Genomic DNA, 216695 nt, shown 5'->3' on the forward strand with positions numbered 1-216695 from the left:
TGGCACTTTGCCCCAGTTCATGTAATAGATTATTCTGGAAGTCTTGTGACAACTATCAAACTGAACAGCAAGTAGAAGTAGAACATGCTTTACTGATAATCTCATGGAGTACTTAATATTTGGGGGGATATACAATATACTCGCCACTTTCTTAGACTTTCCCTTTATTTGCTTACACTTCTGTCTGTTCTCTTGCCTGGAAAATCCCATGGACGGAAGAGCCTGGTAGGCTGCAGTCCATGGGGTCGCGAAGAGTCGGACACGACTGAGCGACTTCACTTTCACTTTTCACTTTCATGCATTGGACAAGGAAATGGCAACCCACTCCAGTGTTCTTGCCTGGAGAATCCCAGGGATGGGGGAGCCTGGTGGGCTGCCGTCTATGGGGTCGCACAGAGTCGGACACGACTGAAGCGACTTAGCAGCAGCAGCCATCTGTTCTTGCATGTTTCTACTTTTCCATTAGAGCCATTAAACATAGTTTCTCTAAATTCGTGGTCTGATAATTCCAATATCTTTGTCATATGTGATTCTTGTTTTGATATTTGCCCTCTCTTCAAACTGTGCTTTTTATTGTCTATTAATGTAATATTTTGTTGAAAGCTGTGCATTATATAGTGGGTGAAAGAAACTCCAGTAAGTAGACCTTCGGTGATGTAATGGTAAAGGGTGGGGGTAAGGGAGTATTCTACAGTCCTATGATTATATCTCAGTCTTTCAGTGGACCTGTGTTCCTAAGCTGTGAATTTCCCAAGTGCTTTTCAGTCCTGGAGCTAGAATTGGATATTTCCCCTTCCCCAGATTGGTTACGCTGTTATAAAATTCTAATTGGTTAGGTTCTAGGCTCTAACTGGAGAAGCAATGGCGACCCACTCCAGTACTCTTACCTGGAAAATCCCGTGGACGGAGGAGCCTGGTAGGCTGCAGCCCATGGGGTTGCAACAAGTCAGACACGACTGAGCGACTTCACTTTCCCTTCACTTTCATGCATTGGAAAAGGAAATGGCAACCCACTCCAGTGTTCTTGCCTGGAGAATCCCAGGGACGGGGGAGCCTGGAGGACTGCCGTCTATGGGGTTGCACAGAGTCGGACACGACTGAGGCAACAGCAGCAGCAGGCTCTAATTGGTTAATCTCTCCTGAGGGCTGGCCTTGTTAAGAGCAGAATATCCTGATATCCTCCCAAGTGATTATTTTTGCCTTCTCCTGGCTGAAAGCACAGGAGGTTTTTCTCTGTTATTCTCTTAGAGAACCTGATAGAGTGCTCCAAGGTAAAACTTAGAAGTGTGAGAATTCCCTTGAAGTTTTTAAGTCTGAGCTGTCTACACTAAGCCTCCAGCAATTCATCAATTATATTGCAAGTTTTCCTACACTGGTACTTAGCACAGAGGTTTCTACTCATGGATTTCTACCCTGGGAAGTTTTGAGTCATATCTGCCTGTCTGTCTCTGCAGCTGTCAGGACAGTGATCTCACTACTCAACATATATAACAAGAGTTGTTGATTTTCCAGCTTATTTGGCCTTTTACTGTTCCTTCCATGCTGGATCAGAAACTAGAAGTCCTCCATATTACACCTGAGTTGCGCCCAGGCCATAAGTGCTCAGAAGCACTTTTTGGCATTTCACTCAACACTGACCCCAGTATACCAAGGAAAAAGCTGGGGTTTCGGGAACCCATGTATTAAATCATGGGACTGAATCAAAGCAGAAATCTAGTTTTGAAAAAGTTGCACATACAGGTGAATGCCTCAGTACAAACCTTTACAAAGCCATAAATAACTATGGCTAAATGGGGTAAAAGTGTAGTCCAGGGGGTAAAGAAATATCAGAAATTTATATAATCAAAGTTAATATACTTTTTATCCCAACTCTTCATTAGATACTAAAGGTCTGGGTAATTGTTGATGTTTTGATATGTTAGTATGTTTATTTTTATACAACAAATACTTTAGAAGTGCTATATTAAGGATTATAAGGCAAAGATGGATGAAAAGTAACAAAAATATTGACAAGGATTGGGAAGGAACTGAAATACAGGTTAATAGATGATTCTGTAGCCTTTCTTGTAGCTTCAGGGACACCTGAGTATTTAACCATTGGCTTACTCTTCCTTGTAACATTAGCTCATAAAATTAATAGGAGTATACCTATACTTGTGTGTGTGTGTGTGTGTGTGTGTGTGCACGCGCGCACGTGCGCGAGTGCGCTCAGTTGCTCAGTCACGTCCGACCCTTTGTGGCCTCATGGAATGCTGCCCTGACAGGATCCTCTGTCTATGGAATTTTCCAGGCAAGAATTCTGGAGTGGGTTGCCATTTCTTACTTAGGGGATCTTCCTGACCCCTAACTCTTGCATACTTCAGTTCAGTCACTCAGTTGTGTCTGACTCTTTGTGACCCCATGGATTGCACACCAGGCTTCCCTGTCCATCACGATCTCCTGAAGCTTGCTCAAACTCACATCCATCGAGTCAGTGATGCCATCCAACCATCTCATCCTCTGTCGTCCCCTTCTCTTCCCACCTTCAATCTGTCCCAGCATCAGGGTCTTTTCCAATGAGTCGGTTCTTTGCATCAGGTGGCCAAAGTATTGGAGTTTCAGCTTCAGCATCAGTCCTTTCAATAAATATTCAGGAATGATTTCCTTTAGGGTGGACTGGTTGGATCTCCTTGCAGTCCAAGGGACTCTCAAGAGTCTTCTCCATCATCACAGTTCAAAAGCATCAATTCTTCAGCGCTCAGCTTTCTTTATAGTCCAACTCTCACATCCATACATGACTATTGAAAAAAACATAGCTTTGACTAGACGGACTTTTGTTGGCCAAGTAATGTCTCTGCTTTTTAACATGCTGTCTAGCTTGTTCATAGCTTTTCTTCCAAGGAGCAAGCGTCTTTTAATTTCATGGCTGCAGTCACCATCTGCAGTGATTTTGGAGCCCAGAAAATAAAGTCTCTCACTGTTTCCCTTCTTTCGCTATCTTGTGCTATGAAGTGATGGGACTGGATGCCACGATCTTAGTTTTCTGAATGTTGAGTTTTAAGCTACCTTTTCCACTCTCCTCTTTCACTTTCATCAAGAGACTCTTCAGTTCCTCTTAAATTTCTGCCATAAGAGTGGTGTCATCTGCATATCTGAGGTTATTGATATTTCTCCTGGCAATCTTGATTCCAGCTTGTGCTTTCATCCAGCCTGGCATTGTGCATGATGTTCTCTGCATATAAGTTAAATAAGCAGGGTGACAATATACAGCCTTGACGTACTCCTTTCCCAATTTGGAACCGGTCTATTGTTCCATGTTCAGTTCTAACTGTTGCTTCTTGACCTGCATACAGATTTCTCAGGAGACAGGTAAAGTGGTCTGGTATTCCCATCTCTTTAGGAATTTTCCACAGTTTGTTGTGATCCACACAGTCAAAGGCTTTGGCCTAGCTGATAAAGCAGAAGTAGATGTTTTTCTGAAACTCTTTTGCTTTTTCTATGATCCAATAGATGTTGGCAATTTGATCTCTGGTTCCTTTAACTTTTCTAAATCCAGTTTGAACATCTGGAAGTTCACAGTTTAGTATCTGCATACTTAATCCAAGATAAATGAGAATCTAATTGAGGATAATATACCAAACTAAGCACCTGCTCCTCATTATTTACATTGCTTTTCAAGTAATGAATAATAAGTATTGATAAGATTTAACTACAGTTAGAGACTGGGCAAGAGTCATGTTCACTTGAGGATGGCATGTGACTAACATTATACAAAAACTGAAGCAATCCTAGAGCTGGTGGCTTTCCTCAAAAAGAGACTGTCCATCTCCAATCAATCTCATATCTCTAACCACACATACCTCAAGTATGAAAGGGCATGAGACACTATGCCTAGGAGTCATGAGACCTCGACTGTGTTGTTGCTGTGTTTTGTTCGACAGTCTTTCTTAAAGCTGAGAAAACTCTGCTGCATGATGTGTTTTATGAATGTGATTGTCAATCCAAATGCAAGACGGCTATTGCTAAAAGAAAATTCGAGCCAGAAGATGCCGGAATGTGTATACTGAAAATCATTATATTTCTGAAGATTGGCTGGAGAAAAATCAACAACTTCAGATATGCAGATGATACCCCTCTAATGGCAGAAAGTGAAGAGGAACTAAAGAGCCTCTTGATGAGGGTGAAAGAGGAGAATGAAAAAGCTGGCTTGAAACTCAACACTAACAAAATGAGGATCACTGCTTTCAGTCCCATCTCTTCATGGCAAATAGAAGGGGGAAAAGTGGAAGCGGTGACAGATTTTATTTTCTTGGGCTCCAAAATCACTGCAGACAGAGACTGCAGTGATGAAATTAAAAGACACTTGCTCCTTGGAAGGAAAGCTATGACAAACCTAGACAGCATACTAAAAAGCAGAGACATCACTTTGCTGACAAAGGTCAAAACTATGGTTTTTCCAATAGCCATCCATGGATATGAGAGCTGGACCATAAAGAAGGCTGAGCACTAAAGAACTGATGCATTTGAATCGTGGTGCTGGAGAAGACTCTTGAGAGTACTTGGACAGCAAGAGTATCAAACCAGTCAATCCTAAAGGAAATCAAACCTGAATACTCATTGGAAGGACTGATGCTGAAGCTAAATCTCTAATACTTTGGCCACCTTATGTGAAAAGCCAACTCATTGGAAAAGAATGTGATGCTGGGAACGATTGAAGGCAGGAGGAAAAGGGGTGGCAAAGGATGAGATGGTTGATAGCCTCACTAACTGAAAGGACTTGAATTTGAGCAGACTCCTGGAGATAGTGGAGGACAGAGGAGCCTGGTGTGCTGCAGTCCGTGGGGACTCGGAGTCAGACACAACTTGGCAACTCAACAGTAATAACAAGCATAACATGAACTCTAACGAGGAATTTTTAAAAATATAAAAACAGATGAGATTATTATATCTCATGATATTATAATAAACTTTGACCAATAGAAAAACAACAACAACAACAACAAACAAATGGAGTACAGTCCAGAGTAGAACTTATATTGAAATTTAAAAACCTACTATAATTAATGGTGATGAAAAATGAGTTAAAATAAGAAATCCAACTGACCAAAACTGTTTAAAGATGCTCATTCTTACCAGAAATTTTAAGATTGTTAAGTTAAAAAAAATGGTATTGCTTTTTTCTCTCACAAGTTTGGCAAAGGTTTTTCTTAAAAGCTCGATTTAAGAAAATAAGGGGCTGGACTTCTCAGGAGGTTAATTAGTGTATCAAGGTCAAGAACAATGTGACTGATCTAAATATCAATAGGTTGAAAATGCAGTTTTCTGACTTAGCAGTTTTCCTTATGGGTATAAAACTTAGAAAACTCTCATGCAAACATACACTGGGATACAGTCGGATAATGTATTATACTGAACAATATATGTTTGCCAACTTCTGACTCCTTGTACTTATATATTTAAAATAAATGAAGAAAATGTACATGTAGACATAGATAAATATGAAAAAAAAACAGTGTGGAAAAATGGTTGCAAAGTAAGTACAAAACATTTGCTTTGAATTATTTTATTTCTGGTATCATATGTTTCTTATGGCTATAAATTTTAATTGATTTAATACAACTAAAAAATCATCCTATTTCTTTTTTCTACTTTTGTATAACCATTTAATATTAATATATACTCTATCTGTGTGTGTGTGTTTATGTTTAGTTGCTAAGTCATGTCCAACTCTTTGGGACCCCATACACTGTAGCCTGCCAGCCTCCTCTGTTCATTTGATCCTCCAGGCAAGAATCCTAGAGTGGGTTGTGATTTCCTTCTCCAGGGAATCTTCCCAACCTGGGGATCAAAACTGCAGGTTCTGTCAAGTCTCCTGCATTGCAAGAGGATTCTTTTACCACTGAGCCACCGAGGAAGCCCAGACTATGTATAGCAACTAGCAAAACAATAAAAAAGAGAGAGAGAGAGAAGGTGTGTATATAATATCAGAGCCATTATGCCATAAAACAGGATTCATATATACCAGGTATCTTAGTACTACTTTTGGAACAAACAATAAATTCATCTGGTTTTAGCAAAATCTCAGAATGACTCTGATGACTACTTTCAGATACAATAGGAAATTAAATGTCTTATGAATATAATATTTGTAAAGGATAAAGCTTCACCTATAAAACACTTAGGAAATTAACAGTATGTTATTCTCATGCTGTAGTGTAGCAATAGGCTTTAAAATAAAAGCTCCGAAAAAAATCACCTTAGCCTTTTATACAAGCTACATGTTTAATGAATAAACAAAATTTAGATAGAAATACAGCATTAATGTAATGGCCACGGTGGATCCTTTTTCAAAGCTTTTAAAAATAAACATATGGGTTGTGTATTCAAGAGGAGGGTGTGCTTAAAAAAAATTAAGATCCAGAGATATTCTGATGATAAAATAGTCACTCCACAGAGGTACTTTGTTTTATGTTGAGAGAAGAACTTACTTTTTTTTTTTTCATAAAAATGAGTTAACAAAATTAATCTACAACTAGACTAGAATTGGGCTTCCCAGGTGGCGCTAGTGATCAAGAACCCACCTGCTAACGCAGGAGACAAGAGACACCGGTTATATCCCTGGGTGGGGGAGATCCCTGGAGAAGAGCATGGCAACCCACTCCAATATTCTTGCTTGGAGAATCCCATGGAGAGAGGAGCCTGGTGGGCTATAGTCCATGGGGTCACAAAGAGTCAGACACTACTGGCACAACTTAGCAAGCACGAAGGTTAAAGTTAGTACTAAATTTATAGTATAGGTGTATATCAGGTTAGGATACTTGAATTCAGCAGTTTTCTTCTGGTACATTATAGCTTCATATCAGAAGCTTCCATTTCCAAAGTCATAGTTGCTTAATTTGGAAGTGTATATTCTTAGCAGTTGTTTGATTTAATGTTTCTGTACCTGGAAAGGTTCATTTTACATTTAATTTCAAGTAATCAGAAAAGAAGCATTAGAATAACTCTAAATAATTCGTACACACTCCATTCCAGACTTCTATGAAAAAATAATACAGAAGGGCAAGCCAAACATTTAAAACAAGATATCAAAAAGAAACTCTTTGCAGCTTATAGGCTTGAGCTACTGAGAAGCAATAATAAGTAGAAGGAGTTATTAATGTTATGCTCAAAGAGGTTGGTGGTGGAGTTCACACATCCTGTCTGTGACGCTAATCTGTTTGTAAGCAAATTCTTTACAACTTCAATATAACAAAGGAGAAGATGTCATGCTAATCCTGCAATCATGCCTCTGATTTTGATGTTCTATTAGACAAAGCCAAAACAAAGCAAAGAAAATCCCTTCAGATTAATGGAAGACTTCAACTATTTTTGATATAGAATATTTCACTGTTTATATTAAGAAAAGGGAACTTGTCTGGCTGACTAATTCAGCCACCAAATTTCTGCAAGCATATTTTTTTTGCAAATAAAGGAAAATACATAGTTCTGCACTGACTTTATTTTAACTAGATGAGCTTTGGAGAAGTCCTCTGGACTGAAATGGAGACGGGAACTTCCTGTCTGTAGTAAGCTAGCTACCACCAGCCTTCACAGGGAATTTTCGATGATTACAGCTATAGTGTGCAAAGTCTTAAGAGTTGCTAAGTTGTGTCTAACTCTTGGCTACCGCATGTACTGCAGCACGCCAGGCTCTTCTGTCCTCCACTATCCCCTGGAGTTTGCTCAAATTCATGTCCATTGAGTTGGTTGAGTTGGTTGAATTATGTAGAAAGTAATAAAAAATGGTTGTATTTAACTATCATTAACAATTTATGATATCATTTTCATTATGTTTGAAGATATATTTTCTAAGAGTCAGGATATTTGTTCACATGTTTTTACTTTCCTTGTAATTTGAGTTCTATTCTTACTGAGAACCTTTAGTTTTCCTGACACATTAGATCAGTTTGACCCCTCATTATTTCACTGACCAGTGTTTCCACGTTTGTCTATATTTTAATTGATTTTTAATTCCTTATTAAAAAGAACGGTTTTTACAATCCTATTCTTTTTCTTTTGTGACTAATTTTGTCACATCTGCTTTCTTCAATGCAAAAACCATTTTCCCCTTGCTAAATTACATTACTTAACATTTTTCTGCTTGCTGCAATCCAATTAGCATCTTTCATCTTTTATTGTATTCACTTCCCTTATATATGTCCCTTTACTTTTTAAGTTTTTATTGGAAAAAGTAACCTTGAAGAAAGAGTAGCATGATAAATTCCCATATATCCATCCCTCAGTTTCAACAATTGTTAGTACATTGCTAATCTTACTTACTATTCATGTCTTTCTACTTTTTAATTTTCTCATAGGAACTCATTATTATATTTTGTAAACTAGTGATGGATACAAACTTTATTATTGGTCTCACACGATTTATTTTTACAAATATGCATACTCTCTAATAAGCCATCTCAGAATCTCATGTGTGTATTAAAATATATACCACACATACTGTAAAATCGAAGGTGGAATGGCTTTATTAATAAGGCAAAGTAGAGTTTAGGGCAAAAATATAGTCAGGTATAGAAAGTGACATTTCATAATGATATATTGGTAAGAAGAGTTAAAGATTCTGAAAAATATGTACTTACTAATAGGAATTCAAAGGACTCACAGAATTTAAAAAGTGATGAATCCACAATTATCCTGTTGTTTCCTGTACACAACTCTCAGTAACAGAAAGTATAAGAATTCTGAAGGTGAGTAAGGCTATGGAAGATTCTAATAATATAGTTTACTAGCTTTTTCTGTTTGTTTGTTTTTTTTTTTAGCCTTTCCTAATTCATACATAAAATCCCACACCCAACAACAGAACACATAATCATTTGAAATACACATAGAAAGTCCAGAAATAAACAACTTTATGGTCCATAAAACAATTGAAAATGACTTTAAGAGGACTTAGATCATACAAAGATGTATACTGGTTCAAATGGAATTAAACTGGAAACTGAAAAGTGTATTTCTAAATAATCCATGGGGTCAAAATATCACTAAGGAAATAATAAAATATATTTAACTAAAAGAAAAGGGAAACATATATCAATATATCATAAACTATGAGTGAAAATCACAATATTACAAGTTCCATAAGGCTCATCAAAATTCCATATAAAAATACAATGCTGATAAGTCTCAAAGAGAAGAACAAAACAAGTTTAATAAAATTTAAATGATCTATGTTAACTAAAGGGGCTTCCCCGGTGGGTGGCTCAGCAGTTAAAATCTGCCTGCACTTCAGGAGCTGCAGGAGACATAGCAGTTTGATCCCTGGGTCGGGAAGATCCCATGAAGGACATGGCAACCCACGCCAGGATTCTTGCCTGGAGAATCCCAGTGGACAGAGGAACCTGGCAGGCTAGAGTCTATAGGGCTGCACAGAGTCAGACACAACTGAAGCTACTTAGCACGTGCTGCTGCTGCTGCTAAGTCGCTTCAATCGTGTCCGATTCTCTGCGACCCCATAGACGGAAGCCCACCAGGCTCCCCCGTCCCTGGGATTCTCCAGGCAAGAACACTGGAGTGGGTTGCCATTTCCTTCTCCAGTGCATGAAAGGGAAAAGTGAAAGTGAAATCGCTCAATCGTGTCCAACTCTTAGCGACCCCATGGACTGCAGCCCACCAGGCTCCTCTGTCCATGGGATTTTCCAGGCAAGAGGACTGGAGTGGGGTGCCATTGCCTTCTCTGTTGCATGCACATGTTAACTAAAAGTGAACAGTACTAATGAAAATACCATAAGCAGCAAAAACATTTAAAAATCCATTTTGGAGCATTGTCTTATTATTGGTTTTTAGATTTTGATCCCATTAGAAATTCTTATCCATATCATACAGAGAAGATCTTATATTTTCTTCTAATAATTTCAGTGTCTAAAAATATAGACTCTACATTTCTGCGTACACTCTACCTCATATATGTGCATTTGAGATCTTTCTGTTTGTTAACTTGTTCTTTTATTCTTTTCCTCTCTTAAGGTCTTTTTATGGTATTTCCTATGAATCTTTCTACTGTGTTTTTTATGAATTCTTCAGCGCTGTCTTCAAAATCATAAATCTTTGTGACCAGTATAGAGATCCTTCCATGTATTAACTTGTAATTCCCAAACCCATAAATATATATCCATGTGTATGTATTCATTTTGATGATTTCTAATGATTTGTCTGTGATTATTTCATTTTCCCCTGTGTATAATTTTTTAAATTGTTTTTATGATGATTCCTTCTCTCTTCAAATTAATTTTTAAAACCTGAAAGATTTAAGACATTCAGACTTTTGTGCTACTCTATATTTTATTCATCAGGAGTTCATTCCCAATTGTATAATTTATTTTACTTTTCAGAGTCACACCAGAATTAAGTGGGTTCATTTAAGTTAAATGTAGAAAAAATAAGAGTGATAAAACTAATGAAACCTAACTAAACATTTTGACCAGCATTCACCTAACTAATAAAAAAACAAAAGCAAAACAAACACTCAAATAACCCAAATACATCACTTGTTGGGCTTGTACAGCTTTTTCAAGAGGAAACACATAAAAACACAATAGGGTCTATATAAAAAAAGTCCTAGAAAACAATTCTTCAAGGCTAAGGTGTAAGTGAGCCAGTGGTAGAACCATATCCATTCAACCTTCATTGGAATTTGCAACATCTCTCCTCTGTGACCATGATAGCTGGAATGACTTTCTTCCCCCAAAGTAGAAAAAGGGGTTTTGTACTGCCTTGATTGTGAAATATTCCCCTGACTTGGCAGGAACAGCTAGTAAGAGGATAAGAATTTTGGAGCTGTGTCCAATAGTCTGGAGAAACAGCTCGACAGTGTCCATGATGAGACCAGATGTAACAGTTTGATGATATAGAGGGAGTTTCTGAAAAATGAGCAATCACAGTCCTTGAACAGCATTCAAGTAAAGCCATGTAAGCTTGTATTTTAATGCTTTATTTGCCCAAAGTACACATTTTAAATAGCTGGTGGCTTATCAGATTTTACATTGTTTTAGGTAGAAGAATTTAAAGGAGTCAGTACAATCGTGAAGATTATATTTGCCTGGCTTTAAAATTAATATATTTTACCTCTATGTCTATAGAAGCTAACTTTTGAATCTGGGGCCATGATAAAATATCAGTTCCTACTGGGTTACAGAATAAGTTGATCTTATTTCATGGTACTCTAAAATTTTGTTTCTACTACAAGTGTAGAATACAGAAACAATGTATTCCCTGTCTGCCAACCAAATAAAAACTGTATTTTGATTGGCATATTAAGTCATCAAAATACATGATTTAAGTGGATGCAGACAACCCATGTGATTCTCATATGTTTACCTCATGTTTACCTCCCATATGTTTACCACAGGTATCGTGTAACATGATACCACACACAGGCTAAAAAGATGATGTGAACACCACTGTTGAAACACTCAATAAAACAAATGAAAAAAATTAGACCTATTTTCTATGTGACTACCTATCTCATTCTGATATGCATCTCTTTCTTATGCTGTTGTGATCCATTTACTATATTTTTCTAAAGGTTCAAGGCTGTATATTGTCACCCTGCTTATTTAACTTATATGCAGAGTACATCATGAGAAATGCTGGGCTGGAAGAAGCACAAGCTGGAATCAAGATTGCCAGGAGAAATATCAATAACCTCAGATATGTAGATGATACCACCCTTATGGCAGAAAGTAAAGAAGAACTAAAGAGCCTCTTGATGAAAATGAAAGAGGAGACTGAAAAAGTTGGCTTAAAGCTCAACATTCAGAAAACTAAGATCATGGCATCCGGTCCCATCACTTCATGGCAAATAGATGGGGAAACAGTGGAAACAGTGGCTGACTTTATTTTTCTGGGTTCCAAAATCAGTGCAGATGGTGATTGCAGCCATGAAATTAAAAGATGCTTACTTCTTAGAAGGAAAGATATGACCAACCTAGACAGCATATTAAAAACCAGAGACATTATTTTGTTAACAAAGGTTTGTCTAGTCAAGGCTATGGTTTTTCCAGTAGTAATGTATGGATGTGAGAGTTGGACTACAAAGAAAGCTGAGCGCTGAAGAATTGATGCTTTTGAACTGTGGTGTTGGAGAAGACTCTTGAGAGTCCCTTGGACTGCAAGGAGATCCAAACAGTCCATCCTAAATGAGATCAGTCCTGGGTGTTCATTGGAAGGACTGATGTTGAAGCTGAAACTCCAATACTTTGGCCACCTGATGCAAACAGCTGACTCATTTGAGAAGACCCTGATGCTGGGAAAGATTGAGGGTGGGAGGAGAAGGGGATGACAGAGGATGAGACTGTTGGATGGCATCACCGACTCAAGGGACATGAGTTTGAGTAAACTCTGGGAGTTGGTGATGGACAGGGAGGCCTGGTGTGCTGCAGTTCATGGGGTTGCAAAGAGTCGGACACAACTGAGCGACTGAACTGAACTGAACTGAACTGAAAGAAAATTGTTTTTTGATTACCACTTTGAAGGAGGAAAATACATTATTGCTTAATGATATGCCAATCAAGATCCTTTACTCTAATTCAAGGAGTTGCCTACTGTGTTGACTCACCAGGTGGTGAAAATGTAAAGATGTCATTTATAGTTTAGAATTCTAAATTCCTTTGTCATGTAGAATTCACGTATATCAAAAACGTAAGCCCGGGGCTTCACTGATGGCTCAGTGGCAAAGAATCCAGCTGACAACATAGGAGACACAAGTTTGATCCCTGATTCGGGAAGATCCCACATGCTATGGGGCAACTAAACCTGTGTGCCACGACTCGTGAGCCTGTGTTCTGGAGCCCATGCTTCACAACAAAAAAAGCCATCCCAATGAGAAGCCTGCACACCACAGCTAGAGAGTTGCTCCCGCTCTCCGCAACTAGAGAAAAGTCCATGCAGCAACAAAGGCTAAGCACAGCCAAAAATAAATTCATTTAAAAAAAAAAACCAAAAACATACACTAGTGTGTCACTGCTGGAAACAATTTTCCACACTTCATGACTATCTGGGCCACAGCTGTGAGTTTATAGGACTGTTTTCTTCCTTTTTCCTATGAGTATCATCTTCATGGCTAATCCACAATGGTTAAGATTACCAAATGCTGACTAAAAATTTCCTTCCATGTACTTGTACCTTTAATCAAGCTTATAAAGAAAGTGAGAGTGAAGTCACTCAGTTGTGTCCGACTCTGTGACCCTGTGGACTGTAGCCCTACCAGGCTCCTCCGTCCATGGGATATTCCAGGCAAGAGTATTGGAGTGGGGTGCCCCGCCCCTAATCTGAATCCACACAAACCAAGTCATTTTTCTAAGTACAGAGCCTACAATATCTCCTTTAACAACTATCAGATGGAAAAAAAAAAGGCTTTGAGAGATCAAACAACTCGCCCAAGGACATAAATCTAGTAGTAACTGGTTAATTGTAATTAATAATCAGATCTGTTTTATTCTAGCAGAGGTCTATACTTATAGAGATAGCCTAGAAGTGCAGTTTTCTGAATTCTCCTACTAACAATCTGAGCAACCCTCAAGACTGTTTTATGTAGTGGTTTAGAGCAGTTTCCCATCACAGCCACACGCAGGGCATTAACTGTAATGAAATCCTGATTCCAACAAGCCAGATGTGAAATCTACTTAGAGGAAAAGGGTAGAAATTTGAGCACTGGGTGGACATAATATTAAGGAAATATTACTTTTATCAGGTGAGTTATTTTATTGTGGAAATGAAAAAGAATGCCATTTGCAGGAAATGCATATTGAAATATGTAGGAATGAAATGTCATGTTGTCCATAATTTCAAATGCTTAGAAAGTATTAAAATGCATAGAAATACGGACGTATAAATACAACAAATATTGTAACATGTTAACAGGTGGTGAGTAAGTAGTCATTTATTACACAATATTTTCAGCCTCATGTATGAAATTTTTTACCAAAAAACTGAGCAAAAGGAAAAAAAGAAAGAAAGGATTCTCTCCTGAAAGTCACACTCTCTGAGTTTGAGTCCTTCTCTACAATTTACTATCTTGAGAAATGTTATCTTACATTTCTAGGCTTCATTCTCTCATATGTAAAATAGTAATAATACTAATAACTATTTTACGAAGAGTCCAGCACTTAGTGGCTACAAATATATCTTGTTATTATTCAGCATTCCCAAATTATTCTCAGTATGGGTTTGTCAATAGAGCCCATATATGTCTGTTCATATTATCTGGAATACTTTTGAAAGTTAATCTAGACAGACCTTTAACTGCCAAATTTAAAACAGTAAGAATATATTTAACTATGTATCAATGGCTACAAGGAGTTCTGTTTTTTGGTTTTGCTTTTTTAAATTTTGTAAGAATCATGAACGTTGGTAGTTCTATCATCTGCTGGCTATACTTTGCCAACAAAGTTCTGTATAGTCAAAGCTATGGTTTTTCCAGTAGTCATGTATGGATGTAAGAGTTGGACCTTAAAGAAGGCTGAGCACCAAAGAATCAATGCTTTTGAACTGTGGTGTTGGAGAAGACTCTTGAGAGTCTCTTGGACTGCAAGGAGATCCAACCAGTCCATCCTAAAGGAAATCAACCCTGAATATTCATTGGAAGGACTGACGCTGAACTGAAACTCCAATACTTTGGCCACCTGATACGAAGAGCTGGCTCATTGGAAAAGACCCTGATGCTGGGAAAGATCGAAGGTGGGAGGAGAAGGGGACAACAGAGGAGGAGATGGTTGGATGGCATCACCAACTCCATGGAGGACTTTGGGCAAACTCTAGGAGATGGTGAAGGACAGGGAAGCCTGGAGTCCTGCAGTCCATGGGGTCACAAAGTGTCAGATACGAGTGAGCAACTGAACAACAACAAACCCTAATAAGAAAGAAAATTCTGAACCAGATAGGCAATTTATGCAGAGTTTTGAAGATAAGGGAGATGGTGATTAAACTGAGTATGAAATCTCTTTCAGTGATAGTATAAACATTGGCTAATGGTCTCTGACTAAGGATTTAGAATTATAACTGATAGAGTTTAACCATAATATCAAACAACCTCAGAAGCCAAAAAATTAGTTTAGTTCATACTACAGAACCCACTCCGGTATTCTTGCCTGAAGAATCCCAGGGATGGGGGAGCCTGGTGGGCTGCCGTCTATGGGGTCGCACAGAGTCGGACACGACTGAAGCAACTTAGCAGCAGCAGCAGCATACTACAGAAATAAGTGCATGGTTTCTGTTTGAAATATACCACAGTTAAAGCAAACTAAATCCACATAATCTCACAGTAAATGTAATGTATGATTTGTTCATCAATAACCTTAAAGGTCTTTTTTTTTTTTTGGCATTCATGTATTTAGTGACATAAATATAAGGGGCTTACCAGGTGGTGATAGTGGTAAAGAATCCGCTTGCCAAGCAGACCTAAGAGATGCAGGTTCAGTCCTTTGGTCAGGAAGATCCCCTGGAGGAGAACGTTGCAACCCACTCCAATATTCCTGCCTAGAGAATCCCATGGACAGAGGAGCCTGGTGGGCTACAGTTCATAGCATTGCAGAGTCAGAAACAGCTGAAGCGACTTAGTTCCCAACTAAAAGTCATCACTAAACATGTCACCTTCAAAATAGTATCATTTTATTATCATCTATGTTCTCAATTTCTTTTAAAATAACAATTTATATAATTTGTGCATGGCCTAATTCAGAGTTCTTCCATCTTTGTTTCAAAATTTAATCATAGCACTGTTTGAAAATAAGAACCCTGAATATCAATAATTGTTGCCAAAATTAAGACTCTTGTAGCAGGTACTTTTTTGTTACTTTCTTAGCATTCATTTTCTCTTTCACCTCTTTTTCCTTCTCAACAATCTTCAATTCCTCTTTGGAGACTCTTTAGATAGTTTCTGGTGAGGTTGACTCCACCCAGTTCATTATCTAATTTAAGCCAATCAGCAAACCTCATATCCCTGTAACTGGATGAAAGTTGAGCATATGACCTGAAGCAGTGCAAGTGGAAAGAATACCAATGATTTGCTGTGAATGCTGGAAAAGCTATTATTGACTTTTTAGTTAATTGCACAATCAATTAACACACAGAGTTGCTGAAAGTCATCTCAGATCCCCAGAAGTAGTCAGCCAAAGCATATAGCTAAATTATGGAAGTATGAGCACAGAGATGAAAATAAAGGTCTTAGATACCAAGATGTGCATGTGTGCTCAGTCACGTCTGACTCTTTACTACTCCATGGACTGTATCCCACCAGGCTCCTCTGTCCATGGAATTTTCCAGGGAAGAATACTGGAGTGGGTTGCCTACTCCAGGGGAGCTTCCCTACCCAGGGACTGAACACACATCTCCTGTGTCTCCTGCATTGGCAGGTGGCTGCTTTACCACTGAACCACTTGGGAAGCCCCAGATACCAAAATAGTACCACTTAATTAGCCTCATCTGAAACCAGCTCTATTTGTGGATATATTATTTTAAAAAGGCAAAATTTTAAAGTTCTTCATTTTTTCTGCTAGTATAATCTGATTTCTGTTATATAAAACTTGAAGCATTCTTATTAACACATGATATTAGGTATCTTCTATACCATGGGAGCTTGCATAAGCCACACAAGATTTAGCCTCATATGCAATTTCATGCAACATGGCAATCAGAATGTTATTGAACCTGACCCTTATTTGAAAACTCTTCAAAACTTCAAGCATCCAGGAGTAAACAAATCACTATAAGGAAAATAGTTTATTTTAAGTCTATACTGCAAAAACTTACAAACATGCAAATTTATGATTAGAAAATAAATATTATTCCAATGGTATACCACAATTTGCATCACTGCTTGTACCCATTCCCCTTTTGGTTTTGTTTATGTATTTCTCAAACCAGTTATTAACACAAGAGATGAGCTTTCGCATAAACCTCCCAATTAGAATTAAGTGAATCAGTGTTTTGTTTTAGCAAGTGTCTAATCACTATTTTGGTTGACTTTATAATTCAGTAGTTGAATCAGAAATCATCAACGCATTTGATACAAAATTCTCTTAATAGCTGTGTACCTATCTAACTATCTATCTTAGTACACATGTAACATCTTTTAAGGGATTGGCTGCCTATGTTTTCAGTCCCTCAGTTCTGTTTCTGCTCAGGTCTTCTGTAACCATCTCCTTTAAATTTGCTCACAAGCTAATGCAGATGGCAGTTTTCTGAGACTTGGCTGAGAATTCATTAGGATAGTAGTACAGGCTGTGTGATATTGATAAAACAATCAAGAGGGCTGAACTGGATGTTACTTCATTTACTTGAGTAGGGGGATTCGGTGATTACTTTTAATATGAGGTAAAAGGCTTTTTTGTTTCCTGGACAGCTTCATTGAAGTCTCTTTTTCTTTCTCTGTTCCTCTCTCAGCCCCATCCCTTCCAACCCCTTTCCATCCCCTTAACATTTAAATCAGTCTGTAATCTGTCCTGAAACTCTATGTGCTATACGATAAATGTGATAACAACCTTGGGTTCTGTCCAGCTCTTCTTGGCTTCAGATCACAGGAAGCTTCTTAGAGAGGGAAGAAAATGGACTTCCAAAGATTAGAATTACCACTTAGCAGATACACAGGAGCCAAAACCCGCAGACCGTTGAGAAGAGATTAAAAAAATAAATACTGACTTGTGGTGCCTTCTACTTTCCAGCTAAACCAAAAGAGGCATTCCCCATCTCTGAGACAGTTGCTGGGCTGCAATCTTGTTTATAGAGTGTGCTTTGAAGTTTTTCCTGGTCTAGGGTCTTTTCCTTTCTAATCTGAGTTCAGCTTCTTTACTAAAGCATTGTAAGTCTTACCTTTGAATTCTAATTAAACAAGCCACACAGGGATACTGTGCAATCAAACCAACCGACAAAGAAACATTACAAAAGCGGAAATTATTTCATTCACAGTCTAAGTTTACAGAGGGACTCCTAGACTATTAGGGCTTCCCTGGTGACTCAAATGGTAAAGTATCTGTCTGCAATGCAGGAAACCTGGGTTCGATCTCTGGGTTGGAAAGATCCCCTAGAGATGGGAATGGCCACCCACTCCAGTATTCTTGCCTTAGAATTCCATGAGCAGAGAAGCTGGTAGGTAGGCTACAGTCCATGGGGTCGCAAAGTTGGACCGGACTGAGTGACTTTCACTTCCTAGAATATAGATATTCTGAGAGAGACAGGATCTTTGTGATGAGCTGTCAGCTGCTGTCCTAAGTTATAGATGTAGGAGGAGAAACAGTGACTTTTCTTAAAAGTCTCTGACAATGAAAATTTTAAGGCTATTAAATCACTTATTTGTGGTATTATTTTTTCTCCATTTGCTTATCAGAGTTTCTCCAAAGACAGTATGTGTGTATATATATACAGATAATACATACATACATATGTATTAATATATACTATTCTTGATATCTTGAGCTACAAGTATGATGGCTTATCCTAAAAATAAAACATTCCATTAGTATTAATTGGAATTGAGTTAATGGTATTTTTACAAGGGTATAAAGTGATTAACTTGTTACTTTTTATTTTAGGATTTCTATTCATTTATAAATACCTATTACAGGCCAATTCTGTGCCAGATTTTACCCTGAGTGCTACACATAAACTAAATATACCTTCATAGTATGGATTAATATAATTCTATACATTATATTTTTTAAAGCATTAAGATATTACACTTTTGAAAAGTGTTTTTTAAATGATTTTATTTGAGATGGGGAATCAGTCCTGAGTATTCATTGAAGGGACTGATGCTGAAGCTGAAACTCCAATATTTTAGCCACCTGATGCAAAGAACTGACTCATTGGTAAAGAACCTTATGCTGAGAAAGATTGAAGGTGGGAGGAGAAGGGGACAATAGAGGATGAGATGGTTGGATGGCATCACCGACTCAATGGACATGAGTTTGAGCAGGCTCCAGTAGTTGGTGATGGACAGGGAAGCCTGGCGTGCTGCAGTTTGTGGGGTCACAGAGAGTCGGGCATGACTGAGAGACTGAACTGAACTGATTCAAGATGGGCAAGTATTCCTAAGCTGCTGAATTAGGAAACTAAGACTAAAAAAATATAGAGTGACTTGCTGAATGATAAGATTTCTTGGGATTTCTCACATTCATACCAGTGTCACCTTTGGGTGGGAGAATCATCAGAAATGAGGGCTAAAGTAAGGTAAATATTTGTCATGTGTAAATTTGTGTAAAATTACTGAAAAATAATGGGATCCAAAATTATCCCCTTTGTGAGTTTTCCTTGTCTTTTCTCTCCACAATGAATATGTATCTTTGTGTATTGGCTTTATTTCTGGAATCCTTTTGTTGTAGAGCATGAAGCTAAAGGGCCTAATTGCACAAGAAAGAGTGGGAGTAGAGATCAGAATGAGAGGAGAAACAGTGAAAAGTTTTGAGCATGCGATGGTGTTAAGCAAGAGTCTCCAAATAAGATTCTTACAGAAGCTTTCCATGTGACATGCAGCAGAAACTACTCAAGCTATCCCTCTAAAGAAGCCCCAAATACAGGTCTGTATTTTCAAAACCCCTGGAGCTGGATACATTTCTTCTGAATGTGGCACCACTTCAAGATTGAGCCTCAGGCTTTCCTGGTGGTTCAGTGGGTAAGTATCCACCTTGTAGTGCGGGAGACACCAGTTTGATCCCTAATCCCAGAAGATGCCTCATGCCGAGGAGCAGCTAAGCCCTTGTGCTACAACTACTGAGTCAGCACTCTAGAGCCTGAGAGCTGCAACTACTGAGCCCATGTGTCTCAAGAACTGAAGCCCATGTACCTAGAGCCCATGCTCCACATGAGAAACCACTGCAATGAGAAGCCTGCCCACCCCAACTAGAGAGTAACTCCTGCTTGCCACAACTAGAAAATACCTATACACAGCAATGAAGACTCAGCACAGCCAAAAATAAAAAATAAAAGATTGAACCTCATGGAGCTATGTGTTATCATCGGGTATTAAGTATATGGGAAGATTGTGAAACGTTCTACTAGATTACAATGCATTAAGTGCAAAATGTCAACTCTGATTTCTAGTAGGTCAGCTGTTGCCCCTGGGAGTTGTCAAGCCTTCCTCCATCTTACACATGATCAATAAAAACAAGCCAGTTTCTGATAAGCCAGCTTTGTTTGTGTTTTACTTGTAAACTGCTTGCCCTACATCAACACTTGCTCCTGACCATCTAGGTTTCTGAGGCTGTTTTTCTGGTTTATGGGCATGGGTATTAATCCTCATAGTATATGCTCAACACCATTTCCTCAGATCCAGGGAATCGTTGTCTTAAGCTATAATTTCTCCCACCTACTCTGCCAGCTTCAGGGATTCCCTAATTAGCCTAGGACTTGAAGGGCAGGGGGTAGGGGGATGTGTTTATAACTCAGGGGCTACTTTTGTACCTTTGCTGTTGTTGTTCAGTCACTCAGTCATGTCTGACTCTTTGCGACCCCACGGACTGCAGCATGCCAGGTATCTCTGTCCTTCACCATCTCCCGGAATTTGCTCAAATTCATGTCCATTGAGTCAGTGATGCCATCCAACCATCTCATCCTCTGTCATCCCCTTCTCCTCCTGCCTTCAATCTTTCCCAGCATCAGGGTCTTTTCCAATGTGTCAGGTTATCACATCAGGTGGCCAGAGTACTGAAGCTTCAGCTTCAGCATCAGTGCTTCCAATAAATATTCAGGGTTGATTTCCTTTTGTACATTACAAGATAATTCCTGAAGAACAGATCCTACTCAATTACAGAAAATTTCAAAATTACCATCTTTTACTGTTATACCATGTACTATGAAGCTCACATGTTAAATCAGAGCTTGTGAAGAGAATATAGTCATTATTGTCACTAAAAAAACAAGAAAAATGTTAAGGCATTGAGTTTGGGAACAATATTTCAACACAGTGAGCCTTTTAAGTAAATAACTCACAGATACATAGGAAATTATATACAGATAAATACATAAATAGGCATAAATAGCATACATAAATGTAATATTTTTCTTTTGCTTTGTGTCATTTTTAAAATATTTGACTCCCTTTCTTTTGCTGAATTCTCTACATTAGAGAATGAACAGTAATTTTGAATAGTAATTTCTGACATGCTCATGATTTACAGAAAAGTACTCCCTAACTTCTAGAATTACATTCTCAACCCAGAGCATTCATATACCTCACTACTTGTTTCACATTTTTCCTATATGTCTCAGGATCACTTCAGCTTTAAGTTTTCCAAATCTGATCTCTAGATTTTCTTTTTCTTTTTAGACTTCTCCATCTGAATCAATGGCACCTTCATGGATCCACTAGCACAATCAGAAAACTGTGCTCTCTCCTTGTCATCACCATCATAAACATTTTCAATCTTACTTCCAAAATGTACTTCACAATTGTTCACTTTTCCCAGTCTCCATCTACTTCAAATTTCTGCCACCTACATCCTGGACTGTGCAAATGTTTCCTTTGCCATCTTTCCTCTTCTATGTACTCTTGCCTCTCTCCATCCCATTTTCACATAATAGCAAAGATGATCTCAAAATTTAATGGTATTTGCTGCTGAGAATTCTTTAATAGTCCCCTGTAACATATAGGATATGATCCAGATGTTAAACAGGGTCAGGAAAGTCTTACATAATCTGTCCTTAATCTTCCCATCCTTATTTTACAATATGCTTCCAGTAGCCTGCCAGAATCTACCAAGCTGATCTTCTTTCAGTTTTTCAAGATAGCCAACACCTTCCATCTATTTGCCTTAGTGTATACATTTCCTTCTGCATGGCACACTCTTTTAAAATCTTTACCATGCTGACTTCCACCGTGGCTCAGCAGTAAAGAATTTGTCTGCAGTGTAGGAGATGCAGGTTCGATCCCCAGATGGGGAAGATGCCCTGCAGGAAGAAATGGCAGCCTATTCCAGTATTTTTGTCTGGAAAATCCTATGGATAGAGGAATCTGGCAGGGTCACAAAGAGTTAGACACAACTGAGGGACTGAGCATGATCAGGCTGACTTAAAATACCAATTCCTGCCATATATCCCAAGATTTTTTGCTATTTTTGACCAGAAATTCTTGTCTGAAGATATTTTCTGGCCATCAAAGGCCATGCAAGAGACAGGTCACAAGTCCTAGGCTTTTTGTCCTGAGAAATGAATTCTCTCCCTCTTCATTCTAGGAACAACCTTCAAGCAAGGGCTGATGGGAGTTTGTCCACTCACTCCAGGATTCCCACCCTCAGTTGGGATAAGGAGTGGTGGTAGTGGTGGTTTAGTCACTAAGTCATGTCCAACTCTTGTGACCCCATGGACCATAGCCTGCCAGGCTCCTCTGTCCACAGCATTTCTCAGGCAAGAATACTGGAGTGGGTTGTCATTTTCTTCTCCAAGGAATAAAAGATGTTGCACACCATCTCTTGGCATTCCTAGAAGGATTAAGTCCTAGTTTCTCAAGGGGTAACCTGTTTAAAAACAAATCTTTAAAAGATTATTTTGTTTTATATCTCCAATCTCCTACAGGTACACCTCTCATAAACTTCATGTACCTTCACCCCTGCCTTGGGTCAGCTTTTGGAGACTCTAACTTAAGGTACAGAACATTTCATCACAAAAACAGAATCATTTACTTGACTAAGCCATGCATATATAAATCATAACTAGGAAATATTTTACTCATTTTGCTTGTTTTGAGACAAACAAAAAAAAAAGAATTGACAATCCTGGAATTATTCAGTAGTAATATCCCTGAAATCTGGTGTTATTTATATCTCTGTGTGCACTAAATACATGTTTATGGCATTTAAATGTTTGACTTTTAACCAATTATTTATGAGTTAAATAAATATGTTTGAGTTAAATGGAGCTATTTCATCTAATTTTTGATGAGTATCCATGTGTAAACATGTTTGCATGAGTTACCTGTGTGATTATGTTAACCTATGTAGCTAGTTACATGGAGAGTTTTTTTAGAAGAATATTGTTTTGATTATTTCATGTTGAGAAAACAGAGTTTGAAGATCATCCTAAATGTACTTTTATTAAGAATATACCTTACAGAATAAAAAATCATATGTAATATTGAACTACCGAGAACCAGGTGGCCAAATAAAGACTTCGATGGCTTGTATTACTAAATTTTGTCTCCCTATGTAATGGGAAGCAGTTGATTTAACTAAGTTCAGAGGCAGCAGCTGCAGAGGAACTACAGCTAGAAGGGGCCAAAATGCTGTCTATGTGAGTGTTTGCGGCTGTTACTCACACCCTCCCTTAGCAGCCAGGCTGGCCTCCAAAAATACTTCCAGGTCAGCCTTCACTGCAACAAGGAAACTCCATGTTTTTAACACTCATCTTCAGAAGTTTGTTGACAATGAAGAAGGTGAGTGCAGTCATTTGTAAATTAGCTAGCGATACAAAGAAAACTAATAGGTCATCTTTTAATTTGGAATTAGCAAGATGTAATCTTTGGGGCCATTAGGAGAGCTCCCATTCCACAAAGATGGTATTTTATTGCTTATTTTGTTTCTAATTAAATATCTACCATTAGAGGTGCACTATTTTACCATTTGATTCTCTCTCCTCTCAAAGGGCTCACTTCCCTCCTCCTTTCATCCAAGACTGAATGTTGGGAAGCTTATGTGCAGATGGGGAAGGAACCCTGGTACATGTGCTCTGCTTTCTTGGTGATCACAACTGCCCTGAGACACATACAATTCCTGAATTTCATGAGTGAGGCCTACCGATATGTGACTCATCTACTTGGCTTTTTGGACTGTCAAACCAGCTCTAATGATGAAATTTGTAGTGCACAAAATTTTTGTCTCTTGATGGTTTTCTAACATTGGATACAAACTTCACTTGTTTCACTGATTTTCTTAGCACTGCCATGTCTCTACAATAGACAAATGGGAATTCCTGGACCTGGCACACTAATTGTAGGCTATGGATGTTAGGCCATCTGCCCTGGTTCTTCCACTCCCACATTGTATTGGACAAGACAGTGAAGTATAACATCAATTAAACATTCTTAGAGTCTTTCTCAACTTCTCCAGAATTTCTCTCTTCCTATGATGGCTCAGGCTTCCCAGGTGGTTCACTGGTTAAACAAACAAACAAACAAATCCACCTGCCAATGCAGGAGCCACAGGAGATGTGGGTTCGATCCCTGGGTCAAGAAGATCTCCTGGAGGAGGAAATGGCAACCCACTCCAGTATTCTGGCCAGGATAATCCCACAAACAGAGGAGCCTGGTAGCCTATAGTCCAGGCGGTTGCAAAGAGTCAGACATGACTGAGCACACACCCATTTACCATCTGCTCATCTAGTTTTTCCTAATATCTCCTTTGTACTATTCTTCACAGAGGAGAGCTTCCCATATGAAATTTTCTTTGTTTACACTATGTTTTGTGTTATTGTTAAACACTATACTTATATTACTCAAGGGTTAGTGTTTAAAATGCAAATATGATTCAAAGGTCACTTGGGAAAATCAAACACTTGAGCATAGTCTCTTTATGTAGCTTTATTACAACAAAAACAAAATATCATCTGTAACATTTTGGCAATAAATGGCAAAAATATTCACACTTCCATAGCCCTACTAGATTTTAAAGGTTGGTAACTTTGGGGTGAAGTAGTGTTTCTGAAAATCTTTTAGTTGTTCCAACTCTTCTTTTCCTTGTCAGTTGATAATAACTGATCAAATCCTACTTTCAAAAATTACAAATTAAAGGCTGGGCCTTCCCTTTGGTCATTGAGCACTTTGGTAGAAGAGCAGCGATTGTCCTCTCCATTAATTACTTAAAGCCACCCACCTACCAAAGAGAATCTACTAGAGAAATTTTATAAGAAAAAATAGCAACCACGATTTTGTCCTAGTCTTTAGTAAGTAGTGGTTGGTTATAAGAGGAACTATTTGGTCAATGGTGTGGTTTGGAAAGGTGAAATTGAAAAACTGAGAGAGTTGCTTTATTATTAATAACACATCCAAATGTTAAGAAAATTTAGAACCAATTGTGATGACTAGCCACTAAAAACTTTTAGAAGAGCAAGACATTAAATTTGTGGGGTACCAAAATGAAAACCTAAAATGACTTCACAGTTATGCAATAAATATGTTTTCTATGAACTTATGGACTATGACCACATGAAAAAAGTATAGCATTCCTCTAGAAAATAATTTATTTCCCTTGTCAAACTAGTTTTTTATCCTTTCTATCCCTGGTTAACCTTGCTTCTTAAACAGACAAGAAATATAGAGACCAAAGATGCTTTTTAATATTCATTATTATTATGAAAAAATACATTTTGATATGAATTTCTATCTCATATTCATTTAGGCCACATGGATTTCTAATTTCACCTCAAAGCAAAGTAACTCAAAATGAATGGTTCTTTTCATTAAACAATACAAGAGTATCATGTTTCTCATAATGTCAAAAACAAATAAAAAGCCAGCAGTTGTGCACTGATGAATAACAGATCACAGAGTCCTTTTAATCATGTCATCTCAAAAAAGAAAAAAAGCCTTTACTTTCTTGTTACATCAAAACTATAAAATTACTTTATAAAATCCAAATGCCTATATTCCAGAATAAAAGCTACTACACTATGTTACCTGTGCCATAATTTAAGCCAAATGTTTCTCAAATTATACATATAGATTCTAATTTACCTTTCTGAATCAAATCTTGCATGAACAATGTGCCCCAAACATAAAATTTTGTTTTGGCACAGACTGAAATTTGAAGAAATTTAATTGAATTTCATTGATATTATGCCCTGAGCCTGAAAAGGCAACTAATGTTCCTATTACATTATCTTCTGATAAGAAGGCATATCTATAAAAGATATACTTGTGTTATCTTAAATGAAAATAAGATAACGGCAATGGTATATAGGACTTTCCCTGTTGCTCAGTGGTAAGAAATCTGCCTGCCAGTGCAAGGAGATGAAGGAGATGTGGGTTCGATCCCTGGGCTGGGAGGATCCCCTGGAAGATGAAATGGAAACCCACTCCAGTATTCTTGCCTGGAGAATCCCATTGACAGAGGAACCTGGCAGGCTGCAGTCCACAGGGTTGCAAAGAGTCAGATATGACTGAGCACATACATACAACTGATATACTAGGGGTACAGAGGTCTTCCCTCTAAAGTCATTATTCCCGGAAGGGTTCAGGACAGTCAAACAGAATCATCCTACATTTAGCATTTTTAAGACAATTTATAACACAGGCAACATTAGATTTTTTCATGGAGGCATTTAGGTAAATCGATTTTCACGGGCTAGTGTAGACAGTTTAGGGAAAAAACAGAAATTAACATCAGTTTTGTCCAATTGTTCTAGCTGCGCCTTTAAAACCATCTGGAGAAGAAGTAGCTGAGTACAACACCAAAGCAACCCTGTTCAAACACTGTGAAATAATACATCCTGTCATGTCCTCCTTTTTTCTTTTCACATAAAACTGGGGCAGACCAGGGGGTCCTAAATGGGAAGACAAATGAGAGGAAAAAGTATAAATGGTTCAATGTTTAGGAGAACTTCTTAAGTAACTTCACTTGCCTATTGAAGTGCTTAATCAGTAAATGCATAAAATTGCTCATGATCATGGTGGCCGTGGTGTGCAGGCACAAAAACACAGCAGCAAGATCTGGGTGGTCTTAGAGGGGAAGGGACTTGATGGCAAATTTTGCAAGGAAAATCTTGACTCAAACTGCCTCAGGAGCTGAACAACCACATTATAAAACCAATTTGAGCCCATAATAAAGTCAGAAGGCAAGTCTATCCTAAAACACTTAACTTCTGAACTATGTTGGAAAAAAACTGTTACTGAAACAAAACCCAAACCTTTCAGGCTAGAAATAAAGTCCAAGCAACCAGATGCAAATTGCCTATGGCTAGAGACAAGGGTAGATTAGGTAAACACCCTTGAACAAATACCACACTATTTAATGTATGGTACTGAGAGCCTAGATAATTTTGATCATTCATTCATTCAACAAATATTCATTTAGTGAGTGCCTACTATGTACCCTGGTACTATTCTAAGGCCATGGGAATATATCAGTGATGAAAAATAACAAAGACCTTTGTCCTCATGCACATTACATTTTAGTAGCAGGGGATAGAAAATAAATAGCAAAAAGTAAGTTATATAGTTTGCTAGATAATGGCAAGTGCAATGGAAGAAACGAAGCAAGTTAAAGCTGATATGAAGTGTTGTGGAAAGGGAGTAGGATCAAGAAAGTTTCCATTGACCTAATAGAAGTAAGCAGCCCATGCAGACCTCTGTGGGGAAGGTGGTCCAGACAGAGAGAAGGGCAGGGTGAAATCTTGATCCAGGAATGTGTCTGGCTGGTTTGAAGAAGAACAAGGAAACCAATGTGGCTGGAATGATGTAAAAAGTAGGTGAGAGAGTAGGGTTCAAATGATGGAGAGCCTCGTAGATGACTTTGTCTTTGGGAATTCCTTGACTGTCCAGTGGTTAGGACTCTGTGCTTTCACTACCAGGGACCCAGGTTCAATCCCTGGTGGGGCAACTAAGAGACTGTAAGCTGCATGGTACAGCTAAAAACAAGAAAAAGACCAACTTTTATTCTGAATGAGTTGGGTGACCATTGGAAGATTATAAATATGTGAGATGATAATTTTTAGCAGGCCACTCCAGCTGCTATGTGATGAATAGATTATAAGGAGTGAGAGTGAAAACAGGAACTCTCAGTAGCAACCCAGCAATAATGGGTGAGAAAAGATGGCAGCAGGAAGTAGGAAAAGAGGTGATGAGAAGTGATCCCATTCTAGAGCAAGATTTCTTCACCTTGGTACTACTGATATTTTGGGCCAGATAGTTTTGTTTTGTGAGGATTGGCCTATGCACTGTAGGATGGTTAGCAGCCTCTCTGATATCTAATGAGATGCCAGTGACAAACTCTCAACTGATTTGTGGCAACTAAATATGTCTCCCAACATTTCCAGGAGTAGAAAGTTGATCCTAGTTTAGAACAATTATTCTAGATGTATTTCATAAGCAAAGTCAAAAAGACTGGAAAGATTTGACTCAAGTATGGTGCGTTAGCTGAAGGACAGTTAACTTTTGTTATCGTAAGATAAAAAATAGTTGCACAAATAAAACAAATAATCCAGGGTGTGTTGGAGAGCACTGTTCAAATGGGCCAACCTGGGACCAGATTGGAAGGGGGCTCTGCCTTCCTAAATATTTCTAATCTACTAGGTAGCTCAGAAGAACTAAAGTCAATTTTCAACTTGTAGAAAGGGAGGGAAAATATGGAGCTCAAACAAAAACAATTTTAAGAACATGAAGTAGAAACTGCATGCTTCATATTAATTCATATCTCATTGGAGGAATGGCTAGCCATATGGCTATTTATAGCTACAAAAAAATCTGGGCTGTAGTCTCTAGCTGGGAATATATGCAGCTAAATAAAACATGGGTAGAGAAGAATCCATAAGTAAATGGAAGATTTAAAATGGAGATAGTTAGGTGTCTCTGCAAATAGTGTCTCCAAAATTTCTTGGTCAGATTAACTAGAAGGATCGTGTTGCATTAACCTTATTAGGGAAAACTACTGGTGGAACTCGTTTGTCAAAATCTGGGGGGTGGGAGGGTGAGGGGAGGAGTTCTTTCTGAGCATATTAAGTTTAAGATGTTTATTTGACAGTCCAGTAGAGATTTTCACTAGATCAGAAGAGAGTTTTGGAATAGAGATACAAATTTGGGAATCCAAGCTTGTAAAATGGATAAGCTCACAGAGGGAGTATATATACAAGAATAAAGAATTCTAGGCATTAAGTCTTACAGTATTCTGATGCTTGCAATTTAGGAAGAAAAAGAAAAATCAACAAATGAGACCAAGAAGTAGCAGTAAGTGGAAAGAAAATAAATTGGATATCCCAGAAGCTAATGAAAAAGTGCCTTAAGGAAAACAAAATGATCAGTTATGTAAAACATTGATAAGTCAGTAAGACGAAGATGGAATATTAATCATGGTGATCTTGGAAAGAGCAATTTGGGTGGGAGAGAGGATATGAAAGGGTTCAAGATAAAATGAGAGAGGGAATTAGAAATGACAATTATGGAAACTTTCAAGGAATTTTACTGTGAAGCAGAGCAGAGAGATAGAGCAGAGAGTTTTTAATAAGGGAATATGTTCATAGCATGTTTGAATGCTAACCTAAAATATCCAGAAGAGAAGGGGAAATTAACATTAATTTTTGATATTTTTTTCTAGTACCTCAAAGCTTAACTAGCTTTAGCTCTACTATTAAATTCTGTTAATTATTTTCTATTTAAAAAGCTATGTATCATGGAAAGTCTGTATTTTGATTCAGAAATGAAATATAATATAAGACATAAAGTTTTTATATGTTGAAGCTTATATAAGAATATTTCTTACACAAGAAATATTATTTGGAATATTAAGGTTGACTTTCAGTCATTATGGGTTAGCATGACCATCTACTAGACATTTCCTCCAAATCTGATAATCTTTATCTAGCCATATGCTGCTCACAACAGACAAAGCTAAATCATAAAGACAAGAGAAAGGGTGAATGTCAAATTATTGAAAAAGAGATAGCATGCAAATATTAACAAAATAAAGACTGATATGACTATTAATGTAAAAGCATGCTGGCATATAGAGAGTTAATATATAATAAAAGCAATTCAAATCATTTGGAAGATAAAACACTCTTAAAATTGTATATACTTAATAATGCAACCTCAAAAAATAAAAGTTGACCAAAATACAGGGAAACACTGATAAACAGATCATCATAGTAAGAATTTTAATATAATACCAGTAATTACTAAAACTTGGGCATACACACTAGCCAAATAAGCTTGATGTGAAGACTGTAAATACAACACCAAACCTAATAAATGAGGAAAAAATATTTTTTTCAAGCACAATTGGAACATTGGCAAACATGTACCACGTACCAAAGTAAGTTTCAACAATTATTAAACTCTGCCCACAACAAAATTAAGTGGGTTATCAATATAAAGGCAACATTCAAAATAGTCCATTTGGGGAAAATTTTAAGATACACTTCTAAATAACACATGAGTCAAAGTGCCTTTTGTTATTAATTGGCATCTATGATATGCAAATTTTTTAATGTCATCCTAGGAAAGATTAATATAAGAAAGAATCTTTGGCATGATTCAGTAAGAAATAAAAAGAGCAGGCAAATAATATATGGAATAAAAAATACTTTACTGAAGATACATGCATATTTTTTAAATTAATGGAATAACAAATATAGGTAATAAACATTAAAATGAGTACAAATAGATTTTAAATCTAAAATTTATCTTAGAATGATATAATCTATTAAAACGAGTTCAAAAAGACAGCAAAAAAGAGTATATCATAACCACTAAGGAAAACAACTCCAAATGTACACTATTTCCCCTTCTTCCTAAAAGAAAACATGGACCCAAATAATTTTAGAGGTGAGTACCCATATTCAATCAAGGAATAAATAATTCTAAAATATAAGCTCATCTACAGAATGTAAAATTAAGGAACATAGAATTAATGGGCTAATATATCTTGTTTTTGCATCTTCCATAGAATCTAAGTAGAAATAGTATTAAATTTGAAATCAAACAGCTCTTAGAGATATAAGTTCCTTTGATATCCAAACTGGACAAGGTAATAAGGGAGTATAAAATCATAAGTGAATCTTTTTAAAGAACACAAATAGAAAAAATTCTATATAAAACATCACACAATATATTTAAAATATAAAACATATTTTAAAAATCATAATGGCCAAATGAATATTTTCCCAGGAAGGCAGGGATTATTTAACATTAGAAAATTGATTAATGCTACTTGCCTTTAAGTGACATAGTAAGAAGATGCTTTAATAAGCTTAATGGACTCCAAAATCATACAAATGACAGATTACACATAGAAAGATAATACTCAAAACTGCTAATTAGAAAAGAGAAAAGTGCTAACTAACTGCTCTGTTGGCATGATAAGTTACACTAATACAATTTTATGACTTTGCAATATCTTTACATTATTGGGATAAACTCTTGGTATATTAGTTACTGAAAGTATATTGTAATTTGTGTAGAATTTTTATCACTATGGTTATTTATGAAATGAAATATGATTTTATTTCATGTAATTCTGTTTAGTTTTCCAATATTCTCTAGTATCACAGAAATATTAGATATCCTGTGTTCAGAAAAACTTTTATAAGTGTTATCCTATAAATTTATAAATTTAACATCTGCTAAAACTCAGCTGTAATCTGTTTGCCTGGTTCTGTGTTGGAAAGGCTCCCGATTACCAATCCAAGATTTTCAAGAACTATTGGTCTATTTGTGTTTTATTCTTGTGCCAATCTGGCATTTCATATTTCCCCCTTTAAAATTGCTCACCCAGGATTTTAATCATTCTTGTATGGTTTCTTATACTATTTTCTTTTTTTTTTTGTAAATAGAAAGGCAATGGAAATTTGCTGTATACTATTATATATACTATATTATACTGTATACTATATTATAAATAATTTGTAGTTTCTGCTCTTTATAGCTATCCCTTCTCACTTTGAATTTGAAATTTTTTCTTTCTCAACTTCAGAGAAAGTTTGTCTATTTGTATTAATCTTTTCAAAAAGTAACAATAATTTCCTTTGTAAAAGACACAAAGTTAATATTTCTCAAATCTTTTACTGTAAGTCCTTCAGTATTTTTATTAAAAAATTGATTGAAATGATTAATAAGATAGGTAAATCCCCAGGATATGCTTAACTAAAAAAACCAAACAATATTAATACCATAAAAATGAAATTAAATATAAAATGAAAACCATGAAAATGGTCATCAGAAAACTATTATTTAATCAGGAAAATGATCAGTCATACAACTTGAGGCATGTAACATCAAAGTTTTAAAATATCTAAAGCTAAAACTGAGGTTCTACTGGAAGAAATTAGAAATCATATTGAGAAAATGTTATATAAATCATATCAAGAAATTATAAATCAAACAGATCCAAATTAAGTAAATATAAAGCAGATTAAATAATATACTTGAGATTTATCTGATATAAAGATAGTTCTGCATACAATAGGAAATACACTCTCATTTAAAACATGTATTGGATATAGATAAAAATTGACCAAATAATAAGTAATATAGGTATCAGTAAAAAGCTGACACCTATAGGGGGCATTTATGTGACAAAATGGAATAACATCAGAAATCCACAAAACAATAAGCTTACTCACATTGACAGGAATCAGTGGCTCATTGGCTAACCTAGGCTGGCCCTCTTTGGGGTAACTGAGATGACTTGGTTTTGCTATTTTGCTCTCCAGGCAGCTAAACCAAGCATGTTCTCACAGTAATGGCAAAGTGTGTGAGTCAGAGGAAAACAGGCAATACCTCTTGAGTTAGGCTTGGCACTGACACAGTCATTTCCAGCTCACACTATTGGCCGCAGTCAGCCAAAGGAAAGCCCAGACTTGAGGGTTAGGGAATTAGATTGCATCTCTTTATTTAGAGGAGGTAGGCGTGCACAGGGCAGAATGGTTTCAGGGAAGTGTGAAGAATTGAGACCAGTAATGCAATCTACCTTATGAGAGTCTAGAAAGAGGGCCTACAGAGTGCTTAGCGACCAGTAAGAGTGCCCACAATGCTTGTCAAAATAAGAGAGAGGAGAAAGATCATCTACTTGTATTCCAAGGCGAATATGACGCAATATAATAGAGTGAAAGGTTATGGGAAAACATTTTCTCTGGTGGGCAAATAATACTCATGTATTTTTTATAATGTAAAAGAAGAAAAACAAATGCAGGGCTTGTTCCAAGTTACAGTAATACCTTGATAAAGCATTAATACATTAGTATTAATATGATTTCTAGTTGCTCTGCTAATATTTTTCTTTTCCTTTCTGCTTTCCACTTCTCTCTCAAAGAACAGTGAAGGAACTTTAAATATCCTGTGGTATTTTAGTCTTTATAGGAGGAAAAGTATTTAAACCACTTCAGAGTCTTCCAAGAGCCGTAAGTTTTTCATCTTTGACAATTTAAGACTTATTAATAACAATATTTCCCCTTTTGGGGGAAAGTATAATGGCTTTTAGCTTAGTTTCCTAATCACTTAATTAAAATCTCACAGGGAAAGCTTTGTACATAAAATGATGAAAAGAGGGGAAGTACTGAATGTCCTCATGAAGCACTGCAAATCAGTGAAGAATTTTAATAATGAGTGATGAATATGATACTATCATATAATAATAGCTTCATTATGTTTCATGATACTGCCACCTAATGTATTCTGAGCAGTTTTCATTTAACTATACTTCAATTCAAAAAGGATTTGAGGTTTTGAATGGTCTTGACTCATTAAAGTATCTTTTAATATTGAGTCCATTGTTTTATGATTAACTCCTGATATGCAACACTAGAATGAAGAAAAAAAGAGACTTATTTCCACTTATCCACATGCCCTGTATAGCAGAAGTACAGGACTGCACCGTTAAAGTGAGGCTGTGAGAAAAAAAAGTTTTCTAAGAGTAATCTGAGAGAGTATATTTTAATTAATACTGGAACACTTTGTACAAGAGGATTTAAATGTTATTCTTAATTAGAAACAGTCCCTAGTAATATCAAAATAAATGACTTATACTCTAGTTACATGCAAAGAATGCTTTATTTTTAGCAAATTTTTAAGTATCCTGCATAAAAGATTAATAGATGCAACGAGATGCATTAGACAGATGTGGCTATAATACCTGCTCCAAATGCCATCTGGATTTGTAATTACAGTTTTGGAGAGACTGAAGACCTGAAGGGCTGCACTGAATGTAGTATATATTATTTCCTGATGGTCAATGCTGCTTATCACTGTTTTTTAATAAAAAGAATGCATCAATATGTTTAACATATAATACATTATATTATCTGTGATTTATAAATTAAAGCTAAAATAAATAATTAAATATTAGGATATATGTCCTTATACATAAAAAAGGAGATAGGTAGATATATATAATATTTTACTATAATATTTGATTTCTATCACAATGCCATTAACCAGAGATAGAGAACATATCCTAGGAAAGGATAAAGAGAAACAGCTCATAGATTAGAGAATTTTTAACATTGTTTGATCTGTAGCCCTGCTATTTCTCTTATCAGCACAGATACTAAACCAGTTAATCTGCTATTTAGATAAGGTCATAACTGAGAGATGAGAATGCTTTGAACAGACAGGTGAGAAAGGATAATCAATTTAAAGCTAAATGCAAAACAAATCCCTTCAAAACCAGCATGCTAGTTTTTCATATTGTTAGTTAAAAGATTTCAGGTTGTAGATCTGCATAAATTAAAGGCCAAAAGATGACAATGATTTGTAAGTACCAAGATGTAACTAAGGAAGTCACTTTTTAAGGGGAGTGACAGCGAAAGAAATTTTAAGCACCAGAATATTCTCCTTGCTACTCTCCTTTCCTGCTGTCAGAGGTCATATTCTTTGGTGCATTATTTGAGAAAGAAGAGCCTGTCTCACAGGCACTCACCAGTTATTCCCACTATTGCTCTACACCGACCCCCACTGCTCCCATTTCTCTGGTCCATGATCACTGCATAGTTCACTGATAGAGTTCATGGTCAACTCCCAGGAGGGCTGTCCTCGACACCAGGCTGCTTCTGCTATGCCTATGTCCATTAAAGAGGATGGGAACATGGCACCATTTCTCTCTTAACCTCTGAATTTCATTCTCCATGTATTGAAACCTCCACTCTAATAAAATATTGGGAATATCTAGAAAGTATTATAACAAAGATGCTTGTAGGGGGGATGAGATACCTTTACAATTATATGCTAAATATGATACTATAGGGAGCCCTAGGAAAAAAAACCCATCTTTCATGCAAAGATGGGCTCAATAAAGGACAGAAATGGTATGGACCTAACAGAAACAGAAGATATTAAGAAGAGGTGGCAAGAATACACAGAACTGTACAAAAAAGATCTTCACAACCCAGATAATCACGATGGTGTGATCACTCATCTAGAGTCAGACATCCTGGAATGTGAAGTCAAGTGGGCCTTAGGAAGCATCACTACCAACAAAGCTAGAGGAGGTGATGGAATTCCAGCTGAGCAATTTCACATCCTAAAAGATGATGCTGTGAAAGTGCTGCACTCAATATGCCAGCAAATTTGGAAAACTCAGCAGTGGCCACAGGACTGGAAAAGGTCAGTTTTCATTCCAATCCAAAAGAAAGTCAATGCCAAAGAATGCTCAAATACCACACAATTGCGCTCATCTCACATGCTAGCAAAGTAACGCTAAAAATTCTCCAAGCCAGGCTTCAACAATACATGGACCATGAAATTCCAGATGTTCAAGCTGGTTTTAGAAAAGGCAGAGGAATCAGAGATCAAATTGCCAACATCCGCTGGATCATCAAAAAAGCAACAGAATTCCAGAAAAACATCTATTTCTGCTTTATTGACTATGCCAAAGCCTTTGACTGTGTGGATCACAACAAACTGTGGAAAATTCTGAAAGAGATGGGAACACCAGACCACCTGACCTGCCTCTTGAGAAATCTGTATGCAGGTCGGGAAGCAGCAACAGTTAGAACTGGACATGGAACAACAGACTGGTTCCAAATAGGAAAAGGAATACGTCAAGGCTGTATATTGTCATCGTGCTGACTTAACTTATATGCAGAGAACATCATGAGAAACGCTGGGCTGGAAGAAGCACAAGCTGGAATCAAGATTGCCAAGAGAAATATCAATAACCTCAGATATGCAGATGACACCACCCTTATGGCAGAAAGAGAAGAACTACAGCGCCTCTTGATGAAAGTGAATGAGGAGAGTGAAAAAGTTGGCTTAAAACTCAACATTCGGAAAAGAAAGATCATGGCATCCAGTCCCATCACTTCATGGCAAACATGGAGAAACAGTGGAAACAGTGGCAGATTTTATTTTGGGGGGCTCCAAAATCAGTGCAGATGGTAACTGCAGCCATGAAATTAAAAGACGTTTACTCCTTGGAAGAAAAGTTATGACCAACCCAGGCAGCATGTTAAAAAAGCAGAGACATTACTTTGCCAACAAAGGTCCATCTAGTTAAGGCTATGGTTTTTCCAGTGGTCTTGTATGGATGTGAGAGTTGGACTGTAAAGAAAGCTGAGCGCTGAAGAATTGATGCTTTTGAACTGTGGTGTTGGAGAAGATTCTTGAGAGTCCCTTGGACTGGAAGGAGTTCCAACCAGTCCATCCTAAAGGAGATCAGTCCTGTGCGTTCATTGGAAGGACTGATGTTGAAGCTGAAACTCCAATACTTTGGCTACCTGATGGGAAGAACTGACTCATTTGAAAAGACCATGATGCTGGGAAAGATGAAAGCGGGAGGAGAAGGGGACGACAGAGGATGAGATGTTTGGATGGCATCACCGGCTCAATGGACGTGAGTCTGAGTAAACTCTGGGAGTGGGTGACGAACAGGGAGGCCTGGTGTGCTGCAGTCCATGGGGTTGCAAAGAGTCAGACACGACTGAGTGACTGAACTGAACTTAAGAGTTAGCTTTGCACAAAGGAGCTCCTTATAGCAAGCTTCCATCTTCTAGCTTTTACCTTTCTGTATGACAGTCTACCCTCCACTCTGTGAAAAGTAAATTCTGTTTTTAATCTTCTCCGTGAAAATCTCTACCCCTCTTCAAGAGATATTAGTCTTTTACATTCAGAGGAAATTTTGACCTGGGAATCTAGTCCTTTCGGTAAGGCCTACACTTTATTCATTTCCCCAAATTGAATTCCTGAGTACAGAACAGTAATACTTCAGGGTGTATCAGAAAAGACTACAGTTTGGATGGCGCACCCCATACTCAGGGGCCCAAAGCCTGGTCTGCTGAAGAGTGTTCACTTCTATGAGGTAAAGATATGCTTTTTTTTTGTCTTCCTGAAAGAGGTTTGTAGTGTTGCTATTTTTTTCTTACTTCACACACACACACACATGTGCACACGCATACACACACTTCTCATATGAATGTAACAGGTTTTTCCATAAAGGAAATATACTATTTTTGCAACAAAGATAATAAACCATATTGATAAATCCAGTAAAGTCAACATCCTTTTGTTCAAATGTCATTTTCCAAGCAAGGTACCAAGCAGTGTTTTTCGAAGTAGTGGTTTGGGAACCCCTTGAGTTGGTGATGGACAGGGAGGCCTGGTGTGCTGCAGTCCATGGGGTTGCAAAGAGTCAGACATGACTGAGCAACTGAATTGACTAACTGAGCTTCCCCAGTGGCTCAGTGGTAAAGAATCCGTCTGCAATTCAGGAGCCACAGCTGAAGCGATTTATGTCTGTGTCTGCGTTAGTCACTCAGTCATGTCCAACTCCTTGCAATCAAGAAAAAAAAAAAAAAGGGAGAAAACTTACATCAATAAAATCAGAAATGAAAAAAGGCAAAGTTGCAACTGACATCACAGAAATACAAAGGACCGTTAACAAACTACTGCAGGGCCTCCCTGGTGGCTCAGCAGTAAAGAACCTGCCTATCAGTGCAGGAAACACAGAGTTGAGCCCTGATCCAGGAAGATCCCACAGGCCATGGAGCAACTAAGCCTGTGAGCCACAACTATTGAGCTCTAGAGCCCAGGAGCCACAACTACTGAAGCCTGCATGCCCTAGAGTCTGTGCTCCACAATGAGAGAGGTCACTGCATCAAAAAACCCATGCACTGCAACTAGGGAGGAGCCTCCACTTGCCACAACTAGAGAAAAGCCCACACAGCAACAAAGACCCAACACAGCCCAAAATAAATTTTAACAAAAGAGACTCCAGCAAGAAACTATATGCTGAGAAAATGTACAGCCTAGGAGAAATGGACAAATTCTTAGAAAGGTACAATTTCCCAAGACTGAACCAGGAAAAAATAGAAAATATGAACAAATCAATGACAAGCACTTAAAACTGAATCTGTGGGTTAAAAACTCCCAATAAACAGAAGTCCAGGACCAAGTGGCTTCAGAGGTGAACTCTATCAAACATTTAAAGAAGAGTTAATATCTACCCTTCTGAAACTACTTCAAAAAATTACAGAGGAAGGAACACTTCTGAACTCATTCTATGAAGCCACCATTACCCTAATACCAAAACCACACAAATCTTTCTAAGGAGAAGGTAAGCAGTGTAGCTTCCCTTTAGCCTCCAATTTGGATTTTTATTCTCACCTACCTTCAAAATTGAACATATTTTCACATAGTTTTATTTTTTTAACTAACTATTTTAGTACACTATATAAGAAGTTAAGGAACTTCTGCAGACATTATGTGGTTTCTATAATAGATAAAAATTTACACATTACAAATGATAGTTGGTCTAAGGACCAATTTGTGAGAGAAGGAAATGAAAACATAAACCAAAAAAATCTAACTTTTGAAGATATTCAATTTCTATCCACAATGAGCTAAAATAGGCAACTACTGAGAAACTATCAGGGCTGTCATTTGCTATGAAGTTTGAGGGCAAACAACCAGTCAGTGTTGACTGTCCAATCAATTATAGTTTAATAGTGAAAAAAAATTAGCTTTTTAGTTTTAAAATTCTTTGGAATTTCCTATATTCTATCCACCTTAAAAACAGCCGGAAGGAAAAAAATGCTATAGCACTGTATCAATAAGCTAAAATTCATCTGTAAAGCTGATTTCTGGTATTTCTATTCCATGTGGCTTCTAGGCGTACTAAGAGGTTTCCTGTTTTGTTGTTCAGTTGCTCAGTCGTGTCCCACTCTTTGTGACCCCATGGACTGCAGCAGGCTTCCCTGTCCTTCATCTCTCCCAGAGTTTGCTCAAACCCATGTCCACTGAGTCGGTGATGCCATCCAACCATCTTGTCCTCTGTCTTCCCCTTCTCCTCCTGCCTTCAATCTTTCCCAGCATCCTGTCTTTTCCAATGAGTGGCTGTTTGCATCAGGTGGCCAAAGTCTGCTATTGACTAAGAAAGCACTTCTCTCCTTGACCACGAGACCTACTCATTGTTTTATCCAAGCTCCCCAGAGGCTGAGCACAGCTCAGGAACTTATAAAACCTAGCTTCTTTTTCAGACACTTTGCCTCTGGTACCAGATGTACTGAAAAACTGCTAAAAATGGGTCACAGCTAAAAGTATTGGGTCAAACTCCTAAAAAGACAGGAATTATGAAAAAATAGTTGACCCTATCATTACTACTTTAAATACATTTTTTAAAATCAACTTTGTTTTATGATCATTCAAGCATTATAAAACCTAGTTGGAAGATACTTCAAAGCCTTTTTCACTGGCTTTTCATTTTGTTAGTGTTAATATGGAATAGAAATAGCAGGCATGATTTAGAATTCAAAACTAACCCCAGAATCTACACAGTTCCCAAATGCCTTTATCTTGGGAAAAGAACAAACATCGCCTACATTGTACCTTTTACCTCAATATGGCAGTTGAAAAGCTTCCACATGTCCCTGTACTGGGAAAATGTCTTTACTGTTGTCACAGATGTGTTTCAGGGTGCTAACCAAGCCCAAACTCAGTTCTGTAGAACTGAGCTTTCATACATTCTCTATTGGACCCATGGATCAAGTTAGTGCCTTCCAGATCACACCTGACTTAGAGAGTTCTCTGAGTGAGGCTGGCCCAAGCAGATGTTATTTTTCAAGAATTTTCACTAAGGAGAACATGTGGACTGACAGGTGAAATGAACAAGCTGGAGGATAAGTGGCCCCCTCCTCACACACACAACCCCCCCCCCCGCACACAACTTAGAGTGCATGTGTAAGCCTCAGTTCAAGTATGTGTTTTTCAAGAAAATATTTGCTTTCCCCAAAATCCACCCATCTCTCCTTCTAGCTACTATACCAGTAACTAGGTTCAAAAACAGCATAGTCCAAATGGAAAGGTCCTGACTTGACCAAAACATAAAAGGATTATTCACATAAAGATCTCTTCAGTTCAGTTCAGTTCCTCAGCCGTGTCCAACTCTGCGACCCCATGGACTGCAGCACGCAGGGCCTCTGTGTCCATCACCAACTCCCAAAGTTTACTCAAACTTGTGTCCACTGAGTCAGTGATGCCATCCAACCATCTCATCCTCTGTCGTCCCCTTCTCCTCCCGCCTTCAATCTTTCCCAGCATCGGGGTCTTTCCAAATGAGTCAGCTCTTAGCATCAGGTGGCCAAAATATTGGAGTTTCAGCTTCAGCATCAGTCCTTCCAGTGAATATTCAGGACTGATTTCCCTTAGGATGGACTGGTTGGAACTCCTTCCAGTCCAAGGGACTCTCAAGAGTTTTCTCCAACACTACAGTTCAAAAGCATCAATTCTTCAGCGCTCAGCTTTCTTTGTAGTCCAACTCTCACATCCATACATGGCTACTGGAAAAAACAGCTTTGACTAGACAGACTTTTGTTGGCAAAGTAATGTATCTGCTTTTTAATAAGCTGTCTATGTTGGTCAGAGCTTTTCTTCCAAGGAGCAAGAATCTTTTAATTTCATGGCTGCAGTCACCATCTGCACTGATTTTGGAGCCCAAGAAAATAAAGTCTGTCACTGTTTCCCCATTGTTTCCCCATCTATTTGCCATTAAGTGATGGGACCAGATGCCATGATCTTAGTTTTCTGAATGTTGAGTTTTAAACCAACTTTTTCGTTCTCCTCTTTCACTTTCATCAAGAGGCTCTTCAAGTTCTTCTATACTTTCTGCCATAAGGGTGGTGTCATCTTCATATCTGAGGTTATTGATGTTTCTCCCAGCAATCTTGATTCCAGTTTGTGCTTCCTCCAGCCCAGCGTTTCTCATGATGTACTCTGCATATAAGTTAAGTAAGCAGGGTGACAATATGCAGCCTTGACTCACTCCTTTCCCTGTTTGGAATCAGTCTGTTGTTCCATGTCCAGTCCTAACTGTTGTTTCTTGACCTGTATACAGATTTCTCAGGAGGCAGGTCAGGTGGTCTGATAGTCATATCTCTTTCAGAATTTTCCACAGTTTATTGTGATCCACACAGTCAAAGGGTTGGCATAGTCAATAAAGCGGAAGTAGATGTTTTCCTGGAATTCTCTTGCTTTTTCAATGATCCAACGGATGTTGGTCATTTGATCTCTGGTTCCTCTGCCTTTTCTAAAACCAGCTTGAACATCTGGAAGTTCACCGTTCATGTACTGTTGAAGCCTGGCTTGGAGAATTTTGAGCATTACTTTGCTAGCATGTGAGATGAATGCAATAGCGTGGTAGTTTGAAGATTCTTTGGCATTGCCTTTCTTTTGGGTTGGAATGAAAACTGACCTTTTCCAGTCCTGTGGCTACTGCTGAGTTTTCCAAATTTGCTGGCATATTGAGTGCAGCACTTTCACAGCATCATCTTTTAGGATTTGAAATAGCTCCACTGGAATTCTATCACCTCCACTAGCTTTGTTCATAGTGATGCTTCCTAAGGCCCACTTGACTTCACATTCCAGGATGTCTGGCTCTAGGTGAGTGATCACACCATCATGATTATCTGGGTCATGAAGATCTTTTTTGTATAGTTCTTCTGTATATTCTTGCCACCTCTTCTTAATATCTTCTGTTTCTGTTAGGTCCATACCATTTCTGTCCTTTATTGTGCCCATATTTTCATGAAAATTTCCCTTGGTATCTCTAATTTTCTTGAAGAGATCTCTAGTCTTTCATTCTATTGTTTTCCTCTATTTCTTTGCATTGATCACCGAGGAACGTTTTCTTATCTCTCCTTGCTATTCTTTGGAACTCTTCATTCAGGTGGGTATATCTTTCCTTAGGACCTCGCAAATCAGTTCCAGTAGTAACTGAGAGAATGGACAAGGTAATGAGACCTGAGGGGACTAAACCAGAGTAGATATATAGCTGAATAATGGAGGGTTTTCTGATTGAATATATTCTCCCCAACTTACAAACAATTTACTTGCAAAAACTCCTACAGAGGTGAGTCCTGATGAAGTGAAGGTGCTAGATCTGCCTTGGCACTGTTGGCAAAGGGAACAAAAGCCTCACAAATGCAATGTGCTAGAATGGACCTGTTATATAAGACAAAAGAACATATCACAGGTTTATGTTCACCAGGAGGCCAAGTAGAACATCCTTTTCACTAATACATAAAAAATGTGCAACATTGAGCAGCTCCATGATGGCTGTCCTTTGATGGATGGGATTGATGGTAGGGATGGTGTTACAGAACTGAGATCTCTATTGACAACTGACATGATAGGATCCTGGAATTGGAGAGGTGATATAGCAGTGCTTAATCACAGGATACAAGTTTGATGGAATTACTAAAGCTTTCAACAAGTCTAGATTGCTAACCAAGGGACTTTAATGGAAAAGGCAGAGGAATCAGAGATCAAATTGCCAACATCCATTGGATCACCAAAAAAGCAAAAGAATTCCAGAAAAATATCTACTTCTACTTTATTGACTATGCCAAAGCCTTTGACTGTGTGGATCACAACAAACTGTGGAAAATTCTGAAAGAGATGGGAATACCAAACCACCTTACCTGCTTCCTGAGAAATATGTATGCAGGTCAAGAAGCAACAGTTAGAACTGGACGTGAAACAACGGACTGGTTCCAAATTGGAAAAGGAGTACGTCAAGGCTGTATATTGTCACCCTGCTTATTTAACTTATATGCAGAGTACATCATTAGAAATGCTGGGCTGGATGAAGCACAAGCTGGAATCAAGATTGCTGGGAGAAATGTCAATAACCTCAGATATGCATATGACATCACCATTATGGCAGAAGAGAGGAGGAACTTAAGAGCCTGTTGATGAAGGTGAAAGAGGAGAGTGGAAAAGCTGGATTAAAACTCAACATTCAGAAAACTAAGATCATGGCATCTGATCCCATCACTTCATGGCAAATAGGTGGGGAAAAGGTAAAAGCAGTGACAGACTTTATTTTCTTGGGCTCCAAAATCAGTGCAGATGGTGACTGCAGCCATGAAATTAAAAGATGCCTACTCCTTGGAAGAAAAGCTCTGACCAGCCTAGACAGCATATTAAAAAGCAGAGACACTACTTTGCAGACAAAGTTTCATCTAGTCAAAGCCATGTTTTTTCCAGTAATCATGTATGGATTTGAGAGTTGGACTACAAAGAAAGCTGAGCGCTGAAGAATTGATGCTTTTGAACTGTGGTGTTGAAGAAGACTCTTGAAAGTCCTTTGGACTGGAAGGAGAGCAAACCAGTCAATCCCAAAGGAAATCAGTCCTGAATATTCATTGGAAGGACTGAGGCTGAAGCTGAAGCTACAACACTTTGGCCAGCTGACATGAAGTACTGACTCACTAGAAAAGACCCTGATGCTGGGAAAGATTGAAGGCAGGAAAAGGGGATGACAGAGGATGAGATGGTTGGATGGCATCAGCGACTTGATGGACATGAGTTTGAGCAAGCTCTGAGAGTTGTGATGGACAGGGAAGCCTGACGTGCTGCAATCCATGGGGTTGCAAAGAGTCGTACATGACTGAGCAACTGAGCTGACTGACTGAAACACAGAGAAAATGAAAATGGGAAGCCAAGCAAGTCCTTCCTTTTTATACACTGATGTCATTCTCCCAATAGAGAGGATTCCAATTCCTTTTTGCTCAGTTTCCATTCTTGAGCAAGTTCTCAGAGTCAGTGCCACTGATTGAAGGAGAGGATTAAAGGTTAAGGACAGACTCTGTAATACTAAGGAAAGTGTGTGCAGTTATTAAAGGGTATCTGTGGGAAAATGTCTAGATCTTTCCAATGCTTTTGTATGCAGGATCTGAGCTATCATTGATACTAAAAGACCCCAGATGCTGTTGTTTTTTTTTTAAAGTTCTGGCTCATATCCATTTCATATTGAGGCCACTGGATCCAAAAGTCCACCTGGCAGTCATTGTCTGAATGCATAATCAGAACGGATGCATTGGGTTGGCCAAAAAGTTGGCACAGGTTTTTCCATTAGATATCATGGAAAACCTGAACCAACTTTTTGGCCAATCCAACACTTAGGAGCTGGCAAAACCTCCATAATGGCTCCTTGTCCCATAGAGTAAAATATTGTGTTAGAATATTCCAAGTGGATATTTTTTCCCAAAAAAGTCATCACTGTTTGAGGTTTAATCACAACAGAGACAGTTGCACACTCCATGACTTCAAGGTCTTAGTTATACTGTGATAGTCCTCTCAATGGAGAAGGAAATGGCAACCCACTCCAGTACTCTTGCCTGGAAAATCCTATGGACAGAGGAGCCTGGTAGGCTGCAGTCCATGGGTTCGCTAAGGGTCGGACAGAGGAGCCTGGTAGGCTGCAGTCCATGGGTTCGCTAAGGGTCGGACACGACTGAGCGACTTCACTTTCACTTTTCCCTTTCATGCATTGGAGAAGGAAATGGCAACCCACTCCAGTGTTCGTGCCTGGAGAATCCCAGGGACGGGGGAGCCTGGTGGGCTGCTGTCTGTGGGGTCGCACAGAGTCGGACATGACTGAAGTGACTTAGCAGCCCTCTCAAGGTCAAGAGCACTTCATACTGTCAATTGCTAAGAAAGAGGCAAAGAGTTTGGCAATCTGATTCAGATTTGAAGGCTGTATATACTTTTAGAGACCACTACCCTTATCTATTTTTGCTACAAATTTTGAGAGGGGCACAGACCAATGGAAGACTACACAGTACAAGTCATCTTAGGGCTTATATCCTAGTGGTTCCCATGATGTTGAACACATGTGGGATAGATTTTAAAAAATGCAGTACAGAGGCTCTGGCATGCTCCATCGGACCTTTATACAGATCTCTAGGAGTTACAGGAGCTTCCTTGGTAGTTCAGCTGGTAAAGAATCTGACTGCAATGCAGGAGACCTCAGTTCAATTCCTGGGTCGAGAAGATCCACTGGAGAAGGGATAGACTACCCACTTCAGTATTCTTGGGCTTCCCTGGTGGCTCAGCTGGTAAAGAATCTGCCTGCAATACGGGAGACCTGGGTTCAATCCCTGGGTTGGGAAGATCCCCTGGAGTAGGGAATGGCTACCCACTCCAGTATTCTTGCCTGGAGAATTCCATGGACAGTGGTTCCTGGTCCACTACAGTCCATGGAGTTGCAAAGAGTCAGACACAATTATACAGAGGAGGAGAAAACACATAGCTGAATGAAAGATGGGTCAACTCTTTATGTTGGTGCTGCTCAAACATACACGGTAGCTACATTACAGCTCCATTCACGGGTGGCACTCAAAGAGAGTATGTGTGTGCACATGGATGGTGTCATGTTTCCAATGGGCAGACCTGATGCATGGGTGGTTGATATGATCAGAGCCTCTTATCATAGATGTAATCTGAAATTGGCTCATCTGACTGTTTTCTCCTAACTTTTCCCCCTGCCTCTCAGTCTTCTTTCATTTGAAGTATTATGGGCAATTTTAAAATTAACAGACCCTATACATTAAAAAATTTTAGAGGCTCTGGATAATGTTTCTTTCAGAGAGGGATTATCCTGTGAGGACAGATCACTTTAATCCAATCAGAGACCAGGCTGACTTGGACTAGATATTACTATTGCAAATTTCTGTCTACAAGTAGACAGAAGTTTGGAGCTTCTTCAGAGCTCCAAACTAAGAGCACAGAGTATGGAATAGAACCTCTCTCTCTTGGCTGATCCTAAACTTCAATTTTCTTTCCTCAGTACTATGTGAGAATATTGAACACCCCCACTCTGCTTTTCAGAGGTTTTCTGTTTAATACCTAAGCCTCTTGTCCTGTAGAGTTGAAGAATTTGGCCAGTTCCCTAAGGGAACAGTCCAGATTGAAGTGTATAATTTTCTACTCTTTTCGTGATATTTTGGCCCTCCAGCCTTGGGGGATTTGTTTGGCAGATCCAAACTTTGTGTATCATCTTTCCAACACCAAGAATTGCCTGAAGCTTTTCTGTCTCCTCTGTCTCTCAGCCAGGGTTTTCTTTTCAGCCTCCTGCCTTGAATACCTGGAAGTAAAGTAGCTCTCTGCGGTTAGCAACTTTGGGGGAGATAGAACCCTCAACTTCTAGTTATCAGGCAGTTCTGACTGTTTAAAATGCAAACAGAATACACACACACACACACACACAGGTGTGTGTGTGTGTGTGTGTATCTCCAGTAAACTACTTCAGCTCAAGAAGTGCAAGTCCTCATTGTTTTGCATGAATGGAAAGATGAAAATCCTCTAAGACAGTCTTTAATTGTATGTTGTGCAATTGCACTGTGCTGTTTCCTATCTGAATTAAAGCGTTTATCTTAGGTATGTGTATGTATTATATACCAAATACATTCTCCAACTGAGCAGGAAAAACAATGATATAAAATGTACATGAAAAAATAATGTCAATGCAAATAGATGAAGCTGCAAATTTACCTGTAGATTATAAATGGATCTCTATAGGTGTGATCTAACATATGTAAACTTAATAAGGAGAGACTGAGACAACTTGACCTCACAGGCAAGTATGGAAAGACATGGTTCAAAAGACACTCAGTGAGAGAAGGAACTTGAAGAGTTTTTGCTGCTTTTGTTTACCAGTTAAAGGAAGCTACTTGGTATAAGTATACAAGAAGACCAAGAAGTCTTCTAGAAAATTACAGCTCCTGTTTCTGTAGTGTGTTAAGAACCAGTTCAAATCTTCTGGGAAGTATTTAGATAACAAAATGGTGAAGATATATGATGAAGCTATTAGTCTAAAAAGAGATGAATTAGATTCCATTTTTTCCCTACAATTTATAGACTATATTTATTAATAAGAGAAAAAGTTTAAAAGATCAAAATGAAAAGACTGACTTCTGTAGTTTAGGGACTATACTGTAATTCATTAAGTGTTTGATAGCACTGCTGTAATAAATAGCACATAAAAAAACAATGCACATATCCTAGTTAGGAATGCTTTATTGCTAAAAAATGCTAATCATCTGACAACTCAGGTTTGTTACAACCCTTCAATTCATAAAAAGAAAAAAATTCGATACCTGCAAAGCATAATAAAGCAAAGTGCAACAGAACAAAATATGCATGTACTCTAAAATTTTATGTTCATACTAGAGTGTCTGTGGGCTTTCCAGGTGGTACTAGTGGTGAAGAACCCATCTGCTAATGTAGGAGACATAAGAGATGTGGGTTGTGATACCTTTGGGATCACAAAGAGTCGGACACAACTGAAGCAACTTAGCCTGCATGCACACACTAGAGGGTCTATGAGTATCTAGTTCTCCACAATCTTAATAATACCAGGTCTCATAAACATTTTAAATCAGATAATAGGTTCGTCTTAGAGCTGCTTAATTCTGTTTTACATTTCACTGATACATGGCTGATTTCCAGATCTTAAATATCATCATGGCTTTTATTATTCATACCGCAAGTATTTTCTAAATCTGACAGATGGTATCTTTTGCTGATCAGTAGTTTTTCCAATTTTTGGTTTTTCTTTGTGTCAAACTTTACTATGTTTTTCAAAACCTATGAAAGTTCAGTTATTTATTGTTTACATGGTTTTTTTTTTTAAAGAAGTATATTAACATCCCAACAAGGATTGTTGACTTCTCTAGTTCTAGTTGGTTTATGACTTTCGAAGCTCTTTTAGGTGTAAAAGTATCCATGGCACATATCTTTTTCATAGTTTTGCCTTGTCTCAGTGGATCCTTTTTGCAGTAAAATTTACACTTTTGCTATTTTATATTTGCCATTTCTTGTTTTATATGTGTATTACTACTAATGCTGATTTTTGTTTTGAATGTTTCTCTTAGGAGCAGCATATAGATGGCCTTTTAAAGATGAAACCCCAAAGTCTCTTTCATTAATGAAGATATTTCATTAAATTATTTTCTGATAACTGATGTGTCTGATATATTTTTATTTCTGTTTTATTTTTTAAATTTCTTCTTTGTTTCTTACTTTTTCTGATATTTGAAGATTGGGTTCAGATTACAATGTTTTGTTTTTTTTCTTTTTGCTGTATTCAATATCTATATAAATTTTACCTTTCAGTTTTAGCAAAATATTTTTTAAGTTAATTACTAAAACCCAGTTAAAAACTAAATTATTCTTAACATACAGTAATCTTTAAATACCTTTTGATAACTCCTGGAATTCCCCTATATTATGGTCTTATGGAACATTCGGAAAAGGCAAATATGTTAGGTCACTGAGAAGTCAAACTAGTGATTCAACCTTAGTGCATTAATTATAAAGCATTACAATGAGTTTCAAGAGAGCCAGAGACAGAAGTTTAGGACCAGATATAAGAAAAACTGTTCCCATTCTCCCTTTCCTCTTACTCATGTGCTACTGTCTGCACTTGGCATGCTCACCTGCTTTCCCCCCCTATTTCCCATAAAAAGCAGCTGTCATACAAGTTCCCCAAATCCATCTGTATTAGCTAAGAAATGGGTAAAAACATTTGAAGTGCTTCACAATGTCATCGATATTTTAAAGGAATCCTAGATAAAATAAATCAAGCACTCACATGTGGAATTTCAGATATTATCCAATTACTTAGAATCTTAGCAGGACAGACTTTTCTTTTGTCCCAGAAATCACAATGCCAACTATTCTACTAACATTTTTTAAAAAGAGAGAAAAGACAAAATTGTATCTAGAAAATCAGTATGATGAATATATAATGCAAAGACAATCCTACATCTTAGATAAATGTAAGAACTAAGATCATTGCCTCTGGAGTCAGACTGGCTAGGTTTCAATAGTAGCTCTGTCTTTAAAGACAGTAGTGACTGTCTTTAAAGCCTGAGTTCATAACACCTCTGTGCCTCATTTTTCTCATATGTTAAATAAATAGCACATAGCACCTACTTTGCTGAATTATAATGATAACTAAATGAAGCTAATTTATGCATATGTATATACCACACACCTGGAGGAGGAAATGGCAACCCCTTCCAGTATCTTGCCTGGAGAATCCCATGAACAGAGGAGCCTGGCAGGCTACAGTCCATAGGGTTGTAAAGAGTTGGACGTGACTGAGCGACTGAGCATATACACACTCCACACACAAATACACTCACATACCTATCTATTTAGCATTTAATTTAGCACAGTGCTATGCCTTCAAGGCATATCATAAGTGTTTAATAAATGTTAGTTATTTTTACCAAAGAGAACTTGGTATATAGTTTATATTTCATAATAGCTTCATACAAAAATGAAAGCAAATCCTAAGGAAATATTTCTCAAAAGGGAACAAATTTCTAAAAGTTTATAGATTAGTTTGAAATGAGCACTGAATACCAATGTAAAAAAGTAACATTTTTAAGTGACTTACACTAATTTCCAGTAAACAGTGAAGATAGGACATTTAACAAGGAAAATGTCACCTTTTCATTTAGGCAATTTTCTTTTACTTCTAATTTGAAAACAAATTCTTACAAGACCTCTGAAACATTCATAAGATTATGCCAAGATGATGATTTTGTTGCATCTTATTGCCACTTCTTTACCTGATATATAATCATACTCATGCATATGCTACTGAGGCACTCTTGACTCAAATCAGATTGGCAGAATTCTACTTCTGATTCCATTCCTCACTGTCTATGAAGCTTTTTCTATCTTTGGAGCAAAGTCTTGGGTTGGTCTAAAAGATTATTCGAGTTTTTCTGTAAGATGTATGGGAAAACCCAAATGAACCTTATTGCCAAGCCAATTTTTAATGTGTTTATGCCTCAGTTTCCTCAATGGGATGGGATAGATTTTATAAAGCCCCTAACTGGCTACCCTACAGGAGATTGTGTCAACTAAACCCACAGATATGTTTGAAAGCCATCTGAGATCTTTAAAGCCTGGTAAATACCACCAGGGGCTGGTATATCCAGATTAAACTTGTTCCTGCTTCATCCCTTAAGGGATACAGAGCAAACAAGTGGCTCAGATTTCCACATCTATCACTAGAAGACACCATTTTCTGAATTTATAGAGAAAACCTTGAAATTTTCCCTCCTGGTCCCAGAAGTTTGTAAGACAAGAACGTCTTCCAAGAGTAAATAACATCTCAAAGATCATCTCTGGAGATGAGGAAGATCTTGTGTATGATGGTCATCTCATAAGCTTTCTTTCCATCCCACACTAACCAGTATTAGCTAGAATGGTATATATGATCTGTATGTACCAGATACAAATGGAGTTACAGAAGGAAACAGGAGCTATACAGAGATTTTTGGGGATCTGAAAAGGGGGTTGGGAAAGGAAAGGTAAGAAAATCTCTTCTCTTCTCTCCATCCACCTCTTTGCCTTTTTGCCTCTGTCTGTCTACATCTTGTCTCTACTTCTGTTTTCTTATATTTCCCTATGCATTACTCTCCTCCACTTTTCTTCACATCTCTTGGATTATCTCCTGTTCCCTCATCCAATTTTTGATATACACCAAAGAAGATGGGCTGTCTGAAGAGATTTACCATAAAAGCAAACAAATTATATAATAGCCAGTGCCTCTGTGATAGGAGATTACTCCAATTTCTTCTCTAAAATGTACCTGAATTTTTAGTTTTCTGAGTTTAGAGCCATTGCACTGTTGTAACCTTCATCATTTTCTTTCTTTCTATATTGTAAAACAATCCTCATTGGCTTAACTTGGTCTTTCTGGCTACATGAATTGATCTTCAAAATGCCCCTTTCATAATTCTGCTTTGCTCAAGAGCAATAATGAGTCACTATTGTCTTTTGGATTAAATTTTAAAGATCTCATCTAGCACTCTTGGTTGGCCTGAAACCACCCAATCTCCTTTCTATATTGACCCAGCACAGCTCGTCATCTGTGAAGCCAGCCCTCTCCTTATCTCACACCTGATTTCTCCAGCTTCTCTATTCGGTTGGTATGTTTTCATCCCCATGAATGGCCACACTCTTTTATTGTACCTATAAAGTAAGTCAACTATTTCAGTCTCCAAAGAACCTTTCAGTGATAGCATTTTTAGTTATAAGATTAAAATTCTTTTAAGAAATGAAAGATATTCTCACATTTATTTCCCCAGTACTTGACAATTCTTTTTTTGGTATAAAATATCTTAGATCTTGATTGAGTTGAATTATAAATTCTATCTAACTAAATTTTCTACAAAGAAGTGAGTCTTCCTTGACATCCAGAAAATTTTTCATCCAGAAAATTACCCTGTATTTCAAATTACTCTTTGCTATTGTAATTTCAAAAATTATAAGACTACTCTATTACTCCATTTTTACACTTTTACATCTGTTTTCGTTATATTATCTCCTAAACTTGAACATGAGCTTATAGGAGTGAGAGTACATGCACTGCTATTTCTCTTTATTCTGGCTTAGATGAGTTGTATCAAATTGCCAGATTCTGAAAATCCCTCTTGACTGTACTGGTGGCCCAGTGGCTAAATACATGAACGGATGAATGCAAGATTAAATAATTGATAAATATTAATTGGGGGCACCTTGCTTGTATATCTACATTTTACCTTTCAGTCTGTCATAAAAAATTAAATAATTCACTTGGATCCTTTCTTGTAAAAGTAAAGTACAAGAAGGAGTTGACATCATTTGAATTTTTTAAAAAAATGTCTTTGTTTCTTTTCTTTACTATTGCATAAGAAATAATCTTTCACAGAGTGGAAGAAATAAGTGAAATCTGAACACTTATTTTTATCTTTTTTTCCTTTGACTTTATGGAAAATTACAATATAAAAAGTCCTACAGAAAAAAATCACAGCCACAAAATCTGTGTTGTTTAAACTTTTCCATAATGTTATCCTAGGTCTCACATGTTAATCATAGTACAGTAATACTGATCCCAATCTAATAAACTGTAATATCTTAAATAAACACCACCAATACAACACAGAATTTGAATGTACAGTAATCTTGCTTTTACAAATTACTTAATATCATCCAGATTTAAATTGCTAGAATAAATATCTTCCACATTTGAAAAATCTTATCTATATCCTTAAAAACAACTCAAGTTTTCCAGTTTTAACCTAGTATTTTAAATTTTTAATATTTCAAGTTTAATATTATACATGCAAGTGGACATCTCCAGACTAAAAGGAAAAGTTGTAAGTTTAGTCTAAAACAGAATTTACATTGCATTTATAAGATTTTATTATTAAAAAACTAAACAGCACCCATGAAGAGAAAACTTCCTCTGTCTGCATCCATGCCTCTAATCCACTGCCCTCCTGCTGTTCTCATTTTTCCAGGGAGAAAACTTTCATAGATTAATATAAATACATTTGAGTATACAAAAATATTTAGTTTATGCTTTAGGTTTTTTGTTAAAAAGTAGTGCTTACACATGGCAAAATTCAAAGACTACCAAAGCATATACAAATATAGACCTCTTTCCATAAACATACTCCAAGTCCCTCTCCAAGAAAAACTGTAAGCTTATACATGTGAGACTGTACATGGATATATGTGTTATATGTATGTATGAAAGATATATGCATAGTGATAGGAAGAGAGAGTATACTGGATTAATTTAGGCAATGAGGAGCAGAATATATTAATTTTTGGACCTTGCATTTTCCCCTTAATGATCTGGCCAAATCAGCACATGGAAAATGACATTATTTTTAACTGCTGGATAGCAGAGTGGTATCTTAATTTATCCAATGCCACTGACAAACACTTAGTTTCTTTAAAGACTTTTGTCATCACTAAAAGGTCTTTTATCATCAAGTATATCTTTGTATACATGAGTGAGTACATCTGTAGTAGGATTTTTGAGTTAAAAGGTATATTTTTCATTTAGGTATATATTGCTCTGCAAAGAAGTCAGAAAAGTTTTGATAACGTCTTTCTGCTCATATCTTCTGGATGCTGCATTATTATATTCTGAAATGTTTTTCTGTGAAGTAGTTTTGTATAGTTATTTAGAGTACAAAATCTGGTGACTGATTGCTTGGGAGCAAAATGAATTCAGCTACTCATCAGCTATATATCTTGGGTGAAAACTTCTCTGTGCCTCAGTTATGTCTTTTGTAAAACCAACGTTTACTCAATGAATAAACATTCATAGGGGACATATTGTGAGCTAGGTATTGTCCTAAGTACTGAGGATTCAACAGTGAACAAAACAGACAAGTATACCTATGTCCATGAAGGTTAAACTCTAGAGGGCAATGACAATTAATTGCCCCTTAGGGTGTGTGGAATCAATTCATGTTAAGAACTTAGTGTCTGGCACATAGCAAATGCTCAGTAAGCATTTACTATTGTTATATATTTTTATTACTGACTACTCCTACTGCCTGGTGGCTCAGTGGTAAAGAATCCGCCTGCAATGCAAGAGATGCAAGAGATGTGGGTTTGATCCCTGGGTTGGGAAGATTCCCCTGAAGAAGGAAATGGCAACCCACTCCAATATTCTTGCCTGGGAAATCCAGTGGACAGAGGAGTCTGGTGGGCTACAGTCCATGGGGTCGCAAAGAGATGGACATGACTCAGCAACTAAACAACAACAACAACTTACTATATTGCTATCATCGATATTACTTGAACAAAAGAAAAAATAATTTCTCAATGTTTTAATTTCTACTTTAATAATTTTACCAATACTAAATATATGTTTATAAATTTTTAAAATTTGAATTTCTTTTGGTGCAAGTGACTGCTTTATACCTTAGCTCATCTCTCTACTGCCTAATGGTTTTCTCTGAATACTTCGTAAAAGCACTCCATACATTTTTGTTTATTTTTGTTTTGCCTCTAAGTCATGTCCAATTCTTTGTTACCCCATGGACTGTAGCCTGCCAGGCTTGGTCCTTCTCCAGGGGATCTTCCAGACCCAGGGATTAAACTTGCATCTCCTGCATTGGCAGGCAGATTCCTTACCACTGAGCCACCAGGGAAGCCTCATATATTTAAAAAGCTATCCTTTATATGACATCATTTACTGTATAGAAAATTAAATATTTTAAATCTTAAATATACCAATATTTTGATTGCTGCATTTCTGGATTTGATTGTTTCTCTTAGAATGGATTCATTAATTTAAGATCAGTGTTTTTAAAAAGTCCTTATTTTATTCTGAAATGTTAATACTCTTGCATTTTTAAAAATTTCATAATAGATGTAAATTTCAGTTTGATAATTTAGGAGTGTCAAAACTATAATTTTGCTTTTTCTTGACTCAGTATTTAATTTCAATCCCTATCCTGCTTGGTTGCTAAGAAACCTCATGTCAGTCTTTTTGCTTCTCTTTAGTCTCCTTGAGAATGTGAAAGGTTCCAGGGACTCTCACAATGCCAAAGTTTGGGAAAACAGTCCATATCATTGATTCATTGATTCATTTGGCCAAACAGGGTTTGCCTCCCATAAACACAGCAATTCAGAAGTCACAGTTCAAAAACTACCCTGCTTAAGACATAGGAATCTTTTGTTTGAAAACTATCCATGACCTCATGTACCTAGATGCACTCCCCAGGCATTTCCTCCCTGGGGTGCTGCTGCCTGGCTCAGGGCATGTTGAGAAGCCTGCATCCCCATCTGTCCTAAACCTCTTTTCATGGCTCTCCTCTCAATCCTAGAGAATTTCTCTCTGGTTTGAGATGACCTCCATTAACCCCTGATTCTGTCCCAGACATTTTATCAACTTCACTTCAAAGCTTAAATTTTTCACCATTAAAGCTAGAATTTCTGCTTGACCCAGCTTCATCCCTTATGCAATGAGCAGGAAAACTGACAAAATACTTAAATAGGGTGATAGGAAACACACGTAGAAAAAAAAGAAAACAGATATGAATATTTAGTTGTAAAGCAATATAAGTTTCTTACTGTTTGCATTGCTGTATTTAGAAAAATGTGTCCTGTACTCTTTTCTTGTCTTTTTTGGTTTTAAAATTTGTAGAGATGTAACATGTGTATGTTATTCCTACTGACTTATGTTCACGTTTACTGACTCTTCTGTCATCTCCATTCTGCCATTGAGCTCATCCAATGAATGTTTTATTTTAGGTATCATATTTTTCAATAATGAAATTTCCATTTGGTCTTTTATTATAGCTTCTGTTTTCTCTGCTGAGACTTTCAATACTTAATTTCTAGAATGGTGACCCATATTTCATAGAGCTCAGGTAAAATAGTTGTTTTAAAGTCTTTATATGACAATTTCAACATCTATGGTATCTCTGGTTTGGAGTCTGTTGATTTTCTTTTCCCTTGTGAACAGTTGCTATTTTTCTGGTAGGTTTAGTAATTTTGATTGTATACTGGGCATTCTGAAAATTATTGAGACTATTGGTCTAATTTAAGTTTTGTGAAGAATGTTCATTTGCTGTTTCTGCTGTTATTATAACAAGTAATTGGCCTGGTTAGGTTCAGACTATAATTTCCTCTTTGTCCTCTTGGACTGTCAAAGCCTTCGTGGTGCTACTCAGATCTCTCCTGTGCATGCAACACAGTGGTCATTCTAGGACATGCACAGTGATCTATCCAAGTAGCTTAATTCTCAAAGCCTTCGGCATGCTGGTTAGGTCAGACTCATACATCTGTAACTCAGAAGTACACACACAACTTTACGGAATCACTTTTTTAAGATCCTTACTTTCAGCTTTTTCCTTGACACTTTGCAAATCCCAGGGACTCCTTTCCTCATCTTACTCTTTTATATATGAAAGATGAAAAAAATATATATCAAAGATATTACAGACACGATTCCTGATTTTTTGGAAATTACAGTGAAAAATCATCATACAGTAACCAATGGTATGGTTTTCCTCTTTACCTGCCCCATTTAAGTTCAGTCCTGTGGGGTGAGTTTTTGAAGGTAATGTAGAGATTGTGAAGTTGGCTTTTCAGGATGAGTAACCAGCGTATATAAATCAGTAGTGAATGAGAAGGTTCTGTTTGGGTAACAGGAGGCCCCAATTCAGGACATAGGGAGAAGAACTAGAAGATGGATTTTCTGAAAGACATAATATGCCAAGTTATGGAGTGCATTGTATCAACCAGATGCAAGAGTATTTTTGCTGTTGAATCAACATGTTTTAAAGTAAATCAGGTATAGGGAAGAAAGAGAAAGGGAAGCTGAGATTGACAACAAAGATTCTACTTTAAGGAATAAAGGTTAGTCTAGAAAACATTTTTTAAAGTTCTTTTAGCAGTTATCTCTGTCTGGGATTAGAATAAAAAAGAAGAGAAGGAGAGTTAGTAATTTTAATTTTTTTCTCCATCAGAAGATGAAAGCAAGGACCACAATAATATTTAAAGCTTATATAATAGAAACATTTGTCTCCAAATGTAGATGAATAAACAGTAATATTTCCATGGTCAACATGACCCAGACTGGACTATGTTCTAATTTATTCAATATTTTCTTTCTAAAGAAAACATAGCAGTTGATAATAGTTGACTTCACTAGCTGGATCTTGGGAGGAAATTAGTTAATAAGAGATAAAAACTGACTTCTTTCCAAAGAATAATAAAATACTTTAAGGGAAGCAATAAATGAGAAGACAATTCATGTGTAATGATAAGAACTTGGTGAGAGAGCACTTTAAAAAAGTCTAAGCCCTGATGACAACCTGGGGCTGCATAGTCCTAGTTAACCCTACAGCCAAGATGTTTTCCAGGAATAGGAAGAAGTCTGAAGAGGTTATGGAAAAAATGATGGCTGATCCTTTTTGCTCTTCAGGTACGTGCCTGCTCAGTTACTAAGTCCTGTCCAACTCTTTGTGACCCCATGGACTGTAGCCTGCCAGCCTCTTCTGTCTATGGGATTTTCCAGGCAAGGATACCGGCTGCTGCTGCTGCTAAGTCACTTCAGTCATGTCCGACTCTGTGTGACCCCATGGACAGCAGCCACCAGGCTCCTCTGTCCACAGGATTCTCCAGGCAAAAATACTGGAGTGGGTTGCCATTTCCTTCTCTAGGGGATCTTCCCGACACAGGGATTGAACCCCTGCATTGGCAGGGCTGCTTCTTTACCACTGAGCCAGCCAGGAAGACCTTGATGTTTAGGTACCAGAATCCTATTGTCATTTGTGGGCATGGACCCCCAAATAACTATATTCTGAAACTTCTCAATAAATAGACCTTGACTTTTAATCTCTCTTTGCTCCTTTTCTCGTTCTTTATTTAATTCTCCTGAATCATGAAGATGAGAATTAAAATTTCTGCAAATAGGATTTTTGCAGATCACTAAAGCAATAGTTAGAACTGGACATGGAACAACAGACTGGTTCCAAATAGGGAAAGGAGCACGTCAAGGCTGTATATTGTCACCCTGCTTATTTAACTTACATGCAGAGTACATCATGAGAAATGCTGGGCTGGAAGAAACACAAGCTGGAATCAAGATTGCTGGGAGAAATATCAATAACCTCAGATATGCAGATGACACCACCCTTATGGCAGAAAGTGAAGAAGAACTAAAGAGCCTCTTGATGAAAGTGAAAGAGGAGAGTGAAAAAGTTGGCTTAAAACTCAACATTCAGGAAACTAAGATCATGGCATCTGGTCCCATCACTTCACGAGAAATAGATGGGGAAACAGTGGAAACAGTGACAATTTTGGGGGGCTCCAAAATCACTGAAGATGATGACTGCAGTCATGAAATTAAAAGACACTTGCTCCTTGGAAGAAAAACTATGACTAAACTAGACAGCATATTAAAAATCAGAGATATTACTTTGTCAACAAAGATCTGTCTAGTCAAAGCTATGTTTTTTCCAGTAGTCATGTATGAATGTGAGAGTTGGACTACAAAGAAAGCTGAGTGCCAAAGAACTGATGCTTTTGAACTGTGGTGTTGGAGAAGACTCTTGAGAGTCCCTTGGACTGCAAGGAGATCCAATCAGTCCATCCTAAAGGAAATCAGTCCTGAATATTCATCGGAAGGACTTATGTTGAAGCTGAAACTCCAATACTTTGGCCACCTGCTGCACAGATCTGACTCATTTGAAAAGACCCTGATGCTGGAAAAGACTGAAGGCAGAAGGAAAAGGGGATGACAGAGGATGAGATGGTTGGATGGCATCACCAACTCAATAGACATGAGTTTGAGTAAACTCCGGGAGTTGGTGATGGACAGGGAAGCCTGGCGTACTGCAGTCCATGGTATCACAAAGAGCTGGACACAACTGAGTGACTGAACTGAACTGAACTGAAGGCTAGCCCATGAAAAAGCAATCTGTGAAGTGAGTGACAGTATTAACCAAGATAATTAAGCAATCTTTTTGAGTAGACGATAATGAGTTCAGCTTTGAATGTGCTGTGGTTGAGAGGTTTGATGTATGTTGAAATGAAAATTTCTAATAGGAGATGGAGAATATGGGTCAAGATTATGAAACCACTCAGAGGCAGAGTTACATTTGGGAATCCCTGTCATAAGAGAAGTCCCAGACATTGGGCCAATCACCCAGAGAATGTATACAAATCTGAATTGGAATAGAACCAAGGAGACAACTTTGAAAACCACCAAAATTTGAGCAGGAAGGTTAAGAAGAAAATCCAGAAAGGAAAACTAAATACGAAAAGATAAAAGACTAAAATTTGGAGTCCTTTCCTCTTGCTGCCATCAGAGAGACACATGTTTGGTTTGTTATTTGTGAATTTCTTATGCAGTATGTAGGGATGGGGAAATGTAAAAGTGAAAGTGTTTGTTACTCAGTCTTGTCTAACACTCTAGGACCCCAGGCTTCTCTCTCCATGGAATTCTCCAGGCAAGAATACTGGAGTGGGTTGCCATGCCCTTCTCCAGAGGATCTTCCTGATCCAGGGATTGAGTCCAGGTCTCCTGCATTGCAGGCAGATTCATTACCATCTGAGCCACCAGGGAAGCCCAAAATGGGATGGGAGTTCATATTATTTATGGATTAAGCCCAAGAAATTTGACTAGGGATGCACGTCAATCACATTAGCATTGAAAAATAAAATATTTAATAAATTTAATAAAAAAAGAGTAAGACTTTTACACTGAAAACTATGAAACACTTTAGGAAGAAATAAAAGATCTAAATAAATGGAGATAGATTTCATATTCATGGATCAAAAAACTTCATTAACATCAAACAAAATACTGATTAGAACAAAGCTAGAATACTCACTATAAACACTATTATTAAAAACTATTTTAATGATCCTTGCCAATAAAATAAAATGGTATGTATGTATACACATACACACACCTGAAATAAAGGCCACTGGCTTTACTTAAAAATGGTATGATCACAAAAAATTAAATAGGCTACGTTAAAAAAATAAAGGCAACAAATAGAGTCAATGATGCTAGAAACAGGATCTAAAACTAATACATAAAGAAATATTCTTCCAATCTACCAGAAATAAGAAAACAAAATTTTTTTTTCTAATATTCTTTTTTAAAAAAGAAAATAGAAATAAGAAAATTTCCTAACACTTCAATTAGTGTTAGGAAATTTGGGTACTCACTCAGAAATCACAAACGTTAGAAAAGGTCTTAATGGAGAAAGTTGTAAAACTATACTAACGACAGAAAAGAAGACCCAAAGCACTAACCTAAAGGTATCAATTTTCCCTAAATAAATCCACAAAGCAGTGGCAGTTCTGACAAAAATATCAAAAATATTTTATACAATGAACTTAAACTTCTTCCTATGGAATAGACTAAAGGCTGCAAAAATAGACCCAAGCATACACCCTGTATTTAGTTTAAAAAGATGTTATTTTATACCAATTGGTGATGGAATAGATGATGCTGACTTTCCATAGGGATAAACATAGATGTCTAGATCACAAATAAAATTCAGATGTAATTAAGACCTGCATAGGAAAAACAACACAAATTTTAGAAAAAAACTATTCATAATATCTCTGACTAGGGTTATGGTAAGATTTATCAAACAACATACACAAAAAAAACTATAAAAAGAGGTCAGTAAATTTCACTATACCAATATCCACCACTTATATATACTTAAAGATATTATAATCAATGTTAAAAGACAGGTAACAATCTAGAATTACATAAAAAATCAAACCCAACTAATCAATTAGGAAAAGGTAAACAACCAACATCAAAATGGTCAAAGGATTCGGAACACTAGTCTTCATTTACACTTTCTGAAGGAAAAATAAGCAATTGAAATAATGTTTAACATGGCTATTATTCAAGGAATTTCAAATTATATCAACAATCAATCACCATTAACACCACTGGCAAAAGCTAAAGCCTGACAACATCAAATATTGCTTAAAACACTCAGTTACCTGATATAAAAATAGTTAACCTAGCCTCTTTGAAATATAATTTGGCACTATGTGAGAAAATGTAAAATGGACATGACCTGGAATGGTGCAATTAAACCATTTAAGTGAAGGAAAAAGAAATGAAATTTATTGGCTAAGAGAAACTGAAAATCCAGGGAATATATCCAGAATTTAGGGATGCAATCATTAAATTCAAATGCACCCTTGAATCTGCCATCCCAGTAGAGTTTTTCACAGTATTGTCTCATTCATGGTCTTTCCAAGTAGCAGGACATTGACCCTTAAAGTAAGCGAAGGCAGTTCTTCCCCAAAGCTTCAACATGAGTGCTCAAGTGTGATCCGAGACAAAAGACTTGGTAGGGTAAACAACTTGTTCCAGTTGGCTCAGGAATTTCCTGGTTTTAGCACGAAAAGTCCTGCATTTTGGGAATCCATTCAAACCAGAATTGTATGCCCAGGACAGTCTCAGTTGTAAAACTGAAAGTTCAGCTTCAAATTGGGACTATTGGTCACCTTGTAAGAGGGAAAACTGTGATTATAGCCCTGCCTATATGAGGATGGAGAATTTATTAAAGAAAAATAGTCTGGGCAAAAGAAATTTAAATACCTAGAAGGAATTTGGGTTATCTGTTTTGTGGTTTTCACTCAGCCCAATCTGGCTGCATGCAAGAAATATTGCAGCTAAAATAATAATAATAATAATACACAAAAATCTTTGAACAAGAGTGAGGATTTTCAGCAGATTTATCCTTCTTTTCTCTACTGGACTACAATCCATAACTGACATTACACATTTCCTGTATAATTTCTTGTCTCTTGTGGTTTACTTGTGATATAAGTTGCCTAAAGATATCATAGAATGAGTCAGTTTTCCTGTCTTCCATTGTTAACTGCAGGTTTTACTCATATAGTTGTGCATATTAATGTCTAGTCCTATTTTCCATTCTGGACTGTTTTTCATTAACCTTAAAAAGGTCAGTGAAGGCTAAATTTTACAGTTTACATTAACAGAGCTGGTTGTCATTGCCGAAATCTAACGAACCCTGCTTTGAAGAACATCAGTTTGCTTGCCTGGGTCTTTGACCTACAGCCTCTTCCTTCTGCCTGGAGGCAAGCCCAGCAAAAGATGGTGTTGCGGGAGTGATTAGCTTCTGGTTTTCACAGCATCAGCCTGACAACAAAGCATGGCTCAAAGTCTGGAAGAGCTGATTGCTCCAGACTTTAAAGAAAATTCAGAAGTTGGAGGTGCAAATGAGGAAATCAAAGAACTATTTTTAGAGTTGAAAAAATAGATGGATTTGCAAGCCAGCTGGATTTGGTAAACAGTGAAAGCAGCATGATTTTATTTACCTTTATTGTAAGCCATGAGAATGCCTTGGCTTTTTAAGAGCCTGGCAAACTTTCTTACATAAAAGCAAATTGTGTTCCACTAAAATTCATTTCTAAGAACCAAAGGTAAGTATTTATTTCAAGACTGAGAAGTTATTCCTTCTTTGATTGTAACTAACCTTGAAGCCTCATTGAACATCAGCTACAGTGAATAATCAATCATAACTTTCATTTTCATTTCATTGATTGAAAAACAGAGTTTCTTTCAAAAAACTTAGTGCAATAAATATTGTCTACTCAGGAGTTAGCCTTGAATGATGATAGAAAACTGTCTTGCAGTTTCAGCTGATTATGAACTTTATGTGAGACACTACAGTGATGTGACTATTAGAAACATGCTATGAAGGTTGATTGTATTAGGAGAAATAGACACTTTTGTGCTAAAGGCTCGATCCTTTTTACTCCACCTAGAAATGATCTGCTATGTAGTAGGCAGAACAATGCATTCCCTATCTAGGATGTCTTCATGCTAATTCTTTGAATCTGTGCACATGTTACCTTACATGGCAAAAAGGATTTTACAGATGTGATTAAAATCAAGGAATTTGAGATTGGGACGCTATTGTGAATTATCTATGTGGGCTCAAGTTAATTACATGAGTTCTTAACACCTGAGACCCTTTCTTGGCTAAGGTCTGAGAGGAAGAGATGAAGATGGAATTAGGGTCAGAGAAATGTAATACTGCTGACTTTGAAGAGGAGGAAGAGACCACAAACCAAAGAATGTAGGTACCTCTACAAACTGGAAAAGACAAGAAACTGGATCCTTTCCTAGAGCCTCCAAAAGGAATACAGTTCTGCCTACACTCTGATTTTAGTCCCGTGAGACTCCTGATCTAAAAAAGTTAAAGATAATAAACCTGTGTTATTTTAAGTCACAAATTTTGTGGTAGTTTTTTACAGCAGCAATAGGAAACAAATATTGCTCTTATTAAATCTTAATAAATCAATATTGTGAGACCTATAAATTTGTCAGTTTTGATGAACCATTTTCCTTTCTTCTCTTCACATATCTAAGATTAGAATAGTTACCACAGTATGAAAAATGAACTTTGTGGCTAATTCAGATTTCTAGCATCCTTGCATTTAAAGTTGAGTTCACTCATTTTATCTATAGGGCTTATAAATTTCAAAACTGCACTGTTAAAAGTAATATAATCCTTAAATTCACATTTATGTATATTATTCACATAATTATATACATATATTCATATATCATATTCAATAACATATGTTTAACATTTCAAAAAATATGTTACTCTCACATAAGGCAAATGACCTAGGCAAATATTATCTGAAGATCTCGGCAGTGTAACTAAAAGACAATTATCTTCTTTCTAAAAGACAGTCATCTACAGATCATAGAAATGTATCTTTACCCCAAAGAAATGTGATACAGGAAGATATTTACCTAATTCCAATGGTATTTTGTAATCTAAAAGCATTGATTTATTTTAACCACTCCACTAAACAATACATTCACCTATTAAGGAGATGAAACTCATCTCATTATCTTCTACACAAAGTCTTTCTCATCCAGGTTGCTCAGTACTAAAATGTCTCCTTCTCCCTGAACACTGAAAAGATGAGACCCTTTCTCTTTTTAGAAGTTTACTGCTCAACTGCAGTCAAAAGTGAGAGATGGAAGATCTAACTGAATGTTGAATATTTGGATAAAATAACACTTTATTATTTAGCTGATTTTACCATCTTTAGCAAAACATTATATTTCACATGTATATATTTATGTTCATACTGAGGATACATTTTTGTTCTTTTACCTTATTTCATATTTTTATTATCAGCAAAGAAGCTTCATTGAGCAATAGTTTTATAATAAGTGATAATTTTATAATAGGCAGGGGAGTTCTAAAACTGTTCCTCTAATATTGTAGCCCACCAGGCTCCTCTGTCCATGGATTTCTCAGAAAAGAATACTGGAGCGGGTTGCCATTTCCTTCTCCAGGGGATCTTACCAACCAAGGGATAGAATCCTAGTCTCTTGAGTCTCCTGCATTGACAGGCAGGTTCTTTACCACTCAGTTCAGTTCAGTTGCTCAGTAGTGTCCGACTCTTTGTGAACCCATGTATTGCAGCACGCCAGGCCTCCCTGTCCAACACCAACTCCTGGAGTTTACCGAAACTCATGTCCATAGAGTCGGTGATGCCATCCAGCCATCTCATCCTCTGTTGTCCCCTTCTCCTCCTGCCCCCAATCCTACCCAGCATCAGGGTCTTTTCCAACGACTCACCTCTTCGCGTGAGGTGGCCAAAGTATTGGAGTTTCAGCTTCAACATCACTCCTTCCAATGAACACCCAGGACTGATCTCCTTTAGGATGGACTGATTGGATCTCCTTGCAGTCCAAGGGACTCTCAAGAGTCTTCTCCAACACCACAGTTCAAAAGCATCAATTCTTCAGTTCTCAGCTTTCTTCACAGTCCAACTCTCACATCCATACATGACTACTGGAAAAACCATAGCCTTGACTAGATGGACCTTTGTTGACAAAGTAATGTCTCTGCTTTTTAATATGCTATCTAGGTTAGTCATAACTTTCCTTCCAAGGAGTAACCATCTTTTAATTTCATGGCTGCAATTACCGTCTGCAGTGATTTTGGAGCCCCAAAAAATAAAGTCAGCCACTGTTTCCACTGTTTCTCCATCTATCTGCCATGAAGTGATGGGACCAGATGCCATGATCTTAGTTTTCTGAATGTTGAGCTTTAAGCCAACTTTTTCACTCTCCTCTTTCACTTTCATCAAGAGGCTCTTTAGTCCTTCTTCACTTTCTGCCATAAGGGTGGTGTCATCTGCATATCTGAGGTTATTGATATTTCTCCTGGCAATCTTGATTCCAGCTTGTGCTTCTTCCAGCCCAGCATTTCTCATGATGTACTCTGCATATAAGTTAAATAAGCAGGGTGACAATATACAGTCTTGACGTACTCCTTTTCCTATTTGGAACCAGTCTGTTGTTCCATGTCCAGTTCTAACAGTTGCTTCCTGACCTGCATACAGGTTTCTCACTACCATCACCCAATATAAGAAGACTAAAGGGACCCCATCAAGAAATTTGGTCCCTATTAATTCTGTGATTAAAAATAACTAGCCTTGTGGACGTTGCTCAGAGGAAATAAGGAAAGCTAGTTAGACCATTTTAAGATCAGCAGGTTTCCACTATGAGTGAAACATTAAAGTGATGCTCAGGATGACAAAATAAAGCTCCTAATTTTGTGGTTTAGAACTACAGCACATTTATTAAGAAAAAATTTTAAGAATCGAAAAATATTCTTTTGATGAAAGTGGAGCACAATTAGAGATCATAAATATGAAAAAATGAATCTCTTTCTAAAGGACTCTTCCAGTATTCTTTACATACTAGAAGAAACCACAGAAAATTCTGTACAGAAAAGAAGAGCTAGAATGCTTATGCTTTTCAAAAAAATAAAGAAAATTTTTTTAAATACTACGTATTTGTATCATTGCTTCCAAACTGAAAATTTTGCTGTGTGGTTGCTATTATTATCTTTATTTTTTGTTGAGGATTTCTTAGTGTAGAATATTTATATATTTTATAAGTATATATTATGTGTAAACGTAGACTGTTTAGTAGATGCTTTTTCTGACTCACGTGAATGTGTTAGGCTGATGTACCTATTCTCCAGCTGCTATTAAGTGTTGGCTGCTAAGAGTTCACAGCTTCATTCTTCCCCTGTGAGTTGAGAGGTCACAACCTCAGCCTCAGGCAGGGCTCCCAGGGAGGAACTTCCTGATAAGGAGGTACACAAGCCGAGCTTGTTTTTCAGAGGGTAACTCGGTGGTATCATTCATACATCAGAGCTCCCCCGTGGTCTTAGGTCAAGGCCAGGCTGCAGCTGAACCCTTATCTTTGCCTAGTTTCTTCCTCTGTCCTATTCAGCTTTGCTCACTCTTACGCATTCCCCTTGAGAACATTCCCTCAGTAAGTGCCTGGACAAGAGTCCCTGTCTCCAACTCTACTTCCAGGAAATCAACTCTAAAATATGAGAGGGAAGTAAAGAAATATAAAGGAAATAGAGACGGAAGATGGAAAGCTAGGATATGTAGTATATGATAAGAGTTCCAGAAAGAGAGAAAGGAAAGACTAGAGGAGAAATTATAGTCAAAGAAACAAAAGGAATTTGCCTGAGTTAAAGAGTATCTTGAGGTCTTATATTCAAAGGATTCAACAAATGATAGTAATATCCAAAATTCATCACCATCATTAAAAGTTATTTAAAGTTCTAATCACTACAGTGAAGAAAGCAAAAGCAACAAAAAAAAAAAAAAAGAAGAAGAAAAGAAACAAAGTTATAATTATCTGCAGATCATTTGATTAGCTTGAATATCTGTAGGATCCAACTGGGAAATTATTTGAGCTCCAAAAGATTGTCAGAGACAAACTATGTACTCAACTACAACAAAAATCAATAGCTTTTCTTTATAAGAAGAGCAATTAGCTAGAGAAGGTAGTGGGGTAGGGATTCTATTTGCAGTACAACAAATATTATAAGCTTCCCAGGAATAAAGTCAACATAAAATAAACTAGATCTATTTTTAAAATACTTAAATCTTTACTAAAGGACATAAAACAAAGCCTATGTAAGCAAACAAAGCCTCCTAAATGAGAAGACTCTAAGGAAACAGATTCTTTCCAAATTAAGAAAAAAATGAATATAATACAAATATGACTGACAGTCTTGGGTTGAGGGGACAGTTTGTGCGGTGTATATGGAGTCTTAAGAAATGAAAAAAGAAGTTCACCTGGAAAAAATAATTTATGAGCTTAGCCAAGGGAAAAAAGATTACCCTTGACAAGTTATTCTCTTATGAAAGTTCTACACAAGTGAAAATATATTTTTTACACAAAGCAATTACATTTTTTGAAATATTAATTCCAGAACCAAGTTCCAGTTTTATTCAAGTTGTGCAGAATGCTTATGGGTAAGGGGATTAGATAGTTTTTCATCCAAATTTGAGGGTAACTATTAATAATTACAGTGGGACAACAGGTAACAGGCCTGACTTGTGAAAACCAAGACCCATAATCACACTATTTATGGGCTACCTGTTATCAGAGAACAGTTAAATATCAAGAACCTTGAAGGAGGTTTAGGAAACCCAGTATCTCCATTAATAACTTGAAATACACTCTTAAAATAAAAATTCAGCTCATTTTCTTTAAATTCATTCCAGTCACCTCAAAGGATTAAGAAAATATCACTTCTAAGTATAAAGTGTTAAGAAAAATTATTGTGACAATTCTGTTTACCATGTCTATGGAATAAAAGAGAAAGTTGCCTACCTGTTCTTCCCAAATCAATTAAGTTAATAATGTGCAATAGTAGTGTTTTATTTAAGTACTTCTTGATATCTGAGTGCACAAGTCATTTCAACAATGATTGTGTTTGGCCAAGGTGGAGGCTCTTTCTGTAGGGTTGCCTTAATCTGCATACAGTGCTGTGTCCTGAGCCTAGTCGTGTCCAGCTCTTTGTGACCAATTGGACTGTATCCCGCCAGGTTCCTCTGTCCGTGAGATTTTTCAGGTAAGAATATTGGAGCAGGTTGCCATTTCCTCCTTCAGGGGATCTTCCTGAACCAGAGATTGAACCTGTGTCTCCTGCATTGCAGGCAGATTCCTTACCTGCTGAGCTATTGGGGAAGTCCCTAATATGTATACACTTGGGCCTAAATTGTACTTGAATTAAAATTAACTGATATAACTCACATTAGTTCATCCATATGGGAAATTTGGATAGGGTCTCTGAAGCTCTAAAATTTATGGTTTAGCAGCATTAATATGGTCAGTTTAAGTAATTTGAAAATTCTTCAAGATTGTCACCATTTTATTCCACTGAGTAATATTGAAGTCCAGAGTGTACAAAATATATCTAATTGAAACAGGGAGTCATGACAGAAGAAATGTAAAGCGCATTATGGCTACAGAGTTTGATCATTTCTTTCATAATCTTGATGACTATCATCCTTGTAATTTTTAAAATGCTGGTATTTTTCAACCTATGACACTCACTGGCTACCATAGGGACTAATATAAGAAAAAACAAATTGAATCCCATCACAAGAATCTTGTAATTAAAATATGAAAAAGGAACATACTACTTTATCAGTATGAATTTCAATCATCTATTTATTGATGATAGAATGTTCTGGTTGTTATAATTTTCTATTACATTCATGATTTCTCTTATAACATTAATATGGTTACATAATTATATATTCCTGAAAACTACAGTGGATCAAATATAATAAAACTTTAAACATTCTTTACATTTGACATTGTATTGAACAATAATTTGTGGCTAATTATAGCTGAAGAAGCTGAACTTGAACGGTTCTATGAAGACCTACAAGACGTTTTAGAATTAACATCCAAAAAAGATGTCTTTTTCATTATAGGGGACTGGAATGCAAAAGTAAGAAGTCAGGAAACACCTGGAATAACAGGCAAATTTGGCCTTGGAGTACAGAATGAAGCAGGGCAAAGGCTAATAGAGTTTTGCCAAGAGAATGCACTGGTCATAGCAAACACCCTCTTCCAACAACACAAGAGAAGACTCTATACATGGACATCACCAGATGGTCAACACCGAAATCAGATTGATTATATTCTTTGCAGCCAAAGATGGAGAAGCTCTATACAGTCAGCAAAAAACAAGACTAGGAGAAGACTGTGGCTCAGATCATGAACTCCTTATTACCAAATTCAGACTGAAATTGAAGAAAGTAGGGAAAACCACTAGACCATTCAGGTATGACCTAAATCAAATCCCTTATGATTATACAGTGGAAGTGACAAATAGATTTAAGGGACTAGATCTGATAAACAGAGTGCCTGATGAACTATGGACAGAGGTTCGTGACATTGTACAGGAGACAGGGATCAAGACCATCCCCATGGAAAAGAAATGCGAAAAAGCAAAATGGCTGTCTGAGGAGGCCTTACAAATAGCTGTGAAAAGAAGAGAAGCAAAAAGCAAAGGAGAAAAGGAAAGATATTCCCATCTGAACGCAGAGTTCCAAAGAACAGCAAGGAGAGATAAGAAAGCTTTCCTCAGCAATCAATGCAAAGAAATAGAGGAAAACAACAGAATGGGAAAGACTAGATATCTCTTCAAGAAAATTAGAGATACCAAGGGAACATTTCATGCAAAAATGGGCACAATAAAGGACAGAAATGGTAGGGACCTAACAGAAGCAGAAGATATTAAGAAGAGGTGGCAAGAATACACAGAACTGTACAAAAAAGATCTTCACGACCCAGATAATCACGATGGTGTGATCACTCACCTAAAGCCAGACATCCTGGAATGTGAAGTCAAGTGGGCCTTAGAAAGCATCATTACAAAGAAAGCTAGTGGAGATGATGGAATTCCACTTGAGCTATTTCAAATCCTGAAAGATGGTGCTGTGAAAGTGCTGCACTCAGTATGCCAACAAATCTGGAAAACTAAGCAGTGGCCACAGGACTGGAAAAGGTCAGTTTTCATTCCAATCCCAAAGAAAGGCAATGCCAAAGAATGCTCGAACTACCACACAATTGCACTCATCTCACACGCTAGTAAAGTGATGCTCAAAATTCTCCAAGCTAGGCTTCAGCAATACGTGAACCATGAACTTCCAGATGTTCAAGCTGGTTTTAGAAAAGGCAGAGGAACTAGAGATCAAATTGCCAACATCCACTGGATCATTGAAAAAGCAAGAGAGTTCCAGAAAAACATCTATTTCTGCTTTATTGACTATGCCAAAGCCTTTGACTGTGTGGATCACAATAAACTGTAGAAAATCCTGAAAGAGATGGGAATACCAGACCATCTGACCTGTCTCTTGAGAAACCTGTATGCAGGTCAGGAAGCAACTGTTAGAACTGGACATGGAACAACAGACTGGTTCCAAATAGGCAAAGGAGTATATCAAGACTGTATATTGTCACCCTGCTTATTTAACTTATATGCAGAGTACGTCATGAGAAACACTTGGCTGGATGAATAACAAGCTGGAATCAAGATTGCGGGAGAAATATCAATAATCTCAGATATGCAGATGACACCACCCTTATGGCAGAAAGTGAAGAAGGACTAAAGAGCCTCTTGATGAAAGTGAAAGAGGAGAGTGAAAAATGTTGGCTTAAAGCTCAACATTCAGAAAACTAAGATCATGGCATCCAGTCCCATCACTTCATGGGAAATAGATGGGGAAACAGTGGAAACAGTGTCAGACTTTGCTTTTTTGGGCTCCAGAATCACTGCAGATGGTGACTGCAGCCATGAAATTAAAAGACGCTTACTCCTTGGAAGGAAGGTTATGGCCAACCTAGATAGCATGTTTAAAAGCAGAGACATTACTTTGCCAACAAAAGTCCGTCTAGTCAAGGCTATGGTTTTTCCAGTGGTCATGTATGGATGTGAGAGTTGGACGGTGAAGAAAGCTGAGCGCCGCAGAATTGATGCTTTTGAACTGTGGTGTTGGAGAAGACTCTTGAGAGTCCCTTGGACTGCAAGGAGATCCAATCAATCCATCCTAAAAGAGATCAATCCTGGGTGTTCATTGGAAGGTCTGATGTTGAAGCTGAAACTCCAATACTTTGGCCACCTCATGCGAAGGGTTGACTCATTGGAAAAGACCCTAATGCTGGGTAGGATTGGGGGCGGGAGGAGAAGGGGACGACAGAGGATGAGATGGTTGGATGGCATCACCGACTCAATGAACATGGGTTTGGGTAGACTCCGGGAGTTGGTGATGGACAGAGAGGCCTGGCGTGCTGCAATTCATGGGGTCGCAGAGAGTCGGACACGACTGAGCGACTGAACTGAACTGAACTGAACTACTCCTTGGAGGGAAGGTTATGACCAACCTAGATAGCATATTTAAAAACAGAGACATTATTTTGCCATAAAGGTCCGTATAGTCAAGGCTATGTTTTTTCCAGTAGTCATGTATGGATGTGAGAGTTGGATGGTGAAGAAAGCTTACGGCCGAAGAATTGATGCTTTTGAACTGTGGTGTTGGAGAAGACTCTTGAGAGTCCCTTGAGCTGCAAGAAGATCCAACCAGTCCATCCTAAAGGAGATCAGTCCTGGGTGTTCATTGGAAGGAGTGATGTTGAAGCTGAAACTCCAATACTTTTGCCACCTCATGGGAAGAGTTGACTCATTGGAAAAGACCCTGATGCTGGGAAGGATTGAGGGCAGGAGGAGAAGGGGATGACAGAGGACGAGATGGCTGGATGGCATCACCGACTCGATGGACACGGGTTTGGGTAGACTCCGGGAGGTGGTGATGGACAGGGAGGCCTGGTGTGCTGCGATTCATGGGTTGCAAAGAGTCGGACACGACTGAGCGACTGAACTGAACTGACTGAATTATACAGGGGTAGAGAGGTTCCCTGTTAGCTCAGATGGTAAAGAATCCACCTGCAATGCAGGAGACCTGGGGTCAATCCTTGGTTGAGAAGATCCCCTGGAGAAGGGAATGACAACCCACTCCAGTATTCTTGCCTGGAGAATCCCCATGGACAGAGGAGCCTGGCAGACTACAGTCTGTGAGGTTGCAAAGAGTCAGACATGACTGAGCAACTAAGCACTGCACATATACAGGGGTAGAAACTCAATGATTAGGTTTGAGTTTGCACTAATACTTGCAGTGCATCCACTAACAGCTGTATTCAGTTCCTACTGTTGCTCCCACAAATTGCCACAAATGCAGTGGCTTGTTGTCTTTCAGTCACTAAGTCAGGTCCAACTCTTTGTAACCCCATGGACTGCAGCACGCCAGGCTTCGTTGGCCTTCACCATTTCCCAGAGTTTGCTCAAACTCATGTCCGTTGAGTCATTGATGCCATACAACCATCTCATCCTTCTTCAACCCTTCTCTTCATGCCTTCAATCTTTCCCAGCATTAGGGTTTTTTCCAGTGAGTCAGCTCTTTGCATCAGGTGACCAAAGTGTTGGAGCTTAAAGCAAAGCAAACTTCTTATCTTGTAGTTCTGGAGGTCAGAACTCCAAAAGGGGTCTAAAATCAAGGTGTCAATAGAGTTGCACTTCTTCTAGAGGCTATTGCAGAGAATCTTTTCCTTTGATTTCCCAGCTTGTTGGAGGCTGCTTGTAGTCTTTGGTTCCTGGCCCACCCCCCTCCAACTCAGCTTAGCTCATCACATCTCTTCTAACTCTAACGTTCCTGTATCCCTCTTATAAAGATCCTTGTGAATACATTGCAATCACTTGCATAATCCAGAATTCTCATCCCATGTAAAGATTCTTAATTAACATCTATGAAGTCTCTTTTACCATGTAAGGTAACATAGTCACAGACTCTAGAGATTAGGATGTAGACATATTTGGGGGCCATTATTCAGCCCCCAGTGCCACATGAAAATACACATATGAAAATGTCTGATGAAAATGAGCTGATATTTTAACTTCTCTGTTAACATTTGCAATTTTCTTCTAAAGTAGAAAATAGTTAAAATGGAAGATGGGAAAAGGAGGAGTGGATATAATTCAGTTCACTGTTCTGCTGAATTGAGTTCCAAGATAGACCTCTTGTTTACTTCTGACATATATATATATATATATATATATATGTATATACATATACACATCATTAGATACAATTGCAAAAACAGCAGAGGTGGGACATAAACCTTCTCCAGATTCTAAGACAAAATGTTTCAATGATAAATGCTTAGAGGCTTGTCTTACCTATATAAAACTGGCATAACCTAGGGTATTTATCTGCTATGTTTCCTGGGACATGACATCTATAAAGGAAAAAAAAAAAGATCATGAAAATTGGAAATGAAATAACACCTGAGACCAGAAATAATGTTCTTCTGAGAAATGGAAAGTTCTTCTCAAAGATCTCTGAAATATCTTGGTTTGGTTTAAAGTCAGCATCACTGCATTTCAATAGATCCCAGAGAATATAACCTATTCATTCAATATTGTTCTGATATTTAAATCTCTTGAATCATGTGTGTATGGCCATTGTGTGAGAGAGAGAGGGAATGACAGGAAAATGAGAGAGAGACAGATACAGAGAGTTAGTTAGTTAGTTTTAGAAGTCGGAAAACAGAGAAGCAATGGGCCGGAGACTATATATATGAATCATAGCTGAAGTTCCAAGATAATAAGCCAGACAGAGTGGACAGAGCCTGTCCAAGCAAGTCTTTAGCTACTGGATGAAGAAACAAAATTACCCCAATGGTAAAAGAAAGAAAATCACTGCTAAAGTTTGGCAAATATTATTTATTCCTCTTAAAACAGCATTAGATGGTTTGAAAGTATGTATGGATGAATAAACCATTCTTTAGACCTGGAAAGGAAAACAACACACACTTCACGCAAATCTAACCAAGAAAGATTCTGGTTTTTCATATTCTGAGGGAAAATGTTTCTCTGAAATATACATCAGCAGCTAGGCTTTTGTGGTCTTTTCCATTGAAGTTGTCTTTTCTAAAGAACATCATGTGCAGGAATCCAAGCTCTAAAGCAATCTGTATTTCCCGGGGATTAACATCATGTCAATAAAATTCAGAGAAATCGAGTTATCCAGCTCATACACTCTTGTTCTCCTATTGCTATGTACCCCAGTAATCCCAAATTATCCTGTTTTCCATACTTGCTTCAATTTTCCAGTCTCTGTCTTTTCCATGTCATTCTCAGCTTCTGTAATCCCTTTCCTCAATCATCTTTTCCCACCCCAGGAATTGAGATTGCCTGGTTGTTAAAAGCAAACTTAGGGATTACCCTCAGCTTTGTTTTGTTTATAGGTGAGACTAGTACAGTGGTTGGCTTCGCTGGTAGTTTCAGTGGTAAAGAATCTGCCTGCCAAGGCAAGAGATGCAGAAGACACAGGTTCGATACCTGGTTGGGGAAGATCCTTGGAGAAGGAAATGGCAACCCATTTCAGTATTCTTACCTGGAGAATCCCATGAATAGAGGAGCCTGGTGGGCTCCAGTCCATGGGGTTGCAAAGTTTCAGACATGACTTAGCAACTGAACAACAACAGAAATACAGTGGTTAATAGGTAGACCCAGATATCAGATTCAGTTTAGCACCTAGACAACTACTGCCTAGTTGCAAGCAAGTCAACCTTACTCCATTGTAGTTTCCTCCTCTACAAAATGAAGATCAAAGGTTTAACCTACTGCAGGGGTGTTGTGAGGATTTAATAAGTTAACAAAAAGCACTTGAACGCTGACTGAGTGATGCACAGTCAGTCCTCAATAAGGATCAGCTGTCATGTTCCCCAAGTGGAATTAATCACTTCCTCTTCAGACTCCAGCTGCACTTTTGCTCTTCTTTCTTTCCACATTGAATTAGTTATTAACACACACATTATATCTTCATGCCAAAGTGTGCCTTCTCTGAGGACAGGGTAATAGTCATTCTTGCTTTTTATCATTGACAGCCCTTGCATATAATAATGGGAAAACTAGCACTTATTAAACACACAATATGTGTCAGAAAGTATGTGTGTGTGTATGCTCAGTTGTGTCTGACTCTTTTGCGACCCCATGGACTGCAGCCCACCAGGTTTCTCTGTCCATGGGATTCTCCAGGCAGGAATACTGGACTGAGTTGCCATTTCCTACACCAGGGATATTCCTGACCCAGGGAATTATGAGAGCTTTTAATATGCATTTTCTCATTTAATCTTATAATCACTCTATGTGGCAAGTAGTATACGTCATCCCCACTTTATAAATGAAGAAACAGGTTTATGGAGATTAAGTAACTTGCTTGATGTTATGTAGTTCATAGGGATTTTCTGATTCTAAATCAGAAACTCTCAACCACTATGTTATACAATCCCCTACTTGCTAGACCATAAATGTATTCAATGATAAATTGAATGATCATAGTCTTTACTATAAATATTTTTATAGTCTTTGCTATGCGATGGGAACATTATAAATAACCACTACTTGTCTTGGAAAGTTATGTTGGACCAGTTTTATTATGAAGAATAAAATAAAGTTTAAAGAATTTCATAATTGAGTAGTAGAATAAAATATGTACATTTAGTCCATAATGCTATTGTATGTGCTTAATCACTCAGTCCTGTCCGACTCTTTGCGACCCCATGGACTGAAGCCTGCCAGGCTGCCCTGTCCATGGAGATTCTCCAGGCAAGACTACTGGAGTGGGTAGTCATACTTTTCTCCAGGGGATCTTCCTAACCCAGGGATTGAACCCAGGTCTCCTGCATCGCAGGCAGATTCTTCACTGTCTGGGCTACCAGGGAATACCCAATGATGTTGAATAGTGCCTTGATATTCAGAGTGGTCCATGGACCAGCAGCATTAGCATTACCTGGAAACCTGGGGAATGGAGAATAATCTTGGGCCCCATCCCAGATACACTGAATCTATATTTTAATAAGTTTTCCAGTTTCAGAATCATTTTCATAGAGGTTGTGTAAAAATAGTTCTCCACTTCTTAAGAATAAATGAATTTTTTGGACTTAGGGAGATGTTTTCCACTGATTAGTATTAAAAGGTCATAGAGTAAAATATGGAATGAAAGTGTAAGAATAAGTTTTTGAGAACTTATTTTTAAATGATATGCTTCATTTATTTTAGAAGTTTCAAGTAGAAAAATGTTCTTAGTTTCTGAGCACATGAAAGACTAATTAATTCTATTAATATGGTATAAGCATCTTGAAAGTAATTTTTGTCTCATTTATTGCTCTATTCTCAATGCACAGAAGAGTGTCTGGCACAAAGTAGGGACACAACAGATATCAATAAATGTATGTCCTTTAAATTCTTAGGGAAATTTGTGTATATTCTTCAAAGAGCAGGATTGGGAACAGGAACAACTTTATGGTTCTATCGGCTCAAACTTTAGAGATGTGATTTTTCCTAAATGTCCTAATATGGAATAGATTTTTGCCACTAAGAAGGACACAGAGGTGAAGAGAACATTATGCTAATTCATTAATATGTCTTATATAAGGGACAATTATACATTACATAATAGGAAAAAAAATCATCTTTTCCTGGTGACCAGGTATCCATTCTATTTCCTCATTTTAGACAACTCTCAAACCATAAAAAGCTCTCGATTTTGTTTTCTGAATATTATCCCAAAAGTTTGTCCTTAGGACAAGATGATTAATTCAGTACCTATTTCTGGACACAAGGGAACACATCTCAAACATGGCCAATAACGAAGCCAGACCTCTTGCTCCACCAGTATAAACAGAATAGCTGTTTTCAACCCAGCATCTACTCGTAATGATGACCTCTCACAGTGTGTCATATCCTCTTTCTGAGTTTAGCTTCAAGGCCAGATATACAATTCCGACTGTATTATGAAGAAAAACAATAAATATGTGTCCAGATACCAAACCACAGACAGTGTAATTAGTCCCTGATTTATAGGTAAATTCCTTATTTGCAAAATTCAGACTTAAATTGAAGAAAGTAGGGGAAACCACTAGATTATTCAAGTATTACCTAAATCAAATCCCTTACTATTATACAGTGAAAGTGACAAACAGATTCAAGGGATTAGATCTGATAGACAGAGTGCCTGATGAACTATGGATGGAGGTTCATGACACTGTACAGGAGGCAGTGATCAAGACCATCCCCCAAGAAAAAGACATGTAAAAAGGCAAAATGGTTGTCCCAGGAGGCCTTACAAATAGATGAGAAAAGAAGAGAAGCTAAAGGCAAAGGAGAAAAGGAAAGATATACCCATCTGAATGCCGAGTTGCAAAGAATAGCACAGAAAGATAAGAAAGCCTTCCTCAGTGATCAATACAAAGAAATAGAAGAAAACAACAGAGTGGGAAAGACTAGAGATCTCTTCAAGAAAATTCGCGATACCAAGGGAACATTTCATGCAAAGATGGGCACAATAAGGACAGAAATGGTATGGACCTAACAGGAGCAGAAGATATTAAGAAGAGATGGCAAGAATACACAGAAGAACTATACAAAAAAAATCATAATGACCCAGGATAACCACAAAGGTGTGATCACTCACCTAGAGCCAAACATCCTGGAATATGAAGTCAAGTGGGCCTTAAGAAGCACCACTATGAACAAAGCTAGTGGAGGCAATGGAATGCCAGATGAGCTTTTTCAAATCCTAAGAGATAATGCTGTGTAAGTGCTGCACTCAGTATGCCAGCAAATTTGGAAAACTCAGCAGTGGCCACAGTACTGGAAAAGATCAGTTTTCATTCCAATCCCAAAGAAAAGCAATGCCAAAGAATGTTCAAACTACCAAACAATTCATTCATATCACATGCTAGCAAAGTAATGTTCAAAATTCTCGAACCCAGGCTTCATTCAACAGCATGTGAACCATGGACTTCCAGATGTTCAAGTTGGATTTAGAAAAGGCAGAGGAACCAGATATCAAATTTCCAACATCTGTTGGATCATTGAAAAAGCAAGAGAATTCCAGGAAAACATCTACTTCTGTTTATTGACGATGCCAAAGCCTTTGACTGTGTGGATCACAATAAACTGTGGAAAATTCTGAAAGAGATGTGAATACCAGACCACCTGATCTGCCTCCTGAGAAATCTGTATGCAGGTCAAGAAACAACAGTTAGAACTGGACAAGGAAAAACAGACTGGTTCCAAATCAGGAATGGAGTATGTCAAGGCTGTATATTGTCATCCTGCTTATTTAACTTATATGCAGAGTACATCATGAGAAATGCTAGGCTGGATGAAGCACAAGCTGGAATCAAGATTTCTGGGAGAAATATCAATAACCTCAGATTGCAGATAACACCAACCTTATGGCAGAAAGTGAAGAAGAACTAAAGAGGCTCTTGATGAAAGTGCAAGAGGAGAGTGAAAAAGTTGGCTTAAAGCTCAACATTCAAAAAGAAAGATCATGGCATCTGGTTCCATCACTTCATGGCAAATAGATGGGGAAACAATGGAAACTATGAGAGACTTTATTTTTTTGGGTTCCAAATCACTGCAGATTGTGACTGCAGCCATGAAATTAAAAGACACTTGCTTGCTCCTTGGAAGAAAAGCTCTGACAAACCTAGACAGCATATTAAAAAACAGAGACATTACTCTGTCAACAAGGTCTGTCTAGTCAAAGCTATGGTTTTTCCAGTAATCATGTATGGATGTGAGAGTTGGGTTATAAAGAAAACTGAGTGCTGAAGAACTGATGCTTTTGAACTGTGGTGTAGGAGAAGACTCTTGAGAGTCCCTTGTACTGCAAGGAGATCAAACCAGTCCGTTCTAAAGGACATCAGTCCTGGATATTCATTGGAAAGACTGATGAAGCTGAAGCTCCAATACTTTGGCCACCTGATGAGAAGAGCAGACTCACTGGAAAAGACCCTGATGCTGGGAAAGATTGAAGGCGGGAGGAGAAGGGGACAACAGAGGATGAGATGGTTGGATGGCATCACCGACTCGATGGACATGAGTTTGAGTAAGCTCCAGGAGTTGGTGATGGACAGGGAAGCCTGGTGTGCTGCAGTCCATGGGGTTGCAAAGAGTTGGACATGACTGAGTGACTGAACTGCTTATAGGTAAACAGAACAAATATAGATATAAAAGGCATCATCTCATAATTACCTGTTGGATAACCAAGATTTCTTATTATGCTTTATTGATTTTATCTGTTTCTTTTGCCACTTTCACTCTTAGAAAGTTACAGAGGTTGCCAAGGTTTAAAGATCTTGCCTTCACCATCAATGCTGTGAAGAAAGGGCAAGTCTATTCTAGAGATTTAGAATAAATAACAATTTAAATAACAATTCTTGGACTTCCTTGGCAGTCCAGTGGCTAGGACTCCAAGCTTCCACAGGAGGGGGTGTGGGTTCAATCCCTGGTTAGGGAACTAAGATCCTACATGCCACAAGGCATGGCCACAAATAAATAAATAAATAAAATTCCCTTAGCATTCTGATATAAAAAAAATCTTTATAGCTTTATACTTAGTAAAGTAAGTCAGACAGAGAAAGACAAATATCATATGATATCACTATATTTGAAATCTAAAAAATCATATAAATGAACTTCCTTACAAAAGAGAAATAGAATCACAGACATAGAAAACAAACATGGTTACCAGGGGGAAAGTGGCACAGGGTGGGTGGGTAAAGAAAGGGGAGAGATTAGTTGGGAGGTGGGGACATATACACACTACTATACATAACATAGATAACTAATAAGGACCTACTGTATAGCACAGGGAACTCGACTCAATACCCTGTAATGTCCTATCTGGGAAAAGAATCTAAAAGAGTGAATATATGTATATGTAAAACTGATTCATTTTGCTGTAGAGCAGAAATTAACACAACATTGTAAATGAACTATACTGCAATAAAATCTTTTAAAAACCACAATTCTTTTTTCCACTGAGAAATTTCAAAATGCTTTTAGCTTAATAGCTGAAATAAAAACAAGACAATTTCCATTAGTGTCTCACAAAAGTGAAAAGTGAAAAGTGTCAGTCACTCAGTCATGTGCAGTTCTTTGCGACCCTATGGACTGTACCCATCAGGTTCCTCTGTACATGGGATTTCCCAAGCAAGAAGACTGAAGTGTGTTGCCATTTCTCCAGGGGATCTTCCCGACCCAGGGGTCGATCCCATGTCTCCTGCATTAGCAGATGGATTCTTTACCATCTGAGCCACCAGGGAAGCCCCTGTGGGCTGTCTCACAAAGCCATCTGTATTAATGGGCATATTCATGACAACAGCAAAATTCACTTTTAATAAAACTTGACTACTTTGTAAGGAAGATCATGCTAATATTTTTGGAAAGTTTTATTATCATAACAAAAGTGGAATGTATAAGAGCAAGAAAAGTTACTTTGTAAAAGCACTTAAACAGGGACAATGTTCTTCACAGACGTTCTTTGCAGTGTCCTGATGATGCCGCCTCTGAAAGCCATCTATCTGCTTACCTCTCAGATAACTCCCTTGGGTAAACCCAGGGCAGTAATTCCTATGACAAGGAAGACTGAAAATATCCACAGAGGAAAGAAGCAGTATTTCCATCTCCCAAGCAGAGTAATTTCAAAGGGTTGATGGATGAGAGGTCAAAAATGTCAAGTGCTCCAAAAATTAAATAGTTCACTCATAAATCATTCAACTCAGGCAACGGAAAGAATAATAGTGCTTGTCCTAATAATCACCAGAGAGAAGGGACACATTCCAGCTACAGTGACAACAAAGTTTTTTCCTCGAGTCTCTGACAGCAGCATGTTTGGGAGCATAGGTAGGACAGAGAAGAGAAATATCCATCTTAAGGGGTGGAACTCTCTGACATATTCCCAAAGAATAATCTTAAGAGAAAAACAAAACAAAGCCACAGCACCAGAACTGTCTTTCATTAGAGAGATCCCTGAAATACCTATAAAACATAACAGCACCAAGCATGGCATTCACCTTTGGCTGAACTAGAGAAAGGAATTACCAGGGCACAGGGGTGAATCAGGTCTGCTCTTCCCCGGATGGAAGCACTACGGAAACAAAAGACGTTAAAGAGGTTCAAGGTAAATAGTTAGATGTCACCTTGATCTTACAGGTATGAGTCACTGGGTACACACACCAAATGCTAGCTGAGGCCACTTACCCAAAAGTGCAAACAGTCACAGGAATGACCTTTGTATACTCTTTTTTTTAGAACAAGTGTTTTTGATTGAAATGTAATAATTTTCAATGTTATATTTCCCTGGTGGCTAAGACAGTAAAGAATCTGCCTGCAATTTAGGAGACCTGGGTTGGATCCTTGGGTGGGGAAGATCCCCTGGAGAAGGAAATGGCTACCCACTCCAGTATCCTTGCCTGGAAAATCTCATGAATAGAGGAAGTTGGCTGGCTACAGTCCATGGGGTCACAGAGAGTCAGACATGACTGAAAATCACTTAAGCTTAAAACTTAAAAACACTTAAACTTCTAAGTAAAATATAATTTCTGGCATATAAAATTATAAAATTTTGTGTTTACATGTATATGTCTATATTCGTTGAGTTGGGATTTTTTGTTTTCTCCACAAGTGAAAGCACATTTTGTATATTGTTGTTGTTTAGTCACTAAGTAGTGTCTGACTCTTTTGTGTTCAGTTCAGTTCAGTCGCTCAGTTGTGTCCGACTCTTTGCGACCCCATGAACCCCAGCACGTCAGGCCTCCCTGTCCATCACCAGCTCCCGGAGTTTACCCAAACTCATGTCCTTTGAGTCGGTGATGCCATCTAACCATCTTATCCTCTGTCGTCCCCTTCTCCTCCTGCCTTCAATCATTCCCAACATCAGGGTCTTTTCCAATGAGTCAGCTCTTCACATCAGGTGGCCAAAATATTGGAGTTTCAGCTTCAACATCACTCCTTCCAATGAACACCCAGGACTGATCTCCTTTAGGATGGACTGGTTGGATCTCCTTGCAGTCCAAGGGACTCTCAAGAGTCTTCTCCAACACCACAGTTCAAAAGCATCAATTCTTCGGTGCTCAGCTTTCTTCACCGTCCAACTCTCACATGCATACATGACCACTAGAAAAACAATAGTCTTAACTAGACGGACCTTTGTTGACAAAGTAATGTCTCTGCTTTTTAATATGCTGTCTAGGTTGGTCATAACTTTGCTTCTAAGGAGTAAGCATCTTTTAATTTCATGGCTGCAATCACCATCTGTAGTGATTTTGGAGCCCAGAAAAATAAAGTCAGCCACTGTTTCCACTGTTTCCCCATCTATTTGCCATGAAGTAATAGGACCAGATGCCATGATCTTAGTTTTCTGAACATTGAGTTTTAAGCCAAATTTTTGCTCTCCTCTTCACCTTCATCAAGAGGCTCTTTAGTTCTTCTTCACTTTCTGCCATAAGGGTGGTGTCATCCGCATATCTGAGGTTATTGATATTTCTCCCAGCAATCTTGATTCCAGCTTGTGTTTCTTCCAGCCCAGCGTTTCTCATGATGTACTCTGCATATAAGTTAAATAAGCAGGGTGACAATATACAGCCTTGACGTACTCCTTTTCCTATTTGGAACCAGTCTGTTGTTCCATGTCCAGTTCTAACTGCTGCTTCCTGATCTGCATACAGGTTTCTCAAGAGGCAGGTCAGATGGTCTGGTATTCCCATCTCTTTCAGAATTTTCCACAGTTTATTGTGATCCACACAGTCAAAGGCTTTGTCATAGTCAATAAAGCAGAAATAGATGTTTTTCTGGAACTCTCTTGCTTTTTCGATGATCCAGCGGATATTGGCAATTTGATCTCTGGTTCCTCTGCTTTTTCTAAAACCAGCTTGAACATCTGGAAGTTCATGGTTCACGTATTGCTGAAGCCTGGCTTGGAGAATTTTGAGCATTACTTTACTAGCATGTGAGATGAGTGCTATTGTGTGGTAGTTCGAGCATTCTTTGGCATTGCCTTTCTTTGGGATTGGAATGAGCTTGCCAGGTTCCTTTGTCCATGAGATTTTCCAGGCAAGAATACTGGAGTCGGTTGTCATTCCATTCTCCAGGGGATCTTCCTGACCCAGGGATTGAACCTGCATCTCCTGCATTAGCAGGTGGATTCTTTACCACTGAGCTACCAGGGACTATTCTGACCCTGGTCTCATATTGGTGCAACTATATTTGAGATATTTCTTTGGTAGCACATAAACATTTGCCTCACTTTTAAGGGACAAGATAATGTGTTGATTGGATATTCCTTCATTTATTTAACTTGCCATTAATTTTTCATTCTTTACAAATAAAAATAATGCAGGGACTCTCTCTGGGGTTATATCTGTACATGTTTATGAATATAGCTATAACATAAATTTGCAAATACTGAATTGCTGGTGAAAAGCTCTCTGTGTCCCTAATTTTGATAGGTATCAAATTATCTTTTAAGAAGATCATTTTGTCCTTTGAAAAGTATTTAATCTGCCACCAAAACTATATTTTGCTTATACTTACTATCATGCACACTATATTTGATCTTTGGTGAATCTGAAAGGTAAAATGGTATTTTGTTTTTTGTTTTAATTTTTACTTTCAAAACTATGAATAATATTAACATCCATTTATATTTTAAGGGCCATTTGTATCTCTTTAAATGTGAATTTGGATTTTTTTATCTTTTACTGATTCATTGGAATCCATTATTATTTCATATTTCACCAAACCTAAGACATCATTAAGTGTAACAAGGGGAAAAAATTCCCTGTTCATTACACTAAGAAACAATGCTTTCTTACCACTTATAATTTTTAATTCAAACATATTAAAATAATCCTTTTACACTTAAGTAAACAGGTGTTTTAGTCATTTTTCACTCTAGCAGGAAATAAAGCAAAATATTTGTCTCCAATTCAATGTCTGACTCTTCAGAATCAGTTTACAACACTGAGTCCTCTATGTCCATGATTTTCTCATAAAAGTGGCTTCCCTGCAATCAAGAGTACTGGTATTGAAGCTTTTCTTAAAAGCAGTCCCTACAAGATCTAAAAGTTATCAGGCTTTGGCTCTTAAACTGACACTGCAATTAAGTAGAGCTCTCCTGCTTTTGACTCCAGCTGATTTCTATCTGTGTTGGTTTCTTTTTATAGCTCATCTCTTTTATACATTGATCTACCTATATTCTCGTAAAGCACAACAAAACTGTCATACAGTGAAACTTAATGAAATACTACAAATCTTTCAAGTCTACTAGATTTTCAATACTACTCAAGTTTTCTGCATTTTTACTTAAGTGTTTATTTTTCTGAGTTTTCTAATTAGTCTGAGCTACAAAAAATCACTTTCCTTATTTTTAGTGTCACAGCATCAAACTTATGTGATTTATAGCATTGCAATCTCTAGAACAGGCTTTCCTGCTGTCTCAGTGGTAAAGAATTTGCCTGCCGATGCAGGAGACACAGGTTTGATCCCTGGGTCAGGAAGATCCCCTAGAGGAGGAAATGGCAACCCACTCTAGTATTCTTGCCTGGGAAGTCTCAAAGACAGAGGAACCTGGCAGGCTACAGTCCATGGGGTCACAAAAGAATTAGACATGACTGAGTTGGACACAACTTAGCAACTAAACAGCACAACTATCTCTAGAACAACAATTTGCTGTCTAAGAACAATGAACTCATTCTATTTACTCAAATCTCATTCTATGTTTCAATTAAGTAAGTCCTGTTGTAGTATCAAATTTATCTCTCAGTATTTTACTCTTTTATTGCTGCTGTGAATAGAAAGTTTTATCTAGTATAGCTTCTAACTAGCTATAAATAATAATTACACATTGGTTTTGTAATCAGGCTGATTACTCCTAATTTTCTTCTTAGTTTCAATATTTTTTTATTATTGAATTTTCTGAGAATTCAATCACATTTTCTATGAAAATATTTTTCCCGCAACTTTTCAATTTTTAGAACTCTAAAAACTTTGCATATCATTTACTAATATGTTTACAATAATATTGGGCTTGCCAGGTGACTCAGTGGTAAAGAATCTGCCTGTAATGCAGGAGATCCGGGTTCAATTTCTGGGTTGGGAAGATCCTCTGGAGAAGGAAATGGCAACCCAGTTCAATATTCTTGCCAGGAGAATTCCATGGATAGAGGAGCCTGGTGGGTTACAGTTCATAGGGTCACAAAGAGTTGGACATGACTGAGGCGATTTAGCACGCACACACACACCACAATAATATTACATAAAACTAAAAGTAAAAGGCAATTTGATGGAAAAGCTCAAATAATTCAGCCTTGAGTATGATACTGGTATTTGCTCGGAGATGCGACTGCTACCAAATTAAGGAAGTATCCATCTCTAATCAAGGTATCAGATTATATTCAATACATGTCAATTTTCACTATGGAAAAATCACATGGCCTACTTACGTCCTCAAATTTCCAAGTAAGAGTTCTTACATGTTCTTACATGTTCCAAGTAAGAGTCTCTTGTCTACATCCTTCAAATACTGAAGGTGATTGTGTCTAAACTACACACAATTTTCAGCATGCTACTTCATTTGGTCAGAATTGCACACTGCTTGGCTACTACCATTTGCAATAAGCAGACTGGGTGTTGGCTATCTACTAGTGTCATCAAAGGTGGAGACTTTTGTTTTTTGCATCATTTTAACTGATGTTAGAAATGGAGTAAACTAGAAACATCTTAATCTTTCCATATTCAGCTGGAAGTATTTCACTATGTAATTACTAAAATAACTTACGTTTTGTTTTTCTTGATGGAGTTCACAAATTTTCAAAATATTCAGTGGGTAAAAAGTTTTTATCAACTTTTTTACCCTTCTTTACCAGGAAATATTTAGAAGGCTTTTAAATGTCTAATTTTCATCTCTTGTTAGGATGTTCATAACTTCCTGTCATTATGGGGAACTGAATGGACTTCTATACTAAGAAACGTAAGGACCACAGACAGCTTATCACTAAAACTGAAATTTAATGCCACACCAAGCTTAAAACCAAAAAATATCTAGGTGCCAGGAATAAAGAGAGAATTCAAAATCAGAAAAGTAATCAGAGCTAACACAAAATTGTTCATAGGAGTATTGGGCATATCACCCGTGAATGTAAAGGAAATTGGGCCTCATACGAGTGTGGGAAAGGTGTCTGGAATTGATCCATCTCCATAAAAGCAGTTATCACCAAGTATTACCTTACCTGTAGTACAGGGACTGAAAATTTAAACAACAAACCTGGATGTTTAGCAGAAATTGTAACAGGAGGTTAAAGGGGATTTTTTTTTGCCCCAGAGTTGATGACTGGGTCACAGGTGAAAATATAGACCCTAAGCATCACTTATTCTAAAAAGAACCATCAATGTCTGGGCCTGGAAATCTCCCCAGTGGGCTTCCTAAAAGTTTCCAAAACTGGCACCTCTGTAATTAACCATCACCACAAACCAAATAGAATTGGAACACAAGCAGAGCAATTTGTGAGAATTGGGTTGAAGTCAACAGTATTGTGGGAAAGTAGAATATCCCCAAAGAAAGGTAACATTTCCTATTCACATATGGAGAGTAGAAGCTTACTAATATCTTCATTTTTTAATCAGTTCAGTTCAGTCGCTCAGTCGTGTCCGACTCTCTGCGACCCCATGAATTGCAGCACGCCAGGCATCTCTGTCCATCACCAACTCCCGGAGTCAAGAGTAAATAGTAAGTCAAATGGATAAAACAAGAAATAGGCGATATTGGAAAGCAAAGAAAGTATCAAAAACTAATAAATTATTTTAGAATGACATAGAAATGAACATGCAGGGACTTTTGTTAAGCAAAAATAGAAAGATTTAAGCATCTAATGAATACTGAATGCAACTGAATACACATTGAATATATTAAAAACCCTTGAGTTCATGATGATAACCCCCAAAACTAAATGTTAATTCAACATCACTGGGAAGAGATCCATCAAGATGGTGAAATATAAGGATGTGGGTACTCCATGAACATGTCAAAATACATCTACATGTGGAACAAGTCTCACTGAAAACTAACTGGAAATTGTCAGAAAGACTCCTGTGCAATCAAGGCTGTAAGAAAGATGCACACATAATCCTGTAGGAAGGGGAGAAAAGTGATAGTGGTGGGACATGTGTCCCTAGCAGGGGTCTCCAAGAAAATGGGAGAATACATAGGCAGAGATTTTCCCCAAAGAATGAGCTGTGAGAGCCACAGACTAAGCGCTCTGGTCCTGGGGTCCTACCTACACAGGGGAGGCAAAACCCCTTAGCTAGTGGGAGGAATGCTGGGACTAACAAAAGGGCTCTGAGAAGCCTGGATTCCACTCATAAGGAGTGCTCTTGGTGACTTGCCTACTAGCAGGGCAGAGGGAGGTCTGCTCTAGCCACTGCCAGCTTGCAGGCAACTGCCTCGGCATACACCCAGCCCAAGCTGAGTGAAAACCGAGGCCCTGCTCACTGCACATCATAGCACAGCACTGGATCTGCAGTGGCCACAAACGAACAGAAGACCCTGGGAGGCAGAGGCCGACCAGTGCCAGCAGAGCATAAATACATAGGTCAAATGAACGGAATGCAACGCCCAGAAACAGATCCATGAAAAAAGAGGACCTGAATATTACCTCGCACTATATAGAAAATGGACCTAAGTATAAAACCTAAATTAAATTAACTGAAATTGTAAAATATCATTTACCATAACATCAAAACATATGACATATAAGAGAGTAGGTTTAAAATAATATGCAAGAACTGAACAATTTGAGCTAAAAATATTGTAGGTATTAAACATGGTGTAAGTAACTGGAGAAGTGTATCATGTTCACAGTTCGTAACATTTACTATTATTTACATGTCATTTCTATTCAATTTGGTCTATAAATTTAACAAAATTTGCAAATTCCATGCATACTTATTCACATAAAAATCTGATTCTTAAATTTATATGGAAACGCAAAAGATTTAAAGTAGCTTACACAAATTTTTTTTTTTTTTATAAATTTATTTATTTTAGTTGGGGGCTAATTACTTTACAATATTGTAATAGTTTTTGCCATACATTGACATGAATCAGCCATGGATTTGAAATGAGATAATATAATGTCCACAACTTTATTTCCTTTAAAAATTTGTGTAAGCTACTTTACTTACACAAATTTTTAAAGGAAATAAAGTTGTGGACATTATATTATCTCATTTCAAAACTTATAAGAATGCTACAATAATCGAGACTGCATAGGAATAGTTACATAGATCCATTGAACAAAATAGGAAGTTCAGACATGTACCCACATATATGTGGTCAATTGATTTTCCATTATGTTTTTAAGACACACCAATGTATTAAGGAAAATATTTCTAGCAAATGATAGTGAAACAACCAGATACTTTTATGTAGAAAAAAACAGTAAAACTTTCTTTTCCCCCACAGCATATATGAATATTAACTTTTAATGTATTATAGATTTATCATGAAAGTTAAAAATATAAAACTCCTCAAGGAACATATAGGAGAAAGATTTCACAAACTTGGAGTAGGTGAAGTTTTTTAGATGCGAAACCAAAAGTATGAAAGACAAGATAATTTTGCTCTTCTAAAGTTATTGTAAGAAGATGAAATGATAAAACACAAACTAGAAGAAAATATTTCAATGCAAATAGCTGTGTACAAATTATACCTCAGAAAAAAATTAAAAATATAAATAAACATTGGCATTTAAAACAACAAAAATAGTAAAGTCTTGTTGAGCTATTAAAACAAGGCAAAATGCACCGCAATCTGAGTTCTTGAATTGGTTAAGAAATAAATGAAGTCATCTTTTTCTAATATTCTTGTATTGTCTATAAGGGAATTTTAAAACCTAACTCTAGATTTTTATATAGTTTAGGATGAAAGAGTAACCTCACATTATAGAAGCAAAGTTCCAAATTAGCAGCATTAAAAAATGGATAAAAAACATTTAATCATCTCCAAAGGAAAGATAAACTTACAACATGCAGGACAAAGAATATGAAATAAATTTAAGATTGTCAGACTCAATTTTTCAAAAATTAATTCTAGTATATTATAAGAAGACACATCAAAACATAAGGATGAAAGGAAAAGGATAGAGTAAGTTTTACTAAACAGATAGTCACCAAAAGAGAGTCAAAGAATTAATATCAGATGAAGTAAACATTAAGGAAAAAAACAAATAAAGATGATCCCTTCATAGCAAAAGAAATTCTATTCCCCAAGAAGATATAAATTCCAAATTTTAAATATGGATGAACCTAAAACATATCACAATGTATGAAAACCTAGTGAAAGAGAAGTAGGATTTATGTTCTTGCCAAATTGGCCAGGGTTCAATGTTGCAAAATAGAATATTGTTTTCTCCTGAAAAATACCAAGTACCGTCTAACAGAATCCATCCTCTGATTTAAAGATTTTACTTATTCACATAATGAGTAAAGAATCTTGTGTCCACCTAGCCCCAATGACCACTTACCCTCCTTTTCCTAAAAGTTCTACAGATGGAAAGTATACAGTATGGGTATGTTTCACTCCATTCATTACTCCTACCAACTCTGTTAGCACAGCACATTCCTGAACTAAATCCTTCTTTTAACTGATGTTGCAGAAAAACTGTGACATAAAATGATCAATGCTGTGCTACTGAAGTCTAAGGATGAAAAATGAAAGTTGAAGTATTTATTTTGGATTCAATAGTGAATATACTGAAAAAGATTTAGAATGTTGATAAAAATAATTTTTCTTCTCTCCACTCCCTTTTTATTTTTTTAAACAGGCTGATCCTCTCCTATAAAAACACATCATCCACCAGTCTGTATCATGCGTCAATCATAAAACAAAGAAACCTGCTGTTGTTTGAGTGGTAGCTAATCTTTAAATGACATCTCTGCTAGTAGTGACACAAACCTGTAAATATTTCATTTTTTTAAGTTTTCTATGGTTATAATTTTTAAAGAGGAGTTATTAAAAATCCATTCAGCGTGACTTCATAAATTTAATTCCATCAATAGTAGTCCATGGACAGAATAAAGCATCAACTTTATTCCTATTTATTCTTTTTATAGATATAAGTGCTAAGAATCCTTGTTCTTATAAATAGAGGAATAGAAGTAGTTATGTTTAGCAATGTCACTCAATTCTTTGAATTCATTGCCAGTTTTATGCCAAATAAAATAACACCTAATGATTTATGATTGATGATTTTATCATTGGAAATTATTTTTAATAATCTAAAAGCTGAAAGATTGCTTTGTGGACAAGAAGGAATTGGACTGCATCTCACTTGCAAATTGATTTGCTATCCATTCATGAAAGTTATTTCACTTTCTCAATATCATTAAAAAAACCCTTTACATAGAAAACATTGATGGAAAATTACAAAATTTTAAACAGATTATTTTAATTTTTTGTGGCATATATTTTGATGAACCAAATACTTGTTTAAATATAAGCAAACATACCATAGTAAATATAATTTTGATATTCACATTTTGACATCACATACACACTATAGATTGTCAAAGGTTTATGGAATTATAAAGACAGAATTTAACATGCTTATGTTTAGTTATGTTTAGTGATTTAAGCGTTTTTCTGCATATTTGATTAGCTTTCATTTGATGAAAAAACAATTTAGTATGTTTATCATGACAATGTTTTCTTTTAAGTATGTATATGGATTTTATATCATTGAGGCCTTCTACTTCTCTCCCTGGAAAACATTTAAAAAACTGATTAAATCTAGTTTTCAGCCTTTGGGCAGGAATATGGGCTTCCCTGGTAGCTCAGATGGTAAAGAATTTGCCTGCAATTCAGTAGTTCAGTTCAGTCGCTCAGTCGTGTTGGACTCTTTGCGACCCCATGAATCGCAGCACACCAGGCCTCCTTGTCCATCACCAACTCCCTGAGTCCACATAAACCCATGTCCATCGAGTCGGTGATGCCATCCAACCATCTCATCCTCTGTCGTCCCCTTCTCCTCCTGCCCTCAATCTTTCCCAGCATCAGAGTCTTTTCAAATGAGTCAGCTCTTTGCATCAGGTGGCTAAAGTATTGGAGTTTCAGCTTCAACATCAGTCCTTCCAATGAACACCCAGGACTGATCTCCTTTAGGATGGACTGGTTGGATCTCCTTGCAGTCCAAGGGACTCTCAAGAGTGATTGAACTGAACTGAACTGAATTGAACATGAGGCACAAAAACCCATGTCTTACAGTCACTCCCATAAGACCATTCAAAATGTATTTTCCATATACTTTTGACTCTAATCTTCGAATTTTACTCCTTCAAGTCTCCTGACTTACCATATGCGCCATCAGCCACATCTTAGGTGTCCAGATATACCTACCTCATGCCACTTCTTGATCTGTGCAAAGTGAACCTCTAAGTGTACAGGTCTCAGCTTTGACCCCTAAGGGAATTTCCCTTCTCTAATGGGCTGTATTGTGCCAGAGTTCACTTATAGCTGATACCAACATGGTGTTCAACTTACGATCTGAGGACTAAACTCAATTGTTTCCTATTCTTTCAGTTGATCATAAGTTGTCATCTAGAAATACGATGTCCTTAAACCCCAATTTGCCTGTAATAATTCTAGTATAAGCTAGGTATCCTAGAGTAGCTGTTAATAATAAAACTTAAGTCTAGATTTCTGAAGGTTTATGAAGCATCTCTCTGTCGGGGATAACTATAAGTACCACAAGCTTTCTTTCCTATCATGGAAACTCCTAACACCATAGATATTCTAGGGTACAAAACCTGTTCCCCTTACTCTGGGCTCTACTCTGACTTGGTGATCTTCTAAGTCACTGAATAAGTAGGAATGAGCATCATTGCCAAGCGCAATATCTCCTGTCACTTTATTAGTGGAAAGTTGTAGGGATTATCTGTCAAGCTGCAGACTTCATTGTTATGACTGGCCTTTGAATTCTCATGGGATTTATTACCCATGTTTTCAAATGCATGTGACTTCTTAGTACTTCTAGAATGTTTCTAGATTACTTGTCACCTCCTGCTACCTGGTCTAATTAACATGATGCCATCAACATAGTTTACCAGCATGATGTTCTATAGAATATCAAGATGAGAAAAGTCCCTTCAAGCTTTGTTAGGACATAAATCAGGGAGAATTAACAGCCAAAAGCAAGCAAACATATATCTCTCACTGCTCTTCTCATGTAAATGTAAGCTATTGTTGATCTTTCTTAAGGGAATTGAGAAGAATACACTTAATGGATGAAACAGTTCTGTTCAGTTCAGTCACTCAGTCGCATCCGACTCTTTGCGACCCCATGGACCGCAGCATGCCAGGCCTCCCTGTCTATCGTGAACTCCCAGAGTTTACCCAAACTCATGTCCATTGAGTCGGTGATGCTATCCAACCATCTTATTCTTTGTCATCCCCTTCTCCTCCTGCCTTCAATCTTTCCCAGCATCAGGGTCTTTTCCAATGAGTCAGCTCTTCGCATCAGGTGGCCAAAGTATTGGAGTTTCAGCTTCAACATCACTCCTTCCAATGAACACTCAGGACTGATCTCCTTTAGGATGGACTGGTTGTCCAAGGGACTCTCAAGAGTCTTCTCCAACACCACAGTTCAAAAGCATCAATTCTTCGACACTCAGCTTTCTTTATAGTCCAATTCTCACATCCATACATGACCACTGGAAAAACCATAGCTTTGACTAGATGGACCTTTGTTGGCAAAGTAATGTCTCTGCTTTTTAATATGCTGTCTAGGTAGGTCATAACTTTCCTTCCAAGGAGTAAGCATCTTTTAATTTCATGGCTGCAGTCACCATCTGCACTGATTTTGGAGCCCAGGAAAATAAAGTCAGCCACTGTTTCCACTGTTTCCCCATCTATTTCCCATGAAGTGATGGGACTGGATGCCATGATCTTAGTTTTCTGAATGTTGAGCTTTAAGCCAACTTTTTCACTCTCCTCTTTCACTTTCATTAAGAGGCTCTTTAGTTCTTCTTTGCTTTCTGCCATAAGGGTAGTGTCATCTGCATATCTGAAGTTATTGATATTTCTCCTGGCAATCTTGATTCCAGCTTGTGCTTCATCCATCCCAGCATTTCTCATGATGTACTCTGCTTATAGGAGAAGGCAATGGCACCCCACTCCAGTACTCTTGCCTGGAAAATCCCATGGACAGAGGAGCCTGGTAGGCTACAGTCCATGGGGTCGCTAAGAGTCGGACACGACTGAGCGACTTCACTTTCACTTTTCCCTTTCATGCACTGGAGAAAGAAATGGCAACCCCCTCCAGTATTCTTGCCTGGAGAATCCTAGGGACGGCAGAGCCTGGTGAGCTGCCGTCTATGGGGTCGCACAGAGTTGGACACGACTGAAGCGACTTAGCATAGCATAGCATAGCATAGCACTCTGCTTATAATGGATGAAGAGCACATTTCAAATGCCAGAGCATTTGTCAGTCTATTTCAGTAAAAATATCAGGTTCAATATAGTTTCTGGGATTGGAAATAGTACTACTGGGATCAACTTTTAGGCACCATCATTTACGAGGATTCATCTAGTATTGGGGGCAAGGGGCAAGTAGGTGAATTAAAAGGGGACATGTTGGGAACAGCTAATCTTACATCCTTTAACTCTTTGGAGATCAGGATAATCTAATGAAATTCTAGGTGAAATGTGAAATTGTTTCAGACAATTGTTTGAAAGGATGGAAAGTTTTCCATTTGGCCATTCCTACTTGGCCTTTATTAGCTATTACTTCATAGGTCAGTGAAAAAATCTAAGGCTTCTGTCAGTTACTAAGTCAGAGTGTGTATCCCTATTTTCCCCCACACAGATACTCATTCGATCCACTTTAACTTGTGCCAAACTCCGGCACCTCCAGAGCTTCCTAACTGGAGAACCGTGATGGTGTTTCAGATCTCCTGGTAGCAGTGTTCGCTCAGAAATTGTAGCTGAGAAGACTTTATCAAGCTGAATACCCCCCCTTATTCCAGTACATAGTAAACCTGGTAATTGGCTGAACATTCCTTTGGGAATGGATCAGAGAATGTTTATCATTTGTACCTGTGGCTTTGCAAGGTCCTTCCAGAAGAATCTTCAATCAGAGGGATCTGGATAGTGAATGGCTTTGCTTTGGAAACTGAGTGAAGAACTGTGATTTTTCCATTGCAAAATTGACATCAGCCTTCTGTTTGCTAAGATTTGATTCGGGGGAAGAAACATTCATACAAGCCAGTCACATCCAAATTAGTCATTTATCTCTCACTATTCGATTATGTCCACTTTGCCTCTGGTAGTTTTGTGCCATCACCTAGCCTCTGCTATTCCTGAACATCATTCCTTTCATGTACCGCTGAGAGTCAACCTAGGCTGCAGAGGGAAGCCATCACCGAACTTCTCAAAGATGCTGATGATTCATTCATCAGACGTGTCTTAGTGAGTCAAATCTGTACAATGAAGTACAATGGAAGGAGCTTGGGCTTCTTAATTTTCTAGTTCATGTTTCAATATTGGCTCAGCTATTAACCAATTATGATATTAACATTTCCAAGCTTCAGTTTTCTCAACTGCAAATATGAAGATAAAGTATCTACCTTGCTTTTATAGTTAAAAAAAAATCTCTAACATAATGCCTATGACATATATGCATTCAGTGTTTCTTAGCTTTTTTCCTTCTTTCTTACCACAAGGGAAACCATAAAATAGCCTCACTTTACACGCTAATCTTTTACCACTTACACACAATTCACTCACTGTATTCACAAGTTTTAACCCCTGTTTTCAAGAATAGCAAAGGCATTAAGATATGCCAGTGATTTTCTCTCTTTTTTCCCCTCATGTTTTTCCAGGTCCTGCTTCACCACCACCACCACAATTTCCACTAAGAACTACGGCACACAGTATCCAAACTTGAAGTGAGAGCTTGTCCTACAGTTTTAACAAACTAAAATAAGGAAATCAAAATATTATTAGAATTTGCAGAAATTGCAAAAGCTATATATATATGTATATATATACAGGCTTTCCTGTTGAAGAATCGCCTGAGATGCAGGAATCACAGGAGATGTGGGTTTAATTCCTGGGTTGAGAAGATCCCCTGGAGGAGGGCATAGCAACCCACTCCAGTATTCTTGCCTGGAGAATCCCATGGACGGAGGAGTCTGGTGGGCTACAGTTCATAAGGTTGCCAAGAGTTGGACATAACTAAAGCAACTAAGCACGTGTGTGTAAGCAACAAGTAGGCACTGCTAACTAAATCTGAATTCACTCAAAGAAAGCCTAGATTTAAATATGTGTAAAATACATATTCTAGAAAATGATGCTTTTTCTGGCTAAGAAATAGGCAAGATTAAAATTAAGAGTTTTATCTTCTCACAACTTTTCCTTCCAATGGAGATCTTTTTCATAAGTAATATAAATAATTCATATAGATTTTTAGAAATCACATTAATTTAGCATCAAGAATAGAAAAGTATATAATGGGAAATACAGCTGAAATACTGAACTAATGGCCCAATTCTCTTTCTTTGACTTAAGTCTCTATTTAAGGTTTTAAAACATAGATCAGAAAGGGCAACTACAGTCTGCTGGGAAAATCTGATCCACTGTCTGTTTTTGTCAAGTTTATTATCACAGTCACACTCAGTTGTTTCCTTATTGTCTATGGCTGCTCTTGGGTTTCAATAGTAGAGATGTGTAGTTGTGATGGGGACCACCTATTCTCTCCAGAATGACTAAAATGTTTACTATCTGTTTTTTTACGGAAAAAGATTGCTGATCTCTAATAGACACCGTGAGGGATGCTATAGATGACCTTGTTCAAGTTCACATCACAAATAGTCAAACCAACAGAAGCAGAAAGTAGGCACTGCTGAATTCACTTAAAGAAAGCCTAGATTTAAAATGTTCAGAAGTCTTGTCTTCTTTTACTTGTAACATTTTGAATCAGTGTAAATGAACAATCATTGCTCTAAATGTGACTCAAATATTAAGTGAATTCTTTTCTAATACTAATATCAGTAATAACAAATATTACAGATGATGTCTTCCAACAGGCTAAGAAGTTATCTGAAACATTGCTTTGCTATCTTAAATACTGTATGTGAAAACTATAAATAAATGGCCGATTTTTATGTAAAATTTCTAAAGCATACTCTACGAAAGCTCCAGAATACAACTTTCCTTTTTAGGATTGTCACAAGCAAACTGTGTAACCGTTGATTAAAAAATCAACTAAGTAGACTTCAAGATTCCAACCTTCTCCATTTCCAGCTAAAGTCCTGTACTGTAACCTAAGACATGAGATAAGCAGTATAAAAGTTTCAGCACTACAACAATGAAGCACAGAAGCTGACCACAGAAGCTTCGCTACAACTGAACTTGAGTAATTCATGGCAAAAGTTTATCCCCTTTCTCATCAATCATGCTGTGAAACTTACTGGTAAGTTGCCCATTTTGTTAAGAATGAATAAAAATGCTGAAGCAGCGCCCCATCACTTGGATTTTCCTGGCTGAACTTGGCTTCGAGTGATCTTTTTTGTAGGGAGTAGATTTTCCTTCTTAGCACTGTCATTTGGTTGTCCATCTTTGGGAAATTCCAAGTTCCAGTTTGATTTCTATCTGCATAATCTCACTGGTTTTAATCTCATTTTCTTAAAGCACTTTTCCTGGGACATATGCCCTTATGAGGCCAAAGCACAGCTGTTCTTGGCATAGTTTATTAAGTCTTTTCCTACTCTTCTTAGTTCATTCCCTCTCCTTGCTGTTTACCTTCCCTCCCTTGCTCACTGAAAATTACCTGGAGCAGATAACATCTGCGAATAAGAGAAATCATTACTGAACAAGTCAAAACCCACATCAAATACCAAGTATAGAAAATTTTCTGGTTTTCATATGTACACTGACCAGTGAGTAAGCTGATTCACTCATAAACCTGCAAGTTTGAATTGTTTGGACAATGCTCCCTCACATATGTGGCAGAGACCTCTGTGTTTAGGGGAATTTTTGCCTCTAGAGCCCTTCTGCATTCCATTTTACAGCCTCACTAAGGGTTTTGTCTGCTGCTGTCCAGTTTGGTCATACTGCTAGGATTCCCGGAACACTATGATCTACTCTGACCTTCCTCCTCCAATCCCCCACATCTCTTATCCACTGCACACGTCATCCTTCACTTCATCCATCTACATCCTATCTGTTCCTCAAACTTCAGCTGACCTAACACTTTCTGTGACCCCTCTAGTCTGTATGCCTTCTCCATGAAAGCCCTATAGCACCATCTCTTCCACTCCTGGACACCACACATGCTACCTTATAAGCTCAGTTCTCTTTTCTCTATTTTGTCCTGTCTACCCCAACCGGATTAAAAGTTCTTGGAAGGAAAGGCGCAAGTGTGATATCTCCCCATAGACTAAGAAGTGATCTTAAGCAATGCTTTGCTACCCTAAATATTATAAATGAAGATTATGAATGAATGGCCAACTGCTTATAAAGTTTTTAAAGTGTACTTATTCAAAATGCTAACATAATGGCTACTAGAACAAAGAAAATCACAGTCTGTCTCTGTCTTGTATAAAATTTAGATATAAATAGGCCGATGACAGTATTCAAGGTTTTCCCTAAAAGGCTAAAGGAAATAAATCACGAAGATCTAGTTTTCAAGAAAATAACTTAGGAAAATATTCCCAATTACATGACTTGTTTTCAAAAAAAGATAGAATAGAGCTCCTATCAAACATGGAGTTATAGCCCCAAACTAATAAGAGCATCTGGAACTTAAGAAAACAGGGAGGAAAAAGGAGAAAAGTATATAAAAGTAGTAATGTAATTTATTGGAGTCAAATCTGTTAGAAAGAAGGGATAAAGATACGATGACAAAAAAAAATTCAAGAAGGAAAATAAGAAATCTGCATTTTAGGAAAAAAAGGAGACTGAGGAGATATATTGGTATTAGCTTGTTGGAGAAAATGGAGCATTTTTGTTATCAAAGCCTTAAGCATGTCAATAATGTCTGGTCAGTAATTAAAAATCTCCTATGGAAATAAGATGTGATAAAAATTTAAGCATAGAGATGATCTTAAAATGTTTATTTATAATAATAGAATATTTAAAGCAATCCAAATATCCAAGAATGAGAGATATGAGTGTTTATTGTAAGAGAAACATTACAACATATTTATTTTTAAGACCAGCATGAGGAAATGTTTCTAAAAGCAGAAGCTGCCAAACTCTGTGCCAGCAGTGAATTAGGTACCATTCAGGAATGATCTCATTTAATCTTCAGATTTCCGCCTTGGGAGGTAGAAATTATTACCTGTTATTATAGAGAAAGAAACTGTCACCAGCAGGGTTACTCAACTTGCCCAAGGTAACAAAGCTACTAAATGCCAAAACTAGAAAACTCTACATCAGACTTCACTACCTCTTACTCTGTAAAGTGGTGGGAGGGGGGAGATATAAAATTGTAGAAGAAAAAAGATATAAACTTGTGTATTTATTATGTTCTTAACTGTAAAAATGCATTAAATTAGATTTGAAAGGAATAAAGCAGCATCTAAATAGGAATTTCTAAGGATGGTAGGGGTATCTTATTTTTCTCTTTGCACCTTTATGTAATTTCTAACACAAGCATTTTATCTTTTGTGATGTGGGAACCTCAGATAAGGAGAAAAGAATCATTCAGAAACCTCAATGCACTGACCTGCTCCTGCTTCCTCTTGTTTACATAACTACTTACTCCATTTGATCCTCATTCCCTGCTCTCATTCCCCTGTCCTTCTTCATAGATAATTATCCTTATGTGTTTATGGTGTGCTCTGAAAACTATGAAATTAAAAGACAATTGCTCCTTGGAAGAAAAATTATGGCCAACCTAGACAGCATATTAAAAAGCAGAGACATTACTATTCCGACAAAGGTCCATATAGTCAAAGCTATGGTTTTATCAGTAGTCATGCATGGATGTGAGAGTTGGACCATAAAGAAAGTTGAACGCCAAAGAACTGATGCTTCTGTGATGTTGGAGAAGACTCTTCACGAGTCCCCTGGACTGCAAAGAGATCAAACCAGTCAATCCTAAGGGAAATCAATCCTGAATGTTCATTGAAAGGACTGATGCTGATGCTGAAGCTCCAATACTTTGGCCACTGGATGCAAAGAACTGACTTATTGAAAAAGACCCTGAGGAAAGATTGAAGGTGGGAGGAGAAGGGGACAACAGAGAATGAGATGGTTGAATGGCATCACCGACTCAATGGACATGAGTTTGAGCAAGCTCTGAGAATTGGTGAAGGACAGAGAAGCCTGCCATGCTACAGTTCATGGGGCCGCAAAGAGTCACAACTAAATAACTGAACTAAAACTATATTGGTTGATTTAATAAACGCTACTGGGTTATGTGTTTCATACTGTCCTTCCTCTTCCCCTTGAGCATCATGCTTTAAGGTGCACCATACAACCCTGTGTGTGCATATATTCTAGTGCTTCTAACTGCTGCACAATTCTCCATCACTTACATACACCCGTTTCCACTATCCATGACTCCAGTGGCTCTCCAGTCCCCCACCCAACAGTCACACCACATTGAACATCCTCACTCATGTTCTCTCAGGAGCCTAGGAGACAGTGTCTTTGGGGTATACGCCCAGAAGCGATTTGCTGACAAAGTAGCCCCGGATTGCAACAGCTTTAAAATAAGTGTTTCATGACACTGAGGGATTTAATGATTTAAACTCATCTTGAATTTAAACAGTGGGAAAAGTAAAAGTAATTTACAAAGAGTTAAGCTTGGTTTTTGTAAGTCTGGGAGAAAATGAAAAATGGATTCTCAATTTTTTATCAATCAAACAAGTGACAGTGCTGTGAGACTTAATATGACTTTCTGTTGACTTTCTGTTTACCCTCAATGATACATTATTTGTTTGGAATGATAAACAGCCAATACTTTAAAACTACTATGTATCAGTAATGTAAGATACTGAAAGAGAAATATATTGGAACAAATAACATACCACCTCAATATATTTATTCTTATGACATCTAGGGATCTTTATCAAGTTTTCTAGATGAATCTAAATAACAAGAAAGAAAAACACTGAAATTTCTCATGTCCTGAAATTTCTGCCCTAGAGTACCCAGAATATTTCATTTCCCTTTGTTGCACCATCTGGTGAATCAGTCATCCACATGGTAACATATTAGTTTGGTCTGGGTAGTTTTATGTAGGAGAATAGGGAAATTTTGATCAAGTGAGGGAAGGGGAGACAGTTTGCAGGAAAACCAGTTCTAAAGGTTGTGATACTTGAGAAGAGAATGTTTCTTTTCTTGAGTTAATGAGATCAGTATCCATTTTTTGGCACAAAGTTAGAATCCTAACAATCATTTTTGAAACCTCTTCCTTGCTACCTTCATGCCCATCCAGCCCACCACCAGGTATGTTAGTTGCTCAGTCGTGTCCAACTCTTTGTGACCCCACAGACTATAGCCCGCCAGGCTCCTCTGTCCATGGGATTTCCCAGGCAAGAATACTGGAGTGGGTTGCTACTCCCTTCTCCAGGGAATCTTCCTAACCCAGGGATCAAACCTGAGTCTCCTGCATTTACAGGCAGATTATTTATCGCTGAGCTGCCAGGGAAGCTGCTTAATAAATGAACAGAGGAATGAAAAACAGTGACTGAAGCATTTAAAATAAAGGGTGAGTAGCATCTGAAGGTAAAACAGCAACATGAAAAAGACCAAGACTTAAAATTTTCCTTAACCAAGCCTTTAACATCTCTCTTCTGATCATAAGAACTATCTCCTTAGCACTTATGAAGTGAAGTAACATTATACAATGTTTAAAAGAATAATGTTTACAAAGCAAGGAAAATACATAGTTATGTTGACACAATATCAAAATATCCTGGAAAATGTAAGATTACTATTTTCATGGTATTATATTTGACAAATATTTCTGACCATTTCATCTCAAAGTCCACTTTCCAGACTAAAAATGTTCACTTTGTATTTAATCTCATTTTTGTGAGAGTTGAAAATGCATGTGTGATTAATCATTATAAAAATATGTTTTAGACTATTAAAAACAAATTAGTCTTTGAATTTTAGTATCATTCATGCCCTAAAAATTATGAAGATGCTGAGTTACATTAAATGCAATTTGTATAAATATTTGAGGATGTCAAGAACTAATAACACTTTCATTGAGTATTTTTCATGCGGTCTGGAGTACAGAATAAGAGATCCAATCACACATTCTCACTTGAGCAACCAATATTTAACTAACTAAATTAGGGCACAATTCTCAGGGAATCAGATCAAATATATCTCGTTTAATGAAGAATCCAAAAGCAAAAGTGTTTCTTATTGAGAATTCCAAATGCAAAACAAATTATATTTGTCACCATTATTTCAGTTGCAAGTAACAGAAACTTCACTAAAATTTATTTAAACAAAAATTCCAATAACTTCCCCAAAGTTTATAGCAGTTTCCAAAGTTGGTCTTTCCTGAGCACAGCAACACTCCCTCGTTCAATCACTGCCGCGGGTGGGGGGATTGGGCATGATCACACCTACCGGTGTTCACACCTCTAAGGTGGGAGAAATGGGACCACATGATTGACAGCCCAACAGCAATCTAGTGGAATTAGAGAAGCTAAACTCACAAAGGGAAAATGGATGAGGGTCACAAGAAAATTCCAAATGTTAGCTACACACATTAAGTTCCCTGATTAAGCAGATGAAAGTAAAGTCTCAGTGAATGAAAATCTGAGTCATATCTGACTCTTTGCAACCCCTTGGCCTATACAGTCCATGGAATTTTCCAGGCCAGGATACTGGAGCGAGTAGCCGTTCCCTTCTCCAGGAGATCTTCCTGACCTAGGAATCAAACCAGGGTCTTCTGCATTGCAGGCAGTTTCTTAACCAACTGAGCTATCAGGGAAGCCTGATTTAGCAGATAGATCTTTTCATTTTTGAAATTAAATAACTATGGCCACTGTAATTAAGAACAAACTCAGAGATTTTTACTGCAGATTCTTCCAAACACAAGTAAATTCTCAGACAGCCCTGAGATTGCTCAAATGACTGATGACATTCTAAGAGGTGAACAGGATTAAATTAACAATATTTATGGTTGCAAGGAGCTTGCCTGCCAAGTTGTATGTGAAGTCTAACACCTTCTGAGCCCCCATTACCCAGACTCTTATCATCTCCAGTCCCTAGGGTAAGCAACAGGGTGAATTTTAAGGATGGAATGAGACTTAGGAGTCAGTGTCATTCATTTGTCAGAAATAAAACCACCCATAAGTGAAATAATTTGTCTTACTAAAACTCTCTTCCTTGTTGACTTTGACAAATCAGGAAGCTATCTTGTGAACTGTCTTCTGAAAAGACTCATGAGGAGGAAAGTGAGGGCAGCACTAGTGGGGATAAACAGCAAGAAACCGAGGCTCTTATTGTAACAATCTGCAAGGATCTGACACCTAGCAAGATGGACATTAAAATCTTACACAATGTGATCATGGAGGTAATATCCTTTAACCTTCACTCTATCCTGCAGATTACCTGGGAGTCAGAGCTGGAGGGGACCACACAAGGGCAAGAGCAGAGGGAGGTGGGTCTGCCCCAATCAAGGGAGTGAAAACACAAATAGAACACTGTTTCCTCATCTCTTATCATAATGAATGTTCATACTGTCCAATAACTCCAATCTGAACATTCTTCTAACCATTTTTCATGACCTTAAACACTTCTTAAAAAGTTGACAGCTTTTGTGGTAAAGAAACAATGGTCAAACATTAGCATTTGTTTCAATTTAAGTTGTGCAGTTAACTATCACATTTTAGTGAAATAAAATCTAAAATTTTTACTGGAAATATCATATGCAGTGTAATTACATTGTTACATTTTTCTATTTTTTTTCTACCCAAATATATGTAATACATCAACATTTGAAATAATTTGTTTTGCCCTTTTTTCACTCTTTCATTTTATTTAAATTTTATAATGGGCATGTACCATTTTTATAAAAAATAACTCCTATATTAAGTCTGCATCATAATTAATTTAGCTTTCTTATTATTATATTATCAAAATTATGGTATTTATTATAAACAAAGCTATTCCACCCAGATTACACTTCATTGAGCACTTGATAGCTACCAAAACTTACAAAGTTATTATTACCCAGTGTTACTCAAAATGAATGTTTAACAACATTTTATTAATAAATGACTTGGAAAGAAAACTAAGAAAAACAACAGAGGTTAGAATGTAAATGTCTTGGGTTCACTAAAAACAGTCACACTTATAACTAAACACATAAATCCTAATTAAAATTGTTCAATTATTAGAATTAATTGATTAAAAAATTAAAAAATTAACTTTTACCATTAGAGTACTTCTGAATTTTTATATTTTTAGCTTATCATCAGGGAGTAAAAGCTTTAGAGGTAATTTTCAGACTATGAAGACACATGAATTACTACTTTTGAATCTTATCAAACTCCAAGTGTATATAATGGTTTGTAAACTGTGACAGCTGGCTTACTGCAGAACTGAACAGAATACCTGGCATAGACCTTTGACAGAGTGACAGGGCTCTATGTTGCAGTGTAGACATATGCTTGATGTTTTATTTTGTTGGCCAGGATGGACTATGAAACTAAGAAGATAATTATCATTTCAGCATATCTTAAGGTAGTATTTTTTAGATTTTGAAATGTTTTCAGAACACTGTCATTTATGGTATATATATTTATATACCTAAACTCACATGTGTATATATACATGTGTGTGTATATATATATATATACATATATATATAATATGTACACACAAATATGCACATATACACATAAGGTTATATGGCAGATGGTGTCTTGCTAGTTGAAGAATTAGAATATTTATACTATAATCATACTTCTTACTAAAGAAATCTAAAGTCTCCTTATCCCTTTAGATTTCAATTTTACTAGATTTCAATTACAATTTCAATAAGTGTAGTAGCTTAAAACTACACCAATCTATTATTTTACATTTCTGGAGGTCAGAATTCTGACACAACTCTCACTGAGTTAAAAAACAAGGTGTCAGCAAGCCACTTTCCTTTCTGGAGGCTCTAGGGGAGAATCTTTCCTTGTTTTCTTTAATTTCTAGAGGACGCGTACATTCCTTAGTTTGTTGGCCCCCCTCTGCATCTTTAAAGGCAGCAGCACGTTCAAAGTTCTGACTCTGACACCCAATCTCCTACATCCTTCTTCCACTTAGGAGGACTATGGAGATTACATCAGGTCCACCTGGATATTTCAGGATCATGTCCCCATCTCAAGGGCCATAATCACACGTGCAAAATACATTTTGCCATGTGAGGTGCCATGCTTACAGGTGCCACAGACTAGGACATGGACTTCTCTGGAGGGTCCATGATTCTGCTTACCACACCCCTTCATTCAGGTTCATTTTTGTACTTGTGTTGTCAGGCAAATTTCAAAATAAGGATTTGGTTTGTGTGATTGTTTTTAAAGAGAGAGGAGGAGAGACAAAGAGCTGACTTGCTGCTGCTGCTAAGTCGCTTCAGTTGTGTCCAACTCTGTGCGACCCCATAGACGGCAGCCCACCAGGCTCCACCGTCCCTGGGATTCTCCAGGCAAGAAAACTGGAGTGGGTTGCCATTTCCTTCTCCAGTACATGAAAGGGAAAAGTGAAAGTGAAGTCGCTCAGTTGTCCGACTCTTAGCGACCCCACGGGCTGCAGCCTACCAGGCTCCTCCGTCCATGGGGTTTCCCAGGCAAGAGTACTGGAGTGGGGTGCCATTGCCTTCTCCGAGAAAAATTCTACTATAGCCCTGTATGAGTGAGGTTTCCGATTCGAATATTCAAGGGGAAACTGTTTTATGTGCACTTGAGATGAAGCATGCTTTTGACATGAGCCTTCTTGGGAGGAGGGAGACATCATTTTAAGATGAAGAGATAAGCTGGGCAGACACGTCAAGGTTAGAAAGGCAACAGATATCTACCGAGCTGATGAACTCAGCTTCTAAACACACTAAGCAAAACCTTTTGAGATTAAAATTTTGAAAATTTCCCATGCAGAGGTTGAAAAACATGGTCTCAAAGGAGAGGCAGCTATGGAATGGATATAAAGTGAAAAGGGAACTGGATTAGTCTAAAACTTTCTTTCAAGAGCTTGATTTCTGATGTAATCGTGGGAAACTGGAGAAGCTTGGAAGTCTGAAGCTGGACTTTATTTGCCGACTGAAAGAGTTTGCACAGGGGAGCATGATTAAACTGCTTAATAAATAGGATCCACGTCCAGTTTAAGCAGGACTGTGGAAGGACAGAGCCTGAAATACTACAACAAACTAGAATAGCGCTTTAAAGTCGGAAAACATACAGACAAGTTTCAAGCCTGGAGATGAGCAATACTGCTATCTACTTAAACAACTAACTTGTTAATGTGCTATCAGAACCTGCAGGCTGCAGTAAAGAATAGTATGCATTTTGATCATTTTAATATTTTGACATAGCGCCTTTATCATGCTTTTTGCTAAAAGATGACTGCCTATTTAACACTTTAGTATTAGGAAGAAACCTATTAAGAAGCTTTTACAATGACATAAAGAATGTAGGATGTGGTCTTACTGAGGTGAGAAATAGCCATACAGTAAATGGAAATTTATCTTTACAGCCACATCTATATTATTAAACGGAACTACTATGTACAAGTTAGAATGAGGGAAATGTGTTATCCAAGACTGACACATTTCTAGGGACTCCAGACACATACTGAAAACTTTTCTCAGTGTCCAGAAACTGGCAGTTAGAGAGGAAAATCAAGCATCAGAAGCCCAGGGAAGGGGAGGATGGATTGCCTGTGAAATTCCGTCTACTGCCCCAGGTTCCCCGTGAGGTCTGTGTGGGGTCATTCTTTGCTGGGTCTCCATCAAGTGTCTCCTAAAAGGACCAGAGAAGTTTCCGATCAGGAGGTCAGGAAAAAAAGGAAATATCGCAGTCAGGCTTTTCAAATGCAGTGTGGTCCTGTGTTTCTAAGGTGCCCAGGTAGCATTAAATGTGCTCCCCCCACCCCTACATCATGTTCTTTTTTTTTCTTTCTTTCTTTCCTTTCTAAGTAACTTGGCTCAACAGCTACACTAAGCTCCAAGAATGGTGAAAATATTCCTCATGGCCAAATCTTGTTCTCTGGGAGAAGAGACCACAGGCAGGCAGTCTGTAACTTATGAAAGGACTGCATTTTAAATGTTCCTTGGAATATAAATAGTTTAGTACTTGGAATTTACTCTCCCCAAAACCATGCTGTAACAGATTCATTCCCCTTTCAGGTTTTCAAAAGTTTATTTAACCTATATAGTTCTGAAAGCATGGTTTCAATTATACTATTTTATTTACAATTACCTGCCACTTTAAATGGGCTTTCCTGGTGGCTCAGGCAGTGAAGAATCTGCTTTTGATGTAGGAGATGCAGGTTCAATCCCTGGGTTGGGAAGATCCCCTGAAGATGGGAATGACTACCCACTTCAGTATTATTGCCTGGAAAAACCCATGGACAGAGGAGCCTGGGGGGCTACAGTTCATGGGGTCGCAAAGAGTTGGACACGGCTGAGCTACCAACACAATAACACAGCACTTTAAATGTTTACAAAATATCTATCAAAAACTTTAAACTCTAAAAAACATCTTTTTGTTGTTGTTGTTTCACATAGTTTTATGGGTATACTAGGATTTGAAGTTTACATTGCCTGAAATGTCTTTCCCATCCCAACAGGCTGCCATTGCTAAGGAAGATGAACACAGGAATAAGAAGTGAATTTACTTATAATCTACACCTAGGCTTATACCTATCTCTTTATCTAGATATTCAGAATCTTAACTCAAGACTCCAGAAACACAAATGTACTCAAATCCACATCCCATTTTTTTTTTTCTGTTCTTCCTTAGCAATGATGCTCAGAATGGCAAAGATACTCACAAATACTACAGACTTGGTACTGCACTGTAGCTCTGCGACCACGTCAAAGAACATAACCATAGCTCAAACTGTAATCTTAGCTCAAACAATAAACTTGTTCAGAAGTCTCCCATCAAGCTGGAAGCCAGAAGATTGAGTCATACATGAAACTGTATTTAACCTACATAGAATTTTTAAACATCTTGAATTACTCATTGACATTTAAAAATCGGAAAGATCTCACTTACAAATCTAGATACCTTCTTTTACTAAATTGGTAAGACTGGTGAGACCAGGCCTGTGTTGTGAATGCTCTTTGATAGTTGTTTAAGAGGGGCTTCCCAGGTGGCTCAGTAGTAAGAATATGCCTGAAATGCAGGAGACGCAAGGGTCGCGGGTTCGCTCTCTGGGTCAGGAAGATACTCTGGAGGAGGAAATGGCAACTAATCCAGTATTCTTGCCTGGAAAATTCCATGGACAGAGGACACAACTATGTTTTTCCAATGGTGGTGCCCCTGCCCAGGTTGCCACCTCCTCCTCATCCTACAGCTGGCAGTGTTCTCTGAATTTCTGTTAACAGACCTCTCTGAATGCATCTGATTTGCTAGCCTGACTTGTTCTTAAATTGATTAAGAAAGTAAGTAGTAGTTCTTCTCAAAGAGGAAGAAGATGATTCAGTATCCTGTCCTCCCACCCACAGTCACAGTCCACTTCATAAACCAGAAGTGGATCTACTTAGAAAGTCTTATACTCCTTAACAATAGATCTGCAGAAAAAAATCCCTAACTTTGCTTATCAGGCAAATGAGGAATACACATTAGAAACTAACACATTTTATTCTTGGTTGTTCTAGAAATAAGGACACAGATCATTGATATTTTTTCTGGATATCTGACATTCTGATTTTTATACTTTGATCTCTCTATTTTCATGTCTACTTCAAAAAAATTAGCTTTTAAAAATTAAAAAAATATGCAAATTGTTATATCCAACCCCACAAAGTGGTTTCAAGTGGCTTTAGATCTGCATGGAGTCCATCACACTTCTGAAGTTATTGCTCTAGGCAACTAAAGCGTGTTTGTTCATGCATGCTCAGTCACTCAGGTGTGTCCGACTCTTGGTGATCCCATGGACTGTAGTTTACCAGGCTCCTCCATCCGTGGGATTTTCCAGGCAAGAGTACTGGAGTGGGTTGCCATTTCCTTCTCCAGGGCATCTTCCCAACCCAGGAATTGAACCCTCTCTTCTGCATTGCAAGGCAGACGCTTTACCATCTGAGCCACCAGGGAAGCCCACTGAGAAAGCAACATTATGGTAAAGATGTGAGGCTGTGAGCCCACTGAGGAAGTAACATTACAGTAAGATGTGAGGCTGTGAGCTGTACAATGATTAGAGAAGGAGTAGCAAGCAAGATTCACAGGTCCCCATCACCTATTTTTGTACCATCCCATAAGGCAATACGGTTTTCACATCTTTTAATTATTTAAAAAAAAATCAAAAGAGTACTTTGTGACACATGAAAATTATATAAAATTTGAATTTCAATATCCATATATAAAGTTTTCTTGAAGCATAATCATGTTCATTTGCATGTGTATTGTCTATGGTGGCTTTTACACTAAAGTGGCAAAGCTGAGTACTTGAAGAGATCTGGTCTGCAAAATTGAAAATGTTTACTGATTTGGCCCTTTACCAAAAAATCATGCTCACAGCTAATCTAGAACTAGAGTAATCCAGGGATATCTTCTTTCTCATTATTTTGTCATTTTGAATAACTACAGATTTTCAACAAATCTTTTCTGTAAACTTTATCCTTTATTGTTCACTTTTATTAACTTTGAATTAATACTTTTCTGATATTAATGTTACAATCCATAATTTAGTTTTGGTTGCATTTAACTGGTATGTCTTTGCCCATCCTAACTTTTATGCTTTCTAATTCAGGTGTCAGTGACCCTTGGCCAAAGAGACTGGGAATTCATGTGTAACTGAATAAAATTAGGTTTATAATGTGTTGTAGTGGGGAAGACCACACACCGTGGGGAACTATGGAGTGTCTCAGTAAGAGGGTGTTACAGGATTTGGGTTTGTGTTAGGTGATTTGGAAGAAGGCTTAAGGAAATATGGCTTGGCTAAGGATTAGATGATTTCATGAGCAGAGGAAATTGTGTGATCATATCTTAAAGGTTTTTTATCTGCAAAATAGGAAGAATGAAACAAGACTAACCTATAATTGGTGAAGCAGCAGTAGTTACTCATACTAACCATGGGTGGGATGTGTCTGAGCATTTTTGTGGTTTTGGCAATTTTGTCTTTTTCATCTGTGTTCAGACATGACTATAGAATTGTTTCATTTTTCTCAATTCATCATGGTTTTGTGATGCTGGTGCTTTGTGAAACTGTTATATTCAATAGGAGAATACCATGGACTACTTGTAAGAACCAGACCAGACCTTCCTAACAACAATAAGGCCTAGATGATATAAAAAAGAAGACAATCAAGAATTCTTTATTCAGACTATTTATTATTCAAAGAAGGAAATAATGAAGACATTTCCAAATAATCAGACAGAGAATTCATTGCTACCAAACCTGCCTTGCATGAAATACTAAGGGTAATCTTTGAGGCATAAAGGAAGTGTCATCAGACAGTAAGTTAAATCTATAGAGAAATAAAGAATACTAGGAAAGTTTAATTACTTAGATAAATATAAGAGAAAGTAAGAATACTTTTTTCTTCATTTGATTGATGTTAAAGTATAAAAATTATTGTAAAACTATATTTTATAACTTCTATCATATAATACTTCAGGATAAATATATATTACAACAATATCACAAAGAACAAGAGAGAGGAAGGAGCTATACTGGAGCAGAATTCATTTCATAGCAATTAAGTTAGGAATAATCTGAGGCAGGTTATTTTAAATTAAGATATATAATTGGGAAACTAACTTTAAAAAGTGATACCCCAAAAATTCACTTAAAGCAAAATAAAATAGTAAAGGAGGAACAGCAAATAGCAAAAGGGCTGACATTAATCTAACCATATCAATAATTATATGAAATTTAAATGGATTAACAATCCAATCAAAAGACACGGATTGGCAAAATTGAAACCAAATAGATAATGTAATAGAACTGACCACAGCCATGAAATTAAAAGACACTTGTTCCTTGGAAGAAAAGCTATGACAAACCTAGACAGCGTATTAAAAAGCAGAGACATCCCTTTGCGAACAAAAGTCAAAGGAGACTCCTTGGGAGACAATGACGGACAGGAAAGCCTGGCATGCTGCAGTCCATGCAGTCACAAAGAGTCAGACACAACTGAGCGACTGAACAACAGCAATACAACTGCCAAGACCCTGATGCTTGGAAAGAAAGAAGGCAAAAGGAGAAAAAGACAGCAGAGGATAAAATGGTTGGATAGCATCACCAATTCAATGGACATGAATTTGGGCAAACTCTGGGAGACAGTGAGGGACAGGGAGGCCTGGAGTGCTGCAGTCCATAGGGTCACAAAGAGTCAGACACAAACTAACGACTGGAAAACAACAACAACTGTACTCTATCCACAAGAGATAAGCTTTAGATTCAATTACACAAAGTGATTTAAAGTGAAAGAATAGGGAAAGCTGAACCAGGCAAATAGCAATCATAAGAGAACTGAAATGAATATACCAGTATCAGAAGAAACTATACCATCAGACCAAAAAAATGATAAAAATGGTTGATTCAACAGAAAAATATAAAATATAAAAACGTAAGTACCTAACATCATATTCCCAAAACACATCTCATAAAAAAAAAAAAGACAAAATTAAAGGGAAGACTACAGATCTCAACAATAAAAATTGGTGATCCCAGTACTACACTCTCAACAAAGAAAAGAGAAACTAGACAATATATCAGCAGGGTTGTAGAGGACTTGAACAACACTATCACCCAACCTGACATAACTGACATCTCTAGAATGCTCCATTCACCACACAAAACCACATATTCTTCTCAGGTGTAGAAGCAAAATTCTCCAGAATAAATGATATACTAAGCTGTAAAACATGCCTCAATAAATTTAAAGGAACAAATTTCATACAAAGTATATGATTACAAATCAATAACAGAAAGAAATTCATGGAATTCACAAATATTAGAAGCTAAACAACATACTTCGAAATGACACATTATGTTTTTGTTGATACAAAATACACAGAAAAGGCATAGAGATAGAAGGTAGATCAATGATTGCCAGGACCTGAGAATGAGAACCAGGATTTACTGCCAGCAGACATCAGGAATCTTTTTAGGTGATGGAAATGTCAAACTAGATTGTAGCTATGGTTGCATATCTATGTAAACATACAAAACAAATCATTGAATTCTAAGATTTAAATGAGACAATTTTGGGGCAGCAGAGGATGAGATGGTTAGATAGCATCACTGATTCAATGGACATGAATTTGAGCAAACCCCAAGAGACAGTGGAGGACAGAGGAGCCTGGTGTGCTGCAGTCCATGGGGTCACAAAGAGTCAAACACATAGCAGTGAACACTTCTAAATAGTCTGTAGTTCAGAGAAGAAATCAAAAGGCAAATTACAAAATATTTTTCTCTGAACAAAAATGAAAAGACAACATAGGACATGCTGTTAATGCTGTTTATCATGAAGACTTTATAGCAGTAAATGCCTATATTAGAAAAGAAAAAGATATTAGATATCAATGACTTAAGCTTCCAGCTGAAGATTAGAAAAAGCCAATTAAACTCAAATCATAAAGATAAAAGATCAGAGGGGAAAAAATCAATGAAATAAATAAAAGAGAAAAATCAATCACTAAACCAGAAGCTATTTTTTTAAGTTCAATAAAATTCATAAATATTTGGCCAGACTGAGCAAGTAAGGCCAATATCAAAAATGAGATATGTGTAACAATCCAGTGGGGTATGGTGGGGGCTGGGGGGTAAGAGGGAGGTTCAAGAGAGATGGGGCATGTGTATGTTATGGCTGATTCAGGCTGATGTATGGCTGCTGCTGCTACTGCTGCTAAGTCGCTTCAGTCGTGTCCGACTCTGTGCGACACCATGGACGGCAGCTCACCAGGCTCCGCAGTCCCTAGGATTCTTCAGGCAAGAATAATGGAGTGGGTTGCCATTTCCTTCTCCAGTGTATGAAAGGGAAAAGTGAAAGTGAAGTTGCTCAGTCGTGTCCGACTCGTAGCGACCCCATGGACTGTAGCCTACCAGGCTCCTCCATCCATGGGATTTTCCAGGCAAGAGTACTGGAATGGGGTGCCATTGCCTTCTCCGTGATGTATGGCAGAAACCAATGAAACATTGTAAAGCAATTATTCTCCAATTAAAAATAAATTTATCAATATCATTTTTCTAGATTCCATATATGTGCATTAATATACACTATGTTTGTTTTTCTCTTTCTGACTTACCTCACTCTGTTTAACAGGCTCTGGTTTCATTTACTTCACTAGAACTGACTCAAATGCATTATTTTTGATGGTTGAGTAATATTTCATTTATATATGTACCACATCTTCTTTATCCATTCAAAAATTAAATTTTAAAAAAGAAATGAGATATGACGTCAATATTGATTTATAGATATTAAAAGCAAAAGAAAATGTTATGAAAAACTTCACAGAAATAAGCCCCAAAATGTAGATGAAATGGACAAATTCCTTGAAATATAGAGACAAACAAAGCTCACTAATGATGAAATAGTTTATTTGAATAGCCTTAAATATATTGAAGAAATTTAACATAATTAAAAACCTCCATACGTTAAAAATACCATGCCCGGTTTACTTCAAAGGTGAATTCTACCAAACAGTTAAGAAACGTTAATTCCAATTCTACACAAAAATGTCTCAAAAAATTGAAGAGGAAAAAATGCTTTCCAGCTTATTCTATGAGGCCCTGACACCAACATCAGACAAAGACACACAAGAAAAAGACCAATATTTCTCATGAATAAATATGCAAAAATTCCAAAGTTTTCAATAAATAAAGCTATACAAAAAAGGTTAAGAATGATAACCAAGAGGAGTTTTTCCCAGGAATATCAGGTTGATTCAACATTCCAAAAAAGAAAAAAAAATGACTACAATTCACCATATTTGCAAATTAAAAAGAAAAAAATCGTATGATCAACTCAATTGATGCACAAAAACTATTTTACCAAATCCAACATCTGTTCTAAATTTTTTAAATCTCAACAAATTGGAAATAGAAACAAACTTTTACAAATTGATAAAACACATATACAAAATCTCTATAGCCAACACTATAATTAACAGTCAAAGAGTGAATGTATTCTCATTAGTGAAAGAGTTCCCAACTGCCAAAGCTGGAAAAATCTGAGCAATCAAATATATAATGTAGTATTCGAATGATAACCCAAATTAGAAAATAAAAATATGAGTCTATACTGATATAATAATGTGGATTTGATCCCTGGGTCCAAAAGATCCCCTGGAGAAAGAAAATAGCAGCGTACTCTAGTATACTTGCCTGGGAAATCCCATGGACAGAGGATCCTGGCAGGCTACGGTCCATGGAGTCACAGAGTCAGACATGACTTAGTGGCTAAACCACCACCATACTGATATAATAAATGATTATATTAATAAATAGGGGATAAGAGACAAATCTCTCATACAAGACATTTCCAAGTAATTTATATAGATACTCTCTCCTTAAAGAGAGTGAAGTTTAACTTTCCACCCTTAAATACAGGCTATCCTTGGTAACTTGCTTCTAGAGTACAGAATGGAAATGAAAGAAGTGACTTTTCAGAGCAGAATATTAAAAAGCACTGCCTTGGCCAAATGATAGAAATTATCATCATTAATAGTAAGTCATTTTGACAAGACAGATTAAGAACTACTTCACTCTATGGTTATACTCTGAAAAACCCTTAACCACGAGAAAACCACCAGACAAACCAAAACAAGATACTGTTTAAAATACCCAACTAGTACTCCTCAAAAAAGTCAAGGTTATCATAAATAAGAAAAGTTTGAGGAATCGCTATAGCCTAAAGGAGTCTAAAGAGACATAACAACTAAATGCAATGTGATATTCTGTATTGGATCCTGGAAACATATATTATGGAAAAATTAATTTCAAGTTAAGTATGAAGTTTAGTCAATAAAGAAAAACAAGGAACAAATTACTGAAATAGGCAACAATAAAGCTGAATTGTAAAAATAAGATGATAAGTAAAAGAAATCAGGCAGAAGAATATATGCTGTACCATTCTGTTTATATGAAATCCTAGAAAAGTTATAACTATAGAGACAGAAAGCTTAATAATGATTGCCAGTGGCCAGATGTGGGGAGGGGATTGATGACAAAGGAGTACTAGTGAATTTTCAGTCATGGAGATGGTCTACGCCATGAATCACCATCATAGTGGTCACTAGAGTGCAAACATTTGGCAAAGTTGGTGACTTTATATAAATTAGATCTTAATACTGCTATTTTCAAGTCTTTATTGTCCTTAAGGCCTTTCGCATCAGGGTCACAGTCACATCTAAGAAGATAATACCTACACAATGTTGTAAGTATGCTGGTAAAAGTTAGTGGCATGTAACGCTGGTACTGAGGATCAACAGTGTTGCCCAACACAGCGATGGGGATGCATCTTAGAGAAGTCTTCCCAGAGCCTCTGAAAGGGATTTTACTGTTTCATCCTTTTGCATGCTTTATGGGTGGTTAACTTTTTCCAGAGAGACAGTCCATGCCCTTTACAAGGAAAACCTGGGGAAACTCAATTTTTTCTAAAGAACGCAATAATTTAACAGAAAATGAGGTATCTGCTATTTGACATTATTATACCTGCCTTAGCCAGATACTAAATTCATTATAATGTGTTAATATGTGAATTAGTAGTCAACTCATGTCCTTGTTACAGGGACTTTAAGGACCTGGGCAAAAATTCTGCACACAAAGGGGAAATTGCTCTTCTGAGCTCATGTAAACCGAGTTTGGTCTGCTGTGATGTTTGTAAGTTTATCACTTTCTCAAATGTTCTGTCAGCGCAAAGGATAGTCTTTCTTAGAATATACTTATGTGAGTTTTCCTTTTCCTTTTTTTCTAGTACCTTCAGCCACCCTACAGCAGCTGGTTTCAATGAACACTTTCAAAATCAGCAGATTATTCCCAACTGAAATGTCCAGCCTTGATCTGGGACCCTTCTGCTTTTTTTCATGTGTCTTCCTGTACCTTCCTTCCCATAGAAATATAAATGCATTGTTTTACTCACACATTAAGAAACTCCTATTTTTGCCAAAGGTACAACCACCCCCCTAGTTCCCTGGGCTTCCCAGGTGGCGCTAGTGGTAAAGAACCAACCTGCCGATGCAGGAGATGGAAGAGACCCTAGTTCCCCAGGCTCAAGTTAATGGAAGGACTTCTTAATCCTTTCTCTCTTTTGATCTCATATCCAATTCATTACCAAGTCTTTCCAAATGCTTTACTCAAGTGTAAGCTTTTATGATCTCATATTCAAACTCTTTGAATGATCTTGATTCTTTTGCCTCCACTTCTCTGTTCTAAAACACCCTGTACAAACTCCTATAAAACCTTTTAAAGTATCTTTTCACTACATCTCTTTCTATACAAGAATCTACACTCCCTTTGTCTGCTACAATAAATACAAACAAGTGTCCAGCATTCAGTGCATTATGTCAACTGTTCTTATGTTTTATAGACTTTAAAAAATCTGTTTGTTTTCCTTACTTAGAGTTTACCGTACACTGATTTTCACATATGATTCTCACGATAACCCTACAAAATAGATGCCTTACTATCACCTACATTTTACAGAGGAAGAAACCAAGAATCAAAAATTCAGAGTGACTGGTCAAAGGTCACTCAGTTTGTAAGTGGCAGAATTATTAGTTTATGACAGGTCATTCTGACCCAGAGACTACAGTCTTAACTATATACTCTATCACCTTTACCTCAAGTATCTGTTTTCATGAGTATCATTTTATACACCTAGAATCTCTTATCTCCTTCAGTTTTGCCCAGGTTGGCTTTAATCTAAACTGCCTCCCAGCTGTACATTCCCTTTGACAACTCTTATATCCTGTCTCATATACTGTATCTGTTTACTCTTATTGATAAGTGACCCTCAACTCAACTACAGAAATTTCAGCTTGGGGGAAATGTGTATGTCTCCTATAGTCTGGATCCCCAGCACCTAGTAAAGTTCCTGATCTACTGATAATGATCAGTAAATATCTGTGAAGAAATAAAACAACAACAACAACACACAGTGTTCTTCATTTTTAGGAGTCTGTATTTTTTTAATCCTTTCAGTGGCTAGTACATTTCTCTACACAGTAAATACTCAGTAAACTGCTGGCTCACTATGCTCCTTATACTTTAAATAGATGTTACTTCCTTAAAAAAAAATACCTTGAAGTTATTTGGGTTACCATTGGATTTTTTCCTCCTTAGCTCATGAACACACAAAGGTTAGGCAAGCAGTGGATGTGCAAAACAGGTTTCAGAGGCTTGAGCTACCCTTCTCAGACCTAACAAATCTGGGGTTTTGACATCTTATACCACATGGAAATGAAACAGGATGAAAAAATGGTCAAAAAACAGTTGAACACATGACCAATGAGAAGTCATTTTACATTTATGTTAGATCTTTTAAGGTCCAACATGATGGCCACCATTGTTAGCTAGCAAGAATATACCTTATAATTAATGCATGCAAATCAAAGCCTAAATAAAAAACAAACACAGAGAAATAATATTTACATTTACATAGCATCCTACCCTTCTCTTAATAATTTTAAAAATCATTTTCTATTCCCACCCTTAAAATAGCATGTCAAGATAGTTATTATTATACTAATTTTATTTACAATGTTATTTAAACCCTATGAGATTTATTTTGCAAGGTTATAAGGCCAATAACTAAAAACACCACTGGGACCAGGAGTTGAATTTTTTGGGTCACAATCCAGTATTCTGACATTTGAATTTTCCTGCTTTTGTAGCCAATAATTCATTCACAAATGCTTGTTTTGTGATCGGGGTATATTTGTTAAACAGTGCTACCACCTGCTGGTAAGTTTTTCAATAATTCACAGTATAGCAATCTTAAAACTGGAAACAAATAAAAGGATTACCAATATAGTTTACAATTATAACTACATTGACCTGCCACACTCTAACTGTACTTCCTAACTGTGCTATCATCTCTGCTTAGGTACTCCTTTATAATACAAGTAGTCAAATGAATCTTCCAACCTTAAACACCCAAACATTTCTTTTCTCAAGAGCTTATAATTTCATTAATTTTGTCTACTTCTTAGACCATGCATATTTGGGACATTATTTTACTAAACTTTTATACAACATGACAACAAATTTGGTGCCTACCAATAATGTAAGTCAGTAATATCCAAACTTGTGTGCACAACATCATCATCTGGTGAGGAGTGAGGGCTATTATGGTAGCAAAGGCCAACCAGAAGCCATTAACCCTCTCTCCCTATTTAAAAAAATAGTAAGCCAAAAAATAGTACCATATTTCTGGAGGGATTGTAGAGAACAGTGCCACCACTGAGGACTTGAAAGGTGCGGAACTGGTGATTCCCACCACATCTCCATTCAACAATCCTATTTTGGCCTGTGCGAAAGAAAGATGGGTTCTGAAGAATGACAGTGGATTATTGTAAGCTTGACTACTATAGTAAATCCAATTGCAGCTGCTGCACCAGATGCGGTTTCATTGCTTGAACAAATTAGCACATTCCATGGTATCAAGTGTTTAGCTACTGATCTGGCAAATATCCTTTTCTCCATCCCTGTTCATAAATAAGTTCCACCAGGAGCAGATTTTTTTTTAGCTGGCAAGGCTGGCATTACACCTTGACTGTCATATCTCAAGAGTATATCACCGTTCTTTAGCTCTGTATCATAACTTAGCTCACAGACCGAGATGCTGATCACATTTTCTGTAAGAAAATATACAGGCCCATTACACTGACGACATTTTGCCGTTTGGAACTAGTGAGCAAGAAATAACTTATATAGCTTAGCCTAGGTATTGTCTGATCCACCAAGTTACACAGTTGGGCATGGATAGCAACACTCCCTAATCAAATGGAAGTGGTATATACATGAATGGCCTCAAGCAGGCACATGGTTGTTTACTTTGCTTGAAAGGAGAAATGGTCTGATGTGCAATTATAACCTGGCTCATGGATTGTGGTCAATAGTTGGGCTAGATGTCAGGGATTTGGAAGAAACATGATGGGAAAATTTATGATGAGGAAACCTGGGGAAGAAGTACATGGTGGACCCCTCTGATTGGGCAAAAACATTGAGATATTTGCATCCAATGTAAATGTTCAGCAAAGGGTGACCTTAGTGGAGGAGGATTTTAATAATCAAGTGGACAAGGTGACTTGTTTTGTGGATGTCAGTCAGTCTCTTTCCCCAGCCACCCCTGTCATCACCAAATGGGCTCATGAACAAAGGCGCCATGATGGCAGGGATGGAGTTTAGACTTGGTCTCAGGCCAATGTGGCTATGACCACCACTGAGTGCCTCATCTGCTAGCAACACAGGTGAATTCTGAGCCCTTAATATGGCACCCTACTAGTAGGTTGATTACATTGGGCCACTTCTATTATGCAAGAGCCAGTGCTTTGTGCTTCTGGGAATAGACACTCTGGATACATACTTGCCTTCTCGGCACTCAACGCTTCTTCCAAAACTACCATCCACAGTCTTAACGAATGGCTTATTCATCATCATAGCATTCCACAAAGCATTGCTTCAGATCAAGGAAGTCACTTTGCAGCAAAAGAAGGGCAACAGTGGGCCCATGCTTATGGAATGTATTGGTCTTACCATATTTCTCACCATGAAGCAGCAGCTGGCTTGATCAAATGGTGTAATGGTCTTTTGAAGATTCGGTTACAGTGCCAGCAAGGTTGCAGTAACTTGCAGAGCTATAGCAAGGCTCTCCATAATGCTGTGGAAGTTTAGTCACTAAAGTTATGTCCAACTCTTGTGACCCCATGGACTGGAGCCCACCAGTCTCCTCTGTTCATGGGATTTCCAAGGCAAGAATACTGGAATGGGTTGATCTCCAGGGGATCTTCCTGGCCCAGGGATCAAACCCACATTTCCTGTGTCTCCTACATTGAGGCAGATTCTTTACCTACTGAGCCATCATGGGAGCTCCTCCATAATGCTGTATAAGCTCTAAATCAACATCCAATATATGGTGCTATTTCTCCCAAAGCCAGGATTCACAGGTCCAGAAGTCAAGGAGTACAAATGGTCATGGGTCCATTCACTATTACCCTTGGTACCTACTAGTAAAATTTTTGCTGTGTGTTCTTGAGACTATATGCTCTGCTGGACTGAAGGTCTTAGTCCCAGAGGAAGAAATGCTTTCACCAGGAGACAACAATTATTCCACTGACCAGGAAGTTAATAATGCTGCCATCCCACTGGCCACTTTTGGCTCCTCATGCTTCTGAATCAGCAAAGAAGGGAATTTCAGTGTAAGCTTGGGAAACATCTCACACCAAGAGGAAATTGTAATACTCTACAATGGAAGCAAGGAAGAGTAAGTTTTGAATACAGTCAATCTCTTAGGGTGACACTTAGCATCACCATATCTTGTGATTAAAGTCAATAGAAAACTACAATAACCAAATCCAGGCAGGACCGCTAATGATCAAGACCCTTCAGGAATGAAGGTTTGGATTACCCTACTGGTTAAAGAGCCATGACCAGCTGAGGTGCTTGGTGAAGAAAAGGGAATACAGAAGGAAAAAGTAATTATAAATACTAGTTAAAACCATGTGACCAGTTGCAGAAATTAGGGCTGTTTCTCAGATATATACATACACACAGGCAGGCTTGCTCTCCTTCTTCCCTTAGTTCCTCATCATGTAAAGTAAAATATATTGCTGTTGTTGCTTAGTCACTCAGTTGTGTCTTACTCTTTGCAACCCCATGGACTGAAGCATACCAGGTTTCCCTGTCCTTCACCATCTCCCAGAGCTAGTTCAAACTCATGCCCATTGTGTCAGTGATGCCATGAAACCATCTTGTCCTCTGTCCTCCCCTTCTCCTCCTGCCTTCAGTCTTTCCCAGCATCAGGGTCAGCTCTTCGCATCAGGTGGCCAAAGTATTGGACCTTCAACTTCAGCATCAGTCCTTCCAATGAATGTTCAGGGCTGATTTCCTTTATGATGGAGTGGTTGGATCTCCTTGCAATCCAAGGGACTCTCAAGAGTCTTCTCCAACACCGCAGTTGAAAAGCATCAATCCTTTGGTGCTCAGCCTTCTTTATGGTCCAACTTTCACATCCATACACGGCTACTGGAAAAATCATAGCTTTGACTAGACAGACCTTTGTCGGCAAAGTGATATCTCTGCTTTTTAATATGCTGTCTAGGTCGGTCATAGCTTTTCTTCCAAGGAGCAAGCATCTTTTAATTTCATGGCTGAAGTCAATATCTGCAGTGATTTTGGAGCCCCCCAAAATAAAGTGTCCCACTGTTTCCATTGTTTCCCCATTTATTTGCCATGAAGTGATGGGACCAGATGCCATGGTCTTAGTTTTCTGAATGTTGAGTTTTAAGCCAGCTTTTTCACTCTCCTCTTTCATTTTCATCAAGAGGCTGTTTAGTTCCTCAAAATATACTGGCTTTATAACATATATTTAAGCACTAATATCATCATATAAGCTACAGATTGTTAAAGAGAAGACTATCACTCAAGAACTCTACCTGCTTTATTGGTGAAGCAGTCAGTGCATTTTCAATTGTACACAGAATCGTGCTTGTGCTTAGTCACTTAGTAATTTCTGACTCTTTGCAACCCCACCTACTGCAGCCTTCCAGGCTAATCTGTCCATGAGGAGTTTCCAGGCAAGAATACTGGGGTGGGTTGCCTTTCCCTCCTCCAGGGAATCTTCCCAACCCAGGGATGGAACCCAGGTATCCTGCATTGCAGGTGGATTCTTTACCAGCAGAGCTACCAAGGAAGCCTGTACACAGGATAGTTGTGGCATAATAGCCAGAATTCTGGTCTTATTAATCTCATTTGTTGCATATTAAGTATGATTTAAGGAGATGAGTATGGGTGCCAAGTTAAAAAAAGGGGGAGATGTGAAGGGTAATTATATGTGTCAGTCTGAGTGAGCCATGGGTGACTAGATTCTGTCTTATTGAGGGGGGATTATTTTGAGTATGTTTCTGGATAAGATTAGCTCTTGAATCAGCAAACCGAATAAAGTAAACGGCTCTGCCCAATGTGGTTGCTGCTAAGTCGCTTCAGTCATGTCCAACTCTGTGTGACCCCATAGACGGCAGCCCACCAGGCTCCCCCGTCCCTGAGATTCTCCAGGCAAGAACACTGGAGTGGGTTGCCATTTCCTTCTCCAATGCATGAAAGAGAAAAGTGAAAGGGAAGTCGCTCAGTCGTGTCTGACTCCTAGCTGGGCATCATCCAATCTGCTGAGGGCTGATTAGAACAAAATGTGGAGGGAGGAAAATTTTGCCTCCTTTTCCTGCCTCACTAGTTGAGCTGTGACATCTCATCTCCAGCATCAGTCTGAATTCATATCATCATTTATTCTGGTTCTCAGTCCTTCATACTTGGACTGAAATATACACCAGCTTCCCTAGTTCTCCATCATGCAGATGGCATATTGTTGTACTTTTCAGTCTCCATATCACGTAAGCCAATTTCTCATAATAAATCACATAAGTATACAAATACACAGCCACACATATCCTATTGGTTCAGTTTCTATGGAAAACCCTAACACTAGGTATATCTCCTAAACATTCTAATTCATCTCTGGAATGGAATCACGAAAAAGTGTTTTTAAGGAGCACCCCAAGTGATGGTCATGATGAGGAAAGTTTCAAAGCTCTGACTTAAGCAAACAATTCATCTTGGGATTTATCCATAATTGGCTCAGTGAGTCTAATAAGGTCAAATAACCCTTCTAAAACTCTGTTCTTCATAAGAAAAATATGGGAACTATAGTAAATTCCAATCATTACATATTCTCTAAGAACCTTCTTTCATGAATATGCATTTTCCAAAATAAAATATTTTTGGAAGGTGAGCCCAGGTGATAACTGAATTTCTACATATTGGATAACTTGTTTTATTTAGTCAGAAATGTTGAGCTTACAATTAATTATCCCACTAGACTATGAATAGTTGTAAAATAAATACGTTAGTCTTAAAAAATAATTGGAGAAAAACAAAACTTTCAACATCAGTAGGTTTGGGAAAGTAAGAATTTAGTGTTTGCCGACTAGGTGTTTGTCATAACCCTTTAGCCACTCACAAAAGTGAAAGTGAAATCACTCAGTCGTGTCCGACTTTTTGCGACACCGTGGACTGTAGCCTACCAGGCTCCTCTCTCCACGGGATTCTCCAGGCAAGAATACTGGAGTGGGTTGCCATTTCCTTCTCCAGGGGATCTTCCCAACCCAGGGATCGAACCTGGGTCTCCTGCATTGCAGGCAGACGCTTTAACCTCTGAGCCACCAGGGAAGCCACTTGCCTACTCACAGAGCATAGCTAAAAAATGTCGGAGCAGAAAGGTAATAAGCAGGAGAAAATCAGGAGCCTTCAGATGCTAAAAATTCAATGCCCCACAACTATTAGGAGAAAAAAAAAAATCAGTGAAAAATTAGCCTTACTTGGAAAATTTTGGATGTTTAAATGGAAAATATTAGAAGGAAGTAGTGGCTAGTTTAAGACATACTGACCTGGGGCAAACAAGTCAGCAAAAACAAGACCAGGAGCTGACTGTGTGGTTCAGATCATGAAATCTTTATTGCGAAATTCAGACTTAAATTGAACAAAGTAGGGAAAATCACTAGACCATTCAGGTATGACCTGAATCAAATCCCTTATCCCTTATGGTTATACAGTGGAAGTGACAAATAGATTCAAAGGATTTAGATCTGATAGATAGAGTGCCTGAAAAACTATTGATGGAGGTTCATGACATTGTACAGGAGGCAGTGATCAAGACCATCCCCTAGAAAAAGAAATGCAAAAAGGCAAAATGGTTGCCTGAGGAGGCCTTACAAATAGCTGAGAAAAGAAGAGAAGTGAAAGGCAAAGGAGAAAAGGAAAGATACCCATTTGAATGCAGAGTTCCAAAGAATAGCAAGGAGAAGATAAGAAAGCCTTTCTCAGTCATCAATGCAAAGAAATAAAGGAAAACAATAAAATGGGAAAGACTAGAAATCTCTTCAAGAAAATTAGAGATACCAAGGGAACATTTCATGCAAAGATGGGCACAATAAATGACAGAAATGGTATGGACCTAACAGAAGTAGAAGATATTAAGAAAAGGTGGCAAGAATACACAGAAGAACTATACAAAAAAGATCTTCATGATCCAGATAACCACGATGGTGTGATCACTCACCTAGAGCCAGACATCCTGGAATGTGAAGTCAAGTGGGCCTTAGGAAGCATCACAACGAACAAAGCTAGTGGAGGTGATGGAATTCCAGTTGAGCTATTTCAAATCCTAAAAGATGATGCTGTTAAAGTGCTACACTCAATGTGCCAGCAAATCTGGAAAACTCAGCAGTCGCCACAGGACTGGAAAAGATCAGTTTTCACTCCAATCCCAAAGAAAGGTAATGCCAAAGAATGTTCAAACTACCACACAATTGCACTCATCTCACATGCTAGTGAAGTAATGCTCAAAATTCTCCAAGCCAGGCTTCAACAGTATGAAAGGTTGTCGCTAAACCACAAAAGACACCAGGATTCTTGTTCTCCGGAGAAGAAGAATTCAATCTGAGGCCAGAGACGAGGCTCAATCACTCAGAGCTTTTGTGAAATAAGGCTTTATTAAAGTATAAAAGAGATAGAGAAAGCTTCTGACATAGACATCAGAAGGGGGCAGAAAGAATACCTCCCTGCTAGTGTTAGCAATGGAGTTATATACCTTTTAATTAGTTATTACAATGAATCAAAAGAATGTCTCAAGTTTGTGAAAATTTTACTAGACCCACTCCCACAATTTACATTTTAGGATAACAAGATTAGAATTTAACAATAGAAAGGTCCTACCAGACCCATTCCCATAATATACATTCTAAGATACTAGGATTAGTCAGAAGGTTTTCAGGAAGGAGAAGCTGTCCTCAAGCAGGATACATCGTTGTTGTATATAATCCCTAGTACAGAGTTTAATAGAGAAGGCAATAGCAACCCACTCCAGGATTCTCGCCTGGAAAATCCCATGGACGGAGGAGCCTGGCAGGCTGCAGTCCATGGGGTTGCTAAGAGTCGGACACGACTGAGCGATTTCACTTTTCCTTTCATGTATTGGAGAAGGAAATGGCAACCCACTCCAGTGTTCTTGCCTGGAGAATCCCAGGGACAGGGGAGCCGGGTGGGCTGCTGTCTATGGGGTCGCACAGAGTCGGACATGACTGAAGCCACTTAGCAGCAGCAGCAACACAGAGTTTAAACTGAGTTGTGTAATTGACTAAGACTAAGGAATGTAGACAAAAAAGTTTGTCCTTTCCTCTTCCTTGAGAATTCCAGACTCCTATCTCCACTTCGAGAGCCCCAGACCCCTTTCTCCTCCTTGGGGACCCTGGACTTCTTAACAATCTGCCTAGGAATTGACTCTCTCAAGTACATTAACTGAATTTCCAGATGTTCAAGCTGGATTTAGAAAAGGCAGAGGAACCAGAGATCAAACTGTGAACATCCACTGGATCATCGAAAAAGCAAGAGAGTTCAAGAAAAACATCTACTTTTGCTTTATTGACTATGCCAAAGCCTTTGACTGTGTAGATCACAACACACTGTGAAAAATTCTTCAAGAGATGGGAATATCAGACCACCTTACCTGCCTCCTGAGAAATCTGTATGCAGGTCAAGAAGCAACAGTTAGAACTGGACATGGAACAACAGACTGGCTCCAAATAGGGAAAGGAGTACATCAAGGTTGTATATTGTCACCTTGCTTATTTAACTTATATGAAGAGTATATCATGTGAAATGCCAGGCTGGATGAAGGACAAGCTGGAATCAAGATTGCAGGGAGAAATATCAATAACCTCAGATATGCAGATAACATCACCCCTATGGCAGAAAGTGAAGAACTAAAAAGCCTCTTGATGAAAGTGAAAGAGGAGAGTGAAAAGGTTGACTTAAAACTCAACATTCAGAAAACTAAGATCATGGCATCTGGTTCCATCACTTCATGGCAAATAAATGGAGAAACAATGGAAACAGTGAGATACTTTATTTTTTTGGGATCCAAAATCACTGCAGATGGTGACTGCAGCCATGAAATTAAAAGACACTTGCTCTTGGAAGAAAAGCTATGACAAACCTAGAGAGCATATTAAAAAGCAGACACATTATATTACTTTGCTGACAAAGGTTCGTCTAGCCAAAGCTATGGTTTTTCCAGTAGTCATGTATGGATGTGAGAGTTGGACTATAAAAGAAAGCCGAGCACCAGAGAATTGATGCTTTTCAACTGTGGTGTTGGACAAGACTCTTGAGAGTCATTTGGACTGGAAGGAGATCAAACTAGTCAATTATAAAGGAAATCAGTGCTGAATATTCTTTGGAAAGACTGATGCTGAAACTGAAACTCCAATAGTTTGGCCACCTGATGCGAAGAGCCAACTCACAGGAAAAGACCCTGATGCTGGGAAAGATTGAGGGCAGGATAAGGGGACTACAGAGTATGAGATGGTTGGATGGCATCACCGACTTGATGGACATGAGTTTGAGCAAATTCCAGGAGATGGTGAAGGACAGGGAAACCTGGCAATGCTGCAGTCAATGGGCTTGTGTGTGATGTGTCAGACACAACTTAGCTACCGAGCAACAAAAAGCCTTCTGAGTGGTAAACAGGCAGACTGTCCAGGTATGGCCTGCTTAGGAAGGAGGTAGATGGTTAGGGCTTTTGCCAGCTCATATTTAAGACTTGATTCATGGGTACATTTTCATCCGGTCATTTAAAAAATCCTCTTCTTCAAAATTCCCTTATGTTGGACAACTCTAGCTCCTGTTGTAAGACTCTAAAGTTGCCCTTCAGACTAATCACGTTTTGCCTATGTGATCTGTGAGTAACAGGACCAGAACTTGTAGTCTCAAATAGCAGATAATCCAAGCATTTTTTCCTACTTACTGAAACTCCACCGATGTGCTCTATCCAAAGTGGCAACAGAGTGTAGTTTACATTGAAAACCAGTTATGTTCCAACTAGAATATCAAACTGTGGCCTGTGTGGATGGGATTGGTTCCTTGGGTGCCTCACACCAAATTCATTAAAACTCAAGAAAAAAAGTTTTCAGTGAAACCACAGGAAAAAAAAAATGTCTTGATCTTTTATTCTATACACCTTCCACAGATCCCCTATATCACAGTGAAAAGCAACAGATTTGACTGAACCAAAAACCTAGTAAACTTTCATCTTCTATGTTTTCTTCCAATTCCAAAGTGCAATCTATTTTCAAGATTTTCATTTTAAGCTCCAAAACATCTTTGAATCTTAGTTCTCTCCATACCCATGCCATCAACTTAGCCTAAGGTGTTGTCATATCAGATTACAATTCATAAAATAGTCTACAAAAATCTTCCTGCATCTAAGCTTGACCTTCTGTAGTTAATCCTCTATTCTGTAATCAAAGTGATCTTTCTAGAAGACAAACATCAATCATAGTTTATGTTCTACTTAAAATCTCTCAAACCTTTACTACTTCCCTCAAAGCCTGCTATTTAGAGTGTGGTCCATGAGCCTGCAGCATCAGCAATACCTAAGAGTTTTGGAGAAATGCAGAATTGCAAGCTCCACTACTAACCTAGAAAGACTCTATGATGCAAAATTTCTCTTTGGTTTAAATGTGCATTGAAGTTCAAGGACTGCTACATAAGGAGCAGCCATGTTTAAAAGCAACTGGACCATATGATGGTCTTTTATTTTTATCTAGTTTGTCTCACTTTTTCTATTTCATATTCATATTTCTATTTCATATTCATATTCTATTTCATATTCCCATTTCATTTAGTTTATGTTTTCCAATTTCTCTGTCTCTTTTTTTTGTTATTCTTTCTCAAACCTTTATCAAGTGTAGTAGAAAAGCTTTTGTATGTGTATATATATATACATATATATGTGTATGTATAGTATGTATAATATATATTTTAGAAAACTAATGAATTTTTGCCTAGCTAAAAATTTTATGACATTGATTCCACTTGTTTGACTTATGAATAGAACACTAGACTTCTAATTTATATTCACTCAAAACTCTAATATAGTTCCATGTATTTTTGGCATCTACTATTACTGCTAAAGGGCTTTCCTGGTGGCTCAGATGGTAAAGAATCCTCCTGCAATGTGGGAGACCTGGGTTTGATCCCTGGGTTGGGAAGATCTCCTGGAGGAGGGCATGGCGACCCACTCCAGTATTCTTGCCTGGAGAATCCCATGGACAGAGGTGCCTGGAGGGCTATAGTCCATGGAATCTCAAAGAGTTGGACACGACCGAGTAACTAAGTATATAGCACACTACTGGTAAAAGTCTAGAAAATTTATCTTAGTGTTTTTTAAAATAAAAAATGTGAGACTTGGGGAAAAAAAGAACTGCTACTTTAGGATAAAATCCAAATTCATGACTCACAGACTTTTGATGAACTACCCACAAATTAGCTTTCCTGGCTTTTCTCTTGACGACTTCCATCCATCCAACCTATAAAGATGCTATGAGGTCCATTTCACCTAGATTTTCAAATGTCTGTTTATTTTTCCTGAATACTCTTCCACACATTCCCCAAATTCTTCCTTGCTAATTCCCCCAGGAAGTTACCAGGGCATACTGGATGGCTATGCGCTAACACCCTGACAGCCGACACTTGCTTGGATCTCCAGCTCTCAGATCTTATTTCAGACTGCATCAACTAACTCTGTGTGTGCGTGTGTTCTAAGTCATGTCTGACTGTTTGTGACCCCATGGACGGTAGTCTGCGAGGCTCCTCTGTCCATGGGATTTCCCAGCAATAATACTGGAGTTGAACCCATGTCTCTTGTGCCTTCTGCATTGACAGGCAGATTCTTTACCACTTTTGCCACCTTCTTCCTTGCTAACTCCTACTCATTTTAATTATTCTCCCAAGAAATTTTTCCTTATAAGCTGAGATATGTATTTCAAGTAGGTATTGTAATGACACTCTATACTTCCTTACCATAGAAATTCTCTCACTATTGTAATAGACTATATCCTCCAGAATATGGTAAGCTTGCTAGAAATAGAAAACTACTTTAATATGTTAGTTATTTCATATCCAACACTGAAAATTGGCACATATTAAATGTACAATAGATATTTACTAAATAAATGTTGACAATATACATGATAGCTTAGTTGGTTTTTTTTTCCCCCTGCTAAACTGTAGAAAAGTTATTTTGTATTTTTTTAACTTTCAGGAAACCTAATTCTGGAAACCTAGGCTAAATGTAGTAGAAGAATGTCCTCAGGTAGTCACCGACGTGCAGTTAGTAAAAGGAGGTAATTCTGAAGACATTGTCTCAGATGATAAATCCAAAGCCAGGTAACCTGCCAGCTGAGAGTGGCAGTGGTTGTGGGAGACAGGTGTGCACAAATGGGGAAGACATTGAGTAAATCAGATGGGAACAAGGTGGTTGGAAGTGGGGCAGAGGTGGTGAAAAATTCACTGAGTCATAGAATACACAGTTGATCCTTACACAGCACAGGTTTGAACTGTGTGGGTCCATCTATATCTGATTCTTTTGTCACTAAATACTACAGTACTATACAATCCACAGTTGATTGAATTTGAATTTACAGATGCAAAATCATGGCTAGAGAGGGTTGCCTATAAAGTTATAAGCAGAGGGTTAGCAACCCTAACTTCTACACTGTTCAAGGGTCAACTGTACCTTGTGAAGAGAAGTCTGAAGCCTTAGCAATGTATGGTTCAAGGAATAAAAAACTCAACTGTTCATCATGTTATGTTTTGTTCTCTTTCAAGGATATTTCCCCCTCCTCCCCCTCTCAATTCTTTCATCTATAAATAATTTCCACTACTAAATACAGAGGAAGATTTCACACTCCAAGTGGTAATATTTTCCTTTTTAAAATCTTGTCATACTTTCTATAACTGAGATGTAGAAAACAAATTAATGGGTTTCCAGAGTAGATCCTAGGGGACCAGTAAACCAGACAAGTAATTCTAAGAGCTGGGACAGAGACTGGTGCAATTGACTGATATTAAAAAAACAGTGTTGATTAAATGGATTAGAAACTGAAATGTAGCCTCACTGGCTGTCTCTTTAATAACACTATCTGATTATATCTCACACATTGCTGGGAAAATTATTTTTTAAAAAAAGGTATTCTCTTCCTAGGCCATTGCTCAGTAAGGAGAACATGTTTAGTTAGAGTGTGAAAATAGTGAAGCCCAATGGTGAAAAGTGAAGTGGGTTTTAGTCCAGCACCTCTCAAGGTCTCCTTGAGCAGAAGGTGACTTCAGACCTTAAGGCCCAGCTAAGGGAGCAAAATATAATAGCAGCCAAGAAAAGGGAAGTTGATAGTGTTAAGATATCAGTTTACTCAAATTTATCTGTGGATTTAATACAGATTAATACAGTCTCCCCCACACCCCAGAAAATATAATTCTATAGATAAATGGAACAGAATTGAGAGTCCAGAAATAAATTCACAAGCATATTATGGTCAATTGCTTTTTGACATTAGTACCGAGGTACCAGTATAATTCCAAAGGGAAAAAATCATTTTTTTTCAATAAATCATGTTGCAAAAACTATTAAAAATAAAAAGAGGGAATTCCCTAGTGGTTAGGGCTCCTTGTTCTTACTGCTCAGGGCCCAGGTTCAATTCCTGGTTCAGAGAGCTATTTAAAATCTCATAAGCTGTATGGTACACAGCCAAACAAAAGAACCACCACCTGGGTTCCACCTCATGCCATATACAAAACTTAATTTGAGATATCTTAGTGACCAAACAAAAAATAAAACTATATAAGCTTTAGAATCATGTATTAGAGAAAATATTAGTGAATAGTGGTAAAGATTTCTTATACAAGATATATAAATACTAACAATAAAATAAAAATAAAAAAATTTTTACTTCAGCAAGATCCAAACCTTCAGTTCTTTAAAAGACAACATTGGGAAAACCATGTTAGACTAGAAGAAAATATTGACAAGATATACTCCACAACTCAAAAATAAGACAAACACCCTATTACTTAAAAACAGGTAACAGACTTGAGTAGATTCTTCACCAAATATATTGTATGTACAGGAATACGTATGCATAAGAAAGATGTTCAACACTGATAGTCATCAAGAAAACACAAATTAAAACAACAATGAGAAGATATCACCTTTAGAAAGGTTAAAACCGTAAGACTGATTTTACCAAGTTTTGGAGGGAATGTAGAACAATCTAAAATTTGAAACTTTGTCATGATGTAAAATGGTAAAGTCATTTGAGAGTTTCTTTTAAAGATATACCTACCATATGATTCAGAAATTCCATTCAACTGTTTACTTAAAAGAAATACAAACATGTGGCTACATCAAGAGTTATATACACAAATAGTCATAGATATTTCCTATCTCCCAACAAAAATCATCTCAATGTCCATGAGCAGGTAAATCAATGAGCTGAAAAGTTTGTATGAGTACTACTCAGTAACAAAACCAGACATTAAACTATAAAACATGCAAATATACAGACAAGTTTAAAAACCATACTTAGGCAAACGAAGCCAGCATATACAGTATGATTCCAGTTATATGAATTTCTAGAACTGACAGTATTATATTAGAGTGGTTGCCTGATGCTTGGGGCAGCAGGAAAGAGTAACTGCAAATGGGATTGAGGGAACTTCCTGGTGGTAATGAAAATGTCGTGATTGGGCTCCCCAAACTACACACAGGCTACCCAGGTGGCGCTAGTGGTAAAGAATCCGCCTGCCAATGTAGGAGGCACAAGAGACGTCGGTTCGATCCCTGGGTCAGGAAGATCCCCTGGAGGAGGGCATGGCAACCCATTCCAGTATTCTTGCCTGGGAAATCCCATGGACAGAGGAGCCTGGGGGACTACAGCCTATGCGGTGGCAAAGAGTCAGCCACGACTAAGCACACACACAAACTACACACATGTAATAGAATTCTTCAATGAAGTTTATTTGAAAGGAGCTCTCAAGTTTCTTTAGTTTTATTGAAAATCAGTGAAAACACACAAATATGGTACCAGGCTTCCTGGCCAACTTGGGTATGGATACCATTTCCAACGAGAAAAAAGTTAAATGATTAGTCAGAAAGAGCAGTTACTTTATTGACTAACCATATCTTTCTTTCTAATCTTTCATTTAGATTCCTCTGCTGTTGATTTTTATGTTCCCCAATAAATTAAGAGAAAGAAGAAAAATAGCATATAAGTGAAAGAAGAATAATACCATGTAAGACAAGAAACATTAGCCACGTTTGTTATACTGCCTGCAATGGATACCCAATGATCTTATCTCACAGCAATGCCACTGCTATGGTCTGAATGCTTTTGTCCCTCCAAAATTTTTATGTTGAAAATCGAACTTCCAATGTGGTGGTATTAGAAGGTGAGACTTTGGGAGGTCATTAGGACACAAGGGGAAACCCCTTATGAATGGAATCAGTGCCCTTGTAAAAGAGACCAGAGAAAGCTTCCTTGACCCTTTCAACCATGTGAGGCTATAGCAAAGCAGGTGTCATTAGACACCAAGTCTGCAGACACCATAACCTTGGACTTCTCAGCCTTCAGAACTGTAAGAAAATGTTTGTTATAAACCACCCTGTTGATATACTTTTGTTTTAGGAGCCAAAACAAACACAGTCATAGACCTAATGTCACTTGGTTTCCAGTTAGGTGAATCTCGGCTTCTTCATATTGCCAGTTGTCATCAGAACTGACACTTGAAAACATATTGTGATTTATAGTAGCAATAGACAGTAGTTCTAAAATAAACCAGAGCATGTCAATTCATAGTATCTCCTTATAAATTATACATATTATAGTTTAAAACAGTACATTCTTAACCACCATTGTATTTTTAAGAGCACCACTTGAAGCAGCTTTCCTCAAAGGAGATCATGTTAAGAATCTTATATTAAAAATCTCAATATTGGCTAGGAAGTTTCTGTTGTATTTTTCTGTGAATATTATTAAATTTCTTATTTTTATCTAGAGCAGATACCTTTTAGTCAATGAAATTTTTCTTGATCTTGTCAAGAGTAACCTTTTATTTCCAGAGAAATACAATTTAATAGAAATACTCTGGGAGCTTTAAAGTAGGAAACAAAGTATTTAAGGTTAAAAATATCACTGTTGAGTGAAAAATGAAGTCTATAAATTGCCAATTATATATCATAAATTCATTTTTCTTATTAGCATGAAATATAAAGGAGCCAATATTATTATCTCATAAAAATTAAAGAACATTTAAATATTTATACTAGAATTCAGTTCAGTTCAGTCGCTCAGTCGTGTCCGACTCTTTGCGACCCCATGAACCGCAGCACGCCAGGCCTCCCTGTCCATCACCAACTCCCGGAGTCCACCCAAACCCATGTCCATTGAATCGGTGATGCCATCCAATCATCTCATCCTCTGTTGTCCCCTTTTCCTCCTGCCCTCAATCTTTCCCAGCATCAGGGTCTTTTCAAATGAGTCAGCTCTTCGCATCAGGTGGCCAAAGTATTGGAGTTTCAGCTTCAACATCAGTCTTGCCAATGAACACCCAGGATTGATCTCCTTTAGGATGGACTGGTTGGATCTCCTTGCAGTCCAAGGGACTCTCGAGAGTCCAATAGTTAAGTATAAATTCAATAAGTATTTTAATATTAAATAACTCAAGTTACCATAGTGTTTTAAATATATATTTCTAAAAAGTTTAAAAGAAAGTAACAGTCAAGAATGATGATCCTTTTTGAGGAAAAAGTATCCCATTATCTTTATTAGTCTACTCATTCAACAAACATCTGTTGGTTGAAAACCTACCGTGTCTCTAGGAGGAACTGTTGAGATTTTTAGGGTTCAACAATGAAAAAAGAGATAAAGATTCTCCAGCTGCATGGGGCTTATATGCTGGCATGGAGAGAAAGGTATGAATAACATGATAAATTAGTAAACTATCTGATATAATAGAAATTAATAAGTGCATTGGGGAAAAGGAAAAAAGAAAAAAAGCAAACCAAAGTAAGAGATATCAAGAGTGAAAGAATTGTATGTATGAAATCTTCATACCCATCAACTATTTTCCCATCACAACAGTATTTTTAAGATATTTTCAGCACAAAACAGATGCTAAGGATGCATTATCCATAGGTGACCTCTGACCCAAGACTTGTGACACAATAAACGTTCCTTTAAATTGCAAAGTCCTTTGGAATTCCAATTGAATTACATCTCATTGAGTTCTTCATATCTTACGTATCATGTGAAATGGTCATAAGAACAGCTGAGTTCAAAAATTACTGAATAACTATAATTTCTGTTTTTCTGTGAGTCTTTTTCACGTAAAACAGTTGAGTTAAAATTTTAGTATCATTGGAGAAGGAAATGGCAACCCACTCCAAGTATTCTTGCCTGGGAAATCCCATGGACAGAGGGGTTTGGCGTGCTATAGTCCATGGGGTCACAAACAGTCAGACACAACTTAGTGACTAAACAAAAACAACAAAGATATTTATTTATACATTTATACTTATATAAATTTCTAAGGCCTATGTGTATATATCTGTCCACAATCCCTTTTTTATTTAATTTTACAATTTAAAAAATCTGAGGGCAAACATGTTTTCTTATAATCCATTTGGTTACTAAACCTGAGCTGACCTGAATATATTTGCTGGTGAAATAAAGACTGTTTATCCCACCCTCCCCCCGCCAAAATTTAGTATCACTTATTTCTCTGCTCAAGAAGTGAGGGAAATCATAAGACACTATCCAGTGCAAGGTTAAAGGAAAAAGATGAACCTTGCATTGGATAATACCTTATGATTATGACTGATAATGACATGAGTTTAAGTTTTCTGATTTATGATTATGACTTATGACACATTAGTCAATTCTGGCAAATTTAGAATACCAGTAGATAGCCTCTAGATCCATCCATGTTGTTGGAAATGGCAAGATTCAATTCTTTTTTATGGCTTAGTAATATGACATTGCATATATAAACAACATATTTTATCAATTCATCCACTAATGGATGCTTAGGTTGTTTCCATATCTTAGCAACTGTAAATAATGTTGCTATGAACACTGAGATGCCTCTATCTTAAATGCTTTCTTTCGATAAATATCCAGGAGTAAATCTACTGGATCATATGGATCATATTTTTAATTTTTTGAGGAAATGCCATACTGTTTTCCATTGTAGTTTCACTAATTTACATTTGAATCATCAGTGTACAACCCTTTCTCAACATTCTCATGAACCCTTGTCTTTTTGATAATAGCCATTCTAACAAGTATGAGAGGGTATTTCCTTGTGGTTTTGACTTGCATTTCCTCGATATTTAATGATGTTGAACATTTTTTCATGTGCCTGTTGGCTTTTTGTACATCTTCTTTTGAAAAATGTCTATTTGGGTATGATGCCCAGGTTTTAAATCAATTTGTTTTTTTGATGTTGAGTTGTACGAGTTCTTCGTATATTTTGGATAATAGCCTCTTAACAAATATATCATTTAGAAGTATCTTCTTGCATTAACTTTTCACGTCTAAGTTATAAAGACTAAGTCAGCTTAATAAAATTAAACGTTTCTAATTATTTAATAATAGAAACGTTTGGGAGAACAAAAAAATCATGATTCTATTAGATGAGATACAAAGAATTTTAAGCTAGAGGTGTGTGTGTGTGTGTGTCTCAGTTGTGTCAGACTCTTTGTGACTTCATGGTCTATAACCTTCCAGGTTCCTCTGTCCAGGGAATTCTCCTGGCAATAATGCTGGAGTAGATTTCCATTCCCTTCCTCAGGGGATCTTCCTGACTCAGAGATCAAACTTGGGACTCCCACACTGCAGGCAGATACTTTACCATCTGAGCCACCAAGAGGCTTGGCATCTCCACAGATAAACAGCTGAAAAATGTAGCCTCTTCCCCCTTTGCTGCATCCATACCTCCAACTCTATCCACTCCAGATCTTTATGTATTTTTGGCTTTAACTTTGCCTTCTTTTCCACTTCGAGATAATAATCAAACGGGACAGTTGTGAGGATGAACAGGTGATCAAAGTAGAAGATAATGGAGTATAACAGGGCAGAAAGTTCTGTGCAGGGTCTACCTTTTGGAGTGAGGATCAAAATGATATAATTCTTGAGAACCTAGTCACAGGAATACACTCATGTTCACCACACTATGTCACTTTTAACTTCACAGTAAATGCATGTGAGGTTAACTTGTCAACTCAAGTTAAAAATATAAGTGTTCTTTTTTTTTTTGCCAAAATCAGGAGTTTTAATTATCCTCATATTTATTTGAAGAATTTCTTTAAAAAAAATAAAAATAAAACATGACGTACTCTTGGCCAAACAGCAAAGGCCTTCATTGTCTTGTGCATCAAGTACAGAAGGTTTAACTACCACATCCTCTACATCCTATGTCCAGATCAGCAAGGAATTTCAGATGTACAATATTAGCTCTTTGGAATTGTACTGGGCAGGAAACTGAGGATAGAAACAAGAGTAGAATTTGACTGAGTAAAGACAGTAAGAAATGTGATGCTCTCCTTTCGTATCCCCCGAAACTAGAGATGTGTGTTAAGAGAAAGGCACAATCTTGGCTCAGATACAGGCTCCAGGTAGCTTTGGAAGTGAAATGAAGTGAAGTGAGTCGCTCATCCATGCCTGACTCTTTGCGACCCCATGGACTGTAGAGTCCATGGAATTCTCCAGGCCAGAATACTGGAGTGGGTAGCCTTTCCCTTCTCCAGCGGACCTTCCCAACCCAGGGATCAAACCCAGGTCTCTCGCATTGCAGGCAGATTCTTTACCAGCTGAGCCACAAGGGAAGCCCAAGAATACTGGAGTGGGTAGCCTATCCCTTCTCCAGCGAATCTTCCTGACCCAAGAATCGAACCGGGGGTCTCCTGCATTGCAGGCGGATTCCTTACCAACTGAGCTATTACGGAAGCCCTTCCCAGCATTAGGGTCTTCTCCAGTGAGTTGTCTCTTCATATCAGGTGGCCAAAGTATTGGAGCTTCAGCATCAGTCCCTCCAGTGAATATTCAGAGTCAATTTCCTTTAGGATTGACCAGTTGGATCTCCTTGCAGTCCAAGGGACTCTCAAGAGTCTTCTCCAACACCACCACAGTTCAAAAGCATCAATTCTTAGGCACTCAATCTTCTTGGTAGTCCGACTCTCACATCTGTACATGACTACTAGAACAACCATAGGTAGCTTTGGGTACCACTGCAAATGGAGGGTAGCTTTGGGTACCACTGCAAATGGAATCAGTTGCACCACTCTCACTGTTTCCATGGCAACTGGTATAGAGTCCTTCTGTTGTGCCTCATGGTTAGTTCTTCTTGACCCTTCTACTAAAGTGTACTCAGCTTGAGCTCAAGGAGTCAAAACTGAGAGGGAGGTACACACATGTGTAGCCTCTCCACATTACCATCATGGTACTTATCAGAATCGTACTTTTTTTTCAATCAAGGATGAATGTACATCCACACATTGTAATTGCCAAAAGTTGTAGTTTACCTTATGGTTCCCTTTCGGTGTTGTCTATATTATGAGTTTGCTAAGTAAATTACATGTACCTTAAATTCCATATATCCATCATTATAATATCACATATTATATGGTGGTTCAGTGGGTAAAGAATCTGCCTGCAATGGAGAAGACACGGGTTTGATCCCTGGGTTGGGAAGACCCCCTGGAGGAGGGCATGGAAGCCCTCTCTAGTATTCTTGCCTGAAAAATCCCATGGACAGAGGAGCCTGGTGGGCTACAGTCCATGGAGATGCACAGAGTTGGACACAACTGAATGATTAAGGACACACATAATACCATACAGAGTATTTTCACAGCTCTGAAAATCCTCTGGTGCCAGAATGAAGACTATTTCTGGGATATCCACACCCACCCAGTACCACAGCTTTCTCCAGGCAGCTCTTTACAGTTTTAGGAGAGATTAAATGTGTTTTCTGATGGAAAGAGGGAGGTAGGTACAATGTGTGTGTGCGCATCAATGTATTTGCTCTGTAGGGGCATTTAATGAAAACTCCTATTTTATTTTGTTCTTTTCACTTCTATGCTCTATGCTTGCACACTGAGCTTGGGCCATTCTGGGGTTCTTTGGGGAGCTTGGCTTTCACCTCCATTTTGGTTTCCTTATTGTCTTCGTCACTAGCAGACTTCCATGTATGTACTTTCAGATTTGGAGAAAATTGTTACTGATTCCCCCATGATCAGCTATAATTTTCTTCACTTTCAAAACTTCATTCATTGTTGTGTTCCTTTATTGTCTCAGGAAGGAGTGAGAAAGGCATCCGAGCCTGAGTGAGCACCAAGGAACTCCCTTTTAAATCATAACTTCCTTCTGCTGATCTCAGGCTAGCTTGTGAGTCTCACGTTTCCACAGTTCCTTTCCTGTTGACCCACCCATGGCCAGTGTTTTCACATGCAGGTTTCTTGATGGTAGCAGAGAGGGGGTCAGATTCTTGGTTTCACACTTGGCCCTGAAACTATCTGATGCGCTGCTTCAGGAGAGTTGCTTCCAGCAAGTGCCTGAGCCAGGACACAATCAAGATTATGACCACCTTCTACCTTGCAGAGAAACCTGAGAGTGACTTCATGCTTTTTCAGTGCCGAAGCATTTCTAAAATGGTCTTCAGATTTTAAAATAACCTTCTCTGTTGTAAAAACCATAAGCAGACACAGGAAAATGCCAGCAGGCAGAGGTAAACTGAGTACATTCCAATGTTCCATCAACACATCTTGAAAATTCTTCATCCTCACTGGTGAGTGATTCCTGAACAACATCCAGAATGCTAGGCTTAGGGGCCAGCAAGGAAGAAAAACAGCAATATAACTTTCTAAATCCTGCCCCTTGGTAGAACTTACCCTCAGTGTTGATTTCATTATGATTTCTTTTTTTTTTACCTCTCTGACTAAATGAGAACTTGATGAATCATTGCATAATTAAATAACCATGAAACAGTGAGATGTATACCCTGGGCATTCTCAATGGGTAGGATGTGTTTTTACTTCATTTGGTTCATAGAGGAAAGGTGACTCAAAAGGGAAATTTTTTCTTCTCCATACATTTAAAAAAAAAAAACACATGCTACAGAGAGAAAAATAAAGGACTTACTCCACAAACATCAACATATACCTTAATTTTTTTAAGTGTTTACAGACAATTAACAAAAAAAAGTCCAACCTTGCAACATCCCTTTATGTCTTTCCAGGATTTGGAATAACTAAATGAATCATTTCCATCCACGTCTGGCCTCTGTCTCTGGCAGAGAAACCAAAGGACTATTATGGGAGGGCTTGGTTATTGTCTTTGTTATTAGTCTCAGAAAATTAGTCAAAAAGCCAAAATACACTGATTTCTTTAATTCCCATGAGGATATGGGACACATATACTCACAGATACACACACACACACACACACACACACACACGATCTAACTCTTTTTGTATTTTTTCAGTAGTTAATACTTTTAGGTAAAAAGTCCAGAATCCTATTATTCCTTATAAAATAGTTTTTAAGCACTGGAAAACGTACAGATTGGGTGCTTAAACCATTCTTGTCCCTTTTCCTTTCATGTGTCTCTCACTTCCACGACCAATGCCTTGTGTGGGGTTCAGGTGTCAAGAACCATGAAGGTAAACCCTGTGATGTCTCTGTGATTGGAGTCTCTGCCCTCTATATATGTTACCATCCACATTAATATGACCTTACCTGCAATGTCTGTCCTTATAAGCCCTCAGAGTTTAGCTTACTTCAATGTTCAGAGAGGCTTACTATGGTTGTCCGCAAACTTACATAATACATGAGACCGTATCTGACGTGAATTCTGAAGAGGCCCTGCTTTTTCATGCTACTTCATCTGGACATGTGCCTGCTTGGTTTTAAAAATTATCTTTGTGGCAGTTATTTATAACAAATGTCTTCCCTTTCTCCACTTTGAGTTTTAAGAGCTATTATGGGTAGAAATTTGTTGATTTCTGAAGACAAATTACCAGCACTGCTTCCTCACACTGCCCTCATCTCCCTTGTATTAAACTAGTTTATAAAACCATATGTTTCCCTGGTAGCTTACTTTTACCAAAACCATTTCAATTCTTCACTGATTAATAAGAAGCAGGACCAGAAATTAGCAACATGAGGATAGAAATTAAAAAATCATCTGATTCTAAAATTCTCCTTACAAAATAGAATAAAAGGGTATGAAGGGAGACTCAGGAATGGCACTGAGGTGTAAGATTAGCAGGCTGAATGAGTCTGATGTACCCTGACTCTATGGATCAAAAAGGCCTGAAGTTCTTGTCATATTTTTGGTTGAAAAAATTCCTGATATACATGTAGTCCAACAGGGGAGCAAGTTTCCAAGATGCCTCTTTTCTTTAGAAGAATAGAAACTCCTTTTTACCTTCAGTGGTTTAGAAGTTGTTCTTCTTTCTTGGATAAAAGACCACAGAGACTTTATCCTATATGTAAACCTGGTCCGCAAATTTCTGCTAGTTGTTGGAAAAACTAGAAAAGTTATTTTTGCAGGCATTCTGCTAAAATCACTCTAAAATAATTGTATCATTGGTTCACACATTGGCCCCCCAATATGGAGGGCAAGGAGAGACCTATCCAGATTGGTAGGTGGCCGTTCTAATAAGCAACTTAGGAGGCTTGCTTGTGCAACTGCTAGCCCACCAGGATCTTTAAAGTTTCTATGAAGACCTTACCTGGGTTTAGCCTGGAGGGTCTCCACATCTTACTCTCTCACGGTTACCTCCTAGTGACAGGGCCCCCTACGGGAACAGTGGGTGCAAGATTTCCTAGGTTCAGCTCTCTGATCCACTCCACTGGTGGTCACATCCTCCTCAATGGCCTCCTCCAATGCACTTGCTATTTGTGCTAAGCTGACTTGTTAGCAACCTGTATTTCCAAGATTTCTAACAGAGCGTATCTCATTCTGACAACTGTGAATGGTTTCTGTGATCTGCCTGATTGTACATCTGTGGTCCTTGGCAGAAAGGCAGCTTTGTCCATCATACACATGTCCCATATGAAATTATTCCAGACGTGTTTACTGTCTACATGTTACCTTTTCAATGAATACAGTTTATTTTAGTAACAGAGGTCCAGAAAGGGAGCAAGGAAAGGAGGGTTTTGGCTCTGGTCCAGCACCTGTATGTGAAAGCTAGGATGACACCTCACCTCCCTAAATTTGTTTCCTCCACAGTAAAATACAAGTATTGACTCAATACCTTCCCTTTCTTAGTTTAAATACCATGGAAGTTCTTCATCACAAAGGGTAAAACGTGTCTTCCTTGGTACATATGACTGAGTGCTAAAATATAATCCCTGTAAGCCCCACTACTGATGTCATACAAATTCTTAAGCATTATTACCAGAGTATCTGTTCTACCTCATGGTGGCTGGAACTCCCTCTTCCCAAGATGTCCAGTTACTTCTGGACTTCTTTTCCACTAAGGCCTGTGGTCCAACAGTGTATCTTTTGGAGGGAGAGAAATTACATTAAGTATTTAGTCTCACTTCAGAAACCACTGCCTATGAATACTTTGGGCTATCAAATTTGGCCTATAATTTGAAGACTTTCCTCTTCATTCTTCCAAGCAATCTATCTTAAGTTTAAAATATTACATCAACTGATCAGATTTTGTCAAAAAAAAAAAACAAAACCCACATCACACTGACTGACAATTTGAGACTATATTCCCAACATTAAGATGTCAGCTAAAAAAAAAATTCCAGAGTGGTAAATCCTATTAATTTTAAGTACTTGTTAAATAGTGGAAATATCTGTGTTTGTATCTAATTTTTTTCATCTCGATGACTGGCTTTAATTAAACAACTCTCAAATTTCAGGACAAGATGGAAGTTCACTTTATTTTTAAAGGATGAACATTTCCAATAAAGGCAATCTTTACAGCAGTTCAGGTTAGAGACCCAGGAACATTGCCATTCAACAAGAGGCAAAACCATCAAGAGCAAAAAGGAAAGTGTTTCTACTCATACAAAACCCATGTCCTTAGCTGATTCAATTAACTTCTCACACCCTCAGTATTCACATCTGTCAAGTGGGGATATTATTAAATTCCATTCGTGCACACTTATTGAGGGGATAAAACATGAGCTTAGAACAATTAGACATGTGTTACACTCTGTAAAAATGCAAGGGCTGTAGTTAAAGCATACAGTTAAGATCTGGGATGAGAATCAGTGACATAGTTTTGATCCCACTTAAGGCAAATCATCTACCCATCTGGGCCTCAGATTCGTCATCTATAAAAGAGGGAGCTACATCAACAATGTAATTTTTCTATCAACGATGGCATTTTATGACTGAAGAATTGCAAGCTGGGTAAACTTACTTGATAAATGTGTGAGGCTGGGTGAAATGAGTGTCTTAGTCTCACATAGCGTGCCAAAGGCAGAACTTAATCCACTGGGCCAAGCAACATGCTATGCTCTGAATTAAAAACATTTAAAAACTTGTTAAAAGGGGCTTTCTCTTCCGTTGCTCTTTCATCAATAAAACTTCATAATAAAACAAACAAAACTCTTTGAGGAATAAGAAACACAAAGTACATCAATCTGTGATGAGTTTACAAAACCAACCTCTAGTGTTTCATTAGCGAGTACAGCTGTTTTCTTGCTTTTTTGTCCTAGCACATTTTTTCAACATGATACGTATGTCTCCACTGTCCTGTGTCTCCATGACACAAGGCAATAAACACAATTTGGCACAATAATTTAAACAGTCCATGCAAAACCCACTACTTGAAAGTAACCTCTATTTTTATAGAAAATTACAGGAAATATGGGGATGTGCATATATATATATACACACACATATCATTTACTCATGAATTTATATAAATTCATATTCATCTGTTTAATTTGCTTTAAGAAACTCTTAAGGGAAAACAGCACAAACATTAACTCAGAGACACATTTTAGCATCTATGATTAGGAGATGGTATTTTTATGACTAACAGATTAACAAAATACTAATAAGCAATATCTAAGGTCAAGGTGCTTTCACAGGGTGAAAGAAAACTATCAGGGATTCTGATTTCTGGGCAAACCCCTTACGTTCTGACAAATGAACTCCTGCTAATATTTAACATCCTTCCTGAATTGCATTTAGTGGATGAAAAGTTCTGTGCTAACCTCCCAGGAGGTTGTAGAACATCTACTTCTATCTGAGAACTTAATATCAGCAGCTAAGAAAGGTAAATTTGAGAGCATATGACCGAGAATGCGGTGGCCCCAGTACCAGAGGACAGTAGATATGGACAAGTCCCTAAACAAAGGAGCCAGGAAGCAGAGATGAGGGATCACTCACAATTTGAGTCTACTTCATGATTTAATCCCATGTTAGGTCATGACTGTGTGGTTTGATTCTGGGTTGGGAAGATACACTGGAGAAGAGAAGGCTACCCACTCCAGTATTCTTGGGCTTCCCTTGTGGCTTAGCTGGTAAAGAATCCGCCTGCAATGCAGGAGAACTGGGTTCCATCCCTGGGTTGCGAAGATCCCCTGGAGAAGGGAAAGGCTACCCACTCCAGTATCCTGGCCTGGAGAATTCCATGGACTGTATAGTCCATAGGTCGCAAAGAGCCAGACCCGACCAAGCCACTTTCACTTTTTCACTTTCATGCTTTAAGTGTCACCACTTAAGGAGATTTTAGATACATATTTTAAATTGTCAACTAAAGATCATTTGCATATATATATTTAGGAATCTCTCCACACTGAGAAATTTTAACTTTTGTGTATTCATCTTGATGCAGAATACAAGGCAAATTTTCTTTGCTATTGAAAAGCCAAAAATTCTCTTTTGCAGTAATACTTCCAATTGAAAGACATTTTCAGAGAATAATATAACAGTCCCTCAAGTTAGTATTTGTTAAACAAAGGTATCTGGAAGCCTATTAAGTCTGAAAGATGTTTCCCCTTGAGCATGGAGAGCTCAGGTTTGATTTGACAAAGACATAACTAGGAAGTCCTGCAAAGAACACAACTGTTGATGCTGAAGGTGACCTTGCCATTTCAATTCAGTGTGAATTAGATTCAGGAAAAAACAGAAACAACCCTCTGCCGGTAGACCTTCAAGAAATGTTCAGCATAAAATTGTGCAGAAGACTTAGAACGCCTTCGACTACTACTTCTACTACAGTAATGGGATATCAGAGAGTTAGGCTAAGAGGCAAAGTTTCTTTGGAGACAACTGGACAGCCTTACTGGGATATAAGCTTCAAGCTCCCTGGCACTTACTCTCAGTGTTTCCCACGATGTGGCTAATGCCATCAGAACCACTGGAGACAACTTGATAAAAAAAAAAAAAAATACAAAGGCCTGGCCCAGTCCCAGACTTACTAGATCACAATTGCTTGGTCAGGGGTCTGAAAATATGATTTATATTAAGCTCCCCAGGTCATTCTGATGTACAAAGAGATTAAGAACTACCACTTAGTTTTAAAAGATACTTAGGAAGGATCACCTATTCCTGCATAATCCCATTTCTTCCTCCCCACTACAGCCAAGATATAGGGTATATTGAAAATGGCAACGATGTTAGATACAACTCAGGACTATGCAACGATCCAGGGGCATCAGGGGAGAAAGCAATGTCTCCATAGCTTCTTCATTCGTTTTCTCATTCTTGAAATTCTCAAAACTCTACACTGTCGGAAGAAGTTTGGGAAAACGATGTTTAGAAAGTCTAGTATTAGCTTGACAATGATGGTTGGTAATAAAGTTAATATATAGTCATACACTCTTATATTCAGCTAAGGCCTCTGTGGCCCAATTCAATACACAACATCTCAAAACACTCAAGACAAGCAGAAAACTGTTTAGTCAAAGTAGATGAACCTGCTAAGATACTTAAAAAGAACAAATGTTTGCCTTTTAACTAGAATAAATTGGGTAAGCTATATTTCTGATAAAGTACATTCACTGGAGAAGTCTGGAGAAGTATATAAAACAAAACTGAATATATTAAATAGCCTCAACTAGAATGTAAGCTCTAGAAGCAGAAAATTTTGCTTCAGTCTCTGCTGTACATACAGTTCTTTGACTAGGTTCTGGCACTCAAATTGGCTATTCGGTATTTAATATGCTTGAAAAGAAAATGATAACTATTGATATTTTCACAAATATCCACCTATGTCTCTTTTCCCATAAGCAACAAATATCCATTTATTTATGTACCCCTGTTTCACTCTCTAGAACTTACTAGAATTTAAAGAACATGTCTACACATATATTTTTAAATTTACCATCTACCCTCTGAAAATGTAATTGTATGCAACTTTTGTATGTAATTATGTAATTTGTATGTAACTGTATGTAATTTTTGCTAATTACATACAAAGCTGTACCAGATTGTCTGTGTGTATGCTTGCTTCTCCAAGTACTATGCACAGTAATAACTTCCTATTTTCACTTACATTTTTATGGTAATTTTTCATGATGTGATAATTTGCATTCTTTTTTGGTAAACACCTGGCAATTTCCTATTTGCCCATATTCCTAATATGAAAGAAAGAGCTGCCAGTTTAAACAACTGCTAACAAGTCTTTACATTAAAAAGTGTAAGTCCTTTTCAAGTATATGTTGCAGAATTTTCCCAAGTTGATATTTGCTTTTTAATACTACAGTTTTTTCCAACATAAGATTTCACTTATTTTGTGGTCACATTTTTTGGTATTTTATGATTTTTATCAACGCTGAGATAAGCTTAATCAAACATGCGTATCTGCTCATTAGGTACAGGGGATCATTAGAGTTCAATTTGGCGAAGTGGTCTTTAGTTTGGAAAATGTGACCTGACTTACGGTATCAAACATGAATAGATGAATAAAGTTATGCTGTAACTTCTAAATTACAAGAAATTTGTGAAGAGTTGGTCATGTGTTGATAATTAACAAGAGAAGCACAAGTGATAAGCATGCATATTTGGAATACTTTTTACAATGTGGTCCTTAAATAATCTTATCATCATTCTCTCTTCCTTAAGATTGAATGAGGTAAGCTTCAAAAATAATCATTCATCCTCTGGCTGTAGTGGGCATCTATTCGAAATTCCCTTGTTGACGGATATTCTCAGCCTGACTGTGACACAATGGATGACCTTTCCATGTAAGCCCACACTACTTTGTCTTTTAACTTCCAAGTATGCTTCCTTGAGAGACCACAGTGTAATCAGAGGTTACAGGTATAACCTTACATTTCCCTGAACTTAGCAGCTACCCTTGTCTGTCCTCGTTTTAGGAATGATAGTAAAATCGGCTATCATGAAAATGCAACTGAATTCAGTTCAATTTTCTTTTTAAAGTACAAAAGAATTATCTCTGTGTTGCTTTGAAAATGACCTAGAAAAAGGTCCAATTCAGGATAGTGAAAATTCAGTTTGGTTTTAATACTAATATTTAGGTGAAATAATGCATATAAGTGAATAATTTGTTATAAAATTTGAACAATTGTCTCAGAATATTACTCCTAAATTTCATATAAAGTTGGTTTTTAATCATCTGAGCTCAAAGAAATCACTAGAAATCACTGGCAAGAAATGCACCACTGTATCATGACTTTGCCCAAAGTTTTTATCTGATTAAATTACTATGTTTCCTAGCATTCCCTAAACTGATGCGGTGTCTAATTCAATCTTTTTAAAAAGAAGCATTTCTGAATGGCTAAACTTAAACTAGCAGGAATTATGGATAAGTCTCACTTTTGAATTCTTAGATGAATTAGAAATTCCCTCATGAATAGACAAGAGCCTTGCTGCTGCTGCTGCTGCTAAGTCGCTTCAGTCGTGTCCGACTCTGTGCGACCCCATAGACAGCAGCCCACCAGGATCCTCCGTCCATGGGATTTTCCAGGCAAGAGTACTGGAGTGGGGTGCCATTGCGCTCTAAGGAACGGTAATTTCAAATTATGTCTTTGTACCCTCAGAATCCTTCTGCCATGTAGAACATACACACTGATACAAATCAATGTTGAAAAGTTAAATCTGCAGAGAGGAGGATGGCTAGAGACAGAACACAAACAGGAGAAAGAGAAATGAGCTCTGCTAGCCCAGACTCAGATTTTTGACTATTTATAATAAAGGGAAGTAAGAAGATCAGAAAGCACCATCAAATACCAACAATTAGGTCTGCAAAACTCTTAGAGCCACAGAGCTTTACTGAAGTCACCCGTGTCCTCTCCCCGCATCCCCTCCCCAGACTGCCTCATCCAGGCCTCACTGCTTCCACAGCGCAGAGGGAAGCACAGAATCCAAATATGCCAATTATGCATTTGTACAGAACACAGATAAGTAGTGTAAAATCCTCTCAGGAATTTGTATCAGATACTTTACACTTCTTATTGCTAAAGAGTAGGCACACCAATTAAAAATGATTTTGATTTACAAATTTGCATTTTGCTAAAACAGTAATGAGCCCTCATTTTTCATACCTCTGATCAGCTTTTCTGTATGTGAGGCCACCAGGTCTTTGAACTTTGGTTACCAGATAAACAACATCCCCTCAAAGCTCTGAAGGGAAAATCAACAGCCTTGATGTGGCCTCGTTAGGAAGACATGAAAGCCCACTGAACAGATCACTGAGGAGGAGACAAGGCTGCATTTCGGTATCTCATCCATAAAGGAAATTGGATGAGTTCATTTCTAAGGTTGCATGTACTGAAAACTTCTTTAATTTCTAATTAAGCATTCACTATTTCTCAGTGTATTTCACCATCTAGGTTTATAATAATCACATAAAAAATACATGCCTTTCAACAACAAGAAAAGAACAGAGAGCCAGGGGGAAATAGTTAGAAACCTGTTATTAAAACAGACTCCAAAAGGCATGTTGAAAATGCTGGATCTCCTTTCACTTGAGCAATTACCATTTTCTTCAAATAGTATCTAGACTACATGATCAATTTTTATAAAATGAAAGCTGGGACACCATCATAATTTAAGCCCCACAAGAGCAAGGACTTCACTTTTCTGTAAATGAAGACATATGAAAGGTAAATAATAAACATGAAGAGATGAGCGGCTCTGGGCTAAGCCACGTTAAGAGCCTTATTCCCACATCATACCCCAAGGGGGCGCCATACAGCTTCCAATGCTAACTAGGCTCTAAGCGTGCTTGCCCTGAGGCATAGATGTTTTCAGCCCTCTGAGCAGCGAAGCATTTCAGTATGTTGCCTCTCCTGGACTGATTGTATTGGTTTATCCTGAAGTACTTTAGAAATGTTTTTACTTGCACTGTGATAGCAAGATTGAAAACCACTGAAGCACATAACAAACTAGCCAGTTAAACTTGAGTAACAGGTGTGACCTGTTGCTGCTGACAGAACCTTAGTATGGATCTTGAAGTACATGCGATTGTAGAACCACCCACATGAATTTGCTAGCCAGCCTGCCCCACAAGGCCGAATAAACTGAATTGCTCAATTCAATTGCTTACTTTTCCCAGAGAGGTAAAAAAAACAAAACAAAAAAAACCCCTTTAATTTTCACAGAACATGATTTGGCTTACTGGAGTGCTTCTGGTTCTTTTTGATAAGCCTTGTCATCTGCATAAGAAAAGGTAGCTGTTTTCCTATTTTGTGACTGGAAGGCATGCAACTTAGTTCATTAAGGGCGGTGGGGATGGAAACACCATAATTTGGGTAGAAGTAATAGAAATTGGAGACAAAGTCTTTGATATTATACACCACTTGAGGTGGGTATCTTTCATCAGAAGACCTGCCCTGTCAGATTAGACTTTCAGATTAAACTATTCAGAGTTGAGACTGTGCTAAGTACTTTATAAACATGATATGAAGTTCTCTTAAGTAAAAAAGAAATTTTTTTAAACACTGAAAAAACTGGAGTTCACAGGACTAAGTGACAAAATTCAATTTATTCCAGGTGACCTGTAAGTCCTAACAGATAAGACACCTCATTGGTTGTTCCATTCCAGTTGCTTACTGTGGGGCTCTGACTAAAAGCACATACCCTTCCCCATCAGAATTCTGAGCTCTGTAAAAGTACAGTAAATGTAGATGCAAGGTCCGCAGATGACTTTGCTGTGTAGACTGATAACCAAAGTGAAAAGCTGTCTGTTTACCAACTAGGGCAGACTAATTCTTAAGTCCATCTTCAAGCATTCGTGCATGTTCAGATGCTCAATTACGACCAATTCTGCATGACCCCATGGACTGTAGCCCGCCAAGCTCCTGTCCATGGGATTTCCCAGGCTAAGAATGAAGAAGGAATTCATGGGGCCGGAGCCTGGTAGGCTGCCGTCTATAGGGTCGCACAGAGTCGGACACGACTGAAGCGACTTAGCAGCAGCAGCAGCAGCAGGACTCCATCTTAGGCCTGTTCGTGCTGATCATGTTCGGCCACCTCTCTAACGGACTCTGAACTCTGTGCTTAGTGCCTGTGGAAACGACAATAGAAGGACAAGACCCCCTCCGGACAGGGGAATCTTGAAGATTGTATTCAGGTTACTCATCACCTAAGGGAAAACATACACTAATCCCCCTACCTCCGGACAGGTCATAGATTTTTTTCTGTCACCTCGGGCTTATTGATAATTGATTGTTTGAATATGGGGTTATTGTGATTGTATTTACCTTTCCTTTGTTTATGTAAGTCACAAGGAAATTGGGGTGGTGAGTTCAGACACGTACACATGGGGTATAAAAGATTTTCACAAATGCTGGTCGGGGTCCTTGTCTAAGAGGAGACTCTGCCTTGGGCCCGCCGGTGTAATAAACTGCACTTCACTATCTGCATCATCCTTCTGAGTGAGCTTGTTTCCCAGAGCATGTGGCTGTAACAAGAATACTGGAATGAGTTGTTATTTCCTCTTCCAGAGGATCTTCCGACCCAGAGATCAAACCCACATCTCGAGTCTCCTGCATTCAGGTGGATTCTTTATCAAGTGAAAGTTTAGTCGCTCAGTCGTGTCTGACTCTTTGTGACCCCATGGACTGTAGCCTACCAGGCTCCTCCATCTATGGGATTTTCCAGGCAAGAGTACTGGAGTGGGTTGCCATTGCCTTCTCCAGAGCATCTTCCCGACCCAGGGATCGCATCGGGGTCTCCCACATTGTAGGCAAACACTTTACCATCTGAGCCACCAGCGAAGTCCCAAGAGTGGCAGCTTAATATCAATAATCAGAATCAGACCTAGTTATAACAGCTAACAGTTTTGGAAGCATGCAAAATTCTCCCACTTCCTTTTTCAATATTATCATCAGATGACTCCATACAAGAAAAATGTATTGGGTGAAGACAGTTCCCTAGAATTTCAAAATGAAAAACAAACTGAAGGACAGGAGTTATTTTCCCCCACTCTGGCAGCATATTAGATTCACTTTGGGACAATTTTTTAAAATACTGATTCTAGAATTTTAATCAGAGATCAGTTAAATCAGAATTCCCAATGACAGGCCTGAATATCAGTATCTTTTTAAACTCCCTGATGATTTTAATGTGTAGCTGTGATTTAAGAACCCCTGTCCTTAAGGCTTTAGAGTGAAGTTCAACCTGTCATCTGACTAATAGGCAATGCTCCTCTAACTTTAGTCTGCATAGAACCACCTGGGAATTCTGGTAAATCACAGATTATGTTCTGGTAGTACCAACATGAGACTTGAGAGCCTCTATTTCCCACACGCACGATGGTGATGATTTGAGGGGCTCGTTGAGTAGCGAAGTCTTAGAGCACTTGGTTCTCAAGCTTGCCTGCACATGTACCAGGCCTACCTGTCCCATTTCATTTACTTGTATCGCCTACCTCATCCCACGGGCAATCAGGTTTGAGCACTCTGGGTTACAAAATGCCTACTGCACACTGACTCCAGGTCACCTGGCTCACCTAGCAACACCCCAGCAGAGTTGTCTTTAATCAATACATAAAACAAGTAATCGGCCTACTTAATTGTGCCGGTGTATTGTGAGCTGTCCTTCCCCATGGCTGGTATTTAGGAATATTCAAAGCCACAGAGTTAGTGGGAGAGCCCATTAAAACAGGGTTCATTCATTCTAACTCCCAGGTGCAGATTCTTAACCTCTCAGTGTAAGGATAATAGGAATAACCTGACAAGGTTATGAGTATTTGTTAAGTCACAGCATCTATCCAAGTAGCTGGCTTTTACTGGGCTTCCCTGGTAGCTCAGCTGGTAAAAAATCCGCCCGCAATGCAGGAGACCTGGGTTCGATCCCTGGGTTGGGACAGACCCCCTAGAGAAGGGAAAGGCTTACCCACTCCAGTATGCTGGGCTGGAGAATTCCATGACTGTATAGTCCATGGGGTCCCAAAAAGTTGGACACGCCTGAGTGACTGTCACGTCACTTTTCGAGCTGTTCTCCCCCCTATTTTGCACCCATGCCCTTCCCAGGTGTTGGGCATGCCCAGTGTGAGTTGGGCAGCTCTCTTTAGACAACTAGACTAAGCTCCTTCAAGGGACAGTGAAGCTTGGAGTAAAATGTCCTAACTTGTTAAAGGCCAGAAAATGTTACAAATATTAAACCAAACCGTAATATATGTCATGACATATTACAATGTAATTATATCTATTGGACTTCCCTGGTGGCTCAGTGGTAAAGAGCCAATGCAGGAGACACGAGTTTGATCCCTGGTCCAGGAAGATCCCCTGGAGAAGGAAATGGCAACCCATTCCAGTATTCTTGCCTGGGAAATCCCATGGACAGAGGGACCTGGCAGGCTACAGTCCACGGAGCTGCAAAGAGTCAGACACGACTTAGTGACTGAGCAACAACAACAACAATTATATCTATTAAACCAAACCAACCAACCCAAAGCCAAAGCAACAAATCCTACCAAAAAGAATGAAAATAAAAAGGCTCCAGGCTCTGGACTTAGCCCACCTGGGGAGAAGTAGTCTTCCAGCATTCCCTAATTGTGTTCAGGACTTCATCTTTGTACTAACCACCCTGTGTGGCCTGTTTAGTCTCTCACTAGACTGCATTCCTTCAGAACAACAGCTCTCTCTTCTTGGGACATTCCCCCACAGGGAGGCTTTCACAGGGTAGGTATTCAATAAAGCAGTACCGAAAGAACAAATAAAATAAACCCATGTGTACTCACTCCAGGAAACTCTTGGTGGCCACGGGTTGCTTGCATTCTATTTCTTATGTGCTAAAATACTTCAAAACCTATTTGGCTGGTCAATTAGTGACAGAAAAGCTTTCGCTGGATGATGTTAATATAAATAAACCCTATGCACTGGAACATCTTTCCACATTCCAAGTAGCCAAAAACTCAATTGTACAGAGTTTTGTGTACAATTTACATTTTAACAGTGATTGCATGATTAATTTTCCAGAACTATTTTGCTATTTTGCAAGTTAAGGTGGATTCAAATCATTTAACATCATCCCAAGTATCACTTATAAATTTAGTAGTTCTTCCAATAGAGTAGAATTTTTCAAGGGGTCGAGTAGATGTTTAAGCTATTTTTGAGAAGTTTCAACCATCCAAGCTGAATTCACAGAATCTACTCCAATACCTAAAACAAAAATCTATGAAGTGTTTCACAAAACTGAGCGACAAGCTCTCGCGCATTTGTTCTTTAAAAAAAAATTCTCAACCAATGCATTCAATCTGAAGTCTCTAAGCTGGTCCAGACATCCTATAAAGATGATAATCTTTTTAAAAATGAGTGCCCTTATGCCTTATTACAATCACTGGATTCCTTTTTTATGTTTGTCAAAGAAAAAGAAAACGAGGTTAACATTTATTGGTCATGTCTTTATAATTGTGTTTGCATTTTCTAAGATGTGTCCTTTAAAATTATAAAGGGCATCCTTGACTGAACCAATACAATGATTCATCTTCTCTCCTAAGAATCCATTTAACACTTGAGGGCAATCAACCATGCTGTGTTTCTGTGGCTTGTATTTGTAAAACTTCTGAGGCTCCTTTTTTAGACTTAGGCAACCTGGTCAGTCTTATTTTAAATGAAGGTTTCCAGGAAAGTATAACACTAATATCTAGATGAAAGGGTAGATGTTTTTGGTTATCTCATCCAACTTCATTTCCTATACATGAGAACCTAGAGTTGTCTCAGAAAGGCTTGTGGAAGGCTGCCACAGAGAGCGAAGACAAGGACCGGAGCCCCATCCCACCACCCTCTCCATTAAATCCATCACACCTGTCTGCTGGGAGGTACGCCCTCCGTGGAGCGCTTGTACTCCTCCAGGTCTGGCTGGCCGTGCCACGTCTTCAAGGCACCCAGACCACTTCTCAGCCTTGTTTGTGCAGCCAGTAACCTCGAGTAATGAGGTTTAACAGCTCTTTTTGGACAAAGAGCAGGCTTGCTTACTGTCTGCTATAAAAGTTCAGTGTAAATCCACTGAGTGCATGGAATTCATCTGGCACCTCCTGCATCACCTCGGGGCACTTAGGTGCAAAGAGAACCAAAGCAAGTATGCTACTGATCACACTGCTCTGTCTCTGAGCCAGGAATGCCATGTCTTCTGCCAGCATTCGTGAAACAGGAGCACTCTTATTTACTAGCTTTTAAGAAGTGTACAATCAAATCCCAAGCCTGACATTACTTTTAGCTTGAAAATTCAAGTTTACAGTTATTATAGCAAACGATTTAATTAGATTTATTCAGAACATCTGAGATTGGTCAATACAGAAAGAAAATAAGGGTGACAGTATATATGCATTCCCATTCCTCTCAAGTTTTTATGCTAATTTTGGCCCTAATCATGTCACCAAAGACTTTTTTCTCAAAGCTAACTAAACTATTCAGGTATTTACAAGGCAGATTTAGTTTTTAGCTAAGTACAGTCATTCTGTAAGTAAAATATGCAGAAAATAGTATGTCAAAGTAATATTCACCACAGATATATTAAGCTTCTATTTATCTCTGTAAAATCTGAATACAGAGGTTGGGAGAGTTGACAAAATTTCTAAGAAAACTACTTTTTTGAATGCACAGCTAAATCAATTTAGTTAATATTTGAAGGAAGATTAAAGAGAGCAAGATGGTTGGCATATAATGGGATTCTTTCTCCTCTTTCTCAATGAGCTCTCTAAAGAAGTAAATATTTTAAAATATTTAGTCTTCAACAAAAGCTATTTATAGCAAAGAGCATAGATAAAGTTGTCTGTATACATTAAAATAACAACAACTTGGGAGTAAAGAATTCCCATTTGGCACCCATGCTTCCTGCATCACCATGACTTGCCCAGGGAGGCTTCCCTAGCATGATACCTGGCTCTCAAGACAGCAGAGGGAATACAGCGTAGTAGTTACGACACTTGCAGCAGTTTCTAAATTCCAGGCTAAAATCTGCATTTTAAAGTCTCAGCCTTCTCACTTCCAACCAAATTGGATGACCTTGGGCAAGTTGCTTATTCAGTTAGTTCTTCAGTTACATCATCGGGTTGTTAATGAGGACTGAGTTAGCAGATATTGAAGACGGAGATACCTGGCACATTTCCTAGTATGATGGACGCTCAAATGTCAAATGTGATTCACTTTAAAAACCTGAAGTATAGAATGCATACCTTTACCTTACCCATGGTGTAGTTCCGTCCAATCTCTTCACCATACACATAAGACACTTGCCCCAAGTGTTAAAGCTACTAAGAATGAAGCTGGGTCTGCCATTTCAAAGCTTTCCATTATACAACATACTATCATGTCAATACACAAATACATGTGTTCATGCCTTTATGTGTTAAATGTGTTCTCCAGTATTTAAAGAAAATCCTCCATTCTTCTCTTTCCTGCCAACATGTCCAACCTTTTTTAATATGGAAAGAAAGATATATGATAGACACAGAGAATGTTACATCTGAACCATGCTGTCTATCTGCAGGAATGAATTGTTGAAATCCGATATGGACCTCATAGGGCAAAGAATATTTAAGTTTTGCCAAATTATCCAAGAGCAAAAGAGCACTTACTGTATACGAACGGTATAACCAAAAAGATGCTAACATTTGAGTAACAGCTAACAGTTTACACCTGCCTTCTTTGTATGCTTCTGTATTCTTTCCAAGGTCTTAATTTCTTGGAAAAATCTCCACATTTCCAACACTTACAAAGCATTCCACATTTTTAGTTGGGGCTGCCAAATAGGCTATTTTGTGAAAGCACAGTATGCATTTTCCAGAAGCCCAATTCAAAGCTGCATGTATCCAAAATACATTAACAATGAGTATTTGTGTATTAACCATAGGTTCTGAGACACATCACTTTTCATTTCTTCCATTTACTGTCTCAAGTGGGAGGAACAATTTAACAAGAAAACAGCTGCGAAAACAATGAACAAATCTGAAGCCAAGGGACTTTTACAGTTGAGCAGTGAAATATACTGTGCAACTAACAATTATATCAAGAAATGAAGCCTCATATATGACAGGTACGCTCTAAGTTGACTGAAAAATACAAAAAGCTAACCATACAATGGAAAATGCTATATAATTAACACAACGGACATACACTTTCCCTCCCACCCCACTATTCTGGAAACAAACTAACAGAAGCTAATGGGAATGTAGAGATTTATATTTATTTTCTTGAAATTCCCACTTAGATCCTTCCTCCTTTTCTTTCATATAAACATGATTGCAAATCAAACAAACAACAAAAAAACAAGTATATTAGTTTTCTACTGCTGGATAACGAAGTATGCCTAATTTAGCAGCTTAAAACAAGAGAAGCTTATTAACTCACAGTTCTGTAGAAGTCCTGCCACAGCATGGGAGCCATCTCTGCTCAGAGTCTCACTAGGCAGAAATCAAGGTGCTAGGGGTCTTGCCTGCATTCTTACTTGGGGTCTGAGGAAAAACTTGCTTGCAAATTCACTCAGGTTGTTTGCTAAACTGGGTTCCTGGTGCTTGTACAACAGAGGTCCCCGTTTCCTTGCTGGTCTCCCGGGTCCTTGGCTTTGTAATCAGCAATAGAGAGTCTCCCTCCACTGGAACCCCTCTCACATGCTCAATCGCTTTTGCCAGGAACAGTCCAACCCCTTTTTACAAGCTCACCTGATTCAATCAAGAACACAAAGGCAGTCTCCCTACCTTAAGGTGAACTGATTTGAAACCTTAATTACTTGAGCAAGCTCTTTATAGCTGAACAGAGATTAATTAGTACTCACCTGTCAGGGAGAAGGTGTGTGTACACCAGAGTGGGAACCTTGGGGTCCAGTTCAAAATTCTGTTTCCTACAACTTTGCAAATCAGGACAATAATAATCTCTTCAGTAGGAATTAACAGGTTATTTTACTTGAACATCATTTGGGACTTGAATGACTTCTAAAAGTCAATTTTTGTTAAGATGTCTGCTATTTAGGCTTAAAAGATAAAGAAAAGCAATAAGAATTCTAAAAGCCAATTGCAATTATTTTCTAAATCCATTTCCATCATATCAAAGTAACTGATATATCTCATCATGGTATCTTATGGTGATTTTTCAGTTATTTTTAATCAGGAGTTGTTTAGTTGCTGAGTCATGCCTGACTCTGTGACCTATGGACCGAGGCTTCTCTGTCCATAGGATTTCCCAACAAGAAAGACTGGAATGAGTTGCCATTTCCTACTCTGGGGGATCTTCCTGACCCAGGGATCGAACTTGGATCTCTTGCATTGGCAGATGGATTCTTTACCACTGAGCCACCTTAAACAGTGAAAATAAAGCTCCATGGAGGATTAAGTGACATTAAGGATGTCAGAATATGAATTTGTAGTTATTTGATGATGAATATAATGAAAACATTATATTTCATTATAATATGAATGAAAATTCATATTATTTTCATAATATGAAAATATGATTTTCATATTATCAGCCATTTCCCTGAATTAATTAAAAACCATCAGGAAAGAAGTAAGGCCAGATTGAAGGAAAGGCAGGGAAAGGTCTCAGCACTAGATGCAGCCCTTGAGCTCTGAGCATTGTAAACGGTGTACAGCTTTACAAACTCTAAAACAGAGCCTCTCTATTGTTCTCTCCCTTTCCTTCTGATAATCTTTAGAATTATCAACTACTGTAATGAAGTCCAGGTTGTAGAATTTTACAGCTGAAATGGACCTGCAAGATCGCGATCTTTAAACTTTTACCCAGATCTAGAGTCATATCTACCAAAATAACAACTTTTAAAAAGAGAAAATAATCTTCCTAATTAGAGAAATATGGTAATTAAATGGATATTATAGGGTATTTGGTTTCCTGGTTAAAACAAGTTGTCACTTTTATTTTCAATTTTACATATATTTTATGTTTTAAAGTTTCTCCATATATTTCAATAAATGATGTATCTTGATCCTGTTTCTACCCTCCTTGCAATTCAATATACTGGGCTCTTCTTTAGCTTATGTGCTCAAGGTCTTTATTTACATCAGTTAAAAGAATTCTGTTACCCTACAAAATTGCAGACACTTCCAATTCAAAGACTAATGTATGAAAATTAATTCAGGTTTCCTACAATAATAAGACCTTGTCACCTTGCTTGCATGATCAGCAAAGAAGGCAGAATTCACAACTGTATTACTCTAAATATTACTTTAAATGCTGTATTCACATTCCTGAACCTCTGACATAATTCAATTCACATTTACTGAGAAGGTATGATATATCTGATTTTGTACCAGACTCTAAGCTTCTATGGGCATCTGTGTATCTTTAGCACATAGAACAATATTTAGATGTACTCAGAATAAGCTTTCAGAACGAGTATAGAATAAATGCATAGGTCCTGCTTTCCAGGAGCTTAGAATCTAGTGGGAAAGATGGGTTTTAGCCCAGTGAAACCCATTTCAGACTTCTCACCTACTGGCCTAGGAGATGCTACTTTATTATTATTTGTGTTATTTTAAACCTTAGTTTGTGGTAATTTAATATAGCCATAGGAGACTGACTCAAGGTCACAGAATTGTTTTCAGCTGAGAAAAGGCTTCACTGGGGTGGTGTTCCAAGAGAAAGGAAGAGCCAGGGCTCCATGGAGGAAAACAGGTGATGTTAGTTAAATCCCTGCTACTTATCAAGTATGGTCCCTTCTGAGCAGTGCTGATGGAAATTGGCTCTTTCTTGGAAATGTAAAATGTCAGGCACAGAAGTCAGACCTATTGAATCAGAGTCAGCATTTTAACAAGATCCCCAGGTGACTTGTATTCATATTAGAGTTTCAGGAGCACTAGGTGAAATTTACTAAAAACTATTTTAAAACATGTAGAAATCTTTGATTCTTCTTTTTTGACACACAAGTGTGCTGAGAAAAACAATTAAACATAACCATAAGAAGAATGCTAGATTGCTTTTGTTACATTGATTAAAAAAAAAATTCTACTGCTTTTAAATAATTAAGAAGGTCCTTCAATAAAATCCAGTTACTCCCATGGACAAAGAATTTTCCTTTTTAGAAAATATCCATGAGTTGAAAGATTACAAATGTAAAAATTTTATACCTTTAAATAAATATTCGAATCCCTGGAATAATAATCAAAGAGCCATGCTGTGGGGGACCAAATGATTTCATTCACATAATACATTTTCTTTAATTACTTTAATATAAAAGACAGAAATGTTTCATGTTTCACATAACATTAAAAAAAATTTTTAAACCCTATAAGTATTAAATGAAAATAAATTTATTGAATGGCAGTAATCACTACAAAATTAATACTACCAAATATTACTGAGACCTTTTGCATTAACAGTAATTGGATATTATGTGGAGAAAATGTCAAACAAGAAGATGGATGTTTTAAAACTACATTTTATCCAGTCTTGATCTTTTTGCTAAATCTTGTGCATATTAGAAGATGTATTCAAGATGGTTATAAAGCTATTCAGCTAAAGTAATACTTCAAAGATCTTAATAGAGCCCTCTACGAACGATATGACATTGCTATCATTCCATTTGTTTACAAAATCAAAAATACAAGTAATAACCCAATGAGTCCTTCTAGGTAAAAGAGTCAATTTAAAAAAGAGAACATTAACAGAGAATTAGTGATGGTGAGCAGAACAAGAAAATCAACATAATTAAGAAAGGTATATAATCATCCAACATGACTTCGTCTGGTTAAACCAATGCAACTTAATAAATAACTTGACTGCATTGTAAGTGAAAGGGGTAACAAGATCCAGAGACCTGTTTTCAAATCCTCATATAATAATCCTACTTCAATCAACCTGTAAAGTAAAAGCACTGAATCCACATTAACATCATAACATACACCTTACAATGATGCAAAAGTCAAACTGTTACTGGGAGATCTCTGTGTTTGTGACAGTATAGGAAAACTTCACAAGAGTGTGCACTTTTGCAAGTATGATCAGTGCATACGGTATAGACAAAACAGGCACCTCCATTATAATTTTTTTTTAATAAATAAAAGCACATTAACATAAAAAGAAGTTAAGCAGCACCTGAAGCCTTTGACATGTGTAACTAAATGCTGGTACCCAACGGTCTAACTGGTTAAGTTTTACTAAGAGGCGCAAAAAAGGAGCCAATTTTTGACTTAACATTTTAATTCTATGAGAGACAAGAGCTTGTCTGGGCTTACAGCCCTGTCATCTGACAGTGAGTAGCATACCAGTGCTCCACATGTCTTATACTTTGGAAAGCAGACCCGACTCTGGGGCACTCGCCTTAATTAGATTCTGAATTTCCTTGAATTTTGGATGGTCTTTATCAGCCACCAGCTGTAGAAGAACAGCCTCACTTGTAGTCACAATGATCCCAGTTCGAGCAAGACGCTTAAGAAAAAAAAAAAGATGAACACAAATCAAGAAATAAGTATGAGAATGAACACTATATAAAACAGCAAAAAGCATAGTGAGACATGCTAGTGTCCTCCATCCAAACCACAGTGCTCAGCCATTCCATCAAATTCAGTGGTGAGGAGAGAGTTCAAACCAGCTATACCAGAAACCCATGAGGATGATTCTCAACATTATTAATATTAGTCCCAATTACTAACATTATAAGAAAAAGAAAAAAGGTCGCCAATATAATGACTTAGATGTGCCGGAGACAGAAGGGATCAAGGCTAAGGACTGTAAAACAATGATTCTTAAATTCTTTTTCCCTCTCTCCAAATATCTGACATTAAACTGTTTACCCTTTGTTAAACTGTATGCCCTTTGTTAAACTGTATACCTACTTATATACCATAAGTAAAACACTGGTGGCAGAAAAGCCTCATGTGAGGTTCAGGAACAATCCCCTGAATGATAACAGAACCACCACCCTTGCCACTATCATAAGCTTTTCAGAATCACAAACAAGAGTATTAAATTTAAGGTTGTACGGAGTTTCATTGACAGGTCAAAGAACATCCTTGCTACATTGTCCCAAGGAGGGGACAGAGAGAGAGTGTGCAGGAGGGATGAAGAGGGAAAAGGGAAGGAAGGCAAAGAAGAGAAAGCAGAGAAAAGAGTGGGAGCGGGGACAGGAAGAGATTCTAGAGTAGAGATCCCTTTCCTGGATATATTTCTCAGAAACCCTAGGGGGAAAAGGAGACCAACTGTTTGTCATCCCACGGAACACCCACTGTAAGAGCCGTAGAAGATGAGCTGTTTAGACACAATTCCTAAGCAAGTTAGGAAAAAACACGTGAATCAGTGTCGTGTCATAACGGGCATCACTTGAATAAACAGGACATCTCAATGGAACCAAAGTAAAGCCTTCAAATGGCTGTAGATCCACAGGCCCAACCTTCCCACCGGCAGCCTCTTCCTTTTACTCCCCAAGGACCGAGAAGGGAATATAAGCCATAGCCTACTTGTCAGATAGCAAGTTCAGGCCTCAACCACCAGGAAAGAGGAGTGTGAGGAGCTGTTGATCACAAGTCTTGAGGAATGAAAAAACAGCAGAGTCACAGAGGAAAGAGGAAGAAATAAGCAAGGCTGCCAGTGTCCTTTCCGTTGGGACAAATGCCAGACGATGAGTTGTCTCTGAGTGTTTTAAAGACTTCTGGAGACCAATTTCCTCCTCCTTGCTTTTCAGTAAACTCCTGACTGTCAAGTCAAAACCCTTAGAAATCTCAAAGGACTGTGCGGTTGCTTCAGACAGGAGGGTGGGCAATAAATATAAGACGAGCTCTGTCTCAGGGCCCCGAACGTCCAGTCACCTAAACCCAACTCTCTCCCCGGCTGGCCTGCCTTCCTTACTGTTCCGTTGAATCAATGGCCTTTCAATGAGTCAGCCTGAATCTGAATCATATTTTCAGTGTCTGTGGAACTGCTTTCTATATTCCAAAGTGCTAACGAAAATCAGTTCTCAGTAATCTTTCTAGTTCTTTCATGAGCGAGGAAGATCGGAAAAGTGTTCCCAGGTGTGAGGAAGAAATGCAGTGACCCAGCAAAGACACAGCGTCCCACAGTGCTCTGCTGACCAGAACCGGGTCCACCCTAAGCCACCAGCTCTCAGGAATGCTAAGAGGCCATGGCAGGGGCAAGCTGGAACACAAGAGGCACACACACACAAAAACATTTTAGTAAACAGGAACCTACATAAAATTACTTACCTTCAACAATAAAGTATGGCCAATACTGAGCACATTCAAAAGTAATCAAGCCACAGGACTTCCCTGGAGGTCCAGTGGTTAAGACTACGCCTCCACTGCTGGGGGCACACATTTCACTGCCTCGAGATGTGGTCAAAAAAACAAAACCAAAAAACAAACCACCAAAAATAGTAATCAAGCCAAGAACCTGTGTTAGGGGAAGGCGTGGCTCATGCCTTTGCTAAGAATGCTAAGATCAGGCTAACACATCTTCCCATGGTGCCGGCCCAGCACCAACTGGAAACGGTGCCTGAGCAGAAAGAGAACAGGGCACTCAATCCAGACACAGGCAGGTTGCCACCCACCCACCACCTTGAGCTGTGAGGACACCTAAGATATGGGTCCCAAACTCACTTCATCTCCTGGCTTAAAAAAGGGACAATTAAAATTCCAGCTGTTTAATGCAAATGGATACTTGGCTTAATAGATTTCCAGAGTTCTTCCCTTAGACTTACAAAGTCAATCCAACTAGGCCAAAGGAAAAGAAAGGTTACTCTGACCCACAAACCTAAAAATACATGACAGCCTCCTAGAGGGCAGAGGAGGAAAAAAAAGACTAAACCCATTAAATTCCCAAGCAACACTTAACAACTTCCCAGAAGTACAAGGACATCAAGTTCAAGAGAGGGTTTTATTCTGTCTTCTCCCACATTTGCCCTGCAATTATAAGTTGAAAGAAAAATGCCTGACAGAGGGTAGGTGCTCTCAACATTCTGTGGAGTAGAACACACACCACAGACCCCGGCAGAGAAGTTTTAATAACAGTAACGATAAATCTTATTAGTTTAACAATCTGAACAGGCAGGGTGGGGAGTCTCAGGAATGATCTCAAGGGAAAGAGAAGAAGGGGAGCTGACCAGATCGCTGTTTCACTTTCACAGTCACAGAAGAAAAGAGGAAACTGAACATTTCTCCCAAGGACTGAGGGACTAACTAAAACACCTCCATAGAAACTTAAGACTGAGAGGAAAAGTCTGAAACGTGGAACATCTTCCCCCATCACCTCTCGACCGGCTTCTCTCCCCTCCAACCTCAGCACTGTAACCCCAAGCAATGCCGGCTGTTCCGTGCAAGCCCAGTCCCTTCAGTCATGTTGCGATCCTATGGACTGTAGCCCACCAGGCTTCTCTGTCCATGGGATCCTCCCGGCAAGAATACTGGAGTGGGTTGCCATGCCCTCCTCGAGGGGATCTTCCCAACCTAGGAATCGAACCCGCGCCTCCTGTGTTTTCTGCACTGCAGGCAGAAATCCACCCCAGCCCCTATTTTTTCCTTCCCTCCTCAGAACTTCTTAAGACTAGTCCCTTTTGGGTCTTGGAAGCTGATACATGCTTATATATTTCTGATCGGAAGGAGCTCATGAAGAAAAGAAAAAAAGCTACAGTAAAAATAAAAGCAATAGCTAATACTTGAGTGTTTATTGTGTCAGACACTAAGTGCTACCAATACATTATTTCATTTAATCCTCACAAAAATCCTGCCATGTAATGACTATTACTATTTCTATTTCACTGACAAAAAAATTAATCAGTCAATCTAAAAAAGGAATGGAAAATTTTACTCAAGTCAAAATGATGATCATAACCTGGGAACAGCCCCTCAGAAAACTCTAAGAACAGTTCCGCCCATCAGAAGTCAAAGCACAGTTATGTAAGTTTTTTGTGACAGAGGGCTGTACATGAAATGATAAATTATTGACAGTTTATAGAATCCAGATCCAAGCGCCACTGTGGTGGGTCACATGACCCTTGAGACAATCAAGAAGGAGTATTATCTTTTAAGGAGCTGTCTACTCTTTACAGTTGAACAGGTATTTCTTTTGAAGGGGAGATGTGCTTGATGCATAATGTGCATACATACTAGGGGTGGAAGAGAAAACCAAAGGGCAAAGAAAACTTTTTCATGTTTAAATTTTTCTATTTTTGCCATAAAAATATGAATTTTATTTCACATTACTAATGAGAAATCTAAGGCAAAGATATTAGGTGATTTGTCCAAGGACACAAATTTACAAAATGCCAGAACCCACATTCAAACCCATATTATCCCTCTACTGTTTGGACTCCTAATCAGTAAGATTACAGGCCACCTCTGAAAGAATGAGGCTCAGGTATTAAAAGGCCAACTGTTTTATTCTGAGTCTTGGTAAAAGACAGAACTGCCAGCAATAACAACTTTCTGTAATAAACGGCATAATAAAGACATGTCTGAAAAATGTAAATGAATGCAGGACAAAAGTTCTTGAAATCTCTTTACAAGAAAGGAAAATTTCTGGTTTTATATGTTCTTAAGTTCTTTGCTTCCTTGGGAACACTTCAAGTTCTGGACCTCAGCATTACCATAAAGGTTATTCATGGAGGAAAACAACTGTCTGTCGAGGCAGGATGGATCAGATTACTAAGAAAATTTGAAAAGTGTTAGTTGATTAACTCTGACTGTAAGGAGAGCTTAAAGATCTCTGCTGAGAGGGGAAGAAGCAATACTTAGTATCAAACTAACTAGAGAACCTGATAGTCCAAATGGACTTGAAAATAGTTGAACAAAGTTAATAAAACCTCCCTGTTCAGGAATAAAAGAAGGGATGGCCAACCACGGCCTTGAAACCACTGCTGCTGCCAGCTACCCTGCCAGCTTCCACATCAGCCCTCCCCACAGACTTGACCCTTCGTCTTTCTTTCTTATTCTTATGTGCCAAACTCACCACCCTAGGGAACATTTCAGACTACGAGAGATGACTGGGCAATCTATAGAGAAAGTGGCTCACAGGTCAGCTTATGCATGAAACACTGTAGCATCTCAAAAAAAAAACAAAAACAAAAACCTCCATTTCCCATTCTCAGTAAAAGTAATTAGTTAAAAACTCAGCAATTCAAATCCAGATTGACATTACTTTAAAATTATGATAGAATTAGAATTAAACAAAATAGACAGAGATCCACAACGGGAGGATTTCAAAGGATTAATTGTGGGAGTTTGCTTTTCAATAGCCTCGGAATAGGAATTGCTTACGTAAGGCTGCTGTTATGCAACGCTGACGAAAATGACTGACACTCCACGCAGAGAGCCATTAAATGCCGTGTGTTGAGTGATGCCCACAGTCAGTGACACACCTATTTCCAGAAATTCAAGTCTGAGGAAATCTAATACAAGGATGAACCAGGCTGAGGCCCACTACGCACTAGGTTTTGGATAGATCTTGATCAAGTTAAGCCTAGATGAGCTGCTTTTAATTTGCAAATCTTTAAATAGTTCAGAGTAAGCTTACTGGAGTCCCTCTTAGTTCCTGTGCAAAACTACAGTAAAGTTACGAGACAGAAGATGTAAAGGAGTGTTTCGCATCACTAGAAATAAAAACAGAGCAGATGTAAAACAGGATGTGATGGGGAGACCTTAGAGGCTGGTTGTGCACAGTAGAGACCTTGGCAATCAGTGAGTCTGATTACTGTCAGACCAAGCTCAAATTTAAGAGGTAAGTTTTCATTGCTGTTACGTATTTAATATTCTGCAAATTTATCTGGAAGCCTTGGTAAATGAATTCTTTTAAAACAGGACAATCACCTCAAGGGCAAACACCCTGTCCATCATGCTTCTCGATGATGTGGCATCAGCGACAATGTGAACCTCGATACCTCGGCCAACGAGCTCCAGAGCTGTCTGCTGGATGCACACATGAGTCTAGATGGAAAGTAAAAACCCGTATGTGATACTGTGGTACACGACAAGTATTTTACAAATGTGCAGTGATACGGTACAGCCGAAAGGGCACCTCAGGTCTAATGACCTTGTCCTACGTTGAGTTTTGCCTTCAACCCCCCCAGTGATCTTGAGCATAAACAGCATCTCTGGCTTTGGTTTTCTCTTTGTAAAGTCAGGAACTGAATTACATCAACGGTCTTTGCACTGGGAACCTTGAACTTATTCTTACAGCTCTGTGAGCCTTTTTTTTTAATGTTTTCATCTGTGTCTCATCTGGGTGACCTTCATTCAGCTGACTACTATCACTCAGCTTTGATGCCACTCGCAGCTGGGTTTATTTCTGTTTTCACACCAAATGCCTGACACAAAGAATGCGTCTGCAGTACTGTCGACTGAGATAATGGTGGGAACACTGACTTGTTACAAGGCACCCAGCAGTAATGGTAGGCCAAATTAAAAATAACTTGCAGCTTAGGCAAAAAATACCCAGCATGCATCACCAGCAAATGCATTATACAGATTCCATCTTTCTAAGTACAAACTTGTATAATTCATTGGCAGGGAATAAAGAGTAAAAACAGGCTTCAATAATAAGTGGATTATATAAGCAATGAAAGCAGATTTTAATAATTCGACAAAGCTGACCTTATCTTCACACGACAAGAGTGCCATGGAAAATTATCGACTAACAACTCATTAAAGTTAGCACTGGAGGACTGCTCAAAGATGATTTTGATTACACGTGAGAGCTAATAATGATGAACAAATAAGAAAAAGTATAAAAGTCAGCAACAAGATTTGGCATGATATATTATACAAATTGGCTTCTTTTGTCAGTACTGAGTCAAAATACAGAAATATTTACTATACATCTAAAACTGAGGATACATCTTTCTACTATTAAAATCTACTACTATGAAACCTACTATCAAAACATCATGGGAGTCTTAAATTATTTGGATTTTATTGTTTTTATGATTTTCATAATTTTATAATTTCAGTTCAAGAGGTTCTTAAAAGCTATGAATAAATACTTATATTCTGCTTCTACATGTCAAAAAAAAACCCCAAAATCATTTTAATCAGCATTAAGAATCCATGAATTTATTTTTTCCTTAAAAAAAAAAAGTACATGATTCAAATGTGACGGACAATGAACTACATCACTTCTAAGGTTTTCTAGAACAAAAACATGACCAAGATGAACTCCTATAACTCCTATATAAGTAAACATATTATCTTTGCTGAAAGTGTGTTCTGAGTAGGGGTTCAAAGCAAAGGCCCCAAGATCAATCAACCTAGATTCAAATGCAACTCGATCCTTTAACTAACTGTATGACCTTGAGCAAGACACACAGCATCTGTGTTTAAGTTTCCTCATCTACATAATATGAGGAGACCAAAAGTACTTAGATCAGAGGATTGTTCTGAGAGTTTAACAAATTAAACGATAAAAGAGTGTTTGGACCAGTGCCATGACAATAGTCAACATTTAATAAATGGTGGGGATTATTTTCTATCAGTTGTTGCTGTTTAGTCACTAAGTCGTGTCTGACTCTTTTTGGACCCCACAGACTTATAGCCCGCCAGGCTCCTCTGTCCATGGGATTCTCCAGGCAAGAACACTGGAGTGGGTTGCCATTTCTTCTCCAGGGGATTCCCGACCCAGGGATCAAACCCGTGTCTCCTGCACTGGCAGGTGGGTTCTTTACCACTGAGCCACCAGGGAAGCTCTTTTTACCTATACAGTATTCTATATACAAAATTACATTCTGGAAATAACAAGTTTTCTACAAATGATGTTGTGTCCAAAACAGAACAAGTGGTACTTACTTCTACTCCAAACAACACAACACTCCTGACTCCAGGAATCTCTGCCAATGCTGCTTCCACTTCTGGTAATACCATTGAAAACTTGGTCTTTGGAAGCACCAGCTTTACACCTGTTAAATCAATTTCTTGGACAGTGCTTCCAAGACCTTTAGGGTACTGTTCTGTTACAATAACTGGAATTCCTAAAATCCGGGCCCCTTGTAACTGGGGAGAAAATAAAAAGCACAAAGGTAAGTACCAGTATACACACATTTGGGTATGAATGTATATCACGCTTCAGCAAATTGGAAAAAATAAACAAGCAAGCATACCAATCTCTGTCCCACACTAATAATATCTCCAAAATACTTGATGGCTGGTCTGAACCTTTCTTGCATATCACAGCAGAAAAACACAGTGCTTGAAGGTGTAAGATTTCCCAGGGTAGTGAGCTGAGGAAAAAAGAAAGAATGATTTAGCATTTGTTATACAGTGACATTTATTTTCAGCTGGAAGTCAGTAAAGAGAGAAAAACATTCCTACAGTTTGACCCATTAAGTCAATTTTAACAACTATTATTTAGAAGAAATGATATGAATAATAGGAAAAAAATTATTCCCAAAGATGTCCACTGAATTGCTTTTAATAGTGAAAATCTGAAATAAACCAAGAGCTGACAATACAAAAAATGATGTTAGCCTATTAAAATAGCATATGCATGTTTTCAAAAAATGTATATCTCTAAGAAGAAATGTTTATAATCTAATGTTAATTTTAAAAAGAGCACAGTTCAACAGTATTTCAAAACTCTAAAAGTATGAATAAAAAGTAGAAGTAAATACATGAAAATATTGACAAGTGGTTACATGGTTAGGGATGTTGATAATATTTTTTCTTAATACCTTTCTTCTGTTTTTCAAATGCTGTTTTAAAACACTTGCTAAATGTTATTTAAAAGTCTGTATTACTTTTATAATAAAAAATAGTAACAAAACTTAAATTTGATGACAATATTGCTTACAAGTACAAAGAATAAAATTTAAAATAATCTGTAGCAGAGACTGTGGAACAAAAAATGAAAAAAAAAAAGAAACAAACCTAGAACTACTGCTGTCATCAAACAGAAATATTAAGTCAGTATTCTCAAGAATACCTTCTTAAGAGTTCAAAAAAGAAATGCAATGAAATGATGTCAACCACATCACCACTGTCAAATGGAGAGACATAAACCTGACATCTGAATTCTTACACATATTTATCACAATCAAGAAAATCAATGAATCAAGATGAAAACTGGGTATTAGATTACCAAGCTTTACATTAATTGCTGTAGTTGGTCTACTACAATAACTTGGGCCCAACATGGATCTCCCAAAAAGTTAAAAATCACTGTTAACTACAAGAATTTAAGCTAACTGAGTTCTGAGTAACCCACTGTGCTTTTATTTCCACCTTCTCAAATTAGATAAGCTCTGGAAAGGATGTAGTTTGACCCTGAATGAGACCATGCCACTAGTCTTGGTACCCCATAGGGCTCCCCTCTAATGAACCAAAACCACCAACAGATAATAATTATTTCTAATTTTCTAGAGAAACCTGAGTCCTGATTACAAAGGTGGTGGCTTCACCACCAGCCTGACCCTAGACTCTGTCTTAGTACCTCGGCACATGTATCACACTTAAGAAACAATTACTCCAAGAATTAAATGAATCATTAAGAGGAATCTTTGATCCTTAGCAATATGACTGCTCCAGTCAGTATGTACTTTATTTATCTGCATCCTGGTCTGAAGCACTCTGGCACCTTCATCTCCCTCTGGTATTAACTACAGATGTGTACTGATTAACCACGTGCAGTCCAACAACATGTCCATGTCAGAATGGGAGTACCATCTGTAATTCTAAAACTACGTAGAGGGTTTTCCTACTCTGTCAATAAGGAATGTTTAACATAAATATTCAAGCATTTTGAATTATATATGCCCATCTTTGGCTGCTTCTTTACTTAAATTCTTAATGCAAGTACCATGCTTCCATTTCAGTCATTACCAAAAGCAATGAATCTGATGACTATATAAGTACTTAGGGTACTAGGTTGAAAACCAACCACTATTTATGATCATGTATCTTAAATTCTCAGTAAATATTAAATCTTGGCTCAAAATCCATATATATATTATTTTAGAAATTTGAACCAGGGGTCCCCAGTGAAAAATGATGTGTTAAAGGAACACTATGGAAAGCAGTTTAGCTGCAGCTGCCCTGTTTAAAACAACTGCAATGCGACTCAGCAATCCCGCCCTTCTACAACACATGAAAACCAGCAAGCAGGCAAAAGAAAACTCTAGGAAGTTGCCAGGGTATGCTGGATGGCTGTGCACTAACACACTGACAGCCTATGACTGCTTGGATCTCCAGCTCTCAGATCTTATCTCGGACTGTAAGGACTAACTCTGTATACATTCCTAACAAGTTTGGTTGCCTAGATTATAAATTAACATAAGATTAGAAACAGCAAATGTGAAAGTTTGCTGAAGATAGGCAAATGGATAGCAGCAAGGAATAACAGCTGAGGAAGAAGAGATTCAAAATACAGTCAATGCGGATCAAAACTCAACCAGTTCTCAGTCTAGACTCCCATGAAGGAGTAACAAGCTGTATGTTAAGTTATAAATTGGGACAAAATCATTGTCTTATACTCATTAAGAAAATCAGTTACATAATATTTCAGGACTACCATATAAAATGGTCAAACTATTGAATATTGGGATGTAGAGGAATAAAACCATACCCACTCAGAAATCCTAGATTATTCCGAGTTGTGGTCTCCCAGGGTTCCTGTTACCTGCTGCTTCCCAACACCTCATTACAGCTGTGAGGTATCTGTTCTGTGCATATGTCACATTAGAGGAGGTCAGCAAACGCAACCCTGACATCTTACCACCCTACAAATCCTTTCCAGCAGAGGAATCCATCATCTCTAAACTTTCAGTTAAACAAAGAAGCCACAAAGACAAGGGGGTGAGGGCAGAGATGACTGGGTTATCATTTCGTGAAACAAAAATGCCTAGATATTCTCCTCTCCAGGAGCGGACACCCCCTGAATGTGGCCTGCACTGAGCAATTTGCTTCCTCACAATAGAGAATAGAGTGAGAGGGTAATAATGAATACGGCCTCATCCAGGCCATCAAGACAGGCAATCAGTGAAGTCATGGTGATGGTATTCAGCCTGGATATGTGATGAGAATGACCTTCATGATCTTCATCTCAAAATCCCACAACCCTGGTTTAAGAACTGAGTAAACAGCAGATAAACCCAAACTGAGATCATTCTACCAAAATATCTAATCCTCAGAGTTGTCAAGCTCATTAAAAACAACGAAGCTCTGAGGAATTGTCATAACCCAGAGGAGCCTAAGGAGATGCGGCAACTAAACGTAACTAGTATCCTGGATTGGATCCTGGAGCAGAAAGAGGACATTAGGGAAAAGCTAGTGAAATCTGACTAAAGTGTGGCACTCAGCCAATAGTAATGTACTAACGTTGGTTCTTTAGTTGTGACAAATATGCCACAGTGAGGGAAGATGTTGGCAAGAGAGGAAACTATGTCACATATACAGGAACTCTCTGTATTATCTTTGCAACTCTCCTTGTAAATCAACACTATTCTAAAATTAAAAATTTAGGTAAAAAAATAAAATGGTCTCCCTATGTCATAATAGTATCAGGAAAAGCCACTACCTTATGAATAATTTCCATATCATACAAGGGAGAAAAAGGAGGAGCTGAGGCTACTAAAAAAAAAGAAAAAACAACTAGTGAAAATCTCTAACTATGTCCAATCAACCCCTTATCCACTCCAAGTCCACATGAATTTCAATAATTGTTAAATTACACACTGACTCTATAATACAGGGACTTTATAATTCGACTCAGAAACTCCTCTTAAACCAAAACCTTGTAGATAACTAAAAGTGCTGCTCACCATCAGATCTGTTGCAACTGCAAGAAAGCAAATTAAAAGTGGACTTGACCAAATGATGTCATAGGTAAACGTGTAGCAATTAGAGGTCAACACATATTCAAGAAGTCTGAAGAAATCACATATAAAAATGTTTATATACACACACCTTCATATATGTACATATCTATCTAAATACATCACTATACATGTATACATAAAAGATATGTATTTTAATGTATTGAATACATATTTCAATACAAAAAGTTGATCACAATCAATGGCTTCCTCAAGCAACAGTTTAAGACAAATTTCAAGTATAAAATTTTGGTCCACTTTCTTAAGACCTGTCATAGCTAGAATTTGACCTTAGATTTCATATTCAAAAGACTCTTCATCCCCAAATTCCATGACTACCATGATCATAACAGTATTCACCCTGCTTCACATCCACATGTGATCTGACCATTTTCTAATAACAGCTGCTACATCTGCAAGGAATCTGCTCCTCCCTTGCTTCTGGTTTCTTGGGACAGGCGCAAACACGATGGCTGGGCTTGTTCAGTGATATGTGGTGTTGCCACTTCTGATCTCTCCATAGCGTAGTACCTGGTGAGTGTTGTGTGTTGAACTGTGTGCTCCGAAACTCAGATGCTGAATTCCTAACCTCCAGGATTGCACCCCAGTATTGCCTTATTTGGAAACAGTCACTGAAAACATAGTTAAGACGAGGTCACACTGGAGCAGTGCGTGTGTGCTCACTCAGTCGTGTCCAACTCTTTGTGACCCCATGGACGGCAGCCCATCAGGCTCCTCAGTCTATGGAATTTCCCAGCCAAGAATACTGGAGTGGGTTGCCATTTGCTCCTCTAGGGGATCTTCCCAACCCAGGTGGATGGCTCATCCAACATGAGAGGCATTCTTATTAAAAAGGGAAATCTGAGCACAGAGAAGGCCATGTGAACATGAAGGCAGAGATCAGCGTGGTATGTCTACAAGTCAAGTAATGCCAAAGACAGCCAACCTACCACCAAAAGCCAGGAAAGGCAGGAAACGGCTTCTCCTTCACAGTCCTCGCAGGGACCCAAATCTGACCTAAAGCCTTTAGAACTGTGAGAAAATAAATTTTGCTTATATAAGCTACTCAGTCTGTAGTACTTTATTACAGCAGCACCTGAGCAAGTGATTACAGTGCATAAACTGTGTGTCTTTAGAAATGACTGAAGTTTGAACCTGTGAATGTGGTGTTTTCAAAATTTTAGTAGTCTATTACAGCAACAATATAGGCATGATATGCTTGGGAGAGGGGTCCAGAAGGGAATATGAGGTATCATTATTTCACTGAGAAGTGTTTCCAAGGAAACCTGACTATCACAGGTACAGGAAGGCTTTGTTTCAATACTGACTCAAAACAGAGGTCTGTGACACGACTCTCCCAGGCAATACAGGTCAGCCCGTGGGCATCAGAATCTGAGTTCAAATGTCAACTTCACTAATTTCAGTTGCAAATCATTAACACTTCTAAACAGCAGCCTCTTAATCTGGCTTCGCTGGTGGCTCAGAAAGTAAAGAATCTATCTGCAATGTGGGAGACCCAAGTTCAATCCCTGGGTCAGGAAGACCCCTTGGAGAAGGGCATGGCAACCCACTCCAGTATTCTTGTCTGGAGAATCCCATGGACAGAGGAGCCTGGTGGGCTACAGTCCATGGGGTCACCAAGAGTTGGACACAACTAAACACCTTCACTTCAATCTGTAACAAAGTAATAAAAATAGTTGCTACCTCATAGGGCTATTTCAAAGATTAAATCAGTTTCATGTAAATCCATCAATAAAAGTTATTAGGATACTGTGCATCCCTCCTATAGGAAACATAAACTGTGCTTTCAAGTTTAGCACATGTTAAAAACAGTTCTTCAATAATGAGGTTAAAATACCACTCACTACTAAGATGATCCCCTAAGAAACCAAGAAATATATAGAGAAACATTGATAATGTCTAACTTGTTAGCACAGTATAGAATTAAGAAATGGTTCATAAAGTAGATTTCCAAATGTTACCAAAAGACTTACAATTATTGGTACATGATCTGTTTCTGGCAAAATAAGTTTGGGGCTTTTTAATTTAGACTGCAAGAGAATACTTCACTCTTATCTTGCAACCTACTCACCTACTGTGAACACTAATGTGACTGGCATTAAGATTACAACTCAAGCTCATCGGTTAAAGTCTGAGCTTTCCAACTGCCCGAGGGAGGCCAGCCAACTCCACGCATTTCAGTGCTGAGGACAAAGGGGTTTCCTTACATTGTACCTGATGTTGGGGTGACGGTGAAGCTGACCAGATCCCAGGAACACAGTGACATCTGAATCTACAGTGAATTCCCCCTGGCAAATTAAACGTAGAAAAAAATTCCCAAATACAGATCATAGCTTCCACTGGCACACAGTTTATTTATAGGTAGCCTCTCAGGTATCCACAAAGAGCAAAATGTGTACAACGCTTTGGGCAGTAATTTGAAATGTTAAATTTTTTACAAGGCGGGTGGGTGGGCGAGAGGCAATCCCTTAGGATTCAGCTGTTATCTCCAGAGCCCCTGATACTGTCTGCCTCCTGAGAAAAGTCCTGCCTACTTCTCTAACTCAAGAGTTCTGAGCATTAGCTTATCTACCTGGTCCTCCTACACACTCCATGGTTGCTGCTGCTGCTGCTGCTGCTGCTAAGTCGCTTCAGTCGTGTCCAACTCCGTGCGACCCCATAGACGGCAGCTCACCAGGCTCCCCCCACCAGGCTCCCCCGTCCCTGGGATTCTCCAGGCAAGAACACTGGAGTGGGTTGCCATTTCCTTCTCCAATGCATGAAAGTGAAAAGTGAAAGTGAAATCGCTCAGTCGTGTCTAACTCTTCGTGACCCAATGGACTGCAGCCTACCAGGCTCCTCCTCCGTCAATGGGATTGTCCAGGCAAGAGTACTGGAGTAGGGTGCCATGGTTAAGCTTCTGAAATCAAAAATCACCACCTTCCAACTAGCAAGTCCAAGGGAGACCCAAGTCCTTTCCCTTTTCAAACCATACCTTCTCTTCCTTTCCACCCTGAACTCTGGGGCACCTTCTAGCTATAAAATGTCCACACCTCTGTTTAAAATAATCCTCATACTAATACACTTCCAAGAAAGTAAACCTGGAGCAGAATCCCTTCCCAATTAAACACCTCAGAGAAGGTCAAAATAACCTTCCCAGGAAAGCCCTTATCTTCTGCCCACACAAAGCTGCCACAGCCATCCCTCCTCCATACTCAAGTCAAATACTCTCCCTGGTGTTATTCTTAACCATGTCTGTTTCTTCCTCTCTTCTACTTGGGTTCTGCCTTCCCTGGTGACAAGCTGGAAAAATACACTGGTAGTGGTATGATATCAAATTTACATGGGCTTTCAGGGTTGAATTCTCCATTAGTTAAAACTTGGGAAATACCTTGTGAAAAATTAACACTTGTAAGTCATAAAAATGACCTAAATTCCCACTGTATAAGCCTCTCATTTATATTTCTTCCTCTTTGTCTCTAACTGCCTCAGACTTCAAGCATTTTGAGAAAGCTGAAGACACATAAAAAGTGCTTGAAACATGAGCTGTCTTTAGCTACCTGAGCTGTCAGCAGATACTCGGTCACTGTTACAGAACATTTCAGAAAGGAAGACACTAAAAAGTTATCATAGCCTAATACTGGCAATGGGAGTCTTAAAGATGAATCTCCACAGAACCGCTAACCAACCACCAGTGCAGGCAGTGTGAACAAGCAACCACTGTGTTTTGCAGGGTCATTAGCAACAGTCAGTACAAGCCTGAAAGCAAACTCAGACCCCTGTGGAAATCGAGAATACATTCTACAATATACAGGATGTTAGCCAGAGCTGCAGAGGCTATAAGGCCTTCTTCGAAATAACAAATGGCATTATTTAAGCCATGGATTACATGTGGCCAAACACGCTCTTCCTCCCTGCCTCTGGTAGAAGGAGCCTGTTGTCCCCTGAGCATGGCCTCCCTGACCGGCCACCTTGAGTCTTCCTGACTGACAGGCATCTGTTCCACAGAAGCAATAAATAGCATCAAAACAAATGATATTACAAGCCCAAGTCTGTGGCTTGTTTCCCCTTCTGCTTGATATATTCATTAAGCATGAAAAGAGAACATGCATGCCGTGGCCAGTTGTAGGACCTTCACATGCTTTATTTACCATGGGACCCCGGGCAATTTCCTACATCCTACATGTTCTGCTCTTCGGCAAAATGAAGGAGTAGGATTTTAGGTAAGGGGCATGAATTTGGTCTTACCCCTGTTTACATTCATTGTGCCAGGCACTTACAGCTTTTAAAATTACATTTTTAAAAGGATGGAACAGAGCAGTGCTATTATAATTATTATTTTAAACATCACCACAAAAACTTAAAACTATATTTTATCTCCAATACCAAGCAAAATATTTCAAAAGCCACATGTGTCTTGAATTCATAATGCCTTTTGAGAATGTACAAGACATCTCAGGTATATACATACATATTATTAATTTATTTAGTTAAAAAGTTGTCAGACCCAGACTTTGAATTTTTCAAAATAAAAATATCCTATTATTGGGGGAAGGGGAGGCCTTAAAGACTTGGGGAGGGCACTAGTCTGGCATAACATCTATTAGGTAACAGCCCACCCTCCCTCCCAACCACTTCAGGAAACACATCACAAAGAAGCCGGCCTCCCCAGTAAAGCTCCAGATCTTTTGAGCTAGTATTTGGATTCTCGCCTTTATTAATGGATTTGTCAAAGGTGCATCCAACTTCTTCCCTATTTTTGGCAGCATTAATCTAAACAGGCTGACAAGGAAAGCTGCAGAAGGTGTCCGCCATGAAAACTCCTGAAGACATAGAAATGGGGAGTAGTAAAACCCCTATCAACCACAACTCCCAAGAGCAGGGCAAATTCTAGGGTATCAGACACCAAGTACCTGCCTCTGTTTTGGCTCATCAAGGGCTGACCACGTAATCTCATAGCCTTTGTCCTCTGATTAAAGTACCTGCTTTGGAAGTTTCTGGACTGGGTGCTGGAGTGATAGCAAACAAGATCAATTCCTCAGACAACTACAACTGAAAAAAACTAGAGAACAGTCCTCAGAAATGACAGCTGAATATTAAAGTGCCTTCTAAACCTGAATCCCACATTTCAGTTTGGTTTTCCAAAGAAATGGCTTACCTGTCTCTCAACCAAAAAATTGTTGATGGTGTAGCACCTAAAATACGCCTTTTATTCCTCCTTTGCAACAGAGTAAATCCTCGAGTGAATCCTCTGAGCAGAGCACAAAAAGAACAGAGGAGGCAGATGTGTGCAGTATGAGAACCCGACTTTTTAAAAATATTAAAAAGCTATAAAATAATCCTCAGGTATAACAACTTTTTCAGCCAGCACTACTAGGAAAAGAATGGTCTGGCTAAAGTTGGGTATTTAAGAAGGTACTGCAGCCTGATTTGAATGACTTTTTCAAGGCAGTCAATGTATACGTGTAATGAACAGATTCAGTTGACAGTTACTAGGAAGAGGCTAAACACGGTTATTTCACTTAGGGAAGGCTGAAGATCAAAGGAGCGGAAAGCTGGGAAAGAGGAAGGGTGAAAGGACAGGACTCCAGAAGTTTGTGTTTCCGCAAGTGGTAAACACAACTCCGGGAACAACCCCCAAAGCCGACACTCCGCACAACCTCTTTTCCCCGGTTCTGCATCACCCCAAAGAAAAACACGGCTACTCTGCACAACCCTTGGGTTACGCAGGCGGCTGGGACTTGCTCCCGGCACACAAAGCGGATGCGGGAGGCTGAGACCACACACGTGGGGGCGTTCGCGCGCGCCGCCGCTAGCTGGGAGGCCCACGCCCCATCCTTGGCGGAGGACAGCCGGTGACCGTCACCTTCGGACAGGCGCCGGGGCTGGGCCATTCACGAGGCTTGCGACAGCGGCGCGGCCCTTCCCAGGCGGCGAGGCGCGGGGGGCGGCCGCCGCGGGGCACCTGAGGAGCGCGGCGGGGACCGGGACGCCCGGGAACCCGGAGCGGCGGGGCGCGCGGCCCTCCCGCGGGACCCACCTGGATCTGCAGTGGCACGAGGCGCACCTTGCAGCGCTCGCTCACCGCGAAGCCCTTGGGCAGGTCCACGTACTGGCCCCACTCCTCCGCGAAGAGCTGCACCACGAATTTGCGGTGCATGTCGATCTGGTCGCCGTACAGGCTGAGGAACTTCTGGATGAGGAGCTCGTAGCCCGCGCCGTGCGGCACGGCCGCGGGCCGCGCAAACACCGAGAAGCAGAAAAGCACGGGGACCGTGCTCGACGGCGCCCCCGCGCCCGCGCCGCCGCCGCCGGGGAGCGCCGGGACTGCCGGCTCCGCCGCCGCCATGTTCCCCGAGCGTCTGCGAGCTCCGAGGCCGCGAGGCGCAGACACTGCCGGCCGCCGCGGCCCCGCCTCCCCGCGCCGCCCGCCGCCCGCCGCCCGCTCGGGAAGGCGAGGGGGCGGGTCCTGACGGCCGTGGCTCCCGCGCCCTCCTCCTCGCCCAGGCGGAGGGCGGACCCCGCGGAGGGCCGGGCTATGGGACCTGGGCGCCTGGCCAAGCGCCTGCGCCCGCCGCCGGGACCGCCCCCTCCAACCTCGGGCGGGCCGGGTATCCAGCACACCCTCGACCTTCCTGGGCTGCCCGGGGCTCCAATCCTCAGAGGAGATTGGTGGCCCCCGCTTTCCAGCCCGCTCCGCCCACCGTCGAGCGGTGTGTTCCGGCGTTTGGCGTTGTGCCTAGGAACTCGGGGCTGTCCGGCGAGATCTGCTGGGGTGCGTTACCTGTCGGCCTTGTCGAAAAGCAGGCAGTCCTTGAAGACGGCGGTAGTAATATTAAAACCGGTAGGGCAGCTGATAGATACCCTAAGAAGAGCGGTGGAAGTCAATGCTTCCTTAGGAGGGCCATCCAAGACCTAGAATTTCATGGGTTTTTTTAACCCCATGAAACACTGTCTCTCCAGTCGTGGATTTGAGGTCTTACCCTCTCTTTGTCTCAACCCAATTTCCGGGAGAACTTGGATTGAGCATTGGCTACATATGTAAAGGGGTTTAAGAGTGAAAATCAGGATTTTTTTTAAAATTCTAGCTGAGGATTTTGTTTTTAAGTAAGTAAAAACAATCACCTTCAAATATTTTTTTTACTTGTGAACACTTGAAAGCGCTATAATTAGCTGGAATTAGAAAAGTATACACTACGAACGAAGTTTCTTTAAAGGTCAAGTCCTCAGAAGATAGGCTTATGAATCTAAATAAAATAAGATTTTAGATGTCAAGGGTTTCCTCCTCTTAGAAGGAAATAAGGAAGATGCAGGGTTTCTTAGTTGGCACTGTTGACATTTGGAATGGATACCACCTTTCCGTGAGGGCTATCTTGTGTGTTTGTACGATTTTAGCAGCATCTCTGACCTCTACCCACTAGGTGCCAGTATCACCTTGCACTTCCCTCTCACACTTAATTTGATCTTGACAATTAAAAAAAATGTTTCCAGTCATTGTCCAATATACCCCAGGAGACAAATTTGCCCCCAGTTCAGAGCCACTGCTTTAAAGTAATGCCAATACCATCCTTTGGCCTTTACTTCTCACTTGTATCCCAAGCTACTGAAAATAGTCTGTTTTCTGGCTCCTCATCAAACTTTTGAGATTCCATTTAAAACTGTTGTCTGAATCCATCAGATCCCAAATGATATTTTTGCAGATATCACTTCACTGCAAGGTCTTCTGTGTGCAGATGTGCAAATCTATGCTAATAGAATGGTAGTTTGTCTAGACTAATTAACAAAAGATACCTATTCTGGGTATTAGGGGGACTAATTGTAAGAGTTCCTTCTCCTTACTAATGCCTCTGAGACAGAGCAGGTTAGAGAAGTTGATCTGAACCTCAGACCCCCTCAACAAGCACCTCTGCATCTGCACAATGTTTTCTGGTGGTCCTCAGCCAACATACTCCACTCTCAGATTTTTTAAGTAGGTTTCCAAAGAAACCAATTTCCATATCCATTGTACTACCTGAGATTGGCCTTTGGCCATTTTATTTAATATTGCAGTCTCTGTGGGAATAACACACAAATAGCATTAATAAAGCAGGTATTTGAAGGACACATTCACATTTATTGAGTACCACCTGTGTCATCCCTATGCTAGAAAAGGGCCATAAGTATAGCTTTCATTGATAATTTACTCTTCTCAGGAATTTAATTATTAGAATATTAAATTTGATAAATGTTGTTGGAAAGAGTCAATGAATAAGAATCCATCAGCAGATATTCTAATGACAAGTAGAAAATAACTATTCTAACTGACAAAATCATCACAGATAAAATGCCCAAAATGATATCATATAGGACTCTCAGGAGTTAAATTTAAGTACTTGCTTTCAGAATATAAATTCTAAGCAATTCAAGAAGTTAGTTTACACAGTATTGATTAATATGTTAATGCACTACAGAAACAAACTTCAAAATCTCAGTGGATTAATACAACAAAGGCTTATTTCTTACTCCCCCTAATGAGCATCAATATTTGACAAGTTGGTCACTCTTTCCATTTGAATCATATTCTTCATTTCTTGGATACCATTCTCTTTTATTTCTCCTTCTACTTCATTTTCAAGCTCTTTTTGCACCTTCTCCTCATTTCCCAGATCTCTAAATGTTTCAGTACACCAGGGCTTAGTCCTCACACCTCGTCTTTAAGATGTGTGCCTTTAAACACCACCCATAGACCTTTGATTTCCAGATTTATGTCACACAAGGCCTCATTCCTGAATGCCAGACTCATATATATAAGTGCTTATTTGATATCGCCACTTGGATCTCTAATAGATTTCTCACATTTAACTTGGTTTGCACCTTCCCAAAATTGCTCCCTCTGTGTTAGCATGTAAGCATATGTCAACCTCATTTTACTCACTAAGTACAATAACCATGAGCTTATCCTTTATTCCTCTTTCTCTTCCCCTCTAGTCTATCAGCAAGATCTGATCATCAAAATCCAAACTTTCTCATCCATACAATCCTACCACCCAAGGCCAAACCACCATCGTCCCTCATCTGACTAAAACACTATCATCTTAAACAGTGCCTATTGTCGATTTGTGTGCCCCCAAAGGCCATTTACTACAAGGCTCTCAATTCCTGCAGTGAGAAGACAGAGACCATTAAGGATCAGGACTAGGACTTAATACTAAGAGGAGCAGAGCTCCAAAGAACATTAAATTCTTAAACAATACATATTTTCTATGCCAAGGTCAAGGACCTGGTTGGGAAATGGAACCATGACACAGGCAATGGGATTGATAAAATTAAAAATCCTAAGTCCTCAGACTCCTTGGGCTTCCCTGGTGGCTCAAATGGTAAAGAATCCACCTGCAGTGTGGGAGACCTGGGTTCTATCCCTGGGTTGGGAGGATCCCCTGGAGAAGGGCATGCAACCCAGTCCAGGATTCTTGCCTGGAGAATTCCATGGACAGAGGAGCCTGGCAGGCTATAGTCCATGGGGTTGCAAAGAGTCGGACGTGACTGAGTGATTAACGCTAGCATTTAACCTCAGATTCCTTAATGACCAGCATTCCCTCATGTTTTGAAGACAAGGCTTTTCCTTAGCAAGACATGAATTTTCTCAGGATTTTCCCTCCACCTTCCTTCCTGGTACCTAGGCCCATACATAGGCTTATGCAAGAGCAAAACCAGGCCATAGTTGTACTGGGCCTGTTAAAGAAGGAAAGGGATGATATCTCATAGGAATTACAGAATCTAACAAGCATGTACCAGCAGGAGCTGAGACAATGCATGGCCCTGCAGTATGAGGGTGCACAGTCAAGGAGGTGAAGCATAAATTTATCAGTCAAGAAACTACCAGCATACAGGATTTAACACCCTTGTAAAGCTTTTGGAAGATAGACCAGCTGCTTCTAGGGCAGCTTCTACATGGACCATACATTTACATTTCTCAAACCAAAGCTATGGCAGCTGTCTTTCTCTCCGAAGAGGTATAAAGTGACTGGACATCCTTCAGAATATCACACTTGTCCACTATATTGATAACATCATGCTAATTAGAGAAGGTAAGGAAAAAGTAATTATTCGTGGCAGGCCTTGGTAAGACAAAAGAGCTCCAGAAGGGAGAGAGAATCTCAGAAGTTTCAAGGACCCACCGCATTAGTAAAATTTTAGGGTTCATTATCTAGAGCGTTCCAAGACACCGGGTGAAAACAAATAATTACTTCTTGCACTTGCCCTTCCTATCATAAGGAAGGAAGCAAACAGCCTAGGCGACCTCTTTAGATCATGAAAGTGAAAGTGATAGTCGCTCAGTCTTGTCTGACTCTTTGCAACCCCATGGACTGTAGCCCACCAAGCTCCTCTGTCCATGGAATTCTCCAGGCAAGAATACTGGAGAGTGGGTTGCCATTCCCTTCTTCAGGGCACCTTCTTGACCTAGGGATTGAACCTGAGTCTCATGCATTGCAGGAAGATTCTTTACCATCTGAGCCACTAGGGAAGCCCCTTTAGATCATAGAGACAGCATAACTTCCACAACTGAGCATAAGCCAAGACTCATTCTGCGTGCCATGAAATGCTGCCAGTTTTGAGTGTGGCCAGAGCAACGGAAATGACTTTGCAGTAGATCCCAGCAGTGGTGCAAGCACCTCTGCCTCTCAGACCATACAACCTGACAAATCCTATGGTAATGGAAACACTAATGGTACAAAAGGATGCTGTTAGATTTGTGGCAAATCCTCATGCAAGAATCACAATGCAGACCATCAGTCATCAGATTTGGAACGAAGCCATGGCACCTGCAGCAGAAATTTATACTCTGCTAGGACATAAAGTGACCATGCAGGTAGAAGAGCCCATCCTGAGCTGATTTCTGTCAGATCCACTAAAGCCTATGGTTAAGAAATGCAAGAGGAAGTAGAAAGCTGGCATGATGCATATGGGATCAAGAATAAGCAAGGCTAGACAGAACAGTGAACTATAAGGGCAGCTAGTCTAGACACCTGCACCAACCACCACTGTCTCACCAGTGCCTGTCCCTCAGGTCCTGCTGGAAATCCATTATCACTAGCTGCTGGGAGATAAAAAGTTTGGGTTGGCTTAATATCCTGGTATAAGACAAGAATGAGGGGAAATCATCCCAGTGGGCAAAACTCCCAGTGACCAGTGACCTGGTCATCTATTTTCCTTGGAAAGAGAAGTTGCCTGAACAGAGCTTAGAAAATACACAGAATCATGGGCAATGGCAAATGGCTTGGCAAGCTAGTCAGGAACCTGGAAGAAGAAAGACTGGACAATCAGGAACAAAGAGATCTGGGATAGACACATGAATGTGTTCATATGGGAATGAGCACCAAGTGTGACAGATTTCATATCATATAGCAATGTTCCCTAAAAGGAGCTGCTAGAGGATAAATATTATCCTACCAGGTAGACAACCAGAATATATAAAAGACTCTTATTAATCAATAATAAAAAGATAGCCCAATTAAGCTTCTCTGGTGGCTCAGATGGTAAAGAATCCTCTTGCAATGTGGAAGACCTGGGTTCAATCCCTGACCTGGGAAGATCCCTTAGAGAAGGGAATGGCAACCTACTCCAGTATTCTTGCCACGTTCCTCATAGGCAGAGGAACGTGGCAAGCTACAGTTCATGGGGTCGCAAAGAGTTGGACACGACTGAGTGGCTAACAAATACACAGCCCAATTAAAATGGGAGAAGAGACTGAAACAGAGACTTCATAAAAAAAGATAAATGAATGTCCAGCAAGTACATGAAAAAGCGCTTAACGTCACCAGTTGTCAGAAAAGTACACATTAAATCAACACCAACAAAAAATACTACATCACCCCACCAGAAAAAGCTAAAATTGAAAGGACATGACAATAATGTAGAGCTAAAATTTGTACGCATTGCAGTGGGTGTGTAAATAGCACAACCACTTTGGAAAAATTGATAAGGAAGCTTTTTACTTAGATAAATATGTACCTGGCCTTTAACCACAAATCTCAATTCTAACTATTTATGCAAGGGACATGACAACATATTTCCACAAAAGGGATCACATATCAGTATTCATAGAAGTGTCATTCAGTTTCCCAAAACTGGAAATAGCCCAAATATCAATAATATTTGATAAGCAGGTAGTGATATATTTATACAATGGAATACTACACAGAAATAGAAAAGAACAAATATCTGATATCTTAATAACGTGGTTGAATCTGAAAACAAACAAAAACATGAAGCCATACCCAAAAATATGAATTGTATAATTCCATTCAAATCAACTTTGAAAAGAGATCAAGTTGATCTCTGGTGACAGAAATCAGAACAACCATTGCCTGTGAGAGGACTGGAATGACTGGAGGGGAGTGATAGTATTTTCTAGGGTAATGGAAATACTCTGCATTTTATTTGTATACTTAGGATCTATGCATTTTACTGTCCATGAATTTTTACCTTAAAATAATTCAAAATAAAAAGTACAATTCAATGTCTTATATTAGTTCTCTGATTTTAATTTCTGTCACTCATTCTGCTCCTGTCCCATTGACCCCTTGTCATTCCTTATCTTTTGTACTTGCTGTTCTTTCTGCCTGAACACCATTGTTCTCCTAGAGAGCTACACGCTCTGAGCTTTGTATGTCTAGATGAGTTTTTGTTCTCTCATTCAATTTAGATCTATATTCAAATAGGGACTTCAAATCACAGAAGTTCACCCTTGCTATCTTATATAAAATAGATTACTTACTGTGATCACAGTCTATACTCATTTCCTGCTTCATTTTCTTTTCTTTCTTAACACTTATCACCATTTGTATATATTGTGAGAACAGAGACTTGCTTCTGTTGTTCCCTGCTAAATCGCAACCTGGTACACAGTAGGCTCTCTGCAAATATTTGGTGAAGGGTTGTTGCACTGAATATATTTTCAAGCTCACCACACTGAGAAATCCAGGGTGTTTTCTGTCAAAAGGGATATATTTTAGGTGAGTGCTCTGTCTGCGCTGTAAATGAATCCTGAGATAACTTATTGGATTACTGGATTTCTCAGCAGGCTCCAAACAAGATTATCTGACTTCATTTGTGTTTTCTGGAAAGTTTGTGATAAGGAAAGCAAAGGAAGTCAAGTATCAAAACAGCTTTTACCCTCTCCTCCTTGGAAAATTCTGACAATTTTCTGCAAGGGAAAGGGAAGAGTGTCAAGATGTCACTTTATACATAGATAGATTATGGTACAGTCAAATGATTTAAAGAGCTACTGGATAAATTTAAAACAGAGGAGACTTTAGAGATCATTTAACAGAGACATCTAGCAGAAACTTCATGCTAGAATTTATTATTTGATTACAACATCAAAGATCTTACAGTTAATTGCTAGTGTATCCAGTATGTCACTAATAATCTGCTCACCCTCACATTAACATAAACTTGAATTACTTGAATTTTTCATGAATTCACTCAATCAATGAATAAGATTGAAGGGAGTTTGGGCTTCCTGTGGGGGCAGGGACAGCTGTTCTATTGAGAATGAAATTTGGATAAACACACAAGCAGGTTAATAACGTTGGAATAAGAAAATGAGGGAATTGCCTGATCATATTTTCTTTTATATTATTTATAACTTTATCTTAAATGTCTATTATTCTTATTTCTTGGTATTATTTAGATATAGATTAATATACTAAAGGCAGTCATAATATTGACCTGGTCAGGTATTCCTACCTGTCTTATTTTCTTTTCAAAGAGCATATTTTCAGAGTAACATTTCTGTTTTAAAACAGTTATCTCACCATGATCATCTTTTGAAGATAGAAAGGTGTTTATAACTTACTATATTCTGTATTTTAGAATTTCCACATATCTCATATCAAGAAGTTTCTGTCCATTGCTGAGTTTGGTTCAGTTTTCAATAAAGGGGTGCCTGGAGTGGAAATGAGAAAGCAAAATTATAAACTCTTTCCCAAACCCAGAACTCTTATTGTGTCTAAAATTATCTCCAGTTCTTGAAATCATCAACCTAAGAGAGTTTAGCAACATCTCACTAGTCCCAATTAATTTTATCACAATTCACACTTAGGCTTTAATTTCCCTAAGTTCAGTTACGGCTGGTGTGGAGTCCTTAATCACATTTTTGCTTGTCACCACTGCTCTGCTGCAGATGGCCATGTCATGTGTGGCAAATGCAATTTTGTGATCCGCCATTCTTTGACAAAAGTTTGTACATTTGTCCCATGGTTTCCCTGGGGGATTAGCTCCCAGACACTCCCCATCCCACATACCAAAATCTGTGAATGCTCAGTTCAGTTCAGTTCAGTCACTCAGTTGTGTCCGACTCTTTGCAACTCCACGGACTGCAGCACGCCAGGCCTCCTTGTCCAGCGCCAACTCCCGGAGCTTACTCAAACTCATGTCCATTGAGTCGGTGATGCCATCCAACCATCTCATCCTCTGTCATCCCCTTCTCCTCCTGCCTTCAATCTTTCCCAGCATCAGGGTCTTTTCAAATGAGTCAACTCTTCACATCAGGTAGCCAAAGTATTGGAGTTTCAGCTTCAACATCAGTCCTTCCAATGAACATTCAGGACTGATTTCCTTTAGGATGGACTGGTTGGATCTCCTTGCAGTCCAAGAGATTCTCAAGAGTCTTCTCCAACACCACAGTTCAAAAGCATCAATTCTTTGGTGCTCAGCTTTCTTTATAGTCCAACTCTCACATCCATACATGACTACTGGAAAAACCATAGCCATGACTAGACGGACCTTTGTTGGCAAAGTAAAGTCTCTGCTTTTTAATATGCTGTCTAGGTTGGTCATACTTTTCTTCCAAGGAGTAAGTGCCTTTTAATTTCATGGCTGCAGTGAATGCTCAAGTCCGTTATATAAGATGCCCTTGTATAGAGGACTTTTCGGGTCAGCACAGCATTTACTATCTACATCTTCCCTCCTCACAAGCTGAAGGAAGCATCGTTGCTCCTCCTGAGGGCTCCTCCATCTCTCAGAGATTTCTGTTCCCAGTTATCTCCACAGCTCTCCTACATAAACACTTTCTCCCTCTCTACTGATCTCTCAGTGAGAGATTAGACATGAAGTAAGGTAATAATGAATTAACTCTTTTCCTCTTCTCCTATAAATATGAACCCATTTCTCTGCTCTCCACAGAAAAACTTCTTGGGAAAGCTGACTCCAATTCTCTTTCCATTTACTCTTTAACTCATCCTGCTATAGCTTTCTGCTTTCCTCAGTCCACTGCTTTTGTCAAGGTCGCCAGTAATCTTATTGCCAAATCCTATGACCATGTCTATTGCAAAAGACCTGCCTATGCCCTGAACTTACCAGACTTTTCAAATATATTCAACACATCTCTGATCACTCTCTGCTTCTTGAAACCTTTTTAGGTTGTAACTGCCATTACTTTATATTCCCCTGATTTTCCTTCTCACTGACTGTTCTCACCAACCTTTATTTTAAAAATGTTGTTCTTTCATTATCCGACTTTTAAATATCAGCACACAGCAGGTCTCAGTCCTGAATCCTCTTCTCTCTGCACAGTTTTCTCAAGTGATTATGATCTATTCCCATCAGTTTCATACCATCTAGATATTACAACAATCAAGTTTATATCTCCAGTGCTGACCTTCCTTGACCTTCAGATTCATATGTCAAACTGCCTGCTTGACCTCTCCACCAGTGTCCCCAGGACTTCTCAAACACACCATGGTCAAAGCAGAACTTTTAATTTTTCATTCTATAAATTGTTTTTTTCGGTCTTCCCCCATCCTAGAAAGTGGCACTATTTTAGAAAGTGAGACCGCCTCGAAATGATCAAGCTAGAAACCTGTGAGTCCATCTTGACTTACCCCCTTCAGTACCACAACATTCATTTTATGAGCAAAGTCCACTGCTCCTACCAACCAATGACTCTCAGGTTGCAGTCCTCTTAGTTTCAGCATACCAGCTCTAATTGGATTACTGTCAAGTGGTTTCCCTGATTCGACTCTTGCTCCTAGCCCATGCTCCAAACAGAGTGAACTGCTGAAAACGTAAATGAGAATGTCCTACTTCTCTGTTTGAAAACCTTCATTGAAAGTGCGAAAAAGTAGATTCCAATTTAAAGTGAGATGAAATCCACTTTCCTACCTGACTTAGGCACTATCTCTCTGTGCTCACCTTACTTCTGTCCTTATATCACATTGCTCCAGCAACATCGAATTCTCTAGAAATTTTCTTGCCTCAAAGCTTTGCACTTACTCTGCTTGCAACATTGTTTTCCAAGATTTTCCCTGCTGGGCTCCTTCTTCATCCTTTAATTCTATCTAGAGGAGATTCTATCAATGGAACCCCCATTTGCTCCTCATATTACTGTCTTTGTTTTTTTCTTAGCACTTGCCATCCAGTATTTATCTTTTCCATAAATCTATTGATGACGTGTACACACCACACAAAGGCAGATACTTTGTTCACCTCTTTCATCAAAGTATTCCCAGTAGCTCAATACTGGTCAAAAACAACTCAGTAAATACTTGAACAAACCAGTGAATAACTAAATTTAATAGGTTCATCTGTCTCCTTAACATTCTTTTTTAATCTCTGGTTGAATAATTCAAAGTTATTTCCCATTCTCTCCCCAAATATTGTAATACAGTTACATCATTCTGTGCTCCAAGGTCCCTGAACCTAAATTATTGACAATCTGATATTATTTATATGTATTGTATCTATTAGAAACACTTTTACTTGCAGGAAATCGAATTCCTGGCAAAGGATTTACATTTACTACAAGTCCAGAGGAGGGTGATGGCTGCAGTGATGTCTGGTTTAAAGTTGGCATCTAATTCTCTCCCCTTGCCTCTTCTGGTCCCATGATAGGCACTGCAGTTCCAAGCATCACACAATTATATTCAGTGCCTGACAGCAAGGGCAGCACAAGGGAAAGAAAGTTTCTCCATTTCCTTGGCCGTTATTGAAGGAAAAAAATCCTCTCCAGAAATCCTGCACAAACTTCTGCTGGCATGTCATTGGCCAGAAGCGGCTCACACAGCCACCTGTAGAAATATTAGTAGAAGCAGGTATTTTAGTACTAAGGAAGAAGGAGGGAATGGCTTCTGATAGACAATAAAGAATAAGGGCTATAAACCACCCCAAGATTAGGCAAATCCAGTCTCCCTTTTCTGGCTTTGCTTAGTGAAGGCAGCAGATGGCAATTGCCCCAGTTTCCACTCCATTACTTTACTAGCAAACTTGCAATGTTTTCAACACATGAGCACTGTGATTGAACCAGACGGGGAAGCCTTGTGCTCGCTCCACTCTCGTAATACACATTGCCTCTGTGAAGTGAAAGTTGCTCAGTCATATCCAACTCTTTGTGACCCCATGGCCTATACAGTCCATGGAATTCTCCAGGCCAGAATACTGGAGTGGGTAGCCATTCCCTTCTCCAGGGGAATCCTTCATATACGTTGCAGGTGATTTTGTTGCCTGGAATATAAATGGTATACCTTCTTGGCTGAGCAGAAGGAGGTGGCTTTGCAGTATGGCCACTGTCTCCCTCTAAGGCTCCACAGGTTCCTCTTCCTTGTTGCATGCACCCGATTAAAAGGTCTGCTGGTGGAAGGAACCACATGGCATGTTATATTCACTTCCTGCATCAGAATACACTTCTATCTTGAGCTTTGTACTTCTATACTCAAACAGACACAAACGACTTCCTTGAAAATACAGTTAATGGTCTTTGAACTGTCCAGTTCTGTACTTCAGAGTATGACCTTATGGTCATTTTCTTGGAATACTAATAGCATAGACTTTTATAATGCTCAGTCTATTATAAGCATGGGTCTAAGAATTTGTGTTAGCTTCCTGTGGCTTTTATAAAATCACCATAAAGCAGGTGACCTAAAACAACAGTAGTATATTGTCTCATAGTCCTAGAGGCCAGAAGTCCAAACTCAGTAGCATTGGGCTGAAATTAAAATGGCATCAAGGCCATGCTCTCTCTGGAGAGACTCTAGAGGAGAATCTGCTTCTTGCTTCTTCCAGCTTCTGGTGGGTATTGGCTTTCCTTGGCTTGTGGTCATAGCATTCCAATCTCTACCTCCATCTTCCCATCACCTTTTCCTATGTCTCTCTGTAGTCACATCTTCCTCCCTCTTATATTTCCATGTGATACATCCATATACATGTGGTCACTTCTAGGCCCACCTGGATAATCTCCACATCTCAAGATCCTTAGCTTAATCACACCTACAAAGTCACTTTCTGCCGTATAAGAAGACATTTACAGGTTCCAGAGATTAGGACCAGGTATCTGTGGAAGCTAGGCTTCCTTGGTAGTGCAGATGGTAAAGAATCTGCCTGCAATGCAGGAGACCTGGGTTCAATTCCTGGGTCAAGAAGATCCCTGGAAAAGGGAATGGCAACCCACTCCAGTGTTATTGCCTGGAGAATCCTGTGGACAGAGGAACCTGGCAGACTACAGTCCATGGGGTCACAAAGAATCGGACACAACTGAGTGAATAACACACACATATATCTGTGAAAGTCATGATTCAGGCATGCACAGTACATTATACTTCATATAATTCACACAGCCATTGAGGGAAATACAGTTATTATTTCCATTTACTGATGAGGAAATGGAGACAGAATATACAAGTTTTTCAAGAACAAACAGTCATTAAACGGCAGTATCTGGATTTGAACCCGAGTTCTATAATTTCTATAGAAGTACTTCCCCAGCTGAGGGTGCCAAGACAGATTAAATGAAAAGAGTTTTCTCCTTTAAAGTTTTCTCCTGGGCTGTGGAATTTCCCTCACTTTCTCATCTTTGGCAGGACTCCTTGTTCTAGTGCATACTTTATCCTTTCATACATACACAATCAACTTAAGTGCAGGGCTTTTAGAGTAATGTGAGAAAAGTATGCTGTACAAACTGTATATCTGTTGAGATATTTGCTGAATGAATGGACATTTAACCAATCCATCAAAGGAACACCACTGTTAACAATAAGGGTAAATAAGCTAGGTACTCCTTATCATTTTTAACATTGAAGACAGACCCTTCTAGAAAAGCTTTCTAGATTCTGTACTCTCAATATTTCAGCCAGTTAAGCCTTCTTCAGCAATTCATAGATCCCAGGAGAGGATTTTCTAGGTTAAACATCCTATAGCATCAGATTTGTCACACTTCTGGCAGACATTTGCCCCTTGAAATCTTTGACCCATCCATCTCTGCATCTTGCTTAGCGCAGGCTGTTTTAACCCATCTCTGTATGCATGTTCTAGGGGGTCCTTCCAGGAAGCTATACCCTTCTCCAAGTCTACATTCTTTATAGCACCTTTTTAGTGAAATCATTTTCTATTTCTCTCCCTCATAAACCTAGTTTCACCAAAACAAATTTCATAGTTCTTCACATCACCACACTCTGAGGGTCAGATCACTTGGCCCAAAGGCCACATCTTCCTTCTACAAAATATTCTCCCTTGGCCAGACGAGCATGAGAGCTCACATGCACTTCAGTTTATAGCCTTAAGCTGTCCTATCAGTTCTGAGACACCACAGGTATTGCTATTCTACAAAACACTGGAAAGAAGTATTCAAAGGATAATAATCATAGAATTAAAATATTTTTTAAAATATATGTTGGTAGGTGCAATATGACAGTTCTTCATATATTTCCGGTCAGCATGTAAATTAATATAACCCTTTAAGAAAACAACTTGACATCATGTATCACAAATCTTAAACATATTAATGATCTCTGATCTAAGAATTCTATTGCATAAGTTGCTGTAGGTTGAGGTGCTGTAACTGATTCCAAACATGTAAATTGGTTTAAAAACAAACATGTAAATGGTTTAAACACAAAACAAGTTAAGTTCTCACTTATGTAAGTACTCAGGTAGCCTGGCTAGGGTGACTTTCCTAGACATCTGACTTAGAGATGACTTAGAAATGAGGAGACTTTTTTCTAAATGCATTTCTAAAGCATTTCTAAAGCATTGCCATCCCCTATGCCACCATCATCTGCACCTGGCAAACAGAAGAGAAAAGAGAGCACAGGGAAGCTAGATTCACTTAAAGCTTTAACCCAGAGGTGACAGACATAACTTCCCCCACCTTCCACTGGTGACAACTCATCATTCACCTAACTGAAAGAGCGCTTGGGAATGTAATCAAGCTATGTACTCAGATACAAGAGGATCTCATCTCTTGTTGATTAATGAACAGCCTCTGCCACATCAATCTTTCCAAAGAAATAAAACTGAATATTAAAAAAAAAAACCAAAAACCAACGTAGTGGGGATATAGACCCAGAACTCAGACCACATAAGTGTCAAGGACAGATAGATATATTCAGATTTGAATGTTGGCTTCTGGTCCTCATGGACTTCCCTGGTGGCTCAGACGGTAAAGCATCTGCCTACAATGTGGGAGACCTGGCTTTGAACCCTGGGTCGGGAAGATCCCCTGGAGAAGGAAATGGCAACCCACTCCAGTACTCTTGCCTGGAAAATTCCATGGATGGAGGATCCTGTTCGGCTACAGTCCACGGGGTCGCAAAGAGTTGGACATGACTGAGCGACTTCACTCACTTTTTCTGGTCCTCATAAGTTGGAGCTCTTAGCCAAGTTACACGTTGTCTAATTTTTAGTTGAGATAATCATCTCTCAAGGGGATTTGAAGATTAATTGGAATTTAATCTATTTAAAGCACTTACTAAAGGAATTGTTACACAGTTATTGCTTAATGGGCTTCCCAGGTGACATTAGTGGTAAAGAACCTGCCTGCCAATGCAGGAGATGCAAGAGACGCAGGTTTGATCCCTGGCTTGGGAAGATCCCCTGGAGGAAGTCATGGCAACCCACTTCAGTATTCTTGCCTGGAGGATTCCATGGACAGAGGAGCCTGACAGGCTATGGTCCATAGGGTCGCACAAAGTCAGACTTGACGGAAGTGACTTAGTACATATGTATGCAATTGCACTGAATCTCTTGTTGTTCACCTTCCCTGCAGGTAAACACAACAGAATCTAAACATGTTGCCAATTGTCAAAGATTTTTGTATTGGTCATCCAGGCTTAAATATCTGCTAATTTAGATAATGACTACAGTCCATCAGTTAATAGTATTTACAACAAAAACATGTGGCCAGCACTTGGAAGGTCAGTCATTAGCTAATGTGAGTCATTTCCAGATGATAGAGAGATCACTTATATCGTCTGTATGAATTTCACTTGAATAGTGTGGCGTCTCCCAGGGTTGACCCTAACAGTAGATACTGGTGGCTCCTTATATGTAGACTTACTGAAAGACTCTGAAAAAGCCTACTTATTCTTCACAGCTGATAAGGTACAGACTGAAAGAACTCTCCCTAAGCTTGAGGGAGGCAAGAGAGAGATGTAAGAAAGAGAAGAGTCAGAAAAGATTAGGAGAACAGGAATTGACCAAATTAAAGTCTACTTGAGTCAGAATAGGTGAGAGTTTATGCTGCAGTAACAGACAACTCCTAGTATAATGACTTAACCCAATAAATAATTTTTCCTTATGTACATTACATGTTCAGTATGGGTTATAGAAGGCTCTGACCAATGCAGTTATTTGGGAGGTGAAAGCTTCTATGATTAGAGCCTTCTCCCCAAGTTGGTATACATCATTTCTGACCACACTTGGTTGGCCCCGGGAAATTTCTTGGCCACCTATAACTGACAGACTTTCCATGATATACCTGGAAAGAAATTGGAGATATTTGGCAAAGAGTATAGTGACTACCTAGAACTCACTCTGTTTATAAATATGTTGGTTCAATGGTTCACTCTGCCCCACAAAGAGATTACATTTACCCCTACTCCAAGAAAGACAATCCAAAAATCCTACTCATGGGACTTCCCTGGTGGTCCAGTGGTTAAGACTCCAGATTTCCAAAGCAGGGAGCATAGTTTGATCCTGGGTTGGGGAACTAAATAAACTGAATACTGCATGGTACAACCAAAAAAAAAAATCCCACTCAGTCATGGCGTTAAGCTCAATATCTTGGATCTCTGCATTATAGTCATCAGTTTCTACTTCAAATTTGGATGTAGCTACTCTAGAAATGGAGACCTGTCAACAAGTTAAAGTCCAACACACACATACACATATGCACACACATACCATATGTTAGGGTATGCGTGGGCTAACGCTGGCAGCACTAGGAGGCCAGTTCAGGAGGTTAAGAACTGCTGAAAAATACTAGTTTAGTGATAATTCTTCTGTGACTTTTACCAACGAGCATGATCAGTCAGGCATTTTATTCATGCTAAACTAGGGATTGGGCAATACCTGGAAAAGATAGACACAAGGGCCTTCCAATACTCAATACTTTGCCAAATTAATATGATGAAGTTAAAACTCTTATGTAGTCTGTATAAAGATAGGCACCAGGATATGACACAGTTTACTTTTATCCCAGGCATGTCTATAGCTTTCTAGATCTGCAAAATTAAATTCCCTTGTGGGGCTGACTAAATTAAAACTCCAGACTCCTTTAGCAAATGTATTTCTCATCTATTTCCACCTCATCTTCTTCCCGCCTGTCCTGCCTGTGTGGTCTATAGCCCCTGAGCTCATTTGGACTGAAGTCTAGTGTCTGTGCTTCTGGCATCTAGTTTGTTTAGTCCCAGTTGATTTTTCCCCTACTAAAGATAGATCTATAAAAAGAAAGGGAATATTTTTTTACAAGGATGGGGAATTTTCACAGAGCAACTCTTTTCATTAACTGATGGCACAATTGGCTGAAAAATAAATTATAGATGAAAAAGTATGGGGATATCTTTTAATATGTATATTAAACTTCAAGAGGAGTAACACCAGGAAATATTGAAATAACCCTGAAAGAAGTACAGATTGCCAAACACCAAGGGGAATAAACAATTAGAAAGAAAAACACATGGGGAACTTTTAAACAGAAGTCAGTGAAGGAGACTCGCTCCTGCTGTCAAAGCATGATCTTTGCACTAGCAGCATGAGGATCATCTGGGAATTTGTTAGAGATGCAGAATCTTGAGTCTTGAAACTTACAAATTCAGAGTCTGCGTCTTAAATACACCACCTGGTGATTCATGTCTGTTGGTGCTGGCACTCATCTAAATGACAGTTATGAAAGTTCTTAAAATGAAACAATATAATTGTTCACATATTCTTACATTCAGAAGACAGCATCAAACAGTGCCTGACAACTAGTGGGTTTTGGTGACTATTTATCATGAAGATCAAACTATCCCTTTTGGACTAGAAGTATTTCTTTTGCTGTGTAGAATATAATTGCTGAGATAAAGTTTATGTGGATGGCTAACAATGAACATAAAATCTGAAAAAACAATTTTACGTAGAGGAATGTCTTACCATTGTGTTCTTACATATTCCTATGAATGTACACATGCATAAATCAGGTATACAAATATGTAAAATGTATTATAAATTAAAAAGTATAACCTTTGTCATGTAAGTATCTTTATATTTATACTTGGACACAGGGAAGTTAAGTGTATCCAAGGTCACATATCGTATAAGCAGCAGAATATGGAATAGAATCTAGTTCCTGTGATCATAATCTTACACTGTATCTAATAACTTCAAGGCTTAAATATTTTAATTAAGATTAATTACTGTAGTAGTCCATGATGAATTTCAAACAAGAATCAAATTACAATTTGAATGGTATGGTTTCAAGGTCATGTTCTTCTGGAATTTTAAATTAACACATGAAAATTTCATCTTCAGTTTAGAAATATTTTTCCATTATTTATAACCATATATTGTTAATGTTTATTATGACTATGGGCTTACTCTTCTACTTTCTAAATAAGATGGTGTAAATTTAATTTAAACATTAAGGCTTTACCTCAGGGAAATTTAAATTTCACAAAATGTTATCAAAATTTTAAATCTGAAAGCTTTTCTTATACTTAAGTTGCTTTAATCTACTCAATTTTTGTAATGGAAACCATAAAATATAAAATGATAAAACTAATTTATTTAGTATTTTCCAAGGGTTATCATTTATGCCATACCTTTTGTGTACCAGTAAAGCTCCTTTTCTTTAAAATGTTAATATACATTAGCTTCAACTTTTATTATGCATAATAGCTTATTATTTACATCCATTACATCTATGTGAGTTATGATTGCAATATAAAAATATCCATGCTCATGCAAGGTAAAATTTAAAGATAAGTTTATTTTAATACAGGGTTAATGAGTTTTGCTATACTAGCCATATGCCTGCATGCTAACTCACTTCAGTTGTGTCCGATTCTGTGAGACCCTATGGACTGCAACCTACCAGGCTCCTCTGTCCATGGAATTCTCTAGGCAAGAACACTGGAGTGAGTTTCTGTGCCCTCCTCCAGGGGAATCTTCCCGACCCAGGGATCAAACTTGCATCTACCTGCATTGGCAGGTGGGTTCTTTACCACCAGCACCCTTTCTAACCATATACTTAATGCTAAATATTCTTTTTCAATAAAAAGTGAGTTCTCTGCATGTGTACATGTTCTGTCATAATCTGTGGGTGGAATTTTCATCTTCTTAATGATAAATTTAGAGAAACATATGGCCTTAATTTGAACAGAATTAGAGATATTAGCCATCTTCATAGTTAGTGTTTTAGTTCTATTCAAATGTTTCACATCCTGAGTTCATATTCTCTCATTATCTAAAAATGTTATTGTTTTTGCTTTCACACTGAGATTTGCAATCAACTTGTATTGATCTTTGGTTGTGGCATGATGTCAAGTTTCATCATCTTCCCAAATGGATATCCAATTTTCATAACATAATATTTTGAAATCAGTATAATTTTCCCACCACTCTCTAGTACTACTTTTCTCATAAGTCAGAAATCTACATGCATACAGGTATGTTCATGGTTTCCCTATTTTCTTTTTTCTTTTATTTTTCTGTTTGTGATGCTATGATATTATTATAAGTAACTTAATTGTATGATAAGCCTTTAATTAAAAATTGAATTTACTTAATAGAAGGATATTCAGATTTACCATTTTCTTTTGCATCAGCTTAAGTAAGTAGTATTTTTCTGAAGATCTAACACACATTTAACTAAAGTCCTAGAAAGGAAAAAGGAGAGAGAGAGAAAGAATGGGGCAAAAGGAATATTTAAAGAGATAACAACTAAGAATTTCCTAAAACTGGTGAAGGGCTTCAATCGCTGGATTCAAGAAACTCAGATATTAATCAAGATAAATTTAAGCTAGTGGAAGATAAATAGGAAGACGCTTAAAGAAATAATAACAGTTGAGAAAGGAAAAGCAAAGAGACACACTATGTAGAAAGAAAGCAGCAAGATGGTAAATTTTAATTCAAATACTATTGATACTGCTTACAATTTCAAATACTAATTACATTAAATGTGAATTACTAAGTGCTAGGGTTGGGATTTTTCAGAACATCTCAGATGTCTTGAAGCTATTCTATAGTCTCTGCAGGAGCTGATTCATTCCATTTACCCTAATTTCTGGAATGTAATTTTTGTGCCTTAATTTATGGCATTGGGGGTGTATAAGGTTCCCCATCATTGGTGGGCTCTGGAGGATAACTTTCGTCCCATATCCTCCCAGTTTCTTCCATAGTGTTGCTCAGCTTCCTTACCACAACTCGGGGCTGATCAAAGACCCCTGGACCAAAATCCCAAAGAGATGCTGCATGTCTCTGCATTTGGTTCAAGACTTAATTCTCAGCATTTCTGTCTTCTCAGCCACTAACTGTTTTACTGTCTTGTTAGGATAGTGATCTTTTCAAATAAATGTTTTATAACAAATTTTATGCAAGTTTTCTAGCTGTTTTCAGTGAGAAAAGTGGTCTTAATTACCTAATTTGCTACTACCAGCAAAGATAATTCCCCTCTTGCTTTTCACATGCATAAGAACTATTTCATCTCTTTGTAATCTAGTTTAAATGGTTTATTTATTTCTTAAACTTATTAAAACTTAGAGTTTTAATAGAATAGCATGAGATCTCATTGAAAGTCAGAATCTCTGAATTCAATCATTAATATTTTATTTAATATTTATAAGTCAAGAGTTTAACAGATTCATGGTACGCAATGCCTCATATCCAATTCTATCAATATTAAAATGGGCATAAGTTTTATGCAAACATGTTTAACATCAACTTCCTTTACCTTAGCTTACACTAAGGAAAAACATAGGGAGCACAAATAAAATATTGGGGTATAGGGAAAGTGGACTCCAAATATTTATAGCTTAGAAGAAACAAGATAGGAATACTACGAAGCTAAAAGGAAGGATAGAAATAAAGGTAGATATGTGTAGAAGACAAATTCCACTATCTGTCAGTATTCCTAGGATCTGCTATGGCTCTCTGCAGCTGTTCTAGAATAGCTGGCAGTTTTCCTAGTATGCAAATAATGTTGAACTAGGGGCTCATGTGAATATTTCTCCCATCTCAGTTTCACAACTTTATGCTTGGCTATTCTTGATAATGAAAACAAAGCCAGATGGTATAGCCAGTTAACAGGCTGGATGAGACAGCTACCAGAACTTAAACAAATAGAAGTTAGTCTTAAATAACTCAAAGGCTTTCAGTTGCTTTTCTTAGTGTGGATGAGCAATGTGCAGTCAGTTGGTAAGAGATAGACTCAGTTACTTTAATACTTCAAGTTTTGCTTAATGCAGTTTTGTTCAGAAACTGTTTATGGATTAAGGAAGATTTCCTGATAAAGAAAAAATCTTTGACTATTGAATAATGAGAATGAATTAGAAAGGTTGAGAAGGGCACAGGGGATTGATAACTGATGCAGGGAGACATCTAAGAGACATATTTTAAGATATTATTATGTGACTGCCAAAGGAGCAATTTCTGACTCTAAAAAGACACAAGGTTCTGACTTGAGTAATTGCGTGGATGGATAATGGTGCCATTTACTGTTACCAGAAACGTAGTAGGTTGAAATCCCGTGATGCCTCAATATTTAAGAACTAAGTTGAGAAAGAGGGGCAAAGCACTTTGAGATAACACAGAAAAGCCAGAGAAACGAGTGTCTTAGAAGATGAGAGATTTGAGAGTTTCAAGAAGAAATAAGCACTCAAAGATGTCAAGTAAAGCCTGTTTATCTAAACATAAAATATTGCAAAGTCATTGGATTTAACAATATGTTGATCAGTAAGGACTTTTAGAGAGCAATTTTGGCATCAAAAATAAGATATCACTGAGTTAAGATGCAAAGAAAGTAAGTAACTGGAAATCAGGTCAGAGTAGACTTTCAAGACTTTCACTGTCTCAGTTACAGTGAGATGGGATGGCAGCTGTAAAGAAATGCAAGATTGAGGGAGGGTTTCTTTTTCTTCCTCCAGAAGGAATAAACTTAGACACTGAGGAAGGCCCAAGAGACTGATAGGATACGTACAGGAGAAAATGTTCATAACTGCTGGAGAAAATACCAGGTGAGAAAGGGGGTCTTAACAGAAAGTAATAGAAAGTGGTTGGCTATAAAGTAGAAGGCCATGGCACGCCACTCCAGTACTCTTGCCTGGAAAATCCCATGGACGGAGGAGCCTGGTAGGCTGCAGTCCATGGGGTCTCGAAGAGTCGGACACGACTGAGTGACTTCACTTTCACTTTTCACTTTCATGCATCGGAGAAGGAAATGGCAACCCACTCCAGTATTCTTGCCTGGAGAATCCCAGGGACGGGGGAGCCTGGTGGGCTGCCGTCTTTGGGGTCACACAGAGTTGGACACGACTAAAGTGACTTAGCAGCATAAAGTAGAAGGACATGTTTAACAACTGAGGATAAGTGAAGTTGCTTAAGGAAGATATAGATGTGAATATGTTTATAGAAGATGAGTTGTGTAGGTGATGCATGACCCAGACCCTAAGCCAAGCAAGATACATTGATTAAGCTGCACTCTGAAAACTCAGTAGAAGTTGATTTTAATGTAAATGTTATAATTACGAGTAATGACAATTTATAATAGTCATCCACATAATAAAGTATCTAAATAAGATAAATTATACTGTGAACAAATCCAATAATTAGATTTTAATAAAAATATTGCACATAAATTGAGGTTGAATGACAATTATGGGATAGAAGGGAGTTGCTAATGTTCCACAAAGGTTATATTCTCATCAGTTAGGCTACCCTGAGACTCTAAGTACATACAATCCCTCAGGATAGGGTGAATATTTGAAACAGCAGAAGTCAAAGAAGAGGACATGACTGAAGATATGGTACAACATAAGAGCTCAGAAAAGGGCTTTTGAGCTTTCACTACAACTCGCTGCACCTAGGAATCTTCCATTCATATTAACCTTTGCAATTTAGTCAGAGATCACACATCCATGTTTGCCTGGTCTACAAGTGTTACCCCAGCCTCCTTTTCTATTTAGCATTTGTCATATGGTGAGCTTAGATTTAGGCACACCTAGTTGAATGTGAAGGGCTCCTCCGCTGGCACCAGTGGTAAAGAATCTGCCTGCCAATGCAGGAGACATCAGAGATGCGGGTTAGATCCCTGGGTTGGGAAGATCTCCTGGAGGAGGGCATGGCAACCCACTCCAATATTTTTGCCTGGAGAGTCCCATGGATAGAGGAGCCTGGCAGGCTACAGTCCATGGGGTTGCAAAGAGTCGGACACGACTGAAGCAACTTAGCAGCAGCAGTGGAATGTTAACACTAAGAAAGGTCACGCTGGAGTTGAGTGAATATGTCAAGTTAGGATAGCCAAGAATTTTAAATCAGATGGTGACGTCTATTGGAATTTGTCCTAAGCCACTCCCAATGTAATTTGCTTTAATCTAATTTGACCTTGTTATTCTTGGTAATATAAGTTTAGTTGTTCAGACTACGGGAAATTAGCTAAGACTGAACTATTGACCTGATGATAAAAATCTACCCCAGGAAAAAATGTACAAGAGGCTTATAAGGCCCTGGAAGCTTTCTCACAGTCTCCTAGCTCCTAGGTTAAAACCCAGTGCCCTAGAAAGAAGCATTTATTTGCAGCCACAAGTGATTAGGAAAGGATTGTATTAACATTTTTTTAAGGAGATAAAGGGGCTTTCTAGGTGGCACCAGTGGTAAAGAACCTGCCTGTCAATTCAGGAGACATAAGGGATGCCGGTTTGATTCCTGGGTGGGGAAGATCCCCTGCAGGCAGACACGGTAACCCACTCCAGTATTCTTGCCTGGAGAATCCCATGGACAGAGGAGCCTAGTTGGGTATAGTCCACAGGGTTGCAAAGAGTTGGACACAACTGAAGTGACTTAGCATGCACACACACAAGGAGAGAAAAGCAGTGATAAAAAGGAAATCAAATTAATTTCTCCGTCTTCTGTTAACTTATGTTGCCTTCCTTCTTTTCCTTCCCTATCTCCCTCCTATCCTGAAAGATCAATAATTTGAATATCGTTTCTTGAATACAAAAATCAATGCAAAATATTCAACAGACAGGTTAGGGATTTTATGCTTTGGCTCAATGATTCACCAACTTTCACCTTATGAACACCTGGAGGGTTGTTAAAACAGACTGCTGGGCCTCCCTCCAGAGTCTGAGTCAGTAGGTTTGGAGAAGAACCAGGTAACTGCATTTCTAACAACTTCTCATGTGCTGCTGCCACAGCTCCAGAACCACTCCTGAGAACCACTGCCCAGCTCGACCTAGCTGCCCAAAATACCCTCTTCCTTGTGTGGTACTTGAGAAACCCCCATTCATTCCCCAGCCACCCACCCAATGCCATCACCATTTAACTTCCTAGAGTCAGTGAAAACTCTGGTGTGCATTGAAATCCCAGATCACTTCTGATTAGTCATGTGCTTCAGGAGAGACTCTTTGTGACCCTCCAGGAAGCTCCAAGAATTAAATCAGAACTCGTTGAGTTAAATGGCTACCAAGGTGTCTGACCACAAATCCCAGAGTCCATTAGTTACCAACTCTGTGCTGATAGGAGAGCCAGAGCATCCATGACAGCGCCCTCGTGTGGTAAGCATGCACAACTCAGACATCTCAGCAGGTGAGAAAGAGCTCATGAGCAGTCACTGAAGCTTCAGTTATTTCACATCTTCATACAGCTGCAGTTTTAATGATAACTTGAGATTTAAAGACCATTTATTAAATTGAACAATAAACCACGGTTCTAATGTAGTGCTTCTTTCCTAAATGTTTTTAGGTTCTAGACTTAACTTTGAGAAACTGAGAAAAGCTGTGGCCCCCTTTCCCAGGTCAGTGCAACTAATTTGTTGTGGAAACAGCGATCAACTGAGGGATCTATGTTTTCCAAATTCATAACCTTTTGTATTTAAAGTAGCATATTCACAGGTTCTGGAAATTAGGACATAGACACCTTAGGGTGTATGTGGGGGGAGACATTATTCTGTCCACCACAGCCTTGATTTTATTTACATCTTTCTAACAGGCACTAGCTCTTGGTAGATTACCTTTTTCTTTCAAGATCAGTAAAATAAAATGAATAATAATTCTGAATGTCAGTTAATATTTTAAACTCACTCCTAACATTTGGTAGAAGTTAGAAGTTAACATTTTTCTTAAAATAAGTTAAATGTTAAGTTTGTTTTTTTTTTAATGCTATGAGGAATGGAATGTGCTGGGGCAGAAAATCCACTCATTTTTATAACCTATCAATTATTATGGACTAGAGTTCTCTATGTCTCTCTTTTTCTTTAACTTATATTTTTATATTGTCACTAAGGGGCTTCCCTGGTGGTTCAGTGGCAGAATACTCACCTGACAATTCAGAAAACCTGGATTTGATCCCTGAGTCAGGAAGATCCCCTGGAGTAGGAAACAGCAACCGGCTCCAGTATTCTTGCCTGGGAAATCCCAAGGACAGAGGAGCCTGGCGAGCTATAGTCCATGAGGTTGCAAAGAGTCAGACACAACTTAGCAACTAAACAACAAACAAATGGTTGCTAAAGTAATACTTGTGTTCTTGCTAGAGGATTGTATTTTTCAAAGCACAATGTAAATGTAAATTTTATTCTACATAGTAACAGGAAAAGGATCCAGGCACCAGTACATAAAAGCCTTATAGTCTCCCGGTATAAGTACACAATCTGCTTATCCCTATGATTAATGTAATGCTACAGTTCCATAAAGGGAACAGCCTGAAGCTGGCAACATGGGCATGCTTGTCTGGGCTACACAGGCCAACCCCAGCCGTTCTGGACACTCAGGAATTAGGGTGCCAGCTACTCATACCAGCGAGCACCAAAGTAGGACACCAATATCTTCACTCGTGTAATTTACTTTAGCATTTGAAAGCTTATTTAATCCATCTTTAAAGTACAATTTATATAAGGTAATATGTGGCAAAATGTGTTCTTGTAAGTGATTTTTTTCCATAATAATGGCCACTTCTAATTTTGCTCTCCTTTTTTACCTTCTGGTTATGGTTCACTACTGCTGCGAATACTGTCAGACTCTGTGCTTGACTTCCACGTGAACCTGACTTAGCTGCTCTCCTGGAAGTCCCTGATGTGATTCCTAGTAGACAGTGATCACTTCAGGATACTTTCAATGGTAGGTAACAGGAACTGTGCTCAAACTAACAGGAATTTATTGCCTCCTATAACTAACGGTCCAGAAGAAGAACAAATTGTAGAGTGGTCCAATTAGGGCTTTAGCAACACTTCTCTGCAGTTGTCAAACTCTATTCTTCCATGTGAAAGTCACTCAGTCGCACTTTGTGACCCCATGGAGTGTAGTCTGCCAGGCCCCTCTGTCCATGGAATTCTCCAGGCCAGATTAGTGGAGTGGGTAGCCGTTACCTTCTCCCGGGGATCTATCCAACCCAGGGTTCGAACCAAGGTCTCCGGCATTGCAGGCAGATTCTTTTCCATCTGAACCACCAGGAAACCCCAAGGACACTGAAGTCGGTAGCCTATCCCTTCTCCAGCAGATCTTCTCCACTCAGGACATTGAACTGGAGCCTCCTGCATCACTAGTAAAGGCAATAGCAAGACCAACTACTTCTACTCCATGAGATCAATCACACAGATCTTATAACTAGAAGGAGAAAATCATCATCATCATCACTAGCATCAGCATTTCAGACAGATTTAGGAAATTAAACAGATTGGTCATTTATGAACTTCTTTTTTCTAGTAGAGACCCCCCACTTCTGCCTCTTGCCAGTTATACCCTGGGGGCTTATCCCCTCAGCATGGAACTTCAAGCAGGCTTTTTCTAAATTTCTTATATCCAATACTTTCCTTCCCATGCCCCTCCTGCAAACCTCCCCAATCAAGCACATCGTCTCTCTTTAGGGGTCTGCTAAATAAAAGTAAATAAATATACCATATATTATCCATTCATTTAATTGCTATTTAATTAAACTCCTTGTTTTTACTGACCATGGTCGTTTTAAGGAGTACAAGACAGGTATTCTGTAAAAAGTTCTTAATGTTTTTTTCATGATAAGAATAGGGTTATCTATAGGTTATTGTCTACATGTTGTCTTTTTTTTTTTTTTTTAGTTCTGTGTCAGTAACTAATGTCTAAGGAAAGCATATAAGAAGTCTGTATTATTGCTTTGCTCTCCTTATATACAGAACTTTCCCACATAGCCTATAAAAATTTCATTCATTTTACTACAAAACTCAATTTGAGCTAAATGTCTTTCATGCTTTCATATAGCACACAATTAGATCTTAAAAGAGGTCAGATAATTTTTTTTTATTAAATAGGTTTTGAAGGCAGCTAAATAGTAAAATCGGGTATTTTGATGAAGATGAAAAACAGTTGACCATTCACAGGTTTCCTTTTTGAACTTAATAGTTTGGCTTGCTTATCAATCACCAAAGTATTTGACACAGGATTTACAGGCATAGGTTTGATCATTACCTTTGATATAAAACCAATTAGTTCATATTTCTCCCTTACTGACTTTCTTGGCAATGTCAAAAAAGAATTTCCTTTTTGTTTACTAAACTCAGTCTGATAGAAATTTTTCATTATGTTATTGCCTCTTTGGCATAAGCTTTCATGTATCATCTTCAATAATTTTAAGATGTCTGCATGACAATATAATATATGGTCTCAATGCTGCAGTTCTTAATATATGAAGAATTGCTTTAAATTTCCATTAAGTTATTGACAATTTACAAAACATATATCTATAGAAAACGTCATTTTTTGGCTCAAACGTCCACTTACAGATAATAGTACATTCAAGAAGTAGCACAAAGAGCTATGATAATAAAGATAGCAAATGCCTTACCTACTTCCATTTCCACACTTGGCAGCTTGGTTTTAGCACAAGTCTTTCTTTGACACACTCGTTACTGATAATGGGCTCCTTGTTCAAATTCATCATGCACAATGAGGCCACAGTATTCCCTTGGCTATTCTTTCTATTCCAGACCTAATTCACAGACAACTGGAAAGAAGTAAAATAGCTGTCAATCCTAAGAGATCTGCTCCATGAATCATACTAGAAGACCCCAAGAAGCACAGTCAGTAAACAGTCCTCTGAATGTCTCTTTATAGAGACGCTTCTTTATAATTTTATGTCAAGAATTAAAAGTTAGGGAATTTAAATTTCAGTTCAAGCCAGAATTAATTTCCATTTTAAAAGGCAAGATTGCAGCACTTAATTTCAGGCAATTTTGACTTTTCTTAGATCTATAATTTCTCTCAACATTGAGTCTAAGTTTTTGAGAGTGTGCTAAGGATGCTTGGGGAGGAGGGGGCATTGGGCTACTTAAATAAACAATGATATTTGCATCGGTAACTACTATAAAAAATGAGAAAGCTCCTTGCATACTAATTTGCAAAGATCTCCCATATACATTATTAAATGGAAAACAGAATAGCATTTTATATGCTTGAAATGGGCACAGAAATAAGGATATGTATTTATATTTATTACAGTGTCATAAAGACATACTGAAAGTTATCAAAAGAAATAAATAAAAATGATTCCCTACTATGGGTAAGAGACAAATGAGGATGAAACCAAGACTTGCCGTGTATTTTTTTCATCTTGTTTTATGTTTTGCTTTACTTAAAACAATATGGTCTATTTAAAAGAAAATACAAATATTTAAGTTCTCTCTTGATATCACATACTCTTCAAGTTCTTCATCTCTGTCCCCATTTAAAGCAAATTTTATACAATTATCTCTACTTCTCACCTACCATTCACTCTTCAACCTATTTGAATCCGTCTTATCGCCTCCCCACCAGTTAAAAACTACTCTTGCTGAAGTCATTAATGATACCTATTATGCCAAACCCATGTAACAGTTTTCTTTCTAGCCTTGTCTTTCTCGACCAATCAGAACCATTCTACACTGTTGAACTTTACCTTCAGAGGTCTGTGACAGTGTAGCGCTCACTCACCTCTTACTTCTCTGATCATGCCTGTGTTTCCACCTCCACCTGAGCTCTGTTGCCTCTCTTTATACTTTGGTCCTAGGCTCTCTGAGCTTGGTCTTGTGTCTCCTTTCATTCTGCTACTTGAGCTCCTTGAGTGTCCTTGAGCTCCTTAATTCTAAATATCTTATTTATGTGGCAACTCCAAATTTTTTCTCTAACTCAGACCATCCACTGAGATCTAAACTGGTGGCCACAAGCGCACTTGGATTGTTCCCAGTATTGTACTACTCCAGAAAATGCCCAAGTCATTGACGTTGTAAATATTTTTCTGTATATGTCCAGGTGCAACTATTAGAATAAATTCCCAGAAATGAGATCACTAGACCAAAGATACCTACTTTATAAAGTTATAGATATTGCTAGAGTGATTTCTATGGGGTTATATAATTTTATACTTCCATTAGCAATATATAATGGCCTGTTTTCTTATTCCCTTGCCAACTGTTGGGAAACTTTTGAATTTTGACAACATAAATGCAAAATAGAAGCGAAGTGTACTTCCAGTATGTATGTGTTTCTCTTACTATGAATAAGTAAGGACATTTTTTATACACTTGAGAAAATTATTTTCTCCAACTATTTATGTTTATAACTTTCATCTATTTTTTGTTGTTGTTTGTTTTTGTTAACTGTACTACTTACCTTTTCTTTTTTTAAAAAATTTATTTAACTGGAGGCTAATTACTTTACAATATTGTGGTGGTTTTTGCCATACATTGACATGAATCAGCCACGGGTGTACATGTGTCCCCTCATCCCGAACCCTCCTCCCACCTCCTTCCCATCCCATCCCCCTGGGTTTTCCCAGTGCACTGGCTTTGAGTGCCCTGTTTCATGCATCGAACTTGGACTGTCATCTATTTCACATATGGTAATGTACATGTTTCAATGTTATTTTCTCAAATCTTCCCACCCTCGCCTTCTCCCACAGAGTCCAAAAGTCTGTCCTTTACATCTGTGTCTCTTTTCCTGTCTTGCATATAGGGTCATCATCACCATCTTTCTAAATTTCATATATGCTAAGTCGCTTCAGTCATGTCCGACTCTGTGCGACCCCATAGATGGCGGCCCACCAGGCTCCGCCGTCCCTGGGATTCTCCGGGCAAGAACACTGGAGTGGGTTGCCATTTCCTTCTCCAATGCATGAAAGTGAAAAGTGAAAGTGAAGTCGCTCAGTCATGTCCGACTCTTAGCAACCCCATGGACTGTAGCCTACCAGGCTCCTCCATCCATGGGATTTTCCAGGCGAGAGTACGGGAGTGGGTAGCCACTGCCTTCTCCCAAATTCCATATATATGTGTTAATATAATGTATCGGTGTTTTTCTTTCTGACTCACTTCATTCTGTATAATAGACTCCAGTTTCATCTACCTCATTAGAACTGACTTAAATGTGTTCTTTTTAATAGCTGAGTAATATTCCATTGTGTATATGTACCACACTACTTACCTTTTCTAAAAGATCTTTAAGAGATTATCCCTTATCTTGATGTGAGTTGCAGATGTTCCCCTAGTTTTTCATTTGTCATTTGATTTTGTGGTATTTTTTCCCCAAACTGAAATTTCTCTTTTCTTTCTTCCTCCTCCAACTTCTCTTTCGTATTTCCTCCCCATCATCTCCCTCTGCTGTCTCCTCATTTTTCCTTCTTTCCTTTTATGTCATCAAATATTTTTATCTTTCCGTTTTGGTTTGTGAATTATGAGTTATATTTGAAAGCCCTTTGCCTCTCCAGTGTTATAAAGATATAGGCTCATATTTTCTTTCAATGTTTCACATTTAAATATTTCATGTGTTTAGAGGCTATCCTCATATACAGTGTGTGGTAAGAATTTATCTTTTCCAGATGGTGATCTTTTTGTCTCAAGACCAATTGTTTTAAAATGTATCTTTGCTCTATTGCTGTCATTTTTTGTTGTTCAGTCCCTAAGTCATGTTCAGCTCTTTGTGACCCCATGAACTGCAGCAAGCCAGGCCTCCCAGTCCTTCACTATCTCCCTGAGTTTGCTCAAACTCATGTCAATTGAGTCAGTGATTCCATCCAACCATCTCATCCTCTGTCGCCCCCTTCTCCTCTGTCTTCAACCTTTCCCTGCATCAGGGTCTTTTCCAATGAGTCACCTCTTTGCATCAGGTGGTGAAAGTATTAGAGCTTAAGCTTCAGCATCAGTCCTTCTAATGAATATTCAGGATTGGTTTCCTGTAGGATTGACTGGTTTGATCGCCTTGCTGTCCAAGGGACTCTCAAGAGTCTTCTCCACCACCACAGTTCAAAAGCATCAATTCTTTGGCTCTCAACGTTCTTTATGGTCCAACTCTTACACCTGTACATGACTACTGAAAAAAACCATAGTTTTGACTATATGGATCTTTATCAGCAAAGCGATGTTTCTGCTTTTTAATATGCTGTCTAGGTTGGTCATAGCTTTGCTTCCAAGGAGCAAGCATTATGGCTGCAGTCACTGTCTGCAGTGATTTTGAAGCCCAAGAAAATGAAATCTGTCACTATTTCCACTTTTTCCTCATCTATTTGTCATGAAGTGATGGGACCGGATGCCATGATCTTCATTTTCTGAATGTTGAGTTTTAAGCCAGCTTTTTCATTTTCCTCTTTCACCTTCATCAAGAAGCTCTTTAGTTCCTCTTCACTTTCTGCCATTAAAATGGTATCATCTGCATATCTGAGGTTGTTGATATTTATCCCAGCAAGCTTGATTCCAGTTTGTGAGTCATCCAGCCCAGCATTTCTCATGATGTACTCTGCACAGAAGTTAAATAAGCAGGGTGACAGTATACAGTCTTGATGTACTCCTTTCCCAATTTTGAACCAGTCTGTTGTTACGTGTCCAGTTCTAACTGTTGCTTCTTGTCCTGCATACACGTTTCTTAGGAGGCAGGTAAGGTGGTTTGGCATTCCCATTCTTTAGGAATTTTCCATAGTTTGTTGTGATCCACACAGTCAAAGGCTTTAGTATAGTCAATGAAGCAGAAGTAGATATTTTTCTGGAATTCCCTTGCTTTTTCTGTGATCCAATGGATGTTGGCAATTTGATCTCTGGTTCCTCTGCCTTTTCTAAATCCAGCTTGTACATCTCAACATTCTCAGTTCACATACTGCTAAAGCCTAGCTTGAATTTTGAGCATAATTTTTTTTGAATTTTGAGCATAATTTTTCTAGCATGTGAAATGATTGCAATTGTATGGTAATTTGCGAATATACAAGTCGCCATCTGGGAACAAAGTCATTTTCATAGTACTTGAAAAATGTAAGTCTACATTGCCTTTCTTTGGGATTGGAATGAAAACTGATGTTCCAGTCTTGTGGCCACTGCTGAGTTTTCCAAATTTGCTGGCATATTGAGTGCAGCACTTTAACAGTATCATCTTTTAGGATTTGAAATAGCTCAGCTGGAATTCCGTCACCTCCACTAGCTTTGTTCATAGTAATGCTTTCTAAGGCCTACTTCACTTCACACTCCAGGATTGCTGGCTGTAGGTGAGTGACCACACCATCATGGTTATCCACGTCATTAAAATTCTTGTCTTTGTTTCAACCTCTTGGTCATTTTCCATTGGCCGACCTGTCTATCCATGAACCAGGAACACACTGCTTTAACTGCTGAGTGTTTATGAAATGTTTTAATATGAGAAATGATTCATTAGCCCCCATGGCTCATCCTTTTGCAAAATTATCTTAGATACTTTTACCTGTTAATTTTTCCACACATACTTTAAAATCACCTAGTTCTAGTTTAGTCTAGTTCTAGAAACAGGAAGTCTTTTTAAATGTGGAAAATAACAGGTCATATTTATATACTGAGGAAAATAATTGAATAGAGAGGAGAGATTAAATTCAGAAGAGAAAGGAAGATAATCAGGAAGAATTCTTAAGTTGAGGGAGAGAAGATGACTTCCAGAACATAGAAGGTAAGAGCTTTTGATAGTAAAAGGAATGTTCATTCCACAGCAAGAAAAATGAAAGTAATTGGCATGTGGACTTACAATTTTTCAAGTGCTATGAAAATGACGGTGTTCCCAGATGGTGACTTGTATATTCTCAATAAGTGTGAGGCAGGCTATCAACTGAATGCAAGGGGGTGGATGTGGTCTGGAAGATTGGGAAAGCATGGAGAAGTATGATATAGTAAAGAAAACATGAGCGACCAGTTGGCTTAATGAAGATTGGGACTGAATCTTAGAGGAGATATTTAAAATGCAAGTTCCCAGGACCTATATCCAACAGAGTTCCTGATTCAGTAGAGTTGGGGGAGCACCTGAGAATCTACATATTAAAAGCTGCACAAATGATTGCTGCTCACCCTGCCCCTGAGAATCATGGCCTCTTGTTGGAGGCTGAGGACTGTGGCAATAGGGGCTTCCTGTAGTAATCAGATGAAGAGGAGAAATCCTCTCTCTTCACAAGGTCAGGCTGTGCTGACTGGGAAATGCAATCACACTTTCACCCTTTTATCTCACTGTTGAAATATGACAGAGTACACAGATGGTAATCGTACTGCTATGCCCTTTTCTCCAGAAGGAAGTGAGTCAAATAGTTTACATGGATGAAATGTCAATTTAAATAAGGAAACCAAAATTCTGACTAAGGAAAAGACAATGAAAGCACTGCAAGAGGTCAATAAACTCCACAGACATTTTTAATATTGCATATTAACTTTGACTTTTAATTTGGTGAAGATGTTACCCAGAGCTTTCCGGTCTGAAAACTACAGCTCCAATAATAAATCCTTTCACCAGTGAATAATGGTGTAATAAATAATGAAAGATCATCAAGAATGTGGTTGAAACTTGGTTTCTGTTATATATTTTAAAATTTACTTGCAAAGTAACTGAAATGTAGGCAGAATTAATAGCCAGAGTGTGCTTCCTCAAGAAGATAACACTCATGTATGAAGTTTATAAAAAATATCGTTTTTTTAATTCTTCTCTTGAACTGTCATAATTCATCTTATATATGTCAAGAAGTGGTAGAATCTACAGGGAAGTAAAATATATTGAAAGAGAAGATGACAACTTAAAAATTATTTCTACTGAGAAAGGTTGAGTATATTACATTTTCTCCTGTAATAACACAATTCAATTCTCTGCTATCTATCTTATGCATTCCTTAGAGATGTCAAAATAGTTAACTTTTAAGCTGTCTTAAAAGTATACATACGCAGAGTTTTTCAATTCAAATGACACAGAGGGTATAGAGTAAAAAGTAAAAACCCACCCATTCCCCATCCAATTCTATACTTCTTAATTAAGACTATTTGAAAATGTCCTTGCAAATATTTGTATTTCTCAATATATTTTTAACAAATGATACTCTCTGCAAACTCTATACTTACTCATATAACATGGAAATGATTCCACGTTAGCACATACTGACATTTTAGTCACATTTTTGCAATCATTGCAGAGCATCACAAAATATAGATTCTACCAATATTTATTTAGTTTTCTCTATTTTTAGGTTATCTTCAATTATTAATATTGCCCTGAATTGAATCTAATCTAACATAAATACTAGCTCACTATTCAGTCAGTTCAGTCGCTCAGTCATGTCCGACTCTTTGCGACCCCCTGAATCGCAGCATGCCAGGCCTATGGCCTGGGCTAGCTCCTCTCGCTCACTATTAATAACTTTTTATTCCTAGGAGTAGAATAGCTGGGTCAAAGTTATATGCATTTTATATTCTGACAGGTACTGTTCTCCAGAAAGTTGCACTCATTTATAGGCCTAACAACAATACCTATAAGAGTTCTATTTTTAGTATGTTGCCAGCTCTAGACCCATCCAATCTTCATAATTGTTCAACTCTCATTGGTAAAAAGTATCTCATCCTTATTTTAAGTTGTAGTTTCCTAATTTGTAAAGAACTTTAAGATGTCTTTCCCCAGTGCTTCATAGATATCTATAATTTTTCCATTGAATTTCACATTGTCTATGCTATAATTATTCTTTGCATTTTGCTGTTGTTTAGTCACTAAGTTGTGTCCAACTCTTTCTGACCCATGGATTGCAGCCCACCAGGCTCCTCTGTCCACTTTCCAGGCAAGAATACTGGAGTGAGTTGCCCTTTCCTTCTCCATGGGATCTTCCCAATCCAAGGATCAAACCTGCGTCTACTGTGTTTCCTGCATTGGCAGGTGGATTCTTTACCACTGTGCCACTTGAGTACTCTCCTTTGATCCTTTGTATTTCCGTGGTGTCCATTGTAATTTCTTTTTAATTTCTAATTTTATTGATACAAGCTCTTTACCTCTTTTTCTTGATGAGTCTGGCTAAAGATTTATCAATTTTATTTATCTTTTCAAAGAACCAGCTTTCAGTTTCATTGATATTTTGTATTGTTTTCTTCATCTCTATTTAAACCATTTCTGCTCTGATCTTTATAATTCCTTTCCTTCTACTAATTTTGGGTTTTGTTTTTTTCCTCTAGTCGCTTTAGGTGTGAGGTTAGGTTATTGATTTGAGTTTTTATTTACTGAGATTTAAGGAAATAATTCAAGTAAATTATTAGGTAAATAATTTAAGATTGTATTACTATAAACTTCCCTTTTAGAAAGGCTTTTGCTTCTGTCCCACAGGTTTTGTATCATGTGTTTTCATTTTCATCTGCCTCTAGGTATTTTTTGATTTCCTCTTTGATTTCTTCAGTAATCCATTGGTAGTTCAGCTCAGTTCAGTCATTCAGTCATGTATAACTCTTTGCGACCCTATGGACTTCAGCACACCAAGCTTCCCTGTACATCACTAACTCCCAGAGCTTGCTCAAACTCATGTCTAACTAGTCAGTGATGCCATCCAACCTTCTGGTTGTCGTCCCCTTCTCCTCCTGCATTCCATCTTTCCCAGATTCAGGGTCTTTTCCAATGAGTTAGTTCTTTGCATCAGGTGATCAAAGTATTGGAGCTTCAGCATCAGTCCTTTCATACTGTTTAGCTGCCACATGTGTCTTTTAGTTGTTTTTTTTCCTTGTTCAGTTCAGTCACTCAGTCATGTCTGACTCTTTGCAACCCCATGAATTGCAGCATGCCAGGCCTCCCTGTCTATGCCTAACTCCCTGAGTCCACCCAAACCCATGTCCATTGAGTCGGTGATGCCATCTAGCCATCGCATCCTCTCTTGTCCCCTTCTCCTCCTGCCCTCAATCTTTCCCAGCAACAGGGTCTTTTCCAATGAGTCAGCTCTTCCCATCAGGTGGCCAAAGTATTGGAGTTTCAGCTTCAACATCAGTCCTTCCAATGAACACCCAGGACTGATCTCCTTTAGGATGGACTGCTTGGACTCCTTGAAGTCCAAGGGACTCTCAAGAGTCTTCTCCAACACCACAGTTCAAAAGCATCAATTCTTCAGCACTCAACTTTTTTTATACTCCAACTCTCACATCCATACATGACCACTGGAAAAACCATAGCCTTGACTAGATGGGCCTTTGTTGGCAAAGTAATGTCTCTGCTTTTTAATATGCTATCTAGGTTGGTCATAACCTTCCTTCCAAGGAGTAAGCCTCTTTTAATTTCATGGCTGCAATCACCATCTGCACTGATTTTGGAGCCCAGAAAAATAAAGTCAGCCACTGTTTACACTGTTTCCCCATCTATCTGCCACGAAGTGATGGGACCAGGTGCCATGATCTTAGTTTTCTGAACGTTGAGCTTTAAGCCAACGTTTTCACTCTCCCCTTTCACTTTCATCAAGAGGCTCTTTAGTTCTTCTTCACTTTCTGCCATAAGGGTGGTGTCATCTGCATATCTGAGGTTATTGATATTTCTCCTGGCAATTTTGATTCCAGCTTGTGCTTCTTCCAGCCCAGCGTTTCTCATGATGTACTCTGCATATAAGTTAAATAAGCAGGGTGACAATATACAGCCTTGACATACTCCTTTTCCTATTTGGAACCAGTCTGTTGTTCCATGTCCAGTTCTAACTGTTGCTTCCTGACCTGCATACAGGTTTCTCAAGAGGCAGGTCAGGTGGTCTGGTATTCCCATTTCTTTCAGAATTTTCCACAGTTTATTGTGATTCACACAGTCAAAGGCTTTGGCATAGTCAATAAAGCAGAAATAGATGTTTTTCTGGTACTCTTTTGCTTTTTCGATGATCCATTGGATGTTGGCAATTTGATCTCTCATTCCTCTGCCTTTTCTAAAACCAGCTTGAACATCTGGAAGTTCACGGTTCACGTACTGCTGAAGCCTGGCTTGGAGAATTTTGAGCATTACTTTACTGGCGTGTGAGATGAGTACAATTGTGCGGTGGTTTGAGCATTCTTTGGCATTGCCTTTCTTTGGGGTTGGAATGAAAACTGACCTTTTCCAGTCCTGTGGCCACTACTGAGTTATCCATATTTGCTGGCATATTGAGCACAGCACTCTCACAGCATCATCTTTTAGGATTTGAAATAGCTCAACTGGAATTCCATTACCTCCACTAGCTTTGTTCGTACTGATGCTTTCTAAGGCCCACTTGACTTCACATTCCAGGATTTCTGGCTCTAGGTGAGTGATCACACCATTGTGATTGTCTGGGTCGTGAAGAACTTTTTTGTAAATTCTTCTGTGTATTCTTGCCATCTCTTCTTAATATCTTCTGCTTCTGTTAGGTCCATACCATTTCTGTCTTTTATTGAGCCCATCTTTGCATGAAATGTTCCCTTGGTATCTCTAATTTGCTTGAAAAGATCTCTAGTCTTTCCCAGTCTATTGTTTTCCTCTATTTCTTTGCATTGATCGCTGAGGAAGGCTTTCTTATCTCTCCCTGCTATTCTTTGGAACTCTGCATTCAAATGGGTATATCTTCCCTTTTCTCCTTTGCTTTTCACTTCCTGTCTTTTCATAGCTATTTGTAAGGTGTCCTCAGGCAGCCATTTTGCTTTTTTGCATTTCTTTTCCATGGGGATGGTCTTGATTCCTGTCTCCTGTACAATGTCACGAACCTCCATCCATAGTTCATCAGGTATTCTGTCTATCAGATCCAGTCCTTTAAATCTATTTCTCACTGCTACTGTATAGTCATAAGGGATTTGATTTAGGTCATACCTGAATGGTCTAGTGATTTTCTCCACTTTCGTCAATTTAAGTCTGAATTTGGCAATAAGCAGTTCATGATCTGAGCCACAGTCAGCTCCCAATCTTGTTTTTGCTGACTGTATAGAGCTTCTCCATCTTTAGCTGTAAAGAATATAATCAATCTGATTTCGGTGTTGACCATCTGGTGATGTCCATGTGTAGACATCATCCATGTGTCTTGTGTTGTTGGAAGAGGGTGTTTGCTATGACCAGTGCGCTCTCTTGGCAAAACTCTATTAGCCTTTGCCCTGCTTCATTCTGTACTCCGAGGCCAAATTTGCCTGTTATTCCAGGTGTTTCTTGACTTCCTACATTTGCATTCCAGTCCCCTATAATGAAAAGGACATCTTTTTTGGGTGTTAGTTCTAGACGGTCTTGTAGGTCTTCATAGAACTGCTCAACTTCATCTTCTTTCGTGTTACTGGTTGGGGCATAGACTTGAATTACCATGATATTGAATGGTTTGCCTTGGAAACGAACAGAGATCATTCTGTCGTTTTTGAGATTGCATCCAAATACTGCATTTCAGACTCTTTTGTTGACCATGACGGCTACTCCATTTCTTCTAAGGGATTCCTGCCCACAGTAGTAGATATAATGGTCATCTGAGCTAAATTCACCCATTCCAGTCCATCTTAGTTCACTGATTCCTAGAATGTCGATGTTCACTCTTGTCATCTCCTGTTTAACCACTTCCAATTTGCCCTGATTCATGGACCTAGCATTCCAGGTTCCTATGCAATATTGCTCTTTACAGCATCGAATCTTGCTTTATCACCAGTCCCATTCACAACTTGGTGTTGTCTTTCCTTTGGCTCCATCCCTTCATTCTTTCTAGAGTTATTTCTCCAGTGATCTCCAGTAGCATAGTGGGCACCTACTGACCTGGGGAGTTCATCTTTCAGTGTCCTATCTTTTTGCCTTTTCGTACTGTTCATGGGGTTCTCAAGGCAAGAATACTGAAGTGGTTTGCCATTCCCTTCTCCAGTGGACCACATTCTGTCAGACCTCTCCACCATGACCCGTCCATCTTGGGTGGCCCCATACGGCATGGCTTAGTTTCATTGAGTTAGACAAGGCTGTGGTCCATGTGATCAGACTGGCTAGTTGTCCGTGACTGTAGTTTCAGCCTGTCTGCCCCCTGATCCCCTCTCTCAATGCCCACCGTTTTACCCGGGTTTCTCTTACCTTGGACGCGGGATCTCTCTTCACGGCTGCGCGAACAAAGCGCAGCCGCCGCCCCTTACTTCGGACTCGCAGTAGCTCCTATAGGCTGCAGCCGCTGACCTCCGGCCCGGGGTAGCTCCTCTCGGCAGCCGCCGCTGACCTCGGGCTCCGGTTAGCTCCTCTTAGCCGTGCTCAGTGCGCTGCCACAGCCGCCACGCTGTTTTTTTCTTGTAGTTGATTTCTAATCTCATAGAGTTGTAGTAGGAAAGGATGTCGCATATGATTTCAATTTTCTTAACTTTACCAAGGCTCTCTTTGTTGTGCAGCATGTGATCAATGGAGAATGTTTCATGTGCACTTGAGAAGAATGTGTATTCTGATGCTTTTGGATGGAATGCTATTTAAATTTCAATTACTTCCATCTGGCCTAGTGTGTCATTTAAAGCCTGTGTTTCCTTATTTTCTGTCCAGATGATCCGCCCACTGATGAAAGTGTTAAAGTCCCCCACACTGACTGTGTTACTGTTGATTTGTCTTTTTATGGCTGTTTGTATCTCCCTTAAATATTGAAATACTATGTGCATATTTATTAATAATTGTTACATCGTCTTCTTGGGTTGATCCCTTGATCATTATGCCGTTTTCTTCTTTGTCTATCATAACAGTCTTTATATCCAAATATATTTTGTTGGATGTATTACTAGTCCAGTTTTCTTTTGATTTTCATTTTCATGGAATACTTTTTCCCATCTCCTCACTTTCAGTCTGTTTGTCTTCCTAGATCTAAACTGGGTCTCTTGTAGGTAGCATACATACAGGTCTTATTTATGTATCCATTAAGTCAGTCTATCTCTCTTGGTTGGAGCAGTTAATCTCTTTATGTTGAAGACAATTATTTTTTTTTAAATAAATTTATTTATTTTAGTTGGAGGCTAATTACTTTACAATATTGTAGTGGTTTTTGCCATACATTGACATGAATCAGCCATGGGTTTACATGTGTTCCCCATCCTGAACCCCCCTCCCACCTCCCTCCCCATTCCATCCCTCTGGGTCATCCCATTGTCCCATCCCTGAGCATTTGTCTCATGCATCGAACCTGGAATGGTGTTCTGTTTCACATATGATAATATACATGTTTCAATGCTATTCTCTCAGAACGTCCCACCCTCACCTTCTCCCTCAGAGTCCATAAGACTGTTCTATGCATCTGCGTAAGACAATTACTGATATGTATTTTCTTATTGCCATTTTGTTCATTGTTTTGGATGTGTTTTTTTTCTTCCAAAAAAGAAATGATAGGTCTTTTTTCTTCCCTTCCTCCTTTGTTCTCTTCTCTTGTGATCTCATGACTAACTTTAGTGTTATGTTTGGATTCTTTTTTTATTTTCTGTGTGTATCCATTGTAGATTTTCAGTTTGTTGTTACCATGGGATTTTGATAAAGCAGTCTATATATAGCCAAGATTGTTTTAAGTTGCTGGTCTTTTCATTTCAAATGCATTTCCAATATTCTGCATTTGTGCTCTCCTCACAATTGCTGGTTTTGATATCATACTTGTGTATGAATTATTTTCTAGCTTTACTATATGGTTGCCTTCACCAGTGAGCTTTTCCATTCATAATTTTCTTGTTTCTAGTTGTGCATTTTTTCACCTAGAGAAGTTCCTTTAGTACTTGTTCCAAAACTGATCTGGTGGTGCTGAATTCTCTTAGCTTTTGCTTGTCTATAACCTTTTGATTTCTTTGTCAAGTCTGAATGAGAGCCTTGTTTGGTAGATTATTCTTGGTTGTTCTATCTTTTCATCACTTTAAATATATTGTGTCATTCCCTTCCAGCCTACAGAGCTTCTGCTAAGAAATCAGCTGGTAACCTTATGGGAATTCTTTTATATATTATACATTGATTGTAATGTTTTTTCTTCATCTTTAATTTTTGTCAACTTGATTACTATGTGTCTTGCATGCTCCTCCTTGGGTTTATCCTTCCTGGGACTCTGTGCGTTGTGGACGTGGGTGACTGTTTAATTTCCCATATTGGGGAAGTTTTTGGCTACTATCTCTTTAAATACCTTCTCAGGTCCTTTCTCTCTCTCTTTTCCTTCTGGGACCCCTTTAATGCAAATTTAGGTGCATTTTATGTTGTCCTAAAGGACTCTTAGACACTCTTTGCTTCTAATCATTCTTTTTGCTTTATTCTGTTCCACAGCAGCAAATTCTACCATTCTGTCTTACAGCTTCCTTATCCATTCTTCTGCCTCTGTTACTTTGCTATTGATTTGTTCTAGTGTATTTTTCATTTCAGTTACTGTATTGTTCATCTCTGTTCTTTAGGTCTTTGTTAAATATTTCTTGTATCTTCTCAATATGCTCCTCCATTCTTCTTCTGAAACTTTGGGTCATCATCTTCATTATCATTATGCTGAATTCTTTTTCCAGTAGATTGCTTACCTCTTACTTCATTTAGTTGCTCTGGGGTTTTACCTTGTTTCTTCATCTAGGACCTCTTCCTTTGCTGTCTCATTTTATGGGACATTATATAACTGAGGTTTTTGTTCTGCAGGCTGCAGAGTTGTAGTTTTCCTT

At 38.4% G+C, this 216695-nt stretch overlaps 1 protein-coding gene, 1 long non-coding RNA gene and 1 other non-coding gene across 5 annotated transcripts; all 3 read right to left on the reverse strand.

Moving 5' to 3' along the window:
- Positions 1 to 24516: 24516 nt before the first annotated feature.
- ISOC1 (isochorismatase domain containing 1) lies at positions 24517 to 175816 on the reverse strand. 3 transcript variants are annotated; one of them, XM_081501846.1, is made up of 5 exons: positions 175491 to 175816; positions 165743 to 165862; positions 165432 to 165635; positions 163461 to 163577; positions 24517 to 26493 (listed from the first exon to the last, which is right to left on the reverse strand). In XM_081501846.1, exons 1-5 carry the CDS (start codon positions 175797 to 175799, stop codon positions 26464 to 26466), a joined length of 780 nt encoding a protein of 259 aa, XP_081357972.1. In that variant the 5' UTR covers positions 175800 to 175816; the 3' UTR covers positions 24517 to 26463. The 3 variants fall into 3 exon arrangements, with proteins under 3 accessions (XP_081357972.1, XP_081357971.1, XP_081357970.1); XM_081501845.1 differs by lacking the exon at positions 24517 to 26493 and adding an exon at positions 156875 to 158091 and having other exon boundaries at positions 175518 to 175816; XM_081501844.1 differs by lacking the exon at positions 24517 to 26493 and adding an exon at positions 156875 to 158091.
- Positions 121532 to 121603, reverse strand: TRNAC-GCA (transfer RNA cysteine (anticodon GCA)). Its single transcript has one exon. It is a non-coding gene; the product is annotated as a tRNA-Cys (tRNA).
- LOC145510489 (uncharacterized) lies at positions 140200 to 148169 on the reverse strand. Its single transcript, XR_014057055.1, has 2 exons — positions 148027 to 148169; positions 140200 to 143030 (listed from the first exon to the last, which is right to left on the reverse strand). It is a non-coding gene; the product is annotated as an uncharacterized LOC145510489 (long non-coding RNA).
- Positions 175817 to 216695: the final 40879 nt, after the last annotated feature.

This window comes from Giraffa tippelskirchi, chromosome 6 (assembly GCF_054371585.1).
Source record: "Giraffa tippelskirchi isolate mGirTip1 chromosome 6, T2T-mGirTip1v1.2.pri, whole genome shotgun sequence".
NCBI lineage: Eukaryota > Metazoa > Chordata > Mammalia > Artiodactyla > Giraffidae > Giraffa > Giraffa tippelskirchi.

What these genes read in the sequence shown, in the direction of transcription:
- ISOC1 (XM_081501844.1), bottom strand. Translation starts at nt 175,799, where the DNA reads ATGGCGGCGGCGGAGCCGGCAGTCCCGGCGCTCCCCGGCGGCGGCGGC. An exon ending in TCGTGCCACTGCAGATCCAG is followed by an intron (nt 165,863 to 175,490) that starts GTGGGTCCCGCG and finishes TTTTTTCCTCAG; the next exon opens with CTCACTACCCTGGGAAATCT. An exon ending in ACAGGGTGTTTGCCCTTGAG is followed by an intron (nt 158,092 to 163,460) that starts GTGATTGTCCTG and finishes TTTTTTCTTAAG; the next exon opens with CGTCTTGCTCGAACTGGGAT.